Genomic DNA, 288,358 nt, shown 5'->3' on the forward strand with positions numbered 1-288,358 from the left:
ATTTTAGATTCAGAATTGGTCTGACTGAACCGTCCGGTTTCGGCACAACAAAGAGGCTCGAGTAGAACCCCACCCCCAGCTGGGACGAGGGAACGGGAACAATGACCCTCTGTAGACACAATTTTTGAATCGCTGCCAGCACCACCTCCCTGTCCGGAAGAGCTACTGGTAATGCCGAAATGAAGAACCGGTGAGGGGGTATCTCCTGAAACTCCAGTTTGTATCCCTGAGACACAATCTCTAGGACCCAAGGATCCAGGTCTGATTGAATCCAGACCTGACTGAATATTCGTAGATGGACCCCCACCGGTCTGGACTCCCCCAGGGAAGCCCCAGCGTCATGCGGTGGACTTGGTAGCAGCAGGGGAGGACTTTTGGTCCAGGGCGCCTGAGCCTGCAGGAGGTTTCCTTCCCATTCCTCTACCTTTTGAAGCAAGGAAGGACGAACCTTTTCCACGCCTGTATTTATTGTGACGAAAGGACTGCATTTGCTGATGTGGTGCCTTTTTCTGTTGTGTGGGAACATAAGGAAGAAAAGAGGACTTACCCGCAGTCGCGGTCGAGACCAGGTCAGCCAAGCCGTCCCCAAACAAGACAGTACCTTTGAAGGGTAACGCTTCCATAGCCCTCTTGGAGTCGGCATCAGCGTTCCATTGATGGATCCACAACGTCCTCCTGGCTGATATCGACATGGCATTGGTTCTTGAACCCAAGAGACAGACGTCCCTCGCCGCATCCTTCAGGTAATCTGCAGCGTCCTTGATATAACCGAGAGTCAAAAGGACATTATCTTTATCAAGGGTATCCATATCATTAGCTAAATTCTCAGCCAATTTAGCAATAGCACTACTCACCCATACCGACGCCTCAGCAGGTCTGAGCAATGCACCCGAATTAGCGAAAATGGACTTCAAAACAGTCTCCAGCTTGCGATCCGCCGGATCCTTGAGAGCTGCCGTGTCAGGGGACGGAAGTGCCACTTTCTTAGACAAACGAGATAGAGCTTTGTCAACATTTGGAGACGCCTCCCATTTTCCCCCGTCATCAGAGGGGAAAGGATACGCCATGTAAATTCTCTTGGGAATCTGCCACCTCTTATCCGGCAACTCCCAAGCCTTTTCACAAAGAGTATTCATTTCATGAGAGGGGGGAAACTTCACCTCAGGTTTTTTTCCCTTGAACAAGCAATTCCTTGTTTCCTGTACCTCAGGTTCATCAGAAATGTGTAAAACATCTTTTATAGCCACAATCATGTACTGAATACTCTTAACTAACCGTGGATGTAAAGCAGCCTCAGTGAAATCGACATCGGAATCAGAGTCCGTGTCGGTATCAGTATCTACCACCTTAGTAAATGGCCGCTTTTGTGACCCGGATGGGGTCTGAACCTGAGACAAAGCCTCTTCCATGGACTTTATCCACACCTGCGTCTGTGACTCAGACTTATCTAACCTTTTTGATAAAGAAGCAACATTCGAATTTATAGTATTGAGCAATGCGAGTAAATCAGGTGTCGGCTGCGTCAACAGTCCCAAATCTAGCCCCGCATCCGCTCCCCCAATAACATCCTCTGGTGAATAACATTCAGCCTCAGACATGCCGACACGTAGTACCGACACACAACACCACACAGAACGTCCCAGCTAGGTGACAGGCCCACAATGAAGCCCAGATAGAGAACACAGAGGGAGTATGCCAGCTCACACCCCAGCGCCCATATATCCCAAGAAAAGATATATGTACCCAGCGCTGCTTTGTAATGATAATAAGCACCACACTGCGGCCCCCCCCCCCCCTTCTGAATATCTCCCCGTTACTTGTCTGAGGAATGTGGAGGTCCTAGCAGTGTCTCCCTTCAGCCGCGTGTTGAAGGAGAAGATGGCGCCTGTGAGCCGCGGGACAAAGCTCCGCCCCCTTCCCGGCACGCTTCGGCCCGCCAAATTTAAAAATTAAAAATGCCGGCGGGGGTTTCTGTAAACGGTGCCGAGGCACCGAAAAGCTCTCTGCCAGCCTCAAAACTCCAGTAACATGCTGCCCAGGGCGCCCCCCCCCCAGCACCCAGTAAATACCGTTGGTGATGTGTGTGGGAGCATGGAGCACAGCGTTACCGCTGTGCTGTACCTTCCGTTACTGAAGTCTTCTGCCGTCCTGAAGTCTTCTGATCTTCTCATACTCACCCAACTTCTGGCTTCTGTGAGGGGGTGACGGCGCGGCTCCGGGAACAAGCAGCTAGGCGCACCAAGTGATCAAACCCTCTGGAGCTAATGGTGTCCAGTAGCCGAGAAGCAGGGCCCTTAACTAAGAAGAAGTAGGTCTGCTCCTCTCCCCTCACTCCCAAGAAGCAGGGAGCCTGTAGCCAGCAGGTCTCCCTGAAAATAAAAAACTTAACATAAAGTATTTTCTAGAGAAACTCAGGAGAGCTCCCCTAGTGTGCATCCAGTCACTCCTGGGCACAAAGTCTAACTGAGGTCTGGAGGAGGGGCATAGAGGGAGGAGCCAGTTCACACCCAGATTAAGTCTTTTAAGTGGCCCAAGCTCCTGCGGATCCCGTCTATACCCCATGGTCCTTTTGGAGTCCCCAGCATCCTCTAGGACGTAAGAGAAACTGCGTGATTTGGGCAGTTGAGGATTATTAAAGTAAGAAAAGGATAAGCACATGAGGGAAGAGGGCCCTACTCGTGAGAGCTTACATTCTAAGGGGAGGGGTAGACAGGGGTGACACAGATGGGGTACATAGAGAGCGTGGAACAGAGGGTTAGGATGAGATTTGGCTGGGTTTGGTAAAGAAATGGGTCTTAAGAGCCCGTTTGAAGTTTTGTAGAGAGGTGGAGAGTCTGAGGGGGAGAGGTAAAGAATTCCAGAGGAAGGGAGCAGCACGTGAAAAATCTTGGAGATAAAAGTGGGAGGAAGTAATCAGAAGACATGAGAGTCGGCGTGCATTAGCAGAGCGAAGAGGACGGGTGGGAAAGTAAAGGGAGATTAGGTCAGAGATGTAAATGGGAGAGGAGTGAGTGAGTGCTTTGTAAGTATATGTTTGTCTATGTCTGTGTGCAAATGTGTTTATATGTGGGTATCAGTGGCGGTTCTTGCCACGGGCAAGCGGTACTTTTGCCCGGGGCGCCGCCATCCGGAGGGCGCCGCACCAGGGCAAGATCCGCCACCGTGCCCCCCGCAGTGCCCTGCTGTGCCCCCCCCGCTTTGAAGGGAACCAGACGCGTAGCGTCTAGTTTCCCTTCATTGAGAGGACTTTAGTTGTGTGGTGCGCGATGACGTCATCGCGCACCGCACAGCAAAGGTCCTCTCCATGAAGGGAAACTAGACGCTACGGTCTAGTTTCCCTTCATGTAGAGGACCTTTGCTGTGCGATGCGCGATAACGTCATCGCGCACCGCACAGCATAGTGGCACAGACACTAGGGGTCATAATTGACCTCTAGTGTCTATGCTGTTCTATGGGAGAGACGTAATAACGTCTCTCCCATAGATCGAAGAGAGGAGAAGAGCGGCGCCGCCGGCGGATGGGGGTCTGCAGCGGTCTGGATCAGGAACGGGGATGGTAAGTATACTTTTTTTTATTTATTTTTTTCTTTCAGCGTCGTGACCACGCCCCCATTCGAAGCCACGCCCCCATATTTTGCCCGGGGCGCCACAAGACTAAGAACCGACCCTGGTGGGTATATGCCTGTATGCATACTGTATGTGTGGATGTGTATACTTGTATATGTCTGCGTGTACGTGTGTGTGCATGTGTATTTCTCTGACGTCCTAGTGGATGCTGGGCACTCCGTAAGGACCATGGGGAATAGCGGCTCCGCAGGAGACAGGGCACATCTAAAGAAAGCTTTAGGATCACCTGGTGTGCACTGGCTCCTCCCCCTATGACCCTCCTCCAAGCCTCAGTTAGATTTTCTGTGCCCGACGAGAAGGGTGCACACTAGGGGCTCTCCTGAGCTCTTTGTGAAAGTTTTAGTTTAGGTTTATTATTTTCAGTGAGACCTGCTGGCAACAGGCTCACTGCATCGAGGGACTAAGGGGAGAAGAAGCGAACTCACCTGCGTGCAGAGTGGATTGGGCTTCTTAGGCTACTGGACATTAGCTCCAGAGGGACGATCACAGGTTCAGCCTGGATGGGTCACCGGAGCCGCGCCGCCGGCCCCCTTACAGAGCCAGAAGAGCGAAGAGGTCCGGAAAAATCGGCGGCAGAAGACTTTCCTGTCTTCAGATAAAGGTAGGCGCACAGCACCGCAGCTGTGCGCCATTGCTCTCAGCACACTTCACACTCCGGTCACTGAGGGTGCAGGGCGCTGGGGGGGCAGCGCCCTGAGACGCAATAAATCGATAGAAAACCTTTTATGGCTAAAATAAATGCATCACATATAACTCCTGGGCTATATGGATGCATTTAACCCCTGCCAAAACATACAAGAAAACGGATGATAAGGACGCCGAGAAAGGGGCGGAGCCTATCTCCTCAGCACACTGGCGCCATTTTCCCTCACAGCTCAGTTGGAGGGAAGCTCCCTGGCTCTCCCCTGCAGTCACTACACTACAGAAAGGGGTTAAAAAAGAGAGGGGGGCACAAATTAGGCGCAGTATAAACAATACAGCAGCTATAAAGGGAAAAACACTTATATAAGGTTATCCCTGTATATATATAGCGCTCTGGTGTGTGCTGGCAAACTCTCCCTCTGTCTCCCCAAAGGGCTAGTGGGGTCCTGTCCTCTATCAGAGCATTCCCTGTGTGTGTGCTGTGTGTCGGTACGTTTGTGTCGACATGTATGAGGAGAAAAATGATGAGGAGACGGAGTAGAGTGTCTGTAATAGTGTTGTCACCCCCTGGGGGGTCGACACCTGAGTGGATGTACTGTTGAAATTGCGTGACAGTGTCAGCTTTGTATAAAAGACAGTGGTTGACATGGGACAGCCGGCTACTCAGCTTGTGCATGTCCAGACGTCTCATACAGGGGCTCTAAAGCGCCCGTTACCTCAGATACAGACGCCGACACGGATACTGACTCCTGTGTCGACGGTGAAGAGACAACCGTGATTTCCAATAGGGCCACACATTGCATGATTGAGGCAATGGAAAAAGTTTACACTTTTCTGATAATATAAATACCACCAAAAAAAAGGGGTATTATGTTTGGTGAGGAAAAACTTCCTGTAGTTTTCCTGAATCTGAGAAATAAAATGAGGTGTGTGATGATGCGTGGGTTTCCCCCCGATAACAATTGATAATTTCTAAAAAGTTATTGGCAGTATACCTTTTCCCGCCAGAGGTTAGGGTGCGTTGGGAAACACCCCCTAGGAGGGATAAGGCGCTCACACGCTTGTAAGAACAAGGGCTCTACCCTCTCTTGAGATGGCCGCCCTTAGGGATCCTGCTGATAGAAAGCAGGAGGGTATCCTAAAATGTATTTACACACATACTAGTGTTATACTGCGACCAGCAATCGCCTCAGCCTGGAGGTGCAGTGCTGGGTTGGCGTGGTCGGATTCCCTGACTGGAAATTTGATATCCTAGATAAGGACAGTATATTATTGCCTATAGAGCAATTAAAAGATGCATTTCTATATATGCATGATGCACAGCGGAATATTTGCCGACTGGCATCAAGTATAAGTGCGTTGTCCAATTATACCAGTAAAGTGGTCAGGTGATGCGGATTCCAAACGGCATTTGGAAGTATTGCCTTAAAAAAGGGGATGTACCCCAGGTCGCCTCTCAAAATAAGACGCCGTATTATCAGGCGCAGTCCTGGTTGGCAAGCGGACAAAAGGGTTCCTCTTTTCTGCTCGTGACAGAGGGAGAGGAAAATGGCTGCAGAGATCAGCCAGTTCCCAGGAACAGAAACCCTTTTCCGCCTCTGCCAAGCTCTCAGTATGACGCTAGGGCTTTACAAGTTCAGGCACGGTGGGGGCCCGTTCTCAATGAATTTCAGTGCGCAGTGGGCTCACTCGCAAGTAGACCCCTGGATCCTTCAGGTAATATTTCAGGGGTACAAATTGGAATTCGAGACGTATTCCCCTCGCCATTTCCAAAAGTCTGTTTTACCGACGTCTCCCGCTGACAGGGAGGCAGTTTTGGAAGTCATTCACAAGCTGTATTCCCAGCAGGTGATAATTAAGGTACCCCTCCTGCAACAGGGAACGGGGTATTATTCCACACTATTGTGGTACCGAAGCCAGACGGCTCGGTGAGACCGATTTTAAAATCTAAAATCTAAAATCTTTGAACACTTACATACAGAGGTTCAAATTCAAAATTGAGTCACTCAGAGCAGTGATTGCAAACCTGGAAGAAGGGGACTACATGATGTCTCGGGACATCAAGAATGCTTACCTTCATGTCAAAATTTACCCTTCTCACCAAGGGTATCTCAGGTTATGGTACAGAACTGTCACTATCAGTTCAGACGCTGCCGTAGGGATGGTCCACGGCACCCCGGGTCTTTACTGAAGTAATGACCGTAATGATGATATTCCTTCGAAGGAAGGGAATTTTAGTTATCCCTTACTTGGACGATTCCCTGATAAGGGTGAGATCCAGGGAACAGTTGGAGATCGGTGTAGCACTATCTCAGGTAGTGTTGCGGCAGCACGATTGGATTCTCAATATTCCAAAATCGCAGCTGGTTCCGACGACTTGTCTTCTGTTCCTAGGGATGATCCTGGACACAGTCCAGAAAGAAGGTGTTTCTCCCGGAGGAGAAAGCCAGGGAGTTATCCGAGCTAGTCAGGAACCTCCTAAAACCGAACCAAGTCTCAGTGCATCAATGCACAAGGGTTCTGGGAAAAAAATGGTGGCTTCCTACGAAGCAATCCCATTCGGCAGATTCCACGCAAGACTTTCCAGTGGAACCTACTGGACAAATGGTCCGGGTCGCATCTTCAGATGCTTCAGCGGATAACCCTGTCACCAGGGACAAGGGTATCCCTCCTGTGGTGGTTGCAGAGTGCTCATCTTCTAGAGGGCCGCAGATTCGGCATTCGGGACTGGGTCCTGGTGGCCACGGATGCCAGCCTGCGAGGCTGGGGAGCAGTCACACAGGAAAGGAATATCCAGGGCTTATGGTCAAGCCTGGAGACATCACTTCACATAAATGTCCTGAAGCTAAGGGCCATTTACAATGCTCTAAGCTTAGCAAGACCTCTGCTTCAAGGTCAGCCGGTGTTGATCCAGTCAGACAACATTACGGCAGTCACCCACGTAAACAGACAGGGTGCCACAAGAAGCAGGAGGGCAATGGCAGAAGCTGCAAGGATTCTTCGCGGGGCGAAAAGCCATGTGATAGTACTGTCAGCAGTTTTCATTCCGGGAGTGGACAACTGGGAAGCAGTTTTCCTCAGCACGACCTCCACCCGGGAGAGTAAGGACTTCACCCAGAAGTCTTCCACATGATTATAAACCGTTGGGAAAAACTCGACAGGTATTGCGCCACGTCAAGGGACCCTCAGGCAATAGCTGTAGATGCTCTGGTAACACCGTGGGTGTACCAATCAGTGTATGGGTTCCCTCCTCTGCCTCTCATACCCAAGGTACTGAGATTGATAAGATGGAGAGGAGTAAGCACTATATTAGTGGCTCCGGATTGGCCAAAAAGGAATTGGTAACTGGAACTTCAAGAGATGCTCACGGAGGATCCGTAGCCTCTACCTCTAAGAAGGGACCTGCTCCAGCAAGGACCTTATCTGTTCCAAGACTTACCGCGGCTGCGTTGGCGGCATGGCGGTTGAACGCCGGATCCTGAAGGAAAAAGGCATTCCGGATGAAGTCATCCCTATCCTGATCAAAGCCAGGAAGGATGTAACCGCAAAACATTATCACCGCATTTGGCGAAAATATGTTGCGTGGTGCGAGGCCAGTAAGGCTCGACGGAGGAAATTCAACTGGGTCGATTCCTACATTTCCTGCAAACAGGAGTATCTATGGGCCTGAAATTGGGGTCCATTAAGGTTCAAATTTCGGCTCTGTCAATTTTCTTCCAAAAAAGAACTAGCTTCAGTCCCTGAAGTTCAGACATTTGTTAAAGGGGTACTGCATATACAGCCTCCTTTTGTGCCTTCAGTGGCACTTTTGGGATCTCCAGGTGGTTTTTGGGTTCCAAAAGTCACATTGGTTTGACCCACTTAAATCTGTGGAGTTAAAATATCTCACAGAAAAAGTGGTCATGCTGTTGGCTCTGGCCTGGGCCAGGCGCGTGTCAGAATTGGCGGGCTTTATCCTGTAAAAGCCCTTATCTGATTTTCCATTCGGACTGGGCGGAATTGAGGACTCGTCCTTAGTTTCTCCCTAAGGTGGTTTCAGCGTTCACCTGAACCAAACCTATTGTGGTGCCTGCGGCTACTAGGGACTTGGAGGACTCCAAGTTGCTAGACGTTGTCAGGACCCAAAAAATATATGTTTCCAGGACGACTGGAGTCAGGAAATCTGACTCGCTGTTTATCCTCTATGCACCCAACTAGCTGGGTGCTCCTGCTTCTAAGCAGACTATTGCTCGTTGGATTTGTAGTACAATTCAGCTTGCACATTCTGTGGCAGGCCTGCCACAGCCAAAAATCTGTAAATGCCCACTCCACAAGGAAGGTGGGCTCATCTTGGGCAGCTGCCCGAGGGGGCTCGGCTTTACAACTTTGCCGAGCAGTTACTTGGTCAGGAGCAAATACGTTTGTAAAATTCTACAAATTTGATACCCTGGCTGAGGAGGACCGGGAGTTCTCTCGTTGGGTGCTGCAGAGTCATCCGCACTCTCCCGCCCGTTTGGGAGCTTTGGTATAATCCCCATGGTCCTTACGGAGTTCCCAGCATCCACTAGGACGTCAGAGAAAATAAGAATTTACTTACCGATAATTCTATTTCTCGTAGTCCGTAGTGGATGCTGGGCGCCCATCCCAAGTGCGGATTGTCTGCAATACTGGTACATAATTATTGTTACCAAAAAATTCGGGTTATTGTTGTATTGAGCCATCTTTTCTAGAGGCTTCTCTATTATCATGCTGTTAACTGGGTTCAGATCACAAGTTGTACAGTGTGATTGGTGTGGCTGGTATGAGTCTTACCCGGGATTCAAAATCCTTCCTTATTGTGTACGCTCGTCCGGGCACAGTATCCTAACTGAGGCTTGGAGGAGGGTCATAGGGGGAGGAGCCAGTGCACACCAGGTGATCCTAAAGCTTTCTTTAGATGTGCCCTGTCTCCTGCGGAGCCGCTATTCCCCATGGTCCTTACGGAGTGCCCAGCATCCACTACGGACTACGAGAAATAGAATTATCGGTAAGTAAATTCTTATTTTTTCTTTGTTTACAGTAAGTGTATGTGTTTATGTATGTCTGTATATCTGTATATGTGTGTGTGTATGAGTGTTTATGTATGTCTGTCCCTGTACATACACACACACATATATATAATAAGAATTTACTCACCGGTAATTCTATTTCTCGTAGTCCGTAGTGGATGCTGGGAACTCCGTAAGGACCATGGGGAATAGCGGGCTCCGAAGGAGGCTGGGCACTCTAGAAAGATTTATGACTACCTGGTGTGCACTGGCTCCTCCCACTATGACCCTCCTCCAAGCCTCAGTTAGGACACTGTGCCCGGACGAGCTGACATAATAAGGAAGGATTTAGAATCCCGGGTAAGACTCTTACCAGCCACACCAATCACACCGTACAACTCGTGATACTATATCCAGTTTGACAGTATGAAAACAACTGAGCCTCTCAACAGATGGCTCAACAATAACCCTTTAGTTAACAATAACTATTTACAAGTATTGCAGACAATCCGCACTTGGGATGGGCGCCCAGCATCCACTACGGACTACGAGAAATAGAATTACCGGTGAGTAAATTCTTATTTTCTCTGACGTCCTAGTGGATGCTGGGAACTCCGTAAGGACCATGGGGATTATACCAAAGCTCCCAAACGGGCGGGAGAGTGCGGATGACTCTGCAGCACCGAATGAGAGAACTCCAGGTCCTCCTCAGCCAGGGTATCAAATTTGTAGAATTTTGCAAACGTGTTTGCCCCTGACCAAGTAGCTGCTCGGCATAGTTGTAAAGCCGAGACCCCTCGGGCAGCCGCCCAAGATGAGCCCACCTTCCTTGTGGAATGGGCATTTACAGATTTTGGCTGTGGCAGGCCTGCCACAGAATGTGCAAGCTGAATTGTACTACAAATCCAGCGAGCAATAGACTGCTTAGAAGCAGGAGCACCCAGCTTGTTGGGTGCATACAGGATAAATCGCGAGTCAGATTTTCTGACTCCAGCCGTCCTGGAAACATATATTTTCAGGGCCCTGACAACGTCTAGCAACTTGGAGTCCTCCAAATCCCTAGTAGCCGCAGGCACCACAATAGGCTGGTTCAGGTGAAACGCTGACACCACCTTAGGGAGAAATTGGGGACGAGTCCTCAATTCTGCCCTATCCATATGGAAAATCAGATAAGGGCTTTTACATGATAAAGCCGCCAATTCTGACACTCGCCTGGCTGAAGCCAAGGCCAATAACATGACCACTTTCCACGTGAGATATTTCAGATCCACGGTGTTTAGTGGCTCAAACCAATGTGATTTTAAGAAACTCAACACCACGTTGAGATCCCAAGGTGCCACAGGAGGCGCAAACGGGGGCTGAATATGCAGCACTCCTTTCACAAATGTCTGAACTTCAGGCACTGAAGCTAGTTCTTTTTGAAAGAAAATCGACAGAGCCGAGATCTGTACTTTAATGGAGCCTAGTTTTAGGCCCATATTCACTCCTGCTTGCAGGAAATGCAGAAATCGACCTAGTTGAAATTCCTCTGTTGGGGCCTTTTTGGCCTCGCACCATGCAACATATTTCCGCCATATGCGGTGATAATGCTTTGACGTAACATCTTTCCTGGCCTTAATAAGCGTAGGAATGACTTCTTCCGGAATACCCTTTTCCTTTAGGATCCGGTGTTCAACCGCCATGCCGTCAAACGCAGCCGCGGTAAGTCTTGGAACAGACAGGGCCCCTGCTGTAGCAGGTCCTGTCTGAGCGGTAGAGGCCACGGGTCCTCTGAGAGCATCTCTTGAAGTTCCGGGTACCACGCTCGTCTTGGCCAATCCGGAACCACGAGAATTGTGTTTACTCCTCGCTTTCTTATTATTCTCAATACCTTTGGTATGAGAGGCAGAGGAGGGAACACATAAACCGACTGGTACACCCACGGTGTCACTAGAGCGTCCACAGCTATCGCCTGAGGGTCCCTTGACCTGGCGCAATATCTTTTTAACTTTTTGTTGAGGCGGGACGCCATCATGTCCACCTGTGGTTTTTCCCAACGGTTTACCAGCATCTGGAAGACTTCTGGATGAAGTCCCCACTCTCCCGGGTGGAGGTCGTGTCTGCTGAGGAAGTCTGCTTCCCAGTTGTCCACTCCCGGAATGAACACTGCTGACAGTGCTAGTACATGATTATCCGCCCATCGGAGAATTCTTGTGGCTTCTGCCATCGCCATCCTGCTTCTTGTGCCGCCCTGTCGATTTACATGGGCGACTGCCGTGATGTTGTCTGACTGGATCAGCACCGGCTGGTGTAGGAGCAGGGATTTTGCTTGACTTAGGGCATTGTAGATGGCCCTTAGTTCCAGAATATTTATGTGAAGGGAAGTCTCCTGACTCGACCATAGTCCTTGGAAGTTTCTTCCCTGTGTGACTGCCCCCCAGCCTCGAAGGCTGGCATCCGTGGTCACCAGGACCCAGTCCTGTATGCCGAACCTGCGGCCCTCTAGAAGATGGGCACTCTGCAGCCACCACAGTAGAGACACCCTGGTTCTTGGAGACAGGGTTATTAAGCGATGCATCTGAAGATGCGATCCGGACCACTGGTCCAACAGGTCCCACTGAAAGGTTCTGGCATGGAACCTGCCGAAGGGAATTGCTTCGTAAGAAGCCACCATCTTTCCCAGGACCCGCATGCAGCGATGCACTGATACCTGTTTTGGTTTCAGGAGGTCTCTGACTAGAGATGACAACTCCCTGGCTTTCTCCTCCGGGAGAAACACTTTTTTCTGGACTGTATCCAGAATCATACCCAGGAACAGTAGCCGTGTCGTCGGAACCAGCTGTGACTTTGGGATATTCAGAATCCAGCCGTGCTGGTGCAGCACCTCCTGAGATAGTGCTACTCCCACCAACAACTGTTCCTTGGACCTCGCTTTTATTAGGAGATCGTCCAAGTACGGGATAATTAAAACTCCCTTTTTTCGAAGGAGTATCATCATTTCCGCCATAACCTTGGTAAATACCCTCGGTGCCGTGGACAGTCCAAACGGCAGCGTCTGGAATTGGTAATGGCAATCCTGTACCACAAATCTGAGGTACTCCTGGTGAGGATGGTAAATGGGGACATGCAAGTAAGCATCCTTGATGTCCAGGGATACCATGTAATCCCCCTCGTCCAGGTTCGCAATAACCGCCCTGAGCGATTCCATCTTGAACTTGAATTTTTTTATGTATGTGTTCAAGGATTTCAAATTTAAAATGGGTCTCACCGAACCGTCCGGTTTCGGTACCACATTAGTGTGGAATAGTAACCCCGGCCTTGTTGAAGTAGGGGTACCTTGATTATCACCTGCTAGGAATACAGCTTGTGAATTGCCGCTAGCACCGCCTCCCTGTCTGAGGGAGCAATCGGCAAAGCAGATTTTAGGAACCGGTGGGGTGGAGACGCCTCGAATTCCAGTTTGTACCCCTGAGATACTATTTGAAGGATCCAGGGATCCACCTGTGAGCGAGCCCACTGATCGCTGAAATTCTTGAGGCGGCCCCCCACCATACCTGGCTCCGCCTGTGGAGCCCCACCGTCATGCGGCGGACTTGGCAGAAGAAGCGGGGGAGGACTTTTGCTCCTGGGAACCTGCTGTTTGTTGCAGCCTTTTTCCCCTACCTCTGCCTCTGGATAGAAAAGACCCGCCTTTTCCACGCCTGTTTTTCTGGGTCCGAAAGGACTGAACCTGATAAAACGGCGCCTTCTTAGGCTGTGAGGGGACATGGGGTAAAAATGCTGACTTCCCAGACGTTGCTGTGGAAACTAGGTCCGAGAGACCATCCCCAAATAATTCCTCACCCTTATATGGCAACACTTCCATGTGCCTTTTAGAATCTGCATCTCCTGTCCACTGGCGAGTCCATAAGCCTCTCCTAGCAGAAATGGATAATGCACTTACTTTAGATGCCAGTCGGCAGATTTCCCTCTGTGCATCTCTCATATATAAGACTGAGTCTTTTATATGGTCTATGGTTAACAGGATCGTGTCTCTGTCTAATGTGTCAATATTTTCTGACAGTTTATCTGACCACGCAGCGGCAGCACTGCACCTCCAAGCTGACGCAATAGCTGGCCTAAGTATAATGCCTGAGTGTGTATATACAGACTTCAGGATCGCCTCCTGCTTTCTATCAGCAGGTTCCTTGAGGGCGGCCGTATCCGGAGACGGTAGTGCCACCTTTTTAGACAAACGTGTGAGCGCTTTATCCACCCTAGGAGGTGTTTCCCAACGTGACCTATCCTCTGGCGGGAAAGGGAACGCCATTAGTACCTTCTTAGGAATTAGCAATTTTTTATCAGGGAAAGCCCACGCTTCTTCACACACTTCATTTAATTCATCTGATGGGGGAAAAAATAAGAATTTACTTACCGATAATTCTATTTCTCGTAGTCCGTAGTGGATGCTGGGCACTCCGTAAGGACCATGGGGAATAGCGGCTCCGCAGGAGACTGGGCACAAAAGTAAAGCTTTAGGACTACCTGGTGTGCACTGGCTCCTCCCCCTATGACCCTCCTCCAAGCCTCAGTTAGGATACTGTGCCCGCACGAGCGTACACAATAAGGAAGGATTTATGAATCCCGGGTAAGACTCATACCAGCCACACCAATCACACCGTACAACTTGTGATCTGAACCCAGTTAACAGCATGATAACAGAGGAGCCTCTGGATAGATGGCTCACAACAATAACCCGATTTAGTTAACAATAACTATGTACAAGTATTGCAGACAATCCGCACTTGGGATGGGCGCCCAGCATCCACTACGGACTACGAGAAATAGAATTATCGGTAAGTAAATTCTTATTTTCTCTGACGTCCTAGTGGATGCTGGGAACTCCATAAGGACCATGGGGATTATACCAAAGCTCCCAAACGGGCGGGAGAGTGCGGATGACTCTGCAGCACCGAATGAGAGAACTCCAGGTCCTCCTCAGCCAGGGTATCAAATTTGTAGAATTTAGCAAACGTGTTTTCCCCTGACCAAGTAGCTGCTCGGCAAAGTTGTAAAGCCGAGACCCCTCGGGCAGCCGCCCAAGATGAGCCCACCTTCCTTGTGGAATGGGCTTTTACAGATTTTGGCTGTGGCAGGCCTGCCACAGAATGTGCAAGCTGAATTGTATTACAAATCCAATGAGCAATAGTCTGCTTAGAAGCAGGAGCACCCAGCTTGTTGGGTGCATACAGGATAAACAGCGAGTCAGATTTTCTGACTCCAGCCGTCCTGGAAACATATATTTTCAAGGCCCTGACTACGTCCAACAACTTGGAGTCCTCCAAGTCACTAGTAGCCGCAGGTACCACAATAGGTTGGTTCAGATGAAACACTGAAACCACCTTAGGGAGAAAATGAGGACGAGTCCTCAATTCCGCCCTGTCTGAATGGAAGATCAGATAAGGGCTTTTACAGGATAAAGCCCGCCAATTCTGACACGCGCCTGGCCGAGGCCAGGGCCAACAACATGACCACTTTCCATGTGAGATATTTTAACTCCACAGATTCAAGTGGTTCAAACCAATGTGACTTTAGGAATCCCAAAACTACATTGAGATCCCAAGGTGCCACTGGAGGCACAAAAGGAGGCTGTATATGCAGTACCCCTTTTACACACGTCTGAACTTCAGGAACTGAAGCTAGTTCTTTCTGGAAGAAAATTGACAGGGCCGAAATTTGAACCTTAATGGAGCCCAATTTTAGGCCCATAGACACTCCTGTTTACAGGAAATGCAGGAATCGACCTAGTTGAAATTCCTCCATCGGGCCTTACTGGCCTCGCACCACGCAACATATTTTCGCCAAATGCGGTGATAATGCTTTGCGGTTACATCCTTCCTGGCTTGATCAGGGTAGGGATGACTACATCCGGAATGCCTTTTTCCTTCAGGATCCGGCGTTCAACCGCCCTGCCGTCAAACGCAGCCGCGGTAAGTCTTGGAATAGACAGGGTCCTTGCTGAAGCAGGTCCCTTCTTAGAGGTAGAGGCCACGGGTCCTCCGTGAGCATCTCTTGAAGTTCCGGGTACCAAGTCCTTCTTGGCCAATCCGGAGCCACGAGTATAGTTCTTACTCCCCTCCGTCTTATAATTCTCAGTACTTTTGGTATGAGAGGAAGAGGAGGGAACACATACACTGACTGGTACACCCACGGTGTTACCAGAGCGTCCACAGCTATTGCCTGAGGGTCCCTTGACCTGGCGCAATACCTGTCCAATTTTTTGTTTAGGCGGGACGCCATCATGTCCACCTTTGGTTTTTCCCAACGGTTTACAATCATGTGGAAGACTTCTGGGTGAAGTCCCCACTCTCCCGGGTGGAGGTCGTGCCTGCTGAGGAAGTCTGCTTCCCAGTTGTCCACTCCCGGAATGAACACTGCTGACAATGCTATCACATGATTTTCCGCCCAGCGAAAAATCCTTGCAGCTTCTGCCATTGCCCTCCTGCTTCTTGTGCCGCCCTGTCTGTTTACGTGGGCGACTGCCGTGATGTTGTCCGACTGGATCAGCACCGACTGACCTTGAAGCAGAGGTCTTGCTTGGCTTAGGGCATTGTAAATGGCCCTTAGCTCCAAAATATTTATGTGAAGTGATGTCTCCAGGCTTGACCACAAGCCCTGGAAATTTCTTCCCTGTGTGACTGCTCCCCAGCCTCGCAGGCTGGCATCCGTGGTCACCAGGACCCAGTCCTGAATGCCGAATCTGCGGCCCTCTAGAAGATGAGCACTCTGCAACCACCACAGGAGAGACACCCTTGTCTTTGGTGACAGGGTTATCCGCTGATGCATCTGAAGATGCGATCCGGACCATTTGTCCAGCAGGTCCCACTGGAAAGTTCTTGCGTGGAATCTGCCGAATGGAATTTCTTCGTAGGAAGCCACCATTTTTCCCAGGACCCTTGTGCACTGATGCACTGACACTTGGCCTGGTTTTAGGAGGTTTCTGACTAGTTCGGATAACTCCCTGGCTTTCTCCTCCGGGAGAAACACCTTTTTCTGGACTGTGTCCAGGATCATCCCTAGGAATAGAAGACGCGTCGTCGGGATCAGCTGCGATTTTGGAATATTGAGAATCCAACCGTGCTGCCGCAACACTACTTGAGATAGTGCTACCCCGACTACCAACTGTTCCCTGGATCTTGCCCTTATCAGGAGATCGTCCAAGTAAGGGATAACTAAAACTCCCTTCCTTCGAAGGAGTATCATCATTTCGGCCATTACTTTGGTAAAGACCCGGGGTGCCGTGGACAAACCAAACGGCAGCGTCTGAAACTGATAGTGACAGTTCTGTACCACAAACCTGAGGTACCCTTGGTGAGAAGGGTAAATTGAGACATGGAGATAAGCATCCTTGATGTCCAGAGACACCATATAATCCCCTTCTTCCAGGTTCGCAATCACCACTCTGAGTGACTCCATCTTGAATTTGAACCTTTGTATGTAAGTGTTCAAGGATTTCAGATTTAAAATAAGTCTCACCGAGCCGTCCGGCTTCGGTACCACAAACAGCGTGGAATAATACCCCTTTCCCTGTTGTAGGAGGGGTACCTTGATTATCACCTGCTGGGAATACAGCTTGTGAATGGCTTCTGCTGCAGCCTTTTTCCTCTCCCTCTGCCACGGGGCAGAAATGAGGAGTCTTTTGCCCGCTTGCCCTTATGGGGCCTAAAGGACTGCGCCTGATAATACGGCGTCTTCTTATGTTGAGAGGCTACCTGGGGTAAAAATGTGGATTTCCCAGCCGTTGCCGTGGCCACCAGGTCTGTTAGACCTACCCCAAATAACTCCTCCCTTTTATAAGGCGATACTTCCATATGCCTTTTGGAATCAGCATCATCTGACCACTGTCTTGTCCATAACCCTCTTCTGGCAGAAATGGACAGCGCACTTACTCTTGATGCCAGTCGGCAAATATCCCTCTGTGCATCACGCATATATAGAAATGCATTTTTTAAATGCTCTATAGTCAGTAATATACTGTCCCTATCTAGGGTATCAATATTGTCAGTCAGGGAATCCGACCAAGCCACCCCAGCACTGCACATCCAGGCTGAGGCGATTGCTGGTCGCAGTATCACACCCGTGTGAGTGTATATACATTTTTAGGATATTTTCCTGCTTTCTGTCAGCAGGTTCCTTAAGGGCGGCCGTATCCGGGTACGGTAGTGCCACCTGTTTAGACAAGCGTGTGAGCGCTTTATCCACCCTAGGGGGTGTTTCCCAACGTGCCCTATCCTCTGGCGGGAAGGGGTATGATGCTAATAACTTTTTAGGAATTAACAGTTTTTATCGGGGGAAACCCACGCATCATCACACACTTCATTTAATTCCTCAGATGCAGGAAAAACTACAGGCAGTTTTTTCTCACCCAACATAATACCCTTTTTAGTGGTACTGGTATTATCAGAAATATGTAAAACATTTTCCATAGCCTCAATCATGTAACGTGTGGCCCTACTGGAAGTCACATTCGTCTCTTAATCGTCGACACTGGAGTCAGTATCCGTGTCGGCGTCTGTATCTGCCATCTGAGGTAACGGGCGTTTTAGAGCCCCTGATGGCTTTTGAGACACCTGGACAGGCACAAGCTGAGTAGCCGGCTGTCTCATGTCATCAATCTTTTGTAAAGAGCTGACACTGTCACGTAATTCCTTCCATAAGCTCAGCCACTCAGGTGTCGACTCCCTAGGGGGTGACATCTCCATTACAGGCAATTTCTCCGCCTCCACACCATTTTCCTCCTCATACATGTTGACACAATCGTACCGACACACAGCACACACACAGGGAATGCTCTGATAGAGGACAGGACCCCACTAGCCCTTTGGGGAGACAGAGGGAGAGTATGCCAGCACACACCAGAGCGCTATATATATACAGGGATAACCTTATAGAAGTGTTTTTCCCCTTATAGCTGCTGTTTTATTAATACTGCGCCTAATTAGTGCCCCCCTCTCTTTTTTAACCCCTTTCTGTAGTGTAGTAACTGCAGGGGAGAGCCAGGGAGCTTCCCTCCAACGGAGCTGTGAGAGAAAATGGCGCCAGTGTGCTGAGGAGATAGGCTTCGCCCCTTTTTCGCGGACTTTTCTCCCGCATTTTTATGGATTCTGGCAGGGGTTAAAATACATCCATATAGCCCTGGGGGTTATATGTGATGTATGTTTGCCAGCCAAGGTGTTTTTATTGCTGCTCAGGGCGCCCCCCCTCAGCGCCCTGCACCCTCAGTGACTGCAGTGTGAGGTGTGTATGAGGAGCAATGGCGCACAGCTGCAGTGCTGTGCGCTACCTTGGTGAAGACTGATGTCTTCTGCCGCCGATTTTCCGGACCTCTTCTTGCTTCTGGCTCTGTAAGGGGGCCGGCGGCGCGGCTCTGGGACCGGACTCCGAGGCTGGGCCTGTGTTCGGTCCCTCTGGAGCTAATGGTGTCCAGTAGCCAAGAAGCCCAAGCTGGCTGCAAGCAGGCAGGTTTGCTTCTTCTCCCCTTAGTCCCTCGATGCAGTGAGCCTGTTGCCAGCAGGTCTCACTGAAAATAAAAAACCTAAAACTAAACTTTCACTAAGAAGCTCAGGAGAGCCCCTAGTGTGCACCCTTCTCGGCCGGGCACAAAAATCTAACTGAGGCTTGGAGGAGGGTCATAGGGGGAGGAGCCAGTGCACACCAGGTAGTCCTAAGGCTTTACTTTTGTGCCCAGTCTCCTGCGGAGCCGCTATTCCCCATGGTCCTTACGGAGTTCCCAGCATCCACTAGGACGTCAGAGAAACTACGGGTAGTTTTTTCTCCCCAAACATAATACCCTTTTTAGTGGTACCTGTATTTATATCAGAAATGTGTAACACCTCTTTCATTGCCTCAATCATGCAGTGAATGGCCTTAGTGGGCATCAGGTTAGACTCATCGTCGTCGACACTGGTGTCAGTATCAGTGTCGACATCTGGGTCTGCGGTCTGAGGTAGCGGGCGTTTTAGAGCCCCTGATGACCTGTGAGACGCCTGGACAGGCACGAGCTGAGAAGTCGGCTGTCCCACATTTGGCATGTCGTCAAATTTCTTATGTAAGGAGTCTATACGTGCACTCATTTCTTTCCATAAGCTCAACCACACAGGTGTCTGCCCCGCAGGGTGCGACATCCCTTCTAAAGGCATCTGCTCCGTCTCCACATCATTATCCTCATCAAACATGTCGACACAGCCGTACCGACACACCGCACACACACAAGGAATGCTCCAACTGAGGACAGGACCCACAAAAGCCCTTTGGGGGGACAGAGTGAGAGTATGCCAGCACACACCAGAGCGCTATATAATGCAGGGACTAACTGAGTTATGTCCCCTATAGCTGCTTTTTCTATATAATTTATACTGCGCCTAAATTTAGTGCACCCCCTCTCTTTTTTTACCCTTTTCTGTAGTGTAGACTGCAGGGGAGAGCCAGGGAGCTTCCTTCCAGCGGATCTGTGAAGGAGAAATGGCGCCAGTGTGTTGAGGGAGATAGCTCCGCCCCTTTTCCGCAGACTATTCTCCCACTTTTTCCTATATTCTGGCAGGGGTATTTTCCACATATATAGCCTCTGGGGCTATATATTGTGGTATTTTTGCCAGCCAAGGTGTTATAATTGCTTCTCAGGGCGCCCCCCCCCCCAGCGCCCTGCACCCTCAGTGACCGGAGTGTGAAGTGTGTGTGAGGAGCAATGGCGCACAGCTGCAGTGCTGTGCGCTACCTTGGTGAAGACTGATGTCTTCTGCCGCCGATTTTCCGGACCTCTTCTTGCTTCTGGCTCTGTAAGGGGGACGGCGGCGCGGCTCCGGGACCGAACACCAAGGACTGGGCCTGCGGTCGATCCCTCTGGAGCTAATGGTGTCCAGTAGCCTAAGAAGCCCAATCCGGCAGCAAGCAGGCGAGTTCGCTTCTTCTCCCCTTAGTCCCTCGCTGCAGTGAGCCTGTTGCCAGCAGGTCTCACTGAAAATAAAAAACCTAAATCTATACTTTCTTTCTAAGGGCTCAGGAGAGCCCCTAGTGTGCATCCAACCTCGGCCGGGCACAAAATCTAACTGAGGCTTGGAGGAGGGTCATAGTGGGAGGAGCCAGTGCACACCAGGTAGTCATAAATCTTTCTAGAGTGCCCAGCCTCCTTCGGAGCCCGCTATTCCCCATGGTCCTTACGGAGTTCCCAGCATCCACTAGGACGTCAGAGAATATATATATATATATATATATATACATATACATACATACATACACACACACATATATATAGTGAGGTCCATAAATATTGGGGGGATCAACACAATTCTCATATTATGGGCTCTATACACCACCACAATGGATTTGAAATTAAATAAGCAAGATGTGCTTTAACTGAAGACTTTCCGCTTTAATTTGAGGGTATTTAAATCCAAATCAGGTGAACAGTGTAGGAATTACAACGGTTTCTATATGTGCCTCCTACTTTTTAAGGGACCAAAAGTAATGGCACAAACTAAACAATCATAAATCAAACTTTCACTTTTTAATACTTTGTTGCAAATCCTTTGCAGTCAATTACAGCCTGAAGTCTGGAATGCATAGACATCACCAGAGGCTGGGCTTCATCCCTGGTGATGCTCTGCCAGGCCTCTACTGCAAATGTCTTCAGTTCCTGCTTGTTCTTGGGGCATTTTCCCTTCAGTTTCTCTAACGTCCTAGTGGATGCTGGGAACTCCGAAAGGACCATGGGGAATAGCGGCTCCGCAGAAGACTGGGCACAACTAAAGAAAGCTTTAGGTCACCTGGTGTGCACTGGCTCCTCCCACTATGACCCTCCTCCAAGCCTCAGTTAGATTTTTGTGCCCGGCCGAGCTGGATGCACACTAGGGGCTCTCCTGAGCTTCTAGAAAGAAAGTATATTGCGCCAGGTCAAGGGACCCTCAGGCGATAGCTGTGGACGCTCTAGTGACACCGTGGGTGTACCAGTCAGTTTATGTGTTCCCTCCTCTGCCTCTCATACCAAAGGTACTGAGAATAATAAGAAAACGAGGAGTAAGAACAATACTTGTGGTTCCGGATTGGCCAAGACGAGCGTGGTACCCGGAACTTCAAGAGATGATCTCAGAGGACCCATGGCCTCTGCCGCTCAGACGGGACCTGCTGCAGCAGGGGCCCTGTCTGTTCCAAGACTTACCGCGGCTGCGTTTGACGGCATGGCGGTTGAACGCCGGATCCTAAAGGAAAAGGGCATTCCGGAGGAAGTCATTCCTACGCTGATTAAAGCCAGGAAAGATGTAACTGCAAAAAATTATCACCGCATATGGCGGAAATATGTTGCTTGGTGTGAGGCCAGAAAGGCCCCAACAGAGGAATTTCAACTGGGTCGATTTCTGCACTTCCTACAGGCAGGAGTGACTATGGGCCTGAAATTAGGTTCCATTAGGGTACAGATCTCGGCTCTGTCGATTTTCTTCCAGAAAGAACTAGCTTCACTACCTGAAGTTCAGACATTTGTAAAAGGAGTGCTGCATATTCAGCCCCCTTTTGTGCCTCCAGTGGCACCTTGGGATCTCAACGTGGTGTTGAGTTTCCTAAAATCACATTGGTTTGAGCCACTAAAAACCGTGGATCTAAAATATCTCACGTGGAAAGTGGTCATGTTATTGGCCTTGGCCAGGCGTGTATCAGAATTGGCGGCTTTGTCATGTAAAAGCCCTTATCTGATTTTCCATATGGATAGGGCAGAATTGAGGACTCGTCCCCAGTTTCTCCCTAAGGTGGTATCAGCCTTTCACTTGAACCAACCTATTGTAGTGCCTGCGGCTACTAGGGACTTGGAGGATTCCAAGTTACTGGACGTAGTCAGGGCCTTGAAAATTTATGTTTCCAGGACGGCTGGAGTCAGGAAAACTGACTCGCTATTTATCCTGTATGCACCCAACAAGATGGGTGCTCCTGCTTCTAAGCAGACTATTGCTCGCTGGATTTGTAGCACAATTCAGATGGCGCATTCTGCGGCTGGACTGCCGCATCCTAAATCAGTAAAAGCCCATTCCACAAGGAAGGTGGGCTCATCTTGGGCGGCTGCCCGAGGGGTCTCGGCTTTACAACTTTGCCGAGCTGCTACTTGGTCAGGGGCAAACACGTTTGCAAAATTCTACAAATTTGATACCCTGGCTGAGGAGGACCTTGAGTTCTCTCATTCGGTGCTGCAGAGTCATCCGCACTCTCCCGCTCGTTTGGGAGCTTTGGTATAATCCCCATGGTCCTTTCGGAGTTCCCAGCATCCACTAGGACGTTAGAGAAAATAAGATTTTACTCACCGGTAAATCTATTTCTCGTAGTCCGTAGTGGATGCTGGGCGCCCATCCCAAGTGCGGATTGTCTGCAATACTTGTACATAGTTATTGTTTACAAAAGGGTTATTGTTGAGCCATCTGTTGAGAGGCTCAGTGTTTTCATACTGTTAACTGGGTATAGTATCACGAGTTATACGGTGTGATTGGTGTGGCTGGTATGAGTCTTACCCGGGATTCAAAATCCTTCCTTATTGTGTCAGCTCTTCCGGGCACAGTATCTTAACTGAGGCTTGGAGGAGGGTCATAGTGGGAGGAGCCAGTGCACACCAGGTGACCTAAAGCTTTCTTTAGTTGTGCCCAGTCTCCTGCGGAGCCGCTATTCCCCATGGTCCTTTCGGAGTTCCCAGCATCCACTACGGACTACGAGAAATAGATTTACCGGTGAGTAAAATCTTATTTTTGTCTTCATCAAGTGAAATGCATGCTCAATCGGATTCAGGTCAGGTGATTGACTTAGCCATTGCATAACATTCCACTTATTTGCCTTAAAAAACTCTGGTTGCTTTCGCAGTATGCTTCGGGTCATTGTCCATCTGCACCGTGGAGCGCCGTCCGATGAGTTCTGAAGCATTTGACTGAATATGAGCAGATAATATTGGCCGAAACACTTCAGAATTCATCCTGCTGCTTTTGTCAGCAGTCACATTATCAATAAATACAAGGGGACCAGTTCCATTAGCAGCCATACATGCCCATGCCATTACACTACCACCACCATGCTTCACTGATGAGGTGGTATGTTTTGGATCATGAGCAGTTACTTTCCTTCTCCATACTCTTCTCTTCCCATCACTCTGGTACAAGTTGATCTTTGTCTCATCTGTCCATAGGATGTTGTTCCAGAACTGTAAAGGCTTTTTTTTTAGCTGGTTGGCAAACTCTAATCTGGTCTTCCCGTTTTGTGGCTCACCAATGGTTTACATCTTGTGGTGAACCCTCTATGTTCACTCTTGTGAAGTCTTCTCTTGATTATTGACTTTGACACATACACACCTACCTCCTGGAGAGTGTTCTTGATCTGCGCAACTGTTGTGAAGAGGTTTTTCATCACCAGGGAAATAATTCTTGTCATCCACCACAGTTGTTTTCCGTGGTCTTCCGGGTCTTTTGGTGTTGCTGAGCTCTCCGGTGCGTTCTTTCTTTTTAAGAATGTTCCAAACAGTTGATTTGGCCACACCTAATGTTTTTGCCATCTCTCTGATGGGTTTGTTTTGATTTTTCAGCCTAATGATGGCTCGCTTCACTGATAGTGGCAGCTCTTTGGATCTCATATTGAGAATCGACAGCAACAGGTTCCAAATGTCACACCTCAAATCTACTTTTACCGGCTTAATTGATGATGAAATAACGAGGGAATAGCCCACTCCTGTCCATGAAATAGCTTTTGAGTTGATTGTCCCATTACTTTTGGTCCCTTAAAAAGTGGGAGGCACATATAGAAACCATTGTAATTCCTACACTGTTCACCTGATTTGGATGTAAATACCCTCAAATTAAAGCGGAAAGTCTGCAGTTAAAGCACATCTTGTTTATTTCATTTCAAATCCATTGTGGTGGTGTATAGAGCCCCAGATATGAGAATTGTGTCAATGTCCCAATATTTATGGACCTGACTGTATAGAATAAGATTTTACTCACCGGTAAATCTATTTCTCGTAGTCCGTAGTGGATGCTGGGGACTCCGTAAGGACCATGGGGAATAGACGGGCTCCGCAGGAGACTGGGCACTCTAAAGAAAGATTTAGTACTACCTGGTGTGCACTGGCTCCTCCCTCTATGCCCCTCCTCCAGACCTCAGTTAAGGAAACTGTGCCCGGAAGAGCTGACATTACAAGGAAAGGATTTTGGAATCCAGGGTAAGACTCATACCAGCCACACCAATCACACCGTATAACTCGTGATAAACTTACCCAGTTAACAGTATGAACAACAAACAAGCATCACTCAACTGATGCCACATAACATAACCCTTTAGTAAGCAAAAACTATATACACGTATTGCAGAAAGTCCGCACTTGGGACGGGCGCCCAGCATCTACTACGTACTACGAGAAATAGATTTACCGGTGAGTAAAATCTTTTTTTCTCTAACGTCCTAGTTGATGCTGGGGACTCCGTAAGGACCATGGGGATTATACCAAAGCTCCCAAACGGGCGGGAGAGTGCGGATGACTCTGCAGCACCGAATGGGCAAACTCAAGGTCCTCCTCAGCCAGGGTATCAAACTTGTAGAACTTTGCAAATGTGTTTGAACCCGACCAAGTAGCAGCTCGGCAAAGCTGTAATGCCGAGACCCCTCGGGCAGCCGCCCAAGAAGAGCCCACCTTTCTTGTGGAATGGGCTTTCACTGATTTTGGATGCGGCAATCCAGCCGCAGAATGAGCCTGCTGAATCGTGCCACAGATCCAGCGAGCAATAGATTGCTTTGAAGCAGGAGCACCCAGCTTGTTGGATGCATACAGGACAAACAGCGAATCAGTCTTCCTGACTCCAGCCGTTCTGGTCACATAAATCTTCAAAGCCCGGACTACGTCAAGCAACTTGGAATCCTCCAAGTCCCCAGTAGCCGCAGGCACCACAATAGGTTGGTTCAAATGAAAGGATGACACCACCTTTGGCAGAAATTGCGGACGAGTCCGCAATTCTGCCCTATCCATATGGAAAACTAGATAGGGGCTTTTACATGACAAAGCCGCCAATTCTGACACACGCCTAGCCGAAGCTAAGGCCAACAGCATGACCACTTTCCACGTGAGATACTTTAGCTCCACGGTCTTGAGTGGCTCACACCAGTGGGATTTCAGGAAACTCAACACCACGTTAAGATCCCAAGGTGCCACTGGTGGCACAAAAGGGGGCTGAATATGCAGCACTCCCTTAACAAACGTCTGAACCTCAGGCAGTGAAGCCAGTTTTTTTTGGAAGAAAATGGATAGGGCCGAAATCTGGACCTTTATGGACCCTAATTTCAGGCCCATAGTCACTCCTGACTGTAGGAAGTGCAGGAATCGACCCAGCTGGAATTCCTCTGTAGGGGCCTTCCTGGCCTCACACCAAGCAACATATTTTCGCCATATACGGTGATAATGCTTTGCTGTCACATCCTTCCTAGCCTTTATCAGCGTAGAAATAACTTCCTCCGGAATGCCTTTTTCCGCTAGGATCCTGCGTTCAACCGCCATGCGGTCAAACGCAGCCGCGGTAAGTCTTGGAACAGACAGGGCCCCTGTTGCAACAGATCCTGTCTGAGAGGCAGAGGCCACGGGTCCTCTGTGAGCATTTCTTGCAATTCCGGGTACCCAGTCCTTCTTGGCCAATCCGGAACAATGAGTATTGTTCTCACTCCTCTTTTTCTTACAATTCTCAGCACCTTTGGTATGAGAGGAAGAGGAGGAAACACATAGACCGACTGGAACACCCACGGTGTTACTGGTGCGTCCACAGCTATCGCCTGAGGGTCCCTTGACCTGGCGCAATTACTTTTTAGCTTTTTGTTGAGACGGGACGCCATCATGTACACCTGTGGCAGTTCCCATCGATTTGCAATCTGCGTGAAGACTTCTTGATGAAGTCCCCACTCTCCCGAGTGGAAGTCGTGCCTGCTGAGGAAGTCTGCTTCCCAGTTGTCCACTCCCGGAATGAACACTGCTGACAGTGCTAGTACGTGATTCTCCGCCCAACGAAGAATCCTGGTGGCTTCTGCCATTGCCACCCTGCTTCTTGTGCCACCCTGGCGGTTTACATGGGCCACTGCCGTGATGTTGTCTGACTGAATCAGCACTGGTTGGTTTCGAAGCAGAGGCTCCGCTTGACTCAGGGCGTTGTATATGGCCCTTAGTTCCAGGATATTGATGTGCAGACAAGTCTCCTGACTTGACCACAGCCCCTGGAAGTGAGTGACTGCCCCCCATCCTCGGAGGCTTGCATCCGTGGTCACCAGGACCCAGTCCTGTATGCCAAACCTGCGGCCCTCGAGGAGGTGAGCACTTTGCAGCCACCACAGAAGAGACACCCTGGCCCTGGGGGACAGGGTGATCAGCCGATGCATCTGAAGATACGATCCGGACCACTTGTCCAACAGATCCCACTGAAAGATCCTCGCATGGAACCTGCCGAAGGGAATGGCTTCGTATGACGCCACCATCTTTCCCAGGACTCGCGTGCAGTGATGCACCGATACCTGTTTTGGTTTTAGGAGGCCTCTGACCAGTCACGAGCTCCTGAGCCTTCTCCTCCGGGAGAAACACCCTTTTCTGGTTTGTGTCCAGAATCATGCCCAGGAAGGGCAGACTCGTCGTAGGAATCAGCTGCGACTTTGGAATATTCAGAATCCAGCCGTGCTGTTGCAACACTTCCTGAGAGAGTGCTATGCTGATCAGCAACCGCTCCCTGGACCTCGCCTTTATGAGGAGATCGTCCAAGTATGGGATAATCGTAACCCCTTGCTTCCGAAGGAGCACCATCATTTCCGCCATCACCTTGGTAAATATTCTCGGTGCCGTGGACAGGCCAAACGGCAACGTCTGGAATTGGTAATGACAGTCCTGTACCACAAACCTGAGGTACTCCTGATGAGGTGGATAAATGGGGACATGCAAGTACGCATCCTTGATGTCCAGAGACACCATAAAATCCCCCTCTTCCAGGCTTGCAATGACCGCTCTGAGCGATTCCATTTTGAACTTGAATCTTTTCAGATAAACGTTCAGGGATTTTAAATTCAATATGGGTCTGACCGAACCGTCCGGTTTCGATACCACAAACATTGTGGAATAGTATCCTCTTCCTTGTTGAAGGAGGGGAACCTTTACCACCCCCTGCTGGAGATATAACTTGTGAATTGCCGCTAACACTACTTCCCTTTCTATGGGGGAAGCTGGCAGGGCCGATTTGAGGTAACGGTGAGGGGGCATCACTTCGAATTCCAGCTTGTAACCCTGAGACACAATCTGTATAGCCCAGGGATCCACCTGTGAGCGAACCCACTGGTGGCTGAAAATTCGGAGACGCGCCCCCACCGCTCCTGGCTCCTGTGGAGCCCCAGCGTCATGCGGTGGATTTAGTGGAAGCCGAGGAGGACTACTGTTCCTGGGAACTAGCTGTGTTGTGCAGCTTCTTTCCTGTACCCCTGTCTCTGGCCAGAAAGGACGCACCCCTGACCTTCTTGCTTCTCTGTGATCGAAAAGACTGCATTTGGTAATACGGTGCTTTCTTAGGCTGTGAGGGAATATATGGCAAAAAGTTTGACTTCCCAGCTGTAGCTGTGGAAACTAGGTCCGAGAGACCGTCCCCAAACAATTCCTCACCCTTGTAAGGTAACACATCCATGTGCTTTTTGGAGTCGGCATCACCTGTCCATTGCCGAGTCCACAGGACCCTTCTGGCAGAAATTGACATTGCATTTATTCTAGAGCCCAGTAGGCAAATGTCCCTCTGGGCATCCCTCATATATAGGACAGCGTCCTTTATATGCCCCAGGGTCAGTAAAATGGTATCCTTGTCTAAGACATCCATTTCCTCAGACAGATTATCTGTCCATGCTGTTACAGCACTACACATCCAGGCCGACGCAATAGCCGGCCTCAGTATAGTACCTGAGTGTGCATAAACAGACTTCAGGATACTTTCCTGCTTCCTATCTGCAGGATCCTTTAGGGCGGCCGTATCCTGTGACGGCAGGGCCACCTTTTTAGATAAGCGTGTCAGAGCTTTATCTACCCTAGGGGAGGATTCCCAGCGCATCCTGTCCGTTGGCGGGAAAGGGTACGCCATAAGTAACCTTTTGGAAATCAGCACTTTCTTATCGGGGGAATCCCATGCTTTTTCACATAATTCATTTAACTCATGTGAAGGGGGAAAAGTCACCTCTTGCTTTTTCTCCCCATACATATACACCCTTTTGTCAGGGACAGGGTTTTCCTCCGATATGTGCAATACATCCTTCATTGCTATAATCATGTATCGGATGGCTTTAGTCATTTTAGGCTGCAACTTTGCCTCATCGTCATCGACACTGGAGTCAGAATCCGTGTCGACATCTGTGTCAACCAACTGGGATAGTGGGCGCTTTTGAGACCCTGACGGCCTCTGAGCTGCAGAATCAGACACGGGTTGAGACCCTGACTGATTATCCAACCTTTTATGCAAGGAGCTTACGTTATCATTTAACACCTTCCACATATCCATCCAATCAGGTGTCGGCGGCGACACCACAGTCACTTGCACTTGTTCTGCCTCCACGTAACCGTCCTCGTCAAACATGTCGACACAAACGTACCGACACACACACAGGGAATGCTCTGAGGACAGGACCCCACAAGGCCTTTTGGGGAGACAGAGAGAGAGTATGCCAGTACACACCCCAGCGCTATATAACCCAGGGATTATACAGTAACTTAGTGTTTACCCAGTAGCTGCTGTTTATGATAATTTTGCGCCTAAATTTATGTGCCCCCCCCTCTCTTTTTACCCTTTTTCTACCTTGATACTGCAGGGGAGAGCCTGGGGAGCTTCCGCTCAGCGGAGCTGTGAAGAGAAAATGGCGCTGGTTAAAGCTGAGGAAGAAGGCCCCGCACCCTCAGCGGCGGGCTTCAGTCCCGGGTCTGTGTAATAAAATGGCGGGGGCTCGTACATATATACAGTGTCCAGCTGTATATATGTGTCTTTTTGCCAAGAGGTATCCTAATTGCTGCCCAGGGCGCCCCCCCCTGCGCCCTGCAGTGACCGGAGTGTGTGGGTAGTGTGGGCGCAATGGCGCACAGCTGCAGAGCTGTGCGCTACCTCATGTGAAGACAGGAGTCTTCTTGCTTCTGCCGGCTACTGACTTCTGGCTCTGCGAGGGGGACGGCGGCGCGGCTCCGGGAACGGACGACAAGGTCAGGTCCTGTGTTCGATCCCTCTGGAGCTAATGGTGTCCAGTAGCCTAAGAAGCGCAACCTAGCCGCAGTTAGTAGGTTTGCTTCTCTCCCCTCAGTCCCTCGTAGCAGAGAGTCTGTTGCCAGCAGAAGCTCTCTGAAAATAAAAAACCTAACTAAAATACTTTCTTATTAGCAAGCTCAGGAGAGCTCACTAAAAGCACCCAGCTCTGGCCGGGCACAGATTCTAACTGAGGTCTGGAGGAGGGGCATAGAGGGAGGAGCCAGTGCACACCAGGTAGTACTAAATCTTTCTTTAGAGTGCCCAGTCTCCTGCGGAGCCCGTCTATTCCCCATGGTCCTTACGGAGTCCCCAGCATCCACTAGGACATTAGAGAAATATATATATATATATATATATATATACACACACACACACAAACATACAGTATATATGTGGTGGTGGGGGGGAAGCCGTGACATGACCCTGCTCCGGGTGTTATGTCCCCACATTTTAAAACATACACAGGCGGCTCTAATTATTTCACCTATCATTCTGTGAAGAGACCTGGAAAACATGAACGTTTGGGGTCCTGAGAACATAGCTTGAGAACATGCGTAAGTAGTCTATAGGGCTCAGACTAGGTGGCATACCAAGGACCATTTTCCATGGTTACATATACTTCTGGATAACACTCAAATTCTAGAGGTTAGGACGCATTTGACAGCATTTACAAGAACAGTGGTGTGTAAGGTAACGCATATATCAAGATTGTGATATAAGTACATTAACCTAAACTGCAAGGCAACAGGAGAGCAACTTCAGATCTGTTTCCTGCAAATTTCAACCTGTGGCAGGAGATTAATTAAAACATGGCCTAACAAGAACACTGAGCAGAATATCATAGTATGCAGTGCTTAACGCACGTATCTAATTTGGCAATGTAGGCACCGTGATGCAAGTAGCACAGGTAACGGTCAACAGAAGTGGCAGGTGATAATCACCATGTTCTCAACAAATGGCCAAGTGCATGTATGGCACAAACATGGAAACCTCTACAGCCCTGAGTACATTCCCAATAGTAAAGGGTTCCAGTGTTGTGTGACACATTTTACTGGCATGGGCTTTGTGTGCTATTCGCTTAGAAGGCAAGGCCCATCTTGAATGATACTTCATGGCACCTAGTGGTCCTCTGCAGAGAAGGTGTGTTTAGCCAGTGGCTTGATGAGTGTGGCAGTGACGTTATCTATGTTATGGCACCCTTCATTACCAGAATGAAATCAATCGAGAATTTATGGGATATTCTGAGATAGCATTTTACCTCCATTACCAGGTGGTAGTTCAGTGACTGCCTTATTGCAAGACAATGGGGGTAATGCAGAGTTGATCGCAGCAGCAAATTTGTTAGCAGTTGGGCAAAACCATGTGTACTGCAGATGTGGCATATATAACATTAGTAGAGATCGTTAGGATTTGGGTGGGTTATTTTGTTTGTGCAGGGTAAATACTGGCTGCTTTATTTTTACACTGCAATTTAGATTTCAGTTTGAACAAACCCCACCCAAATCTAACTCTCTCTGCACATGTTGTTATATCTGCCGCCCCGCAGTGCACATGGTTTTGCCCAACTGCTAACAAATTTGCTGCTGCGATCAACTCTGAATTAGGCCCAATATTGCATGCATCCACCACCACTCCAGAAGTGGTATACACAGTGCCATGGGATATATTGGTTGAATGTCCAATGAAACAACTTCTTTTGGCATTCTCCTTTTTATTGGCCATGACCTGTACTATCTAGAAATTGACCCAACTATGCTTTACAGTACGCAGGAGGCAGCCAGCTGTGACTAATCACTGCAAGAAACAACGAGTTTTATGGTAAGAACTTACCTTTGTTAAAACTCTTTCTGCGAGGTATACTGGGCTCCACAAGGATAGACATAGGGGTGTAGAGTAGGATCTTGATCCAAGGCACCAACAGGCTGAAAAGCTTTGACTGTTCCCAGAATGCATAGCGCCGCCTCCTCTATAACCCCACGTCCCTGCACAGGAGCTCAGTTTTTAGTTAACCAGCCCAATGCAGTAGCAGGAAAAGAGACGACAACAGTTAGTAGCCACATACACCACACTCTCACGACAGGAGAAGTGTCAGCGGCTAATGCCATACCAACCCAAAGAAGCTAAGTGCGTCAGGGTGGGCGCCTTGTGGAGCCCAGAGTACCTCGCAGAAAGAGTTTTAACAAAGGTAAGTTCTTACCATAAAACTCGTTTTCTGCTGCGGGGTACACTGGGCTCCACAAGGATAGACATAGGGGATGTCCTAAAGCAGTTCCTTATGGGAGGGGATGCACTGTAGCGGGCATAAGACCCTGCGTCCAAAGGAAGCATCCTGGGAAGCGGCAGTATCGAAGGCATAGAACCTTATGAACGTGTTCACAGATGACTATGTAGCCGCCTTGCACAATTGTTCAAGGGTCGCATCACGGCGGGCCACCCAACAAGGTCCCACAGACCGAGTAGAATGGGCCGTAATGTGAGCAGGAGCCGAGAGGCCAGCCCTCACATAAGCATGTGCAATCACCATTCTAATCCATCTGGCCAAAGTTTGCTTGTGAGCAGGCCAGCCCTGTTTGTGAAATCCAAACAGCACAAAGAGAGAATCAGATTTCCTAAAAGAAGCAGTTCTCTTCACATAGATACGGAGAGCCCGGACCACATCCAAAGACCTCTCTTTGGAAGACAGATCAGGAGAAACAAGTGCCGGAACCACAATCTCCTGGTTAAGGTGGAACGAAGAAACCACCTTAGGTAAGTATCCGGTACGAGTCCTAAGAACTGCCCGGTCACGGTGAAATATCAGATATGGGGAACTACAGGACAAGGCACCCAAATCCGACACTCTTCTAGCTGAGACAATAGCCAGCAGAAACACCACCTTCAGGGAAAGCTACTTAAGATCAGCTGAACCAAGAGGTTCAAACGGACACTCTTGTAACGCCTGCAAAACCACCGACAAGTCCCAAGGAGCAACAGGCGGAACATAGGGAGGTTGGATACGCAACACACAGAGTAAAGGTATGCACATCAGGTAGGGTCGCAATTTTTCTCTGAAACCACACCGACAAGGCAGATATTTGAACCTTGAGGGAGGCCAGACGCAGGCCTAAATCCAGGCCCTGCTGAAGAAAAGCCAACAACTTGGCTATACTAAACTTGGAAGCGTCATAATCGTTAGATGCGCACCAAACAAAGTAAGAATGCCAGACCCTATAGTAAATCCGAGCTGAAGCCGGTTTCCGGGCCCGCAACATAGTTTGAATGACCGCCTCAGAAAACCCTTTAGCCCTTAAGACGGAAGCTTCAAAAGCCACACCGTCAAAGACAGCTGGGCTAGGTCCTGGTAGACACAGGGGCCCTGAACGAGGAGGTCTGGGCGTTGTGGAAGTAGAATTGGACGCTCTGACGATAGGCCTTGCAGGTCTGAGAACCAGTGCCGTCTGGGCCACGCTGGAGCTATGAGAAGCAGAATTCCTTTTTCTTGCTTGAACTTCCGAATTACCCTGGGCAGGAGTGACACCGGGGGGGGGGGGGGGGGGGAACGTACGGCAGCCGAAACCTCCACGGCACCGCCAGCGCATCCACGAATGCTGCTTGAGGATCCCTTGTCCTTGCTCCGAAGACCGGAACCTTGTGATTGTGTTGAGACGCCATCAGATCTACGTCTGGAAGGCCCCACTTTTCCACTAGGAGTTGAAACACTTCTGGATGGAGGCCCCACTCGCCGGCATGTACGTCCTGACGACCGAGAAAGTCCGCTTCCCAATTCAGGACTCCCGGAATGAATATTGCCGATATAGCCGGTAGATGGCGTTCCGCCCAATGTAGAAACCGTGAGACTTCCTTCATTGCCAAACGGCTTCGAGTGCCGCCTTGATGATTTATGTAAGCCACTGTGGTGGTGTTGTCCGACTGTACTTGAACAGGACAGTTCTGAATTAAATGCTGGGCCAGGTTCAATGCATTGAAGACCGCCCACAATTCCAGAATGTTGATTGAGAGGAGGGACTCCTCCTTGGTCCACCGACCCTGAAGGGAGTGTTGCTCCAGCACCGCGCCCCAACCTCTTAGACTGGCATCCGTCATCAACAGGACCCAGTTGGATAGCCAGAAGGGACGGCCCCTGCACAATTGTTGGTCCTGGAGCCACCAGAGCAGCGACAGACGAACCTCCGGAATCAATGAGATCATGTGAGACCTGTTCGGTGAGGCAGGCCGTCCTACTTGGCTAGAATTAGCTTCTGGAGGGGGCGAGAATGGAATTGAGCATACTCCACCATGTCGAATGCTGAGACCATGAGGCCCAGCACCTGCATCGCCGAATGTATCGACACTTGCGGACGAGAAAGGAAGCAACGAATCCTGTCCTGAAGCTTCAGGACTTTCTCCTGAGACAAGTACAACCTCTGGTTGTGAATGTCCAATAGCGCTACCAGGTGCACCATGCTCTGAGCAGGGACCAGGGAGGATTTCTTCCAGTTGATGAGCCACCCGTGGGCTTGTAGAAACCGGACCGTCATATCCAGATGACGTAGGAGAAGTTCTGGGGAATTTGCCAGGATTAACAAGTCGTCCAGATACGGCAGTATCCTGACCCCTTGACGGCGGAGTACCACCGTCATCACCGCCATGACTTTAGTGAAGATTTGCAGAGCTGTAGTTAAACCAAAAGGTAACGCCCAAAACTGGTAATGGAGGTTGCCAATCGCAAACCTCAGGTATTGCTGATGTGACGCTGCTATAGGAATATGCAGGTAAGCATCCTGTATATCCAGGGAGACCATGTAGTCCCCAGGTTCCAAGGCCAGAACTATAGAACGAAGGGTTTCCATCCGGAACTTGTAAACCTTCACAAACCTGTTCAATGCCTTGAGGTTGAGAATGGGCCGGGAGAATTCGGTTTCCGGACTAGAAACAGCGGAGAATAGTACCCCCGGCCCCTCTGCGCAAGAGGCACCTGTACTACGACTCCTGTATCCAGGAGGGTCTGTACCACCGAATGTAGAGTGTTTGCCTTTGTCTGGGCCAACGGGACGTCTGTCCGGCAAAATCGATGAGGGGATCGGTTTTTGAAGGCTATGGCGTAACCTCGAGTGACGTCTTCCAGTACCCAGGCATCTGAAGTGGTCTTCAACCATTTCTGGGTATACCCTAGAAGCCGGCCCCCCACCCTGGGATCGATCTTGGAAGCTGGCTGACGGGCCGCCCAGGCTCTTTTGGGCTTTGGCTTACCAGGTTTGGAAGTGCGGGCCTGCTTGTTGTACGCCTGACCTTTTGCTTTACATGAAGGATGAAAGGAAGTACCTTTAGCCTTCGACACAGGAGCGGTACTTGGCAGACAGGCAGTTTTGGCAGTAGCCAAGTCAGTCACTATCTAATTTAAGTCCTCCCCAAACAGAATATCTCCCTTGAAAGGGAGTACCTCCAGGGTTTTTCTAGAGTCCAGGTCCACAGACCAGGATCTCAGCCACAATATCCGGCGAGCCAGGACTGACGTAGTAGAGGCCTTGGCTGCTAGGATACCGGCAGCAGAAGCAGCCTCTTTAATATGGCGAGAAGCTGTGACAATATATGACAAGCATTGCCTAGCATGGTCAGAAGAGATTTCAGCTTCTAACTCCAAGGCTCATGCTTCAATAGCCTCTGCAGCCCATGTTGCTGCAATAGTGGGCCTTTGTGCAGCACCCGTAAGGGTATAAATCACTTTCAGACAACCCTCCACACGTTTATCCGTAGGCTCTTTGAGAGACGTGACGGTAGTGACAGGTAGAGCTGAAGAAACCACCATCCTAGCCACATGCGAGTCTACTGGAGGAGGCGTTTCCCAATTCTTAGACAGCTCTGGTGCGAGGGGATAGCGAGCCAGCATCTTCTTTTGAGGCACAAACTTCTTACCTGGGTTTCCCGAGGGTTCCTGACGTATATCCACTAGGTGGTCAGAGTGAGGTAAAACTTGTTTAATCACCTTCTGACGCTTGAACCTATCTGGTTTCTTAGGAGGGACGGATGGCTCGGGATCATCCGTAATCTGTAAAATCAACTTAATAGCCTCCAAAAGATCAGGAACATCCACATGTGAACTACCCTCCCCATCAGCAGCATCTGTGTCAGAATCTGTGGGGTCAGTGTAAGTGCCGTCTTCATCAGACGAGGTGTCAGTGACAGCAGTGGATTGTGAGGAGATAAGAGCTCGCTTAGAGGACCCCTTGGGCTTGGGCGAGCGAGGGCCAGACTTTTTAGTAGTCAGGGACTGGTTCAACTTCTTCAATTGAGCAGATAAATCGTCCGCCCACGGCGGGTTAGCTGCAGGGACCACATACGGTTGCACCGGCATTGGGGGTCCCATAGGGGGTGTTAGTTTATTAACTAGCATATGTAGAAGCGTGGAAAAAGCGGCCCACGGTGGGTAATTATGTACCTCCGTTGCCACAGTCCCACTGGGGGGCAAGGAGCCCCCAGAACCAGAGCCCACAGCTGCCATATTCTCCTCATAGGGATCTGTGGCTTCAGCAACACCGGCAGTGTATTCAGCCTCAGAACCGTTACCCTCAGAAGCAGACATGATATAACTTGCAGTATCAGGTAACACAGTACAATTGGCAGCAGCACAATACCTCTTACCCAAACCCCTGCGCAGTGTAGTCAGCACTAGCAGACACAAAGGAGAGATATGGTGACTAAAATCACAGAAAAAAAATAAGAATTTACTCACCGGTAATTCTATTTCTCGTAGTCCGTAGTGGATGCTGGGAACTCCGTAAGGACCATGGGGAATAGACGGGCTCCGCAGGAGACTGGGCACTCTAAAAGAAAGATTAGGTACTATCTGGTGTGCACTGGCTCCTCCCTCTATGCCCCTCCTCCAGACCTCAGTTAGGGAAACTGTGCCCGGAAGAGCTGACACAATAAGGAAAGGATTTGGAATCCCGGGTAAGACTCATACCAGCCACACCAATCACACCATACAACTCGTGATACTATACCCAGTTAACAGTATGAATAACAACTGAGCCTCATGAACAGATGGCTCATAACAATAACCCTTTAGTTAGGCAATAACTATATACAAGTATTGCAGACAATCCGCACTTGGGATGGGCGCCCAGCATCCACTACGGACTACGAGAAATAGAATTACCGGTGAGTAAATTCTTATTTTCTCTGACGTCCTAGTGGATGCTGGGAACTCCGTAAGGACCATGGGGATTATACCAAAGCTCCCAAACGGGCGGGAGAGTGCGGATGACTCTGCAGCACCGAATGAGCAACTCAAGGTCCTCCTCAGCCAGGGTATCAAACTTGTAGAATTTTGCAAACGTGTTTGACCCCGACCAAGTAGCAGCTCGGCAAAGTTGTAAAGCCGAGACCCCTCGGGCAGCCGCCCAAGAAGAGCCCCCTTCCTCGTGGAATGGGCCTTTACTGATTTAGGATGCGGCAGTCCAGCCGCAGAATGTGCAAGTTGAATCGTGGAGCAGATCCAGCGAGCAATAGTCTGCTTAGAAGCAGAAGCACCCAGCTTGTTGGGTGCATGCAGGATAAACAGCGAGTCAGTTTTTCTGACTCTAGCCGTCCTGGAAACATAGATTTTCAGGGCCCGGACTACGTCCAGCAACTTGGAGGCCTCCAAGTCCCGAGTAGCCGCAGGCACCACATTAGGTTGGTTCAAATGAAACACTGATACCACCTTAGGGAGGAATTGGGGACGCGTCCTCAATTCTGCTCTGTCCATATGGAAGATCAGATAGGGGCTTTTACAGGACAAAGCCGCCAATTCTGACAACCACCTAGCCGAAGCCAAGGCCAAAAGCATGACCACTTTCCACATGAGATATTTTAATTCCACGGTCTGAAGTGGCTCAAACCAATGTGATTTTAGGAAATCCAACACAACGTTGAGATCCCAAGGTGCCACTGGGGGCACAAAAGGGGCTGAATATGCAGCACTCCCTTAACAAACGTCTGAACTTCAGGCAGTGAAGCCAGTTCTTTTTGAAAGAAAATAGACAGGGCCGAAATCTGGACTTTAATGGAACCCAATTTTAGGCCCATAGTCACTCCTGACTGTAGGAAGTGCAGAAAACGACCCAGCTGAAATTCTTCTGTGGGGGCCTTCATAGCCTCACACCAAGCAACATAGTTTTGCCATATGCGGTGATAATGTTTTGCCGTCACATCTTTCCTAGCTTTTATCAGCGTAGGAATGACTTCAACCGGAATGCCCTTTACCATCAGGATCCGGCGTTCAACCGCCATGCCGTCAAACGCAGCCGCTGTAAGTCTTGGAACAGACAGGGCCCCTGCTGTAGCAGGTCCTGTCTGAGAGGCAGAGGCCAAGGGTCTTCTGAGATCATTTCTTGCAGTTCCGGGTACCAAGTCCTTCTTGGCCAATCCGGACGATGAGCATAGTTCTCACTCCTCTCTTTCTTATTATCCTCAGCACCTTTGGTATGAGAGGAAGAGGAGGGAACACATAAACCGACTGGTACACCCACGGTGTCACTAGAGCGTCCACAGCTATCGCCTGAGGGTCCCTTGACCTGGCGCAATATCTTTTTAACTTTTTGTTTAGGCGGGACGCCATCATGTCCACCTGTGGCCTTTCCCAACGGTTTACAATCAGTTGGAAGACTTCTGGATGAAGTCCCCACTCTCCCGGGTGGAGGTCGTGCCTGCTGAGGAAGTCTGCTTCCCAGTTGTCCACTCACGGAATGAACACTGCTGACAGTGCTATCACGTGATTTTCCGCCCATCGGAGAATCCTTGTGGCTTCTGCCATCGCCATCCTGCTTCTTGTGCCGCCCTGTCGATTTACATGGGCGACCGCCGTGATGTTGTCTGACTGAATCAGCACCGGCTGGTTTTGAAGCAGGGGTCTTGTGTAGGGAAGCCTCCTGACTCGACCATTGTTCCTGGACGTTTCTTCCCTGAGTGACTGCCCCCCAACCTCGGAGGCTTGCATCCGTGGTCACCAGGACCCAGTCCTGTATGCCGAATCTGCGGCCCTCTAGAAGATGAGCACTCTGCAGCCACCACAGCAGAGACACCTTGGCCCTCGGGGACAGGGTGATCAGCCGATGCATCTGAAGATGCGATCCGGACCACTTGTCTAACAGATCCCACTGAAAGATCCTTGCATGGAACCTGCCGTATGGAATTGCCTCGTAAGAAGCTACCATCTTTCCCAGGACTCGCGTGCAGTGATGCACCGACACCTGTTTTGGTTTCAGGAGGTCTCTGACCAGAGATGACAACTCCTTGGCCTTCTCCTCCGGGAGAAACACCTTCTTCTGTTCTGTGTCCAGAACCATACCCAGGAACAGCAGACGCGTCGTAGGAACCAGCTGCGACTTTGGAATATTCAGAATCCAGCCGTGCTGTTGAAGCACTTCCTGAGATAGTGCTACTCCGACCAACAACTGCTCCCTGGACCTTGCCTTTATAAGGAGATCGTCCAAGTATGGGATAATTATAACTCCCGTCTTTCGAAGGAGTATCATCATTTCGGCCATTACCTTGGTAACTACCCTCGGTGCCGTGGACAGACCAAACGGCAACGTCTGGAATTGGTAATGGCAGTCTTGTACCACAAAACGGAGGTACACCTGGTGAGGAGGGTAAATGGGGACATGCAGGTACGCATCCTTGATGTCCAGTGATACCATGTAATCCCCTTCTTCCAAACTTGCAATAACCGCCCTGAGCGATTCCATTTTGAACTTGAACCTTCTTATATAAGTGTTCAAGGATTTTAAATTTAGAATGGGTCTCACCGAACCGTCTGGTTTCGGTACCACAAACATTGTGGAATAGTAACCCCGTCCCTGTTGAAGGAGGGGAACTTTTATTATCACCTGCTGGAGGAACAGCTTGTGAATTGCCGCCAGCACTACCTCCCTGTCCGGGGGAGTAGCTGGCAAGGCTTATTTGAGGTAACGGCGAGGGGAAGACGTCTCGAATTCCAGCTTGTATCCCTGAGATACCACTTGTAGAACCAGGGATCCACCCGTGAGCGAACCCACCGGTCGCTGAAGTTCCGGAGACGGGCCCCCACCGCACCTGGCTCCACCAGTGGAGCCCCAGCGTCATGCGGTGGATTTAGTGGAAGCAGGGGAGGATTTCTGTTCTTGGGAACTGGCTGTATGGTGCAGCTTTTTCCCTCTACCCCTGCCTCTGGGCAGAAAGGACGCGCCTTTAACCCGCTTGCCTTTCTGGGGCCGAAAGGACTGTACCTGATAATACGGTGCTTTCTTTGGCTGTGAGGGAACCTGGGGTAAAAATATCGACTTCCCAGCTGTCGCTGTGGAAACGAGGTCCGAGAGACCATCCCCAAACAATTCCTCACCCTTGTAAGGCAAAACCTCCATGTTTTAGAAACCGCATCACCCGTCCACTGCCGAGTCCATAATACTCTCCTGGCAGAAATGGACATTGCATTTATTCTAGATGCCAGCCGGCAAATATCCCTCTGTGCATCTCTCATGTATAAGACTACGTCTTTAATGTGCTCTATGGTTAGCAATATAGTGTCCCTGTCAGGGGAATCAATATTATCAGACAGGGATTCAGACCACGCTGCTGCAGCACTGCACGTCCATGCTGAAGCAATAGCAGGTCTCAGTATAGTACCTGAGTGTGTATACACAGACTTCAGGATAGCCTCCTGCTTTCTATCCGCAGGCTCCTTTAAGGCGGCCGTATCCTGAGACGATAGTGCCACCGTTTTTGACAAGCGTGTGAGCGCTTTATCCACCTTCGGGGATGTCTCCCAACGTACCCTGTCCTCTGGCGGGAAAGGGTACGCCATTAGTAACTTTTTAGAAATCACTAATTTTTTATCAGGGGATGCCCACGCTTCCTCACACACTTCATTTAACTCATCTGAAGGGGGAAAAACCACTGGTAGATTTTTCTCCCCAAACATAATACCCTTTTTAGTGGTACCTGGGTTAATGTTAATTGCTGTAATCATGCAACGGATAGCCTTAGTGGAATGTACATTTGTCTCGTCGTCGTCGACACTGGAGTCAGACTCCGTGTCGACATCGGTGTCTGCCATCTGAGGTAGCGGGCGTTTTTGAGCCCCTGATGGCCTTTGAGATGCCTGGGCAGGCACAGGCTGAGAGCCGGCTGTCCCACAGCTGTTATGTCATTAAACCTTTTATGTAAGGAGTTGACACTGTCGGTTAATACCTCCACATATCCATCCACACTGGTGTCGACCCCGCAGGGGGTGACATCACATTTATCGGCACCTGCTCCACCTCCACATAAGCCTCCTCATCAAACATGTCACCACAGCCGTACCGACACACCGCACATACACAGGGAATGCTCTGACTGAGGACAGGACCCCACAAAGTCCTTTGGGGAGACAGAGAGAGTATGCCAGCACACAGCACAGCGCTATATAATTAGGGATTTACACTATTACAGAAAGTGATTTTTCCCTATAGCTGCTTAACATGTATAGTTTGCGCCTAAATTTAGTGCCCCCCCTCTCTTTTTAACCCTTTGAGCCTGGAAACTGCAGGGGAGAGCTTGGGGAGCTGTCTTCCAGCGGAACTGTGAAGAGAAAATGGCGCCAGTGTGCTGAGGGAGATAGCCCCGCCCCCTTCTCGGCGGGCTTATCCCGCTCTTTTATTAATATTATGGCAGGGGATTTTTACACATATATAGTTTATTAGACTATATTATGTGTTTTTTTGCCATGTTAAGGTACTCTAATTGCAGCCCAGCCCCCCCCCCCCCCCCCCCATTAGGACGTCAGAGAAATAAGATTTTAAACCTACCGGTAAATCTTTTTCTCCTAGTCCGTAGAGGATGCTGGGGACTCCGTAAGGACCATGGGGTATAGACAGGCTCTGCAGGAGACATGGGTACTTTAAGACTTTAAATGGGCGTGAACTGGTTCCTCCTTCTATGCCCCTCCTCCAGACTCCAGTTATAGGAACTGTGCCCAAAGGAGACGGACATTACGAGGAAAAGGATTTTGTTAATTAAGGGTGACATACCAACTCACACCACAAACACACCGTACAACATGGTATAAGTAAACCAGTTAACAGTATGAACAACAAAAATCAGCAACAGCCTGATCTCAACTGTAACACAACTCTTGTGTAACCTTATCAATAACTATGTACAATTATTGCAGATTTCAATCCGCACTGGGACGGGCGCCCAGCATCCTCTACGGACTAGGAAAAAAAGATTTACCGGTAAGTTTAAAATCTTATTTTCTCTTACGTCCTAGAGGATGCTGGGGACTCCGTAAGGACCATGGGGTTTATACCAAGGCTCCAGACCGGGCAGGAGAGTGCGGATGACTCTGCAGCATCGATTGAGCAAACATGAGGTCCTCATCAGCCAGGGTATCAAACTTACAGAATTTTGCAAAAGTGTTTGAACCCGACCAAGTAGCTGCTCGGCGAAGTTGTAACGCCAAGACACCTCGGGCAGCCGCCCAAGAAGAACCCACCTTCCTAGTGTAATGGGCCTTTACCGATTTTGGTAACGGCAATCCAGCCGTAGAATGAGCCTGCTGAATCGTGTTACAGATCCAGCATGCAATAGTCTGCTTGGAAGCAGGCGCGCCAATCTTGTTGGCCGCATATAGGACAAACAGTGCTTCTGTTTTCCTAATACGAGCCGTTCTGGCTATATAGATCTTTAAAGCCCTGACCACATCAAGGGACTTGGAATCCTCCAAGACATCCGTAGCCACAGGCACCACAATAGGTTGGTTCATGTGAAACAACGAAACCACCTTGGGTAGAAATTGAGGACGAGTTCTCAATTCCGCTCTATCTACATGGAAAATCAGATAGGGGCTCGTGAGACAAGGCCGCCAATTCGGACACCCGCCTTGTAGATGCCAAGGCCAATAACATGACCACTTTCCAAGTGAGAAATTTCAAGTCAACAGTTTGAAGAGGTACAAACCAATGTGATTTAAGGAACTGTAACGCCACGTTAAGGTCCCACGGTGCCACAAAAGGAGGTTGGATGTGCAGTACTCCCTTCACAAAAGTCTGCACTTCTGGAAGAGAGGCCAATTCCTTCTGAAAGAATATTGATAAGGCCGAAATCTGCACCTTAATGGAGCCTAACTTTAGGCCCATATCCACTCCTGTCTGTAGAAAATGGAGAAAACAACCCAGCTGGAAATCCTCCGTAGGAGCATTCTTGGATTCACACCAAGACACATACTTCCTCCAGATACGGTGATAGTGCTTCGCCGTTACCTCCTTCCTAGCTTTAAGTAGAGTAGGGATGACTTCCCCTGGAATACCTTACCTAGCTAGGATCTGGTGTTCAACCGCCATGCCGTCAAACGTAATCGCGGTAAGTCCTTGAACACACACGGCCTCTGTTGTAACAGGTCCTCTCTGAGACGAAGAGGCCAAGGATCTTCCGTGAGCATTTCCTGAAGATCTGGATACCAGGCCCTTTGAGGCCAATCTGGAACAATGAGTATCGTCTGAACCTTTGTTCTTCTTATGATTCTCAATATTTTTGAGATGAGTGGAAGCGGAGGAAACACATAGACCGCCTGATACACCCATGGTGTTACTAGCGCGTCCACTGCTATCGCCTGAGGGTCCCTCGACCTGGAACCATATGTCCAAAGCTTCTTGTTGAGGCGTGACGCCATCATGTCTATTTGAGGGAGTCCCCAGCAACTTGTCATTTCTGCAAAGACCTCTTGATGAAGTTCCTACTCTCCTGGATGGAGATCGTGCCATGCCTGCTGAGGAAGTCTGCTTCCCAGTTGTCCACTCCTGGAATGAATACTGCTGACAGAGCGCTCACATGATTTTCCGCCCAGCGAAGAATCCTGGTGGCTTCCGCCATTGCTGCTCTGCTCCTTGTTCCGCCCTGTCGGTTTACATGCGCCACGGCTGTGATGTTGTCTGACTGGATCAGAACGGGTAGGTTGAGAAGAAGATGCTCTGCCTGTCTCAGGCCGTTGTATATGGCCCTTAATTCCAGCACATTTATGTGCAGACAAGCCTCCTGTCTTGACCATATTCCCTGAAAGTTTTTTCCCTGTGTGACCGCTCCCCATCCTCGGAGGCTCGCGTCCGTTGTCACGAGAACCCAATCCTGAATTCCGAACCTGCGATCCTCGAGAAGGTGAGCACTCTGGAGCCACCACAGGAGAGAGATCCTGGCCCTGGGGGACAGGCTTATCATCTGATGTATTTGGAGATGGGACCCTGACCACTTGTTCAGTAGGTCCCACTGAAAAGTTCTTGCATGGAACCTGCCAAACGGAATGGCCTCGTAGGCCGCCATCATCTTTCCCAACACTCGAGTGCATTGAGGAATCGACACTCTTTTTGGTTTCAGCAGATCCTTGACCATGTTCTGGATTTCCTGAGCTTTTTCCACTGGAAGAAAAACCCTCTGTCTTTCCGTATCCAGAATCATGCCCAAAAACGACAGCCGAGCTGTCGGAACCAACTGCGACTTTGGCAAATTTAGAAGCCAGCCGTGTTGTTGTAGCAGTCTCAGAGAGAGTTCCACGCTTTTCAGTAATTGTTCTCTTGATCTCGCTTTTATCAGGAGATCGTCCAAGTACGGGATAATTGTGACACCCTGCTTGCGCAGGAGCACCATCATTTCTGCCATTACCTTGGTGAAAATCCTCGGGGCCGTGAAAAGCCCAAACGGCAACGTCTGAAATTGGTAATGACAATCCTGCACAGCGAATCTCAGGAACGCCTGATGAGGGTATATGGGGACATGAAGGTATGCATCCTTTATGTCTAGTGACACCATAAAATCCCCCCGTCCAGACTGGAGTTCAATGCTCGGAGAGATTCCATCTTGAATTTGAATCTCTTCAAATAGAGGTTTAGGGATTTTAGGTTCAGAATCGGTCTGACCGAGCCGTCTGGCTTCGGGACCACGAATAGAGTTGAATAAAAACCCTTTCCCTGTTGTAACAGGAGAACCATGATAATCACTTGCTGTTGACACAGCTTTTGTATTGCCGCTGAAACTATTGTTCTCTCTGGGAGAGAAGCTGGTAAGGCCGATTTGAAAAATCGGTGTGGAGGAACGTCTTCGAACTCCAGTTTGTACCCTTGGGTCACAATTCCTAGCACCCAAGGATCCAGGTCCGACTGAACCCAGACCCGGCTGAAGACGTGCCCCTACCGGTGCGGACTCCCGCAGGGGAGCCCCAGCGTCATGCGGTGAATTTGGCAGAAGCCGGAGAGGACTTTTGCTCCGGGGAACTAGCCGTAGCTGGTGTTCTTTTCCCTCTTCCTCTGGCGAGGAAAGATGATCCACGCCCCTTTCTGAATTTATGAGACCGAAAGGACTGCATCTGGTATTGAGGAGTTTTCTTTTGCTGTGGGGGAACAAAAGGCAAAAAAGAAGACTTGCCCGCGGTAGCTGTGGAAACCAGGTCCGCGAGGCCATCCCCAAACAAAACTTCACCTTTGTAAGGCAAAGCCTCCATAAGTCTCTTGGAGTCAGCATCACCAGTCCATTGACGGGTTTACAGCGACCTCCTAGCTGAAATTGCCATGGCATTGGCCCTTGATCCCAAGAGGCCAATATCTCTCGCAGCCTCCCTTAGGTATAACGCTACGTCCTTGATGTGACCCAAAGTTAACAGAACAGTACCCCTGTCGAGGGTGTCCATGTCAGATGACAAGTTATCTGCCCAACCTGTAATTGCGCTACTCACCCATGCCGACGCAACCGCCGGTCGGAGCAGGGCATCCGTAATAGCATAAATTGATTTTAAAGTGGTTTCCTGCTTGCGGTCCGCAGGATCCTTTAGGGACGCGTGTGTCCGGGGATGGTAGGGCCACTTTTTTGGATAACCGCGTCAAGGCTTTATCCACCGTGGGTGATGATTCCCACCGTAACCTGTCCTGTGAGGGGAAAGGATACGCCATAATAATTCTCTTGGGAACCTGCAGCCTCTTGTCTGGAGTTTCCCAAGCCTTTTCAAATAGAGCGTTCAGTTCATGAGATGGGGGAAACATTAACTCACGTTTCTTCTCAAACATACAGACCCTTGTGTCAGGGACAGAGGGGTCCTCTGTGATATGTAATACATCTTTTATTGCTACAATCATGTACTGAATACTCTTGGCCACCCTTGGGTGTAACCTCGCATAATCATAGTCGAAACTGGAGTCAGAATCCGTGTCTGCTATCTGGGTAAAGGGACGTTTCTGGGACCCTGATGGGTTCTGTGACACAGTAATATCCATGGATTGTCTCCATGCTTGGTTCTGAGACTCAGATTTGTCCAACCTTTTATGTAATAAAGCCACACTTGCATTCAAAACATTCCACGTCTACCCAATCAGCAGTCGGCGGTGCCGACGGAGTCATTACCACATTCTGCTCCGCTTCCTCCCTCGACGAGCTTTCCGCCTCAGACATGTCGACACACACGTACTGACACCCCCAAACACACTGAATTATAGGGGACAGACCCACAATGAGGTCCTTTGGAGAGACAGAGAGGGAATTTGCCAACTCACACCCAGCGCCGCCACAGTCTGAAATATTAACAATACCTCAGACCTGTAAGCGCTTTTATATATAAATATATATCAAATCAGCACCAAATTATTGTGCCCTCCCCCCTCGTTTTGCACCCTGTTACTTGTGTATAGCAGGGCAGGGTTCGGGAGCAGAGTCTCTGCAGCAAGCTGTGGAGAAAATGGCGCTGGTTAGAGCTGAGGGAAGAAGCCCCACCCCCTTAATGGCGGGCTTTGGTCCCGCTATTTTTTATACTGGCGGGGGTTTGTATACCCTGCCTATGCAGTGTATATACTATGCCAGTCTAGTATCTGAGGTAAATTTTGCTGCCCAGGGCACCCCCCCTTGTAGTGCCTTTAGTGTGTGAGCAATGGCGCGCATCGCGACCGCTGCACGGTACCTCACGAAGATCTGACGTCTTCTGCCGCCTCTGAAGTCTTCTTGCTTCCTATACTCACCCGGCTTCTATCTTCCGGCTCTGTGAGGAGGACGGCGGCGCGGCTCCGGGAACGAACAGCTAGAAGACACCAGTGTTCAGACCCTCTGGAGCTAATGGTGTCCAGTAGCCTAAGAAGCAGAGCCCATCAGTCTAGGAAAGTGGGTCTGCTTCTCTCCCCTCAGTCCCACGAAGCAGGGAGCCTGTTGCCAGCAGTGCTCCCTGAAAATAAAAAAAATAAGATTTTACTTACCGGTAAATCTATTTCTCGTAGTCCGTAGTGGATGCTGGGGACTCCGTAAGGACCATGGGGAATAGCGGGCTCCGCAGGAGACTGGGCACTCTAAAGAAAGATTCAGTACTATCTGGTGTGCACTGGCTCCTCCCTCTATGCCCCTCCTCCAGACCTCAGTTAAGGAAACTGTGCCCGGAAGAGCAGACATTATAAGGAAAGGATTTTGGAATCTCGGGTAAGACTCATACCAGCCACACCAATCACACCGTATAACTTGTGATACACTTATCCAGTCAACAGTATGAACAACAACAGGGCATCAACCATGGATGCCAACATAACATAACCCATTAGTAAGCAATAACTATGTACACGTATTGCAGAAAGTCCGCACTTGGGACGGGCTTTACCGGTAAGTAAAATCTTATTTTCTCTGACGTCCTAGTGGATGCTGGGGACTCCGTAAGGACCATGGGGATTATACCAAAGCTCCCAAACGGGCGGGAGAGTGCGGATGACTCTGCAGCACCGAATGGGCAAACTCAAGGTCCTCCTCAGCCAGGGTATCAAACTTGTAGAATTTTGCAAATGTGTTTGAACCCGACCAAGTAGCAGCTCGGCAAAGCTGTAATGCCGAGACCCCTCGGGCAGCCGCCCAAGAAGAGCCCACCTTCCTTGTGGAATGGGCTTTCACTGATTTTGGATGCGGCAATCCAGCCGCAGAATGAGCCTGCTGAATCGTGTTACAGATCCAGCGAGCAATAGTTTGCTTTGAAGCAGGAGCACCCAGCTTGTTGGGGGCATATAGGATAAACAGCGAGTCAGTTTTCCTGACTCCAGCCGTTCGGGCTACATAAATCTTCAAAGCCCTGACTACATCTAGTAACCTGGACTCCTCCAAGTCACGAGTAGCCGCAGGCACTACAATAGGTTAGTTCAAATGAAAAGATGACACCACCTTTGGCAGAAATTGGGGACGAGTCCGCAATTCTGCCCTGTCCATATGAAAAACCAGATAGGGGCTTTTACATGACAAGGCCGCCAATTCTGACACACGCCTAGCCGAAGCCAATGCCAACAGCATGACCACCTTCCACGTGAGATACTTTAGCTCCACGGTCTTAAGTGGTTCAAACCAGTGGGATTTTAGGAAACCCAACACCACGTTGAGATCCCAAGGTGCCACTGGTGGCACAAAAGGGGGGCTGAATATGTAGCACTCCTTTAACAAACGTCTGAACTTCAGGAAGAGACCCCAGTTCCTTTTGAAAGAAAATGGACAGGGCCGAAATCTGAACCTTTATGGATCCCAACTTCAAGCCCATAGTCACTCCAGACTGTAGAAAGTGCAGTAATCTGCCCAGTTGGAATTCCTCTGTAGGGGCCTTCCTGGCCTCACACCAAGCAACATATTTTCGCCATATGCGGTGATAATGCTTTGCGGTCACGTCCTTCCTAGCCTTTATCAGCGTAGGAATAACTTCCTCCGGAATGCCTTTTTCCGCTAGGATCCGGCGTTCAACCGAAATGCCGTCAAACGCAGCCGCGGTAAGTCTTGGAACAGGCAGGGCCCCTGTTGCAACAGGTCCTGTCTGAGAGGCAGAGGCCATGGGTCCTCTGTGAGCATTTCTTGCAATTCCGGGTACCAAGGTCTTCTTGGCCAATCCGGAACAATGAGTATTGTTCTCACTCCTCTTCTTCTTACGATTCTCAGTACCTTGGTTGGGTATGAGAGGAAGAGGAGGGAACACATAGACCGACTGGAACACCCACGGTGTTACCAGGGTGTCCACAGCTATCGCCTGAGGGTCTCTTGACCTGGCGCAATACCGTTGCAGCTATTTGTTGAGACGGGACGCCATCATGTCCACCTGTGGCAGTTCCCATCGATTTGTAATCTGAATGAAGACTTCGTGATTAAGTCCCCACTCTCCCGGGTGAAGGTCGTGCCTGCTGAGGAAGTCTGCTTCCCAGTTGTCCACCCCGGAATGAACACTGCTGACAGTGCTTGTACGTGATTCTCCGCCCACCGAAGAATCCTGGTGGCCTCCGCCATCGCGACTCTGCTTCTTGTGCCGCCCTGGCGGTTTACATGAGCCACCGCGGTGATGTTGTCTGACTGAATCAGCACCGGTTGGTTGCGAAGCAGGGGCTCCGCTTGACTCAGGGCGTTGAATATGGCCCTTAGTTCCAGGATATTTATGTGCAGACAAGTTTCCTGACTTGACCACAACCCTTGGAAGTTTCTTCCCTGAGTGACTGCCCCCCACCCTCGGAGGCTCGCATCCGTGGTCACCAGGACCCAGTCCTGTATGCCGAATCTGCGGCCCTCGAGAAGGTGAGCACTCTGTAGCCACCACAGAAGAGACACCCTGGCCCTGGGGGACAGGGTGATCAGCCGATGCATCTGAAGATGCGATCCGGACCATTTGTCCAACAGATCCCATTGAAAGATCCTGCCGAAGGGAATGGCTTTGTACGATGCCACCATCTTTCCCAGGACTCGCGTGCAGTGATGCACCGTCACCTGTTTCGGTTTTAAGAGGTCTCGGACTAGAGTCACAAGCTCTTGAGCCTTCTCCGTCGGGAGAAACACCTTCTTCTGGTCTGTGTCCAGAATCATGCCCAGAAAGGGCAGACGCGTCGTAGGAATCAGCTGCGACTTTGGGATATTCAGAATCCAGCCATGCTGTTGCAACACTTCCTGTGAGTGCGCTACGCTGATCTGCAACTGCTCCCTCGACCTCGCCTTTTTGAGGAGATCGTCCAAGTATGGGATAACTGTGACTCCTTGCTTTCTGAGGATCACCATCATTTCTGCCATTACCTTGGTAAATATTCTCGGTGCCGTGGACAGACCAAACGGCAACGTCTGGAATTGGTAATGACAGTCCTGTACCACAAATCTGAGGTACTCCTGATGAGGCGGATAAATGGGGACATGCAAGTAAGCATCCTTGATGTCCAGAGACACCATAAAATCCCCCACTTCCAGGCTTGCAATGACCGCTCTGAGCGATTCCATTTTGAACTTGAATCTTTTCAGATAAATGTTCAGGGACTTTAAATTTAATATAGGTCTGACCGAACCGTCCGGTATCGGTACCACAAATATTGTGGAATAGTATCCCTTCCCCTGTTGAGGAAGGGGAACCTTTACCACCACCTGCTGGAGAAATAGCTTGTGAATTGCCGCTATCACTACTTCCCTTTCTATGGGGGAAGCTGGCAGGGCCGATTTTAGGTAACGTTGAGGGGGCATCACCTCGAATTCCAGCTTGTATCCCTGAGACACAATCTGTATAGCCCAGGGATCCACCTGTGAGCGAACCCACTGGTGGCTGAAATATCGGAGACGCGCCCCCACCGCTCCTGGCTCCACCCGTGGAGCCCCAGCGTCATGCGGTGGATTTAGTGGAAGCCGGGGAGGACTTCTGTTCCGGGGAACTAGCTGTAAGGTGCAGCTTTTTTCCTCTGCCCCTGCCTCTAGCAAGAAAGGAAGCACCTCTGACCTTCTTGCTTATTTGTGCGCGAAAGGACTGCATTTGGTAATACGGTGCTTTCTTCGGTTGTGAGGGAATATATGGCAAAAAGTTTGACTTCCCAGCAGTAGCTGTGGATACCAGGTCCGAGAGACCGTCCCCAAACAATTCCTCACCCTTGTCAGGTAACACCTCCATGTGTTTTTTGTAGTCGGCATCACCTGTCCACTGCCGAGTCCACAGGACCCTCCTGGCAGAAATCGACATTGCATTAATTCTAGAGCCCAGTAGGCAAATGTCCCTCTGGGCATCCCTCATATATAGGACGGTGTCTTTTATATGCCCCAGGGTCAGCACAATGGTATCCCTGTCTAAGGTATCCATTTTCTCAGATACATTATCTGTCCACGCTGCTACAGCACTACACATCCACGCCGACGCAATTGCCGGCCTCAGTAGAGTCCCTGAATGTGTATAAACAGATTTCAGGATACTTTCCTGCTTTCTATCTGCAGGATCCTTTACGGTGGCCGTATCCTGCGACAGCTTAGATAAGCGTGTCAGAGCTTTATCTACCCTAGGGGAGGATTCCCAGCGCACCCTGTCCTCTGGCGGGAAAAGGTATGCCATAAGTAACCTTTTGGAAATCAGGACTTTCTTATCAGGGGAATCCCATGATCTTTCACATAACTCATTTAACTCATGTGAAGGGGGAAAAGTCACCTCTTGCTTTTTCTCCCCATACATATAAACCCTCTTGTCAGGGACAGGGTTTACCTCTGATATGTGTAAAATATCCTTCATCGCTATAATCATGTAACGTATAGCTTTTGTCATTTTTGGTTGCAATTTTGCATCATCGTCGTCGACACTGGAGTCAGAATCCGTGTCGACATCTGTGTCAACCATTTTGGATAGTGGGCGCTTTTGAGACCCTGAGGGCCTCTGCGCTGTAGGATCAGGCATGGGTTGAGACCCTGACTGGTCCGAGGTATCAGCTTTATTCAACCTTTTATGTAAGGAGTTTACATTATCATTTAACACCTTCCACATATCCATCCAATCAGGTGTCGGCACCGTCGGCGGCGACACGTCAGTCAACTGCACTTGCTCTGCCTCCACATAGCCCTCTTCGTCAAACATGTCAACACACGCGTACCGACACACCACACACACAGGGGAAGCTCTAAATGAGGACAGGACCCCCACAAGGCCTTTTGGAGAGAGAGCGTTTGCCAGCACACACCCCAGCGCTACCTAACCCAGGGATTACACAGTTACTTAGTGTTTACCCAGTAGCTGCTGTATTATGATTTATGCGCCTAAAATAAGAATTTACTCACCGGTAATTCTATTTCTCGTAGTCCGTAGTGGATGCTGGGACTCCGTAAGGACCATGGGGAATAGCGGCTCCGCAGGAGACTGGGCCCAACTAAAAGAAAGCTTTAGACTACTGGTGTGCACTGGCTCCTCCCACTATGACCCTCCTCCAGACTTCAGTTAGGATACTGTGCCCGGAAGAGCTGACACAATAAGGAAGGATTTTGAATCCCGGGTAAGACTCATACCAGCCACACCAATCACACCGTATAACTCGTGATACAATACCCAGTTAACAGTATGAAAACAACTGAGCCTCTCAACAGATGGCTCAACAATAACCCTTTAGTTAAACAATAACTAAATACAAGTATTGCAGACAATCCGCACTTGGGATGGGCGCCCAGCATCCACTACGGACTACGAGAAATAGAATTACCGGTGAGTAAATTCTTATTTTCTCTGACGTCCTAAGTGGATGCTGGGACTCCGTAAGGACCATGGGGATTATACCAAAGCTCCCAAACGGGCGGGAGAGCGCGGATGACTCTGCAGCACCGAATGGGCAAACTCTAGGTCCTCCTCAGCCAGGGTGTCAAACTTGTAGAATTTAGCAAATGTGTTTGACCCCGACCAAGTAGCTGCTCGGCAAAGTTGAAGAGCAGAGACCCCTCGGGCAGCCGCCCAAGAAGAGCCCACCTTCCTCGTGGAATGGGCTTTCACTGATTTAGGATGCGGCAGTCCAGCCGCAGAATGTGCAAGCTGAATGGTACTACAGATCCAGCGAGCAATAGTCTGCTTTGAAGCAGGTGCACCCAACTTGTTGGGCGCATACAGGATAAATAGCGAGTCAGTCTTTCTGACTCCAGCTGTCCTGGAAACATACATTTTCAGGGCCCTGACTACATCCAACGACTTGGAAGCCTCCAAGTCTTTAGTAGCCGCAGGCACCACGATAGGTTGGTTCAGATGAAAGGCTGACACCACCTTAGGGAGAAATTGGGGACGAGTCCTCAATTCTGCCCTATCCATATGGAAAATCAGATAAGGGCTTTTACATGACAAAGCCGCCAATTCTGATACCCGCCTGGCCGAAGCCAAGGCCAACAACATGACCACTTTCCACAAGAGATATTTCAATTCCACGGTTTTAAGTGGCTCAAACCAATGTGACTTTAGGAAATCCAACACCACGTTGAGATCCCAAGGTGCCACTGGAGGCACAAAAGGGGGCTGAATATGCAGCACTCCCTTAACAAAAGTTTGAACTTCAGGTAGTGAAGCTAGTTCTTTCTGGAAGAAAATCGATAGAGCCGAAATCTGGACCTTAATGGAACCCAATTTTAGGCCCATAGTCACCCCTGATTGTAGGGAGTGCAGGAAACGGCCTAGCTGAAATTCCTCCGTTGGGGCCTTCCTGGCCTCACACCACGCAACATATTTTCGCCATATGCGGTGATAATGGTTTGCGGTTACTGCTTTCCTAGCTTTAATCAGCGTAGGAATGACTTCTTCCGGAATGCCCTTTTCCTTCAGGATCCGGTGTTCAACCGCCATGCCGTCAAACGCAGCTGCGGTAAGTCTTGGAACAGACAGGGCCCCTGCTGCAGCAGGTCCTGTCTGAGCGGCAGAGGCCAAGGGTCCTCTGACATAATTTCTTGAAGCTCCGGGTACCAAGCTCTTCTTGGCCAATCCGGAACAATGAGTATAGTTCTTACTCCTCTTCTCCTTATTATCCTCAGTACCTTTGGTATGAGAGGAAGAGGAGGGAACACATAAACCGACCGGTACACCCACGGTGTCACTAGAGCGTCCACAGCTATCGCCTGAGGGTCTCTCGACCTGGCGCAATATCTTTCTAGCTTTTTGTTTAGGCGGGACGCCATCATGTCCACCTGTGGCCTTTCCCAACGGTTTACAATCAGTTGGAAGACTTCTGGATGAAGTCCCCACTCTCCCGGGTGGAGGTCGTGCCTGCTGAGGAAGTCTGCTTCCCAGTTGTCCACTCCCGGAATGAACACTGCTGACAGTGCTAACACGTGATTTTCCGCCCATCGGAGAATCCTTGTGGCTTCTGCCATCGCCGTCCTGCTTCTCGTGCCGCCCTGTCGGTTTACATGGGCAACCGCCGTGATGTTGTCTGACTGAATCAGTACCGGCTGGTTTTGAAGCAGGGGTTTTGCCTGACTTAGGGCATTGTAAATGGCCCTCAGTTCCAGAATATTTATGTGCAGGGAAGCCTCCTGACTTGACCATAGTCCTTGGAAGTTTCTTCCCTGTGTGACTGCCCCCCAGCCTCGAAGGCTGGCATCCGTGGTCACCAGGACCCAGTCCTGTATGCCGAATCTGCGGCCCTCTTGAAGATGAGCACTCTGCAGCCACCACAGCAGAGACACCCTGGTCCTTGGAGACAGGGTTATCAGCCGATGCATCTGAAGATGCGATCCGGACCACTTGTCCAATAGGTCCCACTGAAAGGTTCTTGCATGGAACCTGCCGAATGGAATTGCTTCGTAGGAAGCTACCATCTTTCCCAGGATCCGCGTGCAGTGATGCACCGACACCTGTTTTGGTTTTAGGAGGCCTCTGACTAGAGAGGTCAGCTCCTTGGCCTTCTCCTCCGGGAGAAACACTTTTTTCTGTTCTGTGTCCAGAACCATCCCCAGGAACAGTAGACGTGTCGTAGGGATCAGCTGTGACTTTGGAATATTTAGATAGTGCTACCCCGACCAACAACTGCTCCCTGGACCTCGCCTTTATCAGGAGATCGTCCAAGTACGGGATAATTAAAACTCCCTTCTTTCGAAGGAGTATCATCATTTCGGCCATTACCTTGGTAAAGACCCTCGGAGCCGTGGATAGACCGAACGGCAACGTCTGGAATTGGTAATGACAATCCTGTACCACAAATCTGAGGTACTCCTGGTGAGGATGGTAAATGGGGACATGCAGGTAAGCATCCTTGATGTCCAGTGATACCATGTAATCCACCTCGTCCAGGCTTGCAATAACCGCCCTGAGCGATTCCATCTTGAACTTGAATTTTTTTATATATGTGTTCAAGGATTTCACCGAACCGTCCGGTTTCGGTACCACAAACATTGTGGAATAGTAACCCCGTCCTTGTTGAAGTAGGGGCACCTTTACTATCACCTGTTGTGAATACAGCTTGTGAATTGCCTGTAACACAGCCTCCCTGTCTGAGGGAGTTGTTGGTAAGGCAGATTTGAGGAAACGGCGGGGGGGAGACGTCTCGAATTCCAGCTTGTACCCCTGAGATACTACTTGAAAGATCCAGGGATCCACCCGTGAGCGAGTCCACTGATCGCTGAAATTTTTGAGACGGGCCCCCACCATACCTGGCTCCGCCTGTGGAGCCCCAGCGTCATGCTGTGGACTTAGAGGAAGCGGGGGAGGACTTTTGCTCCTGGGAACTGGCTGTATGTTGCAGCTTTTTCCCTCTACCTCTGGGCAGAAAATACGCGCCCCTAACCCGCTTGCCCTTATTGGGCCGAAAGGACTGTACCTGATAATACGGTGCTTTCTTTGGCTGTGAGGGAACATGGGGTAAAAATGTAGACTTCCCAGCCGTTGCTGTGGAAACGAGGTCCGAGAGACCATCCCCGAATGACTCCTCACCCTTATAAGGCAAAACTTCCATGTGCCTTTTAGAATCTGCATCTCCTGTCCACTGCCGAGTCCATAACCCTCTCCTGGCAGAAATGGACAGTGCACTTATTTTAGATGCCAGCCGGCAAATATCCCTCTGTGCATCCCTCATGTAGAAGAGTGCGTCTTTAATATGCTCTACGGTTAGCAATATAGTGTCCCTGTCTAGGGTATCAATATTTTCCGACAGGGAATCTGACCACGCAGCTGCAGCACTGCACATCCATGCTGAAGCAATAGCAGGTCTCAGTATAACACCTGTGTGTGTATATATAGACTTCAGGATAGCCTCCTGCTATCAGCAGATTCCTTCAGGGCGGCCGTATCCGGAGACGGTAGTGCCACCTTCTTTGACAAGCGTGTGAGCGCTTTATCCACCCTAGGGGATGTTTCCCAACGTGACCTATCTTCTGGCGGGAAAGGGTACGCCATTAGTAACCTGTCAAAGTCAGAAAAATATCACGCTGCAGATTGCCATATATGCACCTTATGCGTGTGCCCGCTGCACGTGCATGAGCCCTCCCGTGCGTGCGTATACTCGCGGTCGCGTGCACTCGCAGGTGCGCAGTATGCGCATTTACGGTAGAGTTTGTGTGCGTCTAGCGGGCGACTCGATCGTTACATATTTTAGTCATATAATGTATTTTGTAGATTATGGTCCCTTTGATAGAATCTGAAAGTTTAGTTAATGTAGCATGTTCGGGGACAAAGATTCCTCTTTGTTTGATACGAAGGGTCAGACAGGGGTTACACAGTGGTGTTTAGTATCCATCGGAAGAGAATATAATTAGCAATATTCCGGTGTTTGTTTGAAGCGGATTACTCGCTCGTGCGTATAGTTATGGACATAAGAAGTTTATGGACATTTACTATATTTGCACTTTATTACCCATGCGGCGGGAAAACCTAGTGTCCCTCCCACCTGAGCAGTTTGGAATAGTCACAGCCCACCTGTATGAACCAACCTATGACCTTTTGTTATAATGCGAAGACGAATTCCTGTGTCCAATGAACAATAAGAATGTAGGGACCATTGTACTGTATTGTGTGTAGTGTATAAAAAGACAAGCCGATCTGGGCCAGCTCTCTACTCTTCACAACGGTTCTCATCACTGATAATCGGGAGCTGGATATCCAGAAAGGCGCTTGCGATTGTTCCCCTTGTGCGTAAGTTCTCTGCAACCATATTTATCTCCTATTTCGTTGTAAGCCATTCTCTCTCTCCTTCCCCCTTAAATGTAATTGTGTCTTTGTTGTATTTTAACGTGTAGTAACTCGGTTAGATATTTTATGTTAGTTTGGTAGTGTATAACTTGTATTGTGTATTCTTTTGCGATTGAACGTTCATTCTCTCCCTTAAAAGGTGTTAGACCCTTAGACCGGTATTTGAGTGTTTATTATATTGCTAAAGGGTTCTCAGAGCGTAAGAGTCGCTCATACAGCTTTTAAACTAACAAGGTTACACTGTGTTGCATTTACACCTTATCACTGCACAAAGGTTTACAATATAAGTACATTGTTTATGATATTGTTACAAAGGTTTAACTCTGTGAGCGTCAGCGCCGCTTGTGATCTCCTCGTGGTCTTGAGCGTCCGCTACGCTGGTAGTGTATCGTTACGTTAATCGGCAGCCTATAGCGTGCTTGCCTCTACGCATCAAGCCGTGAGCGAACGTGCCGCTCGTGCGTCTCGTCCACGGCTAAGCGTCCGCTACGCAAAGGGCGTACCCTTACGGTACCACATACTCAAATAGCATACTGAGTCTCTTAACCTTTGAGCGTGTTTAATATAGTATATATATATATTAGGCTTTGTCAAACCTCTTAGAAATTACCAGTTTCTTATCAGGGGAAGCCCACGCTTCTTCACACACCTCATTTAATTCCTCAGATGGAGGAAAAACCACTGGTAGTTTTTTCTCTCCAAACATAATACCCTTTTTTGTGGTACCTGGGGTAACATCAGAAATGTGTAACACATTTTTCATTGCCTCAATCATGTAACGTGTGGCCCTATTGGAAGTTACATTAGTCTCATCGTCATCGACACTGGAGTCAGTATCCGTGTCGACATCTGTGTCTGCCATCTGAGGTAGCGGGCGTTTTAGAGCCCCTGATGGCTTTTGAGACACCTGGGCAGGCACAGGCTGAGAAGCCGGCTGTCCCACATTTGGTATGTCGTCAAACCTTTTATGCAAGGAGTCAACACTGTCGCGTAATTCCTTCCACAGCACCATTCACTCAGGTGTCGACCCCGCAGGGGGTGACATCACATTTATAGGCATCTGCTCCGCCTCCACATAAGCCTCATCAAACATGTCGACACAGCCGTACTGACACACCGCATACACACAGGGAATGCTCTGACAGAGGACAGGACCCCACAAAGCCCTTTGGGGAGACAGAGAGAGAGTATGCCAGCACACACCAGAGCCCTATATAACACAGGGATCCCACTATAAATGAGTGTTTTTTCCCTTATAGCTGCTTATATTATATATACTGTGCCTAAATTTAGTGCCCCCCCTCTCTTTTTTACCCTTATGTAGCTTGACACTGCAGGGGAGAGCCAGGGAGCGTCCTTCCAGCGGAGCTGTGAGGGAAAAATGGCGCCAGTGTGCTGAGGGAGATGGCCCCGCCCCTTTTCCGGCAGACTTCTCCCGCTTTTTCTGGAATTCTGGCAGGGGTATTTTTACACCTATATAGCCTTCCTGACTATATATGGTGTAGATTTGCCAGCCAAGGTGTCTTCGCGCGTGCGCCCCCCCCCCCCCAGCGCCCTGCACCCATCAGTGACCGGAGTGTGAGGTGTGAATGAGGAGCAATGGCGCACAGTTGCAGTGCTGTGCGCTACCTTGTTGAAGACAGAAGTCTTCTGCCGCCGATTTTCAGGAACACTTCTTGCTTCTGGCTCTGTAAGGGGGCCGGCGGCGCGGCTCCGGGACCGAACATCAAGGTCGGGTCCTGCGGTCGATCCCTCTGGAGCTAATGGTGTCCAGTAGCCTAAGAAGCCCAAGCTACCACCAGTTAGGTAGGTTCGCTTCTTCTCCCCTTAGTCCCTCGCTGCAGTGAGTCTGTTGCCAGCAGATCTCACTGTAAAATAAAAAACCTAAAATATACTTTCTTTCTAGGAGCTCAGGAGAGCCCCTAGTGTGCATCCGGCTCAGCCGGGCACAAGATTCTAACTGAAGTCTGGAGGAGGGTCATAGTGGGAGGAGCCAGTGCACACCAGTAGTCTAAAGCTTTCTTTTAGTTGTGCCCAGTCTCCTGCGGAGCCGCTATTCCCTATGGTCCTTACGGAGTCCCAGCATCCACTTAGGACGTCAGAGAAATTTATGTGCCCCTTCTCTCTTTTTTACCCTTCTACCGTGATCATGCAGGGGAGAGCCTGGGGAGCTTCCTCTCAGCGGAGCTGTGGAAGGAAAATGGCGCTGGTGAGTGCTGAGGAAGAAGGCCCCGCCCCCTCAGCGGCGGGCTTCTGTCCCGCGATTTCGTGTAAAATAAATGGCGGGGGCTCATACATATAACAGTGTGCCACTGTCTATATGCAGCATTCGCCAGGAGGTAACAATTGCTGCCCAGGGCGCCCCCCCCCTGCGCCCTGCACTCTACAGTGACCGGAGTGTGTGGGTTAGTGTGGGCGCAATGGCGCACAGCTGCAGTGCTGTGCGCTACCTCATGTGAAGACAGGAGTCTTCTGCCGCCGATTTCGATGTCTTCTCCGCTTCTGCCGGCTTCTGGCTCTGCGAGGGGGACGGCGGCGCGGCTCCGGGAACGGACGACAAGGTCAGGTCCTGTGTTCGATCCCTCTGGAGCTAATGGTGTCCAGTAGCCTAAGAAGCGCAACCTAGCCGCAGTTAGTAGGTTTGCTTCTCTCCCCTCGGTCCCTCGTAGCAGAGAGTCTGTTGCCAGCAGAAGCTCTCTGAAAATAAAAAACCTAACTAAAATACTTTCTTATTAGCAACTCAGGAGAGCTCACTAAAAGCACCCAGCTCTGTCTGGGCACAGATTCTAACTGAGGTCTGGAGGAGGGGCATAGAGGGAGGAGCCAGTGCACACCAGATAGTACTGAATCTTTCTTTAGAGTGCCCAGTCTCCTGCGGAGCCCGCTATTCCCCATGGTCCTTACGGAGTCCCCAGCATCCACTAGGACGTCAGAGAAAACCTAACAAAGTCCATTTTCTAGAGAAACTTAGTAGAGCTCCCCTAGTGTGTGACCAGTCTCCTCTGGGCACAGGATCTAACTGGAGTCTGGAGAAGGGGCATAGAGGGAGGAGCCATTTCACACCCATTTAAAGTCTTAAAGTGCCCATGTCTCCTGCGGAGCCCGTCTATACCCCACGGTCCTTACGGAGTCCCCAGCATCCTCTAGGACGTAAGAGAAATACGTATTAAAATTTATCTTTGTGAAAATCCTATATAAATATAAAACCTGACGCACCAAGCCCCCTCAGGTTATAGAATATAGGGATAGCAAGTTGAGTGAGAGACACGAAATGGACACCACTCAGCGAGCTAATGCACACACAGATAGTCAGTTTGTACAATGGAGAGGTTATTACTAACAATAATACTGCACTGGACTAGCTTATATATAGCTATGTAGTCAATAGATATAACACTGCACAGTAAGAATTGGATGTACATCACAGGGTAATTGTACTAGAAAACCCTGCACTCTTTCTTAACTATCACTGTCTAAAAGGCAGGTAGAATACTTAAGTGTCATGTAAAGTCACAGCACTGACAACCAGGAGCTTTACACAGGAGGATTTGCCCAAGCAGTCCCAGGAACAGTGTAGCTGAGAGAAATGGCACCCAGACACTGACAGGGAGTGAGGGAGAGACAGATATGCAGCTCCAGGGCGGGAACATTTGCGGGAAATGGCACCCTGGGGCTGGGGGAGGGGCTTCAGGTCTAAGCCTTATCCCCCTGCTGGAAAAACCACCAGGTACTGTGGGCTACTATTAAAATGGTTTAGAGAGAAAACCTGAGCTGCACCCATGCCCTGGTGATCTAGTGGGATCGCCTGTACTGCCACAGTGTCCACCGCCAGCGTGCGCGGCCCGACTCCCACTGACCGCGCCGGATTGCGATAAAAGTACCACCTCCCGAAGCGCAGCCACATGATCCCGGAGAGCCCCCGTCGTGTGTGCCTGACCATGAAGAAAACCGGAGCCTCCTGCTGTAGTTACCCGGCAACCAGGGCTCGGGAGTGTATAGCGCCGCTGGGTAGAGCTGGAGCTGCAGCAGTGAATGTCTCTGACATTTACACACCGCTGCTGACCTTGTAGTCTTCACTTTTTCTTCAAAAAAAGCTCTTCTTAGGGCTGCCCGGAGCAGCTCCTCTGTTATGTGCCTGCTATCTGCGGCACCAACTACAAAACTGAGCTCCTGTGCAGGGAGGTGGGGTTATAGAGGAGTCAGCGCTATGCATTCTGGGAACAGTCAAAGCTTTTCAGCCTGTTGGTGCCTCGGATCAAGATCCTACTCTACACCCCTATGTCTATCCTTGTGGAGCCCAGTGTACCCCGCAGCAGAAACATTGCTTGTTTCTAGAATAACTGAACTGGCGTTTGCATGGAGGTGTGACCTCCAACCAGGGTCCGAATGAATCCCACCCAAATTCAGCAGCTGTGCAGGATGCCGGACGAACTCGGATTTATGTTTATTTTTTAAAAGGAGCAATCACTTACAAGGCATACTTTTGCCTTGAAAGTGATTACCTCTGTAAAAAAACATCATATTTCAGGACTGTGTGTAGCCTAACAGTAGGTTTACTATACTGTACTATGCCTTTGAAGTTGTATAAACAAGACCTGGATTAATTCACCTTCCCTGCAACTGCTAGTGTGTGGGGGTGGACACAGATAGATTTGGAAGCATGTAAAGTTAGTTGGCCTAATTAATCCGTATTTTACAGTACTCCCTGCTTATATCTGTCAACTTAAATTGCAGTCCAAATATACATAACAGCAAAGATGACACCGTGAATGGAATGCATTTTATTGAACCTTTGTGCAGCAAACGTTACTGGATAATACACAAGCCTGGCATTATACAGAGTTTGGAAAATAGCAAGACGCAACAAGAAGTATTTGTCCATCACTAACAAATCCAGATTTTAACATGCTCCAAGAGAACATTTATATTCGCAGTGGGCCCCAATGATGCTCTCTTGAGCGGCATCATCTCATCTGTTGCTCAGGGGCAGAGTTATTAAGCTCAGTGAAGTGATAAAGTAGAAGGTGATAAAGTACCAGCCAATCAGATCCTGACTACCATGTCACAGGCTGGGTTTAAAAAATGACAGTTAGGAGCTGACTGGCTGGTGCTTTATCACTTCACCAAGTTTACACTTCTCGGGGCGTACAATGCCCAAACAGCATTTAGAGCAAGTAGATATGTCTTTAGTGACCTTCAATGGTCCGTTACCGCTTCTTCCCTGGATGCTTTAGGACCCTGGCACCCACATGAGAAGTGAAGGAAGTGCTGAAACCCACGTAGGGTCTCGGATCTCCATCCATCTTGATGGTCAAAGCACCAGGAGGCCGTAATGGCATTAAATGTAAAGCTCACAATTTTTAAAGCATCATATTTCCTGTGCCACATGACTTCTGCCTGTCCACTGCTTACTAAACATGCAGGCCAGCCTCTGCCCACTGTGCCTGATAGGGAATGTATTTTCTCAAACAGGTGGTCTACAACATAACGGAGCTAGTTGCGGGATCTTAATTGTAAGTAAAACTGTAGCCGCATAATCTTCAAAGGGATTCCTATACTGCTGATGCAGATGTAATATCAGCTATGAATACGCCGAAATAAAGTTATAACGACTAAAGCAACATTTCAGCGATCTCTTAAGCAACATTTCAGCGATCTCTTAGACTACATTTTATACTATGCTATATAAAAGTAGAACCTTCATTTAAGAAATGTACATATAAACCTGTTAAACCAACAAAAGCATTTAGGTAAAATGTATGCAGAAAACAGTCGAATTAGACAAATTGGTCTGCACTTTTTCCCAATTTGGGAACCACCTCTCTTAGTTTTGGATCTTCTGCCCAGTTTGCACAACTGCCAATAATCAGTCTCTGAAAAACAAATAAATGAGTCAGGTTACATTTTTACCGTTTGCATTATAGTCCAATCAGTACATTAGGGAACTGAACTTTGTCGTTGACCATTTACTGATCAGGTGACCGTTTAACCCTTCGTTGCACAGAAACTGAAAACAAAGATTCCATCACCTGGAAAACATTTTGGAGCACTGTGGTAACATCCCTTTCCTTCGAGAGGCGTTTACTTATATTTTTTATTTTAGAATTATCGGATTCTTCCAAGTACTTAAACGGATTTTCTTTCTCCTTTTTAAATTGTGCCATCATTGTGGAAGAACTCTCTGCAAGATCTGTTAATAACAATTGTAGAAAGAGAAAAATATTAGTATATAAGTACTACAATTAATGATATAGTAATAATAAATTATACACAAACATATTGTTCATAGGCAAGGTAAGATGCAGTGGGGTCTTTACCAAAATTTGTTAAAAAGGAGATTTATGGTAAGAACTTACCTTTGTTAAATCTTTCTGCAAGGTACACTGGATTCCACAGGGATTTACAATGGGGTGTAGAGTGTGATCTTGATCCAAGGCACCAACAGGCTAAAAGCTTTGACTGTTCCCAGGATGCATAGTGCCACCTCCTCTATATCCCCGCCTCCAGGCACTGGAGCTCAGTTTTGTTAACCAGTCCAATACAGTAGCAGCTAAGAGACGACAACAATTAGTAGCCACATACAACTACATTCTTGCGACAGGAGAAGGTAGCAGCAGCTAATGCCATACAAACCCAAAGAAGCTAAGTGCGTCAGGGTGGGCGACTTGTGGAATCCAGTGTACCTCGCAGAAAGTGATTTTACACTATGGTAAGTTCTTACCATAAATCTCCTTATCTGTAGCGGGGTACACGGATTCCACAGGGAATTACATCGGGGATGTCCTAAAGCAGTTCCTCATTGGAGGGGACGCACTGTAGTGGGCACAAAAACACGGCGTCCAAAGGAGGCATCCTGGGAGGCGGAAGTATCAAAGGCACAGAACCTTATGAACGTGTTCACCGAGGACCATGTTGCCGCCTTACACAATTGTTCAAGGGTCGCACCACGGCGGGCCACCCAAGAAGGTCCAACAGACCGAGTAGAAAGGGCTTTGATGGTAGCAGGAGCTGGAAGTCCAGCCTGTACATAAGCATGTGCAATCACCATTCTAATCCATCTGGCCAAGGTCTGCTTATTAGCAGGCCAGCCACGTATGTGAAAACCAAAAAGAACAAAGAGAATCAGATCTCCTAAGCGAAGCCATTCTCTTCACATAAATACGGAGAGCCCGTACCACATCCAAAAACCGCTCTTTGGAGGACAAACCAGGAGAGGTAAAGGCTGGAACCACAATCTCTTGGTAAAGCTGGAAAGATGACACCACTTTAGGTAGATAACCAGGGCAAGTTCTAAGAACTGCCCGGTCAATGTGAAAAAATCAGAAAGGATGAGAGACAGGACAAGGCACCAAAGTCTGAAATCCGTCTAGCAGAGGCAATAGCCAGCAAAAACAAGACCTTCACAGTAAGCCACTTAAGGTCCACAGGCTCAAGAGGTTCAAACGGAGACTCTTGTAATAATGCCCCCAGGTGCACCATGCTCTGAGCAGGGACCAGTGAGGATTTCTTTCAGTTGATGAGCCACCAGTGGGCTTGCAGGAATTGGACCGGCAGTGCCAGATGACGGAGAACCTCTGGAGAGTTCGTCAGGACCAACAAGTCGTCCATATAACGCAGGATCCCGATACCCTGATGGCAGAGCATAGCCATCATGACCTTGGTGAAGATTCTTGGAGCCGTGGTCAGATCAAAAGGTAAGGCCTGGAATTGAAAATGTAGGTTGCCAATAGCAAACCGTAGGTTTTGCTGATGCGACATGGCAATAGGTATATGCAGGTAAGCATCCTGTATGTCAAGGAATACCGTATAGTCCATGGGCTCCAAGGCCAGAACAACAGAGCGAAGAGTTTCCATACGGAATTTGGAAACTTTCACAAATGTGTTAAAAGACTTGGGGTTGAGAATGGGCCGGGAAGACCCATTCGGTTTTGGAACAAGGTTGAATAGTACCCCCTGCCTCCCTGAGCCAGAGGCACCGGCACTATCACCCCTGTGTCCAGGAGGAATTGTACCACCAGATGGAGAATTTTTGCTTTTACCGGATCCGAAGGGATGTTGAGCAAAACTAGCGAGGGGGACGTTTCTTGAAAGAGATGGCGTATCCGTGACAACTTCCTTTACCCAGGCGTCTGAAGTGGCCTGTAAACCATACCTGAGCAAATCGCAGAAGTTGACCTCCCACCCTGGGGTCCACCAGGAGGAGGCCCACCCCATCATGCAGCAGGTTTATCTGTTTTGGAAGCAGGCTGATGGGCAGCCCAGGAATGTTTAGGTTTGGGCTTAGTGGATTTAGAAGTGCGAGCCTGGTTTGGGTACGCCTGACCCTTTGCTTTACTTGGTGGTCGAAAGGAGCGAAAGGAAGTACTTCTAGCCTTCGGAGTCGAAGGATTAGTACTAGGCAGACAGGCAGTCTTAGCGGATGCTAAGTCAGCAACAATCTTGTTGAGATCTTCCCCAAAAAGGATGTTTCCCTTAAAGGGGATCACCTCCAAGGTCTTTTTAGAGTCCAGATCTACAGACCAGGACCACAACCAGAGAATACGGCGAGCCAGAATGGATGTAGTAGATGCTTTGGCTGCCAGGACACTAGCATCAGATGCCGCCTCCTGAATATAATGAGAGGCTGTAATATATGAAAGACACAGTCTAGCATTATCAGGAAAATCAGACGGTAGCTCCGCTTCAACTTCCTGAACCCAGGCTTCAATAGCCTTTGCAGCCTAAGAAGCCGCAATAGTGGGCCTATGCACAGCTCCTGCAAGAGTGTAAATAGACTTAAAGCAACCCACCACATGCTTATCCGTCGGTTCCTTCAGTGACAGGCAGAGCAAATGACACCACCAGACGCGCGACCTGTGAGTCCACTGATGGTGGCATTTCCCAATTTTTACTTAACTCTGCAGCAAGGAGATAATGAGCTAGCATCTTCTTAGGGAGAATTTCTTTCCTGGATACCCCCAGGATTCCAGACATATGTCAACCAAATGGCCAGAATGGGGTAAAACTAATTTAGTAACCTCCTGACGCTTGAACTTATCAGGTTTCTTAGAGGTATCTGGAGGTTCTGCCTCATCATCAATTTGAAGAATAAGTCCGATAGTTTCCAAGAGGTCAGGAACATCCACCTGTGTATTAGAATCCCCATGATAAGCATCTGCATCAGTGTCTGAGGGGTCAGTATATGCACCATCTTCATCGGATGAAGTATCCAAAACGTGTGGATTGTGAGGAAGTAATGGCCCTCTTAGATGACCCCTTGGTCTTAGGCAGGCGAGGGTTAGGTTTTTGTTTTGATGTAATTGCTGTAACTGAGTGGACAGATTATCTGCCCATGGCGGATTAACCGCAGGGAAAATATGTGGCTGTAATGGCACAGGAGGTCCCACAGGGAGCACAAGTCTCGTTACCAGCGTAGTCAGTAAATTAGAAAAGGCAGCCCAAAGTGGGTCTTGGTGTGCCCCCGGTGCTGCAGACTGACTGAGGGGAATAGAGCCCCCCGGTACCTGAACCCTCAGCTGCAATGTTTTCCTCAGAGTAATCCATGGCGTCAGCACGGCATGGTGCAGGATCAGCCATGGATCTGCCGCCCTATTTAGCAGGCATTATTTGTAAGCGTAACCTTAGGGCGTAATAGTACAATGATAGACAAGGTACCTGACAAAAAAAACCCTGTATAGTGTGACTGCAAAGCAGAGCACAAACAGAGAATTTAAGAGGTATGTGGGGACTGTAAAACACACACAGAAAAATACCAACGTAGTATATCCTGTGAGACACTATATCATATGAGAACCCTGATGCACTTAGCCCCCTTCAGGGTACAGAATATAGGGATAGCAATATGTGTAAGATACACGGAATGGAGACCACACAGCAGCTATTGGCACACACAGTCACATGTACAATGCAGAAATTATTACAAACAATAAAACTGCACTGGACTAGTAATACTAAGTAACTGGACTACCAAGTAAAGCAATGTATATATACAGATATAACAAGGCACAGTAAAGACTGGATGTATATCACAGGGTACTTGTACTAAATAACCCTGAAGTTATGCACTTGTTCTTAACTAACACTGTCTAAATGACATGTAGAATACTTAAGTGTCCTGTAAATGTACAGCGCTGATGAGGCAGGCGGCTTTACAAAGGAGACATTGCCCAGCAGTCCCAAAATCAGCTCAGCTTGTGTGTAATGGCACCCAAACGCTGAGAGAGAGAGAGAGAGAGAGAGAGAGAGAGAGAGAGAGAGAGAGATGCAGCTCCAGGGCGGGAACATTTGCAGTACAGGGTCCCTGGGGCTGGGGGAGGGGCTACAGGTCAGAGCCTTATCCCCTTGCTGGACTTCACCACAGGGTACTGCAAGGCCTATTTGAAATTGATTTTAAGAAATCCGACCTGTGCCCCGTGCCCTGGTGGTCAAGTGGGGTCCCTGTACGGCCAGTGTCCACGCCAGTGCGCGCGGTCCATCTCCGGAGATCACGCCGGATCGCGATTTCAGCGGGTCCCACCTGGGGGACCCTCTTACCTCCTCCCGAAGATGCGGCCACGCGATCCAGGAAAGCAGCGGCGGGTGTGTGCTTAAGTGACCGGAGCCCTCTGCTGTAAGTACCTGGCAACCAGGGCGCGGGAGTATACAGCGCCGCTGGGGGAGGTGAGGGAGCCGCAGCACGATATGTCAGACTGACATATAGCACTTCTAAGTGCCTGTGCTGCGGCCCTTGAAGTCTTTTCTTCATCAAAAAGCGCTTTTCAGAGCTGCCTAGCACAACCCTCTCCGTTAGCTGCCTGCACTGCAGGCACCAACTTCCAAACTGAGCTCCAGTGCCTGGAGGCGGGGAAATAATCGAGGCGGCGGTGCTATGCATCCTGGGAACAGTCAAAGCTTTTAGCCTAGAGAGACCAAAAAGTAGAATAAATTTACCATCTATGGCACTAGGGAAAGGAAGGAATTTGATACTAAAGGCATGAATTACTTCCCTTTACTGATTGAATCTAAACAAATAGGGATTTTGCTGTATTGTGTATCCCCACTCACGTAGTCAGAGAGTGGGATGTGCACATAAAGGTTTCTTTGACTGTCTTAGCTGGAAAACACTCTACATTCAATCGACCAGGTATTAAAGATGATTCAAAAGCTAGGTATCGTACCCCAACTCACACAGTATCAATGGGTTGACGCTCATCAAGGTTACTTTTGTATGTCTCAGGGGTGTCCTATATGGATCTTTATATACTTCTCAAACATCTGGTCGACTCGTGCATCAAGTGGAAATAAAGGAGGACAAAAAATGTTTGGGTATTGCTTTCAGAGGTCAAACCAGAAAGTACTATTTTTTTTTTTTTTTTTAACTAGTACATGCGTACCTCACTCACAAAATTTTAATATGACACGCATATCAAGGTTTCTTTACAAGGTGATCTCGCCCTAAAAGAACTTCAGTACCCCAATAACTTCCAAGAATAATAGCGTACCCCGACTCACACAGTCATCAAATGTATAACGCCTATCACAGTATCTTTTCAAGCAGTTAGAAGGTTTATGGGCATACCCCAACTCGCAGATCTGGGGATCAGGCGAATCCTATCACGGTTTCTTTACTTCCACTGGTCAATCAACAATAAGTAGTTGATCTCAGAAACTAAAAACAATGCTTTATTAGTCCAAAAGGACTATACAAAAATCAACCATAAGAAAGCTTCATATGCATATAAAAGCTCTCCACAAAAATATCCCCCCCCCCCCCCCCCCAAAAAAAAAAAAAATAGAAAGCTGGTACATACAATTTAAAAAAAAAAAAAAAAAAAAAGTCCAAATATAAAATATTCCAATTAAAAAAGGTTTGGTGGCCAATCTGGATCGCGATTTCAGCAGATCCCACCTGGAGGACCCCCTTACCTCCTCCCGAAGATGCAGCCACCCGATTCAGGAGAGCAGCGGCGGGTGTGTGCTGAAGTGAGCGGAGCCCTCCGCTGTAAGTACCAGCGCCGCTGGGGGAGGTGAGGGAGCCACAGCACGATATGTCAGACTGACATATAGCACCTAAGTGCCTGTGCTGCGGCCCTTAAAGTTTTCTTTTCAGAGCTGCCTAGTGCAGCCCTCCCCGTTAGCTGCCTGCACTGCAGCACCAACTTACAAACTGAGCTCCAGTGCCTGGAGGCGGGGAAATAGGAGGCAGCGCTATGCATCCTGGGAACAGTCAAAGCTTTTAGCCTGTTGGTGCCTTGGATCAAGATCCCACTCTACACCCCAATGTAATTCCCTGTGGAATCAGTGTACCCTGCTGCAGAAAACAAAGGTTTCATTTAATAATTTAACATTCTACAGTATGCACACTTAAACATATTACTAATATTTATAAAGCATCAGCACTTTACAACTGGAAACATTCTTATTACTGTGCATCAAAGAAAAATTTTAAAAAAGTGTCTGCTTCCAAGCAATAGGGAAATAGAAGTTTAATACTCCACAGCTTTTTATAGAGAATACTTGACAAATCACATCCATGCCCCAGTGGAGCTTACAATCTACATTCCCTACCACGTGTACACACACACACAAAGTAGGTTTCATTTTTATTGTCAGAATCCAGTTCCCAGGAGGAAACCAACGCACACACAGAAAAAACATACACAGTTACCGAAGACCTCAGTGCTCTGAGGGAGTAATGCTAACCACTATATCAACCACGCTACCTCCATTGAATGAGACTCAGTTAAAGTTTTGTATAGATTGGGGTTGGGCAATTTGGTAGAACACCCCCAGGGGAGGTTAAGGATGCAGATATTGGGACTTTCCTACTTTGTTCTTATATTATCAATATTTAATCATTAATTTTCCTTGTAAATACTCCATGGATCCATTACAATGGGTAGGAGTTAATTTACATAAAAGAGACAGTTTAAGAAATGCACTGGATTGTTTATAATGGAGCTCCTTCTCTTCCTAGGTGTCTTGAATTACTTGCCAAGTAGTCTCTGAAAAATATGTAGCTATATACGGATTTTCTGGACTGCCATGGAGTACATAGACAAAAAAAAAAAAAGGGGGTAAATTATAATTCCTGATAATTGTTTTCCCTACTCCATAAGAGTCACAGTGGGATGAACCCAAGCAATACAATAGGGAAGGCAATAGGTATATACCAACACCACATAAAATAGGATTTTAGTACCTACTGGTAAATCCTTTTCTCGTAGTCCGTAGAGGATGCCGGGGTCCACATTAGTACCATGGGGGTATAGATGGGTCCACCAGGAGCCATTGGCACTTTAAGAGTTTGAGTGTGGGCTAGCTCCTCCCTCTATGGCCCTCCTACCAGACTCAGTCTAGAAACTGTGCCCGAGTGGACTACATACTTCAAAAGAAGGACTTAACACAGATAGTGGTGAGATTCATACCAGCTCACACATACAAGGCACATCAAGACAACTAGCTTGAACTACTTAGCAACAGCTGAAACATTACTTACCAAGTAACAATGCAGTACTCAGCGAAACGAAGTTGAACTGAACCAAACAATTGCAGGAAAACGAAGCGCTGGACGGGTGCCCAGCATCCTCTACGGACTACGAGAAAAGGATTTACCGGTAGGTACCAAAATCCTATTTTCTCTTACGTCCTAGAGGATGCTGGGGTCCACATTAGTACCATGGGGAAGTACCAAGGCTCCCAGAACCGATTGACTGAACTTCAGATCATCAGAGGCCAAAGTGTCGAACTTGTAAAACTTTGCAAACGTGTTCGATCCAGACCAAGTTGCTGCTCGGCAAAGTTGCACTGCCGAGACACCCCGAGCAGCCGCCCAGGAAGACCCCACCTTACGAGTAGAGTGGGCCTTAACAGATTTTGGAGACGGCAGACCTGCCGTAGATAAGCGTGCTGGACAGTGAACCTATACCAGCGAGAAATAGTCTGCTTAGAAGCAGGACACCCAATTTTCTTGGGATCATATAGGACAGACAGAGTCCAACTTCCTGTGACGAGAAGTTCTCTTCACATATATCTTCAGAGCCCTCACGACATCCAAGGACTTTGAAGTAATTGAGGAGGTAGTAGCCACTGGCACCACAATAGGTTGGTTGATATGAAATGCAGACACAACCCTTGGAAGAAACTGCTGACGAGTCCGGAGCTCAGCTCCATCTTCGTGGAAGATCAAGTAAGGGCTTTTACAGGATAAAGCCCCCAGCTCGGAGACACGTCTAGCAGAAGCTAAGGCCAACAAAGTGACCGCCTTCCATGTAAGAAATTTGAGCTCAACCCAATCAGACTGGAGGATCTGCAACACCACGTTAAAAGGTCCCATGGCGCAGTAGGCAGTACAAAGGGAGGTTAGCTATGCAGAACTCAGGGAGGGCAACCAATTGCTTCTGAAAGAAAATGGATAGGGCTGAAATCTGGACCTTCACAGAACCCAACCTCAGACCCATAGCCACTCCTGCTTGCAGGAAGAGGAGGAAACGTCCCAGTTGAAATTCCACTGCAGGAAACGTCTCGGGACTCACACCAAGAAACATATTTCTTCCAAATACGATGGTAATGTTTTGACGTTACCCCTATCCTAGCCTGTATGAGGGTAGGAATAACTTTCTTCGGAATACCTTTCCGAGCAAGAATCAGGCGCTCAACTTCCATGCCGTCAGACGTAGCCGCAGTAAGTCTTGATAGGCGAACGGCCCCTGCTGCAGCAGGTCCTCCCGAAGAGGCCTCAGCTCTTCTTGCAGTAGATTCAGAAGATCCGCGTACCAAGCCCTTCTTGGCCAATCTGGGGCAATGAGGATCGCTTGAACCCTTGTTCTCCTTATGAGCTTTAGGATTCTTGGGATGAGTGGGAGTGGAGAAAACACGTACACTGACTGGAACACCCACCAAGACAACAGGGCGTCCACTGCCACTGCCTGTGGGTCCCTCGACCTGGAATAATAACGCTGAAGCTTCTAGTTGAGACGAGAGGCCATCATGTCTATTTGGGGCAATCCCCAAAGATCTGTTATTTTCTTGAAAACCTCCGGATGGAGTCCCCCCACTCTCCTGGATGGAGATTGTGTCTGCTGAGGAAGTCTGCTTCCCAGTTGTCTACTCCCGGAATGAAGATGGCTGACAGCACTAACGCGAGTTTTTCTGTCCAGAGGAGAAATCTTGTCACCTCTGACATTGCCGCTCTGCTCTTCGTTCCGCCAGTCGGTTTATGTAAGCCAGTTATGTTGCCCGACTGCACTTGAATGTCCCGATTTCTCAGAAGAGGGGCCGCATGAAGAAGACCGTTGTAGACTGCTCTTAGTTCCAGGATGTTGATGGGCAGGCCGGCTTCCAGGCTTGACCACCGTCCTTGGAAGTTTACTCCTTGAGTGACCGCTCACCAACCCCGGAGGCTCGCATCCGTTGTTAGCAGAGCCCAGTCCTGAATCCCGAACCTGCGGCCTTCTAGGAGGTGAGGCAATTGGAGCCACCAGAGGAGAGAAATCCTTGCCCTTGGCGACAGACAAATTCTCTGATGCATGTGGAGGTGAGATCCCAAACCACTTGTCCAGGAGATCCAGTTGGAAGGGCCGAGCATGGAACCTCCCATACTGGAGAGCCTCGTAGGAGGCAACCATCTTTCCCAATAGGCGAATGCATTTATGAACTGACACCCAGGGTGGCTTCAAGACATCCCGGACCCTGGATTAAATCACCAACGCCTGTCCCGTGGAAGAAACACCCGCTGCACTTCCGTATCCAGGATCATTCCCAGAAATGACAATCTCTGGGTTGGTTCCAAATTTGACTTTGGAAAATTCAGAATCCAACCGTGACTCTGGAGCAGTCGTGTTGTGAGAACAATGGACTGTAGCAGCTTCTCCTCGGACGATGCCTTTATCAGGGGATCGTCCAGATAAGGAATGATGTTCACACCCTGCTTGCGGAGTAGTATCATCATTTCCGCCATCACCTTGGTAAACATCCTTGGTGCTGTGAAGAGGCCGAATGGCAGGGCCTGGAATTGAAAATGACAGTCCAGGAGTGCAAAGCGGAGATAAGCCTGATGCGGCAGCCAGATCGGAATGTGAAGGTACGCATCCTTGATATCCAGTGATACCAGACCTGATATCACCACCCTGAGAGACTCCATCTTGAACTTGAACTCCTTAAGAAAGGGGTTCAATGATTTTAGGTTCAGAATGGGCCTAACCGAACCATCCAGTTTCGGTACCATGAAAAGGTTCGAATAGTAACCCTTTGTCAACATGTGCGGTGGTACCGACACAATGACTTGTGTCTCCACCAGCTTTCGGACAGCGTCTTGAAGCACTGTGCTGTCCTCCAACAGAGTTGGTAAGCCCGACTTGAAAAAACGTTGAGGGAGACTTTGAAATTCCAGCCTGCATCCCAGAGACACAATATCTACTACCCAGGGATCCAGGCCGGACGATACCCAGACATGGCTGAACTGTCTGAGTCTCGCTCCCACAGGCCAAACTTCCGGGGCGTGCAGTACACAGTCATGCGGAGGACTTTGGGGTACTTGAAGCAGGCTTTTGTTCCTGGGAACCTGCAGCGGCAGGTTTCTTGGACTTAACCTTACCTCCCCTAAAGAATGTATTGGATGATCTGGTCTTTCTAGGCTTGTTAGGCCGAAAGGACTGCTGCACAGCTGAGGAGAAGGATTTCTTCGGAGCCGGTGCTGCTGAGGGAAGAAACGGAGACTTACCCGCTGTAGCGGTGGATATTCACACGTCTAGAGCTTCCCCAAAGAGAGCCTGACCTGTATAGGGTAGCAACTCCACACTTCTTCTGGATTCCGCGTTGGCCGACCACTGGCGGAGCCACAGTCCCCGGAAAAGCTGAAACATACATGGAAGAAATTCCTGCAGCCATGGAACCCAGGTCTTTCATGGATTCTACCATAAAACCTGCAGAATCATGATTGTTGCGTGAATACAATGCAACGTCATCCCTATCCATAGTATCCAAATCCTGAATTAAGGTAGCCGACCACTTCACTATTGCCTTTGCAATCCATGCACTAGCAATAGTAGGACGTAATACTGCCCCTGGCAGTGTACACGGATTTAAGTGTTATCAATTTTTCTATCTGCCGGCTCCTTTAAGGCGGTAGATCCCTAAACAGGTGAAACCACCTTTTTTGAGAGTCTGGACACAGATGCGTCAATCAGCAGGTTTTCCCACCTTTTCCTATCCTCCTCAGGGAAAGGAAAAGCCACCAGAATCCTCTTAGGGATCTGAAACTTCTTTTCAGGGTTTACCTATGCTTTTTCAAATATAGCATTCAGCACTTTTGACGCAAGGAAGGTTAGCGAGGCTTTCTTATTTTCAGTGAAAAAAGCCTCTCAACCTGCTCAGGTGTAGTATTAACATTTAACACATCCCTGACAGCCTCTATCAGTAATTGCACCCCCCTTGCAAGAGATGCGGACCACAGCAACAAATCCCCATCACCGTCTGTGGTGTCAGAATCGGTATCCGTGTCGTTTTGTGACATATGCACAAGCCCACGTTTATGGGGGTATATAGCGTGAAATCCTGAGGTACCAGACACAGGCCATACTGCCATAGAGCTCTGTAATACCTGGGTTGCAGATTCATTACTAGCAACCCTATCAGAAATCTAAGTTTTGATAGAGGAAAACCACTCTGGTTCCCTTGCTGGTATCTGTGCTAAATCAGTGCTAGCCTGATGACATGGAATGGGATCATCTTGGGAGGATAAATCCTCAGCAGCATATGACAGTGTCCCTGGACATAGCTAAAGGAGACCCCCAAACACTCCACACACACAGGTGGGGGCAGAGTTTCCCCCCAAAGAATGGCAAGAGAGAGACAGAATGGAGCCAACCCACACACAGCGCTTTGTAACAAGGAGAAAACCCCTAGTCAGCGCTGACTGTGCTCCTTAATAGGACACACAGTCTAATTACAGCCTCCCTTCCCTTCTACAACCCCCTGGTACCGTGTACAGTAAGCTGGAGTTGATGTGGAGGGACCTGAATCTTCCTCACAGTGCTTGCCTGCAGGAAAATGGTGCTGGAACGCTGCTGGGTCCGCTCTGAGGATAAGCTCCGCCCCCTTAATGGCGCTGTCTTCCCGCTCTTCAGGTGATCATACTGGCCTGAGGAAAGTTGCTGGCTGTGATCCCTGGACCCCGACAGGCTTGTTGACCAGTGTGGGGGGTCGGCGCTGGCCCAGGGCACCTCTCACAGCGCCGCACTATGTGCCTCTGGTACCATCCCGGGAGTGCAGTTAATACCGCGATCCCAACCCCATTGCCACCATCTTCACACTGGCCCCCCGCTTGCCAGGGGGGGTCGGTGACCAACTCACCACTTTCTTCAGCTCTGTAAGGGGTCAGCGGCATGCTGCTGGGGCGAGAAGTTCCCCTGTGGCGGAGACCGATCAGACCCCTCTGGAGCTCAGTGTCCAGTCAGCGGAGTCAGTGGCTCAGACCCCGCAGTGCGGACACTGCTCCCCCCCCTTTTAGTCCCACGCTGCAGGCAGGCTGTTGCCAACAGCCTCCTGTAAAATAAACTCTAAAATAAAACTTTACCAGAAAAGCTCAGGAGAGCTCCCCTAGCTGTGACCGGCTCCCCCGGGCACATTTTCTAAACCGAGTCTGGTAGGAGGGGCATAGAGGGAGGAGCCAGCCCCCACTCTCAAACTCTTAAAGTGCCAATGGCTCCTGGTGGACCAGTCTATACCTCCATGGTACTAATGTGGACCCCGGCATCCTCAAGGACGTAAGAGAAAACTACATAACTAAAACATTTATTCAGTGGCTATTTGGAGAACATTTCTCCCAGACTCTAAACCAACACCTGATAAGACATCTAACCGATATAGACCAGAAAAGTTATGGTCATCCTGCTGCCATGTTAAGGTCCTTTGTTGCCTGTGAAGTTGTTCCCACTCTAGAAGAGTCAGCCTTTAGTGTCCTTGGTGTGTCACACCCATTCTTTGTTTATACATGTGTTACTACTTGCATGATCATGTTTGGTATGAGTATCTACCTTTCTTTCTCCAGAAGAAACAAAACTGTTGTTCCATAGTCACTCAGTACTAGGAGTCACGCTCACTAAATACAATCAGTGAAGTTTATTTTCCTTTTCATTAGCTTGTTAATGAACCTTATTATTTTCATTAGTTGTTGCAAATAAAGCTGTAAATATGATCCTCATTGATATGGAAAGTTAATACCACTGCAGAGAGAAACCATAGTACCTGCAATTCGCCAGCTCTTTGAGCAGCAATTGCCACAAGAAATATCAATTTCAGAATCCATTTTAGTGCAACATCCTTCAGGGTTTCGAAGAGTGCTAAAGTAAGAGCAACAAGTACATGATTTGTCCCATGGTGCTAGAAATTACATTTAATAAAGAATTCAGCATTATGTATAATCGGCTCTGAAGGCGCCATGTAAGAAATTTGAACCTTGAGTGTAACTAAGGCCAGACCCATGCTTACTCTATCTTGTAGAAAATCAAATATGTATGGAAGTGTTGAATTCACTTTACCGTCACACCATGCTATAAGTCTTCTCCAGACTTTGTAATAGGCTATGGAAAGAGTTCTTTGTTCTTGTCTGCATTACAGTGTCAATTACAGACTCTGATAGCTCTTATTTCTCTAACAGCCACTGCTCCTTCTCCGTGCCAATTTATGTTGTTCCTTTATATTTGGGTGAAGGATTGGGCCATGATGTAACTGGGCAAAGTGGTAACCGCTAGGACTCCTCCTGAAGAAGTTCCCTGGTCATTGAGAACAAAGGGTGCCCTGGCCACAATGGTAGGACTGCTATTACTGCTTTTCTTTTTTTATCTTTCGCAACAGATGAGAAGGAATGGAGGAAAGCCATATACTCAATACATTAAATTAAACACAAAGGAAATGCTTTCCCTTCCCTATATAGGACAGGGGGCAGCATAACAAAAATAACCTGGTCGTGTTTTCTGCAAGGAAGAAATTACCCAATCCTTGCTCTTCCCTCACATAATTTTCAATCCTTTGGCATTTTCAGTTGTGCCAAGTACTCCCTCCCCCATATTTTATGGCATCACTAAATTCACGAGAATCATACAAAGTCATGCCTAATACAGGTGAAACTCAGAAAATTAGAATATCGTGCAAAAATAAGATCTTACACTTACCGGTAAATCTATTTCTCGTAGTCCGTAGAGGATGCTGGGACTCCGTAAGTACCATGGGGAATAGACGGGCTCCGCAGGAGGCATGGGCACTTTAAGAAAGACTTTGGACTCTGGGTGTGCACTGGCTCCTCCCTCTATGCCCCTCCTCCAGACCCCAGTTAGAGAAACTGTGCCCAGAGGAGATGGACAGTACGAGGAAAGGATTTTTGGGAATCCCAGGGCAAGATTCATACCAGCCACACCGTATAACTTGTGATAACTACCCAGTTAATAGTATGAACAAACAACATAGTCTCGGTCTAAACCTATGAAACTATAACATAACCCTTATGTAAGCAATAACTATATACAAGTATTGCAGAAGAAGTCCGCACTTGGGACGGGCGCCCAGCATCCTCTACGGACTACGAGAAATAGATTTACCGGTAAGACTCCGTAAGGACCATGGGGATTATACCAAAGCTCCCAAACGGGCGGGAGAGTGCGGATGACTCTGCAGCACAGATTGAGCAAACAGGAGGTCCTCCTCAGCCAGGGTATCAAACTTCTAGAACTTTGCAAAGGTGTTTGACCCCGACCAAGTAGCTGCTCGGCACAACGCCGAGATCCCCTTCCTAGTGGAATGGGCCTTAACCGATTTAGGCAATGGCAATCCTGCCGTAGAATGCACCTGCTGAATCGTGTTACAGATCCAGCGAGCAATAGTCTGCTTTGAAGCAGGCGCGCCAACTTTGTTGGCTGCATACAGAACAAACAGAGCTTCAGTTTTCCTAACCCTCGCTGTTCTGGCCACATAAATCTTCAAAGCCCTGACCACATCAAGGGACTCGGAATCCTCCAAGTCCCGTGTAGCCACAGGCACAACAATAGGTTGATTCATATGAAAAGAAGAGACCACTTTAGGCAGAAATTGAGGACGAGTCCTCAATTCTGCCCTATCCACGTGGAAAACCAGATAGGGGCTTTTATGTGACAAAGCCGCTAATTCCAAAACACGCCTCGCAGAAGCCAAGGCCAACAACATGACCACTTTCCAAGTGAGATATTTCAACTCCACTGTTGTGAGTGGTTCAAACCAAGGTGACTTGAGGAAACTTAATACCACATTAAGATCCCACGGCGCCACCGGAGGTACAAAAGGAGGCTGAATATGCAGCACCCCCTTCACGAATGTCTGCACTTCAGGAAGAGAAGCCAATTCCTTTTGAAAGAAAATGGATAAGGCCAAAATTTGGACCTTTATGGACCCTTATTTTAGGCCCAAAGTCACTCCTGTTTGCAGGAAGTGAAGCAGACGACCCAGAAGGGAACTCCTCCGTAGGAGCAGTCCTGGCCTCACACCAAGAAACATATTTTCGCCATATACGGTGATAATGTTTCAATGTCACGTCCTTCCTAGCCTTGATCAGGGTAGGAATGACCACCTCCGGAATACCTTTTTCGCTAGGATCCGGCGTTCAACCGCCATGCCGTCAAACGCGGCCGCGGTAAGTCTTGGAACAGACAGGGCCCCTGCTGCAGCAGGTCCTGTCTTAGAGGAAGAGGCCACGGATCTTCTGTGAGCAACTCTTGCAGATCCGGATATCAAGTCCTTCGTGGCCAATCTGGAACAATGAGGATTGTTCTTACTCTTCTTAGTCTTAATATTCTCAACACCTTGGGTATGAGAGGTAGAGGAGGGAACACATAGACCGATCTGAACACCCAAGGTGTCACTAGAGCGTCCACCGCTACCGCCTGAGGGTCTCTTGACCTGGCGCAATACCGCTTTAGCTTTTTGTTGAGATGGGACGCCATCATGTCTATCTGAGGCAGTCCCCACCGACCCACGATCTGTGCGAAGATTTCTTGATGAAGTCCCCACTCTCCCGGATGCAGGTCGTGCCTGCTGAGGAAGTTCGGTTCCCAGTTGTCCACCCCCTGGATGAATACAGCTGATAGGGCGCTTACATGGCCTTCCGCCACCGGAAGAATCCTGGTCGCTTCTGCCATGGCTGCTCTGCTCCTTGTGCCGCCTTGGCGGTTTACATGAGCCACTGCTGTGACATTGTCTGACTGAATCAGAAGTGGTTTGTCCCGAAGCAATGCCTCCGCCTGGCGTAGGGCGTTGTATATGGCCCTCAACTCCAGGACGTTGATGTGGAGACAAGTCTCTAGATCCGACCAGAGACCTTGGAAATTTCTTCCCAGTGTGACTGCTCCCCAACCTCGGAGGCTTGCGTCCGTGGTCACCAGGATCCAGTCCTGAATTCCGAACCTGCGGCCTTCTAGGAGGTGAGCACTGTGCAGCCACCACAGGAGAGATACCCTGGCTCTAGGAGACAGAGTGATCCTTTGATGCATTTGTAAATGGGACCCGGACCATTTGTCCAGTAGATCCCATTGAAAGGTCCTCGCATGGAACCTTCCGAAGGGGATGGCCTCGTACGATGCCACCATCTTCCCCAGGACACGCGTGCAGTGATGCACTGAAACCTTTTTTAGCTTTAATAGGTTCCTGACCAGGGCTATGAGCTCCTGAGCCTTTTCCATCGGAAGAAAAACCTTTTTCTGGTCTGTGTCTAGAATCAGACCCAGAAAGGTCAGGCGCGTTGTAGGGACTAGCTGGGACTTCGGTATATTGAGAATCCAGCCGTGCCCCTGCAACATCCTCACCGACAGCGACACGCTGTCCAGCAACTTCTCCCGAGATCTCGCCTTTATGAGGAGATCGTCCAAGTATGGGATAATTGTGACACCCTGCTTGCGCAGGAGCACCATAATTTCCGCCATTACCTTGGTGAAAATTCTCGGGGCTGTGGAAAGGCCAAACGGCAACTTCTGAAATTGGTAATGACAGTCCTGTACTGCAAATCTCAGGAACGCCTGGTGAGGAGGGAAAATCGGAACATGAAGGTATGCATCCTTTATGTCCAGGGACACCATCCAATCCCCCCCCTCCAGGCTGGTGATGACCGCTCTGAGCGATTCCATCTTGAACTTTTTCAAGTACAAGTTCAGGAATTTTAGATTCAAAATGGGCCTGACCGAACCATCCGGTTTCGGGACCACAAACAGGGTTAAGTAATACCCCTTTCCTTGCTGGAGAAGAGGAACTTTGACTATCACCTGTTGAAGATACAATTTTTGAATTGCAGTCAACACTAACTCCCTCTCTGACGGGGAAGCCGGCAGAGCCGATTTGAAAAACCGGCGAGGAGGCACGTCTTCGAATTCCAGCCTGTATCCCTGAGAAACAATCTCTATAGCCCAGGGATCCACCTGTGAGTGAACCCAGACCTGTCTGAAAAATCGAAGACGTGCCCCCACTTGAGCTGACTTCCCCCCGGGAAGCCCCAGCGTCATGCGGTGGACTTTGCAGATGTAGGGGAGGACTTCTGCTCCTGGGAACTAGCTGCATGCAACTTTTTTCCCTTGCCTTTTCCTCTGGCAAGGAAGGACGATCCCCGTACCTTCTTGCTTTTATTGGAACGAAAGGACTGCATTTGATAATGAGGTGCCTTTTTAGTATGCTGCGGGGGGACATTAGGTAAGAAATTCGATTTACCGTCCGCAGCAGTAGAAACAAGGTCCGAGAGGCCTTCTCCAAACAACTCCTCCCCCTTGTAAGGCAACGACTCCATATGCCGCTTTGAGTCGGCATCCCCCGTCCACTGTCGGGTCCACAGGAGTCGCCTAGCAGAAATAGACATAGCATTTATTCTGGAGCTTAGTAAACAAATGTCTCTTTGAGCATCCCTCATATATAAAGCAGCATCTTTGATATGCTCTACGGTCATTAGAATGGTATACTTATCTAGGGTGTCAAGTTCCGTAGATAAGGACTCTGTCCACGCTGCAACAGCACTACACACCCAGGCCGATGCCATAGCCGGTCTAACGATAGTACCGGAATGTGTGTAAATGTGCTTCATGGTAACCTCCTGCTTACGATCAGCAGGATCCTTGAGGGAAGCTGTATCCTGAGAAGGCAGTGCCACCTTCTTGGATAAGCGTGTCAGCGCCTTGTCTACCTTCGGCGAAGATTCCCATCGTATCCTGTCCTTTTGTGGAAAGGGATACGCCATAAGAATCTTTTTGGGAACTTGTAGTCTCCTATCTGGAGATTCCCAAGCCTTTTCGCACAAGTCGCTTAGTTCAAATGAGGACGGAAAAGTGACCTCAGGCTTTTTCCCTTTATACGTGTGTACCCTTGTGTCAGGGACAGGGGGTTCCTCAGTGATATGCAAAACCTCTTTAATGGCAATAATCATGTAACTAATACCTTTCGCCACCTTTGGCTGTAATTTTGCATCCTCATAGTCGACACTAGAGTCAGTATCTGTGTCGGTATCTGTCAGTGATCTGGGATATGGTGCGTTTTTGAGACCCCGAAGGTCCTGGTGCCACAGGGACAGGCATGGTCTGACTACCTGACTGATCCCTAGCTTCAGCCTTGTCTAATCGTTTATGCAGTAAATTTACATTTGCATTCAAGACATTCCACATATCCACCCAGTCAGGTGTCGGCGTTGCCGACGGCAACCTGACCATCATGCACTCCCCCTCCTCCTTAGGTGGGCCTTCCTCGTCAAACATGTCGACACACACGTACAGACACACTTCACACACACAGGGAATCTCTTTTCTGAAGACAGGTTCCCCCTGAGGCCCCTTGGAGAGACAGAGAGTATGCCAGCACACAACCCAGCGCTATATAACCCTGGAGAAAAACACAGATTGTTTACCCAGTAGCGCTGCTTAATGTATAAATGCCAATAATGTGCCCCCCCTCTACTTTAAAACCCCCTTCCACCGTGTGTCAAGCAGGGGAGAGTCCGGGGAGCTTCCTCAACGGTGCTGTGGAGAGAAAATGGCGCTGGCGAGTGCTGAGGGAGAAGCCCTCAGCGGTGGGCTTCTGTCCCGCTCAAACTTACTAAAAAATGGCGGGGGCTCTTTTATATACATGTACAGTGCCCACCTGTACATGTATATAGACTTTTGCCATACGAGAGGTGTTTTATTGCTGCCCAGGGCGCCCCCCCTGCGCCTTGCACCCTTACAGTGACCGGAGTGTGTGAGGTGTATGGGAGCAATGACGCACAGCTGCGGTGCTGTGCGTTACCTCAGTGAAGCACCGAAGGCTTCTGCCGCCCGAGACGTCTTCTGTTTTCGTTTCTTCTGGCTCTGTGAGGAGAACGGCGGCGCGGCTCTGGGGTGAACGCCCAGGACGAACCTGTGTTCACTCCCTCTGGAGCTAATGGTGTCCAGTAGCCGAGGAAGCAGAGCCTATCATTTTAGTAGGTCTGCTCCTCTCTCCTCAGTCCCTCGATGCAGGGAGCCTGTTGCCAGCAGTGCTCCCTGAAAAAGAGAAAAAATCCTAACAAAAATGCTTTCTAAGCAGGAAACTCAGGAGAGCTCCCTGCAGTGCACACATTCTCCTCTGGGCACAGTCTAAAACTGGGGTCTGGAGGAGGGGCATAGAGGGAGGAGCCAGTGCACACCCAGAGTCCAAAGTCTATCTTAAAGTGCCCATGCCTCCTGCGGAGCCCGTCTATTCCCCATGGTCATTACGGAGTCCCAGCATCCTCTAGGACGTTAGAGAAAGATCATTTATTTCAGTAGGGGATTTTAAATACAGAAATGTTGGCCCTCTGAAAAGTATAATCATGCATATGTACTCCGTACTTGGTTTGGGCCCCTTTTGCATGAATTACTGCTTCAATGCGGTGTGGCATGGATTCTATCAGTCTGTGGCACTGCTGGGGTGTTATGGACCAGGATGCTTCAATAGCGGCCTTCAGCTCTTCTGCATTATTCGATCTCATGTCTCATCGTTCTCTTAGCAATGCCCCATAGATTCTCTATAGGGTTCAGGTCAGGAGAATTTGCTGGCTAATCCAGCACAGTAATCCCACGGTCATTGAACCAGGCTTTGGTACTTTTGGCAGTGTGGGCAGGTGCCAAGTGCTGCCGGAAAATGAAAGTCAGCATCTCCATAAAGCTTGTCTGCTGAAGGAAGCATGAAGTGTTTTGAAATGTCCTGGTAGATGGCTGTGTTGACTCTGCACTTAATAAAGCACAGTGGACTAACACCAGCAGATGACATGGCTCCCTAAATCAACACAGACTGTGGAAACTTCACACTGGACTTCAAGCATCTTGGATTGTGTGCCTCTCCATTCTTCCTACATACTCTGGGACCTTGGTTTCCAAATGAGATGCAAAATTTGCTCTCATCAGAAAAGAGGACTTTGGACCACTAACCAACAGATCAGTTCTTTTTTCTCGTCAGGAAAAGGCCATTCAAAAGTGTGGGGGAGCTCCACAAGGAGTGGACTGAGGCTGGAGTTCGTGCATCAAGAGCCACCACACACAGACTGATCCTGAACATGGGCTTCAAACGTCGTATTCCTCTTGTCAAGCTGCTCCTGAACAACAAATGTCAGAAGTGTCTTACCGGGCTAAAGAAAAAAATAAGAATTTACTCACCGGTAATTCTGTTCCTCGTAGTCCGTAGTGGATGCTGGGAACTCCGTAAGGACCATGGGGAATAGCGGGCTCCGAAGGAGGCTGGGCACTCTAGAAAGATCTTAGACTACCTGGTGTGCACTGGCTCCTCCCACTATGACCCTCCTCCAAGCCTCAGTTAGGTACTGTGCCCGGACGAGCGTACACAATAAGGAAGGATTTTGAATCCCGGGTAAGACTCATACCAGCCACACCAATCACACCGAACAACTCGTGATATGAAACACAGTTAACAGTATGAAACGATAGAGCCTCTCAACAGATGGCTCAACAATAACCCGATTAGTTAACAATAACTATGTACAAGTATTGCAGATAGACCGCACTTGGGATGGGCGCCCAGCATCCACTACGGACTACGAGAAACAGAATTACCGGTGAGTAAATTCTTATTTTCTCTAACGTCCTAGTGGATGCTGGGAACTCCGTAAGGACCATGGGGATTATACCAAAGCTCCCAAACGGGCGGGAGTGCGCGGATGACTCTGCAGCACCGAATGAGAGAACTCCAGGTCCTCCTCAGCCAGGGTATCAAATTTATAGAATTTTGCAAACGTGTTTGCCCCTGACCAAGTAGCTGCTCGGCAAAGTTGTAAAGCCGAGACCCCTCGGGCAGCCGCCCAAGATGAGCCCACCTTCCTTGTGGAATGGGCATTGACAGATTTAGGCTGTGGCAGGCCTGCCACAGTATGTGCAAGCTGAATTGTACTACAAATCCAACGAGCAATAGTCTGCTTAGAAGCAGGAGCACCCAGCTTGTTGGGTGCATATAGGATAAACAGCGAGTCAGATTTTCTGACTCCAGCCGTCCTGGAAACATATATTTTCAGGGCCCTGACAACGTCTAGCAATTAGGAGTCCTCCAAATCCTTAGTAGCCGCAGGCACCACGGGTTCACTACGGCTGGCCGGCGGTCGGGCTCCCGGCGACCAGCATCCCGGCGCCGGGAGCCCGACCGCCGGCTTACCGACAGCTTGGCGAGCGCAAATGAGCCCCTTGCGGGCTCGCTGCGCTCGCCACGCTACGGGCACAGTGGCGCGCTACGCGCGCCACACTATTTTATTCTCCCTCTATGGGGGTCGTGGACCCCCACGAGGGAAAATAATTGTCGGTATTCCGGCTGTCGGGCTCCCGGCGCCGGTATACTGAGCGCCGGGAGCCCGACCGCCGGCAAACAGAAGACCACCCGGCACCACAATAGGCTGGTTCAGGTGAAACGCTGACACCACCTTAGGGAGAAACTGGGGACGAGTCCTCAATTCTGCCCTATCCATATGAAAAATCAGATAAGGGCTTTTACATGATAAAGCCGCCAATTCTGACACTCGCCTGGCTGATGCCAGGGCCAATAACATGACCACTTTCCACGTGAGATATTTCAGATCCACGGTTTTTAGTGGCTCAAACCAATGTGATTTCAAGAAATTCAACATCACGTTGAGATCCCACGGTGCCACAGGAGGCACAAATGGGGGCTGAATATGTAGCACTCCTTTCACAAATGTCTGAACTTCAGGTACTGAAGCTAGTTCCAATTGAAAGAAAATCGACAGAGCCGAGATCTGTACTTTAATGGAGCCTAGTTTTAGGCCCATATTCACTCCTGCTTGCAGGAAATGCAGAAATCGACCCAGTTGAAATTCCTCTGTTGGGGCCTTTTTGGCCTCGCACCATGCAACATATTTCCGCCATATGCGGTGATAATGTTTTGCCGTAACATCTTTCCTGGCTTTAATAAGCGTAGGAATGACTTCCTCCGGAATGCCCTTTTCCTTCAGGATCCGGCGTTCAACCGCCATGCCGTCAAACGCAGCCGCGGTAAGTCTTGGAACAGACAGGGGCCCTGCTGTAGCAGGTCCTGTCTGAGCGGCAGGGACCAAGGGTCCTCTGAGATCATCTCTTGAAGTTCCGGGTACCACGCTCTTCTTGGCCAATCCGGAACCACGAGAATTGTGTTTACTCCTCGCTTTCTTATTATTCTCAGTACCTTTGGTATGAGAGGTAGAGGAGGGAACACATACACTGACCGGTACACCCACGGTGTCACTAGGGCGTCCACCGCTATCGCCTGAGGGTCTCTTGACCTGGCGCAATACTTCTCTAGTTTTTTGTTTATGCGGGACGCCATCATGTCCACCTGTGGACGACCCCATTGATTTACAATCATTTGGAAGACTTCTGGATGAAGTCCCCACTCTCCCGGGTGGAGGTCGTGCCTGCTGAGAAAGTCTGCTTCCCAGTTGTCCACTCCCGGGATGAACACTGCTGACCGTGCTAGTACATGATTCTCCGCCCATCGGAGAATTTTTGTGGCTTCTGCCATCGCCGTCCTGCTTCTTGTGCCGCCCTGTCGATTCACATGGGCGACTGCCGTGATGTTGTCTGACTGGATCAGCACCGGCTGGTGTAGGAGCAGGGATTTTGCTTGACTTAGGGCATTGTAAATGGCCCTTAGTTCCAGAATATTTATGTGAAGGGCAGTCTCCTGACTTGACCATAGTCCCTGGAAATTTCTTCCCTTTGTGACTGCCCCCCAGCCTCGTAGGCTGGCATCCGTGGTCACCAGGACCCAGTCCTGTATGCCGAATCTGCGGCCCTCCAGAAGATGAGCACTGTTCAGCCAGCACAGAAGAGACACCCTGGTTCGTGGAGACAGGGTTATTAAACGATGTATCTGAAGATGCGATCCGGACCACTTGTCCAACAGGTTCCACTGAAAGATTCTGGCATGGAACCTGCCGAATGGAATTGCTTCGTAAGAAGCTACCATCTTTCCCAGGACCCGCGTGCAGTGATGCACCGATACCTGTTTTGGTTTTAGGAGGTCTCTGACTAGAGAAGACAACTCCCTGGCTTTCTCCTCCGGGAGAAACACTTTTTTCTGGGCCGTGTCCAGAATCATTCCCAGGAACATTAGACGTGTCGTGGGGACCAGCTGTGACTTTGGGATATTCAGAATCCAACCGTGCTGGCTCAGCACTTCCTGAGATAGTGCTACTCCCACTAACAACTGTTCCTTGGATCGTGCCTTTATTAGGAGATCGTCCAAGTATGGGATAATTAAAACTCCCTTTTTTCGAAGGAGTATCATCATTTCCGCCATAACCTTGGTAAATACCCTCGGTGCCGTGGAGAGTCCAAACGGCAGCGTCTGGAATTGGTAATGGCAATCCTGTACCACAAATCTGAGGTACTCCTGGTGAGAATTGTAAATGGGGACATGCAGGTAAGCATCCTTGATGTCCAGGGATACCATGTAATCCCCCTCGTCCAGGCTTGCAATAACCGCCCTGAGCGATTCCATCTTGAACTTGAATTTTTTTATGTATGTGTTCAAGGACTTCAAATTTAAAATGGGTCTCACCGAACCGTCCGGTTTCGGTACCACAAATAGTGTGGAATAGTAACCCCGGCCTTGTTGAAGTAGGGGTACCTTGATTATCACCTGCTGGGAATACAGCTTGTGAATTGCCGCTAGCACTGCCTCCCTGTCTGAGGGAGCAATCGGCAAGGCGGATTTTAGGAAACGGCGGGGTGGAATCGCCTCGAATTCCAGCCTGTATCCCTGAGATACTATTTGAAGGATCCAGGGATCCACCTGTGAGCGAACCCACTGATCGCTGAAATTCCTGAGGCGGGCCCCCACCGTACCTGGCTCCGCTTGTGAAGCCCCACCGTCATGCGGCGGACTTGGAAGAGGAAGCGGGGGAGGACTTTTGTTCCTGGGAACCTGCTGTTTGCTGCAGCCTTTTTCCCCTGCCTCTGCCTCTTGACAGAAAAGACCCTCCTTTTCCCCGCTTGTTTTTCTGGGATCGAAAGGACTGAACCTGATAAAATGGCGCCTTCTTAGGCTGTGAGGGGACATGGGGTAAAAATGCTGACTTCCCAGACGTTGCTGTGGAAACTAGGTCGGAGAGACCATCCCCAAATAATTCCTCCCCTTTATAAGGCAAAACTTCCATGTGCCTTTTGGAATCTGCATCTCCAGTCCACTAGCGAGTCCATAAGCATCTCCTAGCAGAGATAGATAGTGCACTTACTTTAGATACCAGCCGGCAGATTTCCCTCTGTGCATCTCTCATGTATAAGACTGAGTCTTTTATATGGTCAATTGTTAACAGGATCGTGTCTCTGTCTAGTGTGTCAATATTTTCTGACAGGTTATCTGACCATGCAGCGGCAGCACTGCACATCCAAGCTGACGCAATTGCTGGTCTGAGTATAATGCCTGAGTGTGTATATACAGACTTCAGGATCGCCTCCTGCCTTCTATCAGCAGGTTCCTTAAGGGCGGCCGTATCCTGGGACGGTAGTGCCACCTTTTTTGACAAACGTGTGAGCGCTTTATCCACCCTCGGGGGTGTTTCCCAACGTAACCTATCCTCTGGCGGGAAAGGGAACGCCATTAGTAATTTCTTAGGAATCACCAATTTCTTATCAGGGGAAGCCCACGCTTCTTCACACACTTCATTTAATTCATCTGACGGGGGAAAAACTACAGGTAGTTTTTTCTCCCCAAACATAATACCCTTTTTTGTGGTACCTGGATGTAAATCAGAAATATTTAACACCTCTTTCATTGCCTCAATCATGCAGCGAATGGCCTTAACGGGCATTAAATTTGACTCATCGTCGTCGACACTGGCGTCAGTATCCGTGTCGACATCTACTTGTGCCACCTGAGATAACGGGCGTTTTAGAGCCCCTGATGACTTTTGAGACCCTTGGACAGGCACGAGCTGAAGACTCGGCTGTCCCACAGTCGGCATGTCGGCAAATTTTTTATGTAAGGAGTCTATACGTGCACTCATTTCTTGCCATACCATCATCCACTCAGGTGTCTGCCCCGCAGGGGGTGACATCTCTGCTAAAGGCATCTGCTCCCCCTCCACATCATTATCCTCCTCAAACATGTCGACACAGCCGTACCGACACACTCCACACACACAGGGAATGCTCAAATAGAGGACAGGACCCACAAAAGCCCTTTGGGGGGACAGAGTAAGAGTATGCCAGCACACACCAGAGCGCTATATATATACAGGGACTAACGGAGTTATGTCCCTAATAGCTGCTTATACTGTATACAGTGCCAATTTAGTGCCTCCCCTCTCTTTTCCCTCTTACTGTACTGTAGAAATGCAGGGAAGAGCCAGGGAGCTTCCTTCCAGCCGAGCTGTGAGGGAAAAATGGCGCCAGTGTGCTGAGGAGATAGGCTCCGCCCCTTTTTCGCGGCCTATTCTCCCGCTTTTTTTGGGATTCTGGCAGGGGTATTTACCTCATATATAGCCCCAGGGGCTATATATTGAGGTATTTTAGCCAGCCAAGGTGTTTTTATTGCTGCCTCAGGGCGCCCCCCCCAGCGCCCTGCACCCTCAGTGACCGGAGTGTGAAGTGTGTATGAGGAGCAATGGCGCACAGCTGCAGTGCTGTGCGCTACCTTGGTGAAGACAGGATGTCTTCATGCCGCCGATTTTCCGGACCATCTTCCTGCTTCTGGCTCTGTAAGGGGGACGGCGGCGCGGCTCCGGGACCGAACATCAAGGCTGGGCCTGCGGTCGATACCTCTGGAGCTAATGGTGTCCAGTAGCCTAAGAAGCCCAATCCGGCTGCAAGCAGGCGAGTTCGCTTCTTCTCCCCTTAGTCCCTCGCTGCAGTGAGCCTGTTGCCAGCAGGTCTCACTGAAAAAAACAAATTCTAAGACTATAACTTTCTAAGAGCTCAGGAGAGCCCCTAGTGTGCATCCAACCTCGGCCGGGCACGAAATCTAACTGAGGCTTGGAGGAGGGTCATAGTGGGAGGAGCCAGTGCACACCAGGTAGTCTAAGATCTTTCTAGAGTGCCCAGCCTCCTTCGGAGCCCGCTATTCCCCATGGTCCTTACGGAGTTCCCAGCATCCACTAGGACGTTAGAGAAAAAGAGAATCTATATTTTGTCTCCTTGGAGGAACTGGACAGTGTGGATACATTTGATGAACCATCTGTTGTCCTTCTGGAATAGATGTGTAGGTACATTGCCAGGAGCAAGGAAGCAGGTCTCCGGAGAGTAGTAGTTATGGTAGTAAGGTCACTGCAACAGCTGGTTTAAATAGAGCATTAATGTCCCAGATAGGCTCAGCGATTATGTGTGCATGCAGTGGACTCTGGTTGGTAGTTAGTCAGGCAATACTTGCCAAGATGGCAGCACCCATACTCCAACAGCGCAGGAGATGACTGTGGGATGGACACCCAACACCCAGCTGGTTTACAAGCATGAAGCTCAGGCATGTCTCCTGCGCCAGAAGCAGCACCAATGGGCGTGAGGTTGCTTCACCGGGTCAGGTAAGGGGGCCTGGAACCTTAAATGTGTGACAACCTCTTGACTGTTACTCGTTCAGTAACTACCCTATGCCGTTTTTATGTCCTCCAGTCCACACTCAGCTCAAAGATCTGAGTGAAATACTGGGGGTCAAGAATCCTTGAGCTCATCAAGTCAGAGAAAAAAAAATGTTCCAAAAGGCTTCCTTTCAGCTTACAACTAAGTGTGTATGAGGTCTCACTGCCCACGTATGGAGTGGCAGATAAAGACATCTTGACAGTAGTTAACGCTCACTGGCCAGCTCTGAAGAAATGACATCTCGGCAGAGCATGTAGGAAAAATAAATAAATAAAAATAGGATTTTAATACCTACCGGTAAATCCTTTTCTCGTAGTCCATAAGGGATATTGGGGGAAACTAGTATGATGGGATATAGACAGGGTCCAAAGGAGCCAGTGCACTTTAAATTTCTTCCACTGGTTGTGCTGGCTCCTCCCCTCTATGATCCCTCCCACAGGCAGTTATAGGTAAAAACATGCCTGAAGGAGAAAGGACATATGAGAGAAGGAACATGGTAAAAAAGGGTGGTGAGATTTACAAACCACAAACATAACTGGTAACAACAACTGAACAGGCAACTATAGAACAAGAACCTGCATAAACGTCAACGCACTGAGGCTAGCGCAAAATATCCCTTATGCACTACGAGAAAAGGATTTACCAGTAGGTAACCAAAATCCTATTTTCTCAAGTATCCATAAGGGATATTGCGGGGAAACTAGTACGATGGGGACGTCCCAAAGCTTCCAAGCAGCACCACCTGCCCAAACTGGGTATCCTCTTTGGCCAGGGTATCAAACTTGTAGAACTTCACAAAAGTGTTCTTCCCCGACCAGGTAGCAGCTCGGCATAGTTGCAAGACCGAGACGCCACAGGCAGCCCCTCAGGAAGAGCCCACTGATCTAGTAGAGTGGGCCTTTAGAGACTTAGGAACTGGTAAGGCTGCCGACACATAGGCCTGTTGGATAGTAAACCTAATCCAACGAGCAATGGACTGCTTTGAAGCAGGGCAAACCACCTTCTGCGCATCATAAAGCACGAACAAGGAAAACGTCTTTCTGATCCGAGCTGTACGCTTGACATATATCTTCAAGGCACGCACAGCATCCAATGCCTCCAGAGAAGCAGAAGCATCAGAACTGGACGGAACCACAATAGGTTGAAATGCGGAGACAACTTTCGGCAGGAACTGCTGTCTAGTCCAGAGCTCCGCTCTGTCCTCGTAAAAGACCAATTAGGGACTTTTACACAATTAGGCCCCTAATTCTGACACACGTTGAGCAGAAGCCAGGGCCAGTAACATCACAGTCTTCCACCGTCATTAGAGGTTCAAACCAGGAGGACTGTAGAAATTTCAAACACTACATCCAAATCCCAGGGTGCCGTAGGTGGCACAAAAGGGAGGTCGTATGTGGAGTACCCCTTGCAAGGTCTGAACTTCTGGCAACACTGCCAAATTCTTCAGAAAGAAAATGGAGAGAGCTGAAATCTGGACCTTAATGGAACCCAGACGTAAGCCCTTATCCACACCAGCCTGCAGAAAACGTCCCAAGTGAAACTCTGCAGGCGGATAAGTGTATTCCTCGCACCAAGAGACATATCTCCTCCAGATATGATGATAGTGTTTTGACGTCACAGGTTTCCTGGCCTGAACTATGGTTGCAATAACCTTCTTGGAAAGGCCCTTGCGAGCTAGGATGTTCCGCTCAATCTCCATGCCGTCAAACGAAGACGCCGCAAGTCCGGGAAGATGAACGGTCCTTGTTGAAGATCGCTCCCGAGTGGTAGAGGACAAGGGTCTTGGACAGACATGTCCAGAAGATCCACGTACCACGCCCTCCGAGGCCAATCTGCGGCAATTAGAATTGCCTGGACACCTTGATTCCAGATTCGCTTTAGCCCTCTTGGGAGCAATGGGATCGAAGAAAACAGGTAGACCAGCCGGTACAGCCAAGGCGACGCCAATGCGTCCACGGCACTATCCTGAGGGTCCCTGGTCCGCGAGCAATACCAGGGAAGTTTCTTGTCGAGACAAAAAGCCATCATGTCTATTTGCGGGCAACCCCACCGGTCAATGATCTGCTGGAACACCAGATGGTTGAGTCTCCACTCCCCCGGGTGGAGATCGTTGCCCACACCCGGAATGAAGATTGCCGACATGGCTCTTGCATTTCTTTCCGCCCAGAGGAGTATCTTTGACACCTCTCGCATGCAAGCTCTGTTTTTTGTCCCTCGTCAATTGATATATGCCACCTCCGTGGCATTGTCCGACTGTACCTGGATCACGTGAACCTTGAGCAAAGGAGAGGCTTGAAGTAGAGCATTGTAGATCGCCCGAAGTTCCAGAATGTTGATTGGAAGGAGGCTTTCGTGGGCTGACCACCTGCCCTGGAACTGCGCCCCTTGGGTGACAGCTCCCCATCCTCTCAGACTTGCATCCGTCGTGAGGAGGGTCCAATCCTGGATTCCAAAACTCCTGCCCTCCGGGAGACTGGAGGACTATGCCACCACTGGAGGGAAATCCTGGCCTGAGGTGACAGCTGAATCATCTGGTGCATCTGGAGATGTGATCCGGACCATTCGCTCAGGAGATCCAACTGAAACGTTCTGGCATGGAAACTCCCATACTGGATTGCCCTGTATGAGGCAACCATCTTACCCAACAATCTTATGCAGAGATGTACGGACACTCGAGTAGGGAGGCGCACCATCTCCTGAAGTGTTGTCGCCTTGTCCTCTGGTAGAAACACCTTCTGGGCCACAGTATCCAGCAACATCCCCAGGAACAGGAGCCTCTGAGTTGGCTCCAGGTGGTACTTCTGTAAGTTGGAGGATCCACCCATGGTCGGACAGAAGACGGATGGTGCGGTCGATATGTAGCAACAAAAGCTCCTTGGATCTTGCCTTTATCAGAAGATCTTCCAGATAAGGGACCACATTGATCCCTTGGATCCCGGAGTTGAAGCATCATCTCCGCCATCACCTTCGTGAATACCCTCGGGCTGTTGACAGGCCGAAGGGCAGTGCCTGGAATTGGAAGTGATCGTCCAGCAGGGCAAACCGCAGGTACGCCTGATGAGGCCAAATCGAAATATGGATAGGCGTCCTTGATATCCAAGGAGACCATAAATTCCCGTTCCTCCAGGCCCGCAATCACTGCTCGCAGGAATTCCATTTTGAACTTAAACACCCTCAAATAAGGATTCAAGGATTTCAGATTCAGAATGGGTCTGACCGAACCGTCCGGCTTCGGCACCACAAACAGGTTTGAGTAAAACCCCTTGCCGCGTTGCAGTAGTGGTACTGTAACAATGACGTGGGACTGGACCAACTTTCGGATTGCCTGTTGTAACGTAACTTGCATATCCTCCAAAGCTGGTATGCTTGATTTGAAAAAATGTTGGGGGGAAAGAGTACTGTCGAACTCCAGCTTGTAGCCGTGAGAAACGAGTTCCCTGACCCAGGCATCCTGGCAGGAGGTCTCCCAGACGCGGTTGGAGTGGACTGTTCCTGAGAACTGCTACTTGCAGATTTTCTGGACTACCTCTTGTGCCTCTAGCTGCATTGGAGGCACTTCGAGTGAAATGTGCGAGACCGAACGTACTGGACAGATGGTCCCGAATAAGAGCGTCTCACCGGCGGGGCCCTAGAAGGGAGAAACGTGGATTTCCCAGCAGTAACCTTGGAAATCATGCATCCAACTCAACCCAAAAAAGCCATTCCCCAGAAAAGGGGAGGGACTCCACATTACGTTTGTATTCTCCGTTTCGCAATCCACTGACGCAACCACAAGGCTCTGTGCGCCGACACCGCCATGGCCGACGTCCAAGCATTTATGTTACCTATCTCCTTGAGGGAATCACAGAGGACATGGGTAGTGTCCTGAATGTGCTTCAGGAGGGTTACCATGGTAACTAAGGGCATATCCCCGAGAGGTCCCCCTGAATTTGCGCGGCCCAAGAGCAAATGGCATGGGTCACCCAGCAACCCGCAATGACCGGTCTTTGTGAAAGGCCTGCTGCAGTGTATATAGATTTTAGGGTCGTCTATCTTTCTATCCCCAGGATCCTTCAAAGTAAAGGAGCCCAGCGCAGGCAGCACTGCCTTCTTAGACAGGCGAGAGACAGACATCCACCCCAGGGGGTTCCTCACAAAATTTTCTACCTTGAGGGGCAAACACTTTTTGGACACTTGGAATTTTTTGACTGGATTTTTCCAGGGCTGTTTGAATAAGTCATCTAACTCTGGAGATTCAGGGAAAGTGACATTGGGCTTGTTTTGTGCAAAGAAAAAAAAGACTGCTGTGAAGCAGCATCCTCTAGAGCAGGGCTGGCCAAACCGGTCCTCGAGATCTACCAACAGTTCATGTTTTCCAGGCCTTCTGGAGATCTGTAGAACCGTCAGTTAGGAATGAATGCAGCACATCTTAATTAGTAATGATTACACCTGAGCACCAGCTAGGTGGCCTGGAAAATGTGAACTGTTGGTAGATCTCGAGGACTGGTTTGGCCAGCCCTGCTCTAGAGGGAGCTGTAACATCCCTTATAGCCAAAATGAGGGGTTCAATACCCCGAGTAGAATCGGGATCCCCACTAACAGGATCCAGGTCATCCCCATCATCTTATATATCATCATCTGGATCAGAGAGCAGAGCAGGTAAACCATGCTTCTGGGGACCTGTATGAGAGAGATGGGGGGCTATGCATCAGCCCTAGCAGCTAAATCTGCAACAGCTTGTTGCAGTAGCTGAGTTTTCTGCACATTAACAGTGAGCTGGGATGACATATCCGACATCCCAGTTTTAAGAGACCCTAACCAGTGGGGCGCTGTACCCTCTCCCCCAACCTCTTCACTAATTTGTGAAGACTGACTGCATTGCTCACAGGAAAGAGTCAGTAGATAATGGAGAGAATCTGGTGTGACAGATACTGTCAAATATGGGTAAGCCCAAGCTGTGCAGTAAGTACAAAAACATACACCAACACACAGACAGTTATAATGCAAGCCTGCCCTACTGTATGTGAGAGGAGACAGAGAGGGAGAATACCAGCACACCCCGAGCTGCACAGTCCCAATGAGACTGTCAGCTCTGTAAATATCAGCAACACTAACAAATACAGTCCTAAACAGGCTCAGAATAGTGTACACAAGCGGCTCTTCCCCTTAGCTACACCCTGTACCAGTTTCCAGCGTGTCTGTGAGGCAGGAAGCGCTGAGTGTGTGCTGTTGATGGCTGCTGTAAGCCGAGGAAGGCGCCAAAATGCAGCTGGTACCACTCTGAGGAACCTCCGCCCCCCTCCAATGGCACCGCAGCTATACATATTAGTTATACTGGCAAAGTCTCCAAATAAGCTTAAAACCTCACACAAGTGCTTAGTTAAGCAGTTTTGTGCCAGTGTACACACGGGGGACCCTAGCGGGACCCCCAGGGAGGGTTCCGTACGCTGCACCCGTGGTCAGCCAAACTTTGAACCGGGGACCTCCCTAGCGGGGTCTCCGGTGTGTACTCACCACCGATGTCACCTTCAGGCAGCATTAGGGGTGTGCGGTGTGCTGCGGCTGTGACAGCCAAGGTGCAGTGCCTCGTTGAACAAAGCCCCTCGGGTGGCCCTGCAGCGGAGAAGCAGCTCTGCACCTTGCAAGGCTGGTGACCCCACCCCACCCCCGGCGCAGGTATGCTGTTGCCCAGACAGCATACCAAAAATAAAGAAGTTTTGAATGAAATTGAAGAAAACTCTGGAGCTGCAGAGATGTGCATCCTCTCCTGAGGGCACTTTTTTCTAAACTGCCTGTGGGAGTGGGCATAGAGGGGAGGAGCCAGCACACCCAGTTGAAGAAATTTTAAGTGCACTGGCTCCTTTGGACCTTGTCTATACCCCATCGTACTAGTTTCCCCCAAATATCCCTTATGGATGCTAGAGAAATACTACAATGGCAGTTTTTTAAGCCTACATCCTGCTAGCATCTAATGAGACCCCTGTCTATACTTGTCAGCCATAGAAAAATATCTGTAGGCGACAAATGCTTTCGCTTGTTACATCTCTAACAGATGAAATCTCCAAGATAGCTCAGCAGCTCACTGGTGGAACGAATATCTAGCTCAGTGGTTTCCAAGCTCGGTCCTCAAAGACCCCCCAACAGTTAATGTTTTCCAGGTCTCCTGAGTGAATCACAAGTAAAAGACTAAAAGAATAATTTCTTTTAAAACGTGTCAGTGAGTAATGAATACACCTGTGCAACTGCTAGGTAACCTGGAAAACATGAACCAGGGGTCCTTGAGGACAGTGTGGGAACCACCGATCTAGCGGATATTTATCTCTCTCATATCTAGACGACATCTCCCAACATGACCCTTTCCAGGAGGGACAATATGCTCTGCTTCTGGACTTCTCTTAATTTATGATTGTCTGCATCTGTTTTGAACAGGTTAATGGAGAAGAAAGGTGCTTCAGCACAGGTGATGGCAATCAAATTATGAGGTTAGTCCAGGTGCAGAGCATTCTGTCCTTCCTGGAAAGGGTCATGTTGGGAAGTATGCTATCTTATCTCTATCTAAGGGCAGACTAGATAGGCCAAGTGGTTCTTTTCTGCTGTCAATTTCCATGTTTTCATGGGGTGTGAGCAGAAATCTGTCTAGGGCTTTTGGGTGCCTTAAATGGGCCCCTATTAGTTTGCACGGGAAAAGCCTCTTTACGCGGTTTATTCCAGTTCATTTGGATGCATGGATGTGACACTGTTGACCCTAGTTCAGTGTTCTTAGTACTTCTGTGAGAAAATTCTAAGAGATGGTGTTAGTCCAAAGGACCGACGTATGAATTAGAAAGGATTCCCAGTCATCCAGAATCTCAGAAACTGGACAGGGATTGCAAAAACGTGCCATAGCACGTATTTTACGCTGTTTTGAGACACGGGGACTCACACTGCTAAAATAGGTGTCCCCCCAGGGACGCACTCCACGGCAGCCAATCCTTAGTGGCCAATTGATGGGGGCAGGCCGGTGACTGGGTGTTCCTGCGGGGAAAGGGGGCTGTCTGAGTTCACGCAGCGCGGCTGCTGGTAATACGGCTGGAGGGCGGCCAGCTCCAAGCAGGAGGAGCAGAGGACCGGGTGCCCGGCAAAAGCCAGCCCACAGGTGGCAGGCCGCACACCTTTCAATTAAAAGATGTGTGCTGCTCAATCTGGTGCCCGGTCCGACATCCCCACAAGCATGCAGCCGTTGAGGACACTCACAGTCTGCTCTCTGTAGATACAGATATGCAATACATATAGGATTTTACCCATACAGATATGGGATTTTACCGGGGGTCGTCTCTGCGAAGTCACCTGTGGTCTGTACTTGCGCTTGTTACCTGCACCCTACCAGTCTCTACTGCCTGCTGCCAAAGTCTCTGCAGCCCACTGCTGCCCCTGGCTTGCATCTCCTGGACCTGCTGGCTGTTTCCTAGTCGCTGTGGCTGCTGGATAGTCAATACTCAATGCTTCTGGTAGAACTGCCGGCGGCCACCATTTTGGATGACCTGGTGCTGCAGGAGTTCCAGAGCTGACCTCCATTGTCAGGTGAGGGGTTTCCTGCTGCTTTGTATTTAGCAGCTGTGTGCATTTTCCATACTTCAGCTCCACTTTCCATTGTACCACCTCCCATGCTCTCTCAACAATGTGTTCCCTGTATCATCTTAGGAAGTGCTGGATCCCGTCCCTCCCCAGTGCTAGAAGGAACTATATACATTATTTTGTGTGTCTGTGGTTTTAATTGTGGTGTAGGGGTTACTGAGGTTTGGCTACTACTACACTGATACCCCCTTTCAGCCCGCCTAAGGTGGGTCGCACCCAGGAGCCCGATACGGGTGCAGCCTACCTCAGACCCCTCACCGCCGCTGTCCCCAAACCGGGATATAGGTTGGTGACATAGTGAGGGCGGCGCTTAGAGTTCACGAGCTCCAAGTGCCGCCCGTCCAAACAGAGTGAACGGGAAACTGGTCACATCAACCCAGCTTCCCGTTCACACAGCACAGCAATCTGGGTTGACATGTGTTCAACCCTGCTCGCTACCAGAGTTGGAATACCGGGTCGCTCGATACTTTTGTAGTGGCGGAGTTGTAGTGATTAGTGCAGTGCATATGGAGGGGGGAGGGGGGGGGGGGGGTTTGAGCATATGGGGGATGTGTGCTGTAGTTTGGTATATACTGTAGGGGTATCTAGTACAGTACTGTAGTGCGGGGTACAGGAGTGGTGTAGTGTGGAACACGCTGCTGTGGAGGCGGAATGTCAATTAGACACTGGGTGCATTTGGTGATCACAAGAAGCATGATGGGAAAATGCTGCTGTGGAGCGAGCAAAGCCATAAGCACCGAGTGCATTCACATACGGTCTTGTTTTTCCTTAGCATGGGTGAGGGACGGCATGTGAATGGGGGACCCAAAGCATTTTAGCACCTTGGCCCACCACTCACTAGTTCCCTTACTGTATATATGTGTAATGTTGCTATAGATGGGGATGTCGAGGACAAGTGAGGGAGCGGATGGGAATTTTAGTGGTATGTAGAGTGATCTAATTCCATGTGGGGTGGTCTGTGGGACCTTAAAGGACACAGAGGGCACGATTAAATTCGAAGACAATTGAATAGCACTGGGAATTAGCTCCCAGGGCTATTCAATACAGTGCAGTGGTAAGTCTGAGAATGCCCGTTCTCCTCGACTAAACAGGGTGTTTGTAGAACTGGCATTCTTTGACTTAAGTGCCCAGTGCGACGCTGTTTCTGCCTTGTTAAGGGCAGAAATCAGCATTGCGTCAGCACTTTTGACGGATTTCTGCCCGCACCCCTCCGGGGGTGCGATAAGAAATCATTGTCGGATGTCACAGGGCGCTGTATTGAATAGCCCTGGGAGGTAATTCCCGTCGCTATTCAACTGTCTTCTAATTGAATCGTGCCCGGAAAGGCTCAAGTGTATTTAAAGTGCACGTGGAGCGGTCTGATGGCCATTTAATACTGACAACTGATAATGGAAACCAGAAACAATGAAGTGGGCCCCAAGATTTTATAAATGATGGGTCCCTGGTACCCACAGAAATTTTATCCCAGCACGATCACTGCTGGAGCTACAGTATAGGAAATGTAGAAGGGAGAATCCATTGCAGTTTGATCTAAAGTAACTGGAGTAACAGCCACTTTTCTGATCAGTTTTTGAAGACTACTGCAAAGCCTTCAGGTCTGCTTAGTTTGCAGGTGTTCTGGATTGCACCATCACATTTACTCACATACTTGTGAAACGATCATGTAGCATGCATGCTGCTTACTTTTTAAGACAAATCTCCAGCCTGACCAGACATCCTGATGTGCGTCTCCAGTAACAAACGGGATATAAAAATACTTTAAGCTAGCAGAACTGCTCCTGAAACAGAAAGCTGTAGCACTAGGGATAGCCCACTCTGTCCTTGGACGTGCAGCAAAAGTGTGCATTCCTGAACCCTCCCAGTAGTGGTGGTGATCTACACCAGAGGTTCCCAAACTGTGTGCCGTGGCTCCCTGGGGTGCATCGGGACACCTGCAGGGGTGCCCTGGGTTGGTGGTCCAGGACCAATTAAAAATTCATGGTCAATATAATAGGCAAAACCAGTGCTGGTGGCTGCCAGTCATAAAATATGTGGCCAAACAGAAGCAAATATTGTCCCTCACCACACAACTGACCCTAAGGATGACATATAAACGCAATCGACTTAATGTAATATTTCTTTCTAAATTTCTCAATAAGAAATTTTTGGCCTAGGGGTGCCGTGAAAAATATTCTGATATTCTAGGGTGCCGTGATTCAAAAAAGTTTGGAAACCACTGATCTACACTTACATAAATACACTGTCTGCCAACAGCTAGAGTTAGGCAAAGACTCACAGGGCCAAGAGGATATACCATCCTAGGGCATTTCTTAAACTACCTTTCTCTACCTATCTAGAATGCTCCGACCCATTGTAATGGACGTCACAGAGAAGGAATAATATATACATTTATAAAAAAATCGAGAAACCCACTGCCTATGCAGTGCACACAACTTCTTAATGACTAAAAGGTTTTTTTTCCCTCTATTGAGAGAACAGGTGAAAGGCACACCTAACAATGGAAATATAAAGAGCACAGTAAGATGCAATAGTCCTGACACAAAACACAGTAAAATGGAAAAGTGTATATACAAATTCAGAACGTGCACAGTGGTGTAAAGCTGGAGCAAAAGGGAACAAATCCCTGTCAGGCCAGATTACCCGTACACACTGGGGCGACTTTAATGAAGGACGGAGCAATCGTTTTCAGTCCTTCATTAACATTACTACAGGATGCTAGCGATATAGTTAGGTTTGATATGCAGAACATCAAACCAGACGTCGGTCCGATCCACAGGATCAGACGACATATAGCTCAGTGTGTACCCAGCTCAACACATAAACCTGCCGATTCTTGGGGTTTAACTTGAAAAGGTGATATTTAATGCAAAGTCTAACAAGGTTACACCAAACACACATCACAACGATCAAACAAGATCAAAGTTTAAAGAGATCTTACGCATTCTCTTTTTCTTGACTTCCATCAATTGTTCCTCCAAAATGCTTATCTCCTAGAAGAAAACAGTGTGAGGAAGGATGTCCATTCAGTTTTCTCCCAAATACAATTTGGAGCTTTTATAAAAAAAAGTGGTGATAGTGTGGCGTTGTCCATAGCAATCAGATGGTCGTTGTATTCTAGTGTTCCCGTGAGGCTGTTTCAGCGTGGGAGCCACGCCCTGCCCAATTTTAAAATGGCAAAATGTGTGCTGATCTTATGCTGTCTCCACCTACAGGCTGCAGTGGGAAAAGTTGCAGTTAGCGTTCATGGATTGTGAATAGATGCCGTATGCATGCACACAGCATCTGTCCACTGTGAGGGGAGCTTGGGGGCAGCCCAGCATCTCCGTAAATGCTGGGCATACCTCAGAGAGTGGTAAACCTGAGGACACATCCCCTTTGAGAGTATGCACGCAAAAGAAGTGCCCGCTCTCCCGGAAGTGCCATGCCCGCAGTTCACCCTGGAGCGAACACTAGTAGTACAATTCACAAAATGAAAGCGGACAGTTTGGGTGTTCTAGGTAACACTAACAACACTGCCTATAAGCTGTGCAGCCAAGCCCCATTCCTCCCCTCCTCCATGGCACTGTGTGTGACGACATCAGAGGCAAAGCCTGAACTTGCCCTTTTTCTTCACTGGCACTACCCTGTGCCTCAAAAATGCCAACCATCTGTTGCAGACGTATCCCTTCCCCTCTACCCCACAGCACGTATGTAGAAGGCACTACCATGTTCTGTGGGGCATTCAGGGTTGTGAGCATCATTAGCCCCCAATAATCCCACGGTCTGCTACGGTCATACAGTTTGGATGCCCTAAGAGCTGAGAGACCAGTAACTGGGAGGCCACTAGGCATTCACAAGACAGCAGCCAATGAGTGGGAGCAAAAGATACTGTGCTGGAACATTGCATACAAGCTATAGAGGCCAAAAAGACAATGTAACAGCATCACCACTGCCCGCTTGGGTTCAAGGAAAAGCTTTTGAAAAAGATAAGCGTTACGCAAGAAATAAAAACAAGAATATGGTTTCTGAATTACAAGGGAAATTCAACATATAGTCAGTGGCTAGATCTGACTAAATAAGTGGGGCATAAAAAATAAGATTTTACTTACCGATAAATCTATTTCTCGTAGTCCGTAGTGGATGCTGGGACTCCGTCAGGACCATGGGGATTAGCGGCTCCGCAGGAGACAGGGCACAAAAATAAAAGCTTTAGGACTAGGTGGTGTGCACTGGCTCCTCCCCCTATGACCCTCCTCCAAGCCTCAGTTCGGATACTGTGCCCGGACGAGTATACACAATAAGGAAGGATTTTGAAACCCGGGTAAGACTCATACCAGCCACACCAATCACACCGTACAACTTGTGATCTGAACCCAGTTAACAGTATGACAAACGTAGGAGCCTCTGAACAGACGGCTCACAACAAGAACAACCCGATTTTTTTGTAACAATAACTATGTACAAGTATTGCAGACAATCCGCACTTGGGATGGGCGCCCAGCAACCACTACGGACTACGAGAAATAGATTTATCGGTAAGTAAAATCTTATTTTCTCTGACGTCCTAGTGGATGCTGGTACTCCGTCAGGACCAGGGGGATTATACCAAAGCTCCCAAACGGGCGGGAGAGTGCGGATGACTCTGCAGCACCGAATGAGAGAACTCCAGGTCCTCTTTAGCCAGGGTATCAAATTTGTAGAATTTTACAAACGTGTTCTCCCCCGACCACGTAGCTGCTCGGCAGAGTTGTAATGCCGAGACCCCTCGGGCAGCCGCCCAAGATGAGCCCACCTTCCTTGTGGAATGGGCCTTGATAGATTTAGGCTGTGGCAGGCCTGCCACAGAATGTGCAAGTTGAATTGTGCTACAAATCCAACGAGCAATCGTCTGCTTAGAAGCAGGAGCACCCAGTTTGTTGGGTGCATACAGTATAAACAGCGAGTCAGATTTTCTGACTCCAGCCGTCCTTGAAATATATATTTTCAATGCCCTGACAACGTCCAGCAACTTGGAATCCTCCAAATCGCTAGTAGCCGCAGGCACCACAATAGGCTGGTTCAGGTGAAACGCTGAAACCACCTTAGGCAGAAACTGAGGACGCGTCCGCAGTTCTGCCCTGTCCGAATGGAAAATCAGATATGGGCTTTTATACGATAAAGCCGCCAATTCTGACACTCTCCTGGCTGAAGCCAGGGCCAGTAGCATGGTTACTTTCCATGTAAGATATTTCAAATCCACCGATTTGAGTGGCTCAAACCAATGGGATTTGAGAAAATCCAAAACTACATTAAGATCCCACGGAGCCACTGGGGGCACAACTGGGGGCTGTATATGTAGTACTCCTTTTACAAAAGTCTGGACTTCAGGAACTGAAGCCAATTCTTTCTGGAAGAAAATCGACAGGGCCGAAATTTGAACCTTAATGGACCCTAATTTGAGGCCCATAGACAATCCTGTTTGCAGGAAATGTAGGAATCGACCCAGTTGAAATTCCTCCGTCGGGGCCTTCCTGGCCTCACACCACGCAACATATTTTCTCCAAATGCGGTGATAATGTTGTGCAGTCACCTCCTTCCTGGCTTTTACCAGGGTAGGGATGACCTCTTCCGGAATGCCTTTTTCCCTTAGAATTCGGCGTTCAACCGCCATGCCGTCAAACGCAGCCGCGGTAAGTCTTGGAATAGACACGGTCCCTGCTGAAGCAGGTCCCGTCTTAGAGGTAGAGGCCACGGATCTTTCGTGAGCATCTCCTGAAGTTCCGGGTACCAAGTTCTTCTTGGCCAATCCGGAGCCACGAGTATCGTTCTTACTCCCCTGTGCCGTATAATTCTCAGTACTTTTGGTATGAGAGGCAGAGGAGGAAACACATACACTGACTGGAACACCCATGGTGTTACCAGAGCGTCCACAGCTATTGCCTGAGGGTCTCTTGACCTGGCGCAATACCTGTCCAGTTTTTTGTTGAGGCGGGACGCCATCATATCCACCTTTGGTTTTTCCCAACGGTTCACAATCATGTGGAAGACTTCTGGATGAAGTCCCCACTCTCCCGGGTGTAGATCGTGTCTGCTGAGGAAGTCCGCTTCCCAGTTGTCCACTCCCGGAATGAACACTGCTGACAGTGCTATCACATGATCTTCCGCCCAGCGAAGAATCCTTGCAGCTTCTGCCATTGCCCTCCTGCTTCTTGTGCCGCCCTGTCTGCTTACGTGGGCGACTGCCGTGATGTTGTCCAACTGGATCAACACCGGCTGACCCTGAAGCAGGGGTTTTGCCAGGCTTAGAGCATTGTAAATCGCTCTTAGCTCCAGTATATTTATGTGAAGAGACATCTCCAGGCTTGACCACACTCCCTGGAAGTTTCTTCCCTGTGTGACCGCTCCCCAGCCTCTCAGACTGGCATCCGTGGTCACCAGGACCCAGTCCTGTATGCCGAATCTGCGGCCCTCTAACAGATGAGCACTCTGCAACCACCACAGAAGAGACACCCTTGTCCGTGGAGACAAAGTTATCCGCTGATGCATCTGCAGATGCGATCCGGACCATTTGTCCAGCAGATCCCACTGAAAAGTTCGTGCGTGGAATCTGCCGAATGGAATCGCTTCGTAAGAAGCCACCATTTTTCCAAGGACTCTTGTGCATTGATGCACAGACACTTTTCCTGGTTTTAGGAGGTTCCTGACAAGTTCGGATAACTCCCTGGCTTTCTCCTCCGGAAGAAACACCTTTTTCTGAACCGTGTCCAGAATCATTCCCAGGAACAGCAGACGTGTCGTCGGGGTCAATTGAGATTTTGGAAAATTCAGAATCCACCCGTGCTGTTGCAGCACTACTTGGGTTAGTGCTACTACGTCCCCCAGCTGTTCTCTGGACCTTGCCCTTATCAGGAGATCGTCCAAGTAAGGGATAATTAATACGCCTTTTCTTCGCAGAAGAAACATCATTTCGGCCATTACCTTGGTAAAGACCCGAGGTGCCGTGGACAATCCAAACGGCAGCGTCTGAAACTGATAATGACAGTTTTGCACCACGAACCTGAGGTACCCTTGATGTGAAGGGCAAATTGGGACATGCAGGTAAGCATCCTTGATGTCCAGGGACACCATAAAGTCCCCTTCTTCCAGATTCGCTATCACTGCTCTGAGTGACTCCATCTTGAACTTGAATTTTTGTATGTACAGGTTCAAAGATTTCAGATTTAGAATAGGTCTTACCGAGCCGTCCGGCTTCGGTACCACAAATAGTGTGGAATAATACCCCTTTCCCTGTTGTAGGAGGGGTACCTTGACTATCACCTGCTGAGAATACAGCTTGTGAATGGCTTCCAATACCGTCGCCCTGTCTGAGGGAGACGTTGGCAGAGCAGACTTTAGGAACCGGCGAGGGGGAGACTTCTCGAATTCCAACCTGTAACCCTGAGATACTACCTGCAGGATCCAGGGGTCCACCTGTGAGTGAGCCCACTGTGCGCTGAAATTCTTGAGTCGACCCCCCACCGCCCCTGAGTCCGCTTGTAAAGCCCCAACGTCATGCTGAGGGCTTTGCAGAAGCCGGGGAGGGCTTCTGCTCCTGGGAGGGAGCTGCTTGGTGCACTCTCTTACCCTTTCCTTTGCCTCGGGGCAGATATGACTGTCCTTTTGCCCACTTGTTCTTATAGGAACGAAAGGACTGCGGCTGAAAAGACGGTGTCTTTTTCTGTTGGGAGGGGACCTGAGGTAAAAAAGGTGGATTTCCCGGCTGTTGCCGTGGCCACCAAATCCGATAGACCGACCACAAATAATTCCTCCCCTTTATACGGCAATACTTCCATATGCCGTTTGGAATCCGCATCACCTGACCACTGTCGCGTCCATAAACTTCTTCTGGCAGATATGGACATCGCACTTACTCTCGATGCCAGAGTGCAAATATCCCTCTGAGCATCTCACATATAAAGAAAAGCATCCTTTAATTGCTCTATAGTCAATAAAATACTGTCCCTATCCAGGGTATCAATATTTTCAGTCAGGGAATCCGACCAAACCCCCCCAGCACTGCACATCCATGCAGAGGCGATGGCTGGTCGCAGTATAACACCAGTATGAGTGTATATACTTTTCAGGGTAGTTTCCAGCCTCCTATCAGCTGGATCCTTGAGGGCGGCCGTTTCAGGAGACGGTAACGCTACTTGTTTTGATAAGCGTGTGAGTGCCTTATCCACCCTAGGGGGTGTTTCCCAGCGCGCCCTAACCTCTGGCGGGAAAGGATATAATGCCAATAACTTCTTTGAAATTAGCAGTTTTCTATCGGGGTTAACCCACGCTTCATCACACACTTCATTCAATTCCTCTGATTCAGGAAAAAATAAGAATTTACTTACCGATAATTCTATTTCTCGTAGTCCGTAGTGGATGCTGGGGACTCCGTCAGGACCATGGGGTTTAGCGGCTCCGCAGGAGACAGGGCACAATAATAAAAGCTTTAGGATCAGGTGGTGTGCACTGGCTCCTCCCCCTATGACCCTCCTCCAAGCCTCAGTTAGGATACTGTGCCCGGACGAGCGTGCATAATAAGGAAGGATATTGAATCCCGGGTAAGACTCATACCAGCCACACCAATCACACCGTACAACCTGTGATCTGAACCCAGTTAACAGTATGATAACGAAGGAGCCTCTGAAAAGATGGCTCACAACAAGAATAACCCGATTTTTGTAACAATAACTATGTACAAGTATTGCAGACAATCCGCACTTGGGATGGGCGCCCAGCATCCACTACGGACTACGAGAAATAGAATTATCGGTAAGTAAATTCTTATTTTCTCTAACGTCCTAAGTGGATGCTGGGGACTCCGTCAGGACCATGGGGATTATACCAAAGCTCCCAAACGGGCGGGAGAGTGCGGATGACTCTGCAGCACCGAATGAGAGAACTCCAGGTCCTCCTCAGTCAGGGTGTGCCCCTGACCAAGTAGCAGCTCGGCAAAGTTGTAAAGCCGAGACCCCTCGGGCAGCCGCCCAAGATGAGCCCACTTCCTTGTGGAATGGGCTTTTACTGATTTTGGCTGTGGCAAGCCTGCCACAGAATGTGCAAGCCGAATTGTACTACAAATCCAGCGAGCAATCGTCTGCTTAGAAGCAGGAACACCCATCTTGTTGGGTGCATACAGGCTAAACAGCGAGTCAGATTTTCTGACTCCAGTCGTCCTGGAAACATATATTTTCAGGGCCCTGACAACGTCAAGTAACTTGGAGTCCTCCAAGTCCCTAGTAGCCGCAGGTACCACAATAGGTTGGTTCATGTGAAAAACAGAAAACACCTTAAGGAGAAATTGAGGACGAGTCCTCAATTCTGCCCTGTCAGAATGAAAAATTAAGTAAGGGCTTTTATATGATAAAGCCGCCCATTCTGACACACGCCTGGCTGAAGCCAGGGCTAATAGAATCTTCACCTTCCATGTGAAATATTTTAATTCCACAGTGGTGAGTGGATCAAACCAATGTGACTTTAGGAAACTCAAAACAACATTGAGATCCCAAGGTGCCACTGGGGGCACAAAAGGAGGCTGTATATGCAGTACCCCTTTTACAAACGTCTGAACTTCAGGCACTGAAGCCAGTTCTTTTTGGAAGAAATTCGACAGGGTCGAAATTTGAACCTTAATGGACCCTAATTTCAGGCCCATAGACAGTCCTGTTTTCAGGAAATGTAGGAAACGACCCAGTTGGAATTCCTCTGTAGGGACCTTCTTGGCCTCACACCACGCAACATATTTTCGCCAAATGCGGTGAAAATGTTTTGCGGTTACATCCTTCCTGGCTTCGACCAGGGTAGGGATGACTTCATCTGGAATGCCCTTTCAGGATCCGGCGTTCAACTGCCATGCCGTCAAACGCAGCCGCGGTAAGTCTTGGAAAAGACAAGGCCCCTGCTGGAGCAGGTCCTCTCTTAAAGGTAGAGGCCACGGTTCTTCCGTGAGCATCTCTTGAAGTTCCGGGTACCAAGTCCTTCTTGACCCATCCGGAACCACGAGTATCGTTCTTACTCATCTCCTTCTTATGATTCTCAGTACTTTTGGTATGAGATGCATAGGAGGGAACACATACCCTGACTGGTACACCCACAGTGTTACCAGAGCGTCCACCGCTATTGCCTGAGGGTCCCTTGACCTGGCGCAATATCTGTCTAGTTTTTTGTTCAGGCGGGACGCCATCATGTCCACCTTTGGTTTTTCCCAACGGTTTACAATCATGTGGAAGACTTCCCGCTGAAGTCCCCACTCTCCCGGGTGGAGGTTATGCCTGCTGAGGCAGTCTGCTTCCCAGTTTTCCACTCCCGGAATTAACACTGCTGAGAGTGTTATCATATGATTTTTCGCCCAGCGAAGAATCCTTGCAGTTTCTGCCATTTCCCTCCTGCTTCATGGGCCGCCCTGTCTGTTTACGTGGGCGACTGCCGTGATGTTGTCCCACTGGATCAATACCGGCTGACCTTGAAGCAGAGGTCTTGCTAAGCTTAGAGCCTTGTAAATTGCCCTTAGCTCCAGTATATTTATGTGGAGAGAAGTCTCCAGACTTGATCACACTCCCTGGAAATTTTTTCCTTGTGTGACTGCTCCCCAGCCACTCAGGCTGGCATCCGTGGTCACCAGGACCCAGTCCTGAATGTCGAATCTGCGGCCCTTTCATAGATGAGCACTCTGCAGCCACCGCAGAAGAAAACACCCTTGTCCTTGGAGACAGGGTTATCCGCTGATGCATCTGAAGATGCGATCCGGACCATTTTCCCAGCAGATTCCACTGAAAGGTTCTTGCGTGAAATCTACCGAATGGGATCGCTTTGTAAGAAACCACCATTTTTCACAGGACCCTTGTGCAATGATGCACTGATACTTTTCCTGGTTTTAGGAGGTTCCTGACTAGCTCGGATAACTCCCTGGCCTTCTTCTCCGGGAGAAAACATCCTTTTCTGGACTGTGTCCAGAATCATTCCTAGGAACATTAGACGTGTCGTCGGAAAAAGCTGCGATTTTGGAATATTTAGAATCCACTCGTGCTGTCGTAGAACTACTTGAGATAGTGCTACTCCGACCGCCAACTGTTCTCTGGACCTTGCCCTTATCAGGAAAGCGTCCATATTTCTTTTAGGAAGAATCATCATTTCGGCCATTACCATGGTAAAGACCCGGGGTGCCGTGGACAATCCAAACGGCAGCGTCTGAACTGATAGTGACAGTTCTGTACCACGAACCTGAGATACCCTTGGTGAGAAGGGCAAAATTTGGACATGTAGGTAAGCGTCCCTGATATCCAGTGACACCATATCGTCCTGGTTCGCTATCACTGCTCTGAGTGACTCCATCTTGATTTGAACCCTTGTATGTAATTGTTCAAATCTTTTAGATCTCACCGAGCCGTTTGGCTTCAGTACCACAATATAGTGTGGAATAATACCCCTTCCCTTGTTGTAGGAGGGGTACTTTGATTATCACCTGCTGGGAATACAGCCTGTGAATTTTTTCCCAATACTGCCTCCCTGTCGGAGGGAGACGTTGGTAAAGCAGACTTCAGGAACTTGTGAGGGGAAGACGTCTCGAATTTCCAATGTACACCTGGGATACTACGTGTAGGATCCAGGAGTCCACTTGCGAGTGAGCCCACTGCGTGCTGAAACTCTTGAGATGACCCCCCACCGCACCTGAGTCCGCTTGTATGGCCCCAGCGTCATGCTGCGGACTTGGCAGAAGCTGTGGAGGACTTCTGTTCCTGGGAATGGGCTGCCTGCTGCAGTCTTCTTCCCTTTCCTCTAACGCTGGGCAGATATGACTGGCCTTTTTGCCCCCTGCCTTTATGGGTACGAAAGGACTGAGACTGAAAAGACTGTCCTTTTCTGCTGAGATGTGACTTGGGGTAACAAAAGTGGATTTTCCAGCTGTTGCCATGGCCACCAGGTCCGATGGACCGCCCCTTTATACGGCAATACTTCCATGTGCCGTCTGGAATCTGCATCACCTGACCACTGTCGTGTCTATAAACATCGTCTGGCAGATATGGACATCACATCTACTCTTGATGTCAGAATGCAAATATCCCTCTGCGCATCTCGCATATATAGAAATGCATCCTTAAAATGCTCTATAGTCAATAAAATATTGTTCCTGTCAAGGGTATCAATATTTTCAGTCAGGAAATCCGACCAAGCCCCCCCAGCGCTGCACATCCAGGCTGAGGCGATTGCTGGTCGTAGTATAACACCAGTATGTGTGTATATACTTTTTTGGATATTTTTCAGCTTCCTATCAGCTGGCTCCTTGAGGGCGGCCGTATCTGGAGACGGTAACGCCACTTGTTTTTATAAGCGTGTGAGCGCCTTATCCACCCTAAGGTGCGTTTCCCAACTCGCCCTCACTTCTGGCGGGAAAAGGTATACCTCCAATAATTTTCTATCGGAGGAAACCCACGTATCATCACACCCTTTAATTTATCTGATTCAGGAAAAACTACAAGTAGATTATTCCCACCCTACATAATACCCTTATTTGTGGTACTTGTAGTATCAGAAATATGTAACACCTCCTTCATTGCCCTTAACATGTAACGTGTGGCCCTAAAGGAAAATACGTTTGTTTCTTCACCGTCGACACTGAAGTCAGTGTCCGTGTCTGTGTCGACCAACTGAGGTAAATGGGCGTTTTTACAAGCCCCTGACGGTGTCTGAGACGCCTGGACAGGTACTAATTTGTTTGCCGGCCGTCTCATGTCGTCAACCGACCTTGCATCGTGTTGACATTATCACGTAATTCCTAAATAAGCCATCCATTCCGGTGTCGACTCCCTAGAGAGTGACATCACCAATACAGGCAATTTGCTCCGCCTCCTCACCAACATCGTCCTTCTACATGTCGACACACACGTACCGACACACAGCACACACACAGGGAATGCTCTGATAGAGGACAGGACCCCACTAGCCCTTTGGGGAGACAGAGGGAGAGTTTGCCAGCACACACCAAAAACGCTATAATTATACAGGGACAACCCCTTATACAAGTGTTTTCCCTTATAGCATTTTCACATATGTAATCATATCGCCAAATAAGTGCCCCCCCTCTCTGTTTTAACCCTGTTTCTGTAGTGCAGTGCAGGGGAGAGCCTGGGAGCCTTCCTCACAGCAGAGCTGAGCAGGAAAATGGCGCCGTGTGCTGAGGAGAATAGGCCCCGCCCCCTAAAACGGCGGGCTCTTCTCCCGGAGTTTGTGAGATCTGGCAGGGGTTAAATACAGCCATATAGCCTCAAGGGCTATATGTGATGTATTTTAGCCATAAAAAAGGTATAGTACATTGCTGCCCAGGGCGCCCTCCCCAGCGCCCTGCACCCTCAGTGACCGCTGGTATGAAGTGTGCTGACAACAATGGCGCACAGCTGCAGTGCTGTGCGCTACCTTATGAAGACTGAAAGTCTTCTGCCGCCTGTTTCTGGACCTCTGGACCTCTTCAACTTCGGCATCTGCAAGGGGGGTCGGCGGCACGGCTCCGGGACGAACCCCAGGGTGAGACCTGTGTTCCGACTCCCTCTGGAGCTAATGGTGTCCAGTAGCCTAAGAAGCAAATCTATCCTGCACGCAGGTGAGTTTACTTCTCTCCCCTAAGTCCCTCGTAGCAGTGAGCCTGTTGCCAGCAGGACTCACTGAAAATAAAAAACCTAACTTAAACTTTTATTCTAAGCAGCTCAGGAGAGCCACCTAGATTGCACCCTTCTCGGCCGGGCACAAAAATCTAACTGAGGCTTGGAGGAGGGTCATAGGGGGAGGAGCCAGTGCACACCACCTGATCCTAAAGCTTTTATTATTGTGCCCTGTCTCCTGCGGAGCCGCTAAACCCCATGGTCCTGACGGAGTCCCCAGCATCCACTTAGGACGTTAGAGAAACTACAGGTAGTTTTTTCAGACCCCACATAATACCCCTTTTTGTGGTACTTGCAGTATCAGAGATATGCAAAGCCTCCTTCATTGCCGTGATCATATAACGTGTGGCCCTACTGGAAAATACGTTTGTTTCTTCACCGTCGACACTAGATTCGGTGTCCGTGTCTGGGTCTGTGCCGACCGACTGAGGTAAAGGGCGTTTTACAGCCCCTGACGGTGTCTGAGACGCCAGGACAGGTACTAACTGGTTTGCCGGCCGTCTCATGTCGTCAACTGATTTTTGTAACGTGCTGACATTATCACGTAATTCCATAAACAAAGCCATCCATTCCGGTGTCGACTCCCTAGGGGGTGACATCACCATTACCGGCAATTGCTCCGCCTCCACACCAACATCGTCCTCATACATGTCGACACACACATACCGACACACAGCAGACACACAGGGAATGCTCTTATCGAAGACAGGACCCCACTAGCCCTTTGGGGAGACAGAGGGAGAGTTTGCCAGCACACACCCAAGCGCTATAAATATATAGGAACAACCCTATAGAAGTGTTGTTTCCTTTATAGCAGCTTAATATATCAATATCGCCAAAAAAGTGCCCCCCCTCTGTTGTTTTACCCTGTTTCTGTAGTGCAGGGGAGAGTCCTGGGAGCCTTCCTCGCAGCGGAGCTGTGCAGGAAAATGGCGCTGTGTGCTGAGGAGATAGGCCCCGCCCCCTATTTCGGCGGGCTCTTCTCCCGGTGTTTGTGAGACCTGGCAGGGGTTAAATACATCCATATAGCCCCAGGGGCTATATGTGATGTATTTTTAGCCAGAACAAGGTATTATCATTGCTGCCCAGGGCGCCCCCCCCCCCAGCGCCCTGCACCCTCAGTGACCGCTGGTGTGAAGTGTGCTGACAACAATGGCGCACAGCTGCAGTGCTGTGCGCTACCTCATGAAGACTGAAAAGTCTTCTGCCGCCGGTTTCTGGACCTCTTCACTTTTCGGCATCTGCAAGGGGGTCGGCGGCGCGGCTCCGGGACCGGACTCCATGGCTGGGCCTGTGTTCGATCCCTCTGGAGCTAATGGTGTCCAGTAGCCTAAGAAGCCAATCCATCCTGCACGCAGGTGAGTTCACTTCTTCTCCCCTAAGTCCCTCATTGCAGTGAGCCTGTTGCCAGCAGGACTCACTGAAAATAAAAATAAGAATTTACTTACCGATAATTCTATTTCTCGGAGTCCGTAGTGGATGCTGGGGTTCCTGAAAGGACCATGGGGGAATAGCGGCTCCGCAGGAGACAGGGCACAAAAGTAAAGCTTTCCGATCAGGTGGTGTGCACTGGCTCCTCCCCCTATGACCCTCCTCCAAGCCAGTTAGGTACTGTGCCCGGACGAGCGTACACAATAAGGGAGGAATTTTGAATCCCGGGTAAGACTCATACCAGCCACACCAATCACACCGTACAACTTGTGATCTAAACCCAGTTAACAGTATGATAACAGCGGAGCCTCTGAAAAGATGGCTCACAACAATAAAAACCCGATTTTTGTAACTATGTACAAGTATTGCAGATAATCCGCACTTGGGATGGGCGCCCAGCATCCACTACGGACTCCGAGAAATAGAATTATCGGTAAGTAAATTCTTATTTTCTCTATCGTCCTAGTGGATGCTGGGGTTCCTGAAAGGACCATGGGGATTATACCAAAGCTCCCAAACGGGCGGGAGAGTGCGGATGACTCTGCAGCACCGAATGAGAGAACTCCAGGTCCTCCTTAGCCAGGGTATCAAATTTGTAGAATTTAGCAAACGTGTTTGCCCCTGACCAAGTAGCTGCTCGGCAAAGTTGTAAAGCCGAGACCCCTCGGGCAGCCGCCCAAGATGAGCCCACCTTCCTTGTGGAATGGGCATTTACATATTTTGGCTGTGGCAGGCCTGCCACAGAATGTGCAAGCTGAATTGTATTACACATCCAACTAGCAATAGTCTGCTTAGAAGCAAGAGCACCCAGTTTGTTGGGTGCATACAGGATAACAGCAAGTCAGTTTTCCTGACTCCAGCCGTCCTGGAACATATTTTCAGGGCCCTGACAACATCTAGCAACTTGGAGTCCTCCAAGTCCCTAGTAGGTGCAAGGCACCACAATAAGCTGGTTCAGGTGAAACACTGACACCACCTTAGGGAGAGAACTGGGGACGAGTCCGCAGCTCTGCCCTGTCCGAATGGACAAACAGATATGGGCTTTTTTGAGAAAAAACCACCAATTTGACACTCGCCTGGTCCAGGCCAGGGCCAAGAGCATGGTCACTTTTCATGTGAGATGCTTCAAATCCACAGATTTGACTGGTTTTAAACCAATGTGATTTGAGGAATCCCAGAACTACGTTGAGATCCCACAGTGCCACTGGAGGCACAAAAGGGGGTTGTATATGCAATACTCCCTTGACAAACTTCTGGACTTCAGGAACTGAAGCCAATTCTTTCTGGAAGAAAATCGACAGGGCCGAAATTTGAACCTTAATGGACCCCAATTTGAGGCCCATAGACACTCCTGTTTGCAGGAAATGCAGGAAACGACCGAATTGAAATTTCTTTGTGGGGCCTTCCTGGCCTCACACCACGCAACATATTTTCGCCACATGTGGTGATAATGTTGTGCGGTCACCTCCTTTCTGGCTTTGACCAGGGTAGGAATGACCTCTTCCGGAATGCCTTTTTCCCTTAGGATCCGGCTTTCCACCGCCATGCCGACAAACGCAGCTGCGGTAAGTCTTGGAACAGACATGGTACTTGCTGAAGCAAGTCCTTTCTTAGCGGCAGAGGCCATAAGACCTCTGTAAGCATCTCTTGAAGTTCCGGGTACCAAGTCCTTCTTGGCCAATCCGGAGCCATGAGTATAGTTCTTACTCCTCTACGTCTTATAATTCTCAGCACCTTAGGTATGAGAAGCAGAGGAGGGAACACATACACCGACTGGTACACCCACGGTGTTACCAGAACGTCCACAGCTATTGCCTGAGGGTCTCTTGACCTGGCGCAATACCTGTCCCGTTTTTTGTTCAGACGGGACGCCATCATGTCCACCTTTGGTATTTCCCAACGGTTTACAATCATGTGGAAAAAACTTCCCGATGAAGTTTCCACTCTCCCGGGTGGAGGTCGTGCCTGCTGAGGAAGTCTGCTTCCCAGTTTCCATTCCCGGGATGAAACACTGCTGACAGTGCTATCACATGATTTTCCGCCCAGCGAAAAGTCCTTGCAGTTTTTGCCATTGCCCTCCTGCTTCTTGTGTCGCCCTGTCTGTTTACGTGGGCGACTGCCGTGATGTTTTTCCCACTGGATCAATACCGGCTGACCTTGAAGCAGAGGTCTTGCTAAGCTTAGAGCATTATAAATTTACCCTTAGCTCCAGTATATTTATGTGGAGAAAAGTCTCCAGACTTGGTCGCACTCCCTGGAAATTTTTTCCTTGTGTGACTGCTCCCCAGCCTCTCGGGCTGGGCTCCGTGGTCACCAGCATCCAATCCTGAATGCCGAATCTGCGGCCCTCTAGAAGATGAGCACTCTATAACCACCACAGGAGAGACACCCTTGTCCTTGGATATAGGGTTATCCGCTGATGCATCTGAAGATGCGATCCGGACCATTTGTCCAGCAGATCCCACTGAAAAGTTCTTGCGTGAAATCTGCCGAATGGAATTGCTTCGTAGGAAGCCACCATTTTTACCAGGACCCATGTGCAATGATGCACTGTGTTTAGGAGGTTCCTGACTAGCTCGGATAACTCCCTGGCTTTCTCTTCCGGGAGAAACACCTTTTTCTGGACTGTGTCCAGAATCATCCCTAGGCACAGCAGACGTGTCGTCGGGATCAGCTGCGATTTTGGAATATTTAGAATCCACCCGTGCTGTTGTAGCAGTATCCGAGATAGTGCTACTCCGACCTCCAACTGTTCCCTGGACTATGCCCTTATCAGGAGATCGTCCAAGTAAGGGATAATTAAGACGCCTTTTCTTCGAAGAAGAATCATCATTTCGGCCATTACCTTGGTAAAGACCCGGGGTGCCGTGGACAATCCAAACGGCAGCGTCTGAAACTGATAGTGACAGTTCTGCACCACGAACCTGAGGTACCCTTAGTGAGAAGGGCAAATTTGGGACATAGAGGTAAGCATCCCTGATGTCCCGGGACACTATATAGTCCCCTTCTTCCTGGTTCGTTATCACTGCTCTGAGTGACTCCATCTTGATTTGAACCTTTGTAAGTGTTCAAAAAAATTTTTTTTTTTAGAATAAGTCTCACCTAGCCTTCTGGCTTCAGTACCACAATATAGTGTGGAATAATACCCCTTTTCTTGTAGTAGGAGGGGTAATTTAATTATCACCTGCTGGGAATACAGCTTGTGAATTTTTTCCCATACTGCCTCCTTGTCGGAGGGAGACCTTGGTAAAGCAGACTTCAGGAGCCTGCGAAGGGGAAACGTCTCGACATTCCAATCTGTACCCCTGGGATACTACTTGTAGGATCCAGGGGTCCTGTACGGTCTCAGCGCCATGCTGAGAACTTGTCAGAAGCGGTGGAACGCTTCTGTTCCTGGGAATGGGCTGCCTGCTGCAGTCTTCTTCCCTTTCCTCTATCCCTGGGCAGATATGATCTTATAGGGACGAAAGGACTGAGGCTGAAAAGACTGTGTCTTTTTCTGCAGAGATGTGACTTAGGGTAAAAACGGCGGATTTTCCAGCAGTTGCCGTGGCCACCAGGTCCGATGGACCGACCCCAAATAACTCCTCTTCCTTTATACGGCAATACACCTTTGTGCCGTTTGGAATCTGCATCACCTGACCACTGTCGTGTCCATAACATCTTCTGGCAGATATGGACATCGCATTTACTCTTGATGCCAGAGTGCAAATATCCCTCTGTGCATCTCGCATATATAGAAATGCATCCTTTAAATGCTCTATAGTCAATAAAATACTGTCCCTGTCAAGGGTATCAATATTTTTAGTCAGGGAATCCGACCAAGCCACCCCAGCTCTGCACATCCAGGCTGAGGCGATCGCTGGTCGCAGTATAACACCAGTATGTGTGTATATACTTTTTATGATATTTTCCAGCCTCCTGTCAGCTGGTCCTTGAGGACGGCCCTATCTATAGACGGTACCGCCACTTGTTTTGATAAGCGTGTGAGCGCCTTATCCACCCTAAGGGGTGTTTCCCAACGCGCCCTAACTTCTGGCGGGAAAGGGTATACCGCCCATAATTTTCTATCGGGGGGAACCCACGCATCATCACACACTTTATTTAATTTATCTGATTCAGGAAAAACTACGGTAGTTTTTTCACATCCCACATAATACCCTCTTTTGTGGTACTTGTAGTATCAGAAATATGAAACACCTCCTTCATTGCCTTTAACGTGTGGCCCTAATAAGGAATACGTTTGTTTATTCACCGTCGACACTGGATTCAGTGTCCCTGTCTGTGTCTGTGTCGACCGACTAAAGTAAACGGGCGTTTTAAAACCCCTGACGGTGTTTTTGAGACGTCTGGACCGGTACTAATTGTTTGTCGGCCGTCTCATGTCGTCAACCGACCTTGCAGCGTGTTGACATTATCACGTAATTCCCTAAATAAGCCATCCATTCCGGTGTCGACTCCCTAGAGAGTGACATCACCATTACAGGCAATTGCTCCGCCTCCTCACCAACATCGTCCTCATACATGTCGACACACACGTACCGACACACAGCACACACACAGGGAATGCTCTGATAGAGGACAGGACCCACTAGCCCTTTGGAGAGACAGAGGGAGAGTTTACCAGCACACACCAAAAACGCTATAATTATATAGGGACAACCTTATATAAGTGTTTTCCCTTATAGCATCTTTTTTATATATTTCTAACGCCAAATTAGTGTCCCCCCTCTCTGTTTTAACCCTGTTTCTGTAGTGCAGTGCAGGGGAGAGCCTGGGAGCCTTCCCTCCAGCCTTTCTGTGAGGGAAAATGGCGCTGTGTGCTGAGGAGATAGGCCCCGCCCCTTTTTCGGCGGCCTCGTCTCCCGCTCTTAACGGATTCTGGCAGGGGTTAAATATCTCCATATAGCCTCCGGAGGCTATATGTGAGGTATTTTTAGCCAAAATAGGTATTCATTTGCCTCCCAGGGCGCCCCCCTCCCAGCGCCCTGCACCCTCAGTGACTGCCGTGTGAAGTGTGCTGAGAGGAAAATGGCGCACAGCTGCAGTGCTGTGCGCTACCTTTAGAAGACTGAGGAGTCTTCTGCCGCCGATTCTGGACCTCTTCTTACTTCAGCATCTGCAAGGGGGCCGGCGGCAAGGCTCCGGTGACCATCCAGGCTGTACCTGTGATCGTCCCTCTGGAGCTGATGTCCAGTAGCCAAGAAGCCAATCCATCCTGCACGCAGGTGAGTTCACTTCTTCTCCCCTAAGTCCCTCGTTGCAGTGATCCTGTTGCCAGCAGGACTCACTGTAAAATAAAAAACCTAAGCTAAACTTTTCTAAGCAGCTCTTTAGGAGAGCCACCTAGATTGCACCCTTCTCGGCCGGGCACAAAAATCTAACTGGCTTGGAGGAGGGTCATAGGGGGAGGAGCCAGTGCACACCACCTGATCGGAAAGCTTTACTTTTGTGCCCTGTCTCCTGCGGAGCCGCTATTCCCCCATGGTCCTTTCAGGAACCCCAGCATCCACTAGGACGATAGAGAAAAAAACCTAATAACTTTTTCTAAGCAGCTCTTTAGGAGAGCCACCTAGATTGCACCCTGCTCGGACGGGCACAAAAACCTAACTGAGGCTTGGAGGAGGGTCATAGGGGGAGGAGCCAGTGCACACCACCTAGTCCTAAAGCTTTTATTTTTGTGCCCTGTCTCCTGCGGAGCCGCTAATCCCCATGGTCCTGACGGAGTCCCAGCATCCACTAGGACGTCAGAGAAAAAAGGTTAAATCAAAGAAGCTAGTGCTCAACGTTAAATAAACAATCCTGGAAGGCAACATCTGGCCAACCGGCATCAGTATGGCAGCACACCATGATCTCAAATGACTTACCTCCTGTGACTGTATTAGAAGAATGCTGAGGTCTGTACTGTGTTCCATCGTCTTACCGATTAACCTATAATACAGTTCAAATGTATTTAATCTTCTAGGTTTCCAAAATGTGGAAACAGAGTCCTCAAATAATATTGCATATAAAACTCTTATCTTGAGGCATTATCCAGAAAACTAGACTTCTAGAGAGTGATATTGCTTGGTAATAACCAGACAGCACTTCATGCTATAGTCACTGATGAGCACTGTTTTTCCCTTTTCATTAAGTTATTTTTTTTTTTTTAAAGTTTGCTTTCTATATGTATGCTTATAGAAAAAAGGCAAATATACCATCAGTGAAGAGGGCATACAGCAAGCAATGAAACAAAATACTGTAGTATAGCAAAAGTACATGATTAAAGATGGAGTAGCAACAACTATCAATCTCTGAGAAAGCATCACTGTGTGGTCACCAACATAATACAGCCTTTCATGAACAGTAAACTAGCTACGGCAAATGAGGCACAACATTAAGATTGCAGGTTCCAAAGGCATCCCTGTGTCCTCCAAATCACACCAAACCAGTCTAGGAAACAGATTTTCGCATCCAAATACACATTAAATTGTAATGCCGGGTCTATAGTCTGTCGTATGCCTTTGCAACAGCACTGCAAATTGGGCCAAAACTACGCAAGTCATCTGTAGTGAAGTGGTATTTCATACACTGTGGAGTGTCCCTAAAGCTTGCCCTGTAGAGACAGTTTAGGTCTATCAAAACACAAAGATAACTGTATCCAAAACAACCGGTTTAATGGATAAATAATGACTGCAACCACAGGTGTGGCTGTACATGCGCAAAGTACCGATATCCGGTACTTTATGCATTATGCGTGTGCACGTACAGGTCCTGCGATATCGGAAGCAGGAAGGCAGCACACTGTCAGCGATTGACAGTCTGCTGCCTTTCGAGGAGGTGGTGACGACAGGGAAGGGGTCAGGGATCTCCGTTGTAGGACGAGGATTTCCTGTCCTCTGCGGCGCTTGCCTTGCACCATAGGGAAGAGAGATCCGATGTTGCGTCCTAGGACGCAGCTCAGATCACTATTGCTGCAGAAGGCATCTGCTTGTAACAGCCGCCTCACCATATAGCACTATCACTGCTGCTTCCAAGGAAGTGATAGCAACTCCAACCGCATCTGATTGCCCCCTACTGGACAACGAATAGTAATGCAGGTACACTATTTGAACACAGTGCATATATCAAATTTACACAGCCAAATAAGTATGTAGACAGTTCAGTCTGAAAAATAAGGTGTAGTACACCAAATTACGGTGTGACTGATTTTGCTAGTTCTACATTTGCAAGGATTACCAGTGTCTAAGACAGGCTGAGCCCTCCCTCTCTTTTTCTGCATCACGCTGTCTCCTAAATGCATCACTTTATGAAATAATTGTGATTGTGTTCCTAAAGAAACGGAAACATCTATTATGTTAGGCGACATGACTATGAATTTAATTGATTTTTGCTATAAACTAGCTGTGACAGTATTACTATACGTCATGTGATTATAGGAGGCGATATAAGGTATTTGAATTATAGACAGTATAAGCCTGATTTCCCCACTGTAGTCTTAGCTTTCAAGACTACTATGAATCAATTGGTATTCAAGTCTAATTTCTAGTAGTGATTACATTTTAATATAAAATAATAAGAATTTACTTACCGATAATTCTATTTCTCGGAGTCCGTAGTGGATGCTGGGGTTCCTGAAAGGACCATGGGGAATAGCGGCTCCGCAGGAGACAGGGCACAAAAAGTAAAGCTTTTCCAGATCAGGTGGTGTGCACTGGCTCCTCCTCCCATGACCCTCCTCCAGACTCCAGTTAGGTACTGTGCCCGGACGAGCGTACACAATAAGGGAGGATTTTGAATCCCGGGTAAGACTCATACCAGCCACACCAATCACACCGTACAACTTGTGATCTAAACCCAGGTAACAGTATGATAACAAAAAGGAGCCTCTGAAAGACGGCTTCCTACAATAACCCGATTTTTGTAACAATAACTATGTACAAGTATTGCAGAATAATCCGCACTTGGGATGGGCGCCCAGCATCCACTACGGACTCCGAGAAATAGAATTATCGGTAAGTAAATTCTTATTTTCTCTATCGTCCTAGTGGATGCTGGGGTTCCTGAAAGGACCATGGGGATTATACCAAAGCTCCCAAACGGGCGGGAGAGTGCGGATGACTCTGCAGCACCGAATGAGAGAACTCCAGGTCCTCTTTTGCCAGGGTATCAAATTTGTAAAATTTTACAAACGTGTTCTCCCCCGACCACGTAGCTGCTCGGCAGAGTTGTAATGTCGAGACCCCTCGGGCAGCCGCCCAAGATGAGCCCACCTTCCTTGTGGAATGGGCATTTACATATTTTTTGCTGTGGCAAGCCTGCCACAGAATGTGCAAGCTGAATTGTACTACAAATCCAACGAGCAATAGTCTGCTTAGAAGCAGGAGCACCCAGCTTGTTGGGTGCATACAGGATAAACAGCAAGTCAGATTTCCTGACTCCAGCCGACCTGGAAACTATATTTTCAGGGTCCTGACAACATCCAGCAACTTGGAGTCCTCCAAGTCCCTAGTAGCCGCAGGCACCACAATAAGCTGGTTCAGGTGAAACGCTGACACCACCTTAGGGAGAAACTGGGGACGAGTCCACAGCTTTGCTCTGTCCGAATGGACAATCAGATATGGCTTTGTGAGATAAAGCCGCCAATTCTGACACTCGCCTGGCCGAGGCCAGGACCAACAGCATGGTCACTTTCCATGTGAGATATATCAAATCCACAGATTTGAGTTGTTTAAAACAATGTGATTTTAGGAATCCCAAACTACGTTGAGATCGCCCAGTGCCACTGGAGACATCAAAAAGGGGTTGTATATGCAGTACTCCCTTAACAACTTCTGGACTTCAGGAACTGAAGCCAATTTCTTTCTGGAAGAAAATCGACCGGTCGAAATTTGAACCTTAATGGACCCCAATTTGAGACCCATATACACTCCTGCTTGCAGGAAATGTAGGAATTAACCTAGTTGAAATTCTTCCGTGGAGCCTTCCTGGCCTCACACCATGGAACATATTTTCACCTAAGCGGTGATAATGTTGTGCGGTCACCTCCTTCCTGGCTCTGACCAGGGTAGGGATGACCTCTTCCGGAATGCCTTTTTCCCTTAGGATCCGGCGTTCACCCGCCCTGGCGTCAACGCAGCAGCGGTAAGTCATGGAACAGACATGATTCTTGCTGAATCAAGATCCTTTCTAGTATCTCTTGAAGTTCCGGGTACCAAGTTCTTCTTGGCCCAAACCGGAACCCCGAGTATAGTTCTTACTCCTCTCCTTCCTATCATTCTCCATACACTGGGTATGAAAGGCAGAGGAGGGAACACATACACCGACTGGTACACCCACGGTGTTACCAGAGCGTCCCAGCTATTGCCTGAGGGTCTCTAGACCTGGCGCTTCATGTGGGACGCCATCATAACCACCTTTGGTCTTTCCCAACGGTTTACAAACATGTGGAAACTTCCAGATGAAGTTCCCACTTTTCCGGGTGGAATTCATTTATGCTGAGGAAATCTTCCTAGTTGTCCACTCCCGGAATGAACACTGCTGACAGTGTTATCACATGATCTTTCGCCCAGCGAAGAATCCTTGCTGTCATTGCCCTCCTGCTTCTTGTGCCGCCCCGTCTGTTTACGTGGGCGACTGCCATGATGATGTCCTACTGGATCAGCACCGGTTGACTTTGAAGCAGAGGTCTTCCTAGGCTCAGAGCATCGTAAATTGCCCTTAGCTCCAGTATATTCATGTGGAGAGAAATCTCCAGACTTGACCACACTTCCTTGGAAATTTCTTCCTTGTGTGACTGTTCCCCAGCCTCTCAGGCTGGCATCCGTGGTCACCAGAACACAGTCCTGAATGCTGAATGTGCTGCCCTCTAGAAGATGAGCACTCTGCAGCCCCCACAGAAGAGACACCCTTGTCCTTGGAGACAGGGTTATCCGCTGATGCATCTGAAGATGCGATCCGGACCATTCGTCCAGCAAATCCCCCTGAAAAGTTTTTGCGTGAGATCTGCCGAATGGAATCGCTTCGTAAGAAGCCACCATTTTTCCCAGGACTCCTGTGCATTGATGCACTGATACTTGGCCTGGATTTAGGAGGTTTCTGACTAGGTCGGATAACTCCCTGGCTTTCCCCTCCAGGAGAAATACCTCTTTCTGGACTATGCCCAGAATCATTCCTAGGAACAGCAGACGTATCATCGGAAAACAGCTGCGATTTTTGGAATATTTAGAATCCACTCGTGCTGTCGTAGAACTACTTTAGATAGTTCTTTTCCGACCTCCAACTGTTCTCTGGAAACTTGTCCCTTTCAGGATATCGTCCAAGTAAGGGATAATTTAGATGCCTTTCTTCTTTTAAGAATCATCTTTTCGGCCATTACCTTGGTAAAGGCCCGGGGTGCCGTGGATAATTCAACGGCAGCGTCTGAAACTGATATTGACAGTTCTGTATCACGAACCAGAGGTACCCTTGTTGAGAAGGGCAAATTTGGACATGGAGGTAATCCTTGATGTCCAGGGACACCATATAGTCCCCTTTTTTCCGGTTCTCTATCACTGCTCTGAGTGACTCCATCTTGATTTGAACCTTTTTATGTAAGTGTTCAAAGATTTCAGATTTAGACTATGTCTCACCAAGCCGTCTGGCTTCAGTACCACAATATAGTGTGGAGGACTAATACCCTTTTCCTTGTTGTAGGAGGGGTACTTTGATTATCACCTGCTGGAAATACAGCTTGTGAATTTTTTCCCCAATACTGCCTCCTTGTCGGAGGGAGCCGTTGGTAAAGCAGGCTTCAGGAACCTGCGAGGAAAAAATGTCTCGACTCTCCAATCTGTACCCCTGGGATAATACTTGTATGATCTAGGGGTCAACTTGCGAGTGATCCCACTGCGCGCTGAGACTCTTGAGACTACCCCCCCACTGGTGGAGGGCTTCTTTTCCTGGGAAGGGGCTGCCTGCTGCAGTCTACTTCCCTTTCCTCTATGTCTGGGCAGATATGACTGGCCTTTTGCCCGCTTGCCCACATGGGAACGGAAGGATTGAGGCTGAAAAGACAGTGTCTTTTTCTGCTGAGATGTAACTTGGGGTAAAAAGGTTGGATTTCCCAGCTGTGGCCGTGGCCCCCAGGTCCGACGGACCGACCCCAAATAACTCCTTCCCTTTATACGGCAATACTTCCATGTGCCGTATGGGATCTGTATCACCTGACCACTGTCGTGTCCATGACATCTTCTGGGAGATATGGACAACGCACTTATCCTGATGCCAGAGTGCAAATATCCCTCTGTGCATCTCGCATACATATATATAGAATGCATCCTATTAAATGCTCTATATCAATAAAATATTTTTAGTCAGGGAATTCGACCAAGCCAACCCAGCACTGCATCTCCAGGCTGATGGCGATCGCTGGTCGCAGTATAACCACCGTCTGTGTGTATATACTTTTTAGGATATTTTTCCAGCTGCCTATCAGCTGGCTCCTTGAGGGCGGCCGTATTTGGAGACGGTAACGCCACTTGATAAGTGTGTGAGCGCCTTATCCACCCTAATGGGTGTTTCCCAACGCGCCCTAACTTCTGGCGGGAAAAGGTATAACGCCAATATTTGCTATCGGGGTAAACCCACGCATCATCACACACTTCATTTTATTTTATCTGATTCAGGAAAAACTACAGGTAGTTTTTTCACTTCCACATAATACCCTTTTCTGTGGTACTTGTAGTATCAGAAATATGTAACAGCTCCTTCATTGCCCTTAACGTGTGGCCCTAATGAGGAATACGTTTGTTTATTCACCGTCGACACTGGATTCAGTGTCCGTGTCTGTGTCTGTGTCGACCGACTGAGGTAAATGGGCGTTTTTTATAAAAAAACCCTGACGGTGTTTCTGAGACGCCTGGACCGTTACTAATTGTTTGTCGGCCGTCTCATGTCGTCAACCGACCTTGCAGCGTGTTGACATTCTCACGTAATTCCCTAAATAAGCCATCCATTCCGGTGTCGACTCCCTAGAGAGTGACATCACCATTACAGGCAATTTCTCCGCCTCCTCCAGCATCGTCCTCATACATGTCGACACACACGTACCGACACACAGCACACACACCTGGAATGCTCTGACAGAGGACAGGACCCCACTAGCCCTTTGGAGAGACAGAGGGAGAGTTTGCCAGCACACACCAAAAAACGCTATAATTTATATAGGGACAACCTTATATAAGTGTTTCTCCCTAATAGCATCTTTATATATATATTTATATCGCCAATTAGTGCCCCCCCTCTCTGTTTAAACCCTGTTTCTGTAGTGCAGTGCAGGGGAGAGCCTGGGAGCCTTCTCTCCAGCCTTTCTGTGAGAGAAAAAATGGCGCTGTGTGCTGAGGAGATAGGCCCCGCCCCTTTTACGGCGGGCTCGTCTCCCGCTCTTTAGTGAAGTTTGGCAGGGGTTAAATATCTCCATATAGCCTCTGGGGGCTATATGTGAGGTATTTTTAGCCAGTATATAGGTTTACATTTGCCTCCCAGGGCGCCCCCCCCCAGCGCCCTGCACCCTCAGTGACAGCGTGTGAAGTGTGCTGAGAGGAAAATGGCGCACAGCTGCAGTGCTGTGCGCTACCTTTAGAAGACTGTCAGAGTCTTCAGCCGCCGATTCTGGACCTCTTCTAACTTCAGCATCTGCAAGGGGGCCGGCGGCGCGGCTCCGGTGACCATCCAGGCTGTACCTGTGATCGTCCCTCTGGAGCTAATGTCCAGTAGCCAAGAAGCCAATCCATCCTGCACGCAGGTGAGTTCACTTCTTCTCCCCTCAGTCCCTCGTTGCAGTGATCCTGTTGCCAGCAGGACTCACTGTAAAATAAAAAACCTAAGCTAAACTTTCTCTAAGCAGCTCTTTAGGAGAGCCACCTAGATTGCACCATTCTCGGCCGGGCACAAAAATCTAACTGGAGTCTGGAGGAGGGTCATGGGAGGAGGAGCCAGTGCACACCACCTGATCTGGAAAAGCTTTACTTTTTGTGCCCTGTCTCCTGCGGAGCCGCTATTCCCCATGGTCCTTTCAGGAACCCCAGCATCCACTAGGACGATAGAGAAAATATATTTTTACATTTTATGATTAGCTGGCGCATTTTTCTTTTGTTTTCCAGTGATGGTACTGTAATTAAAAATGAATTTTATGATTTGTTTTGTGGATTAAGTATGACACACCTGTGATGAATGGGCTATTAGCACTGCAGCACATCACCTTGAAAAAGCTGTGTGAAACAGCGAAACGCGTTGGTGGAGGAGCTGGACTCTAACATATTCATCCAAAAACTAAGCCTGGAAGTCGGATATAGGAACTTTCATCAGCGATTTGGATACTTGCAAACACAGACCTGAGCTTACAAATTGGACCAAGCAGATTCTTGAACCAAGCCAATACAAGGTCCTCATCTCCAACTACAGTTGGTAAATATTCCATTCGCTTGTACCTGTTCCTGGACTGTGGCTATAACATATGGATGAACTTTAATATTTGAGTTCCAGCACAATTTTACAAATTCTATATATCTCTATATGGAACTTTTTATTGAATGCAGTGCTATGATATGCCCTTATTTACATAAATAATGTTTTAAACAAAATGTTGCAACAATAGGATTATACAGAGTATTTAATAAAATTGTGATATTTTTATTTAGCTCTCTAGTGCCAATTTGTTTTTGTGTTTATCTATTTGTGGGGACTAACTATCCCGATATTTATTGGCAGCATTTAGTTAAGCAGCTCACGATCAGCGCCAAAAAAAATTACTTAGTAATTTATTTCCTACAGTTTCTGAAAACCTTGCGATGGCTCCAGGAGGCGTCTATATTCTCTTCTGGACGAAGCTTCACTTGCGACGATATGCAAGTCCGTAGCCTGAAAAATCGCAGCTGCGTAGGCGTGCGTGTACAAACATGAATTAGGGTTTAGAGAGAAATATATAACAAGTATATATTGGACAGGCGCAGAAATGGGTGGTTCCTCCTAGCTGCTGTATGTTGGAGGTGGTCAGTCTCCGTAAGGTATATGCAAAAAGGATAAGATAACAGCGCTAACACAAGTGATACTAAATGAGCAAATTTATTAATTTTAAAATAAACTGGTAGTCTAAAATTACATATGAAATAATGATAATAATTGCTCTTAGACCAATTGGTAGATGTAAATGGCATGCATCAATAAATGACCTTATAGAGACAGTCTAAAGTCCATAAACGTGGTGACTGATATTATACCAGGTTCAAATAGTCAATTACCCATCAAGTGTTCCAATGCATGGATCCTGATCCAGGTCTTTATTTGTGTGATGGATTCTGGTTCACAGTTCTTTCAGATTGACACTCTTATGTCCAATTCGCTGTGTTCCTTAAAAAATGAATCCTGTAGAATGTGTTTAAAAGACCAAAGCTGGGATCGGGGTCCTGGTTCACCAGTTGCATGCAGATGGTAATGACATTACCATCTGCATGCAACTGGTGAACCAGGACCCCGATCCCAGCTTTGGTCTTTTAAACACATTCTACAGGATTCATTTTTTAAGGAACACAGCGAATTGGACATAAGAGTGTCAATCTGAAAGAACTGTGAACCAGAATCCATCACACAAATAAAGACCTGGATCAGGATCCATGCATTGGAACACTTGATGGGTAATTGACTATTTGAACCTGGTATAATATCAGTCACCACGTTTATGGACTTTAGACTGTCTCTATAAGGTCATTTATTGATGCATGCCATTTACATCTACCAATTGGTCTAAGAGCAATTATTATCATTATTTCATATGTAATTTTAGACTACCAGTTTATTTTAAAATTAATAAATTTGCTCATTTAGTATCACTTGTGTTAGCGCTGTTATCTTATCCTTTATGAATTAGGGTTTGGTAGGTGTACACAGAATACTTACTGTGCCTCTGTGCTCTTCTCAAATATCTTGTCAAACATTACATCAGATACATGTAATCTGTAAAGAAGAGAAACAGCTCATACTATTTCTGCTAACCATTTTACGAGCACCAATGTTATTTTGAATATTGCCTAAAATAATTTAAAAGGCAATGCAATAGCCACCTTTAAGCCCTGTATACACAAAGTGGTCTACAATTTGCATAAACATTACTATTTTGTAACTATAATCCCTTTTCCATTTTATTGGGGTCGATTCAATTCGGCAACAGTTGAATAGCGCCGGGAGTTCGCTCCCGGCGCTATTCAATACAGCGACGACTGACCCTCAATTGTCGGGAATTCTTCTCTCATCCCCGGGAGAGAAGAAACTCGACAAAAGTGCTGCCGCGCAGCCGGGGCGAGGCTGATTCTGTCGGGAATCAGCATCGCCGTGGGTAGTTAAGTCGGAGAATGCCCGTTCTCCCAATAAAACTACCTGTTAAGTCGGTGAGAACAGGCCATCGCCGACTTAACTGGAGCTGAATTGAAAAGCATCAGGAGCTAATTCCCGGCACTATTCAACTGTTGCCGAATTGAATCGACCCCATTGTTAGTTACATTCACTCTCTGGCAGGGTATCTAATAGTACTTGTTGTTCTGGCTCTTCTGAATAGACCATATAACATCATCATCTCCTCTGACCAGTCACCTAGCAGCCATCATATCTGGAAATGAGGTGGAAGACATGCACCTTGAATAGTTACACCCCCTTGTATTTAAAAACACACACTGCTCATACCAAACCCAGAACTTAAACTCACAACCCCATACACTGTAGTCAAATACCTAACATGTAGTCATTTGCTCCTGCATTGGAATCCTGAGGATTCTAAATATGTGAGGCTAGTTGTAATGGTCAGTTCAAAAGGATTACATCCAAGCAGATCTATGTAGTGTGTGGCTGAACATTACATAGATATGCTTAGCTGTAATGGTTTTAAACTGACATTTACAACTAGCTTCATATGCTTAAGAGTTCATTGGCTTTCTATGCAGGAGCAAATAAATGTGTTAGGTGTCTGAGTGTGTTGTATGAGGTTGTGAGTTCAAGTCATGGATACGGCATGCTCAGAAATGGTCTTTAAAGTACAGAGGGATGCAACTGAACGACAAGGTGCATAGTAATCACACCAATACGGACATCTCACAAGTTAAAATGTATAAATATGAGAAACCCTGCCTTCCAAATCCTGCATTTGCCCATGTTCGCAGAGGGAAAGGTTTATGCCCCTGCCCACCTTGGCTGAGGTTTACCTAGTATGAGTCCTTTCATAATAGGAAACATTATGTTCTCTAGCACTATAAAAAGGTAGAAATATGACTGCAAATGGCATTAGGTCATTCTTACCTGTCTAGCACCAATCTTTTGTTGCGGAATATAGTTCTCAGCTTGTCAACCTCTTTTTCTAGATTTTTAACTCTGCCAAAACCAGAAATTTTGCTGATGTACTTTGCAGCAATTTTACAATAAAAGAATATATAAAGTTGTGATATATCATAAAAAGATCCAAGATCACACACAGCTTTAGCCCTCATGCATTATTTACAGGATTACTATTAAAAGTATTCATTTAAACAGTCAAAGTCATAGGTTGGCTATTTTTTTTTTTTTTTTAATCAGAGATAAAATATTACCCAGATAATATAGACAGATGTATGAAATAGAGAAAGGAAAAACTAAAATAAGATTTTAAACCTACCGGTAAATCTTTCTCTCGTAGTCCGTAGAGGATGCTGGGGACTCCGTAAGGACCATGGGGATAGACGGGCTCCGCAGGAGACATGGGCACTTTAAGAAAGACTTTGGATCTGGGTGTGCACTGGCTCCTCCCTCTATGCCCCTCCTCCAGACCTCAGTTAGAGAAACTGTGCCCAGAGGAGACGGACAGTACGGGGAAAGGATTTTAGTTAATCCAAGGGCAAGATTCATACCAGCCACACCGTATAACTTGTGATATACTATCTAGTTAACAGTATGAAAAAAAAAAAAAACATGGCATCGGGACAAAACCGATGAAACTATAACATAACCCTTATGTAAGCAATAACTAAATACAAGTCTTGCAGAAGTAGTCCGCACTTGGGACGGGCGCCCAGCATCCTCTACGGACTACGAGAAAAAGGATTTACCGGTAGGTTTAAAATCTTATTTTCTCTAGCGTCCTAGAGGATGCTGGGGACTCCGTAAGGACCATGGGGATTATACCAAAGCTCCCAAACGGGCGGGAGAGTGCGGATGACTCTGCAGCACCGATTGAGCAAACAGGAGGTCCTCCTCAGCCAGTGTAACAAACTTATAGAACTTTGCAAAGGTGTTTGACCCCGACCAAGCAGCTGCTCGGCACAGCTGTAGTGCCGAGACCCCTCGGGCAGCCGCCCAAGAAGAGCCCACCTTCCTAGTGGAATGGGCCTTAACCGATCTTGGTAACGGCAATCCTGCCGTAGAATGCGCCTGCTGAATCGTGTTACAGATCCAGCAAGCAATAGTCTGCTTTGAAGCAGGAGCGCCAACCTTGTTGGCTGCATACAGGACAAACAGTGCTTCTGTCTTTCTGACTCTAGCCGTTCTGGCCACGTCAATTTTCAAAGCCCTGACCACATCAAGGGACTCTGAATCCTCCAAGTCACGCGTAGCCACAGGCACGACAATAAGTTGGTTCATATGAAAAGATGAAACCACTTTATGGTAGGAATTGAGGACGCGTCCGCAATTCCGCCCTATACATATGGAAAACCAGATAGGGGCTTTTATGTGATAAAGCCGCTAATTCCGAAACTCGCCTAGCCGAAGCCAAGGCTAACAACATGACCACCTTCCAAGTGAGATATTTAAACTCCACCGTTTTAAGTGGTTCAAACCAATGTGACTTAAGGAAACTTAACACCACGTTAAGGTCCCAAGGCGCCACCGGAGGTACAAAAGGAGGCTGAATATGCAGTACTCCATTCACAAACGTCTGTACTTCTGGGAGAGAGGCCAATTCCTTTTGAAAGAAAATGGATAAGGCCGAAATCTGAACCTTAATAGATCCTAATTTTAGGCCCAAATTCACTCCAGTTTGTAGGAAGTGAAGAAAACGGCCCAGATGGAATTCTTCCGTAGGAGCATTCCTGGCCTCACACCAAGAAACATATTTTTGCCATATTCGGTGATGTTTTGATGTCACGTCCTTCCTAGCCTTTATCAGTGTAGGAATGACCTCATCCGGAATACCTTTTTCTGCTAGGATTCGGCGTTCAACTGCCATGCCGTCAAACGCAGCCGCGGTAAGTCTTGGAATAGACAGGGCCCCTGTTGCAACAGGTCCGGTCTTAGAGGAAGAGGCCACGGGTCTTCTGTGTGCATCTCCTGTAGATCCGAATACCAGGTCCTTCGTGGCCAATCTGGAACAATGAGGATTGTTCTCACTCCTCTTTTTTCTTATTATTCTTCACAACTTGGGTATGAGAGGAAGAGGAGGAAATACATAGACCGACCGGAACAGCCACGGTCTCACTAGGGCGTCCACAGCTACCGCCTGAGGATCTCGACCTGGAGCAATACCTTTGTAGCTTTTTGTTGAGACGGGACATCGTGTCTATTTGGGGCAGTCCCCACCGACTTGCAATCTTCGCAAAGACTTCTTGATGAAGTCCCCACTCTCCCGGATGTAGGTCGTGTCTGCTGAGGAAGTCTGCTTCCCAGTTGTCCACTCCCGGAATGAACACTGCTGACAGTGCGCTTACATGATTCTCCACCCAGCGAAGAATTCTGGCGGCTTCCGCCATCGCCACTCTGCTCCTTGTGCCGCCTTGGTGGTTTACATGAGCTACTGCGGTGACGTTGTCTGACTGGATCAGAACTGGTTGGTCGCGAAGTAATGCCTCCGCTTGACGTAGGGCGTTGTATATGGCCCTAAGTTCCAGGATGTTGATGTGGAGACAAGTCTCTAAACTTGACCAAAGACCTTGGAAATTTCTGTGCGACTGCTCCCCAACCTCGGAGGCTTGCGTCCGTGGTCACCAGGATCCAGTCCCGAATGCCAAACCTGCGGCCCTCTAGGAGATGAGCACTCTGCAGCCACCACAGGAGAGATACCCTGGCTCTGGGGGACAGGGTGATCCGCTGATGAATTTGTAGATGTGACCCGGACCACTTGTCCAGTAGGTCCCATTGGAAAGTCCTCGCATGGAACCTGCCAAAGGGAATGGCTCCGTATGATGCCACCATCTTTCCCAGGACTCGCGTGCAGTGATGCACTGACACCTGTTTTGGCTTCAATAGGTTCCTGACCAGAGTCATGAGTTCTTGAGCTTTTTAAGTCGGAAGAAAAACCCTTTTCTGGTCTGTGTCCAGAAACATGCCCAAGAAGGTCAGACGAGTCGTAGGAACCAGTTGTGACTTCGGGATATTGAGAATCCAGCCGTGCTGCTGTAACACCTTCAATGAAAGCGACACGCTGTTCAGTAATTTCTCTCGTGATTTCGCTTTTATGAGGAGATCGTCAAAGTATGGGATAATCGTGACACCCTGCTTGCGCAGGAGCACCATCATTTCCGCCATTACCTTGGTGAAAATCTTCGGGGCCGTGGAAAGCCCAAACGGCAACGTCTGAAATTGGTAATGACAATCCTGTACCGCAAATCTCAGGTACGCCTGATGAGGAGGATATATGGGAACATGCAGGTATGCATCCTTTATGTCCAGAGATACCATAAAATCTCCCCCTTCCAGGCTGGCGATGACCGCTCTGAGCGATTCCATTTTGAACTTGAACTTGATAATGTCGATTTTATATTAAAACAGAAAGCTATACCTTTAAACACACTTTTACCATGGAGCCGTTCCGGCCGCTAGACTTAATATGCACTCTACGTACCTTTTACGCTATTTGCGTACAGAGTCGCGTACCTTGTACGGACTTCGCGTACAAACGCCACACTGGGGGTACAAAGTACACACAGCGCGCACACACCCAGAGATACACTTTAAACCTTTGTAGTAATGCAATGCAATGATATTACACTTTAAACCTTATGCAGCAATGCACTGCAATGATATTACACTTTAAACCTTATGCAGCAATTCAATGCAATAATGCTATTACACTTTAAAACCTTAGCAGGGAAAAGAGGACACAACACCGATTTGTAGTTAATCACTGGGTTCCGACACCACAGAGTAATATTTCTGAAAGGGGGGTTATGCACTGCAATACAACAGAGTAAATGGCTACAGTCAATGTACATACGTGAGAATATGCGCTTGCGCAACCCGGCCCGGTCCTCCGCTATCAAGTTGATTGCGTTGAGAGTCTTGTGTGTGGCCAGGCTGCAGCAGGCTTTATTTATACAAGTCTTCCAAAAGCAATACAATGGATACTGTAATCCCTTTGTCCATTGGACACAGGATTGCACTTTTACAGTACAGGAGAGGTCATAGGTTGATTTGAAAAGGTAGGCGATGTCTTTCTCAACTGCTCTTGTGGGTGGTCTCCTCTGGATTTCCGCCGCATACATAATATACAGTAAATACAGTTTAAACCTATATTCTGCTTCTGCACATAACTATCCTCAGGAACATGCGATCTTCCGCAAACCAACACCGGAATGTTACCCTTAAAATACCCTACAGCTGGATACCAGACACCACCTTATAACCTTAGTCTGTCCCCTCTTGTCCTGTAAAGGTGAATCCCTTTGTTCTGGAATCATTTAAACTGTTGATACTTGCTGATGTGGAGCAGGGGTACTATGTGTTCAATGTGCACTATTTGGATTAAATATGTAATGTTTTGATAGCCCTCTATGCGTTCACAAACTCCGCCGTAAATACCCATACCACGCGCAGGATCGCGGGAGCGACCATATGCAAATTGCGGATATGTGCACGCACGGCGGACAAGTACACGCGCAGCGGGCATGTGTGTGTTAGTACGTGATGTGTGTACTGCAATATTTTTCGACTTTGACAAACCGTTTTAAGTAAAGGTTCAGGGATTTTAAATTCAAAATGGGTCTGACCGAACCGTCCGGTTTCGGGACCACAAACAGTTGAGTAGTATCCCTTCCCTCTTTGAAGCAGGAGAACCTCGACCACCACTTGTTGAAGACACAATTTGTGAATCGCATGTAACACTATCTCCCTTTCTAGGGGAGAAATCGGTAGCGCCGATTTGAAAAACCGGCGAGGGGGCACCTCTTCGAATTCCAGCTTGTATCCCTGAGAAACAATTTCTATTGCCCAGGGATCCACCTGTGAGTGAACCCAGATGTGGCTGAAAAGTCGAAGACGTGCCCCCACTGGAGCGGAATCCCTCAGGGGAGCCCCAGCGTCATGTGGTGGATTTTGCAGAGGCCGGGGAGGACTTCTGTTCCTGGGAACTAGCTGTGTTGTGCAGCTTTTTCCCTCTGCCCTTACCTCTGGAAAGAAAGGACGATCCACGTACTCTTGCTTTTATTTGAACGAAAGGACTGCATTTGATAATGAGGCGCTTTCTTAGGTTGTGAGGGAACATAAGGCAAAAAATTCGATTTACCTGCCGTAGCGACGAGGTCCGAGAGGCCTTCTCCAAATAATTCCTCACCCTTGTAAGGTAAAAACTCCATATGCCTCTTTGAGTCGGCATCACCTGTCCACTGTCGGGTCCATAAGACTCGCCTAGCAGAAATAGACATAGCGTTTATTCTGGAACCCAGAAAACTAATGTCTCTTTGAGCATCCCTCATATATAACACAGCATCTTTCATTATAATGGTATCCTCATCTAGGGTCTCAATTTCCGCTGATAAGGAATCTGTCCATGCTGCTACAGCACTACAAACCCAGGCCGACGCAATTGCCGGTCTGAGTATCGTACCAGATTGTGTGTAAATGGACTTCAAGGTAACCTCCTGCTTGCGGTCAGCAGGATCCTTGAGGGTAGCCGTATCTTGGGATGGCAGCGCTATCTTTTTTGATAAGCGTGTCAATGCTTTGTCTACCTTAGGGGAGGATTCCCATCGTATTCTGTCCTTTGGCGGGAAAGGATACGCCATAAGAATCCTTTTGGGAATCTGCAGTTTTTTGTCTGGAGTTTCCCAAGCTTTTTCGCATAATTTGTTCAGCTCATGCGAGGATGGAAAGGTGACCTCAGGCTTCTTTCTTTTATACAGGTGTACCCTCGTGTCAGGGACAGGGGGTTCCTCTGTGATATGCAAAACATCTTTTATTGCAATAATCATATATCGAATACATTTAGCCACTGTTGGCTGTAATTTTGCATCATCGTAGTCGACACTGGAGTCTGAATCCGTGTCGGTATCTGTGTCAACTATTTGGGATAGTGTGCGCTTCTGAGACCCCGAAGGTCCCGGCGACATTGGGACAGACATGGTTTGACTCCCTGACTGTTCCCTAGCCTCAGCTTTGTCTAATCTTTTGTGCAATACATGTACATTAGCACTTAAGACATTCCACATATCCATCCAGTCAGGTGTCGGCGCTGCCGACGGAGACTTTACATTCATACACTCCCCCTCCTCCTTAGGTGAGCCTTCAACCTCATACATGTCGACACACGCGTACCGACACACCCCACACACACAGGGAAGCTCTTTTCTGAAGACAGGTTCCCCACCAGGCCCTTTGGAGAGACAGAGAGAGAGTATGCCAGCACACACCCAGCGCTATATGACCCAGGAAAAACACAAAATGTTTACCCAGTAGCGCTTTTATGTATGTATATGCGCCAATTATGTGCCCCCCCCCCCCCCTTGAAAACCCTCTGTCACCGTGACAGAGTCCGGGGAGCTTCCTCTCAGCGCTGTGCTGTGGAGAAAATGGCGCTGGTGAGTGCTGAGGGAGAAGCCCCGCCCCCTCGGCGGCAGGCTTCTGTCCCGCTTAAAATCATGGCAGGGGCTCTTTATATACATGTACAGTGCCCAGCTGTACATGTATATATGTAGAAATACATTGGGGATAAACCCCTGGTGTTCCCCAGCACACCGAGCTGTACCTGTACCAAGACATGAAAGATATATATATATATATATATATATATATATATATATATATATATATAGTTGAAAAATGACGAGTCAATAAAACATAAGTGTTAAAACAAACACGCGCTGCAAATATATAAGTGAAAATCTATAAGATTATGCAAGATAAAAACTACTAATAACCCTGCAGGGTCCACATTGGACCATGTTGGGTCCTGTCACAACGAAACTGTTCGGATCAGAGTTCAAATAGATAAATATATAATGAAATAAAAATAGTTTCAATCATCATTGTACATAAGGCATACAATGCACGGCTGATGTCTAGCCCATCTCATCCCTGCAGCCCAACTATCTATATTATTCCTTAAGAATTGAGCCTGCCTACACTGAATTCTAGAGAACAGGATGGTGACTGGGCACGTGCTTGCAGATGTCAATCCTGGCTACAGGAAACATTGTAGATTCAGTTGTTCATTGAGGCCCCTGGGGTAGATGGTGTCTAATTTAAAGATCCAGCGGGCCTCTAATTGTAATAATTGAGCCGCTCTGTCCCCTCCTCGGGTGGAGGCCGGGACCTGGTCCACTATCTTGTACCTGACCGTGGCCAGACTATGTCGCATCTGGACAAAATGGCGTGCGACTGGTTGGTCGCTTTTGCCAGTGTTAAGGGCAGCCCTGATGGCCGACCTGTGGAGGGCCATTCGTTCCTTAAAGAGGCATTGTGTCTTACCGACGTAGTATAGGCTGCAGGGACAGACCAGCACATATACCACATAGGAAGAGCTACATGTCAGTGGCCATCGAATACTTAATTTTCTCCCTGTGTGGGGGTGCTGAATGAAGTCTCCCGTGAGCATATAGCTACAGGTCGTACAGCCTAAGCATTTGAAACAGCCGGGTTTCCGGCTTAAGAAATGTTTGGCTGTCTTGGCTGTGTGAAATCCCGAAATATCATTCTTGACCACAAGGTCCTTGATGTTGGCGCTGCGAGTATAGCACGGCATGATTCTGGAATGTTTCAAAGATGGTAAGCCTGGATCAGTACTAATGATGGGCCACATCTGTTTGACCCTCTTATTAGTCCTGGAGCTGTTGGTGTTGAACTCATTAACCCATGTAATTCTATCAGTGTTAGCCTTGGGGTTATTCTCTTTTAGAGCCTCACACCTGCTAAGGGCCATGACCTTTTTACGTGCCTGTTTTAAAATGTCATTAGGGTAGCCCCTCTGGCGGAATTTGTCAGACATCTGATCTAGCTGGTGTTCAAGATCCTCAGGGTCGCTATTCTTATGTATTCATGCACAGTAGTTATGGCTGGCTCTAATGCCTACAGTACATGTCACAAATAGTTGGCGAGGCAGCGCAGCGTTGCGACGCTGCGTTGCATCTCCATGGTTACCGTTTTCCCTTCGTCAGCAGCCACGTCACTGGGAGGTCCGAGACACGGGATGACGCGACTTCCGGATATTGCATGCCACACGCTGCCGGAAGCGCGGGCTCCGTGCACCGGACGGCTGGGACGTGGAGGCGGACGCAGGTTCTCGGTACAGGTAAGGTATTTAAGTTGTTTTTTTGCACAGTCACTAGTTTGCAGTGTCCTGAAGAAGGGGGTTCGTCCCTCGAAACGTTGACAAATAAAATGCACTTTTTGCTTTGATTACCTGAAAGTGAAAGTCTCTGAGTGCCGCCGCCTCCCCCTTGCTGTACATATTGGGGTTGCCATACCCCTAGGAGGGCACCGGAGCGATACCCCACCGGGGACAACGGAGTGCCGGGCTGCTTCCATGTTCTATATATATATATATATATATATATATATATATATATATATACTAGGTGCTTCATCGCGCCCTACGGGCGCTCTTCACACCGTCGCAAGGGGCTACGCCCCCTTAACCCTTGCATGCCTTTCTGGGGTTCAATATTTGTGTTATATGGAGTATCACCTGCATTCCTTTGTTAGTGGTTAAATATTGCACAATGAAAGGGTGTGCGATGGTGAAGGAGGCGCAGCCCCTTGCGACGGCGTGAACAGCACCTGCAGGCCACAATGTACAGAATGTAGCGGGTGCGGGGGGTACTGCGGATGGTGTCTGTAGATGCTGCGGATGGAGGGGGGGCGGAAGTGGGGGTGGGGCCCGGATGGGGAAGGGTTGGGAGGTGCTGCGGTGGGGGAGGGGCAGAGGAGTGGGGGATGCAGATGGGGGAGGGGTCCGGAGGCACTGCAGGTGAGGGAGGGGCAGGGGTGCCATGGGTGGGGGAGGGGCAGGTGTGGGGATGTTGCAGATGGGTGAAGGGTTCCGGAGGTGCTGTGGGATGGGAAGGGGCGGGAGTGCCGCTGGTGGGGTAGGGGTCCACAGGCGCCATGGGTAGGGGAGGGGCAGGTACGGGTGTTGCGGCGGATGGGGAAGGAGGTCCGGAGGTGCTGCAGGTGGTGGAGGGGCAGGTGCGGGGGTGCCATTGGTGGGGGAGGGGTGGGTGAGGGGGGGACCGCGGATGGAGGAGGGTGTCTGCAGATGCTGCGGGTGGAGGGGGGCAGGTGTGGGGGAGACATAAGGGGGGTGAATGGTGGAGGGGGCCTGGAGATTGCTGGGGGTGGTGAAGGGGCGGAGGAGTGGGAGCCGCGGGTGGTGTAGGGGGTCTGGAGGCACAGCATGTGGGGGAGGGGTGGAGTGCCGCATGTGGTGGAGGGTAAGGTGCGGAGGTGTGGTGCATTGGGGAGAGGTCTGGAGGTGCTGCGGGTGCTGTACCTGCCAAAAAGGTAGTTGGAGGGTATGCAGTAACAGGGCCAGAACAGGGGTGACGGGGCCAGGACAGGGGTGACGGGGCAAGCACAGGGGTAGCAGGGCCAGGATAAGGGTGAAAGGGCCAGGATAAGGGTGAAAGGGCCAGGATAAGGGTGAAAGGGCCAGGATAAGGGTGGCAGGTCAAGGCCAGGGGTGACAGGGACATGACAGAACACAGGGCATGGGAGAGATTGGTATTAGGGACAGAACAGTGGTGACAGACAGATGTGTGTTACCGGAGTCACTGCTGCTGGCTGCTGCTGTTCCACTCCAACCTGTTGGGATCTGCTGCTGGTGGAGACTTGGCATGGCTGACTCTCTTAGGCTGTAGTCCTGCTTCCTCTGCCCGTCCGCATCACTCCCCCCCTCCTCAGTCACACACCGCAGACCTCGCGCAGCTGCCAGGCACTGTGGTAAGGGGAGACTGGGAGTGACTGGTTAGCTCCCAGGAGATGCTGCTGCTGGAGGGAGGAGGGGGTCAGAGCCTGCAAGCAGCGCGGACTTCTGCAGCGCTACCCGCCGGCTAAAGTGTGTGAAGGAGCTGGGCGCACCTCACTGCGGGTGGCAGCGCTGCAGCTAGCGGTGGGGTTGCCGGGGCTGGAGATAACAGAGGCAGTACGGAAAGTGCACAGCGGCTGGTGACCCACAAAACTACAGCTAAGAAGCGTGGAGTGTACCAGAAAGTGACGCTCCTCCGCGCCAGAGAGACCCTGCTGAGTATGCTGATGTGGGGGTCAAGTATGGCATACCCCCTCACACACCCCCATACCTCCCAAATGTCCCAATTTTCGCGGGACAGTCCCATTTTTTGGGGTCTGTCCCGCTGTTCCACCCGCGGGTCGCAGTGTCCCACGGTGGGGGGGGGGGGGGGGGGGGGGCAGTTGGAAAGCTCCTGTACTCGCTGTTCTGCTTAGCAGAGCAGCGGTGAATAGTGGAGACAGAGGGAGAGGGGGCATCAGGGGGTACGGATTAAGGGGGGGTTCCAGCAGCAGAGCCGGATTAAGGGGGGGGGGGGGGGGGCAGGCGGTACGTACCGTTGGCCCCACAGTTTTAGGGGGCCCCCCGGCTGGAGTAGCTCTGTCCCAGCTCAGAAGCTCCCCGCCCTGCCAGCAACAACATTGTGCTACAGTCGGCACACGCTGCTGCGTATTGGCAGGTCTGTGGTGTTGCAGGGAGGCAGCAGTCTCCCTGCTTTCTTCTGCCTGTGCGGGTGTGTAGGGGGAGCGACCACCTCTTCTGCATTTAGCCCTAGCTGAGGGGCTATAATCCCATAAAAAAAATAAAAAAAAAAATCCCGGAATTTGCATAAGGGGGCGTGGCCTCGCGGACCGCGATTAGGCCACGCCCCCAACACCACAGCAGGCACAGCAATGAGATAGGGCTCCCCTTTCTCAAGTACCCTGTGGCCCCCGGACTCATAATCAGCCCCTGGGGGCATGTCAGCAGCTCACAGAGCGCTGGGCATGCCCCCTCACTGACGAAAACGGGGCCCTCCCGTGAAGCCACGCCCCCGTGTGTGTGTGTGTGTTGCTCCTGAAGAAGCTGGGAGGCATGCACCCTGCCTGTGCCATGTCCATACTATCTGCTTCTGCAGCTGCTCCTAGTGTCCTATAGATTTGGCCAGATCTGTGACTCATTTGACTAACTCCACCCACTGCTGTGACTCCGCCCAGCGTTAGCAAATGAATCGCAAAATCACAGATCTGGGCTAATATATTAATATATATATATATATATATATATATATACATACATACATATAATAGAAATCCAGAGGTCTTAGTTACATACAGTTTGCATCAGAGGAGCCTTGTTGGGGCCTGGTGGCTTATCATACGTTTGCAAACTGTATGTAACTAAGACCTCTGGATTTCATATACATACATATATATATATATATATATATATATATATATATATATATATATATATATATATATATATATATATACACATATATATATATATATATATATATATATATATATATATATATATATATATATATATTTTCTTTCTTTCATGTCTTGGTACAGGTACAGCTCGGTGTGCTGGGGGACACCAGGGGTTTATCCCCAATGTATTTCTAGCCAGACTACCCCCTCCCTTTCATGCACCTGAATTGTACTTCCTAATTGATTTGAGCAACTTACATTTTGTTCTGCATGTATATATGTACTTTTGCCACAGGAGAGGTTTATATTGCTGCCCAGGGCGCCCCCCCCCTGCGCCCTGCACCCTTACAGTGACAGATGTGTGTGAGGTGAATGGGAGCAATGGCGCACAGCTTCACTGCTGTGCGTTACCTCTATGAAGATCAAGATGTCTTCTGCCGCCTCTGAAGTCTTCTTTTCTTCTCATACTCACCCGGCTTTTATTTACCGGCTCTGCGAGGAGGACGGCGGCGCGGCTCTGGGACGGACGGCGAGGGTGAGACCTGCGTACCAATCCCTCTGGAGCTAATGGTGTCCAGTAGCCTAAGAAACAGAGCCTTGAAACTCAGAGAAGTAGGTCTGTTTCTCTCTCCTCAGTCCCTCGATGCAGGGAGTCTATTGCCAGCAGGCTCCCTGAAAATAAAAAACCTAACTAAAATACATTCTTGACAGGAAACTCAGGAGAGCTCCCTGAAAGCACCCAGTCTCCACTGGGCACAGTATCAAACTGAGGTCTGGAGGAGGGGCATAGAGGGAGGAGCCAGTGCACACCCAGATCCAAAGTCTTTCTTAAAGTGCCCATGTCTCCTGCGGAGCCCGTCTATCCCCATGGTCCTTACGGAGTCCCCAGCATCCTCTAGGACGTTAGAGAAATAACACTTACACTTGTGTCATATGTTCCTCTGTAAGTAATTCAGGTGATAAATCTCCCATAGAAACTTCAGCTGCAAAAAAAGAAATGAAAGTCTTAAAATGTGAAAGGTAGGTACAGGTAAACTATCTGTATTAGAAGGCAGAAAATTCACACTGGAGAGAGAGTTCTCCAATACAGACAGTCCTGGAATGCATGATCTTCACAGTAGTAGTAGTTCTCAGATAGAGACAGTTATTACAAGTTACTGTATATAGCGCACACATTTTCCACAGCCAGTTACAGTGAATATTTGGCCATTCACATCAGTCTTTGCTCCAGTGGAGCTTACAACCTATAGTCACCCATCACATTTAACCTAGCCAATTATCCTACCAGTACGTTCTGTACTGAAGGAAACCCACGCAAACACAGGGATAACATACAAACTCCACACATAGAGGAATTGAACCCCAAACCTGTGTTGTGAGGCAGCAAGCTACTCACTGCACCACTGTGCTGACCAACATATAATTTAATGAGTAGAGTTCAGTTAGGTACAGACAATACATGGAGACCTTGGGGTCTATGTACTAAGTCTTGGAGAGCGATAAAGTGGACGCAGATAACGTACCAGCCAACCTGCTCCTAATCGCCATATTACAGGCTGTGTTTGAAAAAAAAATAAGATTTTACTCACCGGTAAATCTATTTCTCATAGTTCGTAGTGGATGCTGGGGACTCCGTAAGGACCATGGGGAATAGACGGGCTCCGCAGGAGACTGGGCACTCTAAGAAAGATTTAGTACTACCTGGTGTGCACTGGCTCCTCCCTCTATGCCCCTCCTCCAGACCTCAGTTAGGGAAACTGTGCCCGGAAGAGCTGACATTACAAGGAAAGGATTTTGGAATCCAGGGTAAGACTTATACCAGCCACACCAATTACACCGTATAACTTGTGATAACATACCCAGTTAACAGTATGAACAACAACAGAGCATAAACCAAACGGATGCCAACATAACATAACCCTTTATTAAGCAATAACCATATACAAGTATTGCAGAAGAAGTCCGCACTTGGGACGGGCGCCCAGCATCCACTACGGACTACGAGAAATAGATTTACCGGTGAGTAAAAATAAGAATTTACTTACCGATAATTCTATTTCTCATAGTCCGTTGTGGATGCTGGGGACTCCGTAAGGACCATGGGGAATAGCGGCTCCGCAGGAGACTGGGCACATCTAAAGAAAGCTTTAGGACTATCTGGTGTGCACACTGGCTCCTCCCCCTATGACCCTCCTCCAAGCCTCAGTTAGGATACTGTGCCCGGACGAGCGTACACAATAAGGAAGGATTTTGAATCCCGGGTAAGACTCATACCAGCCACACCAATCACACCGTATAACCTGTGATCTGAACCCAGTTAACAGCATGATAACAGAGGAGCCTCTGAAAGATGGCTCACAACAATAATAACCCGATTTTTGTAACAATAACTATGTACAAGTATTGCAGACAATCCGCACTTGGGATGGGCGCCCAGCATCCACTACGGACTATGAGAAATAGAATTATCGGTAAGTAAATTCTTATTTTCTCTAACGTCCTAAGTGGATGCTGGGGACTCCGTAAGGACCATGGGGATTATACCAAAGCTCCCAAACGGGCGGGAGAGTGCGGATGACTCTGCAGCACCAAATGAGAGAACTCCAGGTCCTCCTCAGCCAGGATATCAATTTTGTAGAATTTTACAAACGTATTTGCTCCTGACCAAGTAGCTGCTCGGCAAAGTTGTAAAGCCGAGACCCCTCGGGCAGCCGCCCAAGATGAGCCCACCTTCCTTGTGGGCATTTTTTTTTTTTTTTTTTGGCTGTGGCAGGCCTGCCACAGAATGTGCAAGCTGAATTGTACTACAAATCCAACGAGCAATAGTCTGCTTAGAAGCAGGAGCACCCAGCTTGTTGGGTGCATACAGGATAAACAGCGAGTCAGATTTCCTGACTCCAGCCGTCCTGGAAACATATTTTCAGGGCACTGACAACGTCTAGCAACTTGGAGGCCTCCAAGTCCCTAGTAGCCGCAGGCACCACCAATAGGTTGGTTCAGGTGAAACGCTGAAACCACCTTGGGGAGAAACTGAGGACGAGTCCTCAATTCCGCCCTGTCCGAATGGAAAATCAGATAAGGGCTTTTTCAGGATAAAGCCGCCCATTCTGACACGCGCCTGGCCCAGGCCAGGGCCAACAGCATGACCACTTTTCATGCGAGATATTTTAACTCCACAGATTTAAGTGGTTCAAACCAATGTGACTTTTGGAACCCAAAACTACATTGAGATCCCAAGTGCCACTGGAGGCACAAAAGGAGGCTGTATATGCAGTACCCCTTTTACAAACGTCTGAACTTCAGGGACTGAAGCTAGTTCTTTTTTGGAAGAAAATTGACAGGGCCGAAATTTGAACCTTAATGGACCCCAATTTCAGGCCCATAGACACTCCTGTTTGCAGGAAATGTAGGAATCGACCCAGTTGAATTTCCTCCGTCGGGCCTTACTGGCCTCGCACCACGCAACATATTTTCGCCAATTGCGGTGATAATGTTTTTGCTGTTACATCCTTCCTGGCTTTGATCAGGATAGGGATGACTTCATCTGGAATGCCTTTTTTTCTTCAGGATCCGGCGTTCAACCGCCATGCCGTCAAACGCAGCCGCGGTAAGTCTTGGAACAGACAGGGTCCTTGCTGGAGCAGGTCCCTTCTTAGAGGTAGAGGCCACGGATCTTCCGTGAGCATCTCTTGAAGTTCCGGTTACCAAGTTCTTCTTGGCCAATCCGGAACCACGAATATAGAGCTTACTCCTCTCCATCTTATCAATCTCAGTACCTTGGGTATGAGAGGCAGAGGAGGGAACACATACCCTGACTGGTACACCCACGGTGTTACCAGAGCGTCTACAGCTTATTGCCTGAGGGTCCCTGGACCTGGCGCAATACCTGTCGAGTTTTTAATCATGTGGAAGACTTCTGGGTGAAGTCCCCACTCTCCCGGGTGGAGGTCGTGCTGAGGAAGTCTGCTTCCCAGTTGTCCACTCCCGGAATGAATACTGCTGACAGTGCTATCACATGATTTTCCGCCCCGCGAAGAATCCTTGCAGCTTCTGCCATTGCCCTCCTGCTTCTTGTGCCACCCTGTCTGTTTACGTGGGTGACTGCCGTGATGTTGTCCGACTGGATCAACACCGGCTGACCTTGAAGCAGAGGTCTTGCTAAGCTTAGAGCATTGTAAATGTCCCTTAGCTTCAGGATATTTATGTGAAGTGATGTCTCCAGGCTTGACCATAAGCCCTGGATATTCCTTCCCTGTGTGACTGCTCCCCAGCCTCGCAGGCTGGCATCCGTGGTCACCAGGACCCAATCCTGAATGCCTAATCTGCGGCCCTCTAGAAGATGAGCACTCTGCAACTACCACAGGAGGGACACCCTTGTCCTTGGTGACAGGGTTATCCGCTGATGCATCTGAAGATGCGACCCGGACCATTTGTCCAGTAGGTTCCACTGGAAAGTCTTGCGTGGAATCTGCCGAATGGGATTGCTTCGTAGGAAGCCACCATTTTTACCCAGAACCCTTGTGCATTGATGCACTGAGACTTGGTTCGGTTTTAGGAGGTTCCTGACTAGCTCGGATAACTCCCTGGCTTTCTCCTCCGGGAGAAACACCTTCTTTCTGGACTGTGTCCAGGATCATCCCTAGGAACAGAAGACAAGTCGTCGGAACCAGCTGCGATTTTAGAATATTGAGAATCCAATCGTGCTGCCGCAACACTACCTGAGATAGTGCTACACCGGTCTCCAACTGTTCCCTGGATCTTACCCTTATCAGGGAATCGTCCAAGTAAAGGATAACTAAAATTCCCTTCCTTCGAAGGAATATCATCATTTCGGTCATTACCTCAGTAAAGACCCGGGGTGCCGTGGACCATCCCTACGGCAGCGTCTGAACTGATAGTGACAGTTCTGTACCATAACCTGAGATACCCTTGGTGAGAAGGGTAAATTTTGACATGAAGGTAAGCATCCTTGATGTCCCGAGACATCATGTAGTCCCCTTCTTCCAGGTTTGAAATCACTGCTCTGAGTGACTCAATTTTGAATTTGAACCTCTGTATGTAAGTGTTCAAAGATTTTAGATTTTAAAATCGGTCTCACCGAGCCGTCTGGCTTCGGTACCACAATAGTGTGGAATAATACCCCGTTCCCTGTTGCAGGAGGGGTACCTTAATTATCACCTGCTGGGAATACAGCTTGTGAATGGCTTCCAAAACTGCCTCCCTGTCAGCGGGAGACGTCGGTAAAACAGACTTTTGGAAACGGCGAGGGGAATACGTCTCGAATTCCAATTTGTACCCCTGAAATATTACCTGAAGGATCCAGGGGTCTACTTGCGAGTGAGCCCATTGCGCACTGAAATTCACTGAGAACGGGCCCCCACCGTGCCTGAACTTGTAAAGCCCTAGCGTCATACTGAGGGCTTGGCAGAGGCGGAAAAGTGTTTCTGTTCCTGGGAACTGGCTGATCTCTGCAGCCATTTTCCTCTCCCTCTGTCACGAGCAGAAAAGAGGAACCCTTTTGTCCGCTTGCCAACCAGGACTGCGCCTGATAATACGGCGTCTTATTTTGAGAGGCGACCTAGGGTACATCCCCTTTTTTAAGGCAATACTTCCAAATGCCGTTTGGAATCCCTGACCACTTTACTGGTAGAATACAACGCACTTATACTTGATGCCAGTCGGCAAATATTCCGCTGTGCATCATGCATATATAGAAATGCATCTTTTAATTGCTCTATAGGCAATAATATACTGTCCTTATCTAGGATATCAATATTTCTAGTCAGGGAATCCGACCACGCCAACCCAGCACTGCACATCCAGGCTGAGGCGATTGCTGGTCGCAGTATAACACCAGTATGTGTGTAAATACATTTTAGGATACCCTCCTGCTTTCTATCAGCAGGATCCTTAAGGGCGGCCATCTCAGGAGAGGGTAGAGCCCTTACAAGCGTGTGAGCACTTTATCCACCCTAGGGGGTGTTTCCCAACGCACCCTAACCTCTGGTGGGAAAGGATATAATGCCAATAACATTTTAGAAATTATCAGTTGTTATCGGGGGAAACCCACGCATCATCACACACCTCATTTAATTTCTCAGATTCAGGAAAACTACAGGTAGTTTTTCCTCACCGAACATAATACCCCTTTTTGGTGGTACTCGTATTATCAGAAATGTGTAAAACATTTTTCATTGCCTCCATCATGTAACGTGTGGCCCTACTGGAAGTCACATTTGTCTCTTCACCGTCGACACTGGAGTCAGTATCCGTGTCGGCGTCTATATCTGCCATCTGAGGTAACGGGTGCTTTAGAGCCCCTGACGGCCTATGAGACGTCTGGACAGGCACAAGCTGAGTAGCCGGCTGTCTCATGTCAACCACTGTCTTTTATACAGAGCTGACACTGTCACGTAATTCCTTCCAACAGTTCATCCACTCAGGTGTCGACCCCCTAGGGGGTGACATCACTATTACAGGCAATCTGCTCCGTCTCCACATCATTTTTCTCCTCATACATGTCGACACAAACGTACCGACATACAGCACACACACAGGGAATGCTCTGATAGAGGACAGGACCCACTAGCCCTTTGGGGAGACAGAGGGAGAGTTTGCCAGCACACACCAGAGCGCTATATATATACAGGGATAACCTTATATAAGTGTTTTTCCCTTTATAGCTGCTGTATTGTTTATACTGCGCCTAATTTGTGCCCCCCTCTCTTTTTTAACCCCTTTCTGTAGTGTAGTGACTGCAGGGGAGAGCCAGGGAGCTTCCCTCCAACTGAGCTGTGAGGGAAAATGGCGCCAGTGTGCTGAGATAAGGACGCCGAGAAAGGGGCGGAGCCTATCATCCGTTTTTCTGTATGTTTTGGCAGGGGTTAAATGCATCCATATAGCCCAGGAGTTATATGTGATGCATTTATTTTAGCCATATAAGGTTTTTATCGATTTATTGCGTCTCAGGGCGCTGCCCCCCCAGCGCCCTGCACCCTCAGTGACCGGAGTGTGAAGTGTGCTGAGAGCAATGGCGCACAGCTGCGGTGCTGTGCGCTACCTTATCTGAAGACAGGATCATCTTCTGCCGCCGATTTCACCGGACCTCTTCGCTCTTCTGGCTCTGTAAGGGGGCCGGCGGCGCGGCTCCGGGACCCATCCAGGCTGAACCTGTGATCGTCCCTCTGGAGCTAATGTCCAGTAGCCTAAGAAACCCGATCCACTCTGCACGCAGGTGAGTCCGTTTCTTCTCCCCTTAGTCCCACGATGCAGTGAGCCTGTTGCCAGCAGGTCTCACTGAAAATAATAAACCTAAACTAAAACTTTCACAAAGAGCTCAGGAGAGCCCCTAATGTGCACCCTTCTCGTCGGGCACAGAAATCTAACTGAGGCTTGGAGGAGGGTCATAGGGGGAGGAGCCAGTGCACACCAGATAGTCCTAAAGCTTTCTTTAGATGTGCCCAGTCTCCTGCGGAGCCGCTATTCCCCATGGTCCTTACGGAGTCCCCAGCATCCACTTAGGACGTTAGAGAAATCTTATTTTCTCTAACGTCCTAGTGGATGCTGGGGACTCCGTAAGGACCATGGGGATTATACCAAAGCTCCCAAACGGGCGGGAGAGTGCGGATGACTCTGCAGCACCGAATGAGCAAACACAAGGTCCTCCTAAGCTAGGGTATCAAACTTGTAGAATTTTGCAAAAGTGTTTGAACCCGACCAAGTAGCTGCTCGGCAAAGCTGTAATGCCGAGAGCCCTCGGGCAGCCGCCCAAGAGCCCACCTTCCTTGTGGAATGGGCTTTTACTGATTTTGGATGCGGCAAGCCAACCGCAGAATGAGCCTGCTGAATAGTGTTACAGATCCAGCGAGCAATAGTTTCCTTTGAAGCAGGAGCACCCAGCTTGTTGGATGCATATAGGATAAACACGAGTCAGTTTTCCTGACTCCAGCTGTTCTGGCTACCCAAACCTTCAAAGCCCTGACTACATCTAGTAACTTGGAATCCTCCAAGTCCAGAGTAGCCACAGGCACCACAATAGGTTGGTTCAAATGAAAAGAGGACACCACTTTTGGCAGAAATTGCGGATGAGTCCGTAATTCTGCCCTGTCCATATGGAAAACTAGATAGGGGCTTTTATGTGACAAAGCTGCCAATTCTGACACACGCCTAGCCGAAGCTAAGGCCAATAGCATGACCACCTTCCACGTGAGATATTTTAACTCCACGGTTTTAAGTGGCTCAAACCAGTGTGATTTCAGGAAACTCAACACCACGTTAAGATCCCAAGGTGCCACTGGTGGCACAAAAGGGGGCTGAATATGCAGCACTCCCTTTACAAACGTCTGAACTTCAGGAAGAGAAGCCAGTTCCTTTTGAAAGAAAATAAGAATTTACTCACCGGTAATTCTATTTCTCGTAGTCCGTAGTGGATGCTGGGAACTCCCTAAGGACCATGGGGAATAGACTGGCTCCGCAGGAGACTGGGCACTCTAAAGAAAAGATTAAGTACTATCTGGTGTGCACTGGCTCCTCCCTCTATGCCCCTCCTCCAGACCTCAGTTAGGGAAACTGTGCCCGGAAAAGCTGACATTACAAGGAAAGGATATTTGGAATCCAGGGTAAGACTCATACCAGCCACACCAATCACACCGTACAACTTGTGATAACCTTACCCAGTTAACAGTATGAACAACAACTGAGCCTCACTCAACGGATGGCTCATAACAATAACCCTTATTTAAGCAATAACTATATACACGTATTGCAGAAAGTCAGCACTTGGGACGGGCGCCCAGCATCCACTACGGACTACGAGAAATAGAATTACCGGTGAGTAAATTCTTATTTTCTCTGGCGTCCTAGTGGATGCTGGGAACTCCGTAAGGACCATGGGGATTATACCAAAGCTCCCAAACGGGCGGGAGAGTGCGGATGACTCTGCAGCACCGAATGAGCAAACACAAGGTCCTCCTCAGCCAGGGTATCAAACTTGTAGAACTTTGCAAAGGTGTTTGAACTTGACCAAGTAGCCGCTCGGCAAAGCTGTAAAGCCGAGACCCCTCGGGCAGCCGCCCAAGAAGAGCCCACCTTCCTTGTGGAATAGGCTTTTACTGATTTTGGATGCGGCAATCCAGCCGCAGAATGAGCCAGCTGAATCGTGCTACAGATCCAGCGAGCAATAGTTTGCTTTGAAGCAGGAGCACCCAGCTTGTTGGGTGCATGCAGGATAAACAGCGAGTCAGTCTTCCTGACTCCAGCCGTTCTGGAAACATATTTTCAAAGCCCTGACTACGTCCAGCAACTTGGAGTCCTCCAAGTCCCGAGTAGCCGCAGGCACCACAATAGGTTGGTTCAAATGAAACGATGATATCACCTTTGGGAGAAATTGGGGACGAATCCTCAATTCTGCCCTGTCCATATGGAAGATCAGATATGGGCTTTTACATGACAAAGCCGCCAATTCCGACACACGCCTAGCCGATGCTAAGGCCAACAGCATGACCACTTTCCACGTGAGATACTTTCCACGGTCTTAAGTGGCTCAAACCATTGGGATTTCAGGAAATCCAACACAACGTTAAGATCCCAGGGTGCCACTGGTGGCACAAAAGGGGGCTGAATATGCAGCACTCCCTTAACAAACGTCTGAACCTCAGGCAGTGAAGCCAGTTCTTTTTGAAAGAAAATGGATAGGGCCGAAATCTGGACCTTTATGGACCCCAATTTTAGGCCCATAGTCACCCCTGACTGTAGGAAGTGCAGGAATCGACCCAGCTGGAATTCCTCTGTAGGGGCCGTCCTGGCCTCACACCAAGCAACATTTTCGCCATATACGGTGATAATGCTTTGCTGTCACGTCCTTCCTAGCCTTTATCAGCGTAGGAATAACGTCATCCGGAATGCCTTTTTCCGCTAGGATCCGGCGTTCAACCGCCATGCCGTCAAACGCAGCCGCGGTAAGTCTTGGAACAGACAGGGCCCTTGTTGCAGCAGGTCCTGTCTGAGAGGCAGAGGCCATGGGTCCTCTGTGCGCATTTCTTGCAGTTCCGGGTACCAAGTCCTTCTTGGCCAATCCGGAACAATGAGTATTGTTCTTATACCTCTCTTTCTTACTATTCTCAGTACCTTGGGTATGAGAGGAAGAGGAGGAAACACATATACAGACTGGTACACCCACGGTGTCACTAGGGCATCCACAGCTGTCGCCTGAGGGTCCCTTGACCTGGCGCAATATCTTTTTAGCTTTTTGTTGAGGCGGTTCCCATCGCTTTGCAATCTGTGTGAAGACTTCTTGATGAAGTCCCCACTCTCCCGGGTGGAGGTCGTGTCTGCTGAGGAAGTCTGCTTCCCAGTTGTCAACTCCCGGAATGAACACTGCTGACAGTGCTTGCACGTGATTCTCCGCCCACCGAAGAATCTTTGTGGCTTCCGCCATTGCCATCCTGCTTCTTGTGCCGCCCTGGCGGTTTACATGGGCGACCGCCGTGATGTTGTCTGACTGAATCAGCACTGGCCGGTTTCGAAGCAGGGGCTCTGCTTGACTCAGGGCGTTGTAAATGGCCCTTAGTTACAGTATATTTATGTGTAGAGAAGTCTCCAGACTTGATCACAGCCCTTGGAAGTTTCTTCCCTGAGTGACTGCCCCCCATCCTCGGAGGCTTGCATCCGTGGTCACCAGGACCCAGTCCTGTATGCCGAACCTGCTGCCCTCGAGAAGGTGAGCACTCTGCAGCCACCACAGAAGAGACACCCTGGCCCTTGGGGACAGAGTGATCAGCCGATGCATCTGAAGATGCGATCCGGACCACTTGTCCAACAGATCCCACTGAAAGATCCTTGCATGGAACCTGCCGAAGGGAATGGCTCCGTATGAAGCCACCATCTTTCCCAGGACTCGCGTGCAGTGATGCACAGATACCTGTTTTGGTTTCAGGAGGTCCCTGACCAGAGATGCTAATTCCTGGGCCTTCTCCACCGGGAGAAACACCTTCTTCTGTTCTGTGTCCAGAATCATGCCCAGGAAAAGCAGACGCGTCGTAGGAATCAGCTGCGACTTTGGAACATTCAGAATACAGCCGTGCTGTTGCAACACTTCCTGAGAGAGTGCTACGCTGATCAACAACTGCTCTCTGGACCTCGCCTTTATGAGGAGATCGTCCAAGTACGGGATAACTATAACTCCCTTCTTCCGAAGGAGTATCATTTCGGCCATTACCTTGGTAAATATCCTCGGTGCCGTGGACAGGCCAAACGGCAACGTCTGGAACTGGTAATGACAGTCCTGTACCACAAACCTGAGGTACTCCTGGTGAAGTGGGTAAATGGGGACATGCAAGTAAGCATCCTTGATGTCCAGCGACACCATAAAATCCCCCTCTTCCAGGCTTGCAATAACCGCTCTGAGCGATTCCATTTTGAACTTGAATTTCTTTATAGAAGTGTTCAAGGATTTTAAATTCAGAATGGGTCTCACCGAACCGTCCGGTTTCGGTACCACAAACATTGTGGAATAGTAACCCCTCCCCTGTTGAAGGAGGGGGACCCTGATAATCACTTGCTGGAGGTACAGCTTGTGAATTGCCGCCAGTACTACCTCCTTTTTCATTGGGGAAGCTGGCAAGGCTGATTTGAGGTAACGGCGGGGGGAGTCGCTTCGAATTCCAGCTTGTTTCCCTGAGATACTATTTGTACAGCCCAGAGATCCACCTGTGAGCGAACCCACTGGTTGCTGAAGTTTCGGAGACGCGCCCCCACCGCACCTGGCTCCGCCTGTGGAGCCCCAACGTTATGCGGTGGACTTAGTGGAAGCAGGGGAGGACTATTGTTCCTGGGAACTGGCTGCATGGTGCAGCTTCTTACCTCTACCTCTGGCAAGAAAGGATGCACCCCTGACCCTCTTGCCTTTCTGAGAACGAAAGGACTGCATTTGATAATATGGTGCTTTCTTAGGCTGTGAGGAAACCTGAGGCAAGAAAGTCGACTTTCCAGCTGTCGCTGTGGACACGAAGTCCGATAGACCGTCCCCAAACAATTCCTCAACCTTATAAGGCAAAACCTCCATGTGTTTTTTAGAATCAGCATCTCCTGTCCATTGCCGAGTCCATAAGACCCTCCTGGCAGAAATGGACATAGCATTAATTCTAGAGCCCAGCAGGCAAATGTCCCTCTGAGCATCCCGCATATATAAGACTACGTCTTTTATATGGCCCAGGGCTAGCTAAACAGTATCCCTGTCGAGGGAATCTATGTCGTCTGACAGAGTATCTGTCCATGCTGCTACAGCACTACACATCCAGGCTGAAGCAATAGCAGGTCTCAGTAGAGTACCAGAGAGTGTGTATACACTGACTTAAGGATAGCTTCCTGCTTTCTATCCGCAGGCTCCTTTAGGGCGGCCGTATCCTGAGACGGTAGGGCCACCTTTTTAGATAAGCGTGTCAGAGCCTTGTCCACCCTAGGGGATGTTTCCCAACGTAACCTGTCCGTTGGCGGGAAAGGGTACGCCATCAGTAACCTCTTAGAAATCACTAGTTTCTTATCAGGGGAACTCCACACTTCTTCACATAATTCATTTAATTCATCAGATGGGGGAAAAGTCACTGGCTGCTTTTTCTCCCCAAACATATAACCCCTCTTGGTATTAACAGGGTTAATCTCAGAAATGTGTAATACATCTTTCATTGCAATAATCATGTATCGGATGGCCTTGGTCATTTTAGACTGTAAATGTGCCTCATCATCGTCGACACTGGAGTCGGACTCCGTGTCGACATCTGTGTCAACCATCTGAGATAGAGGGCGTTTGAGCCCCTGACGGTTTCTGAGTCGCCCTGGCAGGCGCGGGCTGAGACCCCGGCTGTCCCAAGGCTGCAGCGTCAAACCTTTTATGTAAAGAGCTTACATTGTCGTTTAAGACCTTCCACATATCCATCCAATCAGGTGTCGGCCCCGACACCACACTTATCTGCCCTTGCTCCGCCTCCACGTAACCCTCCTCATCAAACATGTTGACACAGCCGTACCGACACACCGCACACACACAGGGAATGCTCAGACTGAGGACAGGACCCCACAAAGTCCTTTGGGGAGACAGAGAGAGAGTATGCCAGCACACACCACAGCGCTATATAACACAGGGATTTTCACTTATAATAAGTGATTACCCAATAGCTGCCTTATATGTTTTATTTGATTTGGGGAGCTGCTTCCAGCGGAGCTGTGAAGAGAAAATGGCGCTGGTGTGCTGAGGAAGAAGGTCCCGCCCCCTCAGTGGCAGGCTTCTGTCCCGCTTTCTGTGTAAAAAAATGGCGGGGGTTCTTACATATATACAGTGCCAGACTGTATATATGTATTTTTATTGCCAAAAGGTACTTCAATTGCTGCCCAGGGCGCCCCCCCCCCAGCACCCTGCACCCTACAGTGACCGGAGTGTGTAAGTGTGCTGAGAGCAATGGCGCACAGCTGCGGTGCTGTGCGCTACCTTAAATGAAGACAGGAGTCTTCTGCCGCCGATTTCGTCGTCTTCAAGCTTCTGTTCTTCTGGCTCTGCGAGGGGGACGGCGGCGCGGCTCCGGGAACGGACGACCGAGGACAGGTGCCTGTGTTCGAACCCTCTGGAGCTAATGGTGTCCAGTAGCCTAAGAAGCACAAGCTAGCTGCAAGCAGGTAGGTTTGCTTCTCTCCCCTTAGTCCCACGTAGCAGTGAGTCTGTTGCCAGCAGAAGCTCACTGAAAATAAAAAACCTAATAAATACTTTCTTTACTAGTAAGCTCAGGAGAGCCCACTAGGAGCACCCAGCTCTGGCCGGGCACAGATTCTAACTGAGGTCTGGAGGAGGTGCATAGAGGGAGGAGCCAGTGCACACCAGATAGTACCTAATCTTTTCTTTAGAGTGCCCAGTCTCCTGCGGAGCCCGTCTATTCCCCATTGTCCTTACGGAGTTCCCAGCATCCACTAGGACGTCAGAGAAAATGGATAGGGCAGAAATCTGGACCTTAATGGACCCCAATTTTAAGCCCACAGTCACTCCCGACTGTAGGAAGTGAAGGAAACGGCCCAGCTGGAATTCCTCTGTAGGGGCATTCCTGGCCTCACACCAAGCAACATATTTTCGCCATATACGGTGATAATGTTTAGCCGTCACGTCCTTCCTAGCCTTTATTAGCGTAGGAATAACCTCATCCGGAATGCCTTTTTCTGCTAGGATCCGGCGTTCAACCGCCATGCTGTCAAACGCAGCCGCGGTAAGTCTTGGAACAGACAGGGCCCCTGTTGTAACAGATCCTGTCAGAGGCAGAGGCCATGGGTCCTCTGTGAGCATTTCTTGTAGTTCCGGATAGCAAGTCCTTCTTGGCCAATCCGGAACAATGAGTATTGTTCTCACTCCTCTTTTTCATACGATTCTCAGCACCTTGGGTATGAGAGGAAGAGGAGGAAACACATAAACCGACTGGAACACCCACGGTGTCACTAGTGCGTCCACAGCTATCGCCTGAGGGTCTCTTGACCTGGCGCAATACATTTGTAGCTTTTTGTTGAGGCGGGATGCCATCATGTCCACCTGTGGCAGTTCCCATCGATTTGTAATCTGTGTGAAGACTTCTTGATGAAGTCCCCACTCTCCCGGGTGGAGGTCGTGCCTGCTGAGGAAGTCTGCTTCTCAGTTGTCCACTCCCGGAATGAACACTGCTGACAGTGCTCATACGTGATTCTCCGCCCAGCGAAGAATTCTGGTGGCTTCCGCCATCGCCACCCTGCTCCTTGTGCCGCCTTGGCGGTTTACATGAGCCACGGCGGTGATATTGTCTGATTGAATCAGCACCGATTGGTTGCGAAGCAGGGTCTCCGCTTGACTTAGGGCGTTGTATATGGCCCTTAGTTCCAGGATATTGATGTGAAGGCAAGTCTCCTGACTTGACCACAGCCCTTGGAAACTTCTTCCCTGAGTGACTGCCCCCCATCCTCGGAGGCTTGCATCCGTGGTCACCAGGACGCAGTCCTGAATGCCGAACCTGCGACCCTCGAGAAGGTGAGTACTCTGCAGCCACCACAGAAGAGACACCCTGGCCCTGGGGGATAGGGTGATCAGCCGATGCATCTGTAGATGCGATCCGGATAACTTGTCCAACAGATCTCATTGAAAAGGTCCTCGCAGGGGAACCTGCCGAAGGGAGGTATGACGCCACCATCTTTCCCAGGACTCGCGTGCAGTGATGCACCGACACCTGTTTTGGTTTTAAGAGGTCTCTGACCAGTGTCATGAGTTCCTGAGCCTTCTCCGTCGGGAGAAAAACCTTCTTCTGGTCTGTGTCCAGAATCATGCCCAGGAAGGGCAGACGCGTCGTAGGAATCAGCTGCGACTTTGGAATATTCAGAATCCAGCCGTGCTGTTGTAACACTTCCCGAGAGCGTGCTACACTAATCAGCAACTGCTCTCTGGACCTCGCCTTTATGAGGAGATCGTCCAAGTATGGGATAATTGTGACTCCTTGCTTTCGCAGGAGCACCATGATTACTGCCATTACCTTGGTAAATATTCTCGGTGCCGTGGACAGACCAAACGGCAACGTCTGGAATTGGTAATGACAATCCTGTACCACAAATCTGAGGTACTCCTGATGAGATGGATAAACGGGGACATGAAGGTAAGCATCCTTTATGTCCAGAGACACCATAAAATCCCCCTCCCTTGCGATGACCGCTCTGAGCGATTCCATCTTGAACTTGAACTTTTTCAAGTATATGTTCAGGGATTTTAAATTCAATATGGGTCTGACCGAACCATCTGGTTTCGGGACTACAACATGGTCGGATAATAACCCCCTCCTTGTTAAAGGAGGGGAACCTTGACCACCACCTGTGGAAGATACAATTTGTGAATTGCAGTTAACCCTGTTTCCCTCTCGGGTGGGGAGGCCGGCAGGGCCTTCAGTGAGGAGGCATCTTCTCAAAGTCCAGCTTGTATCCCTGAGACACAATATCTATTGCCCAGGGATCTAACAGGGAGTGAACCCACTTGTGGCTGAACTTACGAAGGCGTGCCCCCACCGGGCCTAGCTCCGCCTGGATTTTCGTAGAGGCCGGGGAGGACTTCTGTTCCTGGGAATTAGCTGTGTTGTGCAGCTGGTTTCCTCTGCACCCGCCTCTGGCAAGAAAGGACGCACCTCGGACTTTCTTGTTTCTTTGTTCGAAAGGCTGCAGTTGATAAGGACGTGCTTTCCCAGGCTGTGCAGGAATCCACACAATCCTCAGCCCTCCATATGCCACTTAAGTTGGCATCATCTGTCCATTTCTCTTTGGGCATGAGTTATGATATAGATCTTTAATATATCTATAAATATATCTCTATACACACACACACATATATATATATATATATATATATATATATATATATATATATATATATATACACACACACACACACACACATTTTATATATATATATATATATATATATATATATATATATATATAAAATAAGAATTTACTTAACGATAATTCTATTTCTCCTAGTCCGTAGTGGATGCTGGGGACTCCGTCAGGACCATGGGGAATAGCGGCTCCGCAGGAGACAGGGCACAAAATTAAAAGTTTGACCACTAGGTGGTGTGCACTGGCTCCTCCCCCTATGACCCTCCTCCAAGCCTCAGTTAGGATACTGTGCCCGGACGAGCGTACACAATAAGGAAGGATTTTGAATCCCGGGTAAGACTCATACCAGCCACACCAATCACACTGTACAACTTGAGATCTGAACCCAGTTAACAGCATGATAACAGAGGAGCCTCTGAAAAGATGGCTTCCAACAATAATAACCCGATTTTTGTAACAACAACTATGTACAAGTATTGCAGACAATCCGCACTTGGGATGGGCGCCCAGCATCCACTACGGACTACGAGAAATAGAATTATCGGTAAGTAAATTCTTATTTTCTCTGACGTCCTAAGTGGATGCTGGGGACTCCGTCAGGACCATGGGGATTATACCAAAGCTCCCAAACGGGCGGGAGAGTGCGGATGACTCTGCAGCACCGAATGAGAGAACTCCAGGTCCTCCTTAGCCAGGGTATCAAATTTGTAGAATTTTACAAACGTGTTCTCCCCTGACCACTTAGCTGCTCGGCAGCGTTGTAATGCCGAGACCCCTCGGGCAGCCGCCCAAGGTGAGCCCACCTTCCTTGTGGAGTGGGCATTTACAGATTTTGGCTGTGGCAGGCCTGCCACAGAATGCGCAAGTTGAATTGTGCTACAAATTCAACGAGCAATCGTCTGCTTAGACGCAGGAACACCCAGCTTGTTGGGTGCATACAGTATAAACAGCGAGTCAGCCTTTCTGACTCCAGCCGTCCTTTAAATAAATATATATATTTTTAAGGCTCTGACAACGTCGAACAACTTGGAGTCCTCCAAGTCGCTAGAAGCCGCAGGCACCACAATAGGTTGGTTCAGGTGAAACGCTGATACCACCTTAGGGAGAAACTGAGGACGCGTCCGCAGTTCTGCCCTGTCCCAATGGAAAATCAGATATGGGCTTTTGTACGATAAAGCCGCCAATTCTTACACTCTCCTGGCCGAAGCCAGGGCCAGTAGCATGGTCACTTTCCATGTAAGATATTTCAAATCCACCGATTTGAGTGGCTCAAACCAATGGGATTTGAGAAATCCCAAAACTACATTGAGATCCCACGGTGCCACTGGAGGCACAACCGGGCTGTATATGTAGTACTCCTTTGACAAAAGCTTGGACTTCAGGAACTGAAGCCAATTCTTTCTGGAAGAAAATCGACAGGGCCGAAATTTGAACCTTAATGGACCCCAATTTGAGGCCCATAGACAATCCTGTTTGCAGGAAATGTAGGAATCGACCCAGTTGAAATTCCTCCGTCGGAGCCCTCTCCTTCAGGATCCGGCGTTCAACCGCCATGCCGTCAAACGCAGCCGCGGTAAGTCTAGAGGTAGAGTGCACGGATCCTCCGTGCGCATCTCTTGAAGTTCCGGGTACCAAGTCCTTCTTGGCCAATCCGGAGCCACGAGTATCGTTCTTACTCCCCTTCGCCTTATAATTCTCAGTACCTTGGGTATGAGAGGCAGGGGGGGGGAACACATACATTGACTGGTACACCCATGGTGTTACCAATGCGTCCCCAGCTATTGCCTGAGGGTCTCTTGACCCGGCGCAATACCTGTCCAGTTTTTTGTTGAGGCGGGACGCCATCATGTCCACCTTTGGTTTTTCCCAACGGTTCACAATCATGTGGGAGACTTCTGGGTGAAGTCCCCACTCTCCCGGGTGGTGATCGTGTCTGCTGAGGAAGTCTGCTTCCCAGTTGTCCACTCCCGGAATGAACACTGCTGACAGTGCTATCACATGATTTTCTGCCGAGTGAAAAATCCTTGCAGCTTCTGCCATTGCCCTCCTGCTTCTTGTGTCGCCCTGTCTGTTTACGTGGGCGACTGCCGTGGTGTTGTCCTACTGGATCAACACCGGCTGACCCTGAAGCAGAGGTCTTGCCAGGCTTAGAGCATTGTAAATTGCCCTTAGCTCCAGTATATTTATGTGAAGTGAAGTCTCCAGGCTTGACCACACTCCCTGGAAATTTCTTCCCTGTGTGACTGCTCCCCAGCCTCTCAGGCTGGCATTCGTTGTCACCAGGACCCAGTCCTGAATGCCGAATCTGCGGCCCTCCAAAAAGGTGAGCACTCTGCAACCACCACAGAAGAGACCCCCTTGTCCTTGGAGACGGGCTATCCGCTGATGCATCTGAAGATGCGATCCGGACCATTTGTCCAGCAGATCCCACTGAAAGGTTCTTGCGTGGAATCTGCCGAATGGAATCGCTTCGTAAGAAGCCATCATTTACCCAGGACTCTTGTGCATTGATGCACTGACACTTTTCTTGGTTTTAGGAGGTTCCTGACTAGCTCGGATAACTCCCTGGCTTTCTCCTCCGGGAGAAAAACCTTTTTCTGAACTGTGTCCAGAATCATCCCTAGGAACAGCAGACGTGTTGTCGGGATCAGCTGGGATTTTGGAATATTTAGAATCCACCCGTGCTGTTGTAGCACTACTTGGTATAGTGCTACTGCGACCTCTAACTGTTCTCTGGATCTTGCCCTTATCAGGAGAACGTTCAAGTAAGGGATAATTAATACGCCTTTTCTTTGAAGTAGAATCATCATTTCAGCCTTTACCTTGGTAAAGACCCGGGGTGCCGTGGACAATCCAAACGGCAACGTCTGAAACTGATAGTGACAGTTTTGTACCACGAACCTGAGGTACCCTTGGTGTGAAGGGCAAATTGGGACATGGAGGTAAGCATCCTTGATGTCCCAGGACACCATAAAGTCCCCTTCTTCCAGATTCGCTATCACTGCTCTGAGTGATTTCATCTTGAACTTGAACCTTTGTATGTAAGTGTTCAAATGATTTCAGACTTAGAATAGGTCTCACCGAGCCGTCCGGCTTCGGTACCACAAACAGCGTGGAATAATACCCCTTTCCTTGTTGTAGTAGGGGTACCTTGACTATTACTTGCTGGGAATACAGCTTGTGAATAGCTTCCAACACCGTCTCCCTGTCGGAGGGAGATGTTGGTAAAGCAGACTTCAGGAATCTGCGAGGAAGAGACGTCTCGAATTCCAATCTGTACCCCTGTGATACTACCTGCAGGATCCAGGGGTCGACTTGCGAGTGAGCCCACTGCGCGCTGAAATTCTTGAGACGACCCCCCCACCGGACCTGAGTCCGCTTGTAGGGCCCCAGCGACATGCTGAGGACTTTTCAGAAGCGGGGGAAGGCTTCTGCTCCTGGGAAGGAGCTGCTTGCTGCAGTCTCTTACCCTTTCCTTTGCCTCGGGCAGATATGAATGGCCTTTTGCCCGCTTGTTCTTATGAGAACGAAAGGACTGAGGCTGAAAAGACGGTGACCTGAGGTAGGAGGTGACCCGAGGTAAAAAAGGTGGATTTTCCGGCTGTTGCCGTGGCCACCAAGTCCGATAGACCGACCCCAAATAATTCCTCCCCTTTATACGGCAAACTTCCATATGCCGCTTGGAATCCGCATCACCTGACCACTGTCGCGTCCATAAACTTCTTCTGGCAGAAATGGACAGCGCACTTACCCTTGATGCCAGAGTGCCAATATCCCTCTGTGCATCTTGCATATAAAGAAAATGCATCCTTTAAATGCTCTATAGTCAATAAAATATTGTCGCTATTCAGGGTATCAATATTTCCAGTCAGAGATTCCGACCAAACCCCCCCAGCACTGCACATCCATGCTGGGGCGATTGCTGGTCGCAGTATAACATCAGTATGTGTGTATATACTTTTTAGAGTATTTTCCAGCCTCCTATCAGCTGGATCTTTGAGGGCGGCCGTATCAGGAGACGGTAACGCCACTTGTTTTGATAAGCGTGTGAGCGCCTTATCTACCCTAGGGGGTGTTTCCCAGCGCGCCCTAACCTCTGGCGGGAAAGGGTATAATGCCAATAACTTCTTTGAAATTAGCAACTTCCTATCGGGGGTAACCCACGCTTCATCACACACTTCAATCAATTTATCTGATTCAGGAAAAACTACAGGTAGTTTTTTTTCACACCCCACATAATACCCATTTTTGTGGTACTTGTAGTATCAGAAATATGTAATGCCTCCTTCATTGCCGTGATTATGTAACGTGTGGCCCTACTGGAAAATACGTTTGTTTCTTCACCGTCGACACTGGAGTCAGTGTCCGTGTCTATGTCGACCGACTGAGGTAATGGGCGTTTTAAAGCCCCTGACGGTGTTTGAGACGCCTGGACAGGTACTAATTGGTTTGCCGGCCGTCTCATATCGTCAACCGACCTTGTAGCGTGTTGACACTATCACGTAATTCCATAAATAAAGCCATCCATTCCGGTGTCGACTCCCTAGGGGGTGACATCCCATTACAGGCAATTGCTCCGCCTCCACTAACATCGTCCTCATACCTGTCGACACACACGTACCGACACAGCACACACACAGGGAATGCTCTGATAGAGGACAGGACCCCACTAGCCCTTTGGGGAGACAGAGGGAGAGTTTGCCAGCACACACCAAGGCGCTATAATTATACAGGGACAACCTTATAGTAAGTGTTTTCCCTTATAGCAGCTTAATATATATTAATATCGCCAAAATATGCCCCCCCTCTCTGTTTTAACCCTGTTTCTGTAGTGCAGTGCAGGGGAGAGAGCCTGGGAGCCTTCCCACCAGCGGATCTGTGTGGGAAAAATGGCGCTGTGTGCTGAGGAGATAGGCCCCGCCCCCTTCACGGCAGGCTCTTCTCCCGGTTTTTTCTGTAATCCTGGCAGGGGTTAAATACATCCATATAGCCCAGGGGCTATATGTGATGTATTTTTAGCCAGTAAAGGTAATTACATTGCTGCCCAGGGCGCCCCCCCCCCAGCGCCCTGCACCCTCAGTGACCGCGGTGTGAAGTGTGCTGAGAGCAATGGCGCACAGCTGCAGTGCTGTGCGCTACCTTAAGAAGACTGGGACGTCTTCAGCCGCCGATTTCTGGACCTCTTCTCTCTTCAGCATCTGTAAGGGGGCCGGCGGCGCGGCTCCGGTGACCCATCCAGGCTGTACCTGTGATCGTCCCTCTGGAGCTAGTGTCCAGTAGCCTAAGAAGCCAATCCATCCTGCACGCAGGTGAGTTCGCTTCTTCTCCCCTTAGTCCCGCGTTGCAGTGAGCCTGTTGCCAGCAGGACTCACTGAAAATAAAAAACCTAACAAACTTTTATTCTAAGCAGCTCTTTAGGAGAGCCACCTAGATTGCACCCTTCTCGGCCGGGCACAAAAACCTAACTGAGGCTTGGAGGAGGGTCATAGGGGGAGGAGCCAGTGCACACCACCTAGTGGTCACTTGATTCTGGGGGGGGGGGGGGGGGGGGGGGGGGGGGGGGAGGGGGGGGGGGGGGGGGGGGGGGGGGGTGGGGGGGGGGGTGGGGGGGGGGGGGTGGGGGGGGGGGGGGGGGGGGGGGGGGGGGGGGGGGGGGGGGGGGGGGGGGGGGGGGGGGGGGGTGGGGGGGGGTCAAACTTTTAATTTTGTGCCCTGTCTCCTGCACACACACACACACACACACACACACACACACACACACACACATACTAGGGTCTCAATTTCTGCTGATAAGGTACCTGTCCACGCTGCTACGGCGCTATAAACCCATGCCGACACAATCGCCGGTCTGAGTAGTGTACCAAAATGTGCACGCTATCTGCAGGATCCCTGAGGATAGCTGTTAAATCAGGGCTACCTTTTGGGCCAACGTGACACCCTGGCAGAAGATTCCCATCACATCCTGGCCCTAGTGGGGAAAGGATACTGCCTGAGAATTCTTTGTGGGAAGCTGCAGTCTCTTGTCTGGAGATTCCCGCTCTTTTTCCTCATGAGAGGAGGGAAATTTACCTCAGCTTTCTTCCCCTTAAAAAGTGTACCCTTGTGTCAGGGACAGATGAGTCATCAGTGATATGCAAATCATCTTTTATTAAAATAATCATATATTGAATATTTTTCTGCCATTTTGGCTGTAACTTTGCATTATCGTAGTCGACACTGGAGTCAAACTCCGTGTCGATATCAGTGTCTATTATTTTGGATAGTGAGCATTGTGAGACTCTGAAGGTCTCTGCGCCATAGGGACAGACCTGGGTAGATTTCCTGTCTGTTCTCTAATCTTTTGTGTAATAAATTCACCTTAGCACTTACACATATCCAAACAGGTGTCGGCGTCGTCGACGGAGACACCCTCTCACACACATATTAGCTCCATCTCCTCCTTAGGGGAGCCTTTTACCTCAGACATGTCGACACCCACATACCGACACCACACACACAGGGGATGCTCTATTTGAAGACAATTCCCCCACAAGGCCCTTTGGAGAGACAGAGATAGTATGCCAGCACACACCCCAGCGCTATATGACCCAGGAATCACACAGTAACGTAGTGTTAACCCAGTAGCTGCTGTATATTGTTTTTACGCCAAATTTATGTGCCCCCCCTCTCTTTTTCACCCTCTTCTATCATGCTTCTGCAGAGGAGAGCCTGGGGAGCTTCCTCTCAGCGGAGCTGTGGAGAGAAAATGGCGCTGGCGAGTGCTGAGGAAAAAGCCCCGCCCCCTCAGCGGCAGGCTTCTGTCCCACGATTTTGTGTAAAAATAATGGCGGGGGCTCATGCATATATACAGTGCCCAGCTGTATATATGCCCTATTTGCCAGGAGGTACTCAATTGCTGCCCAGGGCGGTGCGCACCCCCCCCTGCACCCTACAGTGACCGGAGTGTGTGGGTTAGTGTGGGAGCAATGGCGCACAGCTGCAGTGCTGTGCGCTACCTCATATGAAGGCAGGAGTCTTCTGCCGCCGATTTTGACGACTTCTTGCTTCACCCGCCGGCTTCTGTCTTCTGGCTCTGCGAGGGGGGCGGCGGCGCGGCTCCGGGAACGGACGACCAAGGTTAAGATCCTGTGTTCGATCCCTCTGGAGCTAATGGTATCCAGTAGCCTAAGAAGCGCAACCTAGCCGCAGTTAGTAGGTTTGCTTCTCTCCCCTCAGTCACACGTAGGAGAATCTGTTGCCAGCAGAAGCTCTCTGAAAATAAAAAACCTAACTAAAATAAGAATTTACTTACCGATAATTCTATTTCTCGGAGTCCGTAGTGGATGCTGGGGTTCCTGAAAGGACCATGGGGAATAGCGGCTCCGCAGGAGACAGGGCACAAAAAGTAAAGCTTTCCGATCAGGTGGTGTGCACTGGCTCCTCCCCCTATGACCCTCCTCCAAGCCTCAGTTAGGTACTGTGCCCGGACGAGCGTACACAATAAGGGAGGAATTTTGAATCCCGGGTAAGACTCATACCAGCCACACCAATCACACCGTACAACTTGTGATCAAACCCAGTTAACAGTATGATAACAGAGGAGCCTCTGAAAGATGGCTTCCTAAACAATAACCCGAATTAGTTAACAATAACTATGTACAATTATTGCAGATAATCCGCACTTGGGATGGGCGCCCAGCATCCACTACGGACTCCGAGAAATAGAATTATCGGTAAGTAAATTCTTATTTTCTCTATCGTCCTAGTGGATGCTGGGGTTCCTGAAAGGACCATGGGGATTATACCAAAGCTCCCAAACGGGCGGGAGAGTGCGGATGACTCTGCAGCACCGAATGAGAGAACTCCAGGTCCTCCTTAGCCAGAGTATCAAATTTGTAAAATTTTACAAACGTGTTCTCCCCTGACCACGTAGCTGCTCGGCAAAGTTGTAATGCCGAGACCCCTCGGGCAGCCGCCCAAGATGAGCCCACCTTCCTTGTGGAGTGGGCCTTTACAGATTTAGGCTGTGGCAGGCCTGCCACAGAATGTGCAAGTTGGATTGTGCTACAGATCCAACGAGCAATCGTCTGCTTAGACGCAGGAGCACCCATCTTGTTGGGTGCATACAATATAAACAACGAGTCAGATTTTCTGACTCCAGCTGTCCTTGCAATATATATTTTTAATGCTCTGACAACGTCCAGTAACTTGGAGTCCTCCAAGTCACTTGTAGCCGCAGGCACTACAATAGGCTGGTTCAGATGAAATGCTGACACCACCTTAGGGAGAAAATGCGGACGAGTCCGCAGTTCTGCCCTGTCCGAATGGAAAATCAGATATGGACTTTTGTAAGATAAAGCTGCCAGTTCTGACACTCTCCTGGCCGAAGCCAGGGCTAGTAACATGGTCACTTTCCATGTGAGATATTTTAAATCCACCTTTTTTAGTGGTTCAAACCAATGAGATTTTAGAAATTCCAAAACCACATTGAGATCCCACGGTGCCACTGGAGGCACCACAGGAGGCTGTATATGCAGCACTCCCTTAACAAAAGTCTGGACTTCAGGAACTGAAGCCAATTCTTTTTGAAAGAAAAATCGACAGGGCCGAAATTTGAACCTTAATAGATCCCAATTTGAGACCCATAGACAATCCTGATTGCAGGAAATGTAGGAATCGACCCAGTTGAAATTCCTCCGTCGGAGCACTCCGATCCTCGCACCACGCAACATATCTTCGCCAAATGCGGTGATAGTGTTGCACGGTTACTTCCTTCCTTGCTTTAATCAAAGTAGGAATGACTTCTTCCGGCATGCCTTTTTCCTTTAGGATCCGGCGTTCAACCGCCATGCCGTCAAACGCAGCCGCGGTAAGTCTTGAAACAGACAGGGACCCTGCTGAAGCAAGTCCCTCCTTAGAGGTAGAGGCCACGGATCTTCCGTGATCATCTCTTGAAGTTCCGGGTACCAAGTCCTTCTTGGCCAATCCGGAACCACTAGTATCGTTCTTACGCCTCTTTGCCGTATAATTCTCAATACTTTTGGTATGAGAGGCAGAGGAGGAAACACATACACCGACTGGTACACCCAAGGCGTTACCAGCGCGTCCACAGCTATTGCCTGCGGATCTCTTGACCTGGCGCAATACCTGTCCAGTTTTTTGTTGAGGCGAGACGCCATCATGTCCACCATTGGTCTTTCCCAACGGGTTACCAGCATGTGGAAGACTTCCGGATGAAGTCCCCACTCTCCCGGGTGAAGGTCGTGTCTGCTGAGGAAGTCTGCTTCCCAGTTGTCCACTCCCGGGATGAACACTGCTGACAGTGCTATCACATGATTCTCTGCCCAGCGAAGAATCCTTGCAGCTTCTGCCATTGCACTCCTGCTTCTTGTGCCGCCCTGTCTGTTTACATGGGCGACTGCCGTGATGTTGTCCGACTGGATCAACACCGGTTTTCCTTGAAGCAGAGGTTCTGCCTGGCTTAGAGCATTGTAGATTGCTCTTAGTTCCAGAATGTTTATGTGAAGAGACGTTTCCAGGCTCGTCCACACTCCCTGGAAGTTTCTTCCTTGTGTGACTGCTCCCCAGCCTCTCAGGCTGGCGTCCGTGGTCACCAGGATCCAATCCTGTATGCCGAATCTGCGGCCCTCCAATAGATGAGCACTCTGCAACCACCACAGAAGAGATACCCTTGTCCTTGGAGACAGGGTTATCCGCTGGTGCATCTGAAGATGCGACCCTGACCATTTGTCCAACAGATCCCTCTGGAAAATTCGTGCATGGAATCTGCCGAATGGAATTGCTTCGTAAGAAGCCACCATTTTTCCCAGGACTCTTGTGCATTGATGTACAGACACCTTTCCTGGTTTTAGGAGGTTCCTGACAAGCTCGGATAACTCCTTGGCTTTTTCTTCCGGGAGAAAAACCTTTTTCTGAACCGTGTCCAGAATCATCCCTAGGAACAGCAGACGAGTTGTCGGCATTAACTGGGATTTTGGAATATTCAGAATCCAGCCGTGCTGTTTTAGCACTTCTTGAGACAGTGCTAATCCCATCTCTAGCTGTTCTCTGGACCTTGCCCTTATTAGGAGATCGTCCAAGTATGGGATAATTAATACGCCTTTTCTTCGAAGAAGAATCATCATCTCGGCCATTACCTTTGTAAAGACCCGAGGTGCCGTGGACAATCCGAACGGCAGCGTCTGAAACTGATAGTGACAGTTTTGTACAACGAACCTGAGGTACCCCTGGTGTGAGGGGTAAATTGGAACGTGGAGGTACGCATCCTTGATGTCCAAGGACACCATAAAGTCCCCTTCTTCCAGGTTCGCTATCACTGCTCTGAGTGACTCCATTTTGAACTTGAACTTCTTTATGTACAGGTTCAAGGACTTCAGATTTAGAATAGGTCTTACCGAGCCGTCCGGCTTCGGTACCACAAATAGAGTGGAATAATACCCCTTTCCCTGTTGTAGAAGAGGTACCTTGACTATCACCTGCTGAGAGTACAGCTTGTGAATGGCTTCCAAAACCGTCTCCCTTTCGGAGGGGGACGTTGGTAAGGCAGACTTCAGGAAACGGCGAGGCGGATCTGTCTCTAGTTCCAACCTGTACCCCTGAGATATTATCTGCAGGATCCAGGGATCTACCTGCGAGTGAGCCCACTGCGCGCTGAAATTCTTGAGACGACCGCCCACCGCCCCCGAGTCCGCTTGAGAAGCCCCAGCGTCATGCTGAGGCTTTTGTAGAAGCGGGGGAGGGCTTCTGTTCCTGGGAAGGAGCTGCCTGTTGGTGTCTCTTCCCCCTTCCTCTGCCTCGTGGCAGATATGAATATCCCTTTGCTCTCTTGTTTTTAAAGGAACGAAAGGGCTGCGGTTGAAAAGTCGGTGTCTTTTTCTGTTGGGGAGTAGCTTGAGGTAAAAAGGTGGATTTCCCGGCTGTAGCCGTGGCCACCAAATCTGATAGACCGACACCAAATAACTCCTCCCCTTTATACGGCAAAACTTCCATATGCCGTTTTGAGTCCGCATCGCCTGACCACTGTCGCGTCCATAAACTTCTTCTGGCCGAAATGGACATAGCACTTACCCGTGATGCCAGTGTGCAGATATCCCTCTGTGCATCACGCATATAAAGAAATGCATCCTTTATTTGCTCTAAAGACAGTAAAACATTGTCCCTATCCAGGGTATCAATATTTTCAATCAGGGACTCTGACCAAGCTACTCCAGCACTGCACATCCAGGCTGTCGCTATAGCTGGTCGTAGTATAACACCTGTATGTGTGTATATACTTTTTTGGATATTTTCCATCCTCCTATCTGCTGGATCTTTAAGTGCGGCCGTCTCAGGAGAGGGTAACGCCACTTGTTTAGATAAGCATGTGAGCGCCTTGTCCACCCTAGGAGGTGTTTCCCAGCGCGCCCTAACCTCTGGCGGGAAAGGGTATAAAGCCAATAACTTCTTTGAAATTAGCATCTTTTTATCGGGGGCAACCCACGCTTCATCACATACATCATTTAGTTCTTCTGATTCAGGAAAAACTATAGGTAGTTTTTTCACACCCCACATAATACCCTGTTTAGTGGTACCTGTAGTATCAGCTAAATGTAACGCCTCCTTCATTGCCAAAATCATATAACGTGTGGCCCTACTGGAAAATACGGTTGATTCGTCACCGTCGCCACTGGAATCAGTGCCTGTGTCTGGGTCTGTGTCGACCGACTGAGGCAAAGGGCGTTTTACAGCCCCTGACGGTGTTTGAGGCGCCTGGACAGGCACTAACTGATTGTCCGGCCGTCTCATGTCGTCAAACGACTGCTTTAGCGTGTTGACACTATCCCGTAATTCCATAAATAAAGGCATCCATTCTGGTGTCGACCCCCTAGGAGGTGACATCCCCATATTTGGCAATTGCTCCGCCTCCACACCAATATCGTCCTCATACATGTCGACACACACGTACCGACACACAGCAGACACACAGGGAATGCTCTTAACGAAGACAGGACCCCACTAGCCCTTTGGGGAGACAGAGGGAGAGTTTGCCAGCACACACCAAAAGCGCTATATATGACAGGGATAGCCTTATAATAAGTGCTCCCTGTATAGCTGCTTTTATAATATAATTTTTGCCACTATTTTGCCCCCCCTCTCTTGTTTTACCCTGTTTCTGTAGTGCAGTGCAGGGGAGAGACCTGGGAGCCGTCCTGACCAGCGGAGCTGTGTAAGGAAAATGGCGCTGTGTGCTGAGGAGATAGGCCCCGCCCCTTTTTCGGCGGGCTCGTCTCCCGCTCTTTAGTGTATTCTGGCAGGGGTTAAATATCTCCATATAGCCCCCGGAGGCTATATGTGAGGTATTTTTTAGCCAAATAGGTTTTCATTTGCCTCCCAGGGCGCTCCCCTCCCAGCGCCCTGCACCCTCAGTGACTGCCGTGTGAAGTGTGCCGAGAGGAAAATGGCGCACAGCTGCAGTGCTGTGCGCTACCTTTAGAAGACTGAGGAGTCTTCTGCCGCCGATTCTGGACCTCTTCATGTTTCAGCATCTGCAAGGGGGCCGGCGGCGAGGCTCCGGTGACCATCCAGGCTGTACCTGTGATCGTCCCTCTGGAGCTGATGTCCAGTAGCCAAGAAGCCAATCCATCCTGCACGCAGGTGAGTTCACTTCTTCTCCCCTAAGTCCCTCGTTGCAGTGATCCTGTTGCCAGCAGGACTCACTGTAAAATAAAAAACCTAAGCTAAACTTTCTCTAAGCAGCTCTTTAGGAGAGCCACCTAGATTGCACCCTTCTCGGCCGGGCACAAAAATCTAACTGAGGCTTGGAGGAGGGTCATAGGGGGAGGAGCCAGTGCACACCACCTGATCGGAAAGCTTTACTTTTTGTGCCCTGTCTCCTGCGGAGCCGCTATTCCCCATGGTCTTTTCAGGAACCCCAGCATCCACTAGGACGATAGAGAAAATACTTTATTAGCAAGCTCAGGAGAGCTCACTAAAATGCACCCAGCTCCGTCCGGGCACAGATTCTAACTGAGGTCTGGAGGAGGGGCATAGAGGGAGGAGCCAGTGCACACCAGTAGTCCTAATTCTTTCTTAGAGTGCCCAGTCTCCTGCGGAGCCCGTCTATTCCCCATGGTCCTTACGGAGTCCCCAGCATCCACTAGGACGTTAGAGAAAATTACATTTAGGAGCTGATCGTTGGTACTTTATCTCTCTCCACAGCTTAGTACATAGACCCCATGATATTGATATAGGAAAGTGCTCTCTGATACATACTGAACTAGAAGACATGATTTATTTCCCCCCTACCCATTTAACCTTGCTTGAATCCGCCTTAATTCCTGCAAGACGACTTATCTTCCTGCTTCACATCTGCTGCACCACTTCCCAAATCTGTACTATGGCCTGATTCGAATTTTAAAGTAAGGCAGAAAAAGCACGGTAACTTTGTATCTGGAACAAACCATGCTGTCATGCAATGGGAGCAAATACATTTCGTATATTTTTTCTGTAGAGAAAAAAAAATAAGAATTTACTTACCGATAATTCTATTTCTCATAGTCCGTAGTGGATGCTGGGGACTCCGAAAGGACCATGGGGAATAGCGGCTCCGCAGGAGACTGGGCACAAAGTAAAAGCTTTAGGACTAGCTGGTGTGCACTGGCTCCTCCCCCTATGACCCTCCTCCAAGCCTCAGTTAGGATACTGTGCCCGGACGAGCGTACACAATAAGGAAGGATTTTGAATCCCGGGTAAGACTCATACCAGCCACACCAATCACACCGTACAACTTGTGATCTGAACCCAGTTAACAGCATGATAACAGAAGGAGCCTCTGAAAAGATGGCTCACAACAATAACCCGATTTTTGTAACAATAACTATGTACAAGTAATGCAGACAATCCGCACTTGGGATGGGCGCCCAGCATCCACTACGGACTATGAGAAATAGAATTATCGGTAAGTAAATTCTTATTTTCTCTAACGTCCTAGTGGATGCTGGGGACTCCGAAAGGACCATGGGGATTATACCAAAGCTCCCAAACGGGCGGGAGAGTGCGGATGACTCTGCAGCACCGAATGAGAGAACTCCAGGTCCTCCTCAGCCAGGGTATCAAATTTGTAGAATTTAGCAAACGTGTTTGCCCCTGACCAAGTAGCTGCTCGGCAAAGTTGTAAAGCCGAGACCCCTCGGGCAGCCGCCAAAGATGAGCCCACTTTCCATGTGGAATGGGCTTTTACAGATTTTGGCTGTGGCAGGCCTGCCACAGAATGTGCAAGCTGAATTGTACTACAAATCCAACGAGCAATCGTCTGCTTAGAAGCAGGAGCACCCAGCTTGTTGGGTGCATACAGGATAAACAGCGAGTCAGATTTTCTGACTCCAGCCGTCCTGGAAACATATATTTTCAGGGCCCTGACTACGTCCAGACACTTGGAATCCTCCAAGTCCCTAGTAGCCGCAGGCACCACAATAGGTTGGTTTAAGTGAAATGCTGAAACCACCTTAGGGAGAAATTGAGGACGAGTCCTCAATTCTGCCCTGTCCGTATGAAAAATTAGGTAAGGGCTTTTATAGGATAAAGCCGCCAATTCTGATACACGCCTGGCTGAAGCCAGGGCTAACAGCATTACCACTTTCCATGTGAGATATTTCAAGTCCACAGTGGTGAGTGGTTCAAACCAATGTGATTTTAGGAATCCCAACACTACATTGAGATCCCAAGGTGCCACTGGAGGCACAAAAGGAGGCTGTATATGCAGTACTCCCTTGACAAACGTCTGAACTTCAGGAACAGAAGCTAGTTCTTTTTGGAAGAATATCGATAGGGCCGAAATTTGAACCTTAATGGACCCTAATTTGAGGCCCATAGACAGTCCTGTTTGCAGGAAATGCAGGAATCGACCCAGTTGAAATTCCTCTGTAGGGGCCTTCCTGGCCTCGCACCACGCAACATATTTACGCCAAATACGGTGATAATGTTGTACGGTTACATCCTTCCTGGCTTTGATCAGGGTAGGGATGACTTCATCCGGAATGCCTTTTTCCTTCAGGATCCGGCGTTCAACCGCCATGCCGTCAAACGCAGCCGCGGTAAGTCTTGGAACAGACATGGTCCCTGCTGGAGCAGGTCCTGTCTTAGAGGTAGAGGCCACGGGTCTTCCGTGAGCATCTCTTGAATTTCCGGGTACCAAGTCCTTCTTGGCCAATCCGGAGCCACGAGTATAGTCTTTACTCCTCTCCTTCTTATGATTCTCAGTACTTTTGGCATGAGAGGAAGAGGAGGGAACACATACACTGACTGGTACACCCACGGTGTTACCAGAGCGTCCACAGCTATTGCCTGAGGGTCCCTTGACCTGGAGCAATATCTGTCCAGTTTTTTGTTGAGGCGAGACGCCATCATGTCCACCTTTGGTTTTTCCCAACGGTTTACAATCATGTGGAAGACTTCTGGGTGAAGTCCCCACTCCCCCGGGTGAAGATCGTGTCTGCTGAGGAAGTCTGCTTCCCAGTTGTCCACTCCCGGAATGAACACTGCTGACAGTGCTATCACATGATTTTCCGCCCAGCGAAGAATCCTTGCCACTTCCGTCATTGCCCTCCTGCTTCCTGTGCCGCCCTGTCTGTTTACGTGGGCGACTGCCGTGATGTTGTCCGACTGGATCAATACTGGCTGACCCTGAAGCAGAGGCCTTGCCTGACTTAGGGCATTGTAAATGGCCCTTAGTTCCAGGATATTTATGTGAAGTGACGTTTCCATGCTTGACCACAAGCCCTGGAAATTTTTTCCCTGTGTGACTGCTCCCCAGCCTCTCAGGCTGGCATCCGTGGTCACCAGGACCCAATCCTGAATGCCGAATCTGCGGCCCTCTAGGAGATGAGCACTCTGTAACCACCACAGGAGAGACACCCTTGTCCTTGGAGACAGGGTTATCCGCTGATGCATTTGAAGATGCGATCCGGACCATTTGTCTAGCAGATCCAACTGAAAAGTTCTTGCGTGGAATCTGCCGAATGGAATCGCTTCGTAAGAAGCCACCATCTTTCCCAGGACCCTTGTGCACTGATGCACTGACACCTGGCCTGGTCTTAGGAGTTTCCTGACTAGGTCGGATAACTCCCTGGCTTTCTCTTCCGGAAGAAACACCTTTTTCTGTACTGTGTCCAGAATCATCCCTAGGAACAGCAGACGTGTCGTCGGAATCAGCTGCGATTTTGGAATATTTAGAATCCATCCGTGCTGTCGTAGTACTATTTGAGATAGTGCTACTCCGACCTCTAACTGTTCTCTGGACCTTGCCCTTATCAGGAGATCGTCCAAGTAAGGGATAATTAAGACGCCTTTTCTTCGAAGAAGAATCATCATTTCGGCCATTACCTTGGTAAAGACCCGGGGTGCCATGGACAATCCAAACGACAGCGTCTGAAACTGATAGTGACAGTTCTGTACCACAAACCTGAGGTACCCTTGGTGAGAAGGGCAAATTGGGACATGGAGGTAAGCATCCTTGATGTCCAGAGACACCATGTAGTCCCCTTCTTCCAGGTTCGCTATCACTGCTCTGAGTGACTCCATCTTGAACTTGAACCTTTTTATGTAAGTGTTCAAGGCTTTCAGATTTAAAATGGGTCTCACCGAGCCGTCCGGCTTCGGTACCACAAACAGCGTGGAGTAATACCCCTTTCCCTGTTGTAGGAGGGGTACCTTGATTATCACTTGCTGGGAATACAGCTTGTGAATGGCTTCCAATACCGCCTCCCTGTCGGGGGTAGACGTTGGTAAAGCAGACTTCAGGAACCGGCGAGGGGGAGACGTCTCGAATTCCAATTTGTACCCCTGAGATACTACCTGCAGGATCCAGGGGTCCACTTGCGAGTGAGCCCACTGCGCGCTGAAAATCTTGAGACGGGCCCCCACCGTGCCCGAGTCCGCTTGTAAGGCCCCAGCGTCATGCTGAGGACTTGGCAGAAGCGGGGGAGGGCTTCTGTTCGTGGGAAGAAGCTGTCTGTTGCAGTCTTTTTCCCCTTCCTCTGCCCCGGGGCAGATATGAGTGGCCTTTTGCCCGCTTGCCCTTATGGGGACGAAAGGACGGAGCCTGAAAAGACGGTATCTTTTTCTGCTGCGAGGTGACTTGGGGTAAAAAGGTGGATTTCCCAGCCGTTGCCGTGGCCACCAGGTCCGATAGACCGCCCCCAAATAACTCCTCCCCTTTATACGGCAATACTTCCATATGCCGTTTGGAATCCGCATCCCCTGACCACTGTCGCGTCCATAATCCTCTTCTGGCAGAAATGGACATCGCACTTACTCTTGATGCCAGAGTGCAAATGTCTCTCTGTGCATCTCGCATATATAGGAATGCATCCTTTAAATGCTCTATAGTCAATAATATATTGTCCCTGTCCAGGGTATCAATATTTTCAGTCAGGGAATCCGACCAAGCCACCCCAGCACTGCACATCCAGGCTGAGGCGATTGCTGGTCGTAGTATAATACCAGTATGTGTGTATATACTCTTAAGGATATTTTCCAGCTTTCTATCAGCTGGTTCCTTTAGGGCGGCCGTATCAGGAGACGGTAACGCCACTTGTTTTGATAAGCGTGTGAGCGCCTTATCCACTCTAGGGGGTGTTTCCCAACGCGCCCTAACCTCTGGCGGGAAAGGGTATAATGCCAATAATTTTTTAGAAATTAGCAGTTTCTTATCGGGGGAAACCCACGCTTCATCACATACCTCATTCAATTCATCTGATTCGGGAAAAACTACGGGTAGTTTTTTCACACCCCACATAATACCCTTTTTTGTGGTACTTGTAGTATCAGAAATGTTCAAAACCTCCTTCATTGCCGTGATCATGTAACGTGTGGCCCTACTGGAAAATACGTTTGTTTCCTCACCGTCGACACTGGAGTCAGTGTCCGTGTCAGTGTCTGTATCGACCTGAGGTAACGGGCGTTTTATAGCCCCTGACGGTGTTTGAGACGCCTGTACAGGTATCAACTATTTGCCGGCTGTCTCATGTCGTCAACAGTCTTTTGTAAAGTGCCGACACTATCACGTAATTCTTTCCATAAGACCATCCAGTCAGGTGTCGACTCCCTAGGGGGTGACATCACTAACACAGGCAATTGCTCCGCCTCCACACCATTTTCCTCCTCATACATGTCGACACAGCGTACCGACACACAGCACACACACAGGGAATGCTCTGATAGAGGACAGGACCCCACTAGCCCTTTGGGGAGACAGAGGGAGAGTTTGCCAGCACACACCAGAGCGCGATATATATATATATATATATATATATATATATATATATATATATATATATATAACCTTATATAAGTGTTTTTCCCTAATATAGCTGCTGTATATATTAATATGCCAATTTAGTGCCCCCCCCTCTCTTGTTTTACCCTGTTTCTGTTGTCAGGACTGCAGGGGAGAGTCAGGGAGCCTTCCTCCAACGGAGCTGAGAGGAAAAAATGGCGCTTGTGTGCTGAGGAGATAGGCTCCGCCCCTTTTTCGGCGGCCTTTCTCCCGCTTTTTTGTGGAAAACTGGCAGGGGTTAAATACATCCATATAGCCCAGGAGCTATATGTGATGTATTTTTAGCCATTTAAGGTATTTTCATTGCGTCCCAGGGCGCCCCCCCCCCCAGCGCCCTGCACCCTCAGTGACCGGAGTGTGAAGTGTGCCGAGAGCAATGGCGCACAGCTGCGGTGCTGTGCGCTACCTTATTGAAGACAGGACGTCTTCTGCCGCCGATTTTCTTCACTCTTCTGGCTCTGTAAGGGGGCCGGCGGCGCGGCTCCGGGACCCATCCATGGCTGGGCCTGTGATCGTCCCTCTGGAGCTAATGTCCAGTAGCCTAAGAAGCCCAATCCACTCTGCACGCAGGTGAGTTCGCTTCTTCTCCCCTTAGTCCCTCGATGCAGTGAGCCTGTTGCCAGCAGGTCTCACTGAAAATAAAAAAACCTATTTAAACTTTTACTCTAAGCAGCTCAGGAGAGCCACCTAGATTGCACCCTTCTCGTTCGGGCACAAAATCTTAACTGAGGCTTGGAGGAGGGTCATAGGGGGAGGAGCCAGTGCACACCAGCTAGTCCTAAAGCTTTTACTTTGTGCCCAGTCTCCTGCGGAGCCGCTATTCCCCATGGTCCTTTCGGAGTCCCCAGCATCCACTAGGACGTTAGAGAAATACTGGCTGCTTTTGCATGTAGCCCACAAATGTCAGACATCGGTATTCTTACACTGCAATTTACATTTTAGTTTGGACACCACCACCCAAATCTAACTGTCTATTGCACCTCCCAGTGGTTGCTGAAAACCCTGCACCCACTTTTTTTTTTATTGGATACAGCGGGTATCAGGAGCTTGCAAACCCGCAGTAATCCAAAATTGGATGCGATGTATGCAAGGTTTTTTTTTTTTTACCTTGCTCCCAATTGAATCTGCCCCTATGCAGTAAAACAGACGCTACTACAATATTATAGCAATAATGCAGCCGATGGGCTGTCTATTGAGACGCCCACCGGCTCCAGCACTAATATGCCATGGTGCACACAAAGGTGCGTCATCAAGAAGACATCGGCTGCACCACTGAACATCTGAGCAATACTACCAATCATAGTCCAGCAAACTGTCACTGCATGACATAAAGTCAAAGAAACCAGTGAGACATTAGAACGGATCAATCAGTTACACGGTGAACACAGCCATTGTGTGAACGCAGTCTATCAATTCACAAGGAAACCGTACCGCATAACTAGAAGACATGTAATTCACAACTGGTTGGCCAAACTGTACTTTAAAAACACCCACATGGCCTTTGGAAGAGATAGAGGACAGATAGAGGACAATACTATACAACCAAAAGCTCGACCATAAATACTGTACAAATTATGCCATACAATGCAAACCAAAGGAAAAGCAGTGCCCCATATCAAAGTCTTACAGTATACCTGCATAAATCCTTTTCTGGAGATCACACTTCCACTTTGTCAGCTGTTGGCAGCGTCTACAATTAAAAATAAATAAAAAAGATTGTATGAATGACATTAAAATACAAGGTGGCATATAACATTCATGCATAGGTAGTGCTGGCCACATACACTGCAATCCTGATACTCAGCCAGTGACCCGAGTGTAAAGGTGCATACACACGGTGCGATTTTCCTTGCGATATGGCCTATATAGTCCATATAGCAGGAAAATATAGTGCATATTGCACAGTGTGTATACAGTTTGCAATACCAATGTGCGGTCCCGCGGGGTTGGCATCGCAAGAAAAAAAAATAGACTGTGCAGGCAGCCCAACATTGACTATTTCGGTGGTGCCGGGCTCCGGCCACATAACAGTCACATCGCACAGTGTGTATGCACCTTTAGGATAGCTATTCAATTTGTTCACAGTATTGTCTGGCGTCCTGGCTGGTGCACCGGTGGCTGTGAAACAGAGGCACTGCTGATCCCCCAGGGACAGCCAGCATTTTATAAACAGTAAAGGTACTATAAAGCTTATATACTAATAGTAACCTCCCACCACAATATGTGGTCTGCACTGCATCCCACAGCCACCACTGGATAGAGTGGAGAAGTTCTGCGCAGTAACCAATCAGCTTGCAGTCATTTATCTAGCACAATCTTAGGAATGGTGGTTAGGAGCTGACTTATTGCTTTGGAAACCATCTCCAGTTTCTCTCTCTCAAAAGGATAGCATCTTTCTGTAAGGGGTCTTCTATTCAATAAGCAGTGAAAAGTGTGGAGAAATAAACCAGTGGAGAAGTTGCCCATGGCAACCCAGTGTTGAAGTAACATTTATAAAGTGCATTCTATAAAAAAAAAATAAGAATTTACTTACCGATAATTCTATTTCTCGGAGTCCGTAGTGGATGCTGGGGTTCCTGAAAGGACCATGGGGAATAGCGGCTCCGCTGGAGACAGGGCACAAAAAGTAAAGCTTTAGGATCAGGTGGTGTGCACTGGCTCCTCCCCCTATGACCCTCCTCCAAGCCTCAGTTAGGATACTGTGCCCGGACGAGCGTACACAATAAGGAAGGATTTATGAATCCCGGGTAAGACTCATACCAGCCACACCAATCACACTGTACAACCTGTGATCTGAACCCAGTTAACAGTATGATAACAGCGGAGCCTCTGAAAGATGGCTCACAACAATAATAACCCGATTTTTGTAACTATGTACAAGTATTGCAGATAATCCGCACTTGGGATGGGCGCCCAGCATCCACTACGGACTCCGAGAAATAGAATTATCGGTAAGTAAATTCTTATTTTCTCTATCGTCCTAGTGGATGCTGGGGTTCCTGAAAGGACCATGGGGATTATACCAAAGCTCCCAAACGGGCGGGAGAGTGCGGATGACTCTGCAGCACCGAATGAGAGAACTCCAGGTCCTCCTTAGCCAGGTTATCAAATTTGTAGGATTTTACAAACGTGTTTGCCCCTGACTAAATAGCCGCTCGGCAAAGTTGTAAAGCCGAGACCCCTCGGGCAGCCGCCCAAGATGAGCCCACCTTCCTTGTGGAATGGGCATTTACATATTTTGGCTGTGGCAGGCCTGCCACAGAATGTGCAAGCTGAATTGTATTACACATCCAACTAGCAAAAGTCTGCTTAGAAGCAAGAGCACCCAGTTTGTTGGGTGCATACAGGATAACAGCAAGTCAGTTTTCCTGACTCCAGCCGTCCTGGAACCTATATTTTCAGGGCCCTGACCACATCTAGCAACTTGGAGTCCTCCAAGTCCCTAGTAGGCGCAAGACACCACAATAAGCTGGTTCAGGTGAAACACCGACACCACCTTAGGGAGAGAACTGGGGACGAGTCCGCAGCTCTGCCCTGTCAGAATGGACAAACAGATATGGGCTTTTTTGAGAAAAAAAAACCACCAATTTGACACTCGCCTGGTCGAGGCCAGGTCCAAGAGCATGTTCACTTTTCATGTGAGATGCTTCAAATCCACAGATTTGACTGGTTTTAAACCAATGTGTTTTGAGGAATCCCAGAACTACGTTGAGATCCCACAGTGCCACTGGAGGCACAAAAGGGGGTTGTATATGCAATACTCCCTTGACAAACTTCTGGACTTCAGGAACTGAAGCCAATTCTTTCTGGAAGAAAAATCGACAGGGCCGAAATTTGAACCTTAATGGACCCCAATTTGAGGCCCATAGACACTCCTGTTTGCAGGAAATGCAGGAATCGACCGAGTTGAAATTTCTTCGTGGGGCCTTCCTGGCCTCACACCACGCAACATATTTTCGCCACATGTGGTGATAATGTTGTGCGGTCACCTCCTTTCTGGCTTTGACCAGGGTAGGAATGACCTCTTCCTGAATGCCTTTTCCCTTAGGATCCGGCGTTCCACCGCCATGCCGTCAAACGCAGCTGCGGTAAGTCTTGGAACAGACATGGTACTTGCTGAAACAAGTCCCTTCTTAGCGGCAGAGGCCATAAGTCCTCTGTGAGCATCTCTTGAAGTTCCGGGTACCAAGTCCTTCTTGGCCAATCCGGAGCCATGAGTATAGTTCTTACTCCTCTACGTCTTATAATTCTCAGTACCTTAGGTATGAAAAGCAGAGGATGGAACACATACACCGACTGGTACACCCACGGCGTTACCAGAACGTCCACAGCTATTGCCTGAGGGTCTCTTAACCTGGCGCAATACCTGTCCCGTTTTTTGTTCAGACGGGACGCCATCATGTCCACCTTTGGTAATTCCCAACGGTTTACAATCATGTGGAAAACTTCCCCATGAAGTTCCCACTCTGCCGGGTGGAGGTCGTGCCTACTGAGGAAGTCTGCTTCCCAGTTTCCATTCCCGGAATGAAACACTGCTGACAGTGCTATCACATGATTTTCCGCCCAGCGAAAAGTCCTTGCAGTTTTTGCCACTGCCCTCCTGCTTCTTGTGCCGCCCTGTCTATTTACGTGGGCGACTGCCGTGATGTTTTATCCCACTGGATCAATACCGGCTGACCTTGAAGCAGAGGTCTTGCTAAGCTTAGAGCATTATAAATTTACCCTTAGCTATATTTATGTGGAGAAAAGTCTCCAGACTTGATCACACTCCCTGGAAATTTTTTCCTTGTGTGACTGCTCCCCAGCCTCTCGGGCTGGCCTCCGTGGTCACCAACATCCAAAACTGAATGCCGAATCTGCGGCCCTCTAGAAGATGAGCACTCTGTAACCACCACAGGAGAGACACCCTTGTCCTTGGATATAGGGTTATCCGCTGATGCATCTGAAGATGCGATCCGGACCATTTGTCCAGCAGATCCCACTGAAAAGTTCTTGCATGAAATCTGCCGACTGGAATTGCTTCGAAGGAGGTCACCATTTTTTTACCATGGCCCTTGTGCAATGATGCACTGATTTTAGGAGGTTCCTGACTAGCTCGGATAACTCCCTGGCTTTCTCTTCCGGGAGAAACACCTTTTTCTGGACTGTGTCCAGAATCATCCCTAAGCACAGGAGACTTGTTGTCGGGATCAGCTGCGATTTTGGAATATTTAGAATCCACCCCTGCTGTTGTAACAGTATCCGAGATAGTGCTACTCCGACCTCCAACTGTTCCCTGGACTTTGCCCTTATCAGGAGATCGTCCAAGTAAGGGATAATTAAGACGCCTTTTCTTCGAAGAAGAACCATCATTTCGGCCATTACCTTGGTAAAGACCCGGGGTGCCGTGGACAATCCAAACGGCAGCGTCTGAAACTGATAGTGACAGTTCTGTACCACGAACCTGAGGTACCCTTAGTGATAAGGGCAAATTTGGGACATGGAGGTAAGCATCCCTGATGTCTCGGGACACCATATAGTCCCCTTCTTCCCGGTTCGTTATCACTGTTCTGAGTGACTCCATCTTGATTTGAACCTTTGTAAGTGTTCAAATTTTTTTAGATTTAGAATAGGTCTCACCTAGCCTTCTGGCTTCAGTACCACAATATAGTGTGGAATAATACCCCTTTTCTTGGAACGCTTCTGTTCCTGGGAATGGGCTGCCTGCTGCAGTCTTCTTCCCTTTCCTCTATCCCTGGGCAGATATGACTCTTATAGGGACGAAAGGACTGAAGCTGAAAAGACGGTGTCTTTTTCTGCAGAGATGTGACTTAGGGTAAAAACGGTGGATTTTCCAGCAGTTGCCGTGGCCACCAGGTCCGATGGACCGACCCCAAATAACTCCTCTTCCTTTATACGGCAATACACCTTTGTGCCGTTTGGAATCTGCATCACCTGACCACTGTCGTGTCCATAAACATCTTCTGGCAGATATGGACATCGCACTTACTCTTGATGCCAGAGTGCAAATATCCCTCTGTGCATCTCGCATATATAGAAATGCATCCTTTAAATGCTCTATAGTCAATAAAATACTGTCCCTGTCAAGGGTATCAATATTTTTAGTCAGGGAATCCGACCAAGCCACCCCAGCTCTGCACATCCAGGCTGAGGCGATCGCTGGTCGCAGTATAACACCAGTATGTGTGTATATACTTTTTATGATATTTTCCAGCCTCCTGTCAGCTGGCTCCTTGAGGACGGCCCTATCTATAGACGGTACCGCCACTTGTTCTGATAAGCGTGTGAGCGCCTTATCCACCCTAAGGGGTGTTTCCCAACGCGCCCTAACTTCTGGCGGGAAAGGGTATACCGCCCATATTTTCTATCGGGGGGAACCCACGCATCATCACACACTTCATTTAATTTATCTGATTCAGGAAAAACTACGGTAGTTTTTTCACATCCCACATAATACCCTCTTTTGTGGTACTTGTAGTATCAGAAATATGTAACACCTCCTTCATTGCCCTTAACGTGTGGCCCTAATAAGGAATACGTTTGTTTATTCACCGTCGACACTGGATTCAGTGTCCCTGTCTGTGTCTGTGTCGACCGACTAAAGTAAACGGGCGTTTTAAAACCCCTGACGGTGTTTTTGAGACGTCTGGACCGGTACTAATTGTTTGTCGGCCGTCTCATGTCGTCAACCGACCTTGCCGCGTGTTGACATTATCACGTAATTCCCTAAATAAGCCATCCATTCCGGTGTCGACTCCCTAGAGAGTGACATCACCATTACAGGCAATTGCTCCGCCTCCTCACCAACATCGTCCTCATACATGTCGACACACACGTACCGACACAGCACACACACAGGGAATGCTCTGATAGAGGACAGGACCTACTAGCCCTTTGGAGAGACAGAGGGAGAGTTTGCCAGCACACACCAAAAACGCTATAATTATATAGGGACAACCTTATATAAGTGTTTTCCCTTATAGCATCTTTTTTATATATTTCTAACGCCAAATTAGTGCCCCCCCTCTCTGTTTTAACCCTGTTTCTGTAGTGCAGTGCAGGGGAGAGCCTGGGAGCCTTCCCTCCAGCCTTTCTGTGAGGGAAAATGGCGCTGTGTGCTGAGGAGATAGGCCCCGCCCCTTTTTCGGCGGCCTCGTCTCCCGCTCTTAACGGATTCTGGCAGGGGTTAAATATCTCCATATAGCCCCCGGAGGCTATATGTGAGGTATTTTTAGCCAAAATTAGGTTTTCATTGCCTCCCAGGGCGCCCCCCTTCCAGCGCCCTGCACCCTCAGTGACTGCCGTGTGAAGTGTGCTGAGAGGAAATGGCGCACAGCTGCAGTGCTGTGCGCTACCTTAAGAAGACTGAGGAGTCTTCATGCCGCCGATTCTGGACCTTCTTCTTGTTTCAGCATCTGCAAGGGGGCCGGCGGCGAGGCTCCGGTGACCATCCAGGCTGTACCTGTGATCGTCCCTCTGGAGCTAATGTCCAGTAGCCAAAGAAGCCAATCCATCCTGCACGCAGGTGAGTTCACTTCTTCTCCCCTAAGTCCCTCGTTGCAGTGATCCTGTTGCCAGCAGGACTCACTGTAAAATAAAAAACCTAAGCTAAACTTTTCTAAGCAGCTCTTTAGGAGAGCCACCTAGATTGCACCCTTCTCGGCCGGGCACAAAAATCTAACTGAGGCTTGGAGGAGGGTCATAGGGGGAGGAGCCAGTGCACACCACCTGATCCTAAAGCTTTACTTTTTGTGCCCTGTCTCCTGCGGAGCCGCTATTCCCCATGGTCCTTTCAGGAACCCCAGCATCCACTAGGACGATAGAGAAATATATGTAGCAGCTGATTAGTTGCCATGGGTAACTTCTCCACTGTCTCACTTCTCCAGACAGTTCACGGCTTCATGAATAGACCCCTAAATGACATGAATTTTTCATGAAGACAGAATGACTCTTCTAGGATGCCACTGTCTAAACAACAAATCATCATATGGGCTGCTGGACAGATATTCTTTGACCAGGAACTGTCTGGGATTTGTTGACAGTCTAAAGATAGACTTTAACAGAAAAAAAAAAAAAAAGTTGATTCAAATTGTGGTCCTTTTCTTCTCATGGCAGCCTCCTGATGATGGGTTACCACGAACCCTTATAAAAACAGGTCCCTAAAATAAAAAATAAATAGAGCGATAAAGCCTCCTTCCTAACAAGAATTTCTCTACAGAAGGAGACTATACTCAAAGCTGACCCATAAACCTTACAGTGATCAGTAAATGCATTCGCTGAAGTCCAGTGCGCTTCTTTACAGATGACTCCTTTACAAACCTGGGAGCAGTGTTTCCAAGCCTCAATCCTCAGGGAACCCTTACTGTGCATGAATTCCATGTCTCCTCATAGAATCACACATGAAATTAGTATCACCTGTGGATCTTTTAAAATGTTTCAGTAATGACTACACCTGTGATCTAGAAAAGACACAGAGAAAACATGCACCATTCGCGTTCCCTGAGGACTGTAGCTGGGATACAACACCTTAAAAAGGTGCCCAAAAAGCATACAGATCCCTGATTGACGAACTCCAAACTCTTCCTGTACAGAGATACCACTTGAATAAATGTAACAATATAATGGGAGATTAAGGATCCCTTGAATGTGTGCATGGGGGACCAAAGCAGATATCGATATATGGTGCAATCCCTCACTGCAAAAGCAGGTTTATAAGGCTGCTAAAATGCCAAATTGCAAAAGATTCCAGTAGAAGAATCTGTAGGATCTCTCCCTGGTATGATCCACAGGCAGAAGACTGCACACATGCAGTGTCACTTCACTTCCAACTAGAGATGTGCAGGTTCGGTTTTCTGAAAACCGAACCCACACGTATTTGCCATTTCAGAGTAGTTCTGAGCCCATGATCGGTTTACCCTGCCAGACTAGGATTTCAAAACGAGGCACCATTTCACACAGGATGGCAGAGGATTAGGGTGTAGGGCTGTAGCTCTGTGACTGTCAGTGAAGGGCTGAGGGGCGCAGCATTGCTTTGACGGTCAGTGAAGAGCTGCATCACTGCTTTGGAGCTGATTCAATTGTTTTACCTCGTGGCTACCACTAGGGGGCTCAAAATGGAGCAATTCAATTGTTGTTCCGTTTATACGGCTGGTAGTCGTGGGGATGACATTCCTTCCTGCAGCCTTCTGAGGTGTGAGATGAAATGTGTGCTAAGTCGGCACTTTGGTGTTCGTACGGGAGTTTGGACACCCAAAGCGGGACTCTAGATGGGTTTGTGCCCAAAAAAACTATTGAATTGTGACAACTGTCTAGGAGTCTAAACAGTCCCATTTAGACGGGAAAGTTAGACGTCTGAAACAATTGAATCGGCCCATATGACTATCAGTGAAGGGCTGCGAGCTGGAGGAGAACAGGTTTAGGGCTTTAGGCTGTGGGGGAAGTTAGGGTTAGACTGCAGGAGGGATAGGCACCCCTGGGAAGGTATGTGATGTAGGCTATACATATTTACCCGACCCTTGACGGAATTCACTACTTCAGGATGCCTGTGTCTGTTATATGACTGCCGGTATCCTATCCGCCAGGATATCGTATGTATCCCGGTGGGAGGGCCCAAGTACAATTCCATCTCGTGCCAATTTTCTTTTCATTGTGGACTGTACTCTCAGGAGGCATTGGAGACGGCCTTTTTTGCATAGACAAACATTTTTAAAGGTTATTGATCGAATACATTACTAATCTGCAAAACATTTTATACAGAAGTAACTGCTGTGCATTAGCCCCACTGCTCTGTTGCTTCGTTTAGCCAGCCTTTGGCCAAAATTCGTGAACAATATTGTGAGATGTGAGTTGGTCAAAACTAACTGGAAATGAATGTTACTGAAGTTAATACTGTAGAATCATAAATAGACCCAAACTACCTGATTTTAGCTGCTTTCAGATTTTTTTTAATCCACAGCCAAAACACGAGGACGGTTTTGCCAAAAACAGAAAATAAAACAAAACCACCATGGGCGGTTTTGGCAAACCAAAACACAGGGGTTGGTGCACATCTATACTTCTAACACAGAGCCCCTGTACCTGGATGTGATCTATGGTACACCCAAGAGAGCCTTAATTTCTTCTTATTACCAAACTAAAGGGCCCCATACACTACCGCAACATGTCCGTCTAACACAGAGGTTCTCAAACTCGGTCCTCGGGGGCCCACACAGTGCATGTTTTGCAGGTCTCCTCACAGAATCGCAAGTGAAATAAGATTTTACTCACCGGTAAATCTATTTCTCGTAGTCCGTAGTGGATGATGGGGACTCTGTAAGGACCATGGGGAATAGACGGGCTCCGCAGGAGACTGGGCACTCTAAAGAAAGATTTAGTACTATCTGGTGTGCACTGGCTCCTCCCTCTATGCCCCTCCTCCAGACCTCAGTTAAGGAAACTGTGCCCGGAAGAGCAGACATTATAAGGAAAGGATTTTAGAATCCCGGGTAAGACTCATACCAGCCACACCAATCACACCGTATAACTTGTGATACACTTATCCAGTCAACAGTATGAACAACAACAGGGCATCAAACAATGGATGCCAACATAACATAACCCATTATTAAGCAATAACTATATACACGTATTGCAGAAAGTCCGCACTAGGGACGGGCGCCCAGCATCCACTACGGACTACGAGAAATAGATTTACCGGTGAGTAAAATCTAATTTTCTCTGACGTCCTAGTGGATGCTGGGGACTCCGTAAGGACCATGGGGATTATACCAAAGCTCCCAAACGGGCGGGAGAGTGCGGATGACTCTGCAGCACCGAATGGGCAAACTCAAGGTCCTCCTCAGCCAGGGTATCAAACTTGTAGAATTTTGCAAATGTGTTTGAACCCGACCAAGTAGCAGCTCGGCAAAGCTGTAATGCCGAGACCCCTCGGGCAGCCGCCCAAGAAGAGCCCACCTTCCTTGTGGAATGGGCTTTCACTGATTTTGGATGCGGCAATCCAGCCGCAGAATGAGCCTGCTGAATCGTGTTACAGATCCAGCGGGCAACGGTTTGCTTTGAAGCAGGAGCACCCAACTTGTTGGGGGCATATAGGATAAACAGCCAGTCAGTTTTCCGGACTCCAGCCGTTCGGGCTACATAAATCTTCAAAGCCCTGACTACATCTAGTAACCTGGAATCCTCCAAGTCACGAGTAGCCGCAGGCACTACAATAGGTTGGTTCAAATGAAAAGAGGACACCACCTTTGGCAGAAATTGGGGACGAGTCCGTAATTCTGCCCTGTCCATATGAAAAACCAGATAGGGGCTTTTACATGACAAAGCCGCCAATTCTGACACACGCCTAGCCGAAGCTAAGGCCAATAGCATGACCACCTTCCACGTGAGATACTTTAGCTCCATGGTCTTAAGTGGTTCAAACCAGTGGGATTTCAGGAAACCCAACACCACGTTGAGATCCCAAAGGTGCCACTGGTGGCACAAAAGGGGGCTGAATATGCAGCACTCCCTTAACAAACGTCTGAACTTCAGGAAGAGACGCCAGTTCCTTTTGAAAGAAAATGGATAGGGCCGAAATCTGGACCTTTATGGATCCCAACTTCAAGCCCATAGTCACTCCAGACTGTAGAAAGTGCAGAAATCTGCCCAGTTGGAATTCCTCTGTAGGGGCCTTCCTGGCCTCACACCAAACAACATATTTTCGCCATATGCGGTGATAATGCTTTGCTGTCACGTCCTTCCTAGCCTTTATCAGCGTAGGAATAACTTCCTCCGGAATGCCTTTTTCCGCTAGGATCCGGCGTTCAACCGCCATGCCGTCAAACGCAGCCGCGGTAAGTCTTGGAACAGGCAGGGCCCCTGTTGCAACAGGTCCTGTCTGAGAGGCAGAGGCCATGGGTCCTCTGAGCATTTCTTGCAGTTCCGGGTACCAAGTCCTTCTTGGCCAATCCGGAACAATGAGTATTGTTCTCACTCCTCTTCTTCTTACGATTCTCAGCACCTTGGGTATGAGAGGAAGAGGAGGGAACACATAGACCGACTGGAACACCCACGGTGTTACCAGGGCGTCCACAGCTATCGCCTGAGGGTCTCTTGACCTGGCGCAATACCTTTGTAGTTTTTTGTTGAGACGGGACGCCATCATGTCTACCTGTGGCAGTTCCCATCGATTTGTAATCTGAGTGAAGACTTCGTGATGAAGTCCCCACTCTCCCGGGTGAAGGTCGTGCCTGCTGAGGAAGTCTGCTTCCCAGTTGTCCACCTCCGGAATGAACACTGCTGACAGTGCTTGCACGTGATTCTCCGCCCACCGAAGAATCCTGGTGGCCTCCGCCATCGCGACTCTGCTTCTTGTGCCGCCCTGACGGTTTACATGAGCCACTACGGTGATGTTGTCTGACTGAATCAGCACCGGTTGGTTGCGAAGCAGGGGCTCTGCTTGACTCAGGGCGTTGAATATGGCCCTTAGTTCCAAGATATTTATGTGCAGACAAGCCTCCTGACTTGACCACAACCCTTGGAAGTTTCTTCCCTGAGTGACTGCCCCCCACCCTCGGAGGCTCGCATCCGTGGTCACCAGGACCCAGTCCTGTATGCCGAACCTGCGGCCCTCGAGAAGGTGAGCACTCTGTAGCCACCACAGAAGAGACACCCTGGCCCTGGGGGACAGGGTGATCAGCCGATGCATCTGAAGATGCGATCCGGACCATTTGTCCAACAGATCCCATTGAAAGATCCTCGCATGGAACCTGCCGAAGGGAATGGCGTACGATGCCACCATCTTTCCCAGGACTCGCGTGCAGTGATGCACCGCCACCTGTTTTGGTTTTAAGAGGTCTCTGACTAGAGTCACAAGCTCTTGAGCCTTCTCCGTCGGGAGAAACACCTTCTTCTGGTCTGTGTCCAGAATCATGCCCAGAAAGGGCAGACGCGTCGTAGGAATCAGCTGCGACTTTGGGATATTCAGAATCCAGCCATGCTGTTGCAACATTTCCTGAGAGTGCGCTACGCTGATCTGCAACTGCTCCCTTGACCTCGCCTTTATGAGATCGTCCAAATATGGGATAACTGTGACTCCTTGCTTTCTCAGGATCACCATCATTTCTGCCATTACCTTGGTAAATATTCTCGGTGCCGTGGAGAGCCCAAACGGCAACGTCTGGAATTGGTAATGACAGTCCTGTACCACAAATCTGAGGTACTCATGATGAGGCGGATAAATGGGGACATGCAAGTAAGCATCCTTGATGTCCAGAGACACCATAAAATCCCCCTCTTCCAGGCTTGCAATGACCGCCCTGAGCGATTCCATTTTGAACTTGAATCTTTTCAGATAAATGTTCAGGGACTTTAAATTTAATATAGGTCTGACCGAACCGTCCGGTTTCGGTACCACAAACATTGTGGAATAGTATCCCTTTCCCTGTTGAAGAAGGGGAACCTTTACCACCACCTGCTGGAGAAATAGCTTGTGAATTGCCGCTACCACTACTTCCCTTTCTATGGGGGAAGCTGGCAGGGCCGATTTTAGGTAACGTTGAGGGGGCACCACCTCGAATTCCAGCTTGTATCCCTGAGACACAATCTGTATAGCCCAGGGATCCACCTGTGAGCGAACCCACTGGTGGCTGAAATGTCGGAGACGCGCCCCCACCGCTCCTGGCTCCACCCGTGGAGCCCCAGCGTCATGCGGTGGATTTAGTGGAAGCCGGGGAGGACTTCTGTTCCTGGGAACTAGCTGTAAGGTGCAGCTTATTTCCTCTACCCCTGCCTCTAGCAAGAAAGGAAGCACCTCTGACCTTCTTGCTTCTTTGTGCGCGAAAGGACTGCATTTGGTAATTCGGTGCTTTCTTAGGTTGTGAGGGAATATATGGCAAAAAGTTTGACTTCCCAGCAGTAGCTGTGGAAGCCAGGTCCGAGAGACCGTCCCCAAACAATTCCTCACCCTTGTAAGGTAACACCTCCATGTGTTTTTTGGAGTCGGCATCACCTGTCCACTGCAGAGTCCACAGGACCCTCCTGGCAGAAATTGACATTGCATTAATTCTAGAGCCCAGTAGGCAAATGTCCCTCTGGGCATCCCTCATATATAGGACAGTGTCTTTTATATGCCCCAGGGTCAGCATAATGGTATCCCTGTCCAAGGTATCCATTTCCTCAGACAGATTATCTGCCCACGCTGCTACAGCACTACACATCCACGCCGACGCAATTGCCGGCCTCAGTAGAGTCCCTGAATGTGTATAAACAGATTTCAGGATACTTTCATGCTATCTGCAGGATCCTTTAGGGTGGCCGTATCCTGCGACGGCAGGGCCACCTTCTTAGATAAGCGTGTGAGAGCTTTATCTACCCTAGGGGAGGATTCCCAGCCCACCCTGTCCTCTGGCGGGAAAGGGTACGCCATAAGTAACCTTTTGGAAATCAGGACTTTCTTATCTGGGGAATCCCACGCTCTTTCACATAACTCATTTAACTCATGTGATGGGGGAAAAGTCACCTCTTGCTTTTTCTCCCCATACATATAAACCCTCTTGTCAGGGACAGGGTTTACCTCTGATATGTGTAAAACATCCTTCATCGCTATAATCATGTAGCGTATAGCTTTTGTCATTTTCGGTTGCAATTTTGCATCATCGTCGTCGACACTGGAGTCAGAATCCGTGTCGACATCTGTGTCAACCATTTTGGATAGTGGGCGCTTTTGAGACCCTGAGGGCCTCTGCGCTGTAGGATCAGGCATGGGTTGAGACCCTGACTGGCCCGAGGTATCAGCTTTATCCAACCTTTTATGTAAGGAGTTTACATTATCATTTAACACCTTCCACATATCCATCCAATCAGGTGTCGGCACCGTCGGCGGCGACACGTCAGTCAACTGCACTTGCTCTGCCTCCACATAGCCCTCTTCGTCAAACATGTCGACACACGCGTACCGACACCACACACACAGGGGAAGCTCTAAATGAGGACAGGACCCCCACAAAGCCTTTTGGAGAGACAGAGAGAGAGTATGCCAGCACACACCCCAGCGCTATATAACCCAGGGATTACACAGTAACTTAGTGTTTACCCAGTAGCTGCTGTATTATGATTAATGCGCCTAAATTTATGTGCCCCCCCCTCTCTTTTTTACCCTTCTACCGTGATTCTGCAGGGGAGAGCCTGGGGAGCTTCCTCTCAGCGGAGCTGTGGAAGGAAAATGGCGCTGGTGAGTGCTGAGGAAGAAGGCCCCGCCCCCTCAGCGGCGGGATTCTGTCCCGCGATTTTGTGTAAAAATAATGGCGGGGGCTCATGCATATAACAGTGTCCAACGGTCTATATGCAGCTTTCGCCAGGAGGTATCAATTGCTGCCCAGGGCGCCCCCCCCTGCGCCCTGCACCCTACAGTGACCGGAGTGTGTGGGTTAGTGTGGGCGCAATGGCGCACAGCTGCAGTGCTGTGCGCTACCTCATGTGAAGAGAGGAGTCTTCTGCCGCCGATTTCGATGTCTTCTCCGCTTCTGCCGGCTTCTGTCTTCTGGCTCTGCGAGGGGGACGGCGGCGCGGCTCCGGGAACGGACGACAAGGTCAGGTCCTGTGTTCGATCCCTCTGGAGCTAATGGTGTCCAGTAGCCTAAGAAGCGCAACCTAGCCGCAGTTAGTAGGTTTGCTTCACTCCCCTCAGTCCCACGTAGCAGCGAGTCTGTTGCCAGCAGAAGCTCTCTGAAAATAAAAAACCTAACTAAAATACTTTCTTATTAGCAAGCTCAGGAGAGCTCACTAAAAGCACCCAGCTCTGTCCGGGCACAGATTCTAACTGAGGTCTGGAGGAGGGGCATAGAGGGAGGAGCCAGTGCACACCAGATAGTACTAAATCTTTCTTTAGAGTGCCCAGTCTCCTGCGGAGCCCGTCTATTCCCCATGGTCCTTACGGAGTCCCCAGCATCCACTAGGACGTTAGAGAAAATTAGCTCCACCTGTGGACCTTTTAAAATGTGTCAGTGAGTAATTAATACACCTGTGCACCTGCTGGATTACCTGCAAAACATGCACTGTGTGGGCTCCCGAGGACCGAGTTTGAGAACCTCTGGTCTAACATGTCGCCGGCGATCACCCCGGCTGCTTCCCGGGGGGCAGGATCGTCCGAGATACATCGTATGCTGTCCTTTTGCATACTGTGTATCTTGGGTGATCCCAGCGATGACTGCGGGGTCAGATGCGATTGAATGCGCAGCACATTCAATCTGGAGGATCCGATGCTCACAGGAACGCACATCAGATTGGATACACCTCCAAAATGCCCGATTTCATCCAATATATCGGGCCGTATTATCGTCTAAGTGTATGGGGCCCTTAAAAAAATAAGATTTTACTTACCGATAAATCTATTTCTCGTAGTCCGTAGTGGATGCTGGGACTCCGTCAGGACCATGGGGAATAGCGGCTCCGCAGGAGACAGGGCACAAAATTTAAAAGTTTGACCACTAGGTGGTGTGTACTGGCTCCTCCCCCTATGACCCTCCTCCAAGCCTCAGTTAGGATACTGTGCCCGGACGAGCGTACACAATAAGGAAGGATTTTGAATCCCGGGTAAGACTCATACCAGCCACACCAATCACACCGTACAACTTGTGATCTGAACCCAGTTAACAGTATGACAAACGTAGGAGCCTCTGAACAGACGGCTCACAACAATAACAACCCGATTTTTTTGTAACAATAACTATGTACAAGTATTGCAGACAATCCGCACTTGGGATGGGCGCCCAGCATCCACTACGGACTACGAGAAATAGATTTATCGGTAAGTAAAATCTTATTTTCTCTGACGTCCTAGTGGATGCTGGGACTCCGTCAGGACCATGGGGATTATACCAAAGCTCCCAAACGGGCGGGAGAGTGCGGATGACTCTGCAGCACCGAATGAGAGAACTCCAGGTCCTCCTTAGCCAGAGTATCAAATTTGTAGAATTTTACAAACGTGTTCTCCCCTGACCACGTAGCTGCTCGGCAGAGTTGTAATGCCGAGACCCCTCGGGCAGCCGCCCAAGATGAGCCCACCTTCCTTGTGGAATGGGCCTTGACAGATTTAGGCTGTGGCAGGCCTGCCACAGAATGTGCAAGTTGAATTGTGCTACAAATCCAACGAGCAATCGTCTGCTTAGAAGCAGGAGCACCCAGCTTGTTGGGTGCATACAGTATAAACAGCGAGTCAGATTTTCTGACTCCAGCCGTCCTTGAAATATATATTTTCAATGCTCTGACAACGTCCAGCAACTTGGAATCCTCCAAATCGCTAGTAGCCGCAGGCACCACAATAGGCTGGTTCAGGTGAAACGCTGAAACCACCTTAGGCAGAAAGTGAGGACGCGTCCGCAGTTCTGCCCTGTCCGAATGGAAAATCAGATATGGGCTTTTATACGATAAAGCCGCCAATTCTGACACTCTCCTGGCTGAAGCCAGGGCCAGTAGCATGGTTACTTTCCATGTAAGATATTTCAAATCCACCGATTTGAGTGGCTCAAACCAATGGGATTTGAGAAAATCCAAAACTACATTAAGATCCCACGGTGCCACTGGGGGCACAACCGGGAGCTGTATATGTAGTACTCCTTTTACAAAAGTCTGGACTTCAGGAACTGAAGCCAATTCTTTCTGGAAGAAAATCGACAGGGCCGAAATTTGAACCTTAATGGACCCTAATTTGAGGCCCATAGACAATCCTGTTTGCAGGAAATGTAGGAATCGACCCAGTTGAAATTCCTCCGTCGGGGCCTTCCTGGCCTCACACCACGCAACATATTTTCTCCAAATGCGGTGATAATGTTGTGCAGTCACCTCCTTCCTGGCTTTTACCAGGGTAGGGATGACCTCTTCCGGAATGCCTTTTTCCCTTAGGATTCGGCGTTCAACCACCATGCCGTCAAACGCAGCCGCGGTAAGTCTTGGAATAGACACGGTCCCTGCTGAAGCAGGTCCCGTCTTAGAGGTAGAGGTCACGGATCTTCCGTGAGCATCTCCTGAAGTTCCGGGTACCAAGTTCTTCTTGGCCAATCCGGAGCCACGAGTATCGTTCTTACTCCCCTTTGCCGTATAATTCTCAGTACTTTTGGTATGAGAGGCAGAGGAGGAAACACATACACTGACTGGTACACCCATGGTGTTACCAGAGCGTCTACAGCTATTGCCTGAGGGTCTCTTGACCTGGCGCAATACCTGTCCAGTTTTTTGTTGAGGCGGGACGCCATCATGTCCACCATTGGTCTTTCCCAATGGACCACAATCATGTGGAAGACTTCTGGATGAAGTCCCCACTCTCCCGGGTGCAGATCGTGTCTGCTGAGGAAGTCTGCTTCCCAGTTGTCCACTCCCGGGATGAACACTGCTGACAGTGCTAACACATGATTTTCTGCCCAGCGGAGAATCCTTGCAGCTTCTGCCATTGCCCTCCTGCTTCTTGTGCCGCCCTGTCTGTTTACGTGGGCGACTGCCGTGATGTTGTCCGACTGAATCAACACGGCTGACCCTGAAGCAGAGGTTTTGCCAGGCTTAGAGCATTGTAGATTGCTCTTAGCTCCAGTATATTTATGTGAAGAGACGTCTCCAGGCTTGACCACACGCCCTGGAAGTTTCTTCCCTGTGTGACCGCTCCCCAGCCTCTCAGGCTGGCATCCGTGGTCACTAGGACCCAGTTCTGTATGCCGAATCTGCGGCCCTCTAACAGATGAGCACTCTGCAACCACCATAGCAGAGACACTCTTGTCCTTGTGGACAATTTTATCCGCTGATGCATATGCAGATGCGATACGGACCATTTGTCCAGCAGATCCCACTGAAAAGTTCGTGCATGGAATCTGCCGAATGGAATCGCTTCGTAAGAAGCTACCATTTTTCCCAGGACTCTTGTGCATTGATGCACAGATACTTTTCCTGGTTTTAGGAGGTTCCTGACTAGATCGGATAACTCCCTGGCTTTCTCCTCCGGAAGAAATACCTTTTTCTCAACAGTGTCCAGAATCATCCCTAGGAACAACAGACGTGTCGTCGGGATCAGTTGGGATTTTGGAAAATTCAGAATCCACCCGTGTTGTTGGAGCACTACTTGGGTTAGTGCTACTCCGACCTCCAGCTGTTCTCTGGATCTTGCCCTTATCAGGAGATCGTCCAAGTAAGGGATAATTAAGACGCCTTCTCTTCGAAGAAGGATCATCATTTCGGCCATTACCTTGGTAAAGACCCGGGGTGCCGTGGACAATCCAAACGGCAGCGTCTGAAACTGATAATGACAGTTTTGGACCACTAACCTGAGGTACCCTTGGTGTAGGAGGGGTACCTTGACTATCACCTGCTGAGAATACAGCTTGTGAATGGCCTCCAATACCGTCGCCCTGTCGGAGGGAGACGTTGGCAAAGCAGACTTTAAGAAACGGCGAGGAGGGGACTTCTCGAATTCCAACCTGTAACCCTGAGATACTACCTGCAGGATCCAGGGGTCCACCTGCGAGTGAGCCCACTGTGCGCTGAAATGTTTGAGGCGACCCCCCACCGCCCCTGAGTCTGCTTGTAAGGTCCCAGCGTCATTCGTTTGGAATCCGCATCACCTGACCACTGGCGCGTCCATAAACTTCTTCTGGCAGATATGGACATCGCACTTACTCTTGATGCCAGAGTGCAAATATCTCTCTGTGCATCTCGCATATAAAGAAATGCATCCTTTAACTGCTCTATAGTCAGTAAAATACTGTCCCTATCCAGGGTATCAATATTTTCAGACAGTGACTCCGACCAAGCCACGCCAGCACTGCACATCCAGGCTGAGGCGATTGCTGGTCTCAGTATAACACCCGTATGTGTGTATATACTTTTTAATGTATTCTCCAGCCTCCTATCAGCTGGATCCTTGAGGGCGGCCGTATCAGGAGACGGTAACGCCACTTGCTTTGATAAGCGTGTGAGCGCCTTATCCACCCTAGGAGGTGTTTCCCAGCGCGCCCTAACCTCTGGCGGGAAAGGGTATAATGCCAATAACTTCTTTGAAATTAGCAGTTTTCTATCTGGGGTAACCCACGCTTCATCACACACTTCATTCAGTTCCTTTGATTCAGGAAAAACTATCGGTAGTTTTTTCACACCCCACATAATACCCCTTTTTGTGGTACTTGCAGTATCAGAGATATGCAAAGCCTCCTTCATTGCCGTGATCATATAACGTGTGGCCCTACTGGAAAATACGTTTGTTTCTTCACCGTCGACACTGGATTCAGTGTCAGTGTCTGGGTCTGTGTCGACCGACTGAGGTAAAGGGCGTTTTACAGCCCCTGACGGTGTCTGAGACGCCTGGACAGGTACTAACTGGTTTGCCGGCTGTCTCATGTCGTCAACCGACTTTTGTAGCGTGCTGACACTATCCCGTAATTCCATAAACAAAGCCATCCATTCTGGTGTCGACTCCCTAGGGGGTGACATCACCATTACAGGCAATTGCTCCGCCTCCACGCCAACATCGTCCTCATACATGTCGACACACACGTACCGACACACAGCAGACACACAGGGAATGCTCTGATAGAAGACAGGACCCCACTAGCCCTTTGGGGAGACAGAGGGAGAGTTTGCCAGCACACACCCAAGCGCTATAAATATATATAGGGACAACCTTAATAAGTGTGTTCCCTTTATAGCAGCTCAAATATTATAAATATCGCCAATAAGTGCCCCCCCTCTCTGTTTTTACCCTGTTTCTGTAGTGCAGTGCAGGGGAGTCCTGGGAGCCTTCCTCGCAGCGGAGCTGGGCAGGAAAATGGCGCTGTGTGCTGAGGAGAATAGGCCCCGCCCCCTTTTCGGCGGGCTTCTTCTCCCGGTTTTTTTGGAACCTGGCAGGGGTTAAATACATCCATATAGCCCCAGGGGCTATATGTGATATATTTTAGCCAGAATAGGTATATTACATTGCTGCCCAGGGCGCCCCCCCCAGCGCCCTGCACCCTCAGTGACCGCTGGTGTGAAGTGTGCGGAGAGCAATGGCGCACAGCTGCAGTGCTGTGCGCTACCTCATGAAGACTGAGACGTCTTCTGCCGCCGGTTTCTGGACCTCTTCTCTATTTGGCATCTGCAAGGGGGTCGGCGGCGCGGCTCCGGTGACCCATCCAGGCTGTACCTGTGATCGTCCCTCTGGAGCTAGTGTCCAGTAGCCTAAGAAGCAAATCCATCCTGCACGCAGGTGAGTTCACTTCTTCTCCCCTAAGTCCCTCGTTGCAGTGAGCCTGTTGCCAGCAGGACTCACTGAAAATAAAAAACCTAACAAACTTTTTCTAAGCAGCTCTTTAGGAGAGCCACCTAGATTGCACCCTGCTCGGACGGGCACAAAAACCTAACTGAGGCTTGGAGGAGGGCCATAGGGGGAGGAGCCAGTACACACCACCTAGTGGTCAAACTTTTAAATTTTGTGCCCTGTCTCCTGCGGAGCCGCTATTCCCCATGGTCCTGACGGAGTCCCAGCATCCACTAGGACGTCAGAGAAATTGTAATTATTGGAACCAATTCCCCAGCCCCACGCAGTCAGGCAATACACCCCACCCCCACGCAGTCAGGCAATACGCCCCAGCCCCGCGCAGTCAGGCAATACGCCCCAGCCCCGCGCAGTCAGGCAATACGCCCCAGCCCCGCGCAGTCAGGCAATACGCCCCAGCCCCGCGCAGTCAGGCAATACGCCCCAGCCCCGCGCAGTCAGGCAATACGCCCCAGCCCCGCGCAGTCAGGCAATACGCCCCAGCCCCGCGCAGTCAGGCAATACGCCCCAGCCCCGCGCAGTCAGGCAATACGCCCCAGCCCCGCGCAGTCAGGCAATACGCCCCAGCCCCGCGCAGTCAGGCAATACGCCCCAGCCCCACGCAGTCAGGCAATACGCCCCAGCCCCACGCAGTCAGGCAATATGCCCTAGGCCCGCGAGGTAATATAATAAGCCCTATACCCAAGCAAAAAGTTAAAAAAAGCCCCTTTTGAACTGAACTCATTGTATTTGGCAGGTATGCTGCAGGTACTACAAGTTCCAGATTGCCCCGACAGTACGGGCTTGTAATTCCACTACAACATACAGGAAACTATGCCGAAGCCAAGTCTGTAGTTGCCTCTTTCTACTCACTTCAGAAGTTCCACTGGACTCATTGCAGATGGGGGGAGGTCACCGGGGGTCCCCATCGCGGCCCCTTTCCCCAACTCGGCGCTTTGCTTCTGCGGGGACAACAGAGAGCTCGGCTCTCGGGTTACACTGCTCGTACTCATAACTCCCGCTGTGCGCCGGCCAGACTGGGGTAAGGGACCTCGGGAGGATCAGCCGCCGTCATGTGACCACCGCTGCCTGGGACTGGGAGGGGAGGAGAGCGAAGCAGCACAGTGATACTGGAATGTAATAGGGGTGACGTCAGTGCCACGTGATCACGAGTAGCCATGTGCGCGCGTTTTATGTTCGTACTTCGTTTTGTTTTAAACCTAAACTTTAGTTATTAGGATTAGGAAATGGAATTCTTTGTGGTGCTGCTAGTGTACAGTGAGTGGATGCTGCACCTGGCTGCGCTGCTTAGCACTGACCGATCCGCTTCACATGCCACATGTACTAAAGCCATACTTGCTTACCTTTGATAAAGCATTTCAGGGAGATGTGAAAGTAACACCTATCCGTGCGGGTATCCGTTCACATGGTCGACCATGTTATGGTCGACAGTCATTAGGTCGACCACTATTGGTCGACATTGACATGGTCGACACATGGAAATGGTCGACATATGAAAAGGTCGACATGATTTTTTTAACTTTTTTTTCCTTTTGGGGAACTTTTCCATACTTTACGATCCACATGGACAACGATTGGAACGGTAAAGTGTGCCGAGCGAAGCGGTAGCGGAGCGAAGCGGTAGCGGAGCGAAGGCACCATGCCCGAAGCATGGCGAGCCATGCGAGGGGACGCGGTGCACTAATTGGGGTTCCCAGTCACTTTACGCAAAAAACGACACCAAAAAAAAGTTAAGAAAACTCATGTCGACCGTTTCATATGTCGACCATTTTCATGTGTCGACCATGTTTCCATGTCGACCATGTCAATGTCGACCAATAGTGGTCGACCTAATGACTGTCGACCATAACATGGTCGACCATTCATACCGGAACCTCAGTGCGGACGTGTACTGCTACATCTGAGAGGCGTGTCATAAAAATGACTTGCCTCCAAATGTAAATGAGCCCCAAAGTTAGTAAGATCTACTTGAAGAAAAGACAGTGGCAAACGCAGAATTTCTATAGGGGGGTTTCCAAATGAAGTCCACAATCTCCCACTCTGCGGAACATTGGGGCAAGTGTGGGAGTTGGGGGAGCAGTAGAAGAACCTAGTAACGACCCTGGATATTTATGTAAACTTTGGTCTTTTTATACACTGGAAAATGTATGCAATATAGAATTAATATTTAACACTATAGTTGGTCTATAATATGGGCTGTATCAAAAATATTGAAATAATATAAATAAGTGGTCAAGAAAAGGTTGAACATACCATGATAAATAAATACACAAACATAATAGAACCATTACTGCACTTTCTGAGCAAACATTCTCCCACCTCATGGTAAGACTCCTGTCTTCTTCCTGGTAGCTACTCTCTGGTCCAGTCAGTGGCGGATTTAGCGGGTGGCGATTAGGGCGAACGCCCCCCCTACACATACCGGCACCGGGATGGAGGCCGGGTCCCGCCGCGGTGTTGGGAACGGGGTGGAGAGCGGTGCAGCGCGGCGGGGGAAGGGGAGAGAGAGAGAGCGTCCTGACGAGCATACAGCGGCCTCTGTTCTGACCACGCCCCCTCCCTGTACGCGCGTCAGGACGCTCTCTCTCTCTCCCCGTCCCCCGCCGCGCTGCACCGCTCTCCACCCCGTTCCCAACACCGCAGCGAGACCCGGCCTCCATCCCGACTCCTCATGCTGCTGCGGACAAAATATGAGTAGGTGTCAGTGTATGCCATGTCTCCTCCCCTCCAAGCTAAAGTGTGTGTGTGTGTGTGTGTGTGTGTGTGTGTGTGTGTGTGTGTGTGTGTGTGTGTGTGTGTGTGTGTCATATCTTCCACCCCCCCTTCTCCTAGCTAAAGTGTGTGTATGCTATGTCTCCCCTCCAAGCTAAAGCTTCTGTGTTCCATGTCTCCTCCCTCCGCTCCTAGCTAAAGTGCCTGTGTGCCATTTCTCCCCCCTCTTCTCCTAACTAAAGTGTATATGTCCCCCCTCCTAGCTAAAGTGTGTGTGTTCCACGTCTCCCCCCCCCCTCCTAGCTAAAGTGTGTGTGTGCCACGTCTCCCCCCCTCCCCTCCTAGCTAAAGTGTCGGTGTGCCATGTCTCTCCAAGACAGGGACAGCTCGATGGCCATTTGAGTGGAGTGGCGGGACACATGACTGATCTGGCAGAGGACCTCCAGTTCAGAAGCGGACCTCAGACAGTGAGACACGGGACAAAGATCCGCAGGCCCGCAGCTTGGGGTGAGATACTGTTTAAGCCCTTACGCTGCAATACTCGGAGTAAAGAAGGGGGCAGGCTCCCCTGTGTTTTTTTTCCTCGCTGCCCCAGTGTAAGTTAATTAGGGGGTAGAATTCCCCTTGCCCCCAGTGCCTGCATTATTTTGGCTCATTCAGTGTACTGTAATGTGAATTTCGGCTCATTCTACGTGCTGTAATGTGAATTTCGGCTCATACAGTGTGCTATAATGTGAATTTCGGCTCATTCAGTGTGCTATAATCTGAATTTCAGCTCTTTCTGTGTGCTATGTGAATTTCGGCTCATACAGTGTGCTATAATGTGAATTTCGGCTCATTCAGTGTGCTGTAATGTGAATTTCGGCTCATACATTGTGCTATAATGTGAATTTCGGCTCATTCAGTGTGCTATAATGTGAATTTCGGCTCATTCAGTGTGCTATAATGTGAATTTCAGCTCATTCAGTGTGCTATCATGTGAATTTCAGCTCATACAGTGTGCTATAATGTGAATTTCGGCTCATTCAGTGTGCTACAATGTGAATTTCGGCTCATTCAGTATGCTATAATGTGAATTTCGGCTTGTACCGTGTGCTATAAGGTGAATTTCGGCTCATACAGTGTGCTATAATGTGAATTTCGGCTCATTCAGTGTGCTACAATGTGAATTTCGGCTCCTTTAGTGTGCTATAATGTGAATTTCGTCTCGTACCGTGTGCTATAAGGTGAATTTCAGCTCATACAGTGTGCTATAATGTGAATTTCAGCTCCTACAGTGTGCTATGATGTGAATTTCGGCTCATTCAGTGTGCTATGATGTGAATTTCAGCTCATTCTGCGTGCTATAATGTGAATTTTGGCTCATTCTGCGTGCTATAATGTGAATTTCGGCTCATTCAGTGTGCTATAATGTGAATTTCAGCTCATTCAGTGTGCTATAATGTGAATTTCAGCTCATTCAGTGTGCTATAATGTGAATTTCGGCTCATTCAGTGTGCTATAATGTGAATTTCGGCTCATTCAGTGTGCTATAATGTGAATTTCGTATCATACTGTGTGCTACAATGTGAATTTCAGCTCATACACTGTGCTATAATGTGAATTTCGGCTCATTCTCTGTGCTGTAGAAACAGAATTTGTCGGCAGATAAGAACCACTTGGCCCATCTAGTCTGCCCCTTTTTTTTTTTTTACATTATTTTTATCTCTAACCTTATCTGATCCTTATTTCTTTGTAAGAATATCCTTATGTCTATCCCATGCATGTTTAAATTGCCCTACTGTCTTAGCCTCTACCACCCCTGATGGAAGGAATGGCGATTCGCCAGTCTATATCACCAGTGCGCAGGGTTCTCTCCACTAACTGGCAACATTTTATTAGTAATGGCAACAATAGGAAATTTTAGAAGCGAACGGGAAGGGCATTACTAAGTGGGAGGGGCTATGATTAGGGGGAGGAGTCATAATTCTTAAACCGCCCCCCCTAAAAGTTAAGTCTGGATCCGCCACTGGGTCCAGTGCACTGACTGAGGACTCAGAACCACACACACTGCAAACTTGGTAGAAGAAGCTTCTACCACTGGGCATGTGCAGCAGCTCTGCTCTGTTCCTTAAACTGCATGATGTTGGGGCAGCTCTAGTAATCGTATTATATAACATTGCTATGGTCATAATTTGAGCCACTTGCCAAGAGGAGGGGGGTTTCCAGGCAACCAGAAACCCCTCCTGCGTTTGCCTATGAAAGACTCTTATATTTTGCAGAATTTGTTTGTGTATTGTGCTTTACATGAGGTTTCATATACTATAAGTGGCCACGAGAAACTTTATTTCTCTGACGTCCTAGTGGATGCTGGGGACTCCGTAAGGACCATGAGGAATAGCGGGCTCTGCAGGAGACTGGGCACTCTAAAGAAAGATTTAGTACTATCTGGTGTGCACTGGCTCCTCCCTCCATGCCCCTCCTTCAGACCCCAGTTAGAATCTGTGCCCGGACAGAGCTGGGTGCTTTTAGTGAGCTCTCCTCAGCTTGCTAATAAGAAAGTATTTTAGTTAGGTTTTTTATTTTCAGAGAGCTTCTGCTGGCAACAGACTCTCTGCTACAAGGGACTGAGGGGAGAGAAGCAAACCTACTAACTGCGGCTAGGTTGCGCTTCTTAGGCTACTGGACACCATTAGCTCCAGAGGGATTGAACACAGGACCTGACCTTGTCATCCGTTCCCGGAGCCGCGCCGCCGTCCCCCTCGCAGAGCCAGAAGACAGAAGCCGGCAGAAGCGGAGAAGACATCGAAATCGGCGGTAGAAGACTCCTCTCTTCACATGAGGTAGCGCACAGCACTGCAGCTGTGCGCCATTGCGCCCACACTAACCCACACACTCCGGTCACTGTAGGGTGCAGGGCGCAGGGGGGGGCGCCCTGGGCAGCAATTGTTACCTCCTGGCAAATGCTGCATATAGACAGTGGCACACTGTTATATGTATGAGCCCCCGCCATTTATTTTACTAAAAATCGCGGGACAGAAGCCCGCCGCTGAGGGGGCGGGGCCTTCTTCCTCAGCACTCACCAGCGCCATTTTCCTTCCACAGCTCCGCTGAGAGGAAGCTCCCCAGGCTCTCCCCTGCAGAATCACGGTAGAAGGGTAAAAAAGAGAGGGGGGGGCACATAAATTTAGGCGCATAAATCATAATACAGCAGCTACTGGGTAAACACTAAGTTACTGTGTAATCCCTGGGTCATATAGCGCTGGGGTGTGTGCTGGCAGACTCTCTCTCTGTCTCTCCAAAAGGCCTTGTGGGGGTCCTGTCCTCATTTAGAGCTTCCCCTGTGTGTGTGGTGTGTCGGTACGCGCGTGTCGACATGTTTGACGAAGAGGGCTATGTGGAGGCAGAGCAAGTGCAGTTGACTGACGTGTCGCCGCCGACGGTGCCGACACCTGATTGGATGGATATGTGGAAGGTGTTAAATGATAATGTAAACTCCTTACATAAAAGGTTGGATAAAGCTGATACCTCGGGCCAGTCAGGGTCTCAACCCTTGCCTGATCCTACAGCGCAGAGGCCCTCAGGGTCTCAAAAGCGCCCACTATCCAAAATGGTTGACACAGATGTCGACACGGATTCTGACTCCAGTGTCAATGACGATGATGCAAAATTGCAACCAAAAATGACAAAAGCTATACGTTACATGATTATAGCGATGAAGGATATTTTACACATATCAGAGGTAAACCCTGTACCTGACAAGAGGGTTTATATGTATGGGGAGAAAAAGCAAGAGGTGACTTTTCCCCCTTCACATGAGTTAAATGAGTTATGTGAAAGAGCGTGGGATTCCCCGGATAAGAAAGTCCTGATTTCCAAAAGGTTACTTATGGCGTACCCTTTCCCGCCAGAGGACAGGATGGGCTGGGAATCCTCCCCTAGGGTAGATAAAGCTCTCACACGCTTATCTAAGAAGGTGGCCCTGCCGTCGCAGGATACGGCCTCCCTAAAGGATCCTGCAGATAGAAAGCAGGAAAGTATCCTGAAATCTGTTTATACACATTCAGGGACTCTACTGAGGCCGGCAATTGCGTCGGCGTGGATGTGTAGTGCTGTAGCAGCGTGGACAGATAATCTGTCTGAGGAAATGGATACCTTAGACAGGGATACCATTATGCTGACCCTGGGGCATATAAAAGACACTGTCCTATATATGAGGGATGCCCAGAGGGACATTTGCCTACTGGGCTCTAGAATTAATGCAATGTCAATTTCTGCCAGGAGGGTCCTGTGGACTCGGCAGTGGACAGGTGATGCCGACTCCAAAAAACACATGGAGGTGTTACCTTACAAGGGTGAGGAATTGTTTGGGGACGGTCTCTCGGACCTGGTTTCCACAGCTACTGCTGGGAAGTCAAACTTTTTGCCATATATTCCCTCACAACCGAAGAAAGCACCGTATTACCAAATGCAGTCCTTTCGCGCACAAAGAAGCAAGAAGGTCAGAGGTGCTTCCTTTCTTGCTAGAGGCAGGGGCAGAGGAAAAAAGCTGCACCTTACAGCTAGTTCCCAGGAACAGAAGTCCTCCCCGGCTTCCACTAAATCCACCGCATGACGCTGGGGCTCCACGGGTGGAGCCAGGAGCGGTGGGGGCGCGTCTCCGACATTTCAGCCACCAGTGGGTTCGCTCACAGGTGGATCCCTGGGCTATATAGATTGTGTCTCAGGGATACAAGCTGGAATTCGAGGTGATGCCCCCTCAACGTTACCTAAAATCGGCCCTGCCAGCTTCCCCCATAGAAAGGGAAGTAGTGGTAGCGGCAATTCACAAGCTATTTCTCCAGCAGGTGGTGGTAAAGGTTCCCCTTCGTCAACAGGGGAAGGGATACTGTTCCACAATGTTTGTGGTACCGAAACCGGACGGTTCGGTCAGACCTATATTAAATTTAAAGTCCCTGAACATTTATCTGAAAAGATTCAAGTTCAAGATGGAATCGCTCAGAGCGGTCATTGCAAGCCTGGAAGAGGGGGATTTTATGGTGTCTCTGGACATCAAAGATGCTTACTTGCATGTCCCCATTTATCCGCCTCATCATGAGTACCTCAGATTTGTGGTACAGGACTGTCATTACCAATTCCAGACGTTGCCGTTTGGCCTGTCCACGGCACCAAGAATATTTACCAAGGTAATGGCAGAAATGATGGTGATCCTGAGAAAGCAAGGAGTCACAGTTATCCCATACTTGGACGATCTCCTCATAAAGGCGAGGTCAAGGGAGCAGTTGCAGATCAGCGTAGCGCACTCACAGGAAGTGTTGCAACAGCATGGCTGGATTCTGAATATCCCAAAGTCGCAGCTGATTCCTACGACGCGTCTGCCCTTTCTGGGCATGATTCTGGACACAAACCAGAAGAAGGTGTTTCTCCCAACGGAGAAGGATGAAGAGCTTGTGACTCTAGTCAGAGACCTCTTAAAACCGAAACAGGTGACGGTGCATCACTGCACGCGAGTCCTGGGAAAGATGGTGGCATCGTACGAAGCTATTCCCTTCGGCAGGTTCCATGCGAGGATCTTTCAATGGGATCTGTTGGACAAATGGTCCGGATCGCATCTTCAGATGCATCGGCTGATCACCCTGTCCCCCAGGGCCAGGGTGTCTCTTCTGTGGTGGCTACAGAGTGCTCACCTTCTCGAGGGCCGCAGATTCGGCATACAGGACTGGGTCCTGGTGACCACGGATGCGAGCCTCCGAGGGTGGGGGGCAGTCACTCAGGGAAGAAACTTCCAAGGGTTGTGGTCAAGTCAGGAAACTTGTCTGCACATAAATATCCTGGAACTAAAGGCCATATTCAACGCCCTGAGTCAAGCGGAGCCCCTGCTTCGCAACCAACCGGTGCTGATTCAGTCAGACAACATCACCGCGGTGGCGCATGTAAACCGCCAGGGCGGCACAAGAAGCAGAGTCGCGATGGCGGAGGCCACCAGGATTCTTCGGTGGGCGGAGAATCACGTACAAGCACTGTCAGCAGTGTTCATTCCGGGGGTGGACAACTGGGAAGCAGACTTCCTCAGCAGGCACGACCTTCACCCGGGAGAGTGGGGACTTCATCACGAAGTCTTCATTCAGATTGCAAATCGATGGGAACTGCCACAGGTAGACGTGATGGCGTCCCGTCTCAACAAAAAGCTGCAACGGTATTGCGCCAGGTCAAGAGACCCTCAGGCGATAGCTGTGGACGCCCTGGTAACACCGTGGGTGTTCCAGTCGGTCTATGTGTTCCCTCCTCTTCCTCTCATACCCAAGGTACTGAGAATCGTAAGAAGAAGAGGAGTGAGAACAATACTCATTGTTCCGGATTGGCCAAGAAGGCCTTGGAATTGCAAGAAATGGTCACAGAGGACCCATGGCCTCTGCCTCTCAGACAGGACCTGTTGCAACAGGGGCCCTGCCTGTTCCAAGACTTACCGCGGCTGCGTTTGACGGCATGGCGGTTGAACGCCGGATCCTAGCGGAAAAAGGCATTCCGGAGGAAGTTATTCCTACGCTGATAAAGGCTAGGAAGGACGTGACAGCAAAGCATTATCACCGCATATGGCGAAAATATGTTGCTTGGTGTGAGGCCAGGAAGGCCCCTACAGAGGGATTCCAACTGGGCAGATTTCTGCACTTTCTACAGTCTGGAGTGACTATGGGCTTGAAGTTGGGATCCATAAAGGTCCAGATTTCGGCCCTATCCATTTTCTTTCAAAAGGAACTGGCGTCTCTTCCTGAAGTTCAGACGTTTGTTAAGGGAGTGCTACATATTCAGCCCCCTTTTGTGCCACCAGTGGCACCTTGGGATCTCAACGTGGTGTTGGGTTTCCTAAAATCCCACTGGTTTGAACCACTTAAGACCGTGGAGCTAAAGTATCTCACGTGGAAGGTGGTCATGCTATTGGCATTAGCTTCGGCTAGGCGTGTGTCAGAATTGGCGGCTTTGTCATGTAAAAGCCCCTATCTGGTTTTTCATATGGACAGGGCAGAATTGCGAACTCATCCCCAATATCTGCCAAAGGTGGTGTCATCTTTTCATCTGAACCAACCTATTGTAGTGCCTGCGGCTACTAGTGACTTGGAGGATTCGAGGTTACTAGATGTAGTCAGGGCTTTGAAGATTTATGTAGCCCGAACGGCTGGAGTCAGGAAAACTGACTCGGTGTTTATCCTATATGCCCCCAACAAGTTGGGTGCTCCTGCTTCAAAGCAAACCGTTGCCCGCTGGATCTGTAACACGATTCAGCAGGCTCATTCTGCGGCTGGATTGCCGCATCCAAAATCAGTGAAAGCCCATTCCACAAGGAAGGTGGGCTCTTCTTGGGCGGCTGCCCGAGGGGTCTCGGCATTACAGCTTTGCCGAGCTGCTACTTGGTCGGGTTCAAACACATTTGCAAAATTCTACAAGTTTGATACCCTGGCTGAGGAGGACCTTGAGTTTGCCCATTCGGTGCTGCAGAGTCATCCGCACTCTCCCGCCCGTTTGGGAGCTTTGGTATAATCCCCATGGTCCTTACGGAGTCCCCAGCATCCACTAGGACGTCAGAGAAAATAAGATTTTACTTACCGGTAAATCTATTTCTCGTAGTCCGTAGTGGATGCTGGGCGCCCGTCCCAAGTGCGGACTTTCTGCAATACGTGTACATAGTTATTGCTTAATAATGGGTTATGTTATGTTGGCATCCATTGTTGATGCCCTGTTGTTGTTCATACTGTTGACTGGATAAATGTATCACAAGTTATACGGTGTGATTGGTGTGGCTGGTATGAGTCTTACCCGAGATTCCAAAATCCTTTCCTTATAATGTCTGCTCTTCCGGGCACAGTTTCCTTAACTGGGGTCTGGAGGAGGGGCATGGAGGGAGGAGCCAGTGCACACCAGATAGTACTAAATCTTTCTTTAGAGTGCCCAGTCTCCTGCGGAGCCCGCTATTCCCCATGGTCCTTACGGAGTCCCCAGCATCCACTACAGACTACGAGAAATAGATTTACCGGTAAGTAAAATCTTATTTTAAAATGTATGTAGCCATAGGGATCATTGTGTCTTATAACCAATGCAGGGAAATGGCACTGATGTTCCCATTTGAATGTATGTATCTGTGAATTATTTTTTCCCCCCAAGAATGTAACAGCTGCACAATGGGGTTAAGGTGCAATCACGGAGATTGCTGGACTATTCAGGGAGTCAGGGAGATTGCTTCTATTTCAGGGAGTCTCCTGCAGAATGAGGGAGCGTAGGCAACTATGTTTATACCAATAAAATAATGGGGGTAATTCAGACCTGAACGCTCGCTAGTGGTTTTTGCAGTGCTGCGATCAGGTCAAAACTGCATGCGCATGCATCGCAGTGAGCAGGCGCGTCACACAGGTACAAAGCGATTCGTTGTTCTGCGATGGGTTTGTGCGAAGAATCCATTCGCACGGGCGATCGCAAGCTGATTGACAGAAAGAAGGCTTTTGTGGGTGTCAACTGACCGTTTTCTGGGAGTGGATGGAAAAACGCAGGCGCTCCCAAGCGTTTGCAGAGCGGGTGTCTGACGTCAATTCCGGTCCCGGACAGGCTGAAGTAATCGCAGCAGCTGAGTAAGTCCAGGGCTACTCAGAGACTGCACAAAATATTTTTGTACCGCTCGGCTGCACATGTGATTGCACACTTGCACAGCTAAATTACACTCCCCTATGGGCGGTGACTATATGAACGCAGGACTGCAAAAAACAGCTAGCGAGTGATCAGGTCTGAATTAGCCCCAATGTGCAAAAAGGCGGCAAATTACATATACAGTAGTTTAATTTGGACCACATGGCCTGCCTGGTAGTGGTATCACCTCCTATAGCAACAATATTAACACAAGGTCCCAAAGGGCAAAGCGCAAAAAATAAATAAAAAAAATTACACTGTTCAACACTTAAGTCGCGTAATCGGTCAGGCAGAGATGTACCTCTCTGCCGGTAACCTCAGGGTACCATGTGTAACACGTGGCACTGGTGCTCCCGGACTGTGCATCTCATGTGGAATGCAAAATTGGATATATGCAGCTAGGGTTGATTCTATATCGGAGTGGGAGAAGGGACCTTCTGACGTATCTAGGGGAGGAGACACGTCACCAGGGGGAGGAGCTACGGGCGAACAGGGTACCCGAAAAGTACCCTCGCGGGCTCGCTTCGCTCGCCGCGCTTCGGGCTCGGTGGCTCGCTTCGCTCGCCACCTGATTACTAAAGGTAATAGTTGGTGGCGTGGATATAGTTGGTGGCGTGGATAGTAGAGGAACTATCCCGCTGGCCTAGCTCCTCCCCCTTGTGTTGTGGCTCCTCCCCCAGACGGAAAAGATCCCTTAGCCCACTTGATTCTAGCATCTACCATGCAGCTAGCTCCTCCTGTGGAATGCAACAACTTCTAATGCAGCTACCAGTCAGCAAGCAACATCAGTGCACATGTGCAGACCAGTAGGAACCATATGGTAGCACTGATCCAAAGTTTTGAATGACCAGCTAAACTACAGGAATAATTAATTAAACCCTGAATACCCCAAACAGGAGTTAAAGGGAATGTCTCATATCAGCACATACCTAGGCATACAATGCTAGAAAACTCAATGTGATCTTAGAATATTACTAGAGATGTGCACAGGACCATTTTTGCTGGATTTGGCCCTGATTCGTCATCTGGCTTTGTATTTGGTTTTTGCCAAACCGCCGTGACTGGTTTTGTTTTTTTGTTTTCAAACAAAACTAAAATCACATAATTTGTGCCTTTTTTTCCCCCATGGGGATGATTCAGACCTGATCGTAGGTGTGCTAAATTTAGCACATCTACGATCAGATTCTCTGACATGCGGGGGGACGCCCAACACAGGGCTAGTCCACCCCGCATGTCAGGCGCCCACAGGAGGCTCGCAGCCATTTTTGTGATCGCATCGGCTGCGTGAGATATCACATAGCCGCCCAACTACGCCCCCTGTTTCTCTGTTGCCCCCCCCCCCCCTGTTTTGAAGCCTTGTCCCCGCAATGCTCCGTCTCCGCCTTGGAAATGGAGCGTTGCTGCCCCACCCCATGAGCTACCGTCTCTGCCTGTAGTCCGCCCCACATGTCAGGTGCCCGGAATAGGCCTGCCAACATTTTTGTGACCATAGCAGCTACATGTGACTTCACGCAGCCGCCCGACTACGCCCCCTGTTTCTCCGTTGCTGCCCCCATTTTGAAGCCTCGTCCCCGCAACAACCAGTCTCCGCCTTGGAAATAGAGCGTTTCCGCCCCGCAACCGCCTCTGTAGAAAATGCGGGTGTATGCGCAGGACGGGCCCTGCTCGTGAGCCCGCATCCTCTTAGCAATTTTTGCCGTTGGATTGCTTATTGCGATTGCGATCCAACCTGAATCAGGCCCTATGTGTACAATATAACATATACATCACAATATTAGATGCCACTAAGCGAGCAAAACTGCGGGCAAATGGTAGTAATATTTTTTTTTTCTCATATAGTTTTAAATAATAAGTGAAATCAGATTTCCCTTAGGTCAGTCATGTAAAAGACAAGGGCCTCAAACCAGAAATAACCAGTCCTAGCCGGTCTGGTGGGGAGTGTGAAGTCATGCTGTGATGTCATAATGGCAACTGCCTGTTTCAGGCCTGTGCTGTTGCTTTCTCTTGCATATACTTTCAGAGGCCTGGCACGGCATAGCACACTGGTAGAAGGTTAGTGACTGGACAAAGATAAGAGCGGCTTAGTTCGAATCGTCGGCAGACTTTTAGCATGACTATTATAATATACTAGGTGATTCATCGCGCCCTACGGGCGCTCTTCACACCGTCATAAGGGGCTACACCCCCGTAATCTCTACTGAAAAGTGAAGGTGTAGAATAGTAGTTGTATAGTTTGTATTGGTGGAATAGGAGATTTGTTTGTGGGTAGATGTAGTATGACAAAAGGGAATGTGATGGTGAATGGGTGCAGGATCTTGTGAGTGGGTGAACAGTGGAAATATGGTGGTAGTGTGTTTGAGGGGTGGTCTTGTGAGGTGCTGTTGTTGGAGAGGCAGGTGCATTGATATTGCGGGTGTGGTTTAGTGATGTGGAGTTGTGTTAAGGTGTGGCTGTGGGACTGCAATGTAGGTTGTGACAGTTTGTGGGGGTGGGGTGGGGAAGTTTGTGCATGTGGTGTTTGGTTAGAGAAGGGGATATGTGGATGGGATTGTTATTGTAGAGGTGCAGTGTAAAATGGTCTATGTACCTGGTGTCAGTGGTGGCGGGTGTCCTGTGGGGAGGATGAGAATGTTTGAGAGTGAATGGAGGTAGAGTGAGTGAGTGTGTGTGTGTCTGTGTGTGTCTGTGGCCGTGCGCGTGTGTGCAAGGTTTCGTGTATGGTGGGCTTTAGATGGGGGTGTTGGGTATGATAGAGGGGGTGCATAGGTGGTGTAGTTGGCTAAAGGTAGTAGGAGGATAAGGGGTAGGGACATAGTTGTTATGTGATTAGTTTAGTGATGTGTTGTGATAGGGATTATGGAGGGTGGGGAAAGTTGTGGGGATTTGGTAGTGGTGGGAGGGAGGGTGAAGGGGATTGGTTGTAGTAGGGCTGTACTTGTGTGTGTAGTGGTTATTGAGAAGCGTGCAGGAATGTGGATGGGTAATGTATAGTTGCTGTGGGGTAGGGGGAGGGATGGGTGAGCAGGCAGGAGTTGGTAAAGTTGGTGGAGTTGTGGATGTGTGGGCCAGAGGGATGGGTGACTGTGTTTGATGGTGACATTGGGGTGTGTTTTAGCATGGGTTTATGTGGGTGGATGGTGACCATTTGTGGTGTATGTATTATTGTGTGGTTGTGGATGTGATGGATTGGGTTGGTTGGTAAAGGTGGTGTGGATGGTGGAGTGGTGTTTGGCAGGGGTATGGGGATTGTGCTAGGTGAGAGCAAGATGGTGTGGGGCTTGGATGTGCTGGTGTGACCAGGGGTGTGGATGTTGCCTTGTGTCTGTATATGTTGTGCCCTAGGGGTGAGTGATCATGGGGGGTTGAAGTCTACATGTGGTGTGTGTTATTTTGGTGGAGGATGTTGTGTGGGCAGTGGTTGTCTTTTTGTGTGAGTGGGGTGTGGAGAATGTGAAAGTAGTGTTGTAGAAAAAGGGGTGGTGGAGAGGTGGGGTATTTTTGAAAGGTGTGTGCTAGGTATGGGGGTAGTGTGTTTGGGTGGTGCTGTGGGTGTTGTAGAGGCAGGGGCATTGTTGTTGTGTGAGTGGTTGAGCGAGGTGGAGTTGTGTTAATGTGTGACTGAGATGTAGGTTGTGCCTGCTTGTGGTGAGAGATGGTAGTGAAGGTTGTGCATGTGGTTGTCTGTGTTGTTATTGTTATGCACACCAGTGCCTGCAGGAAAGTACTAGTGTCAGAACTGTTATGCACTCCAGTGTCTGCAGGAATGTACTGGTGTTTGAACTGTTATGCAAAACAAATGGACTCACAGACAAACTGGGGAATATGACATAACGTACACAGAAGGTGATAGGGTAACAAAATACACACACAGTGAACAGAGAAGCCCAGAGGCTAAGGAACTGGGTATCTCCCTTGTATTAGAACTGCTCAGATGTAAAAAGCAAGATGTTGTGTCTTAATACGTAGAGAACCCGAAATGCTGTTGCTAAGGGCAACAGCAAAACCCTAAAGGGTTACCAACGGGTGTGGCAGTAAACTCCTTGGTCAGAGATGGAATGATAGACACAAGGAGAGCCTCCACAATCCTGATTCTCACTTGCAGTGCACAGGTTTAAGCTTACTGCCACTAAACTGACCCCTGACACCTAGCACAGTGAGACAGGATTAGACAGGCAAGTGTTAGAATACAGCCGCAAACTTGCTAAGTTCACAGAGTAATAACAGAACCCCAGCAAGCTAAACGACTGACTCCAGTCTTACTGCTAGGTCTGGATTGGCAGAGTGTAATACCAAATCCCCAGGCCTATTTGCAGTAAGCAACAAACAAATACAAAGCTACACAGTACTGGCTAACTTTCATGAACTAACTAACCAACAGAGATTCAGCAGCATCTGCTTACCCTGAAAAGAGGCCTTATAAAGCAGGTGCTGTCCACGCCCCACTCAGACCTCACAGACTGTGAGCACAAAAACCAGCACCGGATCCCCTGCCGTGCACAGAGCCTATAACCACTGCACAGCAAAAGACCCGAACCGGAGTATCAGCTGCGCTCAGGTTACTCCACTAGCACTTGTCTCCCGGTTGCCATGACGACGTGGCAGCACAGGGCAGGAGACCCTAACAGTACCCCCCCTCTGACGAGGGGTCAAAGAACCCCTACCACCGGGTTTATCGGGGAACTGTGAGAAGAAAGAGCGTATCAGTCTGGGGGCATGAAGATCACAACTGCGCACCCACGACCGCTCCTCCGGGCCATACCCCTTCCAGTGCACCAAAAATGACAGCCGACCCCGAACCACCTTGGAGTCAAGAATCCTTTCAACAACAAACTCCCTCTGGCCACGTATCAGAAGAGGGGAAGGTCTTCCACTGGAAGAAGGATTACTAATCGCCCGTTTTAAAAGGGAACAATGAAATGTTTTATTGATACCCAAAGAACGGGGCAGATCTAACTGAAATGCCACCGGATTGATAACCCTGGTGATCTTATAAGGGCCGATGAACCGGGGCCCTAACTTATGAGATGGCTGTCTCAACTTCAAATTCTTGGTAGACAACCAGACGAAGTCTCCTAATTTGAAGCTGCAGGGTCTTTTCCGCTTATCAAAAACCCTTTTGGTCACTAATGACACAGACACAAGGGCTTTCTTCACTTTCCGCCAAATACCTCTAAGGACCGAAACCACAGAGGAACCACCAGGCGTGGAGTCCAGGGGGTCAAAAGAATTGGCCTTAGGATGATGCCCATACACACAAAGGAAGGGAGAGATCCCTGTAGCAGAGTGAGCCGCGTTGTTATAGGCAAACTCCGCCATGGACAGATGAGCAACCCAGTCAGTCTGACACTTGGAGACATAACACCTGAGGAACTGCTCCAAGGACTGGTTCACCCTTTCAGTCTGCCCATTAGACTGCGGATGGTAGCCTGACGACAAGCTGACAGAAATCTGGAGATCGGAACAAAATGCCCTCCAGAATTTGGCCACAAACTGGGATCCGCGGTCAGAGACCACATCAAGTGGCAACCCGTGGAGACGCACAACATGCAGCATAAATAATTCAGACAGGCGTCTGGCTGATGGCAGCCCAACCAGTGGAACGAAGTGCGCCATCTTCGAAAACCTGTCAACGACAACCCAGATGGCTGTCATCCCCGAGGATTTGGGCAAGTCCACCACAAAATCCATTGAAATGTGGGTCCATGGCTTAGATGGGATAGAGAGTGGATGTAATGGGCCAACAGGAACCCCTCTAGGAGTCTTATTTCGGGCACAGATGTCACATGCCCGAACCCACTGATCCACATCCTTAGCCACCGAGGGCCACCACACCGCCCTAGATAGCAACTCCCGAGTTCTGGCAATACCCGGGTGACCTGCCGACTTCTTGGCATGGAATTCCAGGAACACTCGCTGTCTTAACCTAGGAGGCACAAACAAAAGACCTACCGGAAGGTCTGGAGGAGCCTGCTCCTGTGCTCTAAGGACTAATGATAAGAGGTCCTGGGTAATGCCCACTTTAATACATGATGGGGAAACAATGGGCAACGGCTCCTCGGTGGTCTCCTGGATTGGAGCAAAACTCCGCGAGAGCGCATCAGCCTTGATGTTTTTTGACCCAGGGCGATATGTTATCAAAAAATTAAAGCGAGCAAAAAACAAAGCCCATCGTGCCTGCCTGGCATTGAGACGCTTCGCTGACTCTAAATATGCCAGATTCTTATGGTCAGTGAGAATTGAGACCACAAACTTAGCCCCCTCAAGCCAGTGTCTCCACTCCTCGAGTGCATCCTTAATAGCCAACAATTCCCGGTTACCCACGTCATAATTCATCTCGGCAGGCGAAAATTTACGGGAAAAGTAAGCACAGGGATGAAGGCGATTATCAGACACTCCCATCTGAGAAAGCACTGCCCCAATACCCATCTCAGAGGCATCCACCTCCACCACAAAAGGACGCTCTGGATCTGGGTGTCGCAGCACCTTGGCCGAAACAAATGCCCTTTTGAGACGGGCAAAAGCCGCTTTAGCCTCACAAGACCAGTGAGCAACATCCGCCCCTTTCTTAGTGAGTGCCACCAAGGGCGCCACTATAGACGAAAATCCAGCGATAAATCGTCTATAAAAATTCGCAAAGCCCAGGAAACGCTGAAGCGCCTTCAAACTAGTGGGCTGCACCCAATCCAGGACTGCCTGTACCTTGGAACCCTCCATTTGGAAACCTTCTGGGGAGATAATATATCCTAGAAATGCGATTTGCTGAACTTCAAATTCGCACTTCTCCAGCTTCGCCCCAAGCCGGTGGTCTCTGAGTTTCTGGAGGACTAAGCGTACATGCTTCCGATGTTCCTCCAGGGAATGGGAGAAGATTAGGATGTCATCTAAGTATACAACTAAGAATCTATCCAAATATTCCCTGAGCACATCATTCATGAAATCCTGGAAGACTGCCGGGGCATTACAGAGCCCAAAAGGCATCACCAAATATTCATAATGCCCTGAGTGGGTATTAAAGGCAGTCTTCCATTCATCCCCCTCTCTTATTCGGATTAGATTGTACGCACCGCGTAGGTCAATCTTAGAAAAAATGGTGGCAGTACGAAGCTGGTCAAACAAGACCGAAATGAGAGGCAGTGGGTATGAGTTTTTAATCGTGATACGGTTCAATTCCCTGAAGTCGATGCAGGGTCGCAACGAACCGTCCTTTTTACCCACGAAGAAGAACCCCGACCCAACTGGAGACTGTGAAGGTCTGATAAATCCCTTAGCCAAGTTCTCCTGAATGTACTCTGCCATAGCCTGAGTCTCAGGACGTGACAGGGAGTACAACCTGCTCTTGGGAAGCTTAGCATTTGGCAACAAATCAATGGCACAGTCATAGGGGCGATGGGGAGGTAGTACCTCTGCAACTTTTTTGGAGAACACGTCCGCAAAATCTGCATAACACCCTGGCAATCCTGGCAAACTTAGCTGCGAGAGCCTGACTGGAAGGCTCAAGCAACTCCTGAAACAATCAGTACCCCAACTAAGAATCTCCCCAGAGACCCAGTCAAATTGAGGATTGTGGGCCCTTAACCAGGGTAACCCCAACACCAATGGGGCAAAAGTACAGACAGTCACATAAAAGGACAATTTTTCAGAGTGTGTGGCTCCAATAAACAAAGAAATCTGGCTAGTGCAAGAGGTAATTTTACCTTGGGATAATGGTTCCCCGTTTAACCCACAAATCTCAATTTCCGATGCCAAGGGTACTAAGGGAACAGAGTGTTTTAGGGCGAATTGGCGGTCCATAAAAACCCCGTCGGCCCCACTGTCCACAAAGGCCTCAGTCTTGACAGTTTGACCGAGGATCTTCAAGGTCACCGGAATGATAAAAGTCTTCTTGGGAAATTCTGACTTCTGGCCTGACAGGATATTTCCCATCACCCTCAGGCCCTGAAGTTTTCCGGCTTTTCTGGGCATGATACTACCACATGACCTTTATTCCCACAGTACAAACACAACCCCTGCTGTCTCCTCCGCGTCTTCTCACGCGAGGAGAGGCGGGTAGCCCCAATCTGCATAGGCTCCTCAGAAAATTCCTCAGAGTCTGAGGTTCCCTTGGGAAGGAAGGAAATCTCAGTCTCCCTTTCAAGCCTACGCTCTCTCAGCCGTCTATCCACCCGGATGGATAACTGCATGAGCTGATCCAAGCTATCAGGCAAGGGATATTGTACCAGTTGGTCCTTTATCTGGTTAGAAAGACCTCTTCGGTACTGGTGTCTCAGGGCTGGGTCATTCCACTGGGTATCATGGGCCAACCTCCGAAACTCCGTACAGTAAACCTCAACTGGCCTTCGCCCTTGCTTAAGGATCGAAATCTGAGCCTCGGCTGAGGCCGTCTTGTCAGGGTCATCATACAACATGCCCAGTGCCGTAAAAAAAAGCATCAACACTTTTAAGCGACGGACAGTCAGGCTGCAACCCATATGCCCAGACCTGTGGGTCTCCTTGTAGCAAGGAAATCACTATGCCCACCCGCTGAATCTCCGACCCAGAAGACTGAGGCCTAAGCCGGAAGTATAGCTTGCAGCTCTCCTTGAAACAAAAGAACTGCGAGCGATCTCCAGAAAAACGATCCGGGAGATTTACTTTCGGCTCCTTAACCCCTGCAGGTGCTGCTGCTGCGGGAGCTCCGCCAGCAGCCTGGGAGGTGTGCATTTTAATGGACAAATCATTAAATTGCCGAGTCAGGACCTGCACCTGATCGACCACCTGTTGCAACGTATTTTGAGGGGTATGCTCCATATTCCCACAAAATTTCAACAGGAGTATTAGGCTGCTGAATATGTTATGCACACCAGTGCCTGCAGGAAAGTACTAGTGTCAGAACTGTTATGCACTCCAGTGTCTGCAGGAATGTACTGGTGTTTGAACTGTTATGCAAAACAAATGGACTCACAGACAAACTGGGGAATATGACATAACGTACACAGAAGGTGATAGGGTAACAAAATACACACACAGTGAACAGAGAAGCCCAGAGGCTAAGGAACTGGGTATCTCCCTTGTATTAGAACTGCTCAGATGTAAAAAGCAAGATGTTGTGTCTTAATACGTAGAGAACCCGAAATGCTGTTGCTAAGGGCAACAGCAAAACCCTAAAGGGTTACCAACGGGTGTGGCAGTAAACTCCTTGGTCAGAGATGGAATGATAGACACAAGGAGAGCCTCCACAATCCTGATTCTCACTTGCAGTGCACAGGTTTAAGCTTACTGCCACTAAACTGACCCCTGACACCTAGCACAGTGAGACAGGATTAGACAGGCAAGTGTTAGAATACAGCCGCAAACTTGCTAAGTTCACAGAGTAATAACAGAACCCCAGCAAGCTAAACGACTGACTCCAGTCTTACTGCTAGGTCTGGATTGGCAGAGTGTAATACCAAATCCCCAGGCCTATTTGCAGTAAGCAACAAACAAATACAAAGCTACACAGTACTGGCTAACTTTCATGAACTGACTAACCAACAGAGATTCAGCAGCATCTGCTTACCCTGAAAAGAGGCCTTATAAAGCAGGTGCTGTCCACGCCCCACTCAGACCTCACAGACTGTGAGCACAAAAACCAGCACCGGATCCCCTGCCGTGCACAGAGCCTATAACCACTGCACAGCAAAAGACCCGAACCGGAGTATCAGCTGCGCTCAGGTTACTCCACTAGCACTTGTCTCCCGGTTGCCATGACGACGTGGCAGCACAGGGCAGGAGACCCTAACAGTTATAGAAGGGGACATGTGGATGGGGTAGTGATTGTAGAGGTGTAGTGTAAAAAGGTCTATGCAGCGGTAGTCAGTGGTGCCCTTTACCCAGGGTTCTAGGCATGATGACGCCTAAACGTGACTGAAAGCTTTTAGTTTTGCTCCCACCTGCAACGACCTCCAGGCTAGGAGGTCCACCGTCCTGCTGAAGATTTTGAGGAAGCAGAACCTGGTTTCTGTTCCTGGGAACCTAATGGTGCAGGTTTTTTCTGGACTTTCCCCAACCTCCTCTAAAGAAGGTGGGAGGGGGTTTGGATTTTTTAAATTTTGCGGTCCGAAAGGACTGCAGTGTAGGTGAAGGATAAGATTTCCTAGCCGGTGGTGCTGCTGAGGGAAGACAGGTTGACTTACCCGCAGTTGCCGTGGAGATCCACGCATCTAATGCGTCCCCAAACAGAGCCTGACCTGTGAACTTAGGGTAGGTTCTCCACCCTTATCTTGGATTCTGCATCCGCAGTCTATTGGCGTAGCCAGAGTCCTCTGCGTGCTGAGACCGCCACAGAAATAGCCCGTGCATTCAGCATGCCAAGGTCCTTCATGGCCTCTACCATGAACCCTGCAGAATCCTGTATGTGACGCAAGAACAAATCAATGTCACTCCTATCCATAGTATCTAAGTCCTCTTAGCAATGTGCCTGACCACTTTACTATGGCTTTAGAAATCCACGCACAAGCAATAGTGGGCCTTAAAGCTACGCCAGTAGCAGTGTATAGTGATTTGAGTGTAGTCTCAATCTTGCGGTCAGCCGGCTCTTTTAAAGCGGTTGATCCAGGAACAGGTAAAACCAGCTTTTTTGACAACCTAGATACAGAAGCGTCATCTATAGGGGGGTTTTCGCAAATTTTTCTATCCTCTTCAGGGAAAGGGAAAGCAATGAGACCCCTTTTTGGGATCTGTAATCTTTTCTCTGGGTTTTCCCAGGATTTTTCAAACAAAGAGTTTAACTCCTTGGAAGCCGGGAAGGTAAGCGAGGATTTCTTACTTTCTGTAAAATAAGATTCCTCCACTTGCTCAGGTACCTTCTCAGTCAGGTCCGGCTCCAGGCATGTTCGAATAGAGCGGCCGCGCGGGGCGCCACCCTTAATGGGCGCCGCATGCTGGCGCCGCCATATTCATGCCTGAAGCCAGCCTGCAGTGTCCCGTCCCCGGCCTAAACTCTTGCATGCACGCTATGCGGCGCAGCGTGCATAACGCGCACTCAAGAGTTTTGAAGAGTCCGCCCGCGCCCTCAGCAGCACTCCCGGCTCCCAGCACCGCAGGTATTGTGAGGGCATTTATGGATCGGGCACTGGGGGCATTTATGTATTGGGCAGGGCACTTTGGGGTCATATCTGGCACTGTGGGGTCATATCTGCTCTGTGGGGGCATTTATGTATCTGTCACTGGGGGCATTTATGTATCTGTCACTGTGGAGGCGTATCTGCACTGTGGGGGCATTTATGTATCTGGCACTGTGGGGGCATTTATGTATCTTGCACTTTGGGAGCATTTATGTTTCTGGCACTGTGGGGGCAAATCTGGCACTTAGGGCATTTATGTATCTGGCACTGGAGGCATTTATGTATCTGGCACTGTGGGGGCATATCTGGCACTGGGGGCATTTATGTATCTGGCACTGTGGGGGCATTTATGTATCTGGCACTGTGGGGGCATATCTGGCACTGTGGGGGCATTTATGTATCTGGCACTGTGGGGGCATTTATGTATTTGGCACTGGGGCATTTATGTATCTGGCACTGTGGAGGCATTTATGTATCTGGCACTGTGGAGGCACTTATGTATCTGGCACTGTGGAGGCATATCTGGCACTGGGGGCATTTATGAATCTGGCACTGGGGCATTTATGAATCTGGCACTGGGGGCATTTATGTATCTGGCACCAGAGCACTCAAGAGTTTTGAAGAGTCCGCCCGCGCCCTCAGCAGCACTCCCGGCTCCCAGCACCGCAGGTATTGTGAGGGCATTTATGGATCGGGCACTGGGGGCATTTATGTATTGGGCAGGGCACTTTGGGGTCATATCTGGCACTGTGGGGTCATATCTGCTCTGTGGGGGCATTTATGTATCTGTCACTGGGGGCATTTATGTATCTGTCACTGTGGAGGCGTATCTGCACTGTGGGGGCATTTATGTATCTGGCACTGTGGGGGCATTTATGTATCTTGCACTTTGGGAGCATTTATGTTTCTGGCACTGTGGGGGCAAATCTGGCACTTAGGGCATTTATGTATCTGGCACTGGAGGCATTTATGTATCTGGCACTGTGGGGGCATATCTGGCACTGGGGGCATTTATGTATCTGGCACTGTGGGGGCATTTATGTATCTGGCACTGTGGGGGCATATCTGGCACTGTGGGGGCATTTATGTATCTGGCACTGTGGGGGCATTTATGTATTTGGCACTGGGGCATTTATGTATCTGGCACTGTGGAGGCATTTATGTATCTGGCACTGTGGAGGCACTTATGTATCTGGCACTGTGGAGGCATATCTGGCACTGGGGGCATTTATGAATCTGGCACTGGGGCATTTATGAATCTGGCACTGGGGGCATTTATGTATCTGGCACCAGAGCCGGCCCTAACCAATATGATGCCCTAGGCAAGATTTTGGCTGGTGCATCCTAGCACCACCAATGGTTCCGCCTCTGACCTTGCACCTCTTTCCCAGCACCATCACCCCTCACCCATAGCAGTCCTTATTTTGGTGTTTGTACCCCCTATATTTTAAAAAAGAACAGTTCGCACATTTGGCGCACAGTCCAAAAAGGGGTGTGTTTTTGCTGGCAAGGGGCATTGCCACACAATAGTAACCCCAATTCCAATTACGTCACACAGTACTGCAACTTTATTCACATTTGATCATGCGATAGTGTCCATAATTTATATTACATCCCACAGTAGTATCACTTTACCTTATAAATGTTACTCCTCACATTACATCACACTGAATTTCTCCATATTCACATTACACCACACCCTATTGCTCTTTATTCACATTAGACGACACAGTAGTGCCCTTTCAATACGCAATGCCACATAGTAGAGCACCTTATACACATAATGCCACACATTAGTAATGCATTTATACACATAAATCCACACAGTAATGCCCCTTACACATATGAGATACATTATTAATGTCCTTATAAACATAATGCGCCTTACACATTACGACAACCTTTATTAATGCCCTTTTACAAATAATGTTCCTTACACATATGCCGCACATTATTAATGTCCTTATACACATAATGACACACATAGTGCCCCCTACACATTTGCTGCACATTATTAGTGCATTTTTACACACATAATGCTCCTTACGCATATTCCGAACACTACTGCACAACCAGCCCACTCACATGCACACAGCACTCACACTGCCACTAACACTGTGACCTCTGCCTCTGCTTGGATACAGATGTGTCCTCATAAATCTTGCATCAATGCTAACGTCGGGCACCTTTTTATTAAATGAAAATGCATCTTATTTGCATGGCTATGTGGCTAGGATGCACAAGCCACTTCTGCCGATTAAAATGATATGCATCATGCCTATATACTGTGTGAGACTGTGGCTGTATCTGCATATGAAATGCTACACACAGAATATAGGCATGCCATATATCATTTTAATCAGCAGAAGCTGCTGATGCCCCTAGGCATATCAAATGCCTTAGGCAATTGCCTAGTTTGCCTATGCCTATGGCCGGCTCTCTCTGGCACTGTGGGGGCATTTATGTATCTGGCACTGTGGGGGCATTTATGTAACTGGCACTGTGGAGGAACTTATGTATCTGGCACTGTGGGGGCATATCTGGCACTGGGGGAATTTATGTATCTGGCACTGGGGGCATTTATGTATCTGGTACTGGGGGGGGCATTTATGTATCTGGCACTGTGGGCATTTATGTATCTGGCACTGGGCATTTATGTATATGGCACTGTGGGGGCATATCTGCACTGTGGGGACATTTATGTATCTGGCACTTTGGGGGGATCCGCAGGAGATATGGGCACACTATAAGACTTTGAATGGGTGTGAACTGGCTCCTCCCTCTATGCCCCTCCTCCAAACTTCAGTTAGACTCTGTGCCCAGAGGAGACTGGACACACACTAGGGGAGCTCTCCTGAGTTTCTCTGAAAAGACTTTATATGAGATTTCTTATTTTCAGGGAGACCTGCTGGCTACAGGCTCCCTGCATCGTGGGAGTGAGGGGAGAGAAGCAGACCTACTTCTTCTGAGTTCAAGGGCTCTGCTTCTTAGGCTACTGGACGCCATAAGCTCCAGAGGGTCTGATCACTTGGTTCGCCTAGCTGCTCGTTTCCGGAGCCGCGCCGTCACCCCCCTCACAAAGCCAGAAGAAAGAAGCCGGGTGAGTATTAGTAGAACGAAGACTTCAGTGACGGCAGAAGACTTCAGAGTCTCGGAGGTAACGTGCAGCGGTCGCGCTGCGCGCCATTGCTCCCACATACCAGCGGCACTACAAGGGTGCAGGGCGCGGGGGGGGGCACCCTGGGCAGCAATATACCTCACAGTTTAACCCTGGCAAAGATATATACAGTGCATAGGCACTGTATACGGACCCCCGTCAGTATAAAACTGTAGAAAGATAGCGGGGCTGAAGTGCCCCGAGAAGGGGGCGTGGCTTAGCCCTCACAACTCTATACAGCGCCATTTTCTCCTCACAGAGAAGCTGGGCCCGCCAAAACACTGTTAAACACTAACAGTGTAAAATGAGGGCGGAGGGGGGGGGGGCACAGTTATGTAGTGCAATATAGGTTAACCCATGAGGCACTATAGAGAGTTTCTGTGGTTTCCCTGTCAGAAATCTGCCCATGTTAGCAATGCTGGTGGGTGTTTAGTATCGACATGTGTGAGTGATCTACCGCAAACAGATATGGGTATTCCTCTGTCGGCAGTGCCGACTCCAGATGGTACTTGATTCATGAGATTAAGTGTCAGCATGTCAGTAGTGGTAAGCTTTGCCAAATTAAGCATTGTTGGGGGAACACAGAAGTATGTGGGTGTCCCTGTCGGCACCAACTATGATGACTGGGTGTAAAAATATATAAAAGACCTATACCTGTAGGTGTATATATGTATGGTACGTTGCAGTGAGCTGTAACTCGAGCACAAACGTGATCGTATTTTGTGGGTGCGTCCTAGTGAAATTAGGTCTATGTTTCCCTCAGATCCCTCAGGGTCACATAAATGTTATTTTGCCCAGTCACTACTCCCTGTCATCGACACGAATACTATGTTCTATGTCGGCCATAATGTTTCTGATAGATCCACAACATTAACATTCAGTACATGTTCATAGACATTCAGAACACATAAATGTCACTAGGGACCCTGATGTTCCTGACAGATATATATATATATATATATATATATATATATATATATATACAGGTTGAGTATCCCATATCCAAATATTCCGAAATACGGAATATTCCGAAATACGGACTTTTTTGAGTGAGAGTGAGATAGTGAAACCTTTGTTTTTTGATGGCTCAATGTACACAAACTTTGTTTAATACACAAATTTATAAAAAATATTGTATTAAATGACCTTCAGGCTGTGTGTATAAGGTCTAAATGAAACATAAATAAATTGTGTGAATGTAGACACACTTTGTTTAATGCACAAAGTTATAAAAAATATTGGCTAAAATGACCTTCAGGCTGTGTGTATAAGGTGTATATGTAACATAAATGCATTCTGTGCTTAGATTTAGATCCCATCGCCATGATATCTCATTATGGTATGCAATTATTCCAAAATACGGAAAAATCCGATATCCAAAATACCTCTGGTCCCAAGCATTTTGGATAAGGGATACTCAACCTGTATATATATGAGATGTATTTATTTATAGGTATATGTGTATATATGTGCCATACTTGCCTACTCTCCCGGAATGCCCGAGAGGCTCCCGAAAATCGTGTGACCCCCCCCGCCCCCCCGGAAGAGCAGGCAAGTCTCCCGGAATCAGGGGTCCCCCTGCCCGTCCGCCTACTTAGTGTGTAAAGTGGGCGGTCTGGGCAGTTGATGACGTGATTCTTGCTGAATCGCGTCATCATAGCCACGCCCCCTGCAGTGTAATGCCGGTGATCGCGGCATTACAGAGAGGGGGTGTGGCTTAAAGGACGTGACACGGTAACTCTGCCCCCGCCCCTGCCCCACCCCCGTCCCGCCTCCGATCCACCTCCTCCCCACGTCACAGCCCTCCCCTGCCCCCCTGCTGAGCCGACCTGGCTGCTCTATCCCGCAGAGAGCAGCCAGAATGTCGGCAAGTATGATATGTGTATTTAAATGTGTACAGTTATATTACAATTTATTATGAATGCTGAAGTAAAGTTATTCCTTCTCATGTGCTGGTCGCTCTGTTGATGAAGCTCTAGGTCAGCCGTGACAAGATGGTCTTGAATCCTCACGAGGAGTCCGAGTGTTTATTCTTCTCCCGCCGTGGATAGAATAAAGTGAATGTCTACCCCTGGTCTACACGGGGCCCTGTCACCAAGGATCGTATACAGGAAGTTAAGTTATTATTTTAATTATATGCTTTGATGATATTTGCTTTACATGCGCATGGGGGTGTACTTGTATTCAAAGTTGGTCGGTTACCTTGTTATCCGATATAATTACCCTGGGGAGAAATGGGATATTCCTTGGGTATTTTCTAGAACATTGCAGCATGCTGCCGTGCGACTACAAGAGGTATGCACTGACTCCGAGAATTACTGGAGCATCTTCCCTATGAAGGGATAATCTGGTTTGGGGATGGCTTGGTTAAGTGGATCTCGGCAGATACCACTGGTAAGTCTACCGTCCTGAGCTATGTTCCCTCACAACGGTTGGTGACGCATTTTTTGTGGGATGCAGTCATTTTGACCGGTTGGATACCGTTTTGTTTTCCCCTTCTTTGCAGGTAGAGGAAGGTGAAAAGGTAAGAGGTCTGCGGCCTTTTCAAGTTCGCAGAGCAAGATATCGTCCTCTGTTTCTACCACGTCCACCACGGATCGCTGAGTCTATCTTGCTGGTGCCCACACCGGTGGGAACTCGTCTAATACTCCTCAGTCAGTCCTGGAATGGACTTGATACAGTGAGTTAAGAATACAGTCCATAGGGGGACATACTTGAGTTTCCAGATGATTCCCCTCGCTGATTTTTAAAATAGATCTTATCGATTCTCCTATGGACGGGGAGGTAGTAGGCGACGCCATACAAGGCTTGGTGCAGGATCAGGACATTGTCCTGCTGTCCCTGTCATTAAAAAAAAAAAAAGGGAATAAGCTGTTATTCAGACTTTTTCGTGCTTCTGAGACCGGACAGCTCGGTCAGAACAATCCCAAAAAGATTTCTTCTTAAGAAGTTGAACTATAAGTTGCAATCTCTCAGGGCAGGGATTACCGACCTGTAAAAGAAGAAAGGGGTTTTAAGTGCGGTGTCATCCGCATTAAACTTACCTTTCTCTAACGTCCTAGTGGATGCTGGGGACTCCGTAAGGACCATGGGATAGACGGGCTCCGCAGGAGACATGGGCACTTTAAGAAAGAATTTAGGTTCTGGTGTGCACTGGCTCCTCCCTCTATGCCCCTCCTCCAGACCTCAGTTTGATACTGTGCCCAGACGAGCTGGGTGCTTTTCAGTGAGCTCTCCTGAGTTTGCTGAGAGAAAGTATTTTGTAAGGTTTTTTATTTTCAGGGAGCTCTGCTGGCAACAGACTCCCTGCATCGTGGGACAGAGGGGAGAGAAGCAGCCCTACTCTCTGAAGCTAGGTCCTGCTTCTTAGGCTACTGGACACCATTAGCTCCAGAGGGATCGGTACGCAGGATCTCACCCTCGCCGTCCGGTCCCAGAGCCGCGCCGCCGTCCCCCTCGTAGAGCCGGAAGACAGAAGCCGGGTGAGTATGAGAAGCAAAGAAGACTTCACAGGCGGCAGAAAACTCCGTGATCTTCACTGAGGTAACGCACAGCACGGCAGCTGTGCGCCATTGCTCCACACACCTACACATACTCCGGTCACTGTAAGGGTGCAGGGCGCGGGGGGGGGGGCGCCCTGGGCAGCATTTGGGACCTCTTTTGGCAAAGTTAAACATATATACAGCTGGGCACTGTATATATGTATGAGCCCCCGCCAAAAATTGCATATTTAAGCGGGACAGAAGCCCGCCGCCGAGGGGGCGGGGCTTCTTCCTCAGCACTCACCAGCGCCATTTTTTCTCCACAGCTCCGCTGAGAGGAAGCTCCCCAGGCTCTCCCCTGCAGATACACGGTAGAAAAGGGTGGGGGGGCACATAATAAGGCGCAAAACACAATATAAACAGCAGCTACTGGGTTAACATTAAGTTACTGTGTTATTCCTGGGTTTATAGCGCTGGGGTATGTGCTGGCATACTCTCTCTCTGTCTCTCCAAAGGGCCTTGTGGGGGAACTGTCTTCAGAAAGGGCATTCCCTGTGTGTGTGGTGTGTCGGTACGCTTGTGTCGACATGTCTGATGAGGAAGGCTATGTGGAAGCAGAGCGGGAGAAAATGACGGCGCCGACACCTGATTGGATGGATATGTGGAAGGTTTTAAATGATAATGTTAATTCTTTGCATAAAAGGTTAGACAAAGCTGAAGCCTTGGGACAGTCAGGGTCTCAACCCGTGCCTGATCCTATGTCACAGAGGCCGTCAGGGTCTCAGAAGCGCCCACTATCCCAAATTGTTGACACAGATACCGACATGGATTCTGACTCCAGTGTCGATTACGATGATGCAAAGTTACAGCCAAAATTGGCTAAATCCATCCGTTATATGATTATAGCAATTAAGGATGTGTTGCACATCACCGAGGAAACCCCAGTCCCTGACAAGAGGGTGCATATGTATGGGGGAAAGAAGCCGGAGGTAACCTTTCCCCCCTCACACGAGCTGAATGAGTTATGTGAAAAGGCTTGGGAATCTCCAGATAAAAAGCTGCAGATTTCCAAAAGGATTCTTATGGCGTATCCTTTCCCGCCAACGGACAGGTTACGCTGGGAATCCTCCCCTAGGGTGGACAAAGCTTTAACACGCTTATCCAAGAAGATAGCCCTGCCGTCACAGGATACGGCTACTCTCAAAGATGCTGCGGATCGCAAACAGGAGGTTACCCTGAAGTCCATTTATACACGTTCAGGTACCTTACTGAGGCTGGCGATCGCGTCGGCCTGGGTGTGTAGTGCTGTAGCAGCATGGACGGATACCTTATCTGAGGAAATTGATACCTTAGACAAGGATACTATAGTGTTGACCCTGGGACATATTAAAGACGCTGTCCTATATATGAGAGATGCTCAAAGAGACATAAGTCTACTGGGTTCTAGAATAAATGCAATGTCGATTTCTGCCAAAAGGACTCGGCAATGGACAGGTGATGCCGACTCAAAAAGGCATATGGAGGTTTTACCTTACAAGGGTGAGGAATTGTTTGGGGAGAGTCTCTCGGACCTGGTCTCCACAGCTACAGCTGGAAAGTCAAATTTTTTGCCTTATATTCCCTCACAGCCCAAGAGAGCACCGTATTATCAAATGCAGTCCTTTCGATCACACAGAAACAAGAAAGTCCGAGGTGCGTCCTTTCTTGCCAGAGGCAGGGGCAGAGGAAAGAAGCTGCACAACACAGCTAGTTCCCAGGAACAGTAATCCTCCCCAGCCTCTACAAAATCCACCGCATGACGCTGGGGCTCCACAGGCGGAGCTAGGCCCGGTGGGGGCACGTCTTCGAAATTTCAGCCACAAGTGGGTTCACTCCCAGTTGGATCCCTGGGCGATAGAAATTGTGTCTCAGGGATACAAGCTGGAATTCGAAGAGATGCCCCCTTACGATACCTTAAATCGGCCCTACCAGCTTCCCCCCACGTGAGGAAAATAGTGTTAACTGCAATTCACAAATTGTATCTTCAACAGGTGGTGGTCAAGGTTCCCCTCCTTCAACAGGGAAGGGGTTATTATTCGACCATGTTTGTAGTCCCGAAACCGGACGGTTCGGTCAGACCCATATTGAATTTAAAATCCCTGAACATATACCTGAAAAGGTTCAAGTTCAAGATGGAATCGCTGAGAGCGGTCATCGCAAGCCTGGAAGGGGGGGATTTTATGGTTTCTCTGGACATAAAGGATGCATACCTTCATGTCCCCATTTATCCACCTCATCAGGCGTACCTCAGATTTGTGGTACAGGATTGTCATTACCAATTTCAGACGTTGCCGTTTGGTCTCTCCACGGCACCGAGAATATTTACCAAGGTAATGGCGGAAATGATGGTACTCCTGCGGAAGCAAGGGGTCACAATTATCCCGTCCTTGGACGATCTCCTCATAAAAGCGAGATCAAGAGAGCAGTTGCTGAACAGCGTATCACTTTCTCTGGAAGTGTTACGGCAACACCGCTGGATTCTAAATATTCCAAAATCGCAGTTGGTTCCTACGACTCGTCTGCCTTTCCTGGGCATGATTCTGGACACAGACCAGAAAAGGGTTTATCTCCCGATAGAGAAAGCTCAGGAACTCATGACCCTGGTCAGGAACCTATTAAAACCAAAACAGGTGTCAGTGCATCACTGCACTCGAGTCCTGGGAAAGATGGTGGCATCATACGAGGCCATTCCCTTCGGCAGGTTCCATGCGAGGACCTTTCAATGGGACTTACTGGACAAGTGGTCCGGATCACATCTTCAGATGCATCGGTTAATCACCCTATCCCCCAGGGCCAGGGTGTCACTCCTGTGGTGGCTGCAGAGTGCTCACCTTCTTGAGGGCCGCAGATTCGGCATTCAGGACTGGGTCCTGGTGACCACGGACGCAAGCCTCCGAGGTTGGGGAGCAGTCACACAGGGAAGAAATTTCCAAGGTCTGTGGTCAAGTCAAGAGACTTGCCTTCACATCAACATCCTGGAGCTAAAGGCCATATACAACGCCCTGCGTCAAGCGGAGAACTTGCTTCGCGACCAACCGGTTCTGATTCAGTCAGACAACATCACCGCAGTGGCTCATGTAAACCGACAAGGCGGCACAAGGAGCAGAGTGGCGATGGCGGAAGCCACCAGAATTCTTCGCTGGGCGGAGAATCACGTAAGCGCACTGTCAGCAGTGTTCATCCCGGGAGTGGACAACTGGGAAGCAGACTTCCTCAGCAGACACGACCTCCACCCGGGAGAGTGGGGACTTCATCAGGAAGTCTTCGCACAGATTACAAATCGGTGGGAACTGCCACAGGTGGACATGATGGCATCCCGCCTCAACAAAAAGCTACAGAGGTATTGCGCCAGGTCAAGAGACCCTCAGGCAGTAGCTGTGGACGCCCTGGTGACACCGTGGGTGTTCCAGTCGGTCTATGTATTTCCTCCTCTTCCTCTCATACCCAAGGTGCTGAGGATAATAAGGAAAAGAGGAGTGAGAACAATCCTCATTGTTCCAGATTGGCCACGAAGGACTTGGTATCCAGATCTGCAAGAAATGCTCACAGAGGAACCGTGGCCTCTTCCTCTAAGACAGGACCTGTTGCAACAGGGGCCCTGTCTGTTCCAAGACTTAACGCGGCTGCGTTTGACGGCATGGCGGTTGAACGCCGGATCCTAGCAGAGAAGGGCATTCCGGATGAGGTCGTTCCTACGCTGATAAAGGCTAGGAAGGACGTGACAGTTAAACATTATCACCATATATGGCGAAAATATATTTCTTGGTGTGAGGCCAGGAATGCTCCTACGGAGGAATTCCAGCTGGGCCGTTTCCTTCACTTCCTACAGTCCGGAGTGAATTTGGGCCTAAAATTGGGCTCCATTAAGGTCCAGATTTCGGCCCTATCCATTTTCTTTCAAAAGGAGTTGGCTTCTCTACCAGAAGTTCAGACGTTTGTAAAGGGAGTGCTGCATATTCAGCCTCCTTTTGTGCCTCCAGTGGCACCTTGGGATCTTAACGTGGTGTTAAGCTTCCTGAAATCCCACTGGTTTGAACCACTTAAAACGGTGGAGTTGAAATATCTCACGTGGAAGGTGGTCATGCTATTAGCCTTGGCTTCGACTAGGCGCGTGTCAGAGTTGGCGGCTTTGTCACATAAAAGCCCCTATCTGGTTTTCCATATGGATAGAGCAGAATTGCGGACCCGTCCACAATTTCTGCCGAAAGTGGTTTCATCTTTTCATATGAACCAACCTATTGTGGTGCCTGTGGCTACTCGTGACTTGGAGGATTCCGAGTTGCTTGATGTGGTCAGGGCTTTGAAGGTTTATGTAGCCAGAACGGCTAAGGTCAGGAAAACAGAGTCGTTGTTTATCCTGTATGCATCAAACAAGCTTGGTGCTCCTGCTTCAAAGCAAACTATTGCTCGCTGGATCTGTAACACGATTCAGCAGGCTCATTCTGCGGCTGGATTGCCGCTGCCAAAATCAGTTCAGGCCCATTCCACTAGGAAGGTGGGCTCTTCTTGGGCGGCTGCCCGAGGGGTCTCGGCATTACAACTTTGCCGAGCGGCTACTTGGTCAGGTTCAAACACTTTTGCAAAGTTCTACAAGTTTGGTACCCTGGCTGAGGAGGACCTCTTGTTTGCTCAATCGGTGCTGCAGAGTCATCCGTACTCTCCCGCCCGTTTGGGAGCTTTGGTATAATCCCCATGGTCCTTACGGAGTCCCCAGCATCCACTAGGACATTAGAGAAAATAAGATTTTACTTACCGGTAAATCTATTTCTCGTAGTCCGTAGTGGATGCTGGGCGCCCGTCCCAAGTGCGGACTTCTTCTGCAATACTTGTATATAGTTATTGCTTCAATAAGGGTTAAGTTATGGTTGCATCAGGGTTTGACCTGATGCTCTGTTATTTGTCATACTGTTAACTGGTTGTTATCACATGTTATACGGTGTGATTGGTGTGGCTGGTATGAATCTTGCCCTGGATTACCAAAATCCTTTCCTTGTACTGTCAGCTCTTCTGGGCACAGTTTCTCTAACTGAGGTCTGGAGGAGGGGCATAGAGGGAGGAGCCAGTGCACACAAGAACCTAAATTCTTTCTTAAAGTGCCCATGTCTCCTGCGGAGCCCGTCTATCCCATGGTCCTTACGGAGTCCCCAGCATCCACTACGGACTACGAGAAATAGATTTACCGGTAAGTAAAATCTTATTATTTGTGCTATTCAGGATTGTCATTGCCATTTCACCAGAGTGATGGTGAGATGATGGTTTCCTTCTATAGTAAGAGCCATTATTTTTCTGTACTGGGACGCTCTTCTGACTGCGGCGAGATCAAGAAACAAATGGTACAATTCATTGTTTCTCTCTGACAGTTCTTCGTCACAAAGAATCGCTGTTGATCCCAACGACGCTGAGGTCGGAGTTGGGAATAAGTTTAGATACTGATCGGTTAAGAGTTTGTTTTTTCCTGTGGAAAGAGATCTGATGATCCAGAGTTGGATCAGGTTTGCAACAGTGTAAACCCGTCGATACCTTCCGTTGATGCGGAAGGTGGTTGCGGCCTACAAGGCCATTCGGTGAGCAGGTCAAATGCCAGAGTTGTTTTGCGGGACCAGTTGGACATATGGTCCGGGTCTTACCTGCACATGCACCGGTAAATATTCCTATTTTACAGGACCAGGATATCTCTCCTGTGGTGGCTTCACAGTTCTCACCTCCTACAGGGACGATGGTTCGGGATCCAGGATTAGATCCTGGTGTCCATGGATACAAGTCTCCGAGGCTGGGGAGCTGTTTTTCCAAGGGAAGAATTTCCAAGGGGAAAGGTCAGGCCGAAAAGCTTGCCTGCAATAAGCATTCTTGAATTAAGAGCTATTTACAACGGAACATCTTCTTCGTGTTCTGCCCGTCTTAATTCTGTCGGAAGACAAAACAGCAGTGGCGTAAGTAAGCCACTAGGGCGGAATGAGGAGCAGAGCGGAAATGGTGGAAGCCACAAAAGTTTCTGATGAGCGGAAAGGCAGGTAAACGCTCTATTAGAGGTCGTCGTTCGGGGTGAAGACAATGGAGAAATAGACTTCCTCAGGGGACACGATCTTCATCCAGGAGAGTGGGGTCTTCATCAAGAAGTTCACAGAAATGACAAGTCTTTGGGGAATTCCTCGATTAGACGTGAGGGCGTTTCGCCTCAACAGGAAACTTCGGGGATGTTGTTCCAGGTCAAGGGACACTCAAGCTATAGCAGTGGACCCCCTCGTGACACCTTGGGGGTTTTCAGTCTGTCTTTGTGTTCCCTCCACTTTCACTCTTTCCGAAGGTGATAACCATAAGAAAAACAAAGATTCAGGCGATCCTCATTGTTCCGGTCTAGCCAAGGAGGGCTTGGTATCCAGATCTTCAAGACTTACTCATAGAAGATCCCTGGCCTCTTCCTCTAAGTGTGGTCCTGTTACAGCAAGGACAGGGCGTGTACCAAGATTTACCGGGGCTGCGTTTGACGGCTTGGCGGTTGAACGCCAAATCCTAGCCCGAAAGGGTATTGCCGGTGAAGTCATTTCCACATTGCTTCAGGCTAGGAAAGAAGTAACGGCGAAGATTTACCACCGTATTTGGAGGAAGTATATGTCTTGGTGTGAATCCAAGAAGGCGCCTACGGAAGTATTTCGGCTGGGTCGGTTTCTCCATTTCTTGCATGCAGGTGTGGATGCAGACCTAAGGTTAGGCTCCATTAACGTGCAGGTTTCTGCGTCATCAATTTTCTTTAAAAAAAAAAAAGAAAAAAAAAGATCGGGCCACCTTTCCAGAAGTTCGGACTTTCGTGAAAGGAGTGCTGACCTTCCAACCTCCATTTGTGCCCCCAGTGGCACCATGGGACCTTAATGTGGTGTTGCAGTTTCTTATGTCACACTGGTTGGAACCTTTATGTAAGGTAAAAATTTCTCGCTTGAAAAGTGGTCATGCTATTGGCTTTGGCATCCGCAAGGCGGGGGTCGGAATTGGCGGCTTTGCTTCACAAGAGCCCTCTTTGATCTTCCTTGTGGATTGAGCGGAGTTGAGAAATTGGCAACAATTTCTGCCTAAAGTGGTTTCTGCGTTTTCACAGGAACCAACCTATTGTGGTGCCTGGGGCTACTTATGCCTTGGCTGATTCGAAGTCTCTTGTGGTAGTCAGAGATTTGAATATTTGAGTCGCCTGAACAGCTTAGATTGGGGAAACAGACGCTCTGTTTATCCTGTATGCTCCCAACAATAGTGGGGCCTCTGCTTGTAAGCAGACTGTTAGACGCTGGATCTGTGATACGATTCAGCATGCTCATTTTACGGCTGGCTTTGCAGAGCGGCTACTTGGTCGGGTTCAAACACTTTTCCTAAGTTCTACAAGTTTGATACCCTGGCTGATGAGGACCTCAGGTTTGCTCAATCGGTGCTGCAGAGTTGTCCGCACTCTCCCGCCCGGTCTGGAGCTTTGGTATAAACCCCATGGTCCTTTTGGAACCCCAGCATCCTCTAGGACGTAGGAGAAAATAGGATTTTAATACCTACCGGTAAATCCTTTTCTCTTAGTACTGCGTACTGTATCTGCAGCTTTTGGTTGTCGTTACACTCATGTGGTGTTTCTTTGCAGTCAAGTCTGTTGCGGTGGTTATGCGTGCCATGACATGCGATATGTGATTATCGGTAATAATACACACAAGTTGTGTTACGTTTTCGGTCAGCATTTTGCTGTATTGTTTTTCCATGCCGTCAGCTGGTGTTTTATTGAATGCCACGTTCTGCGGCATGTTCGAGGTGTGAGCTGGTATGACACTCACCGTGTTTAAACAATAAATTCTTTCCTCAAAATGTCCGTCTCTCTGGGCACAGTTTTCTAACTGAAGTCTGGAGGAGGGGCATAGAGGGAGGAGCCAGTTCACACCCATTCAAAGTCTTATAGTGTGCCCATGTCTCCTGCAGATCCCGTCTATACCCCATGGTCCTTTTGGAACCCCAGCATACTCTACGGACTAAGAGAAAAGGATTTACTGGTAGGTATTAAAATCCTATTTTCTCTGACGTCCTAGTGGATGCTGGGAACTCCGTAAGGACCATGGGGGAATAGCGGCTCCGCAGGAGACTGGGCACAAAAGTAAAGCTTTAGGACTACCTGGTGTGCACTGGCTCCTCCCCCTATGACCCTCCTCCAAGCCTCAGTTAGATTTTTGTGCCCAGCCGAGAAGGGTGCACACTAGGGGCTCTCCTGAGCTTCTTAGTGAAAGTTTAGTTTTAGGTTTTTTATTTTCAGTGAGACCTGCTGGCAACAGGCTCACTGCATCGAGGGACTAAGGGGAGAAGAAGCGAACCTGCCTGCTTGCAGCCAGCTTGGGCTTCTTGGCTACTGGACACCATTAGCTCCAGAGGGACCGAACACAGGCCCAGCCTCGGAGTCCGGTCCCAGAGCCGCGCCGCCGGCCCCCTTACAGAGCCAGAAGCAAGAAGAGGTCCGGAAAATCGGCGGCAGAAGACATCAGTCTTCACCAAGGTAGCGCACAGCACTGCAGCTGTGCGCCATTGCTCCTCATACACACCTCACACTGCAGTCACTGAGGGTGCAGGGCGCTGGGGGGGGGGGCGCCCTGAGCAGCAATAAAAACACCTTGGCTGGCAAACATACATCACATATAACCCCCAGGGCTATATGGATGTATTTTAACCCCTGCCAGAATCCATAAAAATGCAGGAGAAAAGTCAGCGAAAAAGGGGCGGAGCCTATCTCCTCAGCACACTGGCGCCATTTTCTCTCACAGCTCCGTTGGAGGGAAGCTCCCTGGCTCTCCCCTGCAGTTACTACACTACAGAAAGGGGTTAAAAAAGAGAGGGGGGCACTAATTAGGCGCAGTATTAATAAAACAGCAGCTATAAGGGGAAAAACACTTCTATAAGGTTATCCCTGTATATATATAGCGCTCTAGTGTGTGCTGGCATACTCTCCCTCTGTCTCCCCAAAGGGCTAGTGGGGTCCTGTCCTCTATCAGAGCATTCCCTGTGTGTGTGCTGTGTGTCGGTACGATTGTGTCGACATGTATGAGGAGGAAAATGGTGTGGAGGCGGAGCAATTGCCTGTAATGGAGATGTCACCCCCTAGGGAGTCGACACCTGAGTGGCTGAGCTTATGGAAGAAATTACGTGACAGTGTCAGCTCTTTACAAAAGATTGATGACATGAGACAGCCGGCTACTCAGCCTGTGCCTGTCCAGGTGTCTCAAAAGCCATCAGGGGACTCTAAAACGCCCGTTACCGCAGATGGCAGATACAGACGCCGACACGGATACTGACTCCAGTGTCGACGATTAAGAGACGAATGTGACTTCCAGTAGGGCCACACGTTACATGATTGAGGCTATGGAAAATGTTTTACATATTTCTGATAATACCAGTACCACTAAAAAGGGTATTATGTTGGGTGAGAAAAAACTGCCTGTAGTTTTTCCTGCATCTGAGGAATTAAATGAAGTGTGTGATGTTGCGTGGGTTTCCCCCGATAAAAACTGTTAATTCCTAAAAAGTTATTAGCATCATACCCCTTCCCGCCAGAGGATAGGGCACGTTGGGAAACACCCCTTAGGGTGGATAAAGCGCTCACACGCTTGTCTAAACAGGTGGCACTACCGTCCCCGGATACGGCCGCCCTTAAGGAACCTGCTGACAGAAAGCAGGAAAATATCCTAAAATGTATATACACTCACACGGGTGTGATACTGCGACCAGCAATCGCCTCAGCCTGATTGTGCAGTGCTGGGGTGGCTTGGTCGGATTCCCTGACTGACAATATTGATACCCTAGATAGGGACAGTATATTACTGACTATAGAGCATTTAAAAGATGCATTTCTATATATGCGTGATGCACAGAGGGATATTTGCCGACTGGCATCAAGAGTAAGTGCGCTGTCCATTTCTGCCAGAATAGGGTTATGGACAAGACAGTGGTCAGGTGATGCTGATTCCAAAAGGCATATGGAAGTATCGCCTTATAAAAAGGAGGAGTTATTTGGGGTAGGTCTAACAGACCTGGTGGCCACGGCAACGGCTGGGAAATCCACATTTTTACCCCAGGTAGCCTCTCAACATAAGAAGACGCCGTATTATCAGGCGCAGTCCTTTCGGCCCCATAAGGGCAAGCGGGCAAAAGGCTGCTCATTTCTGCCCCGTGGCAGAGGGAGAGGAAAAAGGCTGCAGCAAACAGCCAGTTCCCAGGAACAGAAGCCCTCTCCCGTTTCTGCCAAGTCCTCAGCATGACGCTGGGGCTTTACAAGCGGACTCAGGCACGGTGGGGGCCCGTCTCAAAAATTTCAGCGTGCAGTGGGCTCACTCACAGGTGGACCCCTGGATCCTTCAGGTGGTATCTCAGGGGTACAAATTGGAATTCGAGACGTCTCCCCTTCGCCGTTTCCTAAAGTCTGCTTTACCGACGTCTCCCTCCGACAGGGAGGCGGTATTGGAAGCCATTCACAAGCTGTATTCCCAGCAGGTGATAATCAAGGTACCCCTCCTACAACAGGGAAAGGGGTATTATTCCACGCTATTTGTGGTACCGAAGCCGGACGGCTCGGTGAGACCTATTTAAAAATCCTTGAACACTTACATACAGAGGTTCAAATTCAAGATGGAGTCACTCAGAGCAGTGATTGCAAACCTGGAAGAAGGGGATTATATGGTGTCTCTGGACATCAAGGATGCTTACCTACATGTCCCAATTTACCCTTCACACCAAGGGTACCTCAGGTTTGTGGTACAGAACTGTCACTATCAGTTTCAGACGCTGCCGTTTGGTTTGTCCACGGCACCCCGGGTCTTTACCAAAGTAATGGCCGAAATGATGATACTCCTTCGAAGGAAGGGAGTTTTAGTTATCCCTTACTTGGACGATCTCCTGATAAGGGCAAGATCCAGGGAACAGTTGGTAGTCGGGGTAGCACTATCTCAAGTAGTGTTGCGGCAGCACGGTTGGATTCTCAATATTCCAAAATCGCAGCTGATCCCGACGACACGTCTTCTATTCCTAGGGATGATCCTGGACACAGTCCAGAAAAAGGTGTTTCTCCCGGAGGAGAAAGCCAGGGAGTTATCCGAACTAGTCAGAAACCTCCTAAAACCAGGCCAAGTGTCAGTGCATCAGTGCACAAGGCTCCTGGGAAAAATGGTGGCTTCCTACGAAGCAATTCCATTCGGCAGATTCCACGCAAGAACTTTCCAGTAAGACCTGCTGGACAAATGGTCCGGATCGCATCTTCAGATGCATCAGCGGATAACCCTGTCACCAAAGACAAGGGTGTCTCTCCTGTGGTGGTTGCAGAGTGCTCATCTTCTAGAGGGCCGCAGATTCGGCATTCAGGACTGGGTCCTGGTGACCACGGATGCCAGCCTGCGAGGCTGGGGAGCAATCACACAGGGAAGAAATTTCAAGGGCTTGTGGTCAAGCCTGGAGGCATCACTTCACATAAATATCTTGGAGCTAAGGGCCATTTACAATGCCCTAAGCCAAGCAAGACCTCTTCTTCAAGGTCAGCCGGTGCTGATCCAGTCGGACAACATCACGGCAGTCGCCCACGTAAACAGACAGGGCGGCACAAGAAGCAGGAGGGCAATGGCAGAAGCTGCAAGGATTTTTCGCTGGGCGGAAAATCATGTGATAGCATTGTCACAGAAGTCTTCCACATGATTGTAAACCGTTGGATAAAAACCAAAGGTGGACATGATGGCGTCCCGCCTAAACAAAAAATTGGACAGGTATTGCGCAAGGTCAAGGGACCCTCAGGCAATAGCTGTGGACGCTCTGGTAACACCGTGGGTGTACCAGTCAGTGTATGTGTTCCCTCCTCTTCCTCTCATACAAAAAGTACTGAGAATTATAAGACGGAGGGGAATAAGAACTATACTCGTGGCTCCGGATTGGCCAAGAAGGACTTGGTACCCGGAATTTCAAGAGATGCTCACGGAGGACCCGTGGCCTCTACCTCTAAGAAGGGACCTGCTCCAGCAAGGACCCTGTCTATTCCAAGACTTACCGCGGCTGCGTTTGACGGCAGGGTGGTTGAACGCCGGATCCTGAAGGAAAAAGGCATTCCGGATGAAGTCATCCCTACCCTGATCAAAGCCAGGAAGGATGTAACCGCAAAGCATTATCACCGCATTTGGCGAAAATATGTTGCGCGGTGCGAGGCCAGTAAGGCCCCAATGGAGGAATTTCAACTAGGTCGATTCCTGCATTTCCTGAAAACAGGAGTGTCTATGGGCCTAAAATTGGGGTCCATTAAGGTTCAAATTTCGGCCCTGTCAATTTTCTTCCAGAAAGAACTAGCTTCAGTTCCTGAAGTTCAGACGTTTGTAAAAGGGGTACTGCATATACAGCCTCCTTTTGTGCCTCCAGTGGCACCTTGGGATCTCAATGTAGTTTTGGGGTTCCTAAAGTCACATTGGTTTGAACCACTTGAATCTGTGGAGTTAAAATATCTCACATGGAAAGTGGTCATGCTGTTGGCCCTGGCCTCGGCCAGGCGCGTGTCAGAATTGGCGGCTTTATCCTGTAAAAGCCCTTATCTGATCTTCCATTCAGACAGGGCGGAATTGAGGACTCGTCCTCATTTTCTCCCTAAGGTGGTTTCAGCATTTCATCTGAACCAACCTATTGTGGTACCTGCGGCTACTAGGGACTTGGAGGACTCCAAGTTGTTGGACGTAGTCAGGGCCCTGAAAATATGTTTCCAGGACGGCTGGAGTCAGAAAATCTGACTCGCTGTTTATCCTGTATGCACCCAACAAGCTGGGTGCTCCTGCTTCTAAGCAGACTATTGCTCGTTGGATTTGTAATACAATTCAGCTTGCACATTCTGTGGCAGGCCTGCCACAGCCAAAATCTGTAAAAGCCCATTCCACAAGGAAGGTGGGCTCATCTTGGGCGGCTGCCCGAGGGGTCTCGGCTTTACAACTTTGCCGAGCAGCTACTTAGTCAGGGGCAAACACGTTTGCTAAATTCTACAAATTTGATACCCTGGCTGAGGAGGACCTGGAGTTCTCTCATTCGGTGCTGCAGTCATCCGCACTCTCCCGCCCGTTTGGGAGCTTTGGTATAATCCCCATGGTCCTTACGGAGTTCCCAGCATCCACTAGGACGTCAGAGAAAATAAGAATTTACTTACCGATAATTCTATTTCTCGTAGTCCGTAGTGGATGCTGGGCGACCATCCCAAGTGCGGATTGTCTGCAATACTTGTACATAGTTATTGTTAACTAAATCGGGTTATTGTTGTTGTGAGCCATCTTTCCAGAGGCTCCTCTGTTATCATGCTGTTAACTGGGTTCAGATCACAGGTTGTACGGTGTGATTGGTGTGGCTGGTATGAGTCTTACCCGGGATTCAAAATCCTTCCTTATTGTGTACGCTCGTCCGGGCACAGTATCCTAACTGAGGCTTGGAGGAGGGTCATAGGGGGAGGAGCCAGTGCACACCAGGTAGTCCTAAAGCTTTACTTTTGTGCCCAGTCTCCTGCGGAGCCGCTATTCCCCCATGGTCCTTACGGAGTTCCCAGCATCCACTACGGACTACGAGAAATAGAATTATCGGTAAGTAAATTCTTATTATCTGGCACTCTGGGGGCATATCTGCACTGTAGGGGCATTTATGTATCTGGCACTCTGGGGGCATATCTGCACTGTGGGGGCATTTATGTATCTGGCACTGTAGGGTCATTTATGTATCTGGAATTGTGGGGACATATCTGGCACTGTGTGGCAATTTATGTATCTGGCACTGCTGGGGGGCATGTCATGTGTAGCTGGCACTGCTGGGGGGCATGTCATGTGTAGCTGGCACGGCTGGGGAGCATATCACGTAGTGTTCCCGCTATGTGTCTGTGGCTAGGCAATGTGTCTCAGTGCTCTACCTGTTGCAATGTGTCTCAGTGCTCTACCTGGTGCAATGTGTCTCAGTGCTCTGCCTGGCGCAAAGTGTATAGCGTGCTCTGCCTGGTGAGAAGTGTATAACGTGCTCTGCCTGGCGCAAAGTGTATAACGTGCTCTGACTGGCGCAAAGTGTATAACGTGCTCTGCCTGGCACAAAGTGTATAAGTGCTCTACCTGTCGCAGTGTGTATAGGAGGTTCTACCTGGTGCAATGTGTATTAGCTGCACTACTGTGTGGTGTAATGCGAATTGCCACTATTTTGTGGCCGTGCCCCTTCCCCACAAAGCAATGCCCCTAAATTGTTGATGCGCGCCTGCGGTGCACACTGTCCATGCTTTGGCATGTAGGTAGGGGAGCACCAAGCATTACAGTATGTACATCATTTTGCCCTCCTAACTTAAAAATGTGTCCTCCCTGTGATCAGCACCCTGCCCTAAAAAGTGAACACTATCATGTGTAGCTGCATTGCTGGGGGGCATATTGTGTGTATCTGGCACTGCTGGGGGGCATGTCATGTGTAGCTGGCACTGCTGCGAAGCATGTCATGTGCAGCTGGCACTGCTGCGGGGCATGTCATGTGTAGCTGTTACTGCTACGGGGCATGTCATGTGTAGCTGGCACTGCTGGGGGGCATATAATGTCAATCTGGCACCTCACGTTATGTGTATCTGGCACTATACTGGAGACATGTGTATCTGACACTATACTGGAGACATATGTAAGGAACACTACTGTGGCTGTTATGTGTAAGGCTGCTAATTGTGTGCGTAGAGGGGGTGTGAAAATATATTTATAGTTTGATAATATGAAGTTACGAGGCCACGCCCACTTTTCCAGGAGCACCCAATAGGGGTTGGGGGGGCGCTTTTAAATGTTCTCACTCAGGGTGCTAGTAGGCCTGGAGCCGGCCCTGTTCTCAGTAATGTGCAAAACATCCCTAATGGCTTCAATCATTAGTTGCACCCCTTTAGCAAGGGATGCATCCCCCCCTACATATCCCCATCACCGTCCCCTGTATCAGAGTCAGTATCAGTGTCAGCTTGCATTATCTGGGCAAGTGTACGCTTTTGTGGGTATGTAGGTGGGGTTTTTGATGAATTAGTGGGGGCCAAATGCTGCAAACCCCCCACAGATTTCCTCAAAAACTGCGTCTCTTTCTCAGTATGTGACATCCTTGTAGAAATCTGGGATATCATTCCCCTTAAAGAATCCACCCATGTGGGTTCAGATTCGGAAGGCTGAGAAAGCATATAGCAGTCCTGAGTACATGGAATAGACTCCTCAGGAGAAGATAAACACTCTGCAGCGCAGGACACAGAGTCCTTAGACATGGTAATGTGGGATATACACACTTACACACACACAGGAAAATGTCAGATACAGTTTCCCCCAGAGTACCTTCAGAGAGCCACAGAGTCTAAGGAGCCAGCCACACAGCGCCCCTGTGGGCAGTTATTATGATAAAAGCCCAGCGCTGACTAACCAACCTTAATAGGTTACTTAGTACAAACAACACACTCCCCCCCCCCCCCCCTGTCTATACCACCCTGGTACCGCAGAGGATAATTGGAGTTATGTGGTGGGCAGCGCTCCCTGTCAGCGTCTTGCTTCCTATGTTTGCAGGGATAAAATGGCGCTGGTGAGTGCTGAATCCACTCTGAGGAGAAGCCCCGCCCCTTGTAATGGCGCGCGTCTTCCCGCACAATTTGACTATACTGGCCGGAGGTTTTATATGCTAACAGCGGGATTAGCCCCTGTTAGCTGCTTTTACCAGTTTAGGGTGATCTCGCTGGCCCAGGATGCCCCTCCAAGCGCCTACACTGTGTGTTGCTGAGCCACCCTTGTGCCGCCATACCGGCCGGCGACCCGCTAACCGGGACACCGGCGATGTACTCACCACTCTTCTATCTTCTGGCTCTGTTAGGGGGTTCGGCCGTGCTGCGGGAGTGAGCGGTCACCTCGTGGGCTTGCGATCAGCACCCTAAGGAGCTCAGTGTCCTGTCAGCGGAGACAGAGAACCATTAACTTCAAGAGTTGGTTCCTACTCCCCCCCTAAGTCCCACAAAGCAGGAAGGCTGTTGCCAGTAGGGGCACATTTTCTAAACTGAGTCTGGTAGGAGGGGCTTAGAGGGAGGAGCCAGCCCACACTATTAATCTCCTAAAGTGCCCATGGCTCCTAATGGACCCATCTATACCCCGTGGTACTAAAATGGACCCCAGCATCCTCTAGGACGTAAGAGAAAGTTTGGTAAAAGTATCATTGTTATAGAGCACAGCAGGAGTAAAAACATGGGGGGTAATTCCAAGTTGATCGCAGCAGGAAATTTTTTAGCAGTTGGGTAAAACCATGTGCACTGCAGGGGAGGCAGATATAACATGTGCAGAGAGAGTTAGATTTGGGTGGGTTATTTTGTTTCTGTGCAGGGTAAATACTGGCTGCTTTATTTTTACACTGCAATTTAGATTGCAGATTGAACTCACCACACCCAAATCTAACTCTCTCTGCACATGTTAAATCTGCCTCCCCTGCAGTGCACATGGGCCCTCATTCCGAGTTGATCGGTCGCAAGGCGAATTTAGCAGAGTTACACACGCTAAGCCTACGCCTACTGGGAGTGTATCTTAGCATCCTAAAATTGCGACCGATGTATTCGCATTATTGCGATCACAAACTACTTAGCAGTTTTAGAGTAGCTCCACACTTACTCTGCCTGTGCGATCAGTTCAGTGCTTGTCGTTCCTGGATTGACGTCAGAAACACACCCAGCGTTCGCTCAGACACTCCCCCGTTTCTCCGGCCACTCCTGCGTTTTTTCCGGAAACGGTAGCGTTTTCATCCACACGCCCCTAAAACGCCGTGTTTCCGCCCAGTAACACCCATTTCCTGTCAATCACACTACGATCGCCGGAGCAAAGAAAAAGCCGTGAGTAAAAAAACTATCTTCATAGCAAAGTTACTTTGCGCAGTCGCAGTGCGACTATTGCGCATGCGCACTAAGCGAAATTTCACTGCGATGCGATGAAAAATAACGAACGATCAACTCGGAATGAGGGCCATGGTTTTGCCCAATTGCTAACAAGCTTGAAGCTGCGATCAACTCAGAATTACCCCCATGTTTAGGAAAACAGATTTAGCTGTCATATACAGTAAGTATAGGAAACTCATTGTTACTAGCCAAGATAAGAGGGAAAGTATAGTAGCCAGCACATAGTGTGAGAGATGAACAGCTGCTACATATTGGGACAGATGTATTAAGCCTGGGGAAGGCATAAAGAAGTGATAAGCAGTGATAAGTGCAATGTAATAACGTACCAGCCAATCAGCTCATAACTGTGAATTTACAAATTGGAACCGATTGGCTGGTGCGTTATGACCTTGTACTTATCACCGCTTTATCACTTCTTTATGCCTTCTCCAGGCTTAATACATCTGCCCCATTGTGTGTCGCTAGAAAGGGAGCAGGGTGCACAATCTAGGTTACACAGGCAGAAGACAGGCCCGATTCCAGTGACCCATGCCAAGCATCACTATACTTACTCTGTGACTTCATAGCAATTCCTCTGCTACATAATACCTAATCCTATGTAACTAGTAGCACTGCAGACATTGCAGTAACTGTCTGGAGGTGAGATTAGACAGCCACAGAGCCATGGGCCAGCTGACATCACAATGGGCCTGATGACATCACAGTGGGGTCAGGGGCCAGCTAGCATCCCATGCCATGTGATATATGACCATATAATCCTATGTAACTAGAACACAGTTTTACAAACCAAGACACAAATTTGAAGGGAAAAGTATAAAATGGAGGAGAAAGTGCACAGTATGGGAATTGCACCATATGGCACAAATGGGATAGCTGTATGAGGACACATGGGACATGGGATATGGGTGGGCACAATGGGGCCATGGCCGGCAGAGGTAAGAGGAGGGGTTGTGAGCTAGAAGTTAATATTAGGGGCATATGCTAAGGCTGGGAGGCTGGATGACAGGCTAATGGAGCGATAGAGATGATTCCAGAGGTTAGGAGGGACCTGGGTGACATACTAAGCTCACACATACACAATACACTAGTACACAACATAACTAGCAAACACTAAATAAATAATAAATCTCTCATCTGAAATAAATCCTTCAACATAGCCCATTTCATACCTAACTAGTAGCCACTATCCAGTGCCAATTTCCGCCTCTGACAGATGTTCCGTGTCACCTCAGCCGCTCTGTCTCCTCCCATCCCGTTATGCTTGCCTCCCATTCCTGGTTCTCTTCTTTCCAGTCGCTGCGGTACGCAGCTGCAAATGTGATGATCAATCAGGCTCTGATTCTATAGTAATAGATATAATAGAGATGAATGGCAAGTACCGGGTCAGACATGCTCAGTAGATGTTGGAACTCTTAGGGAATGACATCACTGACACTGGTGGGAGGAGTCAGAATACAGACACACTGTCAATCACTGTAATGTAGCTGTTACTTAGCAACAGTCTTTGGTTACTCCCTTCATTAACAGCAATTTACAGAGATAGTGGTAAGATGGTGAACATTCCAGGAGTAACTAGTGCAAAAGTGATCACCCATTAAAATTCATGTAATGTTTAATGTTTCTATGATGGCGTATAATGAGTGTGACTGCAATCCTTTGGACACACAATCATATTTCTATGTATTTTTGCATAGTCATGACCCAACGAATGACAAGTCCAAACCACTAGTAGCATATAAACCTGGGAGCCACATAGCAAATGTGAAAAAACAGTGCCTGCAGCCAGGATAGAGAGCAGTGCAGAAAGAATGGAAATTATTACAGGAATAGGAGATTCATTAAAAAAGAGAGCTGGAGAGACTTCCGGGGGTGAGGCCAGCTAGCATGGCCGCTTTTTAATATAGCTCCTCCGAGCCACACAGTGAATCCCTCATAATCCTCTTTTCCTGCGGGACTTACTGACAGGAGACTTGTACCCTGTTACTGCTCAGATTCTGCTGATCGTGGGGATATCTGTGGTGTGGATGAGGTTCATACATTGCCTCGGAGTCAGGCCATCGGATGAGACGGCCAGCATGACCGCCAACGTGGCGTTGGCGCGAATACACCCCTGCCTGTAAACCCTGAGGCGGGCTGCCGGCACTGGACGAGTGCTGCCACCATCGACTTGGGAGTCATTGCTCCCCGATCCCATACCCATTCCTACCTATGTGAAGCCGTGGGGACCTACTTCTACTCCGGAGTGCGTGGCTGCAGCGGGAGAGGTCGCCCCGCATCGAGACGGGTGAGGTGGCCAGAGGGCTTACCGGGACGGAGCCATGTCTGCAGAGCCGCAGTACTGTACTGCCCTGTCATTGAGTGGTGGCAGCCTGCGCGCCTACGTGGGTGATTGGGGGAAGGTAGCCCATTCGCGAGACGGCACATCACGGACCATCTACGGAGGATGCCAGGCCTCTGACCCTGCGGCCTGACTTCTGAATAGCTGCTGCAACACAGGAATATCCCGCACACTGCACTCCACTTGTCTCAGTGGATTTACTCCGATCAGGGTCGTCCGTTCTGCACTTGGTGCATTGAAGGTCTCTGAGGTCCTCTTCAACTGGCGTCATACTCAGCCTCCCGATAATACACCACCACAGCTTACGTTGTCTGAATGGGATGGCATGCCCTCTTCCCCCCAGGTACTAACACTGTATGTCTATCCCCCTTTCTCCTTTATTAACATACTCTGACAATTATTCTCTCCCTATACTTCAAACCATTCCCTCCTGGTGTGTTTCCATTCCCCCCGTCACCTTTTCTCCCTACCCATTCATTTGTCCTCCTCTTTACTCTACTACTTCTCTCCCTGCATGAGACTGCTCAACTATGCCTCCACTGTACATAGGGGGGCGCACACCCGCACTTAGATTGCCGACCAGGCGGGTGAGGTGGCTGGTACGAACTTGGCTGCAGGACTTGTACTTGAACTGTTTGTATTATTTTTATAGGGAGCTGCAAGGTGGCCATCATTGGGCTGCTCACAAACTGCTCATATATGGATGCTGGTTTTTTCATTTATCTGCCCGAACACGTCTATTACACAAGCAGGTCATCCTGTGCTTTGAGGGAGAAATAAAGAAGAGGGGAAAAATTTATATGTTCATTTGCATTGGACAACTTTTGAATCCTCCTTTCCTGCAAACTTTCTCTATATCATAATAACTTTTATTATTCGTTTCTCAGTTCATATATTTTGTTTTTTCTCTCTCCAGGAATCCAGAGACTTTATTGCATGTACCTATACTGCCACCTTGTGGTTAGTTATAATTGTTTTTTGTTTTTTTTCCACATCTCCTTTGGCTATTAATTAACCTTATTTGGACACAAATACCTATTACAAGCATTACCGAATAGGGCTACAGAATTAAGGTTTATAATTTCTGGGGGACGGTCTATTTGTCTTATTTTTACTAATCATATATTTCCACGTGGTTACTCTATACCCTGAGAGACGAGTGTCATCCTCTCACTTGCACGCGGCTGCATGACCCATATTTTTTTTTTTTCTCTCCCTTATGGGTGTTTGATTTTCGACCAAATGTTGTTCCTCACGAATTGACCGCCAATGTCACCGTTACTATATTTCTAGAGTGTGGTGTTTCAGTGAGATATACTTGGTGGTGTGTTGAACTACCCGTGGCCCTAGCACTGTTCTGGGGAGCTGTGGTTTGTCCTTCTTCCATCTCAAATCTTGCACAAGGTACCGCTCACTGATTAATCGATATTTTATGTGAAATAATGTAGGTGTTAAGATAAACTTCAAGGTCCAACTGCACACTTTAGTAAGACTATGACACATTTTCAGGGGGTCACCTTATTGTTCGCGCATGTGTGCTTGTCCTACCTCTCTTCTCTATATTGGTCCATAGTGTTATGGACAAATTTTTGGAAAAACATCAGAATTCCTCAGCAGAAATGCCTACTTCTAATGCAAAATCAACTTATAAACGCCAAACTGCCCAAAAAGTGAATGCGTCCCATCTCCCAACTCCTCCGTCTCCATCGTCTGGAGGGGAGGAGTCTGCTTCCCAGTCATATCCTCGCAATATAACATTTCCGTCACCTGCTGAAAATGCCAAACAAGTCATTAATATGTTAATGACTTTCATAGACAAGAAGTTTGAGGACTTGCATGCTAGGCTGGATACATCTTTAGCTAAGATAGAATCAAACACAGCTTAGACCTGATACTTTGGACAGAGAACCAGTGACGCCGACGACTCAGTTCATGTTTTGCAACAGGAACTCGCAGCTAAATCTCAAACTATCCACACCATGGCCAGTATTTACTAAAAATTCGAGTTTGTCCGATTTGTGTTTTTTTTTCTAAGTCCCAATCCGGGAATTCACTAAGCACCAATCTCGGCAGTGTTTGGACTATTCGTAATGGTTTGAATGACAACGTTCAGAAATACGAATGAATAGACCATCGGTCAAATGCAGCTGTTATTTCATAGAATACAGGAATTCACTATTCATTCGTATTTGGGTGTTAGTTTCTGAGTGCTCAATTGCAGTCGTATTTTTTTGCGAATCGGTAAAAAAAGCGGCAAAAAAATAGACCTGCTTTTTTCATCCGTGTTTACATGTGTTGACACTTACAAATCATTCTAACCTGAATTAGGATGCTTATAAAAGGGACACAAACTTCTCTCATGCAAAATAATTTCTTTCCTTATGTTTGCAGCCCAAAACTTGTAGATTTGTAAGGCAATACACATTTTTCAACATATATCCATTATTACACACATTTGTGTTCAACTTTCAAATATTTCAAATGTTGTTGTTTCTGCATCATGTTTTTAAATCTGATTACTTGTTTTTAACACACACAAACATGGCACAACAATAATGTCAGTCATTTTCGGACTGAATTATCTAAATATTATCCCCAACATATTAGGACACTTTTAGCCAACTCAATTGTGTTTTTATTGTCAATTCATCTAGAGAAGAAATGTTAAACAGTTACAATTCACATTGTAAATTGTATTGGTCATGGATGAATCTGCCTGGCTGCCAATTAGTCTGTCTGCTGGCTGAAAGAATGATTAGAATCTAGAAAGAGTAATGATTAGAAAAAAAATCAAGTGGTCTGCTTTCTGCCTGCTTAAGACAATCTGCCTGGCTGCCAATTAGTCTGTCTGCTGGCTCAAAGAATGATTAGAATCTAGAAAGAGTAATGATTAGAAAAAAATCAAGTGGTCTGCTTTCTGCATGCTAACATCTATGTGCAGCTTAAACAGCAGTTTCCTGCTAACAAAAAATACAAAGATGATAAAGAAGAAATTTGCAAACAAAATTCCTGTTGTTGTTTGTACCAGTTATAATTAATGATGTTGTACAAATTGTCAAGGAGCTAAGTGTTATATATATTCTGTTAATCATACACTTGGTAAGTGTTTTGTTTCTCTTCTCTTTAAAGAAATGGCTGTGTGTTTTTTTTTAATGTTTATTTGGGTGGTTGCTTGTCCTGGCCTTTGCCTTTACCACTGTCGTGTTGGCAAGCTCTGGTGGAGCGCCTTGGTGGTGATGACACTGGCGTTACATTTGGAGTAGTTGTACCAGAACTGCTGCTTGTTTGCTGTTGCTGCAGGGATCTGAGTGTTTAATTGAGGTTAGTGAGGGTGGCATTGAGTTCACGTGTTGCAGCATTTTGATTGTCTACAATTCTGGACATGGATTCATTGATCATTTGATTGCTTTCTAAAATGTTGATATAGCTTTGCTGTTGTCTGTGCTGTTCTTCCATTATGCGCTGTAAGTTGCCCATGACATGTGTAATGTCTGCACGCATGATTTCCATGGTATTTGCAATTCTTGTGTTTGTTTCATTTTGTCTACTCAGATATCTGCTGATTCGTCTGAGGTGAGATGGTAGGCTTGCAAACATTTGGGTCTGCCTACGCAGGCAATCTTCATTAGTGGCCTGCTGTCTAGCCCAAATGGTCCAGAACACTTGATCAGGGCCTTGTGTTACTGGTGTTGTTGGGCTGTGTTGGGGTGGTGGTGTGCTTTGCTGTGGTGGAGTACTCACAGGTGCTGGGGGGCTGATTCCTTCGATTACTGGATGCATTTCTAACATGATTGTGTCATCCATGTCACTGTGTTGCTGTTGTTGCGGAGGGATGCTGGTACCAGGACTAGAAGCTGAAATTGAAAACATTTATCCGTTACTTATCCGTATGTTTAATACATTGGTACAAAGCACTAAACATGGAACACATGTAATGGACTGGTGCTTTCAGATATCCGGCCTAGCAACATCATCACTCATTACTTAAATACATACATACAGATGTGTCCACTTACATCTTTGCTAATTTGCTAAATTTGGCACAACATGCAAAACATGGCTAAGGTGTTTTGCATGAGTAACGAGTGGATGGATTTTTAAATTTATGTTTGCCATAATAGAATATGTATAAAGTAACATATTAAAGAAGCAAGTTAAGAAAAATCACAAGGCATGGCTAAATCTCTGAGTCTATAGTATGTTAAACCAAGCCATACATGGTCGGATATAGCAAAGATGTATGTGGACACATCTGTATGCCTGTTTGTGGCAAATGTGTCTGGTTACTTCATTCTGAAAGCAAACACATGAGTTGTATGGTACATCAGACATACTCCTGACTAAAAATACATTGTAATCCATAATGTGTTGCCTTATAGGGGTGGTCTTCAGTATGCCGGCGGTCGGGCTCCCGGCGACCAGCATACCGGCGCCGGGAGCCCGACAGCCGGCATACCGACACTTATTCTCCCTCGTCGGGGTCCACGACCCCCCTGGAGGGAGAATAAAATAGTGTGGCGAGCGCAGCGAGCCCGCAAGGGGCTCATTTGCGCTCGCCACACTGTCGGTAAGCCGGCGGCCGGCCTCCCGGCGCCGGTATGCTGGTCGCCGGGAGGCCGGCCGCCGGCAGATCGTAGTGAACCCTGTCTCCAACCAAAACATAGTAATGTTTTTGTATGCAGTTGGCAATGTTAGGACAAACACACATGTGTAAATGATTCTAACAACCTTACTATTTGCAAAGCTTACACATGAGTTTCTGTTGCAGCATCTTCCACACATTGTGCTACTGTTTGGCTGGTGTGGACATACATATCTTTACTGGATGTTGTGAAGGCCATTTTGTTAGGTTTCCATTTCATGTTTTACTGACTTGGGTAAGTATAGCAGATTTTGATGGGTATTTACTTAATGAGTTTAAGTAAATGGTTTTTTAAAGATCTGACATTTTTAATTGTTATCACAGTTTGTTACTCACAATCAAGATGAGGGGAGTGTGGTTGGCATCTTGGAGGTGTGTCCAAAATTTGGAGTGGGGGCACCGAACAAACAGTAGATAATCTTCGTGGCGAGGTAGCCTGCTGTGGTTGGCCCTGGACATCAGACCTTGCTTTCTTTGCTGGCAGATGTTTTTTGTGGTGTGTTCCAGAAGTGCGCCTTCTGCTGCTTAAGACTTCTTTGGATGGACCTAGTATTGAAAGTGACATTTTGTTATGGCCATTCAATTACAAACCTAACCTATACTACAATGGACACTTTACCTGCTTCTGCAGCGTCATCATCATCAGATGTGATGGGAGTGACTGTAGGACGACCAGTACTGCTTTTTTTCAACACTGTAAATAAAAAAAATAAAAAATCATGCTATTGTTAATACATCCACCCATTATGCTTATAAACATTACACCTTTAAAAAATGGATGTTTTATTATGAATTTAAAAATAAGGACATTAAACACAAAAAGCACAACATCAAACCCAAAACAACGTCCAATAGCCATATGCACTATGGAAAGTGCAACACAGGGAATCATATACAGGACACAGACATAGGACACAATTCCAAAAACATACACTAACAAGTCAAAACACACACAGCTTCATTTTCTAATAAAAGGAAAAAAATTACAGATGCAATATAGAAATAGGTCTGTGATGTGGCACTCCAAACACACATTACCACAATATGAGGGCAACAAAAAATAATAATAAATAATAAAAAAAAAAAACAGTAAGGTAACTAAGGGTGCATACACACGGTGAGATTCGGACTTATCCGATTCTCACCGTGCGACAGGGGGCCGGGTCGGCACTTAGCCAGTATCGCAAGCACATAATAACTGTGCTTGCGATGCTGGCTATGTGCGATTTCAATCCTGACTATCTCTTCTATAGAGATAGTCAGGATTGACTTGCCTGCACAGCCTATTTTTTCTTCCGATGCCGACCGCGCGGGGCCGCGCATCGGCATCGGATCGGGATCGCAAGGTGACTGTCACCTTGCGATCTGCACTATATTTTCTTCCGATTCTGACTATATAGTCAGAATCGGAAGAAAATATCTTACCGTGTGTACACACCTTAAGTCTGCAGTTGTTGTGTCAGTGTACAAATACAGACTCAAAATGAACCAGCAAATAGTGGCCTTGACTTAAACAATATTACATTGAGTACTAATGAAATTACACATGTAACTGCCTTGAAAGACACTTTGCACTACTCCAGCCTCTAACATATCAACCACTGATTTGAAACATTGCACATGGATAACTGAAATAAAAAACATATTCCAACTTTCAAAATGTACAAGGGCCCTCATTCCGAGTTGTTCGCTCGCAAGGCGATTTTAGCAGAGTTACACACGCTATGCCACCGCCTACTGGGAGTGAATCTTAGCTTCTTAAAATTGCGAACGATGTATTCGCAATATTGCGATTACAAACTACTTAGCAGTTTCTGAGTAGCTTCAACCTTACTCGGCATCTGCGATCAGTTCAGTGCTTGTCGTTCCTGGTTTGACGTCACAAACACACCCAGCGTTCGGCCAGACACTCCTCCGTTTCTCCAGCCACTCCCGCGTTTTTTCCGGAAACGGTAGCGTTTTTATCCACACGCCCATAAAACGCCGTGTTTCCGCCCAGTAACACCCATTTCCTGTCAATCACACTACGATCGCCGGAGCGAAGAAAAAGCCGTGAGTAAAAATACTATCTTCATAGCAAAATTACTTGGCGCAGTCGCAGTGCGAACATTGCGCATGCGTACTAAGCAGAAAAACGCTGCGATGCAAAGAAAAATACCGAGCGAACGACTCGGAATGAGGGCCAATGTGCAAAAGGAAAACATTATTGCGGGACAATTCAATGACACACCAAGTCCAAACTACACATGGAAAATGTACTGTCCAAAAACCACATGACATACAAGCAAGTAAGACGTAACATTGACTTTTGTATAAAACATGACCCAAAACAATGTATTTGATGACGCACACTTGAAGATGGGAGTAATATGCAACGTCACATGACACACATTTAAAACATACAGTAAGCCAGAAGTAATGTCATAGAATGTTAAGGCAAATACACATGCTCACCATCCTTCCTGGGGCGATCGGAATCCCGGACATGGGTTGCAGACACTACTTCTGGAGGGATTATAGTCCGCATGGGCTCCTCATAGTCCAGATATGTGGCAATAAAGGGCGGACCACCACCGGTTTTGCGAGCCGACTTCGCCTCCTTGGCCATTTTGGACTTGAAGTTGACACGTCGCTTTATGTCATAGTACCGTTTGCGGCACGTGTCCTCCGTCCGCTTCACCACCCCCTCACTATTTACAGCAGCAACTACTTTCGCCCACAACACCGTCTTCCTCCGTGTTGGCACCTTGGCTGACTCAGGCCCAAATAGCTGGCGCTGATACTTCATCAGCTCCCGCACCAATGCCACATTTTCTGCATAACTAAACTTTACATTCCGCCCAGTCTTAGTAGTGGTGCGTGGCTGCGGAGCTCTCTGACTGTCACTATCACTGTCACTTGAGGCTGCTGCAGCAACCTCACCCACCTCCTCCACCTCACTAACCTCACTCACACTCACCTCCTCCACCTGACCGACCTCCTCCCCCTCACTCACACCCTCCACCTCACCCACCTCTGAGTCACACATAATTGTGTGTCTAAACACTTAACACAGAAAAAGAAAAAGACAAACAACACACTCCTCCACTACCACTGCACAAATCACGCACACACACACACACACACACACACACACACACACACACACACACACACACACACACACACACACACGTGACAAGGGACTAATAAAAAAAATTACTTGGACCAAAAATTAGACAAAACCACAAAATACAAGACTACAAGAATGACAAGACTACTTTCAAACACAATACTACACTCAGAAATCACCCAAAAATCTCCTCACCAAACCAACTACTCACCAACCTCCACAGCACAACCTCCCTCCTCACCACTAACTAAACCCACGAGGTGCGGACGGTTTGGGGCGTATTTATATGTTTGCGCACAGACACTCCTACCATCTGAAACACAACCAATCACGAACGGGGATGAAAATCGAAACTAAAAGTGAAAATGCGGCCGCAGGAAAAAAAAAACCCTGCCGCGTTTAACTTAGAAAAGAACCCAGCAAAAACAACAAAAACACGTACGCAAACGACAATGACGGCCGCAAATGTGCCAAAAAAAGACGACTGGCATCGACATCGGAAAACACGAAAACAATAAACTAGAATGCTTAGTAACTTGGCGTATATGGGAGGTCATTCCGAGTCGTTCGCTCTGAAAATTTCTTCGCATCGCAGCGTTTTTCCGCTTAGTGCGCATGCGCAATGTCCGCACTGCGACTGCGCCAAGTAAATTTGCTATGAAGTTTGGATTTTTACTCACGGCTTTTTCTTCGCTCAGGCGATCGTAATGTGATTGACAGGAAATGGGTGAAACTGGGCGGAAACAGGCCGTTTTATGGGCGTGTGGGAAAAAACGCTACCGTTTCCGGAAAAAACGCAGGAGTGGCCGGAGAAACGGAGGAGTGTCTGGGCGAACGCTGGGTGTGTTTGTGACGTCAAACCAGGAACGACAAGCACTGAACTGATCGCAGATGCCGAGTAAGTCTGGAGCTACTCAGAAACTGCTACGAGGTGTGTAATCGCAATATTGCGAATACATCGTTCGCAATTTTAAGAAGCTAAGATTCACTCCCAGTAGGCGGCGGCTTAGCGTGTGCAATACTGCTAAAATCGCCTTGCGAGCGAACAACTCGGAATGAGGGCCCTGGATTCAAAAGGTTGCATGAAAATGCACCCGATAAAAAACGAGTTTAAACACTACACAAACCGACTCAAACACGAATATTAGTAAATATTGGCCCATGATGGAGAAACTTGATGATTTAGAAAATAGAAATAGTAGATGTAATTTGCACTTTATAGGCATACCTGAGTCTGTTTCGGACACACAATTGCTGGTCTATGTCAGCACTTTTATTCCGGTGGCACTAGGATTCCCAGATACAGATATCCTGCTGCCGGTGGAGAGGGCACACAGGTTAGGTGCGCAACGCAGAGACAGGGGTGCCCAACCCAGACCGATTATTGCCAAATTCCTCGACTATAGGGACAAAGAGAAATTATTACAGGCATATTGCGCTGCCCCCGAACTTAGGGTGGAGGGCCAAAAAATCTTAGTGTTCCAGGACTTCTCAGTTATGGTCTCTCAAAAACCCAAGGCCTTTTCGGAGGTCTGTAAGTTCTCGGTAAACAAAAAGATAAAATTTGCGCTGCTTTACCCAGCCAAATTGAGGGTTATTGAAAATGGCCATACTCAGATATTTACTGACCCTCAACAAGCGAAATCACATTTCTTAAGAAATGGCCCTCCTTCACCAGCCCGCTCTAACGCTAGTGATGAAAATTAATTTCATGGGTTTTCCATGACCTACAGGAATGTTACAAATTGAAGGGTCTGGGTGCCTTTTGTCCTCCTACTCGGGGAAATCTACCCTCACCATTATCACCAGCAGTGATACCGATGTGTTTAATAGAGGATCCCTGGGAGGTGTCCGACTGTGCCACCAGGCCCCTGTTAATGAGTCTTCTTATACAGCTAAGTCACAATATAAGACCTTGATTGTTTATATTTTCTTTTTTTCCTTTACCTTAAATTGATGATACTTTGTCAGTTGTGCAAAGAATTGATATGGTTCTTGTTACTTGTGTTATGGTTTTTGACAGACCAGAGCATCCCCTCCGATGGAGTTGGGGATCCTCAGTTATTTATTTTGGGTCTGTTGGATGGCCCAGATTCAACTGTTTATGTAAAAAATGTTAATGTATTGCTTCCATTTCAAACTGAACTGACCTACTTTATTTGTATTACAGGGACTCAGAGATGTGAGGCGGGAGGAGGAGTCTGGGGCTCGAGTCTCATTGTATTTAGGACCCGCCCGATACCCCTCCTGGATATAGGGAAGCTCTTCCTTGTGACCACGGGACAGGGGTTGGGTCGATACTATTTCTCTCCTATTTCCTTTACTGATGGCGGATGATTCCAATGACGTCCCTAGTGTTAGGGATAACTCCCATTGTTCCATACTGTCCTGGAACGTGGGGGGACTGAACACCCTGATTAAAAGGAAAGAAATCCTCACCCTCCTCCGCAGGAGATGCCCCTCTATAGCCTTTTTACAGGAAACTCATTGGAGACTGGGTGATGACTCTGTTTTACGTGCCCCCTGGATAGCGGAGTGTATACAAGCCTCTTACTCTTCTAAGTCTAGAGGGGTGGCAATTGTATTCCACAGACACCTGAGATATGAAATCTTGCACTCAATAGCAGATCCTGAGGGTCGCTATTTAATACTGGATACACTAATCGAGGGTAAAAAATGTACGCTAGTAAACTTATACACACCCAATGTGGCAACTGGAGAGTTTTTGCGCTGGCTCGCTCAGGTCTTGGCTAGCAGGGTTAACTACACCCTAGTGGTGGGTGGGGATTTCAACACGGTAGATGACCCTACGTTAGATAAATCTTCCCACGTCGTGAGGCCCTCCTCCCCATGCTGGAAATACATACAGGAAATGAAGGACACTTTACACTTAAGTGATCCGTGGCGCCTATTACATCAGACTGACAGATCCTATAGCCATCTGTCCAGGGTGCATGGTTCATTGTCACGGATAGACTACATATTGTTAGCGGACCACTTTTTGGACCAGACCAAAAACGCTACTTTAGATGACATAATTATCTCAGACCACGCACAGGTAGGATTGGAGATATATGCTGGCATCCTGTGTAGGTGTGGACTGCCTTTGGTGTTTCCCGGACTACCTGTCCTCCTCGGAAGATTTCAAGAAATTTCTACTGCACTCTTGGAATAATTTTGTGGACGATAACATAGAGCATTGGGATAACTCGGTGCTGTTCTGGGAGACGTCAAAGACAGTGTTACGAGGTCATATAATTGGGTATGTAGTAAAAAAGAGGAAAGACAACACAAAAAAAGTATTATGAATTACACGCAGCCATGTCCCATAGTTTTAATGCTTACAAAACTAACCATTCTGAGGATCTTTTGGAAATATATTTACGTGACAAAAAATTACTTGATGCCTTTTTAACAGCTCAGGCACAACAACGTTTAGATTTCACTAAATTTCATTACTACAAATGGGGAAATAGAACTGGGAAGTTGTTGGCCATTACGTCCAAAGCAAGGAAGAAACATTCCTTTATTGCGGCCCTGAGGGATGACGCCCGGAATGAAACCTACACTAAAACAGCCGATATTTTAGCACATCTTAGTGACTTTTACTCCTCACAGGAGGAGTTGCAAAGGGATTTTATGTCTATGGCAAATCTGCCTACACTTAGCTCAGAACAACAAGAAACATTAGATGGGGACATTCGGGAAGAAGACATTAGAGCGGTCATAACATCTTTGCAACCGAATAAATCTCCGGGACCTGATGGGTTCACTGGGACTTATTACAAATTACTACAACAAGAGCTAATGCCGACACTATTGGAACTTTATAACAAAATTTATTGGGAACATCCCACTTATCCAACATTCTCCCAGGCGTTCACTACTCTAATCCCTAAGCCAGACAAGGATCCACTGTCAGCGGATTCATATAGACCCATTTCCCTCTTAAACTCTGATTTAAAATTTTTCACAAAAATCATAATGAATAGATTACAGTTGATCCTCCCTGACTTACTGACGGACCATCAGTATGGTTTCGTGCGAGACCGCCAATCAGTCAAGGCCATTTGTACAGCAATAGCGGCGACGGTGGCATCCAGAAATACCCCTAATTCGGAACACATGCTTTTAAGCCTAGACACACACAAAGCCTTCAACACCGTGTCATGGCATCACCTGTTTAGTGTATTACATTACAGAGGATTTAATGAAAATTTTGTAGGTGTTATTAAGTATCTTTACACTGACCCGACGACCTCTTTGCTGGTTAATGGCAAACGGGGTCCTCGGATTACTATGCAAAGAGGTTCTAGACAGGGCTGCCCCCTGTCGCCCCTTCTTTTTAATTTATCCATAGACCCCCTCTTCCGAATATTACAAAATTCGATGATTTATCAGGGTATCCCAATTGGGGAAAAAGAGATAAAACTGTCAGCTTTCGCTGACGATGTGCTAGTGTATATTGGGAACCCCAAAGATTCACTACAGGATATTTTAGATTTATTAGACAAATTTGGAAAAATTTCGGGCTTCCAAGTTAATCTTTCTAAATCTATAGGGCTCTATTTAAAACACGGGGTAAAACAACCAGGATGGGGGAGACAGATACCTATAAACTGGGCTAACACATATATAACATATTTGGGTATTAAACTTCCGAAATATCCCTCAGATCTATATAGGTTGAATGTAAAAGAGGCGATAGCCTTCATAGCGAAAGAACTGGAAGGATGGAATCATTTAATGCTCTCGTATTTAGGGAGGGCCAATTTGATAAAAATGTGTACGTTTCCATGATTATTATATATTTTACAATCTCTTCCCGTATTACTCAGTAGATCTGATCTAACACACATAACTAAATTGTTTCGCCAATTTATATGGAGGGGAAAGAGGCCTCGTATTGCCATGCATAAGCTGCAACAACCGAAAGCTAACGGCTGCATTAATTTCCCAAACATATTACTTTATAACCAAGCATCTTTATTGAGATTTCTGAGAGACTGGTTAAACGATAAAGACACATATGCGAACACACACCTCGAGGCACAATTCATAAAATCTAAGAGTTTGACAAACTTCCTCCACTGTATAGGAGCGGACTGCGGTCAGGATTTGAAGGATAATCCCCTTCTGTGGTCGGTCTATCGCCTTTGGCACTCCTTGAGACGTTCCAGAAACTTGGGGGGCCACAAATCCTTGTATTTGCGGTTTCTAGGTAATCCTGACTTCCAGCGTGGGGAGGCGGGATTTCCCTTTACGATGTTTCATAATGAGGGCCTGAGGGATATAGGACAAATGGTTGAAAAAGAAAACGGGAAGCCACTCACCTTTACTCAGTCGCAGGAAATATTTCCATTCCTACGCGATTATCCATTGGCATTTCTCCAATTGCAACATTATACCAGTTTGGTGCTTAAAACCTTATCGAGGGCGGACTTGAATAATGAACTAGATACCCTTTTACGAACCCCACCAGCAGCAAACAAAAGCCCTATCTATACATTACAAAAAATTAATCACCCAGCTAGATCACTCTCAATCAGACTCAGGAATACAAAAATGGCTGTCAGACTTTCCTGAGCTGCCATGTGAAATACTATTGAAAAGTTTGCTACATTCTTGCAAACTATTGCCCTCGGCACAATACCAGGAGATGTTTTATAATATAGTTCACAGAGCTTACTTTTGCCCATATAAACAATATAGGGCGTGTATGGCAGATTCGGACAAATGTCTGAAATGTCATACACCTAAGGCGGACCTGTTACATTGTTTCTGGTTGTGCCCACTACGCCGCCACTTTTGGCTTCAGGTACGACAATATGCTATGGAACATTTGATAAATTTCATCCCTTTTACGGCAGAATGGGCGATTTTTGGAATAATCCCGGCTAGGCAAAGAATAACAATGGGGTGTAGGAGATTGCTGCTGGCAATCAGTGCAGCTGCACGTAAGGCAATCCTACAATCCTGGATACATAAGGATCCCCCTACTTTATCTCTGTTCAAAGGGAAACTGCATCATATATTTCAAATGCACTGGATAGAAACATCTTTACAAAAAGGCAAACTGGTAGGGCAATTTTTTGAGTCCTGGGAAAGCTATATCGCTACCCTTCCGGTAGATTTCCAAACTAAAATTCAGAATTCACTGAAAAATACTGAATGGTTTGAGACACGAATGGCAATTGGGGATCCTCCCATAGTACTAGCAGACTAAGTGTTGGGGATATCGTGGATCCCCAGCCTCCTCATGTCTCTGCAACGGATAGACTGGCAGGTCTTTTAGTATATAATTTGTTTTGCACTTTCTTTTAAATTATATTTATGGGACTGTGCAATGTATATGAGGTTGTTATTTAACGAAAATCTTATGTTCCCATTTCATCGTTTTATGTCGCTATTTGTATGTTCTTGTTTCTTATCGGTGCAACCATCTTTGTAACATGAAGCAATGTCTTAAAAAAAAATGTTATACCTTAAAAAACAACGAAAAAAGAGAGAACTGGAGACCCTTATTTCATTTATAGGGCAATAAACATAACAAAACTAAAAAGGACAGTACAGATGTGTCCACTTACATCTAGCCCAAAGCTGTAACTAGACTTTCTGGTGCCCTATGCCAAAGAGATAATTTGCGCCCCATCCCCCCCTTCCTTCCCACATACACATTTTTTTCCAAAAGGGACATAAGACGCGTGGGGAAGGGGCATGACTAAAACCCATGCTATGATGCCCCTTCCACATTTTATATATGTAAAATGGATTTGGACACAAATCCTCTTAATTCCACATTCGTGCACTTGAGAGCTTGTTGTTATTCAGTTACAATAACATTAACACATTTCAATATACTGCCATACCCAGGATTCAAACCTTTAACCTGTTGAATTCTAATCAAACACCCTACTCATTGAGTTACAGTATTTGATTCTGCATAAAAACTATGAACACTATAATAAGAATTTACTTACCGATAATTCTATTTCTCGTAGTCCGTAGTGGATGCTGGGGACTCCGTCAGGACCATGGGGAATAGCGGCTCCGCAGGAGACAGGGCACAAAAGTAAAAGCTTTAGGATCAGGTGGTGGGCACTGGCTCCTCCCCCTATGACCCTCCTCCAAGCCTCAGTTAGGATACTGTGCCCGGACGAGCGTACACAATAAGGAAGGATTTTGAATCCCGGGTAAGACTCATACCAGCCACACCAATCACACTGTACAACCTGTGATCTGAACCCAGTTAACAGCATGATAACAGCGGAGCCTCTGAAAAGATGGCTCACAACAATAATAACCCGATTTTTGTAACAATAACTATGTACAAGTATTGCAGACAATCCGCACTTGGGATGGGCGCCCAGCATCCACTACGGACTACGAGAAATAGAATTATCGGTAAGTAAATTCTTATTTTCTCTGACGTCCTAAGTGGATGCTGGGGACTCCGTCAGGACCATGGGGATTATACCAAAGCTCCCAAATGGGCGGGAGAGTGCGGATGACTCTGCAGCACCGAGTGAGAGAACTCCAGGTCCTCCTCAGCCAGGGTGTGCCCCTGACCAAGTAGCAGCTCGGCAAAGTTGTAAAGCCGAGACCCCTCGGGCAGCCGCCCAAGATGAGCCCACCTTCCTTGTGGAATGGGCATTTACATATTTTGGCTGTGGCAGGCCTGCCACAGAATGTGCAAGCTGAATTGTACTACACATCCAACTAGCAATCGTCTGCTTAGAAGCAAGAGCACCCAGTTTGTTGGGTGCATACAGGATAACAGCAAGTCAGTTTTCCTGACTCCAGCCGTCCTGGAAACCTATATTTTCAGGGCCCTGACAACATCTAGCAACTTGGAGTCCTCCAAGTCCCTAGTAGCCGCAGGTACCACAATAAGCTGGTTCAGGTGAAACGCTGACACCACCTTAGGGAGAAACTGGGGACGAGTCCGCAGCTCTGCCCTGTCCGAATGGTCAATCAGATATGGGCTTTTGTGAGACAAAGCCGCCAATTCTGACACTCGCCTGGCCGAGGCCAGGGCCAACATCATGGTCATCTTTCCATGTGAGATATTTCAAATCCACAGATTTGAGCGGTTTAAACCAATGTGATTTGAGGAATCCCAGAACTACGTTGAGATCCCACAGTGCCACTGGAGGCACAAAAGGGGGTTGTATATGCAGTACTCCCTTGACAAACTTCTGGACTTCAGGAACTGAAGCCAATTCTTTCTGGAAGAAAATCGACAGGGCCGAAATTTGAACCTTAATGGACCCCCAATTTGAGGCCCATAGACACTCCTGTTTGCAGGAAATGCAGGAATCGACCGAGTTGAAATTTCTTCGTGGGGCCTTCCTGGCCTCACACCACGCAACATATTTTCGCCACATGTGGTGATAATGTTGTGCGGTCACCTCCTTCCTGGCTTTGACCAGGGTAGGAATGACCTCTTCCGGAATGCCTTTTTCCCTTAGGATCCGGCGTTCAACCGCCATGCCGTCAAACGCAGCCGCGGTAAGTCTTGGAACAGACATGGTACTTGCTGAAGCAAGTCCCTTCTTAGCGGCAGAGGCCATGAGTCCTCTGTGAGCATCTCTTGAAGTTCCGGGTACCAAGTCCTTCTTGGTATCCGGAGCCACGAGTATAGTTCTTACTCCTCTACGTCTTATCATTCTCAGTACCTTAGGTATGAGAAGCAGAGGAGGGAACACATACACCGACTGGTACACCCACGGTGTTACCAGAACGTCCACAGCTATTGCCTGAGGGTCTCTTGACCTGGCGCAATACCTGTCCAGTTTTTTTTTTGTTCAGGCGGGACGCCATCATGTCCACCTTTGGTCTTTCCCAACGGTTCACAATCATGAGGAAAACTTCCCGATGAAGTCCCCACTCTCCCGGGTGGAGGTCGTGCTGAGGAAGTCTGCTTCCCAGTTGTCCACTCCCGGAATGAACACTGCTGACAGTGCTATCACATGATTTTCCGCCCAGCGAAGAATCCTTGCAGTTTCTGCCATTGCCCTCCTGCTTCTTGTGCCGCCCTGTCTGTTTACGTGGGCGACTGCCGTGATGTTGTCCCACTGGATCAATACCGGCTGACCTTGAAGCAGAGGTCTTGCTAAGCTTAGAGCATTGTAAATTGCTCTTAGCTCCAGTATATTTATGTGTAGAGAAGTCTCCAGACTTGATCACACTCCCTGGAAATTTTTTCCTTGTGTGACTACTCCCCAGCCTTTCAGGCTGGCATCCGTGGTCACCAGGACCCAGTCCTGAATGCCGAATCTGTGGCCCTTTAGTAGATGAGCACTCTGCAGCCACCACAGAAGAGACACCCTTGTCCTTGGAGACAGGGTTATCCGCTGATGCATCTGAAGATGCGATCCGGACCATTTTTCCAGCAGATCCCACTGAAAAGTTCTTGCGTGAAATCTGCCGAATGGAATCGCTTCGTAAGAAGCCACCATTTTTCCCAGGACCCTTGTGCAATGATGCACTGACACTTTTCCTGGTTTTAGGAGGTTCCTGACTAGCTCGGATAACTCCCTGGCTTTCTCCTCCGGGAGAAACACCTTTTTCTGGACTGTGTCCAGAATCATCCCTAGGAACAGCAGACGTGTCGTCGGAGACAGCTGCGATTTTGGAATATTTAGAATCCACCCGTGCTGTCGTAGAACTACTTGAGATAGTGCTACTCCGACCTCCAACTGTTCTCTGGACCTTGCCCTTATCAGGAGATCGTCCAAGTAAGGGATAATTAAGACGCCTTTTCTTTGAAGAAGAATCATCATTTCGGCCATTACCTTGGTAAAGACCCGGGGTGCCGTGGACAATCCAAACGGCAGCGTCTGAAACTGATAGTGACAGTTTTGTACCACGAACCTGAGGTACCCTTGGTGAGAAGGGCAAATTGGGACATGGAGGTAAGCATCCTTGATGTCCAGGGACACCATATAGTCCCCTTCTTCCTGGTTCGCTATCACTGCTCTGAGTGACTCCATCTTGATTTGAACCTTTGTATGTAAGTGTTCAAATATTTCAGATTTAGAATAGGTCTCACCGAGCCGTCTGGCTTCAGTACCACAATATAGTGTGGAATAATACGCCTTTCCTTGTTGTAGGAGGGGTACTTTGATTATCACCTGTTGGGAATACAGCTTGTGAATTGTTTCCAATACTGCCTCCCTGTCGGAGGGAGACGTTGGTAAAGCAGACTTCAGGAACCTGCGAGGGGGAGACGTCTCGAATTTCCAATCTGTACCCCTGGGATACTACTTGTAGGATCCAGGGGTCCACTTGCGAGTGAGCCCACTGCGCGCTGAAACTCTTGAGACGACCCCCCACCGCACCTGAGTCCGCTTGTACGGCCCCAGCGTCATGCTGAGGACTTGGCAAAAGCGGTGGAGGGCTTCTGTTCCTGGGAATGGGCTGCCTGCTGCAGTCTTCTTCCCTTTCCTCTATCCCTGGGCAGATATGACTGGCCTTTTGCCTGCTTGCCCTTATGGGGACGAAAGGACTGAGGCTGAAAAGACGGTGTCTTTTTCTGCTGAGATGTGACTTGGGGTAAAAACGGTGGATTTTCCAGCAGTTGCCGTGGCCACCAGGTCCGATGGACCGACCCCAAATAACTCCTCCCCTTTATACGGCAATACTTCCATGTGCCGTTTGGAATCTGCATCACCTGACCACTGTCGTGTCCATAAACATCTTCTGGCAGATATGGACATCGCACTTACTCTTGATGCCAGAGTGCAAATATCCCTCTGTGCATCTCGCATATATAGAAATGCATCCTTTAAATGCTCTATAGTCAATAAAATACTGTCCCTGTCAAGGGTATCAATATTTTCAGTCAGGGAATCCGACCAAGCCACCCCAGCGCTGCATATCCAGGCTGAGGCGATCGCTGGTCGCAGTATAACACCAGTATGTGTGTATATACTTTTTAGGATATTTTCCAGCCTCCTATCAGCTGGCTCCTTGAGGGCGGCCGTATCTGGAGACGGTAACGCCACTTGTTTTGATAAGCGTGTGAGCGCCTTATCCACCCTAAGGGGTGTTTCCCAACGCACCCTAACTTCTGGCGGGAAAGGGTATAACGCCAATAATTTTCTATCGGGGGAAACCCACGCATCATCACACACTTCATTTAATTTATCTGATTCAGGAAAAACTACAGGTAGTTTTTTCACACCCCACATAATACCCTCTTTTGTGGTACTTGTAGTATCAGAAATATGTAAAACCTCCTTCATTGCCCTTAACATGTAACGTGTGGCCCAAATGGAAAATACGTTTGTTTCTTCACCGTCGACACTGGAGTCAGTGTCCGTGTCTGTGTCTGTGTCGACCGACTGAGGTAAATGGGCGTTTTAAAGCCCCTGACGGTGTTTGAGACGCCTGGACAGGTACTAATTGGTTTGCCGGCCGTCTCATGTCGTCAACCGACCTTGCAGCGTGTTGACATTATCACGTAATTCCCTAAATAAGCCATCCATTCCGGTGTCGACTCCCTAGAGAGTGACATCACCATTACAGGCAATTGCTCCGCCTCCTCACCAACATCGTCCTCATACATGTCGACACACACGTACCGACACACAGCACACACACAGGGAATGCTCTGATAGAGGACAGGACCCCACTAGCCCTTTGGGGAGACAGAGGGAGAGTTTGCCAGCACACACCAAAACGCTATATTATACAGGGACAACCTTATATAAGTGTTTTCCCTTATAGCATCTTAATATATAATAATATCGCCAAATAAGTGCCCCCCCTCTCTGTTTTAACCCTGTTTCTGTAGTGCAGTGCAGGGGAGAGCCTGGGAGCCTTCCTAGCAGCGGAGCTGTGTAGGAAAATGGCGCTGTGTGCTGAGGAGAATAGGCCCCGCCCCCTTTTCGGCGGGCTTCTTCTCCCGTTTTTCTGACAACCTGGCAGGGGTTAAATACATCCATATAGCCCCAGGGGCTATATGTGATGTATTTTTAGCCAGCATAGGTACTTTCATTGCTGCCCAGGGCGCCCCCCCAAGCGCCCTGCACCCTCAGTGACCGTTGGTGTGAAGTGTGCTGAGAGCAATGGCGCACAGCTGCAGTGCTGTGCGCTACCTCATGAAGACTGAGAAGTCTTCAGCCGCCGATTTCTGGACCTCTTCTCTCTTCAGCATCTGCAAGGGGGTCGGCGGCGCGGCTCCGGTGACCCATCCAGGCTGTACCTGTGATCGTCCCTCTGGAGCTAGTGTCCAGTAGCCTAAGAAGCCAATCCATCCTGCACGCAGGTGAGTTCACTTCTTCTCCCCTAAGTCCCTCGTTGCAGTGAGCCTGTTGCCAGCAGGACTCACTGAAAATAAAAAACCTAACAAAACTTTTACTCTAAGCAGCTCTTTAGGAGAGCCACCTAGATTGCACCCTTCTCGGCCGGGCACAAAAACCTAACTGAGGCTTGGAGGAGGGTCATAGGGGGAGGAGCCAGTGCACACCACCTGATCCTAAAGCTTTTACTTTTGTGCCCTGTCTCCTGTGGAGCCGCTATTCCCCATGGTCCTGACGGAGTCCCCAGCATCCACTTAGGACGTCAGAGAAATGAAGCTACCAATACTTTGTAAAAAAAAGAATCAGCATTGCAAATGAGCAGATATATGTAGTGTGCAGCCACACATCCAATCTCTTGCAGCCACACACTACATAGATCTGCTCAGCCGTAATGCTGATCATTTATCCACAAAGTACAAGGTAAGTTTCAAATAGAATTCTCTAGTTTAGAATTATCTACCTTTCTATGCAAGGACAGATAGCTTAATGAATAGATTGTCTGACTGCAATGCCACAGATAATGGGTTGAATCCCAGGTATGTCAGCATCTTGAAATGTAATTAAGGACAGTGCGACTGAATAACAAAGAAACCTCAAGTTGAGTTCATGAATGTTGTATAGGTATTAGCGACAGAAAGTGTCAGGGGAGGAGGAAGGGGTGGTCAGGAGATGCTAGGCTTCAAAAAGGGGAGAAGCTACAAGTGAAAGTAATTAAAACAAATAATTGACAAGTGCCGCTAACAGCGCCCCCTACCCTGCAGCACTTTGGCCCTCATTCCAAGTTGTTTGCTCGCTAGCTGCTTTTAGCAGCATTGCAAACGCTAGGCCGCCGCCCTCTGGGAGTGTATCTTAGCTTAGTAGAATAGCGAACGAAAGATTAGCAGAACTGCTACTAAATAATTCCCTGCAGTTTCTGAGTAGCTCCAGACCTACTCCTAGACTGCGATCACCTCAGTCCGTTTAGTTCCTGGTTTGACGTCACAAACACACCCTGCGTTCGGCCAGCCACTCCCCCGTTTCTCCAGCCACTCCTGCGTTTTTACCTGGCACGCCTGCGTTTTTTAGCACACTCTCTGAAAACAGCCAGTTTCCGCCCAGAAACACCCACTTCCTGTCAATCGTACTACGATCACTCGAGCGATGAAAAAACGTCACTCGAGCTTGTGTAAATCTACAAAGTTTTGTGTGAAAGTACTTAGCGCATGCGCGCTGCATACCATGCGCATGCGCAGTTTTGCAGTTTTTTCACTTGATCGCTGCACTGCGAAAATCGGCAGTGAGCGAACAACTTGGAATGGCCACCTATGTGCGGTGCCCCCTCCGATTTTTATAAATTTTTATAAATGATTATTGTTTTTTTTAAATCAATTTTTACCCAAACCAATGACCGAATACGAACCAAAACACTTGAGGGTGGTTTTGCTAAAACCAAAACACGGTGATGAATTAAAACCAAAACCAATACACTGGGGTCCGCACATGTCTCTGCATGGTAGTTTGAATATATTGCCACAGGGCCATAAATCTCCAATGTTTGGATCTGTAAATGCGTAGGTGTCACACAGCGTATGTGAGGATCTGGTCCTGCATTGTCGCGTGTAATGTAGAGATGAGCGCCTGAAATTTTTCGGGTTTTGTGTTTTGGTTTTGGGTTCGGTTCCGCGGCCGTGTTTTGGGTTCGAACGCGTTTTGGCAAAACCTCACCGAATTTTTTTTGTCGGATTCGGGTGTGTTTTGGATTCGGGTGTTTTTTTCCAAAAACACTAAAAAACAGCTTAAATCATAGAATTTGGGGGTCATTTTGATCCCAAAGTATTATTAACCTCAAAAACCATAATTTACACTCATTTTCAGTCTATTCTGAATACCTCACACCTCACAATATTATTTTTAGTCCTAAAATTTGCACCGAGGTCGCTGTGTGAGTAAGATAAGCGACCCTAGTGGCCGACACAAACACCGGGCCCATCTAGGAGTGGCACTGCAGTGTCACGCAGGATGTCCCTTCCAAAAAACCCTCCCCAAACAGCACATGACGCAAAGAAAAAAAGAGGCGCAATGAGGTAGCTGTGTGAGTAAGATTAGCGACCCTAGTGGCCGACACAAACACCGGGCCCATCTAGGAGTGGCACTGCAGTGTCACGCAGGATGGCCCTTCCAAAAAACCCTCCCCAAACAGCACATGACGCAAAGAAAAAAAGAGGCGCAATGAGGTAGCTGTGTGAGTAAGATTAGCGACCCTAGTGGCCGACACAAACACCGGGCCCATCTAGGAGTGGCACTGCAGTGTCACGCAGGATGGCCCTTCCAAAAAACCCTCCCCAAACAGCACATGACGCAAAGAAAAAAAGAGGCGCAATGAGGTAGCTGACTGTGTGAGTAAGATTAGCGACCCTAGTGGCCGACACAAACACCGGGCCCATCTAGGAGTGGCACTGCAGTGTCACGCAGGATGTCCCTTCCAAAAAACCCTCCCCAAACAGCACATGACGCAAAGAAAAAAAGAGGCGCAATGAGGTAGCTGTGTGAGTAAGATTAGCGACCCTAGTGGCCGACACAAACACCGGGCCCATCTAGGAGTGGCACTGCAGTGTCACGCAGGATGTCCCTTCCAAAAAACCCTCCCCAAACAGCACATGACGCAAAGAAAAAAAGAGGCGCAATGAGGTAGCTGACTGTGTGAGTAAGATTAGCGACCCTAGTGGCCGACACAAACACCGGGCCCATCTAGGAGTGGCACTGCAGTGTCACGCAGGATGTCCCTTCCAAAAAACCCTCCCCAATCAGCACATGATGCAAAGAAAAAGAAAAGAAAAAAGAGGTGCAAGATGGAATTGTCCTTGGGCCCTCCCACCCACCCTTATGTTGTATAAACAAAACAGGACATGCACACTTTAACCAACCCATCATTTCAGTGACAGGGTCTGCCACACGACTGTGACTGATATGACGGGTTGGTTTGGACCCCCCCCAAAAAAGAAGCAATTAATCTCTCCTTGCACAAACTGGCTCTACAGAGGCAAGATGTCCACCTCATCTTCACCCTCCGATATATCACCGTGTACATCCCCCTCCTCACAGATTATCAATTCGTCCCCACTGGAATCCACCATCTCAGCTCCCTGTGTACTTTGTGGAGGCAATTGCTGCTGGTCAATGTCTCCGCGGAGGAATTGATTATAATTAATTTTAATGAACATCATCTTCTCCACATTTTCTGGATGTAACCTCGTACGCCGATTGCTGACAAGGTGAGCGGCGGCACTAAACACTCTTTCGGAGTACACACTTGTGGGAGGGAAACTTAGGTAGAATAAAGCCAGTTTGTGCAAGGGCCTCCAAATTGCCTCTTTTTCCTGCCAGTATAAGTACGGACTGTGTGACGTGCCTACTTGGATGCGGTCACTCATATAATCCTCCACCATTCTATCAATGTTGAGAGAATCATATGCAGTGACAGTAGACGACATGTCCGTAATCGTTGTCAGGTCCTTCAGTCCGGACCAGATGTCAGCATCAGCAGTCGCTCCAGACTGCCCTGCATCACCGCCAGCGGGTGGGCTCGGAATTCTGAGCCTTTTCCTCGCACCCCCAGTTGCGGGAGAATGTGAAGGAGGAGATGTTGACAGGTCGCGTTCCGCTTGACTTGACAATTTTGTCACCAGCAGGTCTTTCAACCCCAGCAGACCTGTGTCTGCCGGAAAGAGAGATCCAAGGTAGGCTTTAAATCTAGGATCGAGCACGGTGGCCAAAATGTAGTGCTCTGATTTCAACAGATTGACCACCCGTGAATCCTTGTTAAGCGAATTAAGGGCTGCATCCACAAGTCCCACATGCCTAGCGGAATCGCTCCGTGTTAGCTCCTCCTTCAATGCCTCCAGCTTCTTCTGCAAAAGCCTGATGAGGGGAATGACCTGACTCAGGCTGGCAGTGTCTGAACTGACTTCACGTGTGGCAAGTTCAAAGGGCATCAGAACCTTGCACAACGTTGAAATCATTCTCCACTGCACTTGAGACAGGTGCATTCCACCTACTATATCGTGCTCAATTGTATAGGCTTGAATGGCCTTTTGCTGCTCCTCCAACCTCTGAAGCATATAGAGGGTTGAATTCCACCTCGTTACCACTTCTTGCTTCAGATGATGGCAGGGCAGGTTCAGTAGTTTTTGGTGGTGCTCCAGTTTTCTGTACGTGGTGCCTGTACGCCGAAAGTGTCCCGCAATTCTTCTGGCCACCAACAGCATCTCTTGCACGCCCCTGACGTTTTTTAAAAAATTCTGCACCACCAAATTCAAGGTATGTGCAAAACATGGGACGTGCTGGAATTGGCCCAGATTTAATGCACACACAATATTGCTGGCGTTGTCCGATGCCACAAATCCACAGGAGAGTCCAATTGGGGTAAGCCATTCCGCGATGATCTTCCTCAGTTGCCGTAAGAGGTTTTCAGCTGTGTGCGTATTCTGGAAAGCGGTGATACAAAGCGTAGCCTGCCTAGGAAAGAGTTGGCGTTTGCGAGATGCTGCTACTGGTGCCGCCGCTGCTGTTCTTGCGGCGGGAGTCCATACATCTACCCAGTGGGCTGTCACAGTCATATAGTCCTGACCCTGCCCTGCTCCACTTGTCCACATGTCCGTGGTTAAGTGGACATTGGGTACAGCTGCATTTTTTAGGACACTGGTGACTCTTTTTCTGAGGTCTGTGTACATTTTCGGTATCGCCTGCCTAGAGAAATGGAACCTAGATGGTATTTGGTACCGGGGACACAGTACCTCCAACAAGTCTCTAGTTGGCTCTGCAGTAATGATGGATACCGGAACCACGTTTCTCACCACCCAGGATGCCAAGGCCTCAGTTATCCGCTTTGCAGTAGGATGACTGCTGTGATATTTCATCTTCCTCGCAAAGGACTGTTGAACAGTCAATTGCTTACTGGAAGTAGTACAAGTGGGCTTACGACTTCCCCTCTGGGATGACCATCGACTCCCAGCGGCAACAACAGCAGCGCCAGCAGCAGTAGGCGTTACACGCAAGGATGCATCGGAGGAATCCCAGGCAGGAGAGGACTCGTCAGAATTGCCAGTGACATGGCCTGCAGGACTATTGGCATTCCTGGGGAAGGAGGAAATTGACACTGAGGGAGTTGGTGGGGTGGTTTGCGTGAGCTTGGTTACAAGAGGAAGGGATTTACTGGTCAGTGGACTGCTTCCGCTGTCACCCAAAGTTTTTGAACTTGTCACTGACTTATTATGAATGCGCTGCAGGTGACGTATAAGGGAGGATGTTCCGAGGTGGTTAACGTCCTTACACCTACTTATTACAGCTTGACAAAGGGAACACACGGCTTGACACCTGTTGTCCGCATTTCTGGTGAAATACCTCCACACCGAAGAGCTGATTTTTTTGGTATTTTCACCTGGCATGTCAACGGCCATATTCCTCCCACGGACAACAGGTGTCTCCCCGGGTGCCTGACTTAAACAAACCACCTCACCATCAGAATCCTCCTGGTCAATTTCCTCCCCAGCGCCAGCAACACCCATATCCTCCTCATCCTGGTGTACTTCAACACTGACATCTTCAATCTGACTATCAGGAACTGGACTGCGGGTGCTCCTTCCAGCACTTGCAGGGGGCGTGCAAATGGTGGAAGGCGCATGCTCTTCACGTCCAGTGTTGGGAAGGTCAGGCATCGCAACCGACACAATTGGACTCTCCTTGTGGATTTGGGATTTCAAAGAACGCACAGTTCTTTGCGGTGCTTTGCCTTTTGCCAGCTTGAGTCTTTTCAGTTTTCTAGCGAGAGGCTGAGTGCTTCCATCCTCATGTGAAGCTGAACCACTAGCCATGAACATAGGCCAGGGCCTCAGCCGTTCCTTGCCACTCCGTGTGGTAAATGGCATATTGGCAAGTTTACGCTTCTCCTCCGACAATTTTATTTTAGGTTTTGGAGTCCTTTTTTTACTGATATTTGGTGTTTTGGTTTTGACATGCTCTGTACTATGCCATTGGGCATCGGCCTTGGCAGACGACGTTGCTGGCATTTCATCGTCTCGGCCATGACTAGTGGCAGCAGCTTCAGCACGAGGTGGAAGTGGATCTTGATCTTTCCCTAATTTTGGAACCTCAACATTTTTGTTCTCCATATTTTAATAGGCACAACTAAAAGGCACCTCAGGTAAACAATGGAGATGGATGGATTGGATACTAGTATACAATTATGGACGGGCTGCCGAGTGCCGACACAGAGGTAGCCACAGCCGTGAACTACCGCACTGTACTGTGTCTGCTGCTAATATAGACTGGTTGATAAAGAGATAGTATACTCGTAACTAGTATGTATGTATAAAGAAAGAAAAAAAAACCACGGTTAGGTGGTATATACAATTATGGACGGGCTGCCGAGTGCCGACACAGAGGTAGCCACAGCCGTGAACTACCGCACTGTACTGTGTCTGCTGCTAATATCTAGACTGGTTGATAAAGAGATAGTATACTCGTAACTAGTATGTATGTATAAAGAAAGAAAAAAAAACCACGGTTAGGTGGTATATACAATTATGGACGGGCTGCCGAGTGCCGACACAGAGGTAGCCACAGCCGTGAACTACCGCACTGTACTGTGTCTGCTGCTAATATATAGACTGGTTGATAAAGAGATAGTATACTCGTAACTAGTATGTATGTATAAAGAAAGAAAAAAAAACCACGGTTAGGTGGTATATACAATTATGGACGGGCTGCCGAGTGCCGACACAGAGGTAGCCACAGCCGTGAACTACCGCACTGTACTGTGTCTGCTGCTAATATATAGACTGGTTGATAAAGAGATAGTATACTCGTAACTAGTATGTATGTATAAAGAAAGAAAAAAAAACCACGGTTAGGTGGTATATACAATTATGGACGGGCTGCCGAGTGCCGACACAGAGGTAGCCACAGCCGTGAACTACCGCACTGTACTGTGTCTGCTGCTAATATATAGACTGGTTGATAAAGAGATAGTATACTCGTAACTAGTATGTATGTATAAAGAAAGAAAAAAAAACCACGGTTAGGTGGTATATACAATTATGGACGGGCTGCCGAGTGCCGACACAGAGGTAGCCACAGCCGTGAACTACCGCACTGTACTGTGTCTGCTGCTAATATATAGACTGGTTGATAAAGAGATAGTATACTCGTAACTAGTATGTATGTATAAAGAAAGAAAAAAAAACCACGGTTAGGTGGTATATACAATTATGGACGGGCTGCCGAGTGCCGACACAGAGGTAGCCACAGCCGTGAACTACCGCACTGTACTGTGTCTGCTGCTAATATATAGACTGGTTGATAAAGAGATAGTATACTCGTAACTAGTATGTATGTATAAAGAAAGAAAAAAAAACCACGGTTAGGTGGTATATACAATTATGGACGGGCTGGCGAGTGCCGACACAGAGGTAGCCACAGCCGTGAACTACCGCACTGTACTGTGTCTGCTGCTAATATATAGACTGGTTGATAAAGAGATAGTATACTCGTAACTAGTATGTATGTATAAAGAAAGAAAAAAAAACCACGGTTAGGTGGTATATACAATTATGGACGGGCTGCCGAGTGCCGACACAGAGGTAGCCACAGCCGTGAACTACCGCACTGTACTGTGTCTGCTGCTAATATAGACTGGTTGATAAAGAGATAGTATACTACTAATATTATATACTGGTGGTCAGGTCACTGGTCACTAGTCACACTGGCAGTGGCACTCCTGCAGCAAAAGTGTGCACTGTTTAATTTTAATATAATATTATGTACTCCTGGCTCCTGCTATAACCTATAACTGGCACTGCAGTAGTGCTCCCCAGTCTCCCCCACAATTATAAGCTGTGTGAGCTGAGCAGTCAGACAGATATATAATATATATAGATGATGCAGCACACTGGCCTGAGCCTGAGCAGTGCACACAGATATGGTATGTGACTGACTGAGTCACTGTGTGTATCGCTTTTTTCAGGCAGAGAACGGATATATTAAATAAACTGCACTGTGTGTCTGGTGGTCACTCACTATATAATATATTATGTACTCCTGGCTCCTGCTATAACCTATAACTGGCACTGCAGTAGTGCTCCCCAGTCTCCCCCACAATTATAAGCTGTGTGAGCTGAGCAGTCAGACAGATATATATAATATTATATATAGATAATAGATGATGCAGCACACTGGCCTGAGCCTGAGCAGTGCACACAGATATGGTATGTGACTGAGTCACTGTGTGCTGTGTATCGCTTTTTTCAGGCAGAGAACGGATTATATTATGTACTCCTGGCTCCTGCTATAACCTATAACTGGCACTGCAGTAGTGCTCCCCAGTCTCCCCCACAATTATAAGCTGTGTGAGCTGAGCAGTCAGACAGATATATATAATATTATATATAGATAATAGATGATGCAGCACACTGGCCTGAGCCTGAGCAGTGCACACAGATATGGTATGTGACTGAGTCACTGTGTGCTGTGTATCGCTTTTTTCAGGCAGAGAACGGATTATAAATAAAAGTGGTGGTCACTGGTCACTATCAGCAAAACTCTGCACTGTACACTACTGAGTACTCCTAATGCTCCCCAAAATTAGTAAATCAAGTGTCTCTCTAATCTATTCTAATTCTAAACGGAGAGGACGCCAGCCACGTCCTCTCCCTATCAATCTCAATGCACGTGTGAAAATGGCGGCGACGCGCGGCTCCTTATATAGAATCCGAGTCTCGCGATAGAATCCGAGCCTCGCGAGAATCCGACAGCGTCATGATGACGTTCGGGCGCGCTCGGGTTAACCGAGCAAGGCGGGAAGATCCGAGTCGCTCGGACCCGTGAAAAAAAACATGAAGTTCTGGCGGGTTCGGATTCAGAGAAACCGAACCCGCTCATCTCTAGTGTAATGTCCCAAAAGCCGCAGTCTAATTTGATACGCTGCTGATGTTTGTGAGTGGTGGCAGAAAATGTTCCACAAAATGGGTTGGGGAGGTGGGGATTGGCCCTCGGTTTCTGGGCATGTGTATGGCTGCATTCTTGGATGTAGCTTCACTGGCCTCTGCAGCGTGATTTTGCCAGACATCCTTTTCCTGAGGGTTACTCATATCTCCGATGTTAAGTCACATCTCCGATGTTCACTCATATGGCCGATGAAGACATCTCCTGCGGCTTTCACATGATTTCGCACAGCCGCGGCAGACAAAGATCCAGCGTCGGTAATACTAGTGTCCACCTCTGAATAATTTTAATTCAGCCTGGAACGGGTTAGTTTTGTAGTGCTAAAAAATGCACAGGTTTCAACTTTTAATGTGACGCTTATCCGTGTGTTCTTCATAGCTCTTGTGAATATTTTGCTCAAACTGGAACAATTAATATTGTATACATGAATGAACAAAAGAAGAAAAAACAATAGCACAGCATAACATGACACCAACCAGTAAAAAATTGTTAAAGACAAGTGACGTCATCCCAGAAAACCACAAGTGATTTGCATATCTGAGTGCCTTTTATCTTATCCATATCCTAAAAATTATGACTTATAGACTACTAGGTGATTCATCGCGCCCTACGGGCGCTCTTCACACCGTCGGAAGGGGCTACGCCCCCGTAACCCCTGCACATAGTTGTGTGAGTGGGTAAATAGTGCACGACGAAAGTGCATTTGATGGTGAAGGGGGCGTAGGCCCTTTAGTGGGTGTGAATAGTGGCTGCAGGGCATGATGTACAGAATGTAGCGGGTGCAGGGGTGACCGCGTATGGGGGAGGGTGTCTGTGGGTGGAGGAGGGGCGGATGACGGGAGTGTGTGCGGATAGGAGAGGGGGGCGGGAGGTGGTGTGGGTGGGGGAGGAGCAGGGGACTGGGGGTGGTGGATGGGGTCTGGATGCGATGTGGGTGGGGTAGCATTGGAGGGGGTGGGGGAGGGATCGGTGCAAGGCTCTCGTGGATGTGGGAGGGGTTCTGGAAGCGTTGTGGGTGGGTAAGGGGTAGGTGTGCTTGCGGGTGGTGTTGGGGGTCCGGTGGTGGCGGGTGAGAGGCTCGGGTTCATTGGGTGGGGGAGGTGTAGGGGGTGCAGTGGATGGTTGAGGGGGTCCATAGGTGGTGTAGGGGCAGCCGTGGGTTTGCTGTGGGTGGGATGGAGGTAGGTATCTCCTATATATTAGGACAGATCTGTGACTTTGTGACTCATTGCTAAAGCTGGGTGGAGTCACAATGCTGGGCGGAGTCAAGTTACAGATCTGGCCAAATATATAGGAGAAGCATAGGAGAAAATAGAACACACTGGCCAAATATATAGGAGAGAATAGGAGAACACACTGGCCAAATATATAGGAGAGAATAGGAGTACACACTGGCCAAATATATAGGAGAGTATAGGAGAACACATAACAGTACATTGTAATAACAGTACATACATAGTGAGCGCAGGAAAGGCAGCAGCATGTTAACGCGACATACAAGCACCGCCTCCAGGCGCCAGCCATTGGACACATGCTGAAGGGTGCGCTGTGATTGGCCACCCGTGGGTGTGATGGGATGTAGCTACTGCTGCTGCCCCCGTGGTACAGAGCATGCCCAACTCCCTACATATAGCGGGGACGTGGGGTGAGGGCGGGTACGAAGCGGGGCTCATTGCCAGGGGACGGAGCGCACAGGCATCTTACTGCACTCTCCGGCGCCTGGCACTGTAGTATCCGCCAGCGTCTCCCTGTGTGAGCGGGGACCCAGGTGCTAGTTGCATTGGCGGCCAATCACAGCGCACTCCTCAGCCATGTGTCCAATAGCTGGTGGCTGGGGGCAGTGCTTGTATGGAGCTTTAACATGTGTCCAATAGCTGGCGGCGGTGCTTGTACGGAGCTTTAACATGTGTCCAATAGCTGACGGCTGGGGGTGGTGCTTATACGGAGCTTTAACCTGCTGCTGCTGTCTCTCCTGCGCTCACTATGTATGTACTGTTATCACCATGTACTGTTAAATGTTCTCCTATTTTCTCCTATATATTTGGCCAGTGTGTACTCCTATTCTCTCCTATATATTTGGGCAGATCTGTGACTTGACTCCGCCCAGCATTGTGACTCCGCCCAGCGTTAGCAAATGAATCACAAAGTTACAGATCTGGGCAAATATATAGGAGATAGCAGTGGTAGCATATACGTGTTTGTGGCCTTCTCCCACCTGCACACTAGCTATACTCTGCAACATAAAGCTTCTATCATCTGATGTCGGACCGCATGACATCATTACACAATAACCTTACAAATAACTGTGAACTAACTTAACTTATCTAGAAATAAATGACACAGAGAAATAACGACACAGACCACTGAAATGCCATTAAAATCGGTCAACCGTTATTTATTATGATATATTTAAGCTAAGTATGGTGGCAATAAGAAAGAACGGCCAGACCAACAGTGACATTACGACTTATTGCTGCTACGCATGTCCACGACATGACTTCTTTATCTCATTGGCTTACGCCAATAAGTGCTGAGTTTCCAACTCTCTCCCCAATACACCATAATAGAGCCAGCCAGACAGCCGAGCCCCAATGACCCCCGGTAAGGAGGGCCAGAGTATACGATGTATTGGGTAAAGAGCGCACCCACAAACAGCGGCGCAATAGCCACTGTAACTGCCGTTCTTTCCCGCCACAGAGAGTGGTTGACAAACCCCAACCGGCAAAGAAAAAGAAAAACGGGTGGGGAAAACGTGACTCGGGGAGGGAGGGTGGGAAAATCCTGAGAGAAAGAGGCAGAAAGCATATCCTGTCTCACACAAAATGTCTGCTAGCTCCTCCCTACACTCCCACTATTCTAATTAAGACCAACCCCCAAGCCTATTAACTGTTAAGTAACCTAAACATTGTGTAAAGCCCATGCAATCCTAACAGCCTAGAATTTTACGCTCGCTTGCGCTATTCGCACGCGCTCTTCATAAAGCTTCTATCATCTGATGTCGGACCGCATGACATCATTACACAATAACTTTACAAATAACTATGAACTAACTTAATTTATCTAGAAATAAATGACAGAGAAATAACGACACAGACCACTGAAATGCCATTATTATCGGTCAACCGTTATTTATTATGATATATTTAAGCTAAGTATGGTGGCAATAAGAAAGAACGGCCAGACCAACAGTGACATTACGACTTATTGCTGCTACGCATGTCCACGACATGACTTCTTTATCTCATTGGCTTACGCCAATAAGTGCTGAGTTTCCAACTCTCTCCCCAATACACCATAATAGAGCCGGCCAGACAGCCGAGCCCCAATGACCCCCGGTAAGGAGGGCCAGAGTATACGATGTATTGGGCAAAGAGCACACCCACAAACAGCGCTGCAATAGCTACTGTAACTGCCGTTCTTTCCCGCCACACACCGGCCTGTAAGGAGCCGGTGCCGCCACCATACCCTGACTAACAATGAACTAACTAAAACTGACCTATAAAGAACTCGGAAACTACCTTCCAACCTAAACAAATGCCCTCATCAGACAAAAAAGAGACGCCATCAGGTCTACTGAAATGGGCGTCCTAAAAACGAGTAAGGGGCGGGGAGGGGAGGGGAACGACCTGTCCCGAAGTGAAAACCTGCAAAACCTGCCGCAGAGGGCGCAGGCCAATAGCACCCTCTGGGATCTCAGGAGAAAAGCAGGGCAAAATCCAACGGGACCCCCACCGTACAAACGGTGACGAGTGGCCAAAAAAGGCTACAGGTCGAGTCCAGTCGAGGAGAGACGAAAAGACGGGTCAACGAGTCAGAGCCAAGGCACTCCCGCAGCCCGCCAAAAATGTAGCGGCTGTCGAGGGCACCCCAACACCGACCCGCCGGCACGCCATCCTGTTGTCCCACGAGTGAACTGAAAAGAAACCAAGGAGAACAAGAAATATTTGAGGCAAACCAGAAGAAGGCCTGCCGTAAATTGGACAATGGAATCACCTGACATAGCGCTTGTAGGCATTGGATTTCCATCGACCAAGCGCTTTAATCTCAGTCTCAGAAAAACCCAATGAAGCGGCTGTTGTCGCAGCACCAATACGAAAGGAATGTGTACCATACAGTGATGGCGGCAATCCCAACGCAAGGATGCATTGCTTAAATACCCACCGGAATTGGTACAACGTCAAAGGTGACCCATCGATGTGGACAAGCCACGCTCCGCCACAACGTCACCATACACGCGTGCCAAGGTTACGGGGCAGATGCTAGTGTTAGGGCAGGCAGGCAAGGTAATCCAATGCCCACGCCCCAACTGATCCGTCTTAGAACGGCTTAATTTGCACAGTAACGCATCCGCCAGCAACACATGGGACTCAAGCAAAGGAGGGGCCGCGGACCTGGAGGGGGCCACCAACTCGCCGATCCGAAAGGCTCCGTAAAAAGCCATAGCAAAGGCAAGCCAGAAAAGCAACACCTCATACTGAGAATCGCAAACGGATGGTAAGACCTCCATCAGGCGACCCTGCAGCGCAACCGATATAGGACGCCTGTTGTCCACAGACACAGGAGTGCCACGAGCCCAGCCCTGCAAACAGCGTCTCACCAAAAAGCTTTTAGTGAAATCATGGCTACCCTGTAAGCGCAGAAAAAAGGAGATACCTGCCAGCATCTGGCTGACAACTGCGCGCAACCTCCCAGCTTCGTACATATACGCCAGACAAAAGCCAACAGTAGTCGAAAGGAAGGCTTACCTTAGTTTCGCCTGTGCGCAATGAATGCCTCCCATCGATGGAACGCCGCCCGATATTTCACCAGCGTGGCTGGAGCCACCGACTGGCTGGTCAAAACAGTTATCCCAGCCATATAACCTGCCAGCAATGAGAAGGGCATACGTCACCTGTAAGTGCTGCAGCAGGGGCCAACGCGCGAAACCGAGCCCACTGTTGTCTAGAGAGAGCATCGGCAATGCTGTTGTCAACCCCTGGGACGTGCCGCGCAATGAAGTGAACATTCACGCAAACAGAGCAAGACCAGGCGGGCCAACAAGCGAAGAACTGGAAGCGAGGAAGATCGCTGCCCGTTGATCGCCTGAACCACGCCCAGATTGTCACACCAGAAGACCACGTGCTGGTCTTTGATCCGCTCCCCCCACAGCTCCAATGCAACGACAATGGGAAACAGTTCCAGCAACAAAAGGTTGCGGGTTAAGCCCTGCCGGAACCAGGAGACCAGCCAAGGGGCAGCGGACCATGCACCATCGAGGTACGCACCGTATCCCCAGGAACCCGACGCGTCGGTGAACAACTGGATACCTGGGCTGTGGACCGCCTCAGACAGCCAAATGGCTACGCCATTAAACTCATGCAGAAAGGCATCCCAAACTCGCAGGTCCCTGCAAATCTCGGATGACAATCTAATGAAGTGATCTGGCCTACGAGCGCCAGCCGTCGACCGCTCCAATTTGCGACAAAAGATTCTACCCATGGGAATGACCCTGCATGCAAAATTGAAAAGACCGAGAAGGGATTGGCACTGGCGCAAGGTAACCTTGCCACCTGCCAATGCCCTCTCAATACACACACGCAACTTGGCAACTTTGTCTAAGGGCAATCGGCAGCATCCCGCCTCAGTATCCAGTTCGATGCCTAGATACAAGAGGCGGGTGCAAGGACCCTCACATTTATCCGGAGCGATTGGTACCCCGAACTCGGAAAAAAGTGCTTTCAAGGAGAAGATCAGCCGAGCACACCTGTCCGAGCCGCAAGGCCCGATGCACAGGAAATCGTCCAGATAATGTGCGACTCCCGGTTCCCCCGTCCCAGCGCAAACGCACCAATGGAGAAATGAACTAAAAGCCTCGAAAAAAGCACAGGAGACTGAGCAACCCATGGGCAGGCATTTGTCGATGTAAAAACCGTTGTCCAGCCTAAAGCCCATGAAACGAAACGAATCAGGGTGCAATGGCAAAAGACGAAATGCAGATTCCACATCAACTTTACCCAATAACGCATGGGGGCCCGCCGCTCTGACTAATTTCAAAGCGTCATCAAACTATTGATACGTAACCGAGGATAGCGCCTCGGGGATCGCATCGTTAACAGACGCGCCATGAGGGTAAGACAGGTGCTGGATTAGCCTAAATTTGCCAGGAGTTTTCTTAGGGACCACTCCAACTAGGGATAAAACCAAATTTGCCAAAGGGGGTGCAGCGAACGGGCCGGCCATGCGTCCCAGCTGCACTTCCTTGGCCACTTTACCTTGCAGAACGAGGGGAAGCTCTCTGGCCGAGCGCAAGTTCCGAGGAGCTGAGTAAGGGACCTCGCCGCTAATGGGGAGGCGAAATCCCTCGGTAAAACCTTCCAGCAAAAATTGGGCCTGAGGGCGAAGTGGGTACCAAGTAAGCCATTTGCGCATGCCGTCCAGCAGGACAGGGGAGGGGGCTTTACTTAGCACTAGTAACGCCGGGGGATCTGCCATCCGGACCCGCACCGGCAGGCTTGGGACATTCCTTAGCCGGGTGGGAAGCTCCGCAGCGCCGGCAGCTGTGCCGGAAACGACATTTGGACCCAGATCCGCAATTGCCGTTGTTAAAGGCAAAACAACGACCTTTGGACCCTCGTCCGGCGGTGGCCCGAAAGGAGCCCCTAGCGGACGTGCTAACGGGCTGGGCCGTAGAGGCTTCCGGAAGCTCGAGGGAGCCCTCCGTAACCTCAAGCCATACTTCCACATCCTTGACACCAAAAGCCAGGAAATGGAGACCGTGCTGTTTACGCCTGAACTCCGTGTCGTACCGAAGCCAGGCGAGAGGCCTGTTAGAAAGGAATAGACCAGAGGTTCCCAAACTCGGTCCCTGGGAGCCCACACAGCGCATGCCCCGCAGGCAACCCAGCAGGTGCACAGGTGTATCAATTACTCACTGACACATTTTAAAAGATCCACAGGTGGAGCTAATTATTTCACTTGCGATTCTGTGAGGAGACCTGCAAAACATGCACCGTGCGGGGCCCCGAGGACTGAGTCCGAGAACCCCCGGAATAGACCATGAATCATGTGCAGGTAGCGCACGATGTTCATGGCCTCTTCCGGGCGAGTCTCCAGGTAACAGGCTGCGAATGTGTAGAACCCCTTGAGCCAGTTAACATAGGATCTATATGCGTCCTCACCTATCCCACTCTTTTTCTTGGCCGCCACCAAAGCCTTGCGGGACTTGGATGTTAATGCGAAGACATCCACGTAAGATCCGCTATTGATACGATCCCGTATCCGTGGGCGGAGACCCCGCATAACCTTGGTTTAAGGGCAACGCACGACGTCGCTGGGGCTGCCCTCTTCCGGACTGCTGCTACTGCTACCATACCTCCGGCGGCGCGATCGCTTACTGCGCTTGTGGGAACGCCCGTGCCTATGGCGTTTACCCTTGACAACCTTCGCCTGGTCTTTGCCCTTGGCAGTCTCGGCCCCGGCACCCTGCTGACCCAAAACGCCATTACAATTAGTCTCACCGGATGGGGATGCCTGGGAGGCCCATCTCGTGGCAGCCGATGCAGAAGACTGGTCGCTGTCGCTGGAATCACTCTCCGGCATGTCCACCGGATCTGCAACAGGAGAGGGAACAGAAAGTGCCAGCGAAGAGCCTGGCAAGTGGTTAAGTGCAGGCGCCTGTGCACAGGAGCCAGTGGAAACAAGCAGCTGCTGACCTGCCGCAGAAGGGGGAGCGGCGCATAACGACGTCAGCTGAGCGACCAGTGGGGTGAGTGCAGACCGCAAGTCACCGAACTGGCCCACCGAGCCACTTGAAGATGACTGCGCCGTCAACAGGGGAGTCAAAATTCCTATAACCGAGACCAGCAGTGCAGAAACAGCCACCGTGTCCCCGTCCGCAGGAGCGGCCACTGTCGCAGGAGCAATAGGGAGGACCACGCTGCTGGTAATGTCCCCCTGTGTCCGCCCGCGCGCCCCCACCACCGGCACGTCCCACGCGCCCTGCGCGGCTGAGGGGGCTGGGGCGGGAAAAGCGCCGTGTGTAGCCGCGATCCGCCGGAGCCCACGCGAGCGTGTCGCGGGACCTCCGGCGGAAGTAGCCCCCAGACCGTCAGGGGAAGCACCCGCGGGTGCGCCCGCGGCAGCAGGTAGCCGGGCAGGGCTGAGGGACTGGCGGTGGCCCAGCGTGGAAGATACCGCTGAAGCCGCACCAGACCCGGGGACTAGGTAGCGAGCAGGGGGGTGCGCTCGTCTGCGTGGGCGAGCGGCCATTAGGAGAAGAATTAAAAAGGGGATAGTGAGGGAATAAGAGAAAGAAGGGAGAATAAAGAGGCTATAGAATAGATAGGAATTAGTGAAAGAATAAAGCAGAGTGGAGAAAGAGGATTTTGGAGATACAAAATTAATCAAAGAGCTACTCACAGGAGCAGAGGTCCTTCTGCTGGAAAATCCTGAGAGAAAGAGGCAGAAAGCATATCCTGTCTCACACGAAATGTCTGCTAGCTCCTCCCTACACTCCCACTATTCTAATTAAGACCAACCCCCCAAGCCTATTAACTGTTAAGTAACCTAAATATTGTGTAAAGCCCATGCAATCCTAACAGCCTAGAATTTTACGCTCGCTTGCGTTATTCGCACGCGCTCTTCATAAAGCTTCTATCATCTGATGTCGGACCGCATGACATCATTACACAATAACCTTACAAATAACTGTGAACTAACTTAACTTATCTAGAAATAAATGACACAGAGAAATAACGACACAGACCACTGAAATGCCATTATTATCGGTCAACCGTTATTTATTAAGATATATTTAAGCTAAGTATGGTGGCAATGAGAAAGAACGGCCAGACCAACAGTGACATTACGACTTATTGCTGCTACGCATGTCCACGACATGACTTCTTTATCTCATTGGCTTACGCCAATAAGTGCTGAGTTTCCAACTCTCTCCCCAATACACCATAATAGAGCCGGCCAGACAGCCGAGCCCCAATGACCGCACGCGCTCTTCATTACCATGATTCTATTAACAAATAGCAGTGGTAGCATATACGTGTTTGTGGCCTTCTCCCAGGGACGCGCAGTCAGGGGAGGCAGGGGAGGCAGTGCCTCCCCTGTCATTTATGATTAAAATAATACAGAGAAGATACTTATGACACAGATTCTGTATCATAAGTATCTGCTTTTGACTTTATATTAGTTAAATCATATTTAGCATGTAAAAAAAAAAGTTTACAATGTGTTTGGAGGCACATCTGATGGTGCCTCCGGCTGTCAATAAGGAAGGGCCGGAAACGGGGGGCGGGCCAAACGTCGGGCAGTAAAAGCCCATTGAGAAAAGGCCAATAAGCGGCACCGCTAGAAATGCCTCTGTGACAGGGGTGTGCTTTCAGCCCATATGAAAGCACGCCCCTGTCACTATGGCTGGTGTGATTGGGCAGTGGCTGGCTGACTGACATGCGTATTAGACCCCCCCCCCCCCCCCCACTGTCCCCTCTTCACTCCTCGAGCTTATACCTGCAGTGGGTAATAATGCACACCCCCAGCCGGACTGGAGTTTACAGCCGCGGTGTGCGCATCCAGTGCCGGCCATACATATACTCAGACTATGCGGCGGACGGCGCCGCACATAGAGGGCGCTCCGGCCACATACAGCGATTTTCACTGACTTCACTGAGTCTGTCATGGACAGACAGTGACAGTCAGTGCTGTGCTGCTGCTGCGGGGGCGCCTGTCCTCCCCCCTCCCTCCCGTGCAGTGCCCCATGATTGTGCATATGTAATGAGCGGCGGAGCGTTATGCCGCTCATTACATATGCACAAACTGGGCTGGGACAGGATGCTGCTGTAACATAGAGCTGGCCCAGCCCGCTGCCCGCCTTACCGCTCAGCCTCTGTCGCTCATGGGGACGGTATGAGTTTTTCATGATCCAGCAGCAGCCAGTAAGTATTATTAATCTCTTTTGCCTGGCTCAGCTGACACACAGCCAGTAATCACACTGTATACAGTCACAGACAGGTCAGTCATTTTTATTTAGCCAGCCAGCGGAGACATCATGGTAAAATCAATATTAGTCAATGTGGTGCCCTCCTTTTGGTATAATAAGCCAGTTAGCAGCAAGTACATCATGTTAAAATTAATATAAGTCAATATGGTGCACTACTGGAACTGTAGGGCACCATATTGAATAATATTAATTTTAACATGATGTACTTGCTGCTGGCTGGCTTATTATACCAAAAGGAGGGCACCACATTGACTAATATTGAGTGTAACACAATGTCTCTGCTGGCTGTCTTATTAACCATGTCTACCCCTCATGTTTACTAGTTTAGATAAGCTCAGCCCAGTGTTTTATAGTCGTCCCATTGCGCTTTAAGCTTTTTTGTGTGTGGGTATTGGGGAAGGGGGGGAGCGCCAAAATCTATATTCACTTACCAAAAAATGTAGGCTTGGGTCGGCCCTGGGCACATTGTATGCCGGGAGAGCAGGACTGCAGCGGAGGACCTGCCGGCAGAACCCGCTCAGCAAGGGTATGCATTGCAGGGCGGCGCCGGCCAGGAGAGGCGATCTCCCCGCTCTGTTAGCCTGCTGCTGGGTCCACCATTACTGCCGCTGCGCTTGTCAAACTGACATGCAGCGGCGTGGGCAATGTGAACAGCAGCCCCTGCTCGTTACTCATAGCAGGGCTGGCTGACTGTGTCCCCAGGTGTCTGACCTGCTGGCTGGATTTCAGCGCCAGGGCCTGCCATGCTGTACTTAGCTAGCAAGCTGCCGCTGCAGGATTTCCGAAGGCGGAGCCCCAAGCAGCATTAAAGAAGACTGGAATGGGTGAGGAGACTTTACAGTTCGTCGACTACGGAGGCTCCATAGCATGATGTTGTAACTGCCATGGACTGGACTCTGCTGGAGCTTAGGCTGCATGTGAGAGAGGATGTGTTGTGCAGAGTGGGCTCCCCTAAGCAGCTCACAGCCAGCCCCAAGAGAGTGAGCTAAAGTACTAGGACTTCATCAGGCTGAAGGTGCACTCCAGATAGCAGCAGCCAGAAGGTAATGTACTGTAACCTTAATCTCCCCCCCCCCACAGCCTAACCCCACCTCCCATGAAGGCCTAACACAAACACCCCCTGCAGCCTAACCCTCCCTTTCTGCAACCTGACCCTTACCTCGCCCTCCCGCAGCCTGACCCTAACCTCGCCCTCCCGCAGCCTGACCCTAACCCCGCCCTCCCGCAGCCTGACCCTAACCCCGCCCTCCCGCAGCCTGACCCTAACCTCCCGCAGCCTAACCCTCCCCTCAGCCTAACCCTAACCTCCCGCAGCCTAACCCTCCCCTCCCACATCTTAATCCTAGCCCTCCCCTCCCACATCTTGAAATAATTCAAAAAAATATGTATATCTGACCAAAAAATAATAATTCTCCAGCACTCCGAAGATGGTAAGCTCATTTTGTGAATTGCATAAAATATTTATATGAATCCCACTTAATCACTATTACACACTGGTTCTCACTGGGTGGAGGTTGAGACGAGAGGGGTGTCATTCGGCTCCCCAGCTGATGAGTGTATGCAACAGGTAGCAGTGCAGGATCACTGGAAGTGTTGTGGATCTCTGATAACCTCAGGTCTCTGAGGAGTTAAGTTAAAAACTACTGTCTCCCACTGTGATGCTCCAAGACACTGACAAGATGGCGCTGCACTTATGTGCAGTATTTAGGTCATCAGCCATCTTGGTACAGGGAGTGAAGCCTCCCTGAAGGAACAGTATGGAATCTGCGCAGTAGCGCTCTCCCCTTTCAACACTTTTTACATACAAATAGGATAATAATGATAAAACTCCCACATAGTCATCTAAATGGGATGTAGTCACCATCCCGGCAGTCAGCATACCGCCACCGGGACCTCAGCCACCAGAATGCTGGCAGGGGCCTGAAGACTTTTCCCACTAGTTGGTGTCCATGACACCCATAGAGTGGGAATAGAACCTGTGGCGAGCGCAAGCCACCGAGCCCGCAGCGTGAAGCCTGCAGAAAGGGGCATCATTTTGCTTGCTCCCCTGCCGGCATTTTGGCAGTTGGGATCCCAACGTATGTATGCTGACCGCCAGGATCCCGGCCACCAGTCAACCATACCCAACGCATCTGAATGATTACTTGTGCCTGGTGAAGGATTTTCAAATATGTGTAGTTTACTGTATACAAGGATTTTAAAACCTTATAGGAACTGAGGGGGTCATTCTTCTATGCATGCGTATGCGGCGCAATGCGCACGCACGACGTACTTTCACAACGGCCGATGTAGTTTCACACAAGGTGTAGCAAAGCTTTTCAGTCGCAGTGCTGGCCGCAGAGTGATTGACAGGAAGTGGGCGTTTCTGGGTGGCAACTGACCGTTTTCAGGGAGTGTTCGAAAAAACGCAGGCGTGCCAGGAAAAACGCAGATGTGGCTGGGCGAACGCAGGGCGTGTTTGTGACGTCAAATCCGGAACTGAACAGTCTGAAGTGATGGAAAGCGCTGAGTAGGTCTGGAGCTACTCTGAAACTGCACAAAAATATTTTGTATCCACTGTGCGATCCTTTCGTTCGCACTTCTGCTATGATAAAATACACTCCCAGTGGGCTGCGGCATAACGTTTGCACGGCAGCGAATAATAGCTAGCGAGCGATCAACTCGGAATGACTCCCTGCGATCTAAGGTGTATTACATGTAGTTAAAAAATAATAATTATTTTACGGCAGTAGTCAGGGGCGGATTGGGAACTAAAAGTGGCCCTGGAAAAATTTCATGAAGTGGCCTCATGTGGGCGGCACCAAATCAATGATAGGCGGAACCAACACCAAAGTAGGCGGGATTAGTACACAGGGCCATAACTAGAGGGGTGTGATACATGCCGTCGTGAAGGGTCCTGAGGGCAGCAAATATTGTGTGTGTATATATATATATATATATATATATATATATATGGGAGATGTGAGCTGGACAGGCCCATGCACACTAGAAGATGTTTTCCATAGATATGAGCGATAACGACGATGGTTAACGATCAAACGATGCACGTTCCCGTGGTGGTTAGAAGCAGACTGTCAGTCGTCCATGCATACAGCTCAATTTCCTCAATCCCAGCAGAGCAGATCATTCATTGATCAAATCATTTGTAAAAAAAAGCTCAGTGTGTACATCAATCTCGTTTGTCAGGGAGTTCAAGGGAAATTGCTCTTCTTCCACATTGTTCATCTTTCACATCTTTCAAGTCTTCTAGTGTGTATGGGCTTTAAGTGACAGAGCAGCGGCACAAATTCACTGCACATTTCATCGCACAGTAGTGTCCCGTTATTCACATTACACCACACAGTAGTACTCCTTAATTCTTATACACGTTACGTTAGACAACAGAGCCCTTATACACGTTACGCAAGACAGCAGAGCCCTTATACACATTACGCCAGACAGCAGAGCCCTAGTACACGTTACACCAGACAGCAGAGCCCTTATACACATTACACCAGACAGCAGAGCCCTTATACACATTACACCAGACAGCAGAGCCCTTATACACGTTACGCCAGACAGCAGAGCCCTTATACACGTTACACCAGACAGCAGAGCCCTTATACACGTTACGCCACACCGCAGAGCCCTTATACACATTTCACTAGACGGCAGAGCCCTTATACACATTTTACTAGATAGCAGAGCCCTTATACACATTACACCACACAAAAGAGCCCTTATACACATTACACCACATAAAAGAGCCCTTATACATATTATGCCAATCAGCACACTATAACACATAAATAACTATAACCACACTATAACACATAAATGACACTTAGTTTAAATGTATATAGCTCCTTTTGGAAGAAGTAACTGGAGCCGTGCTGTCACTGTATAGAAAAGAAGGTGCTGCAGCTGTCCCTACCTTTACCTATTAGCGGTGCCAGGATCTGAATGGTGTGGTCAATGTGATTCCTCAATTAGGGCTGCAGAGTGTGGAAAGCCCCAAGCAGACAGCGATGTCTGGCTGTGTTGGTCATGGCTCTCCTGTTGCCCAGTCTCCTGTTCAGTCTTCTCCCCTGACAGGTACTAGGAGTGTGTGGAGCCTACACTGCAGCATTAACTTGCTTAGTCAACAGTATACAGAGACTTCACCGGGGCACTTCAAATGTGGTGTGGGCCTTCAGCCAATTGGAGGCTAGCTTGCGGAGCAGCAGCCAATCAGGAGTGGCTGCTCCTGATTAGCTGGCGGATGCCGCCAAGTAAATGGGCAGCACCATGCATATCACTGTCACCTGCCCCGCCCCCCTGTCACCTCCCATTAATCCAACCCTGAAATGGAAGGCATTAGGGTGTGCCTGTGCACACAATGCACACCCCATGTGCACTCCTATGGTCGCAGGTGCAGCTAATGGGGAGGGGGTTGAGAGGGGAGAGAATACAGAAGAGGGTAGCCTGTGTACACAGGGCTGCCATCAGAAATTATGGGGCCAGGGACTGACAAAATAGACAGGGCCCCCTGTTGTCAGCCCAGGTAGCAAAACATACCCCACCGTACTGATGTATCATCCCAGTATTCCCTATGGATGTTAGAGAAAGAGCAAATCACGCTGTGATATCAAACACTGGGCTCAATTTCAGAACATGGGTGCCCTGGCCTGGGCTAGCAGTTTTGCTATCCACGTGGACATCTATGGGGAATAATAACCTGTGGTGAGCAGAGTACACGTTTTAATATTCTGAACAGGCTTAATGATGTTTTGATGCAGTTTAGTTATGCTAATCTAGGGGGTCCCATGTTCTGTACCTGAACCCAAACACTGTCCTACCACACAGCATATTCAGTGACTGCACACTACTGCGATGTCAACCAGCGTCAAGCAGAGCCCAGAGTGAAAATTTCCTTTGTGCCCCCTCTACAAAAAATGTAACATCTCCATGTAGTGGAGCTGCTGCTGTACAGGTTATGAAACTTGTAAGTAAGCATTGCTGCCTGTTGCATGTAGCAGCAGTGAGTTCCTCTTATACAGCGTTCTGAGGGGGATGCGGTCAAGAGCCCGCCGGACGGAATCCCGGTGGTTGGAATACTGACACCGGGATCCCAAGCGGCACAATCCCGACATATTCTCCCTCTATGGGTGTCCACGACACCCATAGAGGGAGAATAAATTAGCATGCCGAGCGTAGCGAGGCACCGTGCCCGCAGCGTGGCAAGCGCAGAGAGCCCGCAAGAGGCTGCGTTGTGCTCACCCCCCTGTCGGGATTGTGCCGGTCGGAATCCCGGTGTCGGTATTCCGACCGCCG

At 48.8% G+C, this 288,358-nt stretch overlaps 1 protein-coding gene across 2 annotated transcripts; it reads right to left on the bottom strand.

Annotated features, from left to right (window-relative positions):
• Window positions 1-61,168: 61,168 nt before the first annotated feature.
• CENPH (centromere protein H) lies at window positions 61,169-196,780 on the bottom strand. Of its 2 annotated transcripts, XM_063963349.1 has the most exons (9): window positions 196,520-196,777; window positions 176,034-176,089; window positions 140,635-140,695; window positions 128,412-128,483; window positions 127,023-127,079; window positions 117,977-118,040; window positions 99,974-100,025; window positions 62,437-62,597; window positions 61,169-62,280 (listed from the first exon to the last, which is right to left on the bottom strand). In XM_063963349.1, the coding sequence occupies exons 1-9, from the start codon at window positions 196,657-196,659 to the stop codon at window positions 62,185-62,187; spliced, it is 759 nt and encodes a 252-aa protein (XP_063819419.1). In that variant the 5' UTR covers window positions 196,660-196,777; the 3' UTR covers window positions 61,169-62,184. The 2 variants fall into 2 exon arrangements, with proteins under 2 accessions (XP_063819419.1, XP_063819422.1); XM_063963352.1 differs by lacking the exon at window positions 128,412-128,483 and having other exon boundaries at window positions 196,520-196,780.
• Window positions 196,781-288,358: the final 91,578 nt, after the last annotated feature.

This window comes from Pseudophryne corroboree, chromosome 1 (assembly GCF_028390025.1).
Source record: "Pseudophryne corroboree isolate aPseCor3 chromosome 1, aPseCor3.hap2, whole genome shotgun sequence".
Classification (NCBI taxonomy): domain Eukaryota; kingdom Metazoa; phylum Chordata; class Amphibia; order Anura; family Myobatrachidae; genus Pseudophryne; species Pseudophryne corroboree.

Excerpts from the sequence above, each read along its gene's own strand:
- CENPH (XM_063963349.1), bottom strand. The coding sequence starts at position 196,659 with ATGAGTACGAGCAGTGTAACCCGAGAGCCGAGCTCTCTGTTGTCCCCG. Across the intron at positions 128,484-140,634 it reads GAGGAACATATGACACAAGT|AGTTAAAAATCTAGAAAAAG; the intron begins GTAAGTGTTATT and ends TGGTTTTGGCAG. Across the intron at positions 62,598-99,973 it reads AGTCAAGAAAAAGAGAATGC|ATCTTGCAGAGAGTTCTTCC; the intron begins GTAAGATCTCTT and ends TGTTATTAACAG.